At 40.4% G+C, this 256,403-nt stretch overlaps 3 protein-coding genes across 19 annotated transcripts in view; all 3 read left to right on the top strand.

The window, feature by feature from the left end:
- Positions 1–12,591, top strand: part of MAPK10 (mitogen-activated protein kinase 10) — a 170,832-nt gene extending 158,241 nt beyond the window's left edge. For 9 of the 10 annotated variants that reach the window (XM_050327399.1, XM_050327400.1, XM_050327401.1 and 6 more), the window contains one exon: positions 5,207–12,591. In XM_050327399.1, coding sequence (XP_050183356.1) covers positions 5,207–5,349 — 143 coding nt within the window. In that variant the 3' untranslated portion in view covers positions 5,350–12,591. Of the gene's footprint in view, positions 1–5,201 lie in introns of all 10 variants that reach the window. The other variant, XM_050327407.1, reaches the window with a different exon arrangement.
- Positions 12,592–33,250: 20,659 nt separating this feature from the next.
- PTPN13 (protein tyrosine phosphatase non-receptor type 13) lies at positions 33,251–158,379 on the top strand. 8 transcript variants are annotated; one of them, XM_050327365.1, is made up of 48 exons: positions 33,251–33,356; positions 59,114–59,233; positions 66,959–67,128; positions 71,562–71,627; positions 82,309–82,494; positions 86,484–86,577; positions 98,693–99,256; positions 108,990–109,085; positions 110,547–110,646; positions 116,554–116,773; positions 118,241–118,315; positions 118,425–118,599; positions 119,362–119,515; positions 119,671–119,809; positions 120,233–120,385; positions 121,538–121,720; positions 122,894–123,056; positions 127,097–127,520; positions 127,688–127,785; positions 129,471–129,527; positions 130,012–130,104; positions 131,349–131,456; positions 132,096–132,227; positions 132,473–132,939; positions 133,887–134,030; positions 135,702–135,795; positions 136,571–136,656; positions 137,513–137,666; positions 138,538–138,752; positions 138,843–138,941; positions 140,605–140,957; positions 141,155–141,329; positions 142,535–142,693; positions 142,905–143,076; positions 143,178–143,388; positions 145,033–145,103; positions 146,778–146,839; positions 147,509–147,665; positions 147,986–148,162; positions 149,437–149,516; positions 150,877–150,932; positions 152,031–152,134; positions 153,398–153,546; positions 154,136–154,226; positions 154,885–155,222; positions 155,746–155,961; positions 156,944–157,006; positions 157,995–158,379. In XM_050327365.1, exons 2-48 carry the CDS (start codon positions 59,119–59,121, stop codon positions 158,073–158,075), a joined length of 7,539 nt encoding a protein of 2,512 aa, XP_050183322.1. In that variant the 5' UTR covers positions 33,251–33,356; positions 59,114–59,118; the 3' UTR covers positions 158,076–158,379. The 8 variants fall into 8 exon arrangements, with proteins under 8 accessions (XP_050183322.1, XP_050183323.1, XP_050183328.1 ...); XM_050327366.1 differs by lacking the exon at positions 33,251–33,356 and adding an exon at positions 33,565–33,669 and having other exon boundaries at positions 133,887–134,015; XM_050327371.1 differs by lacking the exon at positions 33,251–33,356 and adding an exon at positions 33,565–33,669 and having other exon boundaries at positions 155,011–155,222.
- Positions 158,380–179,505: 21,126 nt separating this feature from the next.
- AFF1 (ALF transcription elongation factor 1) lies at positions 179,506–250,648 on the top strand. Its single transcript, XM_050327373.1, has 21 exons — positions 179,506–179,665; positions 202,679–202,799; positions 203,305–204,303; positions 224,298–224,342; positions 225,407–225,493; positions 226,094–226,130; positions 226,493–226,544; positions 231,069–231,123; positions 231,255–231,292; positions 232,790–232,946; positions 234,222–235,100; positions 237,442–237,539; positions 239,370–239,613; positions 240,189–240,280; positions 240,850–240,913; positions 241,726–241,862; positions 242,609–242,680; positions 243,272–243,365; positions 243,468–243,511; positions 244,318–244,550; positions 247,226–250,648. Exons 1-21 carry the CDS (start codon positions 179,649–179,651, stop codon positions 247,345–247,347), a joined length of 3,687 nt encoding a protein of 1,228 aa, XP_050183330.1. The 5' UTR covers positions 179,506–179,648; the 3' UTR covers positions 247,348–250,648.
- The last annotated feature ends 5,755 nt before the right edge of the window (positions 250,649–256,403 follow it).

Here is a 256,403-nt window from a genome sequence, read left to right as displayed (position 1 = left end):
TTTGACATCAATGAAGTAATATATTGGAAACAATCCATTGCATTCTTGCCAAGTAGCAAACAAAGTACAGGACTTGCAAATTTAATTTACTGAACTATGATACCACCACTGAAAAGTAATCTGGAGCCCTAACCATTCTTAAATCTTTCTGCCCTGCAGCACTGTGGTTGCATCAAGAAACATTGTAGTTGCTTGTTTCAGGCATTAACTATCCAGGGATTTCTTTATGTATTCCATATTCTGTTTTTTCTGTGTGGAAGGTTTTTATTGTTTATCTAAAACATTTAAATATACAAAGTTGTAATTTCTTACCTGTATTTCTTCTGCTGTTTGCCTTTGACTATTTCTGGATTTTTAGACACCAACAAATTTAGCCACTATTTAAAAACTGCTCTCAGATGAGACTGTTTTATGAAACTGTAGATTTCCTGTTTTTCTTCACTGACTCAAATATTCAATTGAATGAAATACTGAAAGAAAGAGGCAAAACACCTGTTCTGAGCATAAGGAAAATGAGAGAATCTACACACACATTACTCATTGGTTAGTGTTCTTGGCAAGAATTGTAATCATAGCAAGCAAGCTGGAGATTAGTTTCCGTGATTACTTGATCAGAGTTTTGGGGAAGACAGCTGAAACTGACAGCACAAGGGATAATAATTACCCATTGATGCAGCTGCTTGAAGTGCCTGTGTATCAGGGTGTCAATCTCTTGTTCTGTGAAGAATTGGTTAATATAACATACAAGCTTTAAATGTGGGGCTTGGGGGGGGGGGGAACCTCAAGTACCCCTCATGCTCATGTCCAATGAACAAAATCAACAGTGTCTAAAATTGTTCCCAACAGATACTACTTCTACCTGTCCAAAAGATCTTTCATTGTTTATTTTCAAAAAAGCATTTTGCATTGCCTTTTCTAAGTCTTTTTTGCTACACCTCTTCTTGTCCTCTCTCCAGGGAACTTGGAGAACAGATTCATCCATCATTTTTTCTGTCAGCTTTTAGCTCACGTAAAATCTGTCATTGTCACATCCCTAATCAGTCTTCCTTCCTTTGAACTTCATTACCTTCAGTCTTTCAAAATTACTGCTTTTCTCTACATTTTATCTAGACTTCTATCTCAGAGCTCATCATGTCCAAACCTATTTAAGGCATTAGCAGTGCTGAATTGAGTGGAAAAATTTTTGTGTAGGTGAGTATATATGTGTTACATAGATATGTAAGCAACATGTGCACACCCACATGCACAATTAAACAAGGAATTCAATCTTAGATGGTAGTTTCTGCATTTCTATTCTTTCTTTGTCACAGAATTGCTGAACGGTTTTTATTTTATTTATAAATTCGGATGCTGTACACTTTACTGACATGCTGACTACTCAAAGGGTCTGTGCCGTGTTATTACTAGGCTGGGAGAATAGAAGTGGTTAGAATAAAAGTTTTCTCAGTGGAACTTAGTTGCAACAATATATGTGAGAAATAGCCACAAATCAACTTCCAGGATTGTTGACCAATTCACACTCTTACAACATGAAGACATATGCCTTTTATGCACCTGTAACCTCTCCAAAATGCACACACTGTTTGGCTATCACACATGCTTATTGAATCTTCTGTTGAGGTCTCCTTCTGGTTATTTTAAGCTAAACCAGGAAGTGCAGTGGAACTTTTCACTAGCAGTCTTGGGACTCTTCTGTCATTTCTGAAGCACAGAAGCAAAGGATACAAGCTGTTTTATGCAAAAATAGGGGAGCAATTTACAACTACTGTTTTATATTTGGTTGATGCATTTTTAAAAAGTGTTTCTGGCTGGTATTATCAAACAGTAGGTATTTTCATTAAATAAAACGTTTAATACAAGGCTGTAGATTAGGTAGGATTAAACTTAAATTCTGTCCGTACTAACTAACCTCCTCTCACACTCTCCCCTAACCTTCACTACCCAGCTGTAGTTTCATACCTAACATTTTCAATTGTCTTCTCATTTCTGGATATGGAATATAGTAAATAGCACAGCTTATTCTTAGCGTTCCCTTTGTAGATGAAAACTGATCTTGTATTCTTCCTTTCCTGGCTTTCAGTTGCTGTCTGATTTGGTCAGTTTTGTTGCTATCACCCAGGAACTACTGGATACCCTTTCTAGCCCTCTTCTATCATGTGCAAAATCTAAATTAAGCAGTTGATGGACTTGCCAAGCATTGTAACATTCAATATCAATAGTTACTGTTTACACAATTTATAAGAAGCTGACCAAATGCCCAAGACAGACACAGGGTGTTACATTTTTTTTGGAAACAGCAAAATTTGCAGTTGTCTTTTCAGTTATTTCACCTCAAATCTGTACCTCTTCACAGCTGAAGTCTCAGCTTGTCATGGTTTTGCCCTGGGTCAATTTGCTTTTACACCCTTCACACAATTACCAATCAGTTGAGAGAAGGTTTATGCAGACAAAAGAGACTGGATTGGGGAAAAAAGTATGAGCATTTATTACTAGCACAGTAAAAACTACTAAAGAACTATATCTACAATAATCTTACTTAAGTAAAAGGTGTCATGCATTTACAGAAAATACTCCTCCTCCCCCCCTTTTATATTAGTCCAAGACGAGAAGCAGTTTCCGTCTCCATTCTTGGAGTTCCAACTCTCTCTCCAGTAACTCTGCAGCACCCTCGTTGCAGCTGGAATTCTTTCTCCTTCTCTGTATCGTCCTCCAGGGCTGGGCCTAACCCCTCCTGGGCTAAGACTGAAGGCTGGGGGTTACCCAGGTCCTGAAGGGTCTTGCAAGGGGACACTTGCCTGCCATGGATCTTCTTCCACAGGGTTACAGGCGATAATGGCTTAAGAGTCCACCCCTGTTCCCTATGGAGTCCCTACGCATAGGAGAACAGTCCTTGATAGACCTCTCCAGCATGAGTCTAGCATGGATCCCACTCATGGATCCCAACATCCTTACCCAAGCCGTTTTCTGCTCCAGCGTAAGGCTTTCTCTATTTTTCAAAGTCACAAATTTCCAGCAGCAGCAGCATGGATCTCTCACTGAGATCCCAATGTCCTTACCCGAGCCGTTCTGTGCTCCAGCGTAGGTTTGGTCACAAATCTTCAGCAGCAGTATGGATCCCACATACAGATCCCAGCATCTCATCCGAGCCATCTCGCTTCAGCGTGAGCCTCATCCCCTTCAGGGTCATATTTAGAGTCACAAATCTTCAACAGGTCTCTGCCTTATTTTCAGTCCTTTTCATGAAGTCTCAGCTTCCTCATGCATTAACTTATTCCAGTGTAGGCTTTTCCACAAACAGCATGGGGGTCTTCTCACCCCAACAAACTTCTACAAGGTAGCAGGGATTATTTTTTAGTCTTTAGTCTTTAGCAAGTCATCCAAGCAATTAGTCTTTTTCTAAAGTTTTTTTTCTTCACTCTCTTACAAAAGAAAAGGGGGGCTTCAGTGCTACACTTACCCCTTGGCCCGGGGAGGGAGGGGGCCTTGCCCCCACCTGGGGCTTGCCACCTCTCTCCTACATGGCTGCCTAATTTCAACTGCACAACCAAACCTTCTCTTCCGTTTTTCTTAAATATGTAATTAGCAAAGGCATCACTGAAAGTTTTGATTGGCTTTTTGTCCGGAAACCCACTTGGACAAAACCATCCACAGCCCCAGGGATGGGCTACTGGGCAAAACCACGACACAACTGAAGTCTCAGAGGCAGTTCTATTGCTGCATGTTAAACAGTGCTTCCTAGGAGCCCTCTGAGGAAGGAATTCCTGCTTTACAGCAGGGAAGCTGATGTGTGGCTTAAAAAAGTAGCTGTCAAGTCAATGACAGAACCAGCAACAGATCCCAGGAGCTGTTTCTCACCTGCTCTAACCTTCAGCTCTTTTCTTTAAACCTGTGACCAGTGAGAAGCTTCCTGTCAAACAGCAAATTCATCAATGGGGCTCATTTTCCCCTTTCGAATGGATCTCTGTCATTTCTGTGCTGTCTCATTTGGCACCCATCCCTTCAGGAACAAGCTGTTGTAGCACCAGGCAGGTGCTGAGCATTTCTTACTGTCTAGGACAGCTTTTGGTTGGGTTTCTGAGTGTTAGTGCATAAGTGCTACTTCGTGCTGCTGAATTCTCTAGTTCTGTCATGTATGTTTAGTGTGATTTTCATTAGATTTTGTGGGTATTTTTTGAGTCTGGGAGCTTTGGGCCTGCAACAGCAGCTATCATGTCTGTGTGTTGTGTCATGTGGAATTGTGCTGAAAGCTAGGAATAACCATAAAAAAGCAATTTCCGGAAACTTACGGGCTGAATTGATGCTTGCTGAAAACAATATATTGCATTCAGTGGTGCTGAATCAGACAGAGTTTAACAAAATCTTCACCTGTACAATTTCTGCAGTTATTTCTTCAGTTATTTTGCCTAGTTAAGTGGATTGTACATTCATCAAAGAAAGTTTCACAGCAACAGTTTGATCAAACGTCTATTGAACCTACCAGAATTCTTTCCATTTGATTCCTGGGACAGTATCCATGACTTAATGGTAGATTTCTGTCCAGCACAGTAAACATTTAGAAGGGTAATATACTGTTTAGTCATTAATATAGATAAATTCAGTCATATATTGACTACACATAAATGCAGTTGTCTTGATTGATTAGTATTTTCATGAAATGTCACATAACATGTAAACGTGAATAACAGTTGTACTGGATGCTGAGATATATGTAATGAGTACCTGAATGAGGTACATGTAATTAACTCTTAGAAAAACAAGTCTTCTACCAGAAAATATAGATGATTGCTATCTGTAGTCAGCAGCCAGACGTCATAAGGTCTTTTTGCAGCCCCTAGTAAATCAACTATTTTATTTTCCCAACATATCAGGAGATTAAACTAATTTAAGGGTAGTTCTGATGCCATAATATCTTTGTACTACTACAAGAATAGAAAGCAGTTCCCATCTGGAGCTTTGAATATTAGTGTTATGAGCTGTAACTCTTCAAAACAGACTGTTGAGGGAGAGATTTCCTGGTAAAATATTTAATATTTTCCAATGCCTAAATTTTGTATGGCCCATTTTCTGCTAATGTTTGCCACTGTTTAAAATGGTCTGTGTATTTACATGCCTGTTGCCACAGGGTAAGTATCCTTTGCTTTTTTAAAATCTGATACGTTCCGGGGTTTCAGGTTTAATCACACTGGTGTTCGTTTTCGTAGCACAGGTGCAGCAGTGAACAGCAGTGAAAGCCTCCCTCCATCCTCATCTGTCAATGACATCTCATCCATGTCCACGGATCAAACACTGGCGTCTGACACGGACAGCAGCCTGGAAGCTTCTGCAGGACCTCTCGGTTGTTGCAGGTGACTAGCCGCCTGCCTGCGAAACCCAACGTTCTTCAGAGGATGATATCATTTAGGAGGAAAAAATTAAATGGGAGTTAAGAGATGAAAAGAAAGAGAAATAATAAACACAAAGATTTAAACAAAACAAACAAGCAAAATCTTTTCAGCCTGCTTCTCCTACAGAGTTATGTAACACAGCTAAGCTCAAGTGTATATTTAACTTATAGTTGCTCTGCTTTGGTCTTCTTCCAGTGATGCTTATCAGGGGGGTAAAAAAAAAAAAAGGAATCGAAAAATCATTTTTTTAACCCCCTCCCCACAAGATGTAAAATGAATGGCTGCAAAACCAGCAACCTGCAACTGTCCTTTCCACACTGGCATGACAAGGTGTGCAGTAGCCACTCTTAAACATACGAGTGTGTATCTGCCTTCACTCTCTGTTCTGTTGTCTGCCCAGTGAGGCAGACAGGGATATACTTGCATTTTTCTTCATATAGGAATAGCACATACACACAGGTGCCAAGAGAATTCTGTCAGTGTATGCAGCTGTGTGCCCACAGGAACACACACATCTGCATAAGTACTTAGTGTGCATTCCACAACCATAAATGGCCCATTTCAGGTAAAGTGCATAACTACACATATGTGATATTACCAGTATATATTCTGTTTGTTTGTTCATTGATGAGGTTGCATATCTTGTATGAGGACTTGTGGAAGTGTAAATAACCACATAGAACTGTGTCTCCCTCAGACACTTGAAGATGTAGCACCAAAATTTCTGCTGAGAGTTGTATATATATTTTGAAATAATAAGCAGTTTTACTGAAAGAAGAAGCCACAGAGCTTCATAGAAAAATGTTAGTTTGTGAATGTTAAGACTTGTTGTTCTGATTTTTAGAGCAGATATGCCAAGTTGAGACCAGGTTAAAAGGAAGCACATGTATCTTTGCAAGCTACAGGGAACAAGAATGAAGGGGTTTTTTATGCATGTCTAAGCCCAGAAAGATTTATCTCAGTAAGGAACTTTTCCTGGCACTGTGAGTTATCATCTTAGGTCATAGACAGGCTCGCTATTATGAATTACAGGTATGTTTGTAAGTTAGAGGGCTGGGGAATGAGCAGATTATGATATATGATAATGAAAAGGACCTGCAACAACTTGTTTTTATTTTATGTCTAGGACTTTACTAGGTTAGATAGAGAAAGGATATTTGTGGCCCACTCCCCCTCAGTGTATGTTTGCAGCTTAGAGGTTGTTTAAATCATTCTGTAGCAGGGACCTCTGCTACTAAGAGAACAGGCCTTCTCTAGGTGTTTTTGGCTGTTCATTTGCTCGTGACAAATCATCAGACTCCCCAGGAAGTTTTAGCAGCTGTGTTACATGGAAAAGAACCACAGAGTGCAGGGGTCTAGTATTCCTATTTTCTAAGTAAATAACAAAGGTTATCAGTCAGCTGGTGCGCTGGGATGAAAGGGGTGCAGTCAGGGGTCTTAGGCGGTTTTGACAAGTTCCAAAGGTAATAATCCACGGGGTTTCCAATGGTAAGTAACAGCAAGTGTTTTTACCAGAGAATATCAAGAGTCCACACAGAATTTCATAACAGTTGAATATTTTTCCAGCCAAAACAGCAATTAGCATTCTCCACTGCAAGGTCATTGTTACCTGAGTTGGAAATTAACTAAAATCTGAAAAATCTGTCCTGTTACCAAAGTGTGCCATGTAAACTGAAATGAGCTAAATTGTACTCTAATGCTTTTCTAAATGTCGGAGAGAGAAACTGTTTAGAATATGTTAGGGGATATTTTAAATTCACTAATTCTTATGTATGTATTCAAAATTCTACCAAAACAGGACTGTTCTATTGGGTGGCTTACAAGCCTGACATTCTGTGGTAGGAGAAAAAAATTGAGTATCAAGTCAGATTTTATTCAAAGGGGAGAAAGGAAGAAAAGATTTGTCCCCAGGGTGGGGAGAAGGGGAGATAAAAATTAAGTGGATATAAAATAATTTCAGATTTGGTAAGTCTGAGCTGTATCAGAATTGCTATGGGAAGTGGGTTTTTTTCCCTGGTTATATTTTTGGTAGATTTTTATCAAAATTTTTTTGAGAATAAAATTACGTTGATCATTTTCTAAAAACTCAGAGCAGTAATTTTAAAAGCAATAATTTACTACTGCTAAATTTATTTAGCAATATTCTCTCTTAAGCCATGAAACATCAAGTCATTATTAGTGATGTAACTCTCACTTCAAAGCCAATGATCATGGAAATATTAAAAGGTTAACAGCAAAGCTCTGTAGGTATGTAGGCAATAACACCAAGGGTGACTTCTTAGCAATAATGAAATGTATCACCTCCAGATTTAATTCATCATAGATACATATTAATAATATTCAGGTAACTACTATCTGCTTTACATTCCTTAGTGTGCACCATTTGGGTATGTTATTTAAACAAGACTCAACCAAGTGTCTCAAAGAGGCAAAGCTGTATGTAAGGAACTGCAAACACACCCCCAGTGTAAACTGTAGAAATGTGGAGTAACCACAGTTCATTGCCAGTGGTATTATGCAGATGTGACATAGGCAATAGCAGAGAAGCCATTTGTAGTAGATGGATACTTGTAGATCTCCCATGTTTCATCTGTTGAAGCCAAAAAACATACTCTTGGTCCCATGGTATAATTCAGTCTTGTTTGGGTTCATGAAGGCTGGGTGGAGAACCACAGAAGATGTAATTTGTTAGGTGCTGAATGAACCCCCATCACAGGAGTTATATAGCTTTATTCCCAGCAGCCCTGATTCTGCTAAGCACCAGTGCTTGTTCAAACACTTGATGGAGACTATAGGGATGCATACATAATTTTCACTAGCATGTGCTTTTGTCCTTTGCTCAGCAATGATCGACATCAGTGTGTGCTTAAGTGCCTTGCTGAAATGGGGCCTAAAGGAATTACTGCATCTCTTTTTGTCTACAAATTAGTCTCCTTTATGGGAAGCTCTGTCTGGGGAAGGAAACTTGGAGATGTCCACATTGGTCACTAGAAAAAAAGCCATCAATGAAGAAAAGCATTAGTTCTTTACAATTCTGGTGCTTATATGTCCAAACTGAAGTAGCAACCACCAAGCAGGAATAGCATCCTTTGTTTTGCTTTGTGCCAGGGGTTTGGTGCTGTCAAGCTGATATGGTACAATAACGCATGTACTCTTGAATCAAAGATTATAGTGATGATGTTCTGAGGCTGTCTTAAGGGAAACAAATTTTATTTTCTGATTCTAGAAGTTATGATACCCTTCTCTTCAAGTGTATTCCCCTTTATTTGAACATTTTGTTCAACTTAAAAATGATAAATGCTTTTCTTATTTTGCCATTGATCTTTGAAATCTACTTCTGTTTAAAATGTTACTGAATGTAGTACTTGAGCAACAATTTTCACTAAATTCACTGAGGTTCGCAGTTGTAAGCATGATTGCCACCACTGCAGAGATGAAAGGAAATTGGGAAGGAAATGAAGGAAATTGGGAAGCAAGAGATCTATGACAGATGTTCCAAGGTATTTAAGCACTAAAGGGGCAATCAGAGACCCTACGCCAGAAATGGCATCATCCTGAAGGGCAGCTGGACACCTTGGTATTTTTGAAAATATGCCCGAGAGCCTATTTATATCTTAAGTGCCTGAATCCCCAAAGAAATTCTGTCCCAAATGGCTTACTTAAGTCATGTATGAACTGGGTGAGAAGAGCAGCAGAAGCATTTTAACTATCAGTGGCTGCTCAGAGCACTAGCTGCAAGAAATAGCATTGAGAAGGTGCAGAGGAAAGTTGCTGCAAAACATTCCTGCTTTATTTTCAGGTGGAGTACTTCTGGATAGAATGAGGAACAAAAAAAAAGAAAAAGGTCAGAATGGTTCTTAAAAGACCCTTTGTCAATTTTCTTTTGCATTGCTGAGTTTGAATGAGAATGAGGTATTGATTTATTACGAGCTGTTGCAAGCTTATATACATTTTCAGTCCAAAATTTTGGGGAATTTTTGAAAAGAGTATTCGGATACTGACTTGGTAACTGGAGTTTTGAGTTTTGACTATATTCCATTAAAATGTAATATAGCTTTAGAGAGTTCAGATATTTGAATTGGTCATACACTGATTTGTGGGAATTGCATTGTGGTTGATGATGCCCCCTTATTATCTAGAATTCCGTGGCATAGATTCAGGAATCTTAGCAAGCTTGCATTATATGAAACGGAGCTTAAATTGGAGTGCAAGTGCGGTAATGTTTTTGTTTTAAAAACAACAAAAGCTACAGAAAGCCTGATCAGGTTTTCCAAACCCTAATGCACTGATGATTTTCCTTTGGAAATCCCCAGTTCCTGCACAGCACTGGCCACCGAAGGTGACACGAGATAGATGATCATGTGACTATGTCCTTCTTCCAAACTTATAACCAATTTGGTTTTATCTTCATATATATTGCTTTACCATCAAAATTTGGGCTAATGATACTGAAGAAATGAGACCTGCTGCAGTGCCTTTAGGGAGTTTTCTAAAGTAGTGCTACTTAACTAATTCGGATTGTATTATAAATTTGTCAGTGAGCACCAGTGGTTTCTTTTCCAATTCTTTTCCATATTTTCTCATGAAAAGTGTACTAGTAGCAAATTTTAGAACTGCCTGATAAAGTCACTTTCAGTAAATCTCCCAAATTTTTTGTTAAAGAAAAAATTTGTTTTGAGTATCCTGAAATTATTGTGAAATGTAATTGAAATATTTTAATTCAAAATATCTTCAATAAGCAGTGTTAGCTTATTTATATTAAAAACTTTATAGTATTTCAAAGGATCAAAAATTTCTTTTGCTTCAGACCTGTTTATACTTCTTCATGCTTATTGAGATGTTAAAATTTTGTGTGAATTCAAACATGCAAAACCAACCAAGCAAATAAGGCATTTTGCAACAAACTTTGTGCTTCCAGGGAGAGCAATACAAAAGAACACCTGCAGGGAAGAATTAGAGTTTTCTTTTCATAGTCTGGCAAAAAAAAATCTGAGTTAATTGTTCATTCTATGTTTAGTCTTTTTTTTTCTTTGCTTCTGTATGTGTTTGTAGGACAGAGAGGGTGCATACAGGGATGTGATTTTCAGGACTTCTGTTCTACTCATACTCAGTGTGGATAAAGAGAGTAGTTGTAATTTAACCACACATCTTCAAGAATCTGATGGTTGTGCTTATTTGAACTTCCACCACTTTACAAAGGACAGAGTTAACAAATTGCAAGTTCAAGGTTATCTTTTTCACACACACAAAGAAAATCATTGTGCAGTGGGTTTGAATATTATACAAATATGTAATGTCCTAATTAGTAAGATGCTTGGGGGAGGCAGGGGAATGGTGAATGTGTCATCTTCACTGATGAGCTGGAAAACAGACCTGTCCAGTGGAATTTAGTGGAATCCTCTTGGTATATTAGGAACTTGCCAGTGTGGCCTGATTTTTTTTTTCTCTTTTTTGTTGTTGGTTTGGTTTTTTTTAATTAACTATTGATTGCAAGAGGTGAAATGTTTAACATAATGCATGTTCAGGCTCATTGACCCATGGCAAGTTTGAATTTTAAAGAGGGTTTGATTTGACAAAAGAATGTTGAAAAACTTCAGTTGAGGCTAATGGTGCCTTTTTATTTGAGTGAAAAGCTGAAAAGCAAATATTGAAGGAAGACACGGTCAATTTGGGAAATAAATGTATCCCTACTATGCTTGTCATTTCAGACAGGTCTTTTTTGCTAATTTTCACTGAACAGGGCCATTCTTGTCTTCTGGAAAGCAAGATATTCATAATGTAAATAGTTGTATTGATTTATTTTTTCCCTTCCTCTGTAACTAATATGTAATAATCCAATATGCTATTTCTGTTAAAATCTTTTACAATCAGGCCACCGTATGCCTAAATATGGTTGACCTCTGACTTTCTCCTAAGTCAGTCACCTGCTGATAAAGGAGGGTGCTGGAAGTTTCAGTGTACATATAGAATCATGTATGTTTAGTAAATTGGGTAAGTGGGACTTATGGCCAGTATACATTAAGCCACAACAGTAACAAAGCTCCAGATCTTAACTAGCAAAAACAACTGTTCACCTTGCCATGTCCATCCTATAATAAGATCTAAGTTGCACCTGCCTGTAGTTCTGCATGATCAGACTTCAAAGTATAACTAACAAGATCTGTAATGTATCAGTGTTGATAAATGTAGTTGTAAAAAAAAAAAAAAAAGAAAAAAAAAGAAAAGAAAAGAAAAAAAAGAAAAAAAAAGAAAAAAGCCCTTGACTAACAAAAGAAGATCAACAAAAGCTCAGTATCAAGACTGGAAGAGGAGACATGTCTGATTTTGCTGCACGGTTATAGCTGAAAAGAACAACCGATGTCAGCTTAAATGGACTACCGTAAGACATTTGTTAAGGAACCAACATTATTTACATATTGTTTTGTTCTTACCCTGTTTACTTTGACCATCTGTTGTTCCCTGTTCCACAGGGGACAACAGGGCCTCAGTGATCAGTGTTTTATGGGTCAGTGTCACATTAATGATTTCCAATTTCTGTTTGTTTAGCAATTACTAAACTAAGATGGGACTCCCATGTTCTCCCATGTGTCAAAAGGAATCCTGTCAGAGCTTCCTCACGAGGATACTCTTCTCACTGCTGTCATGACTCCTGTCAGTTGAATGACTTTGCAATGTTTCCAGTAAACAGCACAACGCAGCAAATATAATGACTGAGGGCTTAATTGTGGATGTGCTGTGGATCTGTACTTTCACTGGGGCTCAAAGTCATGCAGGGACAGGACTCAGTTGAAATATGGTATGTGCTCTATGCATGACGCCTATATTACACCTTTATGACCTTATAGTGGCTAAACTGCTGATCTTTACGGATGTGGATTTGGACCATCTCTTTTTTTTGGAGGAAAATCATAGTGAACCTCCGTCCTTATCCCACAAACCACTTGCTCCTAACCAGAGCAGCTAAATGGAAGATAAAATGGTGCAAGGGCCTTCCGGGGGCCATGCACAGGGGTGAATTTCATGCTGTTTGAATGTGATCTTGCCAAAAAGCCTGTGTATCTAGCAGGGGAGACTGTGACTGTCTTATAAGGAGTGTTTGTGTTGTTTACTTTAAAACAAGCTTTGCTAATTAAAGTAGTGTATTCTGGAGTCCTATTTGAATGGCATGAAGGGTATCAATGAAGAAGATACAAAGTATGCTCCTACAGCTCTCCTGGTTTCTTGTTTCTTTTCTTTCAACCCTCTCTAGGGGACACAGATAAAGCTGTAAACATGTGGACGTTGCCAGGATTACTAAATTCAGTAATTCAGCTCCTTCTGATGGGTTTCATTTAAGAAGCATTTATAGCACTACATAAATATAAAGGTATCTTAAGATACACAAGATTGAGACTTTTTGTCTTTAAGAAGCTTTAGAGTCTATTCATCTGCTTGACTGAGTAAAAAATATTGGGAATGGGGGGAGAATGACCACATGACTGGACAGAATGAAGGAAGTCTGTCAAGTAAAAGCTAGTCCTTCTACCACCTCTACCTCCACTAAAAATTATTAAACAAAATCAACAAACCCAATAAAAAACCAAACAAAAAATCATAACCCCCAAACCATCATGCAAACTGCAGAGTTACTATATGGAGACTCATTTTTTATGAAGTTGAACACACTTCACTCTAGGTGAAAAAAGAACAAATAGGAGAGAGATGCTGTCTTCGGGGAGACATTTCTGTTTTTTTCAATTCCTGCACAAGCTATCTAGGTCCATAATATTTCCCAGCAAGTCAAAGCGTAATACACAAAGGACATTTTTATATTTGGATTTATCATGTTTAGGGATGAAAATTAAAATCACAATCAGCCTTCTGTCGAAACAATTTGAAGGGAAGGACCCTGTAGAAAAGAATGAATTAAAGCACTTGTAAGCTTTGTAAAGAAAGAAATTCTTAGAGTTGTTGGTACTTAAATGTAATTTTAAGCATACTAAGCCCAGCTGACTTGCTAAAAAAAAGCGAGTTTTGCTTAGCTCTGACTTGATTAAAAAAAAGACAATTTTTGAGGTCTATTCTTCTCCCAGCTTGTATATCCAGAGATTGACCAAACTACAACATATAATAGAAATCTCTGATTTACAGTAGCTAGGGAATTTTGGCTTTGTGGTTCTTGGTTCAAAATGGGGGGACCCACTTCTTATAGGGACTGGTTTTTTAGTTTTATAGCACACCTTTTGAGACAGCTGAAGAGTCTGTAGCAGTTATTAATATAATAAATAATAAGTCCCATGGGGACCATAGCGACACCAACGTGGTGTGTAACGAGAGAGAGAGTTTATTCAAGGAGTCCCAGCTTATATAGCAGTTTCAAATGCTGCCACGTCACACAGCTAACTTCTTAAGCCAATCTCATATAAGCATTCAACAGAGCATGTGTAACAGAGTACTTAGAACTACAACTCCCAGGATGCTTTGCAGCACCTGGTGTAACCAGACCCCACAATTCCCCCATTTTTATTAATAACAAGATACAAAACAGTGTAAATTCAAAAAACAGTGCAATTCTTAACAAAACGTTTTTCACTTGACATAGTAAACTTATTTCTTGATTAAACCTTATTTACTTAAGGGTTTTTTGCAATTGGGTAGAACAAAAACCTTTATCAATCTGAGGGTTTATATATAATTGGGGAAAATTTACTTTATTAAAACACAAGGAAAAGTTTAAAGGAGGAACATCATGTTTTGAGTTGTCTTTTATTAAGGCGATGTATTAGAGGTAGTGTTTGTTGTGTGTGTTCGTTTCAGATATTTTGTATAAGGTGTAAATGGTTCACATAGATTCATACACTCACACAATTTCTCTTTCACTCATTTGGGTGGCCACCCCAATCATTTTTCATTCATGCAATCTTTGTTTTCATATTCTAGCTATACCACTTAAACTTTTATGTAGTGTTTGGTCAGAATGAAAGTTGTTTGGCTCAGGATTTACTTACTTATTTACATGCATATTCTCACTGTCCTATTCCCCTTCTTTTGTTGTGAATATGGAAAGCTAATGAATTTAAAGGTATAATACTGGTAAGTAGTGTGTATATTCTTGAGTGTGTACTTAAGAGAAATGAATACGTAGGTTATTATTATAATCTGATAATTAATAACAATAGAAATTCTTAAAGATGCTAATTATTACTTAAACGAGATAGTTATAAACTTAAACTTATTTAGATACATTTAAGAAATTAATAATTTTAAACAATACTTAGTAAATGTGACTATTAGTAATTTAAACAAAGGTACAGGGAAATTAGAAACTTAAAAATGTATTAATAAGGGAATGTTGAATTTTTCTCTTATTAGTGTAAATAGAAAACTAAAGACAGTTAACTAAACTATTTTAGACAAAAACATTTGTAATAATTTCTAAAGGCTTATATGTAAAACATGTAAAAACAGTCAGTATCATAGTGTCTGTATAGTTTTGGTCCCAGCCCGGGTCTTTGCCCGGGCCGCCGCCGCCTCTCTCACGGGAGTGGGGAGGCGGCATTGTCACTGTTGAGGCTCCCGGAGGAGCCGGAGTGGCTGCGGCCATGGCCCGGCTCTTTCACGGTGGGGGCCATGCCGCTGGTCATCGGCGCCGGGCCTTGGCTCGGCGCCGCGCTGTGCCGCATGTGCGGCTGTCCCGGGCCGCGCTGCTGCGGCTGCGTGGTCCGCGTCAGGGGAGCGGCGGCACGGGCGGGCTGGCTCGTGTAGTGGGACGCGGCCGTCAGCTCTAGGTATGGCCCGGCCCGGCCCGGCCGTCACTACGGGCTGCCTGCGCTCCAGGTGCAGGCGGGCGGCGAAGGCCTCGCAGCTCCGCGCCGCCGACACGTGCTTGCCGAAGCTGCCACGCCGCCCCAGCTGCATTTACAAACTTGTGTCACAGTCCCGGCTTAAGCCTGTTCGGCCGCTCGGGATGGCCACGGGGCCGCCCCGCAGCTTCTCCTCAGGCACGGCGGCCACCCCCCCGGCCCGGGGTTCCACGCGGAGCTCCGCCGAGAGCTCTACGCGGGTCGGGGGCACGGCGGGAGTCGCCGCCAGCTGCGGCGGGGCTTCCGTGCTCGGGTCACCGCTTCCCGTTCAGCCGCGCCTCGGCCCGCTTGCGGCCTCCGGGTAGAGGCGTCCCGCGGCGGTGCCGCTCCGGCAGTCCGGTCCCCTTCTCGCTGTGCGCCAGGCCCGCCGCTCCGGTGGTGTCGCCGCCGCTGCCATCTGGGTTTGCGCAGGAATCGCCGCCGCAGCCTGGTCGACACCAGCCGCTACCGTCCCGGAGCCGCCCGGCTTGGGGGGGCCGGAGTCGCCGCCCGCCGCCGCAGTCCTGCGGAGCCGTGCGCAGCTCCGTCCCCGGCCTGACTCGCTGCGGCTGCCGAGCGTCCTGACAGCCTCGTGCCCCGCGCTCTGTGCCCGCCGCCGGCCTCGCCGCTCGCAACGTCGAGCGGCTATCACGTATCTTTTTTAAACATCGCGCCGCTGTTGCTGATAGGCATAGCAGTTGTTGCTTAGCTACCGGTTCCCAGCATGGACCATGTTCCATGCATGCCTCCAGCAGAAGCAGTCTACAACATAGCCACGAGACAGGAAGAGAAGGCACTACCTCCTGCTCTCGGCATGGGCAAGATGGAGCCGCCCATGCTCCGGCGTGGTCTCCACGTGTCTGCAGGTTTTTAATGGCTTGGGGATTCAAAGTTTGTTCCCATTTTACCAGTCATACAATCCGCGACACGCGCCTTCTTCCCGGAATTCACGCATCCGCGAAAATTCAGCACAAAAAGGTATATTCTAAGGCTTTTCTTCCGTGCTCTCGGACCCCCTCCCCCTTTCCAGACTGCAGTAGCACGTGGAGTTCCATGCTTTACAATGTTTGGGGGAGGGGAAGATCCAAAGTTTCTCTCTGTGGACGAGTTCTCTTGCGAGGGTTTTAAAGTGTCCACCTTTTTTACTTCTGTTTTTTCTCTGTTTCTTCACTCCTCTTTCTAAGCAATTTTACTAAGAATTGTAAATAACAGCAGTCCCAAAACAGTTATTTTCATCAGTTTTAAAAGTCCAGCTATTTTATGTTTGTTAACTTGTCTCCAAAGTTTTTTCAATATTAAGCTTAAGGCTTTTGCAATATTCTGCGGTTCACGTGAATTAAGAATTTTCATTTTTTCTCTTTTTCTTTTTTCTCCTGCCCTCTCACCTGGGACGTAGATTTTTCTTCTCGAGAGCGTCCTCTCAAAACGTAGGCAATTTCCTACCGAATTCAGGTCTTTTTTCGAGCTCAATCGCGGTTTCTCCCGCCTACGCCCATCAGAGTTTCCTTTCCTCTGGTACCTGGCGTTTATTTCTTTTTCACGGCGGACGTCCCTCAGCGTTAAATATAGGCTGGTACCTGACGTCTGGTCCGTATTTCTTCCTGATTCAGGATAAGGCTTAGGTCCCTGTTCCGGGCGCCATATGTAGCAGTTATTAATATAATAAATAATAAGTCCCATGGGGACCATAGTGACACCAACGTGGTGTGTAACAAGAGGTCTTTTTTATTCAAGGAGTCCCAGCTTATATAGCAGTTTCAAATGTTGCCACATCACACAGGTAATTTCTTAAGCCAATCCCATACAAGCATTCAACAGAGCATGTGTGACAGAGTACTTAGAACTACAACTCCCAGGATGCTTTGCAGCACCTGGTGTAACCAGACCCCACAAGAGTCCTCTTTTTTGAGAGGTTAGTCCTTTTCAGGAGTCAAAATTTTTACTACCATGTTCCAGTGATCTATGTCACTGCACACGTGGTGCACATAATTTAAGCCAGATCTCAAGCTGTATCTATGATTTAGTTTCACATAACCCAGAGTCCTAAATTCCAGAAAATCTGAAGTTGTATATGAACAGGAATGTTTCCTGTAATGCTCCTTGGTATTCAAGGGAAGTGCCTTTCATAGCTTCAGAGCAGCCTTGGAATTTTTCATCAGTCAGCTTGTGTGTTGGCCTGAACATCTCCTGTGTGGTGAGAGGCTGTACGTGTCAGACGTTGATGAGCTGTAGGAGATCAATGGACTCGTCTGTGCGGAAGGAGATCTGAGTGCCTCTGTAAAACTCCCTCTCTGCTGGAGGCAAACAAAGGGGATGAAGGTCAGTGAACAACCTTGTGCTCAAGCTGATGAACATTTACTGTGGTGCTGTGAGGCCTATTTGGATGCATTGAGTCCAGTCCATGGTCCCCTCACAGTACTTATGTCTACTGTAATCCCTATGTGGCACTTGATTTCTAGTTTGATGGCAGAGTTCAAGTTTTACTTCTCCCGTGGAACCTGCTGCTGAAGGCTGTTCAGTGTTTACTGTTTCTGCTGGTTTGTGCTGGTGCTTAGAAAGCAACAATTCTGCAGGGTTCATTCACTGTCCTCTGGCTGGAATTGTGTTGCTTTTCAACACACTTTCCCAACCTCTCTGTTAATGGTACAGCTTGGAGCCTGAACTGTAAAACTACTCTGCCTCCAAGAAAGTATAGTTGTCAATATAGTGTGAGAAGCCAAGGAGGAAATTTAGCTGGTTAAATTAATACCAATTTCCTAATGTATTTGTCTTATTTTGAAATTGACTGCTGGGAAGCAGTAAGTGTTGTTTGTCTTTTGATGCTTCCATGTGATGTTCTGTCCACATTCCAGGAGTACTTACATACAAAATAGAAATTAGCTCTCTTTCTGAATATGTCTATTTAATGGGTAGACTGGGGTTTTTGTTAATTAAGTCCCATTATGGGGAATGGCTGGCTATTGCTGTCTGGAAGATTTTAGCCCTTCTTGCATCATAAGCCTGGCAGTAACAATGGGAGCATTTAACATTTCTCCAGGCTATATTTAAAATGTGTGAAATTATTCCTGTCTCTACTTCATATCTATCACTGGACAATAATGGAAATTATCTTTGATACTAAAGGATGAAGTTCCGTTTTAAAATCAATGAACATTATGAGAAATACTTCAGGAGTCCAAGGTAATGTCTGAATACCACTGTATTTCAGAGCTCCAAGCAACCAGAACATTATACAAATTCTTTTTCAAAAGCTTAATTCCATGTAACAGGTAAGAGTGCATACCCGTGTTCTCACAGTAGGAGTACCTTGAAGTTTTTAGTCTACATCTTTCTGAAATGTCAGTTAGTTGAAGGATGATTGTGATTCTTTGCAAAAAGGAAAACACTTCTTTTTGGCAATATGCATACCTCCCATCTTTTTTTCACCAGAAAGGAGAAAAGTAACATCTCGAACAACTCTATAACACAACACCATGCTACTGACTGCAGGTGGGTCAGTGGGAGAATGCTGGTCAGGTTTATGCACAATTGTACTCACCAATTTCAGATTTCTGGCATTGTGTCTCAAGCACAAGGCAGGTCTAGTGGACATGGCAACAAAATTTCTGTATGTATTGCTAACTTAATTCATTTGCCCACATTGTCATGTGATTTCTGACATATATGAAGGAAGTTTTAATTTCTCTTTTTTGGCCATAGTTGCTAGCATGAACAAATTGACAGCATGACCAAGCTGTCCGTCAGTTTTATCATAGGATTTCTAAGCATTTACCACAAAGGTAAACATTCACATGCTGCCAAGAATTCAGTAGCACTGTTAAGTAGCACAAAATCCAGCAGGACTGTGATTGTACATCACATCTGCACAGCGTTGTGGCTAATTCATGGAATCACCAGTAACTGGGGAGAAAAAAAAAAACTCAGCGTGTGCAGTGCAAAGAGTTTTTCCTTTTTTTTTAAACCAGGAAGACAATCCTGGTTATCCCAGCTGCTGCTCCGTGTTAGATCAGATCCCTTATCTCAGGTTAATATTGCGCTCATCTTGCTCCTCTAAATGTGGTGTTGCAGAGCTGTAGCAACACGGCAGCCTTGGAATTTTTCTTCACTCAGCTTGTGTGACACAGACACAGCTCCCTTCAGCAAAGAGGATGCACGGTACAGGTGAAGAGTGACACCTAAAGGCAGAAATGTGCTCAAGGCTCCAGCAAGGGCAACATTCAGCAGACACTTCAACCTGTAAATCATCTGCTTGCCGTATTTCTTCTCCAACCAGGCTGACTCGGGACAGTTCATCATGTGGTCTGGAGCGTTTCTTGGATGCTCCAGAATTATGGAAAAAGCATAATTCTACATTTTCTGTAAGTTTTTGTTATTTTTCTTTGTTTTCCAATAATTTTTTTGTGTATGAATGTGTGTGAATAGCTCCCTGTAGCACAGGGGATAACAAGAAATATGGTCAAATGAGCAGAATTGAGGGGTAGATGACAGTGGTGCTAAGCCAATTGGGTATGTGGGTAGTTTTGGCCACCATCAATCTCTTCAAAGCTACTTGGAGTTCTGGAAGTAAAAGGCCACAAAGAATTTGGATGATTTCCTCTTATGACTTTTCCCCTGTCTGATCTGTGACCAGCTTGAAATTATACAGTGACAAAGCCTTCCAACAGAGCATGCAAAGATACATCCAAATACATGTTAACATATTTCTCTTCCCTTTAGAGAGCTCAGCCTTTAGACAGTAGTATAATTGAACAACACTATCATATTGGGAAATTGCTTTCGAATCTCTGCTCTATTTGTTGTGTTGGTTTTTTTTCATTTTTATGTCCACTTTAACAGAAAGGCCTTCTCTGAACCATACCTTAGGTATGCCTTCCTTCAATTTCTGTTAATATTATAAACAAGATCATAGATTCAAGAAATGGTTTGGGTTGGAGGGGACCTTAAAGATCACCCAGTTCCAACCTCCCTGCCATGGGCAGGGATACCTTCCACTAGACCAGGTTGCTTAGAGCCCCATCCAGAACACTCACAGGGATAAGGCATCAATAACTTCTCTGAGCAACCTGTGCCAGTGCCTCACCACCCTCACAGTAAAGAATTTCTTTCTAATATTTAATCTAAACCTACCCTTTTTCAGTTTAAAGCCATCCCCCCTTGTCCTGTCACTATACTACCTTGGAAAAAGCTCATTCCCAGCTCTCTTGTAACCCCTTTGGGTACTGGAAGGTCCTATAAGGTCTCCCTGGAGTCTTCTCTTCTCCAGGCCGAACAGCCCCACCTCTCTCAGCCTGTCTTCACACAGGAGGTGTCCAGCCCTCTGATCATCTTCATGGCCCATGGCTTCCTCTGGACGAACAGGTCCACGTCTTTTCCGTGCTGAGGACTCCCATGTTGAATGCAGTACTCCAGGTGGGGTCTCACTAGTACCACCAAACTACAGAGATCAACCTTGTCACAATATTAATTAGTCCTTACCTCTATAACAAATTCTTTGGCAGTGGAGACGGTCAGAAGTAGCAGACTGAAAGAAATCATACATGACCACTGTGAGTAATACTGTTTTCGGCTAAACTTTCATTTAGCCCTATACAGCTGAAGCTGATGCTCCCACACGGAGTAAACATTATGACATTTAAAAAACCATGAATTTTGACAAGTGATACAGCTTTTAATCTTCTGTTTTATGCTCTAGTGCATTTATTTATTAGGGGATACTCCATCAGCTCAGGAAATGAATTCTCTTAAAGATAATAGCATTCAGTAATTATCACATCTCTCATTTCCCTATGTCAGAGAAGCCATTTAAAATGATGATCACATCCAAATTCCTGCTACATTGCCTCTAAGAGGTGTATGACAAGTAAAGAAAAAAATGTTACTGCATCAACATTGCAATCGTGCTATGAGGAGCTAATGAGTTTGCATTTCATAGTGAAGTGCATGCAAGGAACTAATATTTTCATTGATTTGATGTTATAGGTGGTACACATTATACAGGGAACAACTACATTATATAGTAAATGCACACAAGAGCACTTTGTTTTTTTCTTCACAGAAGAGCATTAGGAGGAAGAACAGTCAGAGCAACAACAACATAGCAACTAACTGGAAAATTGCAATTAATTCAACAAGCTAAATGGAAATTATTTCCTTACCAAATTTTTTGTAAAACAGATTCCAGTAAAGCCTGTCTCAGGTGGTGAGTTTCTGTCAGGTGTTTCTTTAAGTGCTATGTGTGTGTGAGTAAGTCATATCACAATGCTTAAAATGTTCAAAGGTAACTTAGAAAAGTTTCATACAGGCAGCAGTTCATTTCCATTGGTGTGGTGTTTGGAGAAAATATCCCTGGAAACATTCTGGCACAATAGCTTTTTTTTTTTTTTTCTTACAACATAACACTGAAATATGGGTGTAGACTTTCCCTGAGGTCATTGCAATGCAGAGGAAATTTTATGTTCTCTTCCTGCCATTCTTTTTAACTACTGAAGAGTACAATTGCCTCAGTAGTATTAACAAATTAATCTACCATATGAGAGTTTTTTTGCAATTACTCAAGTCTTTATGAGAGAATGCATTGGATGTTTTAAGGAGTTTTTATGTCAAAGGAAAATACACCAGGTTGTTAAGACTGAAGGAAAATAATTTCAGTAAAGTTGTGATAATAAACTGATAATAAACACTGATATACTACTGGACTGCTGAGCAGTTGGTTGAAACAGCTCTGAAACTATAAGTAATTTGGTTGTTGATGCTGTGTTCAGCATTTTTAACTGATGAATAAACATCTGACAACCATGCTGGTTACAGTCATCACTTTTAGGAAATACTAAGTTTAATGAGCACAGTAGAACAAAACAACACACGCTTATCGTAAACAGTCTCCCTGTAGGCAAATGGTTTTTCATAATACCGAATCAGAACTTCAGCTCAGGTCAAAAGGTGGTTAAATACCACTTGTGCTTTTGGAGCGTTAGGCTTTTGTAACCGTGTGTGAGATTACCCCTAAAACACCTACAGACATGGCTGCACATCATGGGTAGGGAAAAGTGGAGAGCTGGAGATGGCCAATATATTGTCCCACCTTCTGAATGCAGGTGTGCTAATTTTGGATTGCAGAGAAGCAGTGGTTTCCCTATCATTCCCCTCCATTCCAGGAGGACTTCTCTAATTCTGCATGGGGCTTTGAGAACAATTGCTGTTTTGGGAGTTGTGGCCTTTGATGTCAAATAATTCAAATTGTAGGTTGGTGCATGATGTTTTCCCTGAGGTTCAGTAATGCGAACTGGAATGTTTATTATCACACAGACTAAGAACTAGTCTACGGTTTGCCTGGGGGAGCCCTTCTCTAACTAATTCACATAGTTTTGACCTACCCACTGAGAGAGTTTCAGACTTTAAAGACCAAGGCAGGCAGCTCCTAGGGCTGAGAAAGAAAATTACTGTTCTTCAGCTTAGCAGGACTTAAAATAACAATTAAAAGAACTAATGTGATGGTGATAAAAGTATGGGAGGTGTACTTTTATCTTATGAAGTACTCTTTAAAGTTTAACACTTTCCCTCCACATTCTTGATACACTAAAAATTCATTCTCCCCTTTCAGCACAAAAATGTTGTAGGAGCAGAGTTCATTGGTGTGATGCATTACCCTCCTACTCATCTCAGTCATAGATGCCAGAGCAGCATAGAGTTAAAACCTCAATGAGAAAATGAAATTCAGGTACTTGCTGCAGTCATTCTGCACCTGAGACCTCATGTGTACATTCTCCTGTACTACCACCACTCACACAAGTCCAAGATTGTATCCCTTCTTTAAGCAAAAACTCCTCCTTCATTGTCTAAGAGGAGATTTGGCTGAACAGGGCCAGAATCAAGGTCAAGCCTTATATACAGCTGGAGGTGGAGAAAGAAACAGCTTAACTGCTGAGACTAAATGTAATTATTTTCTGTAAAATAAGTAAAATAGCAGCTCAAGTGGTTTTGGCTCATTTTTCTTTTTTACTGATAGTGACTGATATTTTCAGGTGTGAGTTAAATGCACAGTTTAATTGTGCATTTAAGGACAGTTCCTTTTCAGGAAGGATTAAATGCACCGCTTCTCTACAGCAGTGTGGGGTAAGAGTCTGGCAGCCCCATCACCTTCTCTGCTTCCCGAACCACCAACTGCCAACAGACTTTTCAGAAAAATATAATAATTTCAGTAAATTACTTACCTGTGTCTTCTATCCTGGACTAATAATATTTTTTCAGAAGAAAGAACCAAAAAGACACAAGATTTAAAAATTTCTTTGTATGAATAACTACTATATGTATGTGATTGAAAATAAAAGCAAGTCTTTAAAATCATAGAATCGTCATGTGGACCGCTTCATGCACTTTCAAGCACTGCTTTTCAAGAGTATTATTATTATCAAACACAGTGCAGTCATGTTTGGCAATCACACTCTGGACAATAGTAAAGCAAATAAAAAATACTTTGCCTTGCAATTTAGATATACTGTATATAATTAGTTTCCATATTGTGGTAATACTGTGGCTTTTGGTGGTGAACATTTGACAGGATACAATATTTTAAGCCACTTTCTTGACAAGATGATTGAAGATTGAATAATATACTGAAGTAGAAAACAATTTACTGCCAGGGTTAATTCTATTTTGTTTCTCTTATAGTACTTTGGTATTAAGGAATAGTATAAAAATGTTGACTGTGCTCACTTTATTGTTTTCATTACAATTTTTTTTAAAACTGATTAAATCCATTTACAACCAGAACTCACTTTGGTTTTCCTCCAAAATCTGTGCATAAATACTTTTTTATACAAAGTTGTAACATTTTTTAAATGAAAGATATAATTAGAATGGAAATAAGAAGGTACTCTCAGTCTAAAAAATATTAAATGCTTTTCATGTTTTATCTTGGTCATTTGTTATTTTGCGACTTTGGTTAGGATACTAGGTAGACATGAATGAAATGCCTAACGCTTGCAACAGCATTCTGAAGTTTCAACACCACCAGGACATTAAATCAAGTTTTATGGAGGAAAATATGAAACTCATTCTATATTAACATTAGATTTTTGCAAAATTATCTACATTGCTTTTTTAATCAAAGATAAATCAATTGGCACAAACAGGACAAACACAGTGTGTCCTGTTGCTTTAATAACTAACATTTTATATGTGAGGTAGATATATATATATATATAGGCTGTCAGGATGTTGATTTTGGGATCTATACTCCTACTATGCTCCTACTTCATGTGTTACTTTCTGTGATTCTTCACTGTCTTAGTAGAAGTGCTACAAATCAGGACTGGTCATCTGTGAGCATACCTTAAACAAGTTGCAAATTCAGTCTCCTACATTTGGAGCTAAACTTCCCAAGATGGCTACCTGTCAAAATCATGTCCAGAAAACCAATCACCTTCCTCTTCTCTCTTCTGATATTTTTATCAGAAATACAAAATTGTCAAAGGTGTTGCAAATAGCAACACTAAGATGTTCATTAAAATACTTGTTATGCTGATGATGCAAATTTTTATTATCCTGCACACAGTCTGAATTAAAATTTGCCTGGACCTCCCTGTAGTTAAGAATCTGTGAAGTCGGATATCAACTCGTTACAAATTATAAAGAGATAGCTTGCATGCCTACAAAATGAAGAAACAGAGGTAAGAGATTTATTATTAACTCATTTATGGATGCTAAAAGCACGCAAGAGCTAAAAAGAGACTGCAGGTAAGTTTAACTGCAAAGAAAATAAAAGATGGTACAGAGGAAATACATATGTAACAATATTTTGTGTGAATAATACCAGAATTTCAGCCACACCTCTCTGTTTATTTAAATAACATTACAGGACCATGGTGTTGTTCCAGGAAGCTGTCTGTTCTGGTGTGTGGGAGGAAATAGAGGTTTTGGTCACAGCGTTCATGTTAATGGTGTGCCAGCTGCCCCACAGAAGTGCAGCTTCACTGCAAGTACTTGAAGCCTATTATGTAAATAAAAAAGCAGGCTTAACACACAGGCATGCAGAAAGCAAGATATTAAACTGAAAGATTAAGTAGTATGCTAATTTCATGTACCTTTCTTAGATTATCTGATTTTGTTCATTATTTGCTTTAACAATGAAAAAGATGAATAGTGAAAAGGGAGCTGCTTTGTTTTCTTCAGAGCAGAACAGATGTGCATCAGATGCTGTAGTCCTTCGTGTAAAGAAATACATTTCATTCTGCAGTATTGCCAAGATAAAATTAACAAAATCAGCTGAGTTTCAGATTTCTTTTCTTGAAGATTTAAACACTTGATTTAAAGTGTTTGTGGAACAGTCAGTGGTTTGCAGTAAAGCATGTTTCTGAGACAGAATAGAGTATCTACAGTGTTAAGCCAGTTACAGGTGAGAAAGTACATTAAAATATCTGCTTTTGGATTATTGTTTTGCTAGCATTCTGTAATAGAAAGTTCTCCAGCAGTGTCATAAAAAATATCCTCTGAAACTCTTACACAACTCATGGTAACACAGATGTCAGTCTGAGCTTTAACAGGCATAGTTAATCAGTGCAGCTCCACTGCCTTTAGTGTATTTATGGCAGTATCAGTAAATTAGCTTGCTTGAAACATCTCCCTTCAGAGAAAATCCAGATTGCATCCTATCTTCTAAAACAGAATATGCTTCATACCATATTTGAACATCAGAAGAATTAGGTAGGAAGACAAACAAATGCCACTGGCATTGGAGTAGACTAATGCACTTAAAACAAACAGCCTTGTCAAAAAGAAGATAGTTTATTCATATTAAAATCAAGTAATGTCATGTCTGCTTCTCCTTAGAAGAAAGAAAAATGACAACATAATAATGGAACTTCTCAAACTTCTTTAGAGAAAATACATTGCTTATATTGGAATAAGGCAGCCATACCAGCAGGAAATAAAAATCTTTAAGACTATTTTTAAAAATATTAATATATTTTGCCAGGAACTGTGGAAATATAAGTTCTTCAAATTTTCGGCGATCTTCAGATAAAATAACTTTCAATAATTTATGGTTTTACTCCCATTATTACACAGCTTTAAAAATTTGGTTCTTTTACTCTGGTGATATTGCTACAGTTATCTAGCAATGAGGAGTTCACTGAGATTAAAATAAGAAATAAAAAATATACTCTTTCATATTTTGTTTCCTGCATGTGCAGAACATATGGTGAAATTTGCTTGTTTAAATCTCTCCCTGATAAGCCTTGGAGACAATGAGTCTATTTAGAAGTTGTAAAGGAAACAATTGATGCCAAATAGTTTCCTGTAATAGAAAAGAGAATTGTCCCCAGTCGCATCCAGCTAAGGGTTTGGATCAGCATCTGATCCCATCGTATATGTTAGTCCCCATATCTTAAGCTTCATTTTAAACTGTCACACAAACCAAGTAAGTTAGATTTGGTCAGACTGCATTTGGGTTTGATTTTTTTTTTCTTTTCCAAAACAAGAGATTAGTAACAGGTGTTACACACCCTCTATTTGTCTGCTGTTCTTGAAGTGTGTCAGGATACTTCTCTAAGGACTTTTGGTACTTGAGGGTCAGAAAATACATTTTGGAAAAACATATGCTAATATTTTTCCCTGTAAATAATAGCAGTTTCCCAATTCTGAGCTCAGGTAGACTATGATATGTATCAGAGGGGACTAAGTGTTATTTGTAGTTGTGCAATATTTTCAACATATTTTCATTTGTGATAAGTGTGCCTGCCCTAGGGCACTATTATTTTCTATTTCTATGCAGTGGGATAAATTAGATAAATTACACAGAAATATGGACAATGCAATCAAATACTAGCACAAGGAACAAAAAAAAATTATGTGTTTTCCACTGAAATAGAAATGAAACACTTGTAAAAGCATCTCTGAGGGCTATTGTTTTAGAGTGAGATTATTCTTTGCACCAACAGTAATAAAAGACAGACATTGTCTCACTGGTGGCTCTGTTTTGTTGCCATTCAAATGTCATGGCACGGATTTTCTTGTCCAGACACAGGGCAGACACTTGAATTAGTAGATTTTCCTATTCCCAACTCCGTGTGTATCACAGATGTGCCTGCCTCCAGAGGTGCTGCCAGTGTGGCAGACAAACCCCGTGCCTCGAGCCTGTCTGTCTGCCAGCTCCCTTACGTGGTCCTCAGACTGTGGCACCAACCCATGCTCTGACTCTAGTTGGTTCTGCTCTCCTGTCACAGGCTTTTCACCCAGCCCTCCCAGGCACATCTCCCTCCATGGGCCCTGGACACATAGCAGCTCAGCCCCAGAAACTTGGATTTCAGTGAAGTGCTCAGACCTGTGGATCCAGCCCCTTCAGCTCTTGCTTTCAATCTTTATGTCAAGACTGAACCAGGCAGAAGGAGTGGCTAAAGCTGGAATTTGCCTTACCTCTTTAGTGTGTATGTGCTGTCTCAGGTGCATGATACAAGAACACTTGGTGCTTTTGCTGGTGTGCACTTCTGTCTCTGTTCACTAGTGATATCGTGCCGTGGCTGACTGGGTCAAGAGGATGTATCAAAGAGCTTGGTGACTTTAATGATGCTATGAAAAGGAAGGTACCACCATGTTGCTGCAGTTGATTCTGTGTTGTTGTTTCTCCTCTTAATGGATTCAGCCACAGTTGTGTGGGTAATGATAATGACTGATTGTAATTGACATAATAAGACACATTCCATGAGTGCAAAGTAGTTAGACTGTAAATAGTCATGTGATAAGTAAGTGTACATGGTACATTTTATGCTTGGGTTCTTAAAAATACAAGTGGCCAATCAAAAGGAATGAGATACAGTTTCTTTGATTTTTAGGTGGCTCGTGTACATTAGTTAGTGTCAAGCCAAAGAGTGGCAACCTCAGAACAACGGAAGTTACTCAAAAGATCAGAACATTCTTATTCTCTGACTGCACACACATTCTCTGTACACACTAAATTTGCTTGCAAATGTAGCCTGAAATGCTCCTTGTGAGTAATGCCCTGTAATTTTTAAACATGCTGAGTAAAGATTTTACTTAATAGCATTAACTAGTGGTTCCACCATGAGGAAGTATTTTACAAAGAAGCCCTTTGAAATTTAAATAAGATAGTCTTTTACCTGACAGTCTCCACAGTTGCAGGGAGAAAAGGGCATGTTTTAAATTAAAAAAAAAAAAAAACAGGATATACTATGAAAGGTAGTGAAGTGAAAATAGATTAATAACTATTGCTATGTGTAGCCAGAGGAAAACCTTCCAGACACTAAGCAAGAGTCTGATTCCTTCTGGAATACCAGCTCTTCCTGTGGTAAGAGTGTGGGACTGAAAGACAAAACTTCCAGCACTTTGCAAGAAGTTTCCTGTGTCACCCTGAATATATCAAAGTCATGCCTCAACTTTTCCTTTTTTGGAATATGAATAACATTACCTTTCCATGTATTGTGAGATTTAGCAAATCCATATAGTGACCTGCTTTGAAAGCTCCAAGGGGAGGGAATTACAGATGCCAAAATATTACCAGCCATACATAAAAATATATAATTAGGATTATAAAGCCAAAATTTAAAATTAAGCAATTCATTTACACTTCACCCCAATTGTAAAGTGTTTCCTTCATGAGGATTAAACAATGACCCATCTGTAAGAAGTGAGAAACTTTTCCAAGGGCGTGTTTCTATTGCAAACTTTTTTCTGTCTCTGCTTGTTCTAAAAGTAATTTATGGACAGGGGATACTAAAGAAATTTCTCTTTGGGGCTAATGACTGTTAGAAATTCTGTTTATATTTCTAGTTGTGGAAATACATAGTACAAAAGCAACATGAAGACTGCCCATCATACTGTTCCATCTCCTTTACACTTCAAAACCAATTTCCAGTTAACGATGCAAAAGCATGTACAGCTAGATATTCCAATAAAATTAATGCACTTCAGTGGGCATAACTGTGTGAAAAGTTTGTTAACTTCTGGGGTGAAACTCAGTCCCTTTAGTTTGACAAAATAAGTTTGGTTTCACTAGGTAAAAAACTATCATAAGATATTCCAGGACATAGAATTTAAAAGCCAAGTTTTGTAGCACTTTAAAAAGTATATTAAAATAATCTTTATTCTTACATAAGAGTAATATGAGTAGAAATGTAAATTACAATGGTTTATAAGTAAGTAGGAGTCACAATATTTGTCACCTACAGAGCCAGATTATGGTCACTATAACATCAATGCAACAACCCACATATTGCCTGTGGAATGATGGCATTGGGAACACAAAAGGTATTTAAAAAAATACTGAGCAGAATTTTCAGGACCAGAGAGTTTGTTACACTATTGCTACAACCAGTGTGAGTGCTATCAATGACATGCTATCAATGTGAGTGAATGCTCTCGTGACAGAAACTGAAAAATAAATTTACAGATGCCTACAATCAGTGGCAAAAAAGTTCTGAAAAAAAAAAGTTAGGTTATGTTAACTTGGTTTGTTAACTTTTACTGGCTTTGCTACCTTTTAATGAAAAGTGCTGCAATTAATACATTCAGTTCCCATCCCCATTTGTTAGGTTTAAGATCATGCATCTGAATTGGCATGATTTGGTTTGCTAGTCAAAAATAGCAAACCTATGCAGTTCTTAAAGATGGATATGAAAAACTTAGTTTCCAGTAATTTCTATAACCTTAACAAAGTGAGATTTGATTAAGCAGGAAAAGTTACATGCGTATCCTTAGTAATTCGAACAGCTCAGGAAGTAATAAAATAGTGCACAAGCTGTAAACACTGGAACAACACATTAGATTGTTTGCCTGTAGACATCCACCTACTGAAACTGTAATTGTGCAACTTTCATTGCATGAAGTTAAAAACAAAAATAAAGGATGAGCCTCAAATTACAGAATTTACCAATAGATAAGCAGAATTTCTTGTTGACATGCGAGTACTGATGATCATGGCAAGATATATGAACTGTCATTTGTACAATCAGCACCTTCTCTGTTTAAAATGCTCTGTTTAAGAAGCTCTTCCTGTGTTCAGCAAAAGTTGTACTAGCACTTGCACACATGATGATGCAAAGTTGTGTTACAGCAAGAGTGAATTCATTGAAGATAACAACAATGCTTTTACATGTTGGAGAGCTAAAACAGAGGAATATTCAAAAGCCTCTCTGCTTGGCATTTAAACTTTGGTCAGCTGAGAGTCATCAATTATAGAAGTATAGAAATTTTGAAATTATAGAAAGGCTACAATTTTGGAAAAAAAAATAAATCTCTTCTCTGTGCCCCTCTGGCTCCCTGGCAACTTGTCTAGACTTTGGTTTGTCCCTCCACACAATCTAGCTTCTGTTGATCTGAAAGAGAGCCTTTTCTTCAAAACCAGCTGCAGTCTGGAACAGCCTTTGTGTGTTTCTCAGGCTCGGTGACCCTTCATCTCATTTCAAATCTCAAATAAAACCAAGTCCTTTTCTCCTACTCTCCCTATACATTTTAATGTCTCTCTTCTGCTGGTCTGATTTAACTCTTGACTGTAATATTCCCAAACAAAATCTTCATTAAGATAGACTCCAAAGTTAAATGTAGAAAGAACCAGTTTGAACAAGTAGATTCTGTCTGGGCAAGATTGTTCTCTACTGTATATTTACTACTGTTTCAACCAGTCTAGTTTTAAGTATCTAAAGCTAACTAGCTTCTGTAAATTAGATTTTCTTGAAGATTGTCCTCAAGACCTGTAAGACTTGATGAAAGAAATACTTCCCTAGCAAACTCCCTTTTTTTTTTCTTTTTTTTTTTTACTTGGTATTTATGTAACTATACTCTCAAATGTATTTCAGGTCTCTTTTTCTGCACCTGTACCAATACAGGGCCAACAAGCTCACTTCAAATTTCGCTGGCATTAGCCTACAGATGGATTTCACTGCAGATGGGGGCCAAAAGAACTTCCTCCCACTGGCATTGAGCCTTATCAAATGTTTGTAGGCAGTGTTCTCCCTATCCCTTGACTATCGTTTAGCCGAAGAACATAAAATGGCCAATAGTTTCTAAAGAGATTTGTGAATCAAGCTGCCAAACTTCAGATGTCACTTGTTCTATACTTTTTGAAAATAAGGTCCATGTTTGTGCACCAAAACTGGAAAATGCCCAAAATTAATTGTAACTTTTGAAAATCCCAGATAGTCGCTGTACCGTCTTGATCTTTCTCAGAAATATCATCTTTGTGGTAGCTATTTCTCTTTGCTCTTTCTTTCTGAGCAGCTCAGTCTTTGTGCACAATGTTCTATGTCTTCGTTTTAGTCAGTGATGTAAGAAGTTTCTAAAGTTATGACAATGTTTTCCATATATTTGCATCCACGTAAAATGCATAGTAGGTGAAGATGGAAATTATATTTTTCATTGATCTTAAGCTCCTTGTTTCATTGATCTTAAGTTTCCTTGTTGAAGATGTTTAATTAAAAAAAAGTAATCAAATAGTCTAATGAGATAATTGTTAAGGCATTCACATACATTTACAAGGCCAAGGAAAAGTCTGTCCCAAACATGCTCATTAGCAGAATGAAGAATGAGGAACTAAATCTTCTTTAGAGGAAAGTAAATTATAATCAAATGTACAGTCTTTTAAGAGAGGTGACTCTCTGAAGAGGAGACTTCTGTATTCAGAGGCATATTTTAGTGGAAGTATACAATATTGCCCTCTTATGTGTGTTGGGTTTTAACATATCTGTAAATCCCAGTCATTTTGTTTACTTAAATTAATAATGTATCTTTGAAAAAAATCATATTCCTACAAAGAGTTCCTTTTGTGCCCCATCTTCAAATAAAGTAAAGAAGACAAGAACATACAGTAATACAGGTAAATTTACAGCCACTGTAAATTGATCTGAAGCATGGAAGTAGAGTTTTAGGATAAAATCTATTACAGATCATTAACATCTATAAAAACCCCTCTTATTTCAGTAAGACACTAACATGCAGAATGAGGAGGTGGGCCCTTGCCATGGAATGCATAAACATAAAGAGAACAAAATGAGCTCTTGTTGGAAACATTGATACAATATACCCAGTTCACCTTAAAATAAAAGTAGATATTTATCAACTTAGGGAACTTGTAGTACAAGAAAATTATATTTAAATTACATAACTAACAACATCTCAGGTTACTGTAGCCTCTTACAATGTAAATTAGTTCTACACATCATCTTTATTTTTGTTATGACTTACACAAAATCACTGACACGATTAGTTATGGTAGAGTCACTTTCATGCCGAGTCCTTAATACTTTAGTTAGGTATTTAGTTATGAAACAGTTACAGCCAAACATTTCTTATTGTTTCTAAAGCAACTGTTTCCACAAAATTTTATTTATTTATTTAAAGTAGGAATTACTCTTCCAGAACATAATTCTGAAATCGTCCATTTTCACATAGCCTGAATTCGGGGGCACACATGTGGGGGCAGTATTCTTTGCAACTAAAAGTACTTCTCCTATCGTGTGACTATTTTCTTTCATAGTCTTGTCTCCACACAGGAGGGAGCTACTGCAGAAACCCTAGAGGAACCCACCGGAGAGGCTCCAGCCCCACTGCATAGGTGAGCAGCAGGTCCCCACAGTGGATTTCCCATCCATAAGAGAAAAAGGAGCCTTATTAAAAAAAAATTAAAAAATAAAAATCAACTTTTCACATCATCAAGTGGACCTTTTCTTCACCGCAGTTTGTCTCACAGGCTACAAACAATGGCCCTCATTTGAAAGCTTTGCCTTTACGGCTTTTGTTTAAGTTTGAGGACCAAGACTTGCAAGGATGGAGAGCAGCCAGAAGTAAGATCACCCCCGAGGAAACCAAACCAAACCAAACCAAACGCCTTTGGGGCCAAGAACAGGCTGCCGACACCAGGACTGACGTTCTACCCCACGAGTGACTTTCGAGGCAGGGCGGGAAGGGGCCGGGGCCGGCTTAGACCGGGCACTGCGGGAGCGGGCGGAGCCGGGCGTGTGTCAGCATCTACCCCTCCGCCTCAGGGGGAGGAGGGAGGAAAAAAGGAGGGCGCGTCGGCCGTGGGCGGTGTGTGCCCGCCTTCCCTCGCTGCTGGCGGCCCCGAGGGGCAGCGACCGGCGGAGAGACGTGGAGCGGAGCGGGCAGCGGCAGGGCAGGGCTGGGCCGGCGAGGCCGGGTGGCCTCGGTGGGTACCGGGGCGCTCGGAGGGGCGGCTGCTGGCGGAGGGCCGGCCGTGCACAGCAGGAAGGAGGGATGGAAGCACGGAGGAGGGAGGGAGCCGCGGGGCGGGGAGCACCACCCCTCCCGTCCCCTCCGCGGCGGGGCTGGCGGCCGGCGGGGCGGGAGATGCTGCTCCGCGCTCCCTGCCTGCCTGTCCGCGCTCCCTGGCAGGGGCCGAGCACAGCTTTGCTACGCGGGAGGTCGAAGCTTCGGGCTCCTCGGGCTCCTGGGTTCTCCACTGCCTCCCTCCGTGCGCGATCGGCGGCTCTGGAGCGGTGGTAGGTTCGTGGCTCCCGGAGAGCCCGGCGCAGCCGCTCCCAGGTCAGGGGAGAGCCTGGCGGCGGCCTCCAGAGAAAAGGTCTGTCCCCGAGGGAGGGATGGCCGCCGGTGGATGTTTGACCGCCTGGCCCCGCTTCTCGCAGGGTGGCGGGGGTGCCGGCGGCAAGGTGCGGGAGAGGGAGAGAAAGGCCGCAGGGAGCGGCGGGTGGTGTTAGTGCTCCCGCTGGATCGCCTGCCCGGGTCCCCGAGGGTCCACCTGGGCTCTCGGCAGCAGCGGGACACGCTTCTACCGGCGGAGAAGGGCTAGGCTTTTTGCTTGCGCCAGCCAAACAAAGCAGCTTCCCCCACCCCTGGACTTCTTAACAGAGGGGAAAACTTTTTTCCTTATTAACGTTTTTGGAGGAGCAGAAACGAAGTATAAATCTGTCGGCCGGCGATGAGAAATAGCGTAGGTTTCATTGGCTTTTTGTCTTCCAGCAATCGACACCTCCGCAGACCGCAGGATAATCTCTCTCATATTCTAGATTGTGTCATTCTCTTTAAATTGCATGTTTAAAACAACAAAGGCAGTGACTTCATAGGGAACTGCCAGGAGCTGTTCTGTACCCCTCCTGTTTACTAGGGAAACATTTGGGAACCGGTTTAGGATCAGAAGTAAATGTAGGACATAGAAACTGTAAGGTTGGTTGCAGGTAATCTGTGTCTAGCCATCTTATTAAGGTGTGAGTTTTGGAGAAAGGAATATGAAAGCCTTTGCATGTGGAACTAGCCGGGGCAGTAACCAAGATCAGTTCATGAAGCCTTTTCAGGGAAGAGAACGTGTTTTATGAAACTGTACAGCAAAACTGAGTCAGAATACACAGACATTTTCCTGGGGGCTTAACTTCATGTGAGAAGGCAGTCATTGAATATGTATTTTTGGAGGTGTCATGACTCCCAGGTCATTTGTTTGGGCTCAGGTTAGTGAATTGATGACCTTTAATACCCAAAGTAATGTTTCCAGAGCAGGACTGCTTCCTGTGTTCAAATTAAACACCAGACCTCTGACTTGCCTGTGCAAGTCTGTGTTTGGATGACCAGAAATATGTTTTAAAGGTATTTCTGCAAGAGTTAGAATCAATCAGGATAGAGATACAAATAGGAAAACAACTTAAATAATTTGGTTCTTGTGCAAGAAATACCGATGAGGAAAGAGTAAATCTAGTTATAGAATCTTATGGTAGTGCAGTTACAAGAGAATTTGCTACCACTCCTAATGCTATCAAATGTACCTATCTATTCAGCTTTCACATGGAGCATATGTGTTTCACTTGGAGTGTCTTTTTGGCAACAGGCATGTCTTTCCATAAACAGCTTTAAAATATAAGCAACAATTTAAAGAAAGAAGTCAATGACACTAAGAGAGAGAAAAATATGCAATCTAACTTTTAAAGATATTTTATTACTCCTTTTTAACCTAACAATCCTGTCAGGTGACTAGAAAAAACCATGAAATGTATTTTTTCCATAATGGGACTTTTCTTTTGCTCGTGCGTGATAAAAAAATTGAACCTTCTTTACATTAAGGTTTTTGTAATGATTTTTTTTCTCTTCAGAGTGTGGTTGGTTGTTTTTTCAAGTTAAAGATATAATAAAAGTAAATACTTTTGAATATACCAGATGTAAAAGGAGACAGGCTGCATGACGGGGTGTTGTTATAACAGCTTAATTAAAAAAAAAAAATCTCTTTATTCTGAGACTATTGTTGAGTGGAATTGGAGGCTTTGAGAACCACAGGCTCAAGGACACTTGAGTGGATGGAAGAGCACGCATGAAACAAGGAAGCATCTATGAGAAGGATGAGCTGAATATTAAGGAATGAGTGAGTGCACGGCATGTATTTTCATCAGGATAAGTAAGAGAGCCTATGGAGAGGATGCGATCCAGGAGTCTATTCACAGCTTCACAGGCCCTTGAAAGTAAAAACGGGCTGTGTGGATGAGCGGTAAATAATCCCTGCCACTGGTCATCACAAGCCTGTGATAACTTGTGTGTAGCATTGTCATTTTGGATGCCTTGAAGGGAAGTAGTGAAGAAGCCTAGGAAAGGGAGGAGATTGCATTCCTGTGAGTGGGAAGTTCCCAAGGCACAAATGTTGCGTTTGCTTATTCCAATGGGAAGAAACTTGTTGTGTTCCTTTGCTTTTTATCCTTTGTGGTAGGATCTTTTTCAGCTGTATAGTTCTTATAAAGTGAGTATCTCAAAGAAGGGCTATATTTTACTGAAATGCAGTCTATTATCTGTTTACTTTTTAAAGAGCACAGCAGAGCAAACATTTTTATTTTTACATGTGGAAGAGAAATTGTTTGGCACATAGCTATTTTTCTCCCAACCAAATGGAGGTATGAACAATAATAATTAGTGGTTGTATAGTACAGTAAATCTTCAAAGTACCTTCAAATCTTAATCAACAAACCTTAATGGCATGCTATTCCTGCAAGAGAGGTAAGCAATTAGACAGATTGGGCAGACTCTTAAATGGAGTTTATTGTTGAAGTGCCAGTCAGTTTCACAAAGCTCTTTATCACTGAAGTCTCTGAATACTGCTGGATGTTAAATGGCTTCAAATATTTATATGTTGAAACACATGACAGTATGGCCCAGAGGGCCTTGTTATTATAGGCATTCTCTTGTTTAAAGTTCTTCACAGTTAAGGAGACCTTACACTTGAGAGTCTCTCTGGTGGTTGTTCCAGAGCACCTGTCAAGACATTAACTTGAACAAGAGTAAGGTCAGCTCTTTAAGGGGAGTGGTTTTCTTTTGAAGAGCTTTCCAATTTACTTGTGTGACAAGCCTAGAACCTGTAGTCTACTGATGGTGAAACTCAAAGTGAGTTCACCAGAGTCTGTTAAACTGAAGAACATGTAAGTATTGATCTGGCTGCTGCATTTTGGACCCTTGAGAGGGAGTGTTGGTTATCAGCCCAACAGCCTGTCAGTCACCCTTTTTTTCCTTTTGCTTGCAGAAGAATTGACTGGAGTTTTGCTGTTTTGAAATGAGCTAGTTAGTGGGACAAAGAGATTGAAAAGCAAGTCTTGGGGTACTGTGTCATGGTGCAGAAAATATTTGTAAGCAGTTGCCCTGGGCTGTTGCTTACCATGGGACAAGCGTGGATGGAAGGCTACGAATACCAGAGTAAGTTAATCTTGTATGTCACCAGTTAACTATTAATGAAATCTGTGCATCTGTAAAGAAGGGTGGAACTTCAGAAAGAACTGTTTCCCAGCCCCACCTCCTCCTGAAGTACGGAGAATGAAGCTGGCATTTACAGATGGGAAGGGCAGAAGGTGACTCTTTGGTGCCGTTTTCATTTTGTCCGGGCTTCTCTTTCTCCTGGGCCAGTTAAATACCTATTGAGGAACTAGGCGTATTCTTTGTGCATCATTATCTATTAAAAATGTTTTCATAAAAGGCAATGAATTGAGTAGGCCGCCTTGGGACAACGATATGCCTTGTAAATTTGAAATCCAATTTCCAGGATAGAGATCTGCTCCAGTTATGACTCTCTGTAGGAAGAGTAACAGAGGTGAGAAGGCTTTGTTCTCAGGGTTTCATCTGTTGTTTTTTATCTTTTATGTGTAAATTTAATGAGCCACAGAAATGTCTGCATGTAATATGTCAAGAATTAAAGGAGACCCAGTATTAAGACTGATTTTTGATTGGTGGTATTTATTGGGAATACTGTAGTTTTGCCAGACATTAAGTGTTTAGGATTTGTAGATGATAGGGTAATGTCAGATTTAGGACTAGGTGTTGTGCCAGTTCATAGTTCGTGCTTCAGTCAGACATTAAATTAGGTGATATGGGGCCCTTGGAAAAGGAAGGGAAGGTTTATCTCCTGTTTTGTAGCTAAAAGTAAAGCGGGGGGGAAGAATTGACCGACTGCAGAATAATGAAAATTTAAGTGCACAAGTTTGGAATTGAACACAAACCTTTTTATAAATTAATCTGATGCTGTCTAAAACCCCCACTTTTTTTTAGGAGACTTTGAGACTTTTAATTTCTCTGTGCTTTTACTTGGTCGGAGGTAGGATATGGTTTGCTGGAGTTATGTACTTTCTTTATCCAACTCTGGCTAGATCTTTTTATTTGTTTGTTTCTTGAAAATTGTCTTACTAAGGAGAGCTTATATCTGTGGGAGAAATATGGGACAGAACATCCTGTAGAGCTTGCTGAAATTTTTGAAAGTGAATCTGAAAATGGTTTGCATGTGATATTGGCATCTTCTCTGACTATTTGTATGTTGTGTAGGTACTTGGTTTCAGGCACATGTGGAGAGGTACCTCGGAAGTGGTGTATATGAAGTCTGTTTTATTTAGAAAAAAAGCCCTTGAGCTGAAAGGCTACTTGGGTGACTTCTCTTAAACAACACTGTTGCAGCTTGTATTTGTGCTGTAAACTTGAAATTGATGCTAAATTTATTAGGAAACACTCCTGTTTATTTCTCAAGTAAAAGAACTTAAGCAGAGGCTCTTTCCTGGAAATCTGGTTTTGTTCCTTGCTATATAATTTCTCAAGGGTAGAATGCTGTTAGATCATACAAATACCTCATTTTTTGAAGGCAGAATGTGCTTTTCATCATAATGAATGCTGAACTCTAACTCGATAAATCAGTAGAAATACTGGGTTCTCCTGTGTTTCATATTCCAGTTTCACAACAGCTGTAAAAGCTGTTTTGGCTTCATCTGTATATGCATGTAGGTGCAGCTGATGTTCTCCAGCAGCCAGATGACCGTAGTCTTCCTTGCATGTTCCAGGATGTCCTCGTGTATTGGAATCCTAGCACCATACTGTGTGCTGTATAAAACTGACCACACTAGTTCGTTGTAATAGCATAGTTATGCCAGTGTATTGCAAATTGTTGCATTTTTGTCAACTTAAAATGCTATTTTAGAGTAGATGTTGAAAGTCATAAAGGTTTGTTAGTGAAAATAACTTTCATAGTAAAGTTACATGCTTGGAGATGTCAGCTTCTCTGAGTCTAGTGTGTATCCTATAGTCTGTTTTTATTCATGTAATAGCCAGTGTTGTGCTCATGTGGTGGGCAGGCCCTCAAAACCTGTTAGAGAAAAAACCTGAGGAACTGAGTGCAAAGGTTTTCTAAGTTATTACTGAGTATGGACAGAACATGGCTTATCTCATCATCTCAGGGGTTATAGACACTCTCATTTGCAGCTCCCTGTTTGCACAGGGGAATTGGTTCCCAGTGATTAACTTTATGTTTCTGATGAGGATTTTTTCCTTTTTAATGTTAATTTCTTTAGCATCCATCTCAATGGTGTGTTTATATTTTACTGTGTTTTCTAATTTTCATATAGACCTGAATGGCTAGATAGGGGAGATAAAAAACCACCCCAATGAACCCGTGACGCAGGTGGTTCCCGGGCATTCTTAAGGTCACCAGGGAAAGGTAATGGGACTTGACTCATAAAACTATATCTGTTGCAAAGCAGTTTTTCAGAGACCCTGTAGAACATTTCTGTGGAAATATTAACCACAAAATCTTGAACTTGTAAGCAACCTTATTTGGTGTTAAATGTGTGCCATCTTCCTTGATGGGACTGTTGACTTTTGCTGCTAACCACTTCTATATATTGTAATTTTAAAAGATTACATGGACTAAACAGAGAGCTAAATTAAAGTTTGAAACTTCAGCTGTTAGAAAAAGTGCTTCCTAGCAAAGTCATGCCTGGTTTAAATCATGAAAGATTTGGACTTGCATATTGCCTTGAGCAATAGAGAGGCAAAAAAGTGGAGCATTTGGAATTTTAACCATACATAGATAGTCAAACTTTATATAACTTTTCTACCTATTTTCCTCATCAGAGTATCAGTGCTGTAAAGCATCTTGCTCATTTTTCTTCTCTCACCATAATTCATCAAGTGCAATAGTATATTATTACTGATTTTGGCCATTTCTCTCTTCACCTGATTTAGTGTTTCAACAAAAACAAAACTTAGAGAAGGGAAATGGAGCAGGAGTTTTGCCTTTTAGTATCCTTGCTGTAAAATTAGTAAGTGGAAAATCCCCTCCTAGTGCTTAGGATTATGGTCAGTGAAATAATAGCTCTCTTTTTCCAAGTCAAGGCAAAGTTGTATTTGCCTTCAATGAATTAATGTGGGAGTTTGAATCCCAGGCAAGCAAATGGTTGATATGGCTGTACAAGTGCTGCTTTAATTCTTTGCTTTTTAATGTTAGTGAGTAACAGCACACGTGTTACTTTGAGAGACATCTCTGCAGTTTATGTCGCTGACTGGACAATTGTGTGGTTAGGTTTATGGAGAGTTATCCCTCCAGCAGCCTAATTAAAGACTATGTGTAACTTCCTTAAATGGGATATTTCAACAGGTGATAAATACTGCTTTCTCCTTCAGAGGTTTTCTTATGGTATTTCTTTCAAGTGCCTTAGTGTGTTTTAACTATTTTTCAATGATTGAGGTGTAATTTTTGTTTGTTCTTCTGAAGCTGGCTTGCTTTCATCTTCTGTTAGTCTCAATATTGGACTTTTTCACATTACTTTGACATTTAGGAAATAAGAGAGTACTACCTAAATGCATGCATTAATCAGAAATTTATTTGTCCATATGCTCCCTCTGCACTTTTCAGTAAAGGATTTATCTTAAAGGAGGATAGAGATGTCCAGCCTTCATAGATTCTGTCTTTCAGAGGTTTTGTGTATCTTCAGTCATCTCTTCTCTGTTCTTAGACCAGTGGTCCTGCATTTGAAGGAATTTCCTCTTAACCATTAGAGAGAGAGCTTCCGAAACACTTGAAGAAAAATTCAGCTTATTAATCAGTGCTAGAAAATTGTACAAAAAGTGGCAGCAACAAATAACAGCACATCTAATGAATCCACTGAAATATTAAAAAAAGTTGCAGTCTAGGGAAAACTATGATTTTGATGATATTTTTCCATAAAAATAATGTTGACATTTTTGCATGCTGGTGTTTGGCATCTGAATTGAGACACCCTGAAGAATGATGCGGATCTCCCTACTAACTTCACTGGAAATTTGAGTAGGATGCAAGTGGAATACGCATGCTGTTGACATCCTTATTGGTAGGTAACATTAAAATAGACAATGCGGCATATATCTGTATGTCCGTAAATGAAGAAACTGTTCTGCACAGGAATAGCAGTTGTGAGCTGTTAAATGGCTTGTATCTGAAAAAGGAAGGAATTCTTTTACAAGGTAGCTAGAATACCCACACAGCACCTGGAAAACTTGGACCTATAAGGTCTAGCTTGTGAAAATGGTGTTAGAAAATTATATTTTTTGGCAGAGCAAACAGTTTGGGCAAAAAGGAAGGTGGAGAAGAGAAGGGAGGGAGAAAAAAAGGTTGGGCTTATTCAAGGTGTGCTGGGATACCTTTAGTTCCCTCTAGTTCAGGTTTATGGGTTTTACTAGAATGTCCTTATCTCATGACCTGGTGGTTGAGGCCTCTGTGCGCAGAGGTTTCTTCCTCATAAAGGTATGAATTTTCAAACCTTCAAAGCTGCAAGTGCTTTTGGTGTTCCCAGCTTATTGGTCATATTTAAGGCCTTCAAGGGTTAATAATTATCTGATGTGTTTTTTTGTATTTTATTTGAGTTTTTTTCTTGCGTTTTTTGTAGTGTTTTTAGAACTGTTTGCCTTCTTGCCCCTTTTATTTGTAAGGCTATTCGACTCTGAAAATAAGAAATCTGCCTGGGAAGTCTGCTATAATGATCCATTTAATAAGAACTGTAAGAAATTTTTGAGGAAATGCCAAAACTTTAGACTTAGATTTCCTGAAAGAGGTTTCTTCTGATACTGTTTATCTGACAAATATACGTGCTTAGTAAAACAAGCTCATATTCAAGAACCTTACATTTTGTACAGCTTAATTTTTCATTTTGCCTGTTATTGAATCCCTTGAATGACCTTAATAAAGAATTTGAAGATTATCTGATTATAAAGATTTGCTAGCTGGCAGTGCTGAAAATTTGTTTCATCAGCTATATAGACTCATTTATTAAGTGGCTTTGGAGTGAGGTTATCGCATGTATGGAACAGCCCAATCAGCCTGGAGCTTTAAGCACGTGGGCTAACACATAGAACTGAATTACTGAAATACCTGTGTAAAGCTCCTTTATGTTAGATTTAAATGGTGTGCTCACTATGATGGGTACAAGACTTGGGTGTTTGAGAAGTGTGATGCATTCTAAAAATTATGTGGGTTTCTTTTTTTTTTAAATTCTTGTTTGTTTTCAGAGTATTTTTGATACCATTGTATCACATTAGCACTAACGTTTGTTTTAATCTATTGGCAAACTGTTTCAGTAAGAACAGTTTTTCCTAGAGTTCTGTCCTCTGTGTGTTTGAGAATACGCTAGGTAAAGGAAGAAAACCTTAAGCCTACTTTTTGTTGTTTTGTCTCAAAATACTAAGGAAAATCCTAAAGATGTTTTAGTAATATTTTATTTGCATGCAGTGTTTTCAACTGAGAAAATATTTAGTATGATGGAAAATTGTTTGGATTTGTTGGAAGAAAACATTTTCTGTTATTTTTGGTAGCTGCAGACATTTAGTGGTGGTTGATAAAAGTCAGGCGACTTTGAGACATGACTGCATCCTTCATTCAATGTGTTCTTCTCTAGGGAAATTTGAGAAATAAGTTACTGTTTTCACAGCAAACAAAAGAAAATACTCTTTGTGAACTACTTAATTACATCCACGTTACTGGAGCAAAATGTCATGTGCGGTGAAAGTGTAAATGTGTTCAGAAAGGGATTAGAGAGGTGACTATTAGATTTGACTGTGCAGCTCTAACTGTTAGCTCGGGAACTCAGTAAACTGCTTATTGCCAGGAAAGGGGATTGGAGAGGAAGCCTGATACAAGTACACTACTTCTTGTATCAAACATTGCTTAGGTTTCTAAATACCAAAAGAAGTGGGAAACTCTTCCAAACTAAGAACTTGTTTAATCCTTTAAAAAAAAAAAAACAACAAAAAAAACCAAACACAAACAAACAAAAAAAACAACCGCCTGATAAAAAAATCTTTTGTGTTCTACATCTGAAGTTTATGTGTGTCCACATGAACTGACTTCCTGTTCAGAGAAAAACCTAGAAGAAGGGAGAAGTTTCCACCTAGCTGAAGAAATGTAAATGTGTAGCTATCTGGTTCAAGCTGAAGTCCCTTGCTTGTTCTTTCATCCTTTCTGTCATGAAATCTTTATTCCCTTTTCTTCGGACTGCTATGGAGGGATTAAATGGTGGATAGTCAAGTAGTGAAGGGAATTAATTTTCATTTATGCAACTCTAGAGTAAAAACGGTTGCTCAGGGAGAGAGGAGAAAGACAAGAACATCTTGGTGATATCACGAAGTTTCAGTTGTAGTATTAGTTGTTATTGAGGAGGAAAGTGAAAATAAAGTACTTGATAAAATAGTAATATGGATTATATAAGTAATTGTCATTCTAAATGCTATCACATGAAAAAGCATGTCGAAAATCAACTTCTGGAGGCATAAGTAGTTTGATTACTTCTGCAGATGAGAAACATGTTGCTTAAGAAGTGAAGGACATTCTGCAATGATAAGAGACATTATTTTTGTTCTTGCTTGCCTCAATGTCAGACTTTGCTTTGTTGATACCAGCATGTTGCTGGTGTGCTGTGTGTGCTTCTTGGCCTTGCATACTGAAATAGCTTGAGAAGAGCCTTTTTCAATGCCAAGCCATAAGTTTTGTCATATTGTCAGATACCGGTAGAATTTTTGTCTTTAACTATTCAGTGTTAGAGAGCAGAAAAGAATCAGCAAATTGAATTTAATGTGGTATGTGAAATTTCCCTGGTGCTTGCACAGTGCAGAATATAGTTTGCAATGTTATAAAAAATATTTTTGTGCTTGACATAAACTGAACTCTTTGATAGACATGTTAATTGTCACTGATTCTTTCCCACCCGTTGTCTTTGCTTTGAGAATATTAAAGAACTGAAGATCACAGAATTTAACTTTTCACCATAATATGAACTGCTGGTTGGGAAGTCTGCTGCTGATGCAAAATCAGTTTGTTCTGCTTCCCTCTTCAGTGGTTTTAGAAAAATGGAAGAGAAACTACTACCTGTCTAGACTTTAATAATTTTTATATATATATATACATATATATATATATATATTTACTTTTTATGTACACAGCATTCATTTCAAGGCTTATGATGTATTTTCAATGACAGGCTATAAATGCCGGTTAAAAAACCCTACCAACAAACAACAAAACACAGTGGTTGTGCTAAGAAGTAATATGCATCTAATAAGAGCAATTGCTTTTTATAATAATTTTGGAACCCCAATGTATAATGTCTTTAAACTGTTTTCAAAGAATTTGTGGAACTCAAATTTTTCTGTGTGACAAAAGCTCTAATTAGTGACCAGCAGGCTCTTGGGTATATAGATCAATGGTAAATTGTATGAGACTTCTGGATGGGGAAAGTTTGGATTTCCTTCTCTTTCCTTCCCCCCTGTTGTAGACTGGTGGTGTAAAATAAGGGCAAAGTCTTACAGCTGCTTTTACAGAAGTAATTATTGTAGACAATCACTAAAAAAAAAAAAACCTGCCAGCTAACCTAACCTTCAGTTAATTTTTTTACCAAAGCTCAGAATTTTAATCTATACCTTTTAAAATGCAGCCTGTGAATGGTTCTATGCATTTATTTCCCCCTAAATGACTGGTATAATATTCAGCTTCTAGATATGAGGATGAAAAAGAGCCAGTAGCATAAAACGAAATCATAAAAGCACTCAAAACAATTATTTGAGGAAAAAGTGCTTTTATTCTCTAATGGATTAGTAATGATCCACAGGATACCTTAGTTTTGCCAGCTTAGCCTCTATAATAATTCTTTAATTTATTTTTCTTGTGTGAAAGTTACCAGTGCTCCTAACTGCTACTTTGTCTCTAAGTTTCGTGTTTCTTCTTTGGCTGGAACAGTATATATATGCTTTAGTGCAAGCATACTTTCTTTTTGTTCTCTCTTTCAACTGTCTGATGAGGTCCTGGTTCTAGCTTCTGTGCTTCTGCACAGTGAGGAATCTGTGGATAGCTCTTCCCACTGTGGACTAAGAACACGTTACATTCTCCCGTGTCTGAGATTTAAATGTCAAGACTGAAGAATTTTGTTCCTTCCCTCCTTTCTTTTTGTTTCTTCTTACCTCATTTCTCAATATCAAACTGGGTATTTCTGTAAGGGTGAACACTTGATGCTTCTCACTGATTGTTAGTACTGCTTTTTCTCAGGTAAGTGTGTATGCAGGATGAGGTAAACCAGTACAACAGGTCCAGTTTGATAAACTATCATTCAAATTCAGTATTTTGTAAGCAAAGTTTATAGGGAGTGCATGATAGTGAAACAACATGTATCAAATTTGAAAATGTTTTTAACTATTTATGAAACATTCAAAAGTTTTGAAATCTGTTTCAGATTACTGCCCTGTGTTGTTTGAAGCATTACATTTATGAATTTTCCATGTGCTGTGTCAGCAAATAATCTCTTTCACATCTTTTCCGAAGTGTTTATTTAGCAATGGAAGATGGGAATAAGAGTTGAAGAGGTTCTGCCCATCTCTTTTCTGACACAGATTTGTGATTTTTTTTTTTTTCATAAAAGCAGGACTTTCTCTTAGAAGTTTACGCCATTTATATACTGAAAATGAAAATAGTATATTTTTTAAACTATACCCATTTTTTTTTAAGTTTACAAGACTAAAATTGAAGTACTATGCTCAGGACTGGAAGAAAATCTAAATTCTTTTAAAAGTTCTAGGCAGGCATGTAAGGTATGAAAGTTGGTATGTTGTTTGCAGACTGTGTTGTATAAGACTTGAGCTCTCAGGTTTTGAAGGGAGGAAATTTTTTTTTTTTTTTTTGTGTTGGTTTGGTGTTTCAGTTTGTTTTAGGTGGTTGTAGTTAGTGTTTTCTTGGGTCTCCATGAAATAACTGTTACAGAGTCAAGCTGTTGTACATGAAATTATCAAATTAATAAGAAGGCAGCAAATTTTGATACCTTCTTTAACTGGCCTAACTCCCTGTGGTCCCCCTGCATCAGTAAAAGATTCAAGTGCTGTTATATTATCCTTCTATTCTTCTTTCACTTAATCCCTCACTAGGGCAGTGGGTTCATAGATTAATATGACCACCTGCTTGGTTCTGTTCCAGTACAGCAAAGATAATTTGTACCTGGGCATTATCTGTGTATGTCTTCAGTCTGTCTAGCTTTCCATTACTATTCATAGGAATGTTATTAAGAGGGATGATGCTGTGACTCGCTTTTCTCTCATAGTTTCTAGGCCTGTAAAGGAAAAGTTTCTGCTAGTTTGCCTTTATTGTGCAACCCAAATGTGTAATATGGTTCTTTGTTCTGTCCTCTACTAATATGAATGTTTATCATCCAGACAAAGCAAAACTTCCCTGAACTCTTATTTTTTTGGTGATAGCAGGCTTGGTGTTATGTCATGGGAGGAGTTGCTGCTAGCTTGTTTTTCCTGTTTTGTTGGCAATGCCATCTTCCTTAGCTTGTCCTGTCCTGTAATCTCTCCAAGTACCAAAACATTATGGAGTGCTATAAGGATAATAATTATCAGATGGAGTTCTTTCTCTATTCTGGTGTATGAAGTTAAATCAAGTCTGTTACATCGTGGGCTATCTGTCTGTCTTTACTATAGATCAGGAAGTCTGTTTTGTGTGGAAGGTCTACTGAGGAGTTGTATAAATCACTCTCGCAGATTTTTCGTGTTGGTATCAATTGATACTGAAGCTTATGTTCATTGTGGTGAGGGTCTTTCTTACACTCCAAATTCCATTCTTGGCTTGGAAGGCATAGGTTTAGTAAGCATTCAAGGCTGGGCAGCAGTAACAGGTAGATGAATCTTTTGTGGAAGAGAAATGGCATGCTTTCCCATCTAACAGGAAAAGGACTAATAATCATATCACCTTTGAGGGCAGTTAAGACATGGAAAATATCATGGCTGTAGGACTGAATAAATTATGTGTAACCGCTGAATTTAAGATGAATAATAAATTGGGTGTGTATTAGAAATTTGTTCAAGGGGTAGTATAGTCAATTTAACAATTGTTCACTTGTAAACACGTACTGAATCATGCAGTATATAATTATATATTTTTCTGAAGTGTGGTGAGCAGAGTGACAGGCTGAGGGACTCAGGTTAAATGGTCAGGTTCTGATTAACTTGTATGATTTTGGTACAAAGCCATATGTGCTGTGTCAACTCATGTTTTGGAGCAAGATCATGATTTCCTAACCATAGGCATTCCAAGTCTTCAAGTGGCTTTGTCTACTAATTAATCTGGAGCTAAACCCTCCTAATTGCAGGATTTAAAGAAGACTGTATAAGCTGCTTGGGAAGGTTTTGGCCTCCATAAAGAGCTTATTTAAAAAGCAAGCATCCAGGACCAAAAATCTTCATGTTTTGTGTGGAATCTTTGAACTGATAGCTATCTCTGTACATGCTGCTAAATTAGTTGGTGATAATTGTCATAGAGGCTGTACTGTTCTCAATACTTGGTCCACACCACATCTAAAGAGTTTAGTGGGCAAACAATAGGTAGATTTTGATGTGTGTTATCAGTTGAAGGAAGTGGATCAGCTATGGATAGTTGGATAAAGAAAATCTGCTTTAAAAAAAAACAGCAATATTTTTTTCAATTGCTGCAAGATGGTGGCAAGTAATGTGCTTAGAGACCTTGATAATGATACATTTAACAGAGACATTAAAGAACTTGAGAAACACTGCAGTATGAAAATACCAGCAGCAGATGACTGAGAATTTTGGGAAATCCTATCCTATAATGAACCAGTAAGGAATAATATCCTTCCTAAAAAGCTTGTCTTCCATTTTCTGGGCAATGGATCTGTTTCACAACATGGAAGTGTACATGGCATGTTTTCTGTGCTCTCTCAGATTTTTGTGTGTCCTGCAAACTGGTTACTGGTTGAGAGTGTGTATGCAGAGAACATGCACAGCTTTAGTCTTAAAGTAATATCTGTATGTGTGAGTATGGAGGGAAGTGCAGAAAAAAGGGATCTGAAATCTGAGAGGATAAATGATTACCTTAGTTGTCACAGCTTCTGTGCTTGGGACAAGCAGGTGTTAAGCAGAAGAAGAAATCACCGTGTTTGCACTGTGTGACTCAGAGCTCTGTTATCTTCTATATTATCCAGGTGGGTTTTTTTGTTAATGATTTCAACAAATATTTTTTTATATAGTTCATGTCTGGACCTTACTGCTAGATCACCTAAATGACATTCTTAGTTACTGGGTGAAAAAAATGAGATGTATCCTGTCGAGGTTGATGTTAATGAATTTCCAACAGCCTTATCTTCAGCTCAGCATCACTTCAGGAAAGGGAAACATCTTTTATATTACTTGAGCAGCAGTTAAGGGCTTTCAAGAAGCAGCAGTTAAATAGGTTACTTTTTCTCTGGAATGTTAGTCACTTATGGAGAGAAGAATTTGCTGTGAAGTCTCTTATGAGGACAGGGGTATAAACAGATGATGGATGCCATTGAAGTGCTTCTCAGGAAATACTTCTACCGTTTGAGACTTGTTATACTTGCAGTACCACACCTGTAGAGTGAAGAGCTGGTTTCTGGACAGATGGAGGTCTGTTACTAGAGTTGCAGCCCATCTGCTGGTACCCCATCTGTTTTTTACAAATGCTTACAGAATCTTATTTAAATCTCCCTTGGCCAAAACCTTTAATAGGTTTTAGGCACCCTCTAACAAGACTTTCAGGTAGTTCCTGCTGACTTTCCAAAATAGATAAGTGCTCTGGTCATTTGTCCTTCAGGGTTTTTTACAAGTCCATTTGTCCTTTGGGGTTTTTATCCTGTCCTTCAGCAGAAACTTAAAACAAAAGGGAATTGTTTGGTCTATATGAAATATATGCGTGCACACAAATGAACATACAATTTTTATATAGATGGGTGGTAACATAATACATGTATATATATACAATATATATATATACAATAAACATATGTATATGTATGGGGACACTACACACTCTTTATCAAAGAGTGAGCCCTGTAAAAAGTACATCCTTCCTGAAGGCCGATGGAAAGTTTAGAGAGTCAGGTATGTAAACTCACTTGCCAGTGGTTCTCATTTCCTTAGAATCAGGTTTCCCTCATTTGAGGCAGCAGCTTGTTGCTTGTTGTTCCATGGACAAGCCAAATCCATCCAGCTACCTGTTCACAGCTCTGCCATTTCCTCAAAGTGTCCGTGTGTCCTGACTGAGTGTCAGTATGAGAAATAGAGTGCAATCAGTTATCTCAATTATGGAGAGGTAGTTCTCTGGCCTGTACGTAAATCCGATGGAGAATGGAGACTGACAGTGGACTATTGTGGCTTGAATGAAGTCACACCACCATTGAGTGCTGCTGTACCAGACATGTTGGAGCTCCAGTATGAGCTGGAGTCCAAGACAGCGAAAAATGCATTAGCAATATCAATAGTGGCGTACCACTTCGCTGTCTCTGGAAGTTGGTTCTCCATTGGAAGTGTATGAAGTTGCTTTATAAAGTTAGTCATTAATTTCCCTCTGCTTAAGTTGTTTTAGTGTAAATCTTTGTGAAGATTTTCACACCTAGTAAGAGGATAATATACTGTAGACAATTTAGGTTATGTTTGGCGCATATAAAAAGTATAAATCTTACATCTTGTATTACCATGTCTGAGTAGAGGAAAGCTTTCTGAGAGCAAAATTACTTTTTTTTTCTTTTCCTGCTACAGAAGAGTGAAGAAAATGCAGTACTCTTGATAGTTTGCTACTGTGCTTGAATTAGCTTGTATTTCAAGTTACGGATAAGCAGAGCACCTTATGCCTTGTGTATACACTTATTGACAGCTGAAATGTAGGCATATGTTCCATCTTGTCTGTTTCTCAGGATAGAAATTCAGACTTTCACAATAAGAATTAGTCATCACTTGTGTGAATAATAGCTTTACACCTGCACAGGTGAGTTCACAGATAAGATATCCATGGTGTCATCTATCTGCAGACCTTGCAATGTTCTGTTCCTTATGCCATATCTCTTTTATTTTTTTCCCCAGAAATGAAAAAAAAAAAATCCTAACCTAGCAGGCAACACTTTTTTCTACTGCACTTTCTGTTTCTTTGTTGCCTGTGTTGTAGAGCGTATGTAGTTGCTTACATAAGTCTATATTTCTAAGGAGTTGGAAGTATTACTTTTTTGAGTATCGAAGACTGCAGAAATGGTGCACAGTAGACCCTCCTGATGGATAGTGCTTTCAGGCATCCTGAAGTTTGAGAATACTTCTTCCCCAGTTGTAGGGCTGACAATTACCAGAAACTAAACCATCATTTAGGATCATGTCTGAGATGTTGTTATTTGGGCAATGGTCTATCTCCACCAGTAATTATTTGAACTCTCATCAACTGTTTCCACCAAGTCACAAGCAGAAAAAATGTGCATGAAGATGTAGTTCAGTCTAGGGCATTGGGTAAGAAAGCCATTAGACTGTAGCAACTGATTAGCTGAAGACAATATTGGCTAGGTAGTAACTTTCATTATTTTATTTTTTATTTTAATTTTCATGGTGAAAACCAAACAAACATGCAAGTGTTTTATAGTAGGAATATTACTAAATGGGGTGATCAGTGTGGGAGTTTGTTAGCTTCTGTATTAAACTAAATGCGTACTTAAACAAAAATCCTTACGTTGTAGTAGTACAGCTTCTTTACCTGTATATGCCTAAGGTAAAGCAGTGCTGGAGGAACCAGATGCAGGTAAATGTCATTTTCAAACTTGGTGCTGTTACGCAGCCAGTTTTATTTCTGTTATTGAGTATTGTTTCCTTCCCAGGCAGGATGTACGAAGTAGCTGTTAGTATGAACTGTGCTCTGAATACCACACATGTATTTTGGTTGAGTACGGAAGTCATTCTCACTGCTAGCAGCTCGCTTTCTTGTGTTCAGTGTGTAAGGGTGCTGCTTTCAAACTAAGAACACAACAGAACTGTTTCTGAAACAAGTGCATTTTCTCAAGTGCCATACATGAGGTGGTTCTAACTGTGGAGAAACTGCTTTGGTGCCATGGAGAGGTATCTCTTCTGCTAATTTCCTTTTCCAAAATGTCTGCTAGTCAAACATAGGAGGCTGACAAAGATTGTTTTTCTCAAATCCACCTTTCTTCCCCATGAGGAAGAAATCTCAAAACCCAAGTTAGCCTCACCATAATGACAGCAAAAGCCATTTGTTGAAGGATTGGATGTGAATATATACATTTAAAATCTGGCTTTGAAGTAACATATGGTAGGGGCAGTCTTTATACTTGTTAAGAGTATTTTGACTTCTAAGTTACAAATATACTACAAACCTAATACTTTTCTTTATTAGTAAGGTTGGTGGGTATTAATGATTTCTACACCCCCCCCTCAGTATTAACACATTAACCTAGTATTTCTAGACATATCTGAAAGACTTTCTAGTGCCACACCGAAGAAAATTGAGAACTCTTACTGTCTTGGCTTAATTTCTTGCTTATCCAGTTGTGCTGCCTTCATTACACTGGATATTATTTTACTGCAAGGGGCTATCCTACCAAGAAGAGGCATTTATCAAGCAAAATACCTTTCTCTGTTACTGAGACTGAAAGGATTAACATGGCAGAATGTGAACCTTTCTGTACTAGAGAATTTATCTAATCTATTAAAAGTTGTATCACTTCATTACCACATTACCTTCATAACTAAGCTTTTCAAAATCTACTCTGGAGTAAGTTTATCCATTAGTGAAGTTATCTGTTGTTTAGTACTGACTTTATTAGTACCTGTTAAATCAGTGGAACGTACTTGTAGAGTCACTGAATTTCTGGTCTGTGGCAATTTATATCTTGGCGTTAAATATTTGAGCATTATTCTTCTCAAACGTTGTGGATTGATTATAAAGAAAGTAATATTGTAGTGAATGAAAAAGTGGTCACTGTACAATTGCCACTGCTTATTTGACTTGCTCACCAGTACCCAAGTGTCTTATTTGTAGATAGCTTTAGAATGCCACAGATGGTGGGAAGTAGTACTTACTGACTTAGAATAATGCTTCCTAGTGACTCCATGTTTTTAAATCACGTACCTGCTACTATTTCTGTTCCCCTGACAATAGATTTCATTCCCTCTTCAGCTGTGCTGAGAGCTGGAACTTAGTAAGGATGGACTTCAGTCATGACCTTTTTATAGCGTGTGAGGAATGTGTAGCTCTTGCATGCAACAATCGAATAACTGCTGGACTAAAGCTGGAGGTGCCATTCTTAGTGCCATTTATCTGATAGTACATCATCACTCTATAATGGAGTTACGTTATCAATAGTAAAATGTGTTTTGCTTCTGATTATTTCAGGTCAATAGAAGAGTTTCATCTGTGAATTCGTGTGAATAAGGATGTTATTGGTTCATCTGCTATTTGAAAAGTGTTACTATTGCCAAGCTAGTTTGTAGACCTGAAATTTTTGCTTCTAATTTTTAAAGCTTGCCTTAGTCACAGGTACTCTGTTCCTACTTAGCAATTAAAATGAAAGTTGCAAGTATGAGAAATGTATCAAGGAGACATGCCTCTCTGAGGTGGAGCAGATCAACAACAAAATAAGGGAGTTGCCCAGGAATCTTACACCGACAATTAAACGAAGAGAGGGATACTAGAGTCATGCTGCGATTTATGTGGATTAAGCTTACTTTGTAGTGATAATTATATACTCTTCTGAATAAAATTTTAATATCAAATGTGAAACATCAGCTACCCTCATGTATAAAAAAGCATTCTACAGCTGCCTAGAAAACATGACTTTCACGATCATTATATACATTTTGGACTGGATTTACTAGTTTGCCTTACATGAAGCTTCAGATAAACAAGTTTATCTGGTTCTGGTGATAGAGAGACAGAAGAGCAAGGGAGGGAGTCAGCACTAACCCTTGCTTGTCTTCCATTTTGAGTTCAGTCCAATGCCAAAAGCTGATTTCTTTCTACCTTCCAGGAAAGAAGGCAAGCACTTTTTGAGTAAAATAAACACTGCTTGTCCTCGAGGTGCGAGCCAGGATTCTCAGTGTGTCACATTCTTCTGTCTTACGAATATGGGAATATAAGACTGATTTAAGGCTTTGGAAGGAGAAAGGCTAACATCTCATCTGTTCATCTATGCATGCTCAAATAAAAGGCCAACATTCATATTTCTGGGAGCGTCCTCACATTCTTTGTGTTTTACCACAAATTTGAACTAGTTTCTGTTCCTTACTTAGGAAGTCTGAGCTCAACCAGCATGCTATCAGTTTGCAGAGGAAATGCAGTTTTAAAGAAATTTTCTTGATTATAGTTAGAGGATTTGCCCAGGAGCATGAGGCTGTTTTGCTGACATTTCATCCTGTCTGCCGGCAGGAGAGAAAAAGAGGAGAACATTGAAGGAAAAATGTGGGTGGAAGAAGCTAATCTCTTCCACAGTGGGGGGAGGGCAAAAGTACTTGGACTGTAATACTAAGCTCTGCTGACTTCTTCAAAATGAAGGAGAAAGGAATAGTGTTAAGATAATATTATTGTCAAGTAGCAGGTTGAATAAAAAGCACCATGAAAATGTGTTTTTTCACAAAAACTTTGGTTCACCTGATTTCTGGCATGTCTTTAGAGACTTAAAAAGAGGTGGGAGATGGGATTTGGATCTTGTGGGGGGTTTTGCCCCCTCTTTGCATCTATAGGACAAATGAAAAAAATAGTTATGACACAAGGGTTTGTTTCCTTCAAGAGAGTAATTGAGAATAATGTGCAATAATTAACTTGAGAAAAAAAAATTTCTTTAAACACAGTTGACTTCATTAGCTTGTATGTGTGCCTTGATTGCATGCTTGACTTGTCTGTTTGCAAATAATGCCTTATTTTCTGGACTATGCAAATTAGTCTATGCAAATTAGACCTGCAGGTATAGGAAACCACATTTTATATGTGTATTTGAAAACAAGGTTTCAAAGACTACTGAAGCGCAAGCTTTCTAACTTGTCTTCAGGGTTCCACACTTAAGTGCAGTTTCAGCAAGATTATTATTGGGGATGAAGTAATTGGTAGATGTAGTCCAGGTCTTGTTCGGGGGTGTAAGATGTGGGTCAATGTAAATAAATGGGATAGATGCCAGGATTCTGAAATTAGAGGACATGGTAATGACTTAAGATACTTAGGTTCTGAAATGGGAGAGACCAGACTTTCAAAACTGTTCAGATCTAGCTCCAGTTCAGTGTCACTGAGACTTGTGCATGTTGAGTACTTTTAGAAAGCACTTCATGCTCAGTGAGTGCTAAATGAAAGTGTCAGTGTTTTGTTTTCAAGCAGCTAATCATGGCCTAAGAAAGGTGAATTTTAAGAGGCTCTCTTGGACAGACTTGTCTTGTTAAATGTACTTCTGCTTTAGGCATTGATATCTACAGAGGAGATACCAAGAAGGGGCTCTTGGCTTATCTGCCAAGAGAAAAGTGTTCCTTGGATGCTGCCACTTTTTGCCTAAGTATACCTGTGGAACAAAAGGGCAATATTGCCTTTATTTGGAATAGATAAAGTCAGGTATCGGTATTTTATATGGAAGAAATAAGGTGGGGTTTTTTCACCACAGGAAGTATTTTGGATGTATATAGAGCCTTCTTGCTATCTCTTCTCTGTTTTAAATTTTGTTGAAGGATAAAAATGAATACCAGATCATTTTATGCGATTATCCAGAGATTCTAACAGTGTTTTTATATTCTAGATGTTTTTTTCCACTACCTCTAGCATATCTAAAACACTTGCAGAATGTGTGCCTAGAGCCACTGCTCTCCATGTTTCTTGGCAGCATATTCTGATGAGATATCAAATATGGAGTATTGCAGGCATTTCGATTAGCTGATGTTGTTAAAACATGGCTTTTGACTGAAAGTTTTCAGTCTGAAGTTACAATGTGGGGACAAATGTTGATGCACAAGGTAAGGAAAAAAGCAAGGGATATGTGTTACTGATACCAAAGCACAAAGTTGTCAAGCATCCGTTAAGTTGAAGCAGTGTAATCTTTTGCCTTTCAGTTTGGTTTTAGAAACTTTTTGACAAAAATAACCCCTATTACAGTCTTTATTAATCATAGTTTTAGCAATAGCTTCTTAATACTTTGTCGGGCAACTGTTCAATAAAATTTGGAAAGAATAGGCCATTAAAATTTTCCTTATTCTTGGTTGCTGTTAGAGGCCTTCAATTTCAATTTTAAAATGTGTAAGGAAAAATGGTGGTTATTGCAGGAAATGAGCATTTCAAGCATTTAACTTCTGTTTTGCCTACATAAATAATTAAAAAGTGTTTTGCGGACTTTGCAAGTTTTAGGGAAAAAGTATATGTCTTGGAAATGTGCTTTCCTTCGTACTTTGAACAGAGCAAGTGGGAGGCTGCCTCATGCCATGTTGGCACTGTCAGCATATTCCATGGGTGTTGTGCTCTTAACATGGGTTACTGGGACTTTAAAGTGCGGGATAAGGAGTTTACTGAGCTTGACTTACAGGCAAGAGACAGAAGTACCAATCCCACTCATCAGGGAGTGTGAGTTGTCTGTCTTATAGGGAGAAGCTGTCAGCTGCTCCTCATGAGGCAGACAGGCTTTTAAAAGGAAGTACCTGAGATATGGGAGAGGCCTCTGGCTTAAGTGGCACTTTTTTTTTCCTGTAACTGCTGCCTCCATGGCTTAGGGCTCAGTGGTATGAAGGGTGAGAAATCACACTCAGAACTGTTGATACAAATGATTTACACCTGAACTTACTCTCTTGTCCTGGAGTGTAAAAGCTGCCTCCACATGACACGATTTCTTTCCTGTAGAAACAGTGCTCCTGTGTGGTCTGGGAGTAAATTCTGTCCCAGAGAAAGCAACTCTCTGCATTCACATCTGTGCATCTCCATTGTTAACCATTTTCATTTGTCCACTGTCTTCTGACACTATGTTGTGCTCTACTATGTGAGTGTCCCTGTTTGAATGTTCAGTGTCTGTGATCAAGCATGATTTTTGGGTATATGGGTAATCCACACCCTAACAGTTCACATGGAGTTCCTATCACCACCTAACCCTTTGACGTGCCTCCTGACCATGACTGCATCTGGACTTCTCATCTTATGAAGCAAGGTGCAGAAACAGGATGGCCTTCACTTTGTAAGCCTCCCCATCTCCTTTCCAGCAAAGTGTCGGTGTGGCTTCATACTAAGATGCCATCACAACACTGTCCCAAGGAAAAGGGAAGTGAAACCATCCTTGGTGCACCTTTCAGTGTTCTTTAATCTGTCCATTCTTATTACAAGGAGTGAAAGAACAAGGCACTGGATTCCAGCAGGGAGAGGAACATTGCAAGAAAAATGGCCTGTTGGAACATGTCTAAGAGTCCATTAGAACTCTGACAGTGCATCTAGATTTCTTTGCCAGTCAACCTGAAACACTGAAAAACACAGGGACTGCCAGCAGCATCTTTAGATGTTTGAAACAGACTCGCTTTTACTGTTTGTATAAGAGAAGAGTCTTTTTTTTACTTGCAGTTTTGAATTCTGTATGCTTTCCTGAAATCTGCTCACCCTCTCTCCTTGGGTTGTCTCCTTTTTGCTCAATTGAAATCAGCTGAAACTTTATCCCTAACAGAGATAACTCATCTTTGTTCTGTCTTCTCTTTCCTGCATTTCAAGAGGTTGCTGTTCTTAGTCTGTTGATCCAGCTTTGTTTCTCAAAGTTCTTATACATAGGAGTTTAAAAACATGTTTTAAATGACAATATATATTTCAGATGGAAAAGAAATGTTCTACAACTTTATAGCTGCTGACATAACTGCAATTAGATGAGAAGACAGGCAGTCTGTATAGTTTTGATATGGTGCTCTGCAAAAACTTTGTATGTTTTTCTCTCAGGAAAATTACTTGAAACTGTCCTTATGTTGCAATTTATCCAAATGTTCAGATATTGCACAAACCCCAAAGCTTTTATATTTATTGAGTACTTAAGCTTCTGTGTTCACAAAGGACCAGATACTATTGAAGGTTCCCAGAAACTAAGAAGACAGAGAATTTGGAAAAATTGTGCATTGCGAACATTAGCATTCCTACAAATTTCTTGTGAAATTTCTTGTGAAAATTCCTTGTGAAAAAAATCTGTCACAAACAAATTGGTGGGGAAGAACACTTTCTGTGCCAGGTACTTCCACTGTCAGCTCCATCGTGTTAAATTGGTTCCTCGCTGCCAACAGGTGGGCTGTACAGGTGGAGAAATCTGGCCATGCGTTTGCCCACCAACACCTGTACCCCAGCATGCTTCGGTCAATTCCTTGGTGATAGAGAAGGTTTTCTTGTGAAAGGTTCTTTAATCCTTACAACCATTGGTGTTGGCCTGCTTAGTACTGTGACAGACCAGCACTGTAGCTTAAAGATACTTTCCAGGAAGAAAAGTTACAGAGTTTCAGAGAAAGTTACTAAAAAAGTTACTGAAACAGATCCGCTTCAGTAAGAGTCCCACTCAAATCCCAGTTTGTGCCATTTTTCATGTGGCTCTGTTTCTAATGGCTGGTTTTTGACGGATTCTGCTTGGGCTTTCAAAATCAGTTTGAAATGTTTTGGGTTTGGTGTGTTGTGTGTTTGATTATTTCTCAAACTACTGCTGTCTGTAATATGCAGGCAGATGTTGTTGCTTTTATTGCTACAGCTGAGGCCTAGGTGGCTGGGTGGATACTCAGAGGCTTCTTACTGTGATCAAGAAATTGTTTTGTGTAGGATTCTTTTGCTGTGGATGTAATATTTTTGGGAGCTTCAGCAGGCATGCTTATGGTCTCTCTTGTGTTGTTAAATGGGAAATTGGCTTATATCTGCTTCAGAACAATCCATGCTATTTAATCACAGCTGAAAGGATTTGGGATTTTGCAGGATGGGGAAAAGGGAGTGACAAAGAAGGATTTTGGGGGGCATTGTTGTTGATGGTATTATGCTCAGCATACTCCTTTAGAATATTTAGCACAAAAAGTTTTCATTTGCAATTCATGTATTTTTAGTCCCTAGGAGAAGATGAGATCTTTTAATCTGAATAATCCAGATAGTTTGATTCTAGATGTACATACTGAAATTTGAGACCATGCCATGAAATCACAGAATTCCCTGGGACAGATGATAGACTAGATACTCACTCTGTGCCAGGTGTATCTGAATCTCATGCTGACTAGAAACACATTTATCTCTGGTTTTCCATCCATTTATTAGAAGTCTGTATGGGTTTTCCATACAGACATTTCCATTTTGAATAGCTTATTTATTTTTCTCTTTGGGAATTCAGATTTCATCTTTCTTTTAAATGTAGTCTGGATCTGCTTTTTCTTCCGTATCTTTTGGTGATGACTTTTGAACATTGATTGTTGCAAATAGATCTGGCTTAGGAAATAGGCAGAATAATTGAATGCTGAAAACTGGCAAGTTGTGAAATAAGGGGAAAATAAGCTGTGCTGAAAAGCAGCCAGCAATATATAATTTTTCAATACTGTAGTTAGGAATTGTAGCTGAAAAGGCTCTGTGTAGTACTTCAGTAAGTTTCTTCAAAGCCCAAAGTTTTCAGATAGGAACTGCAGCATATTCAACCTTCTGTTTTGCCATCACGTGTATAAACCTGGTTATCTGTAAGTAAAAACACATGGAAGGCATGAAACTGCCTAAACAGTTGGGAGACTAAATATAGCTAGTCAGCCTGTCCTCCTTGCAAGTTATTAGGTGAATATCCATGAGTGTACATCTGAGCCAGGATTGTATGCTGATATGAAGGCTCCGGCTGGAGATTTAAAGGAAGAGGGAGGAGCCTCCAGCAGTACCATTGGGTCATGTAAAGCTGTTGATACCAGTTACTGATCTCCAGGCAATTAGCATTGCTTATGGGACTGTCTTTACGATTTCCAGCAGCATCTTTGGAGCCTTTGAGAAATAACAAACTCACCCTGTGAAAATATATTCCTAACAGCTTAAACCTGTGAAAATAATGTTAAAAGCTGATTTATTTTAATGAATCCATAACTACTAATCAGTCAGTCATTTTTACAAACAGAGCAAACTCTTGCCCATAGCATATGGACTAATGCCAGCGTGTTTAGTTTATTGATTTAGAGACTACAATATTAATATGGAGGGTTGTTGTCTTAACCCAGCTTTTATTTCTTCATAATTGCATGTGATCAAAGTTCTTTGTCATCATAGTGGATGTTTTGTATTATTTATATTTGATGGGTGCTATTAATGTTAGAGAATTTTTGTGACTGAGAATTAAAAATGAGCTATTACTACTTGGAATAGTGCATGCAAGGAGAAGATACTTCTTATTTAGTCTTAAATCAGTCTGTTTCATTTCCCAGGAAACATGCATGTGTCACTGGCAGAGGCTCTGGAGGTTCGGGGGGGACCACTGCAAGAAGAGGAAATATGGGCTATTTTGAATCAAAGTGCAGAGAGCCTTCAAGAACTATTCAGAAAAGGTAGGCATTTTTTAAGACTAAAATATATACAGAACTGGAAAAAGTTACTGGTAGGTGTCATATAAGTAAACTGCCTTGTCCTTCCTGGGCTCTAAACCCAGATAACAACTTGCTCCTAGGCTGTCTTTGGGTTAAGTACTTAGCTGCACCCCAACCCAAAAGATGTTTTCACCTCATGTTCTGTCGGAACCTGTGGCACATCTAGTTTCACGTGGCAGTAACTTTACTTTGGTAGGAAGCTACCACAGGGTTTTAGCATTATTTTAGACTCATTGAAATGAGATGGAAACATTAAAAAAAAAAGGTGATGAATAAGTCTTAGACCATTAGAGCAGTTTGGTACTGGAGAGGATGTAGAAATAGGTACAGTGCAGTCATGACCAGTCTGCTCTGAAGAAGTGTAGCCTCAAGTGACACAAAGGTGAGCAACAGAAAACTTGACCAGAGAAGGTAGCATTCCCCAGAATTCAAGTAGCAACACTTACATAGCTACTGAGAGGAATGTGGTGTCATATTGTACTTCAGAAGAGTAGCAGTAAGTATTTTTCGTTCACTCCCCCAATTTAGTAGGCTCTAAGCTGAGCGTCAACCATACTGCTGATAATGTACATTTTAGCACTAGGTCTGAGTATGGAGCTGTTCTTCTTCCTTATGCTTTCTTTTCTTTTCTTTAAAATTTATAAATCCTTAAGGCTCTTCCTTCCTTTTTTTTGCCTTTTATAGCAATAAAAGCTTAACTCAAATACTGCTTCAGTGACATCTTTAACCTGGTCTCAGATAACACATGTTCCCACCATATACATCTTAGTATTTCAACGTATTTATGGGAGTCATCTCTATAAACATGCATATGTAAGCTTATTCAGTTTTATTTTCAAGAAATTGAATGGCTCACACTTTGAAAATATTCACTGTTTTGCCACATTGGTATGCAGGGGTCACATCTTTGTTGTTGAGGGAAAAATATTTTGTATTTTTTTGCATGTATTTGATTTAGAATTTCCTCAAGATTTAACATTTAAGTTGTTTTGAGTTGATTGTTTTGGGTTTTTTTTTTTAAGATTTGGTTTAGATGATCTATCAAGTCAGACAGTAGATCTGTCTTACGCATTGCACAACCTGTGCAAGTGGTCTCTGTTGGATACTTCACAGACTCCAAAGAAGGCAGATGTAAGCAGAAACTGCTATATGGTGATTGACTTCTGATCAAGCTTGACTTAGGAATAAGTAGGAATTTTATCAACTTCTTAAAAATATTTCCTGGTAGGTGAATTATGGGTGATTGTGATATCCCCTACAAATGTACCTATTTCCCTTTAACAGCAAGCTCACAGCCCATATATGGTAAGAATTGTTCTCTATTAGGAATGCTGAGTTTATTGTCACAGTTTAACTAACTGTCCTGTCCTGCTGCTTCTCATATTGCAAGAAAGGGAAAGCTGGCATCTCCTTTCTCTCTCTTTCACTCTTTGTTGTCTCTCGGAGAGAATCAGAAGAATTGCTTCTTTTAAGAGGACAGGTTGTTAAAACCTTGATTAAAAAAGAGATCTTGAATGATTAGAGGTTTACTCTTGTAAACTTTACAGGAACTGACACACGGAGCTCCATCTTGTAATCCACCTGCAAGATCACAGTTGTATGAGCGTATAGTAGTGAAACCATTTAAGACTTTATCCTAGGTCTAAATTCTTTCCAAGGAAGTCTCCAATGAAAATAAGAGCTCATCTTTTCTTGTCCTGAGAGTAGCTCAGAGAAGAGTTGTCATAATAGCTCCGAAGACTTCATGCAAGCATTGACAACGAGAACACAGTCAACCCTCCTTCAGAAGGAGAAGTCCTGAAAGATGTGAGAACAAAGTGGAAATCTGCCCCAGTGTGCTTTTTAAGGCAGGGGAATGTTTGCCAGCCAAGACTGGCTAAGGTGGCAGAAGTGTCTGATCTCACTTCCTATCAGTGAAGACCAAAACATACATTCAGATAAAATCAGTGCCAGAAGAATCTGTCTCTTTTTGGAGATGAAGCTGTTTTACTGAGTTGTTTTTCTGCTAGTTCAGCAAACTGTTTTCAGTGGCATGCTGTTGATTAACCTGGGATATAGCCTGTGGTAAAAGGCACGTCAAGAGACACTCAAATGAAAGAGCTTTACTGTGTAGCTAAGGTTGATAAAGGCAATCTAATTTCTCCCAGCAAGATTTGAATAACCAGCCAGTCTTTAATGAAGATTTATCTTCACTAAGAAAGCGATCTAGAAACCCTTTTTGGTCATCTTGAATATTGCTTCAGTGATGGCTTGTAAAGGTGCACTGTGGACGTGCAGGAACAGAGAATGCAGAGGTTCCTGTAGGCTTGTCTGACTCAAATTTTTATTTTGTTTGTGGAAGACTTGTAGCAAAGAGATTTCCTAGAGATATCTTGGTTTCCTTGGTCGAATTTCAGACCCATTTCTTCCATGCATATGATGTGGAAGAACTATTGTGGAAGTGTAGGTGTATAACTCTGAAGTCCCCATGCATACAGTTCTGTAACAAATTTTAAACTTTGATGAGTGTTTTGTACACTACATTTCTTTAAAAAAAATAAAATAAGGCATATTGTTCAACAGTCTGTGTGCTCCAGCTGTTTTGTAATGAGGGGTATAAAAAGGCCATGGAAATCATCAACTCTTAAATTGTCATCTGTTGGCAGCCTTCCCACACCAGCCCAGCAACCACACACACTTAGAGGGATTACCAGCCCAAGTAACCATTTATTTATGTATGTAATTCTAGTAGAGTTTTGGTAGTTTGTTTGAAGTTGGGAATCTTACTATTGCTCTGTCAACTGAGAACCTGTTCTTCAATTAATTTCTTTTTTAAACTGGTTTCTGGAAATTAGGGAAAAATTCCCAAAACAAGCTTCTATTGCAGATTTGATGGCTTCTTGATATATGAAAGTTCTGCGTGTCTTTTAGTGAGTCTATCCTCTTATCCATCAAAGCACTTAGTAAAAGAAGCAGAGAATGAAAATCCATCGTTAATTCTAAATCACACTATGTCTGATTCAGTGACTGATACAGAAGTGTTCATATTTTCATCCCTTTTAATATATACAATTCTAACAGATGTTGAACTCCTTAAAAATACTTCACAAATTTATTTCAATCATTATAAGCAATGAAAGCTTAGATTGAAATGCCTGGTTGCTGATCAGTGATTTAGAAGATGAGCTCTGGTAACTTTTCTGTCAGCATATTATAAGCTGTTAAATGAAGGACAAAGACAATCTGGGACTCAGTTGCAGATCTGACATCAATTGCACTGGTTATGTTGAGATTAATCTAGAGATTTGAAAAGGCCGATACCAGACCTACCCTTCTCTTACATCTGTTTAATCATCTGCAATAACTATTTAGTTGTTGAAAGGGTGTATCAGCTGTTTCAGACATGCTGTATCTTGTACTCAGTACTCGGTGAGGTCAAAGGAAGAAGTCTTTGAAGTAATCTCAAATGTGAGTGTATAAGCATAAGGGGAGTGCTGTGCTCACTGCTGCTGAGAACTATAAAACAGGTGTCCCTTTAATTTGGTAGGTTTAACTAGAAAAGATTTATCAAAACTTGAAAGTTGAAAAAACTTCATAGTTCACTTGGGCAACTCCTATGTTAAAGTGTGTACTGAGGATTCTGAAAATAGTTGGACCTTATGTTTGGAGACACGTATCTAAAGGAAGGGAGAAGAGAAGGGGAAAAATGTGTCTGATATTAGAAAGACATGTTGAGCAAAGAAAGAGACTTTGCAAGTTGACTATCTTGCAAATTTGTATGTGGGAAATGATTTATGTAAAGAGAAGTTATAGCATCAAAAAGTGGATGTGAAGAAGGAAGACTGTGGTTTTTGAAGACCTGTAAATCTTGTTGACATACAATCATACCTGCTTAGCTTGAGTAAGTGTGATGACCAAAAAGAAGGTAAAGTGCAAAATGTGTTGATGGGAACTAAGGGTAGGTCCCAAGTAGTCACAGACCTAGTTGGGATGGAGGAGGAATTAGATTGTTTTGATTGACAAGGGGGGAAATGCACTAGGAAGGCAAAAAAACCAAATTGTCGTTTTCCAGCCAATCCTTGCTGGCAGGTGTTAAATGATGATTTTTTTCCCTTTACCAATATCTGTTAAGGAATGATTTTACTTTTTTCTCACCTCCTGGTAGTAGTTGATCTTTTGGTTGCTTAGAAGGAAAGAGACTGGGCCTTTGTAATTTTGTTGGGTATTTAAAAATTTTTTAGTATATATTCCTTATCCCTTCCTCCATCCCCCACCCCTCACTCTGCACCAAATGAGGCTCAGTTACTACTTGTGCTCTTTCCAGAACTCTCTGCTGAATGTAGTCAGCAGAACAATGAAGTGTAATGTGGTGTTATGCTGACTGGGAAGCAACTCGGGAACAACGTGTGTGATCTCAGGATCTAATTGTTCACCCTGTTTCTTGCTCCAGTGTTCTCAGGATAGTGTAAATTTCAGTTACGCAGTTAATGTTTCACCCTGTGCTGCTGCTTTCCAAGTGGTTCAGTATCACATCAGAGCTCTCTGTGCAGTCCCATCCCTTTGTGCCCAAGGGAGAGGGAGCAGAAGTGCTCAGTGCTGCTTCCCCTGCACACCAGGCATGCAGGGACATGCAGCACCAGCCCAAAGGAATGTAGGATTTACAGCATAAGTGGTCCCTTGTGCTTGCATAATCCTGGCATGGCTAGGGATGCGTCAGTGATCTGCCTGCCTCCAGCCTGGCCTAAGCATACAAAATTTCAGCTTCCTTTGCTCTAGGACAAATCTTACTTGTCTCAGTGACGGCTGTAAAGTGAAACAAGATGTGTGTTGAAAACCTTGTGTATATTTTTGGGTTGTTCTGTGCTTTTTAAAGATATTTGTTTTGTGTTCTGAAAGAGCTGAAGTGTGCATCCCTTCTGACCATTTCTGCCAATGGCTGTGGCCTAAGAGAGAAGCGAGGGAAAAGATAAAACTGAAGGAGCTCAAATTGTGAATATAGTTTGGGAATTCAGAATAGTCTGCTGTCAATATAGTAAAATAGATCCGTATATTGTAAAATAGATCAATTTCAAATATCCCATATTAATTTAATGTCTCTTATAATGTGGTAGGTCTTTTTATCTTTGGCTACTTGCATCCTGCTGAAGCAAGTAAAGGATTTTTTTTCCTTTCATTTGTTTGGCAGATCCTCTGTAGCTGAAGACTATTTCTGTTTTTATTGCATTTAAGGCCAGTTCACTGTCTCACTTCTAGTAAGACCACACTGTTTATCTCTGTCTTGGCACTGCTTGTTAAACTGTGCTCTCACAAGTGTTTTGTTACCAAGCTGCATAGTTCTGGAGTTAACTCAGAGGGCTGGCAGCTCTAGCACAGTTGAAAGCCTGTTGGATAGAGAATTGATGAGAAGCCATATCCTGAATTCCAGTGCTTTTAGAAAAAGGGGTTTAAATTTTTTTTCCTTTTTTTTTTCTTTTTTTTTTTTTTTTTTTTTTTTTTTGGTGTGTTTTTTCCCCTGTATTTTTGGGGATATGTTTCTCTTACTGCTCTGGTAAATTATCCTGAAAACATGTTAAAGGGTAGGAGTAGTGTTACTGAAAAATATTTTCTTAAGTTAAATCTGTCTAATTGAAGCTTTGAGACAGTTATTTTGATTTACAATGCATGCCTTAAGGAAGGAAGTAGAGAATGAGTTATTATACTCTCATCCTTTGGAACAGTAGAATAAATTCCCAAAGTTTGATAGTATGCTATATTAATTATAAGCCAATAATAAAGAATTTAAGAAAAAGTCAATGAAACAAGTTTGGTAAAGTCAGCTCTTTTTCTAAACTTGTAATTAATCACATTCATTTTACATTACTTCAGGTCATGAAGATTGTTGAGTGTGGGTGGATCAATACATTTAGGCTCTGTATCTGTGGGGAACAGATGCATGCTCCACAGTTTGTTGAAATTAGTATGGGGAAGACTTCAGACTAAATGTGGGGATTTTTAAAATTGTTCTTAAAACTAAATCAAGTTTTTATCTCATTAACTCTTTTTTTCAGAATATGAAGAGGTTTTATGTATTTAAAGTATTTGTCTTACAAAATGTTCAGTTAAATTTAAAGCCTAAAGACTACTTAAGGTTCCTGAGTTGGGACTTATAAGAAGAAAACTTACCATATTTTAAGACGTTGCTTGTTTGGATTTTTTTTTTTTTTTGTATCAGTGGTGTATACATACAGGATTAATTTTGAAAGTTGATGGCTAGCTAAGGTTGTCTTCCTAAAAATGTTTTGTAGCTTTGCTTTTCTTATGTACGTATAATAGGATAGGTCTGTTCACCTTTGCATTTCTTTTGTTTAGCATCAGAATTTGCTGCCACAACAGCAAACAGCAGTTGTTCTATTTTGTTTCAGAGGAAGTGGGGTTAGAAAATTGAAGGACTTACCTGGTAGATCCTTTTACATCTGATACCTACAAGGTGTAATTTAATACATTTCCTAGGAGATTAGAAATATTCTAGATTACAAGATAATTGAGCAGTCTAGGAACCAGCACTGTAGGAACATCCTGAGCTGATTGGAGAGTGGAAAATATTGTTAACGGTGGAGATGAAGGAGGATATTGTTCTGCTGTTGTTGCTTACTATGTAGAAAGAAAAGAAGGACTTAGCATTCCAATGTATGTTTTCTCATATCTTTGATATATCATGTAGCAGAAGACAGAGCAATTGCCTCTTTGCCTATGGAAAAATAAAAGTTAATTTTATTTTTACTTAAAATATTAATAAACTTATTTTTACTTAAAAGCTTGTGCCTCCTTCAGTGAAACTGAGCTGATTCATGTTTGAGGTATAGAAAAAAATATTTTGACTCAAGGAAATGTTCTCTCCTTTTTCTGCCTTAAGTCAAGGTACATTTATGGGTTTAATACCTTCTCCTGTGTGTGCAGCGTGGCCCCTAGCCCCTTCCTATTTTTTTTTAGGATAAGTCTGTGGCCAGAAGCTTCACAGCAGTATTATCTGACATCAAAAACCTAGCTGGCAAATTGCATATTCAGTGTAGGAAGTTTTCTTGGTCACTTTTGGTTCTGCTATTTCAGTGCTTGTTTTGCTGTTTTCAAGTATGTATTCACAGGTTTTGAATGGGCAATCTTACTAAGGTTTCAGGTTTTCTTTACCCACTTCTACTGCTCCTAGAATTATTCTTTCCTTTTTCACATTTGTATAATTTTTTTCACTTCAGATTAAAAAGGACTTCTGTACCCAAAAACATTTCTGTTTTGTCCAGTTCCACCTGCCACTGTAATGAGGAGCATTTCGTCTCTCTACTTATTTTGTCTTCTCTCTTCAAACCATTGCTGCTGCAGTAGTGCTATGTTAGTATAAGAATAAAACCCATTGCTATGGTAGGAATTAGCTTTAATGACATCTGCTCTACAAAGAATGAGCAATTTATATGTCAACTGTAACATAAATAAAATAACTTGAGGACAGGAGAGCTTGTGAGTATTTTAGCGGGCTCTTTGTGAGCTTACTAGTATGAGCAATAGCAAAGTAAAGTCAAAAAAGATAGGTGTTACTCCTCAGTGTGATTAAAATTGAGCTGGTTGTTGTGGTGGAAAAGAAAATGTGAATCTATTCCACTAATAACATGTAGGCTGATAGTAAAATAAAATCAAACAAGAGCATCAAACAACTTTTTTTTTTCTTTTCAATTACAGCTGATCCTACTACTCTGGGATTCATCATTTCTCCATGGTCTCTCCTGCTGCTTCCATCTGGCAGTGTATCATTTACTGATGAAAATGTCTCCCAACAAGATCTGCGAGCGTTCACAGCACCGGAGGTTCTGCAGAACCATTCGCTGTCATCTCTGTCAGATGTTGAGAAGGTACAGTACCTCTTCCTTGGTAGACAGCTGTTTTCTTTTGCTGTTGATCCCTTCACACAGTAGTTTTAAGTTGTCCTTTTCGTGTCCCTGTTGTTAGTGATTTGTACATGTCTTTTCTTTAGTGAGGGGGGAGGGATCCTCCTGCTTCGTTTTTGTTCATAAAACTGGAATAGTGATTATGGTTGTGCGCAGTTATGAAGAAGAGTCTCTACAGGTCCTGGTAACATACTGAGAGCCATACTTGGGCAATGGCTGCACAGAATAACTGACTTTAAAAGTAGTCTTAAACAATGCTTTGCCTTCTTTTTGTAAAACATTTCAGGGATATCACCAATTGTAATTTTCAGAGTTTTTTTGCAAAAATGCATCTGAGAGGTAAGCAAAAGAGTTACTCAAGCAGTCCAGGAAACATTTGTTTTAATTAGCGTAAGTATTCCTCAGTTACATGTGAAATTGCTCCTTTCCACCTTTCTTTTGTAACTCTTTCGCAAGGGAGACGTTCAGAGGGGTAAGGTTTGTATATGTGATCTCCTCCAGGTCATTGTTAGGCACAGTCAAAATGAACTGGCTTCTCAGATGTTTATTAGCAAGAATTTGTTGCAAATGGTAACACTTTCTCTGGAAAACCATTCCCTTGGCTTGGTCAAAGATATTTAGAGGTGGAAGTAAAAAGGAAGTGGAGCTTTATTTGTATCTCCTTGACTTCTCTGGATCAATAATCCTTAGAGAGGGAAGCTAAGCACAGCCAGTTTTGTAATCTGGGAACAATTATGACATTTGGCAGTCTTCCTTCAGGAAGAACAGCAACATGTTCTTACTCCAGAGGAAAGTGGTATTGGCACTGATAGCTGTTGTGTGCATAAGGACTGTTAAAACATGTTTTTCTGTGTTGAATATTTTGTGTTTGCAGCTTTTTTCTTCTAACCTGGTATATAGTCATTTTTCTTTAGGACTGTTTTACCAAATGCCTACTGAAAGTCAGTTTCCTCAGTTACTCTCAAGCCCTTTAGACATCCCTCTTGCTCTGCATATTGTCAAAATTAATGGTATCATAAAATATGCTTATAATTTTATCTATGAGAAAATTATAAACAATTGACAACCTGGGTTAAAAGGTTTAATAGAGAAGTAAAAATTACACTGACATCAATGCAAATTTGAGTTCTGTTGTGTAGGATGCAGCTGCCAAGTTCTTTGGTCATACAGTTGGAATTGTTTGCCTTTTTTCAAGAGGGATAATGCTTTTGAAGATAGTAATGTTACCTCTAGTTCCAACTCTGAAGTTAATGTACAAAACAGACCTTTAAAAGTGCAGAAAAGTTTTTGAAGTGACAAATTTGTGACCTTCTTCAGAGCTGATTGCATTCTTTGTTCTGTGCCAGTGTTTAGTATGCTACTTTTTTCTTTCTGAAATAAATAGAGGGCTGTTACTATAAAAGCCACGCTGTGATGTTTCTTTCCTTTCTTTAGGAAGGAAATTACACAGAGGGACCTCTGTGGCCTGTAAGTTCCAACACAGAGCATATCAATTGGTAATGACCTAATACTGGCATTCTGTGCATATGCAATGCTAATTAATCCTCTCTGATTATGGTACTGTGAATTTCTTTCCTGATATTAGTATAACCGGGAGCCCCTGGTGGTCTAGTGGTAAGGGCGCGGCGCTGTCACCGCTGAGGCCCAGGTTCGATTCCTGGTCAGGGCCACTCCCCGGGCCAGATGGAGCTCGTTAACCCTTAAAAAGGCAATCCATCTACGTCCTAAGGACCTCGCTGCCACCGTCCAAGCTCGCTTGGCCCCGGCAGATGAACCTTAGGATTAAAGGGTGGGCTCAGTTCCGCGCACACTGTGTCTCACCTAAAAAATCCAATGCGCAGGCTGGAAGGTGTAAAGACCTTCCCCGGATCTTCGCTCGCGAAGACTGGCCATTAACCCTCCTTGCTGGATGCAAGGTGATTTGCTTGCTTGCTTATTTGGAAGAAGAAACCTCCCTAAAACATAACTTTTTATGAAAACTTTTGTCCTTTTATGGCTTTATTAGTTGAAGTTAGTAGGGCTGATAAATAACTTATATGTGCATCCCTCCTTTTTTGACTGCTTCCTTTTGCATTCATATTAAACTGGGTATTGGGTGGTACACACTGGTTACTGCAAGAAATGTGTTGACTTCATGTTTCTTAGATCTTGTTTTGCTGATTGTGGTAACTTTTAACATATTTAAACCTTTTTTTCTTTGTTCTGTAACAACTGGCTGTAGTTCACTGAATTAATTTACTAGAAATCTTTGGTGTTTTCCTTTTTGATTGTTCTTCTAAAAGCTACTGAAGGCAGAAAAATATCTTGTTTTCACGGCCTTTTAACAGAGAGTGACAGAGTTGCATTTGTGTTTGGAGTTATGACTGTGCTTGCTAAGAAATATTAACAGTGTATTCAACGATAAATATTAGAAAAAAAAGATAGGAAATTAACACCCTTTTGATTCCAAAACATACAGTCAATTTGAATCCAAAATAAATCTGAGGTAACTGCAAGCTTATTGGAAACAGAGTAAGCAAGCTACTCTAAATTATAATGGAAGATTAATTTGGGAAATGAAATTGATTTTGATTTATTTTGGAAAATATTAAAAGTATCATAGTAAAAAAGTAAACTAAATGCTTTTATTTTGAAAGCTATTTTTAGGTAGATTAGTAGTTTAGGTTTAGTTTGTTTTCTTTTAGGGGTCTGACTTCACTTCTTGGTTTTGGAAATATCTTTTATTATGCTGAAGCTCAGAATCATGGAGTGATAGAATACCCTGACTTGAAAGGCACCCGTGAGGATTGTCAAGTCCAGCTCTAGATTCTAAAGAGGGCAACCTAAAAGTAAAATAGTGTATCTGACTGTTGTTCAAATGCTTCTTGAACACTGACAGACTTAGGACCATGTCGATGTCTCTAATTAGAATTAAAAATTTTTATTATAGACATTTGAATTGCTGCTTTTGCACTGTTGGAGGACAGGAGTTGGGGAGTTTATATCCAGTTTATCTGGACATGTAAGGAAGACTTTCTAGTATTTCTGTTGAAAGGGTAATGGCTAATAAACCAGATACAGAACAATTTTCTCAGTATTTTGAAGATAATATTTCTGGTTGAATGGGCAGTGATATTAACTGAGAACCCTTTGATGCATGTCTCTGAATATTGACCTAATCTGTTCTTTGCGTATAGCAGAGTGACCTTACACTGTTGGCCTCTGGGAGAGGAGGCTGGTGGGTGAGCCTGTGTTAGGTACACAGTGCTGGTTATATATTTGTGTCTAGGATAAAGCAGTGTGTCACCTGCACCTGTGTACTTTGCTGTGTCCATTGCATCTACAGCTGTGTGTATTGCTGCAATCCTGCAAACAAAATTTGCCTCCTTATTTTCCCTTCTTGAGGGGAAATTGAGCACAGTCTCGGAGAAATTCTCCACGGGTTTGCTCCGGCTTTATCACAGAGAAAAGCATTGTTTCTCTACCTGAATATCCTTCTTGCAAATCTGTGTGGCCTCATTGCTTCATCTTCAGTGTCAACCAGTGGGACTGAATCACAGCAGTAAAGGAACGATGTGTCAGCAGTATCTGGTGTATCACTGCCTTAGACTGATAGAAACCTTTCTGTCCTGTGCTGACTCATACGCTGTGCTAGACAGACATCATCTCACAAGATTTTAGTGGCAGAAATGCAGTATGGGAGTGCTTCTCTGAGCGTGTTGAATTTCTGTTTTATATGAATAAAGCGCATCGAATTTACAAGAATAATTTTAATAACGTTTGGTTTCTAAGTATATATAGTAATTGCTTCTTTACCCTGCCACAGAGCTATGTGTTGCTCTTTTGAATACATAAAAAGGAAACTTTTTTCTTGTTCATGATGGAAATCTAAAAATACATATCTGTGTTTGGGATTAGTTCCCCACAGGCTGTAGTAACAGTATGATGACTTTCAAGCAATCCGGTCTAAAAAGAAAAATATTTGTGTTATTCTTTTTCTGAGTTTTAAGAATATATTTTGTTGTCTTGAATAGGCTAAGAGCCTCCTCAGTACAGAGAATTCACTTGTATGACCCTAAGCTACATGTGTGATTTTTAACAACTCTACAAATTTAGTATGGGAAGAAGAAAATTTTTATAATTTCTAAGTTCTCTTGTGGCTTCAGTGTGAGATGAAAACTTGAAATTAAAAAGAGAAGACAGAGGCACTGTTTTGATGCAGTATGTTCTGTAGCAGTAGAGTTTTCTTCTCTGATCCTCATAGAAAAGGAGAAGGACTTGAAAGACAACTGAGCTTACAATACCAGAATTATATTTTCAGGCAAAATGATGTTAAGTTAGTTGCTCTCCTTTAAAGTTGCGCTTTGCGTTTCCAGTCATGTTCAATGAGTTGACAAATGTCTTGTGTCTTGTAACAGGTGCATATTTATTCTCTTGGTATGGCACTCTTTTGGGGAGCTGATCACAAAGTTCCTCAAAGTCAGGTAAGTTTAGATTTGGTTTTATTTAATATTGCAACTTCAGACTTGATAGTTTGACTGACTTTGCATTGGAGTTAACATGGCATTGGAGTTAACACAGCATCTCATAAAGAGAAAGTGAAGAGAATTTCACAGGGTTTTACAGAATGGTTAGGGTTGCAAGGGACCACAGTGAGTCATCTGGTCCAACCTCCTTGCTCGAGCAGGGTCATCCCAGAGCACACGACACAGGATTGTGTCCAGACATTTCTTGAATATCTCCAGTCAGGGAGACTCCACAGCCTCTCTGGGCAGTCTGTTCCAGTGTGTGGTCACCTGCACAGCAAAGAGGTTTTCTTTTCTGTACTTGGAGCTTTTTCCTGTGAAGTGTGTGAGGGTGATGATGGTGTTGTCTTGCAGGAAGAAGGTGCTGTTAGTACATTTTTCTTAGTTTCCATGAAGATATATCTGAGCTAGTCTATCCTGTAGTGCCACAGGCTGAAAGAACAGTTGAGGCTGCTGACAAAGGACAAAATAATTTGCTTTGGTTTAGGCTTATATAAAAACAAATATTGAAATAACATTGTTGTTTTACACATAATAAAGCACTTGTTCTCTATGCTGCCATAAGTTAGGTGAGTCTGGACTTAGCACATAACAGATACTAGTTTTCACAATGGCCAAGAAAGGATATGAATTGTTTGGAACAGGGAGTAGACTCTTGCTATTGACCTGTCAGTCAATGCAGACAGTTGCAGACTGCTTAGAGCTGGGTGTTATTGCTCAGTGGGGTTATTTTACACACCCAGCAAAACTCCTAGGCTGTCTTTCCACAACTGACTGTAGATAATGTGATTCATCATCTTCCTGGGTGCTACTTCCCTGCCCCCAATTAAACTTTTAGAAGTAAATGTCTAAAAGAATGAAAAGAAGATGAAATACATCGGAAAAAGCACTTAATGATGAACTTTAAACTGTAGAATGGTGTAGCTCAATGAGAGAAGCAATTTGTCATTCATATTTGGGTTTGATCCTACAGGTTGGTATGATGTGTAAAGATAAGGAAGGAAGTTTGGAAAGACTATTCTGCAATTTACGGATCCAGTTCCTAATATTTTCTTTAACAGAGTGATAATTGGGTTCTCAGTTGTACTTATTTGGAAGTAGCTGCCTGAATGTGAAAATAAAACAATCTGAAGCTCTAACTGTTTAGGGGTACCTATTCATAATGCTTACTGTGCCTGTCCCAAAAACCCCAGTAATTTCTTGAACAGCAATACCCCTGTCTTGTAGAAGATGAAAGAACAGTATTCAGCAGTAATGGGAGAGGGACTTAAAGTAGGTAGAGATGTTGAGCAGAAAGTAGGCATTAATTTTAGTCCCTATTTTGTTTCTTCTTTTGGTATTAGAGTGTAGCAACAGTTTCTCAGTAACGCAGTGGGAAGGCACACTCTACCTGTTAATAAAACAGTATTTTCCCAAGGATGGTGTGGTGAGGTATGCCTGGAAAGAGTATACCTTTGGGATATTGTCATGTGCTGTCTCTGCACTGTGGAGTTAGTGGAGGCAAAAGGACAGTCTTGTGTATGTCATTACTTTTAAATGTGGATTTGCATGTGCAGGTTTTCACATTTTATGTATGTTTTCTATATTTGTCTACCTGTGTTAGTTAATGAGCTGCTTCTCTGCTGGGAGTGTGGTTGAATACAGGAGTGATTTTTTATGATTAGTTAGAAGTGATAGATGGGAAAAACCTATGTTAATTAAATCAGGGTGGTCCAGAGCATTTTTTTTTTTTAATGGTACACCTTGAGTACTCATGCAGGGAAGATTGGAAGACTGTAATTATTTGAAGCACTCTGTGATGCAAAAAGCATGACAATGCTTGTACTTTGTGGGTAACCACCCACTTTGGGAGAGCTGCAGATCAGAAACCTCAAGTCCCAAGTGCCTGCGGCAACTGAGAACAAATGTTATCACTGACTGCTGCATACCCTGAGGAGGGATATTCCATATCGTGGGTGGGGTTTCGTCCCGCGACAGACCTAGTGGCACATCTTGTATGGGAGACAGGACACACACAAGTGTGACCCACAAAATGGCGTTTATTAAAACAAGATGACAGTTTATATACAGGGGGATACAGAAGGTTCAGGAATAGAGGTGGGTTTCTTGCTAGGGAACGTTGAATCCTGAGAGTCAGTGATAAGTGAACTTGGAGGGATAGGCTGCATGGGATATGTCTGGTCACGCAGGGGGAAGGGAGAGCTTAGGGAAGAATGGAAGGAGTGACCTGGGGGCAGAGACAGGGGAATTTGTAGAAGCTGCAAGGCTGCGGCCTTGTAGCTGGGTCCCAAGCAGTTCTGCGCAGCTGCAGTTGCTAGGAGACTTTGATAGAGATCTCTTCTTCTGAGCCTTCCTTGTAGCTCTTTTGCATCTCTCTCCACTCTCTGTAGGTCTCTTCTGGTCCACACCCGACATTTCCCCCTTCTCTGTTTGTCAGGACTGGGAAAGCTTTGGAAAAACTTTTAGTCATGGATTTTTTAACACAAAAATTTAGACAGGGAAGGAAGATAAGGATGGAGAAAGTGATAATTAGAAACAAAATGATTCCTTTAACAACCTTGTTGACCCAGTCAGAAAGGGAAGGAAAGTGGAGCCAACTAAAGAGACCTGAAAAACCTTTGTCTTGGTTTATGGTGATGTCATTACCAAGTTGTTTTAGAGTGTTGATGCTTTTGATCACACTCTCAGAGTGGTCTGAGAAGTTCAGACAACACAGCCCTTCAAATTCTTGGCAACCATGGCCGTGGGCAAGAAGTAAAAAGTCAATGGCTGCTCTATTCTGGAGAGTAGCTTCTTTGATTTTCAGGGTGTCTGCTAGCAGGCCCCCAGTGGCGAGGGAAGTGGCATCAGCTTCGTTGACCATCCAGCAGGCCATGTGGGCTAGAGTGGAGAGGGCTTTGGCTGCACCAATGCTGGCGAATGGAAAACTACCCCAGAATCTCTGAGTGTGGGACCAAATTTGAAATTTGGGGTCACAGTCTGGTGGGACATGGATGTTTAGTTCATCCTCCTTGGCTGGATTGTTTTGAGGGACCTTGCATGCCGGTGGTTTAGAGTCAGGAATGACTGGGAGTTATCTAGATTTGGTGCGCATTAAAATGAAGGATCTTTTGTTTCGAATGAGTTTGGGTCTGTCAGAAATTTGGTTCCTGATTATTTGCAGTTTAGCCAGGTTGTACAGAGTAAGTTTTCCAATGGTACATGGCCCTCCCACTGGATTTTTTGGGATGCCTTGCCACGTTCTATCGCCACAGATAAGAAAGTAGGTGGAAGGCAGTTTTGTGGGTCTAGAGAAACGTTCAGTAGAAAGAGGGTAAGGTTGGGAGTAATTGCACCATGCGGTGGTGTTAGTATAGATGGAAGAGTTGGGGGATATGTTAGGTTCTAGGGTAAGGCGATTAGTAGTGGGTGTGAATCTAAAGCAAGTGGTAGCAACAGATAAACCTAAAAGATCTAATTCTTGGGGATCTGTATCTAGGGTACCTAGACGTAGGAGAGTTTGGGAAATACTGTTTGAGGAAGGAAGGAAATTATCTACAAGGGAAGAGTTTTGGATAAACCTGTTCCAGTCAGGTATACCCACGAGACAGCTTTTAAAAGGATGACTCACGCTGTCAAGGGAAAGACACATTGTATCGGTGTTGGTGGCTTTGGCTAGGGTGAACCAGACGTTTTCTGCTGGTCGTTGCATCCAGTGCGGAACTGAGAAGGCTGAGGTAGTTCACGGTGGAACAAAGAGGTGGAGAATCAGGAGGGTTTGGAGTCCTCTAGGAAGGGCTTGATCCTTCTTGAGGGGACCCATCATGGACCTGTATCAGTGAGTATGCATGCATGACCTCTTCCCCAGGTTATAATGGGGAAAGGCCCTAACCATTTGTCAGATACTAAGTCTTTGAAAAGTACTTTGGCTTTTTCAATGGGTATGGCGTTTGTTTTGGTAAAGTGTTTAAAAACTGGTGCCTGCCTGTCCTCAATCCTGTTGAGGAAGTTGAGGACGTACATGGCTTTTTGCAGACACTCGTGTGGGGAGAGGCTACTGCTCTTTCGTTTCTACCTCTTTAACATGGATTTAAGTGTCTGATGAGCTCTCTCAACAATTGCCTGTCCTGTGGGAGAGTGGGGAATGCCAGTGCGGTTTTCCACACCCCACAAGGCCAAAAATTCCTGAGTTTTCTTTGCTACATAGGCGGGCCCGTTGTTGGTCTTGATCTGTTTGGGTATGCCCACGTGAGCAAAGGCTGTGGTGAAATGTTTCTGTACATCACGGCTCTTCTCGCCAGAGTGTGCGGTGGCCACAACGTAATTTGAACAGGTGTCAATAGACACATGAACGAATTTTAATTTCCCAAAAGAGTCAATGTGTGTGACATCTGTCTGCCAGATTTGTAGTGGGAGTAAGCCTCGAGGGTTTACTCCTTCTGCAGGCAGTGGAGTGATGAGTTGGCAGTCGGGGCAGGCTGAAATGATGTCACGAGATTGTTTTTGAGTGAGGCTACAAATTCTTTTTGTAGCGCTCGGGCACTCTGATGGAAGAAGTCGTGGGAGAGTTTGGCTTGTTCTAACCGCTGTGGGACGACAGCTGACCCTGCTAAGAGGTCAGCTTGGCAATTCCCTTCTACTATTGGACCAGGAAGTGTGGTATGGGAGCGAACATGCGTGATAAAAAATAGTGAAGAGCGGTGATTTACAGTAGAAAACAATTTTTGGAATAGTCGAAATAACTGTTCATTTTTAATTTCTTTGAGGTATGAGTTCTCACACCGATGAACAATGCCTACTACGTAATTCGAGTCTGAAATTATATTAGGGTTGTCTGGGAACAAGGACAAGACATGAATAACTGCTGACAGTTCAACTAACTGAGGAGAGCCTTGGACCTTGTGAATGTCGTGTTGCCAATGATCCCCCTCTCTCCAAACAATGACAGCATTTCCTGTAGTGCCTGAGCCGTCAGTGAAGACTGTTAAGGCATTTGGAAGGGGATTAGGAGACCAATTGGAAGTGTATTTAAGGGGAATTTTGTCAATGTTTTGGATAAATTTGCAAGGGGGGTAATGGATTTTAATTTCACCTGCAAAGTCAGATAGAGCAATTTGGAAGTCCAGGCTCATGATTAGGAGTTGTTCTAGATGTTGGGAAGTGAGTGGGAGGTAGATGTAGGCGGGATCTACACCTGCGAGTTCCCAGCACCTGGTTCTGCCCTTGTAACACAATTTGGCCAATAGTTCCGGAAGGGAAACTGTGGTTTTTGTGAATTGGTGGGGGAGAAAGATCCACTCCCATAGGCACAGCTTACTGTTCCTGTCGTAGAGTTGACCCAGTAGTGCGAAAGGCTGAGTGGACCCTCTTAGCACCACAAGAACAGCTTCTTCTTTCTCTAGGTGTCGGTGTACCTGAAAGAGATTTATTTTGCTAGCAATTCAGTTTTAAGGCATCCCTAGCAGCAGGGGTTAGTGTCTGTGGGGATGTCAGGTCTGGGTCTCCCTTTAGGAGTTCAAATAATGGATGTAGGTCATCTGTGGAAAGACCCACCACAGGGCATGACCAATTTAAGGTACCCAGAGTCTTTTGAAGGTCATTCAGGGTGGTGATCTGCAAGGGAATGGAGATTTTCTGTGGGACAATTGCTGAATTGGTAATTTGCCAACCCAGGTACTTCCAGGGAGAGGAAGTCTGGATTTTGGTTGGAGAAATAATAAAGTTATTGCGTTGCAATGCATCCAGCACTGCGCTTGTCAGTCTTTGGACTTTGGCATCGGTGCTTGCGGCGAGCAGAATGTCATCCATGTAGTGGTAGCAGATAGTATCTGGAAAGGTAGACCTGATGGGAGAAAGGATGTTGGAGATGAAATTCTGGTAGATGGTGGGGCTATTTTTCATCCCTTGGGGTAGAACAGCCCATTGATAATGTCAGAGAGGCTCTGCCACATTCAGTGTTGGAAGGGAAAAGGCAAATTTCTCCTGGTCTGCAGGATGCAAGGGAATAGAGAAAAAACAATCTTGGATGTCAATAATAACAATAGGCCAGTCTTTTGGGATCATGGCTGCTGAAGGCATCCCTGGTTGTAAGGCTCCCATCGGCTTGATGACGGCATTAATGGCTCGAAGGTCATGGAGTAGTCTCCATTTACCTGAGGATTTTCTGATACAAAAGATGGGAGAATTCCAGGGGCTGGTAGATGGAGTGATGTGGCCCAGTTTTAATTGTTTGTGGACTAAGTCTTGTAAGATGGAGAGTCTTTCTCCTCTAACTGGCCACTGGTCTACCCAGATTGGGGAGGAGGGAACTCTATCCAGGAGATTGGCTGGCTGTGTCCAGCGGCCGCTAGGATAAATTTGAGGTGAGGAAAACACCCCATTGGTCCAGAATGTCTCTCCCCCAAAGGTTAAAGGGGAGGTTTAAAATGTATGGCCTGGTGGTAGACACTTGGTTTTCAGGGTTGGTTACCTGAATGATGTCTTGACTTTGCATGGGAGTCTGTGGACCACCTATACCTGTGATTTCTGTGTCGCTTTTTGTTGTGGTCCAGTGTGTAGGCCAGTCTTTTGATCTTATAATTGTCATATCTGCTCCAGTATCCAGCATTCCACTAACTGTGATTTCCTGGTTCGCTGTTAGAGAGTAAAGGCGACATGTTAGTGTGGGCCGGTTGTGGGAAATTTGTTTGGCCCAGTTTACCATTGGGTGGTCTCCTCGGGTGCTGTCTTCCAGGCGTTGCAACGGCTGCAGTTGGGCTAGTGGAACATCAGTGTATAGTCGAGCTGGAAGAAAAGAAGCTTGGACATTTATGGTTAGGGTATGTGGATTCAGGTCAGACAGTATTTCTGGGACAACAATTATCCCTTTGTCACGGCATTCTAAGTGTGGAGTCAGCAGGAATTTGTCATTTTTGTTTAGAATTTGGTTTGGATGAACAGAGATTGTTATGGTGTCAAGAGACTCTAGGATTACGTTGTCTGTGGGAAATAAAAGGATTTTTGGCAAGTCATTAGTGGATGGAGGTTCAGGACACTTGGGGTCATCGCGTGGTCCTTCACGCTCTATCTGTTTCCCTGGATGATATGGTGAGGCTGCTGGTTATGGGTTCGGCCAGTGGTTCCTCCTCCCTTGGCTTGGATGGGCTCCCCATCTTTGGTGAAAATGGAGCGGCAGAAGCGTGCCCAGTGATACCCCTTCTTGTATATGGGACACAGGTAACTTGGGGATAGGATCTGGGTTAGGGCAGTCTCGTGCAAAGTGTCCTGGCTGCTGGCATTTGTGGCACACACTATTAGCTTTTTGTGCTTCCATGATTGCTTCTGTGATGGCTTGTACTCTGACTGGTTCTACCTCAAACAATGCATCTGCTATTATTTTGCTTTCATATTTACTTGAGCCAATGTCCTTACAGGCTTGTATCATGAACATGGGTGTGGGGTTAACCAAGGACCGGAGAACAGGTTGACAATCTGGGTTAGCCTGCTAATCGGATAAACAGAGCATCTTGGACCTCTAAAGGTTTCACTTGCCTAGCTATTGCTTCCCTCAGCCTGGTGGCAAAGTCATAAAAGGGTTCTTTAAGGCCTTGCTGTATGTGTGCAAACGAAGGAGAAGTGGTTGTGGCCTCTGCCACAGCCTTGATGGCTTCTAAAACTAGGCTTTTTGTTTTATCTAGCCTGCCGAAGGGTATCCTTGCCTGCATTCTGCTGGAGGAGTATGGACCCTCCCCATACAATTCATTAATTAAATCTTGCACAGGTACTCGCAGTGCATGGTGTGAGTTCTCAGCATATTACCTTATGAGGTTTTTCCACTCTTGTTCAGAGGGAATACTGCATTAGGTTTAAAAGCCCCCTTGTGATTACTCGTATGTCAGTTGGGGTCAGGGTGTATGCTGCGAATAAGGAGTCTAGCATCCCAGAGACAAAAGGAGAATTCAATCCATAATCAGTAACTGCTTTATTAGCATCCCGGAGGATGGGATATGGGACCGGCTCCCATTCGGGGTCGCGATTGTTTTCTCGGAAAACCGGGAAAACTTTCAGCAATTCCAAGTCCCCTGCGTCTTCTGCCTGCTTTCTCAAACCCTGCCACTTATTGCCTGCGGTAGGGGAGTCACAGCCTGTGTTGCTACAGGCTGTGGTGTCTGTTGTTGCAGGGTTTTTACTCGCGGCGCGGGATTCATGGGTGCAGCCATTTTTGCGGATGTTTACATCTGGGGGAGTCAGTGCAGTCAGAGAAACGTAGGCTCCAGCTCCTCCCCCCGGGGCGGGCACTGCGTGGTCTCGGAGTAGGAGGGGGGGTGGAGTCTGGACTAGAGTCACGTTGCGCACTGACCTCATCACGGGGTGGGGGCGTGTTTAACTGTGTTACGTGCTTTAGAGTGGGGGGGTAGTTGTCAGCGCCATCTTGTGAGGACGGTGGGCGGGGTTTGGTAGTTTTTTCGGGCTTTTTGGACAGAAGAGAAGGGCTTTCATCACCATGTTTGGCATGTCTCTTTTTTTTCAAATGTGGGAGAATGGCATGCCACGACATGAGAGAGAGACATGCATTTTTATCGCCTTGTTCAAAGGCGTGTGCCAGTGTCTCTCCCAGCTTGTACCACCGCCGGTAGGTTAGTAAATCTGGGGATATAAAAGGTTGTTCTTGGAAAGCCATTTCGTTAAAGCTTTGAGGGATTTTTTTATCTATGGGATGACCCTCAAAGAGGAGTATAGCTTTAATGCATTTATAAAACTGCTTTTCTGAGCTGGAAAGTGTGTTGCCCATATTTAAAGTAAAAGAAAAGGATTTTGGGTCACTCACATGCTGTCTTCAGCGGGGCGGTCCTCCAAACACAATCTGATGGCTGGAGCGGGCTGTGACTACGTTTCCCAGCAGCGTGTGCGGCGGCGCAGGGACCGAGCGAGCCTGGGCAGTTGCGCTGAGGCGCTGCTCGGGTCCCGGCGTGGGGCAGGGGGGTGGGCGCTGGCTCCCGGTGTGGTAGCAGCATGCGGCGCAAGCCAGGGGGGCTCGCGCTGCGGGGGCCGCTCAGGTCCCGGGGCGGGCGGCGCTCGGGGCTGCTGGCGGGGCGGGGGCGGGCCGGCACGGCGGCTCACTGCTCCATTGGTCCTCAGGCAGCAGCGAGCAGCAAGCGGTTTCGCGGCGGCTCCCGGCGCGTGGCACGGCTCTGCGCGCTCGGGTCGACTTGGCACAGTGGTGCCGCCCGAAGCGGCAGCTGCCCGGGCGGCGGGAAGGGGGGTGGGGGGGCAGCTGCGCTGCTCGGGTGGCGGCGCCGGGCCGGGGCCGGCAGCGCGGTCTCTCCACAGCGGCGGTTTCTCCGACGCTGCGGCGGCTCTTTCTGTCGGCGCCAGCTGTCCTGGCACCGGAGTTTCATGCAGCTGGTTTCTCACAGCGGCAGCAGCTGAAGACTGGGTGGACTGGGTCCACTAGTGGCTTCTGTGAGTGGGGTCTTTGGGATAGACTGGACTCCGGAAATCCAGATCTATCAGTAGCTTACGGGAGCCGAGATCTCTCTTCATATAAGAAAGATGAGTTCGAGCCCCACGTTGGGCGCCATTTATCGTGGGTGGGGTTTCGTCCCGCGACAGACCTAGTGGCACATCTTGTATGGGAGACAGGACACACACAAGTGTGACCCACAAAATGGCGTTTATTAAAACAAGATGACGGTTTATATACAGGGGGATACAGAAGGTTCAGGAATAGAGGTGGGTTTCTTGCTAGGGAACGTTGAATCCTGAGAGTCAGTGATAAGTGAACTTGGAGGGATAGGCTGCATGGGATATGTCTGGTCACGCAGGGGGAAGGGAGAGCTTAGGGAAGAATGGAAGGAGTGACCTGGGGGCAGAGACAGGGGAATTTGTAGAAGCTGCAAGGCTGCGGCCTTGTAGCTGGGTCCCAAGCAGTTCTGCGCAGCTGCAGTTGCTAGGAGACTTTGATAGAGATCTCTTCTTCTGAGCCTTCCTTGTAGCTCTTTTGCATCTCTCTCCATTCTCTGTAGGCCTCTTCTGGTCCACCCCTGACAATTCCACCTTTAGTGTGCTGCATTAACTGAATGGGTAGAATAGAAATAAATCTAGATTTACTTTTTTTTTTAACTGTATGGGTTTTGTCCTACAGTTTTGAAGCTCTGCTTCCTTAACCAGTGGCTTTGTTACTTTATTCCTTACTTTTCTGTTGGAATTTGGAAGTGCTAGCACATCTACTGCAAAATGTAGGAGAGGAACTACACAAAATGAGCAGAGAGGGTTGTACAAAATGATTGTAATGAGAATTGAATTTTATACTTGTGACTGGCAGAATGTTCAAAATCAAGGGAGAAAACTTGCTCTGAATCTTTTCACTTTTATTTTGTTTTCAATTATTCATTAAGCATTTGAGAAAGGAAAGCATTGGTGTCCTGACCTTACAGATCAGGCAGCTTGTTTGGGCCAGAATTTTGCAGAGCACAAATTGAATCTAGATGGTGAATGCCTGTCTCCTGTTCTACAGTCACTATTTTTTCACCACCTAGATGGGGACTTTCAAATTGGCACTCACATAACGTAGGCAATAAGTCTCATGAATAGTTATTTTACATTGTTGAATGTCTTTGGTTTCTGAGTATTCCACAAAACACTGGTAACACTGATTTCTCCTGTTCTTGTTTGTCACTAGCCTATCAAACTTGGAGACCATCTCAATAGCATCCTCCTCGGCATGTGTGAAGATGTCATTTATGCCCGTGTATCTGTACGTACTGTTCTGGATGCTTGCAGTGCCCACATAAGGAACAGTAACTGTGCCCCTTCTTTTTCATATGTGAAACAGTTGGTCAGACTGGTTCTGGGAAGCCTCTCTGGGGTAAGTCTGTGTCAGTGTTTGAGAAATAATAGAGATGAGCAGGAAGAGAGCAAAAGTGCTAATTCGCAGTCACTCTGCAGTCACTCTTTGTCTTGTTTTGATATGTTGCAATTTTGAGAAGGGTCAAAAGAACTGCTTCTCTCCTCATATTACAAGTTTGTGCACTTGACAGTTCCCCCTGGAACATGCATTCACGAGTTTCTGAGAAAAGTAATTTTGTGAACTGTGTCTTCATAAAAAAAAAAGAGACACAGAGCAAGATGATGAGCTCTAGAGCAAGCCTAAGACTTGTTACTACTTGAAATGCTTCAAAAATAATTGGTATGATTTTTCTTTATCTTAGGTTATGTTTGCCTTTTGGAGAGTTGCTTATTAACAGAAAGAAGGCACTCTTTAGGCAGTGTGCCAGTTCTCTTGCAGTTCTACTCTTGGCTATGAGAATTGTGGAGGATTTTATTGTCTAATGATGACCAATCTGTCAAACTGTTTCTAGAAGCTACATGAACTCATCTTGTAAAGTTACTATTTCTGAAAGGCATCTTCTGTCTTCGCCTAAATCATTACAGTGTAACTTCAGAATAGTTTAATTATTTCAGGTTATAAAGGAAGACCACAAGTTATCATAGAATCAAAGAATATTTTGGGTTGGAAGGAGCCTTAAAGATTATCCAGTTCCAGCCTCCCTGCCATGGTCAGGGACACCTTGCACTATACCAGGTGCTTAGAGCTCCATCCAGCCTGGCTTTGAACACTTTCAGGGGTAGAGCATCCACAGTTTTCCTGGGCAACCTGTTCCAGTGCCTTATCATCCTCTCAGTAAAGAATTTCTTCCTCATATCTGATCTAAACCTACTTGCTTTCAGTTTGAAGCGATTCCCCCTTGTCCTGTCACTACCCCTTGTAAAAAGCTTCTCTCTATCTTTCTTGTAGGCTCCCTTCAGGAAGGCCACAATTAGGTCAGCTCTAAGCTTTCTCTTCTTCAGGCTGAACAAACCCAATTCTCTCTGCCTTTCCTCATAGGAGAGGCGCCCCATCCCTCCTCTGGACTTGCTCAAACAGATCCCTGTCCTTCCTGTGCTGGGGACCCCAGAGCTGGATGCAGCATTCCATGTGGAGACTCACCAGAGTGGAGTAGAGGGGCAGAATCCTCTCCCTCGCCCTGCTGGCCACACTGCTTTGGATGCAGTCCAGGGCACAATTGGCTTTCTGGGCTGTGAGCACACATTGCTGGATCATGTCCAGTCTCTCACTCACCAGCACCCCCAAGTTCCCTCAGGAGTGCTGCTCTTAATCTGTTCATCTCCCAGACTGGATTGATACTGGGGTTGCCCCGACCAAGGTGCAGCACCTTGCAATTGGCCTTGTTAAACCTCCTGAGATTCCCATGGACCCACTTCTCGAGCTTGTCCAGATCCCTCTGGATGACATCCTGTCCTTCAGGTGTGGCAACTGCTCCACTCATCTTGGTGTCATCTGCAAATTTGCTGAGGGTGCACTTGATTCCTTCATCTTTGTCATTAATTATACTATTTAATAACACTGGTCCCAATACAGAGCCAATACAGGTGAGGGACACCACTTGTCACTGATGCCCATTGTGACTCTGAGCCAGTGACCCTCTGGATGTGACCGTCCAACCACTTTCTAACAGCCCATCCATTGAATCTACCTCCCTCCAATTTGGACAAAAGGATGTTGTGGGGGACCAACTCAAAGGCTTTATAGAATTCCAGGTAAATGGCATCTGTAGCCCTTCCCCTGTCCACTGATATAGTCACCTCATCATAGAAGGCCATTGAGTTGGTCAGGCAGGACTTGCCCTTGGTGAAGCCATGATGGCTGTCACAAATCACCTCCATGTGTCTTAGCATAGCTCCTAGGAGGATCTGCTCCATGATCTTCCCAAGCACAGAGGTGAGGCTAACAGGTCAGTAGTTCTCAGGATCCTCCTTTCTACCCTTTTTAAAGATGGGCACAATAAATTGTCAATATTGTCAGATTATTCTCTGACCATTACTTGCTTTTCTTGCGTTCTGTTTATAATTAAAACAAATGCTGAGCAGTTTATTATTGCTGAAGTGATATCCTATGATGGTCCTGAGTGTTATCTGGCTTTATATCATCCAATTTTTTATCTTGCTGGGATTATGCCGATGTAAAAATTGGTGTCTAGAGAGACAGCACTGAAATCACATGAAAAACTTTGATTTGCTGATGCTTCTCTTTTTAAAAAAAATATGATCTGATTGTTCAATAGTTTCTTCATAAATGTGGTTTGGAAATGCTTGCAGAACATGAGAGGTCCCTGCATTTGTCTAATATTTGGCAGCAGCTGATTAAGCCAGGCCTCCAGAAATATTGCTGAGCCTGAGCTCCACAAAGCATTGTCTAGTCCCAGAGGTTATGTTGTCAGTCCAGTGCTCCTCACTGTGATGTCTGAAGTCTTGTATAGTTGCCAAGTGGAGCTGGTCTGTGATTGAGTAAAATAAAGGGCTAAAGGGCCTTAATCAGTGACACTGTTAAAATAAAGATCCTTAAATCAGGCCAGAAGCTATAGAAACAGCCACTTTGGAAAGTGAGTCATTATTCTCCAGGTTCTTCATGGCCCTTTCTGCTTTGCAAATTTTCTACTTTTCCTCCCCTTGTTCTTGTCAGCAGGCTTTCACTGGGAACCTGGGGTTAGTGTGACAGACTAATCTAGACTGGCCTGCCAGAGACAGCTGTAGTGGTCCCAAATGCTTGTACTGAAATCTAGTGGAGAGCTGAATCCAGCAATTGTGTTCCTGTCTCCCTATACCATGTGGATAATGAAGGAGCGGGGCTACTGGCGGTTACCCTGTGCTGAAACTTTGCTAATTTCCTCTGCCAGTAACCTTTTTAATTCATAACATGTCACTGTGTTGGCTTTGCAAGAAGGCAAAAAAAAAGAGCTGAATAGAACAGAGTTGACAGAACAATGACAACATGGCTGTGCTGCTGTGTTTTTGTGCACCTTAGCTGGTGGTTTTAATGTTTGGTGCTCTGTATATGTGCTGGAACTTTTTAAGTTAACAAGGAAAACATGTATATTTGTTTTTTCAGAAGCAGAGTAACACTTCCTATTCGAAGATTAGTATGGCTCTAATCTTGATTGGCCTTATCAAAGGCTTGAGAGGTCTTGGCTCTGTGACTGGTCATTTGGTGAAGTACAGCTGAGAGTTCCCATTTGAATGTTTTCATTTTCCATGTTAATATGCTTTGTAAAGGGCAATACGGCACAAGGCTGATTCAGTCTGTTTATTGTTGATTGAGTTGCATTGTAACTGTAATGGATAGAAGTCTGCTTGATTCCTTCTTCCCTCCTCCCAGCTAAGCTGCTGTCCCAAGTTGTGCTCCTGCCATATCGAAAGATCTCACTAAGCACTTTTTGTTGTTGCAAATAAGCCCTTTTTTCAATGACTGTATATGTGAAATACCTTTTCTTAGAGTAGTAGTGATTTGAAAAAAAAAAAAAAAGTAAGGAGTAGTTAAACCTGAAAAGGAAAGGAACAGGCCTGAGGGGTTAAAGAGACTTCTCACAAATGTGTGTGTGGGATTTTACATGTACAGTAAGTTGTGTGAGGGTACAAGACTACTTCCTGTTAGAAAGCTCCTCAGGCCAATCATAAGTTCTAGTCATGTTGCAGTCATGGAAGATGGTTTTTGTGTGTTGCTGTCCCTTCAGTTTGCTGTAGATGTGGAATGTATTTAAGTGAACTTAATTTATTCTTAGTGGAAAAAAGATAGACCAAACATGTAGTAAAATAATGCATGAACTATTCAAATATAGATAATTCTAGGGGATATTCTGACTATGAACCTTTTTTTATGAAAAAGCTTGAACTGCCATTCTGCACTTGAACTCAACTATTTGACACTGACTAGTGTTGTTCATTTACATAAACAATGCTTTTTTCATGTTAATGTGAGCTCTTTCAGTATTTAATTTTGGTTACTGCCTTCTTCTGCAGATGGAGCAACTGTCTTGCAATGGAGATAGAAAATTGCAGCCAGACAGGAGCCAGGCTATTCGGGAGAGACTGAGGGGAAAAGGGCTTCCCACTGGTAAGTGCTTTGTTGCAGTAAGGGTTATGGCTAAAAAAAAGTACAGCCTTGTGGAAGACCAAGTCTGGGTAGATTTTATGACCGAAGAAATGGAATAGAGGAAGACTTGCTTACATTCACAGAACTCTGTCTGGCAAAGTGTTGGTGATGATGACAGGGGAGTGATTGTTTCAAGAAAAGACTGGCCTTTCTTCAGTTCAGTTGTGGTAGTGAGAACAGATTTTAAAGGTTCTTGGTCAAAAGTTTTGTTTCTGGAGAAAGGAAGTCTTCAGCTGAAGGTCAGTCAGCTGGAGGGACAGGAAGCAGCTTTTGTTCCCTCTTCCCTATGGACTGCTTTCTCTTCATAGCTCTAATTGTACAAAGCCGCTTTTCTGGATTCCCAGGCCACCCTGGTCTCTTTTCCTTGCATACAAAGCTTTTTTTTCTGCCTCCTCCTTTTTTCCTGAAGAGAGGTATTATATGTTCCCTCACAGTTCTGCTGTGCTTCGACAGTGTGAGGTGGATATGGAGGCCAGATGGGTTTGTACTGTTATTTCAGGGAAGTAAGGAAAGATGACACTGGCAGAGCAGTGAGGAGACAAACAGTTGCTGTTGCCACTGTGGAGGAAAAAGGATAAAGTGATGTAGGATGACAGCTGATGCTGGCCATGACTTGTCACTGTGTGAGGTCATAGATATTGTTGTTTAAGGTCAGTGGCAGCATCAGCTCTGTTCTAGGCTTTTCAAGAGGATGTATTCTTCCAAAAGACTGGTCTCAAATTTTTCTGGAAGAACTGTGGAGCTGGGCAGGAGCATTTTATAGGGCATCATCTTGGACCACTCTTAAGTCATTGTGATGCAGACGGTGACGTGTTATATTCAGGTGAGACCATGTTTGCTCTAAAAGGTTCATTTTTTCTAAATGGGAGTATTTTGGTGCCAGCGTGTGACATCACCCACAAATACTCACCACTGTAAGTTGTCAGTGACAGAGGGTTTTCATCTGCCTCACATCATCTTGCTACCTTTTTACCACCAATAAACTTGGAACAGAGTTATGTTGGTGGTGAGCTTGAGTTGCTCCTCTGTTTAGTTTTGAAAATGTCAAGCAACAATGCAGTGAATTGCAGGAACTGAAATAATCCATAGAGTTGTGACAGTATGAACTGCCAAGGTGAGGCACAAGTCTGGCAAGGCATTGGTGGTCTTCCTTTGTTGATTCTTTTTTGAAATGGGTCCTGGATTAGGCTACTGTCTGATTTAAAAACCTTACGTCAGTAATTGCCAGCCCTTCCAGGACATCACTGTGTGTTTAGGAACAGTTTCTGGTACAAGCTGTTGCTTCGTTTTCTGGCACAAATTCGTTGTTCTGGCTGCTTTCTTAGGGCCTTTGTTTTCTTACTGGCTTTTTTTTCTCCTTTTCCAGAATATTTCTGTAACAATAGGGAGATCTGTAGGAACACAGGATTTGGGATCTACCTAGTTAATTTTATTTGTAAACTATGTAATGTCTGGCTTTTCTGAATTTCTTAAACTCTTTCTTAAAATTAATTCTTGCCCTAGTTTCCACCAATTTTAAAGGTTAAACTAGAACCTTATTATTCTGGTTGTTAAATTGTTAGTTTATTCTTTAATCCTATTCTTCTCAGTCTCCAGTGTTACCATATTCATAGTTTCTTTACACGCCTCTGTTCTTTTGTCAGTCCTATGCTATTCCATATGTTTTACAAGAACTTTATTGGAGCACAATACCTTACTACTTCAAGCTTTATCATTTTCATACTCCCTTTCCATCATCTATTCTGCTTTTTATTCCATGATAATAATAAACCATGTTTTGGTGATGATCAAAATATTTGTCAAGTTTTGGAGATGTGCAGGGTTGTCTTTAAAATCTGTTCTCACTGCATTAGCAAACCCTGATTATTCTTTCCTTTGTTGTTTCCAGTTTCATTTTCTCTGCGCAGTCTTTTGCTGGTTTGCTTTTCGTTTTCTTAGAAAACCTTTAAATTCTTTTTTTAAATGTTTGTCTGGTTTGAGGGGTTTTGTTTCTTTGTTCATTTGTTTTCCTATCCACAATTTTACTTAAACATTTTAGAAGATTTTTCTTTCTCCATAAGTAATGTTTGTCCCCAATGTCTTCAGTATGTCTTAACAAAAGAGCTCTTATTTTAGATTGTACTGAACTTTAGAGATTGTTATAGTATCTCCAGCCAGTATCTCCATGGCTGTCTGGTTCAGCACTAGGGTTTTACTGCTATCAACCAGTAAATTCAACACAGGATTTTAAGCAACCTTGGTCAAAATCACTCAGTTTTTGAAAGGCCTCTCTTTTTTAAGGAACATCACATTACTCAAATATTTTTTTTTAAATGAGTGAACTTGATATAACCCCCAGACTACAGAGTTGGCTGAACAGTCCCTGTCCTCTGACACCTGCTCCTCTTAAGCTGATTGAAAGTGCATGCATGTGTAGAGTTACAGATAATGTGTGGCACCCTAGGGAATAAATATTTCTGCATCACTGTTCCACTGCAAACATTATATTGTCTGCATTGCTCCAAGCCTGGTCTGTTACAAGTCTTTATTTTCAGAAGAGAAGATAAATGGAAGTCACTCATTCCTTTATGTTTTAAGCTCTGCCTGTCCTGCTTCTACTCAACCTCTTCCAATTTCTCTGTATCACAATCATCACCTGTGTAACTAATTCTTTTTCTCTCTTTCCTTAGAAGGTTTACAACCTCTTAACTTCCACAAAACCTTTCCCAGTTTTACTTCTGTTATCAGTCACATTTTCTGGTTTATCGTACCATCTTAGTTCTTTTTATTTTGATCTTAGAAACATTCCTTGATCTCCACTTTGCTGAAACCTCAGGGAATTGTAAAATACAAACCAGAACCCCTCACATAACCAAACCAATTTCAGCTGTTTTCAGTTCCATTTTTATGCTGATGTTATGTATACTGAGACATGTATTTGAAAGTTGGTGAGGACCCAGTGGAATGGGTGTCTGATATTTATGAGACAGCTCACATTTGATTTCGGGCAGTTTAATGCTTGTTATTTCTTTTTCTGTAATGGTATGCTGGTTTACTGGTGCAAATTCTGTCAGTGGTAGCACAGATCAGCTGCCCTGAGGGCACTGCTTTAAATTTCTGGGAAAGTGAGCTGTAGAATGTAATGCTAATTATTACACTGCTTGATAATCTCATAGATTGAGGAGCCATAAGTAGAAGGTCATATGAGGGTTTAAGAAAAATATAATGGTAAAAGAAAAGAAACCAAAAGAACTTCAACTCAGAAAAGCACTGAGTCCTTTTTTCCTCCAGTTATCACTGTGCTATTCTACTGTGTGCCGCTGAAATAAAAACCTCTTACTGCATTTGCAAAATGGCAAGCATTTAGAAAGGTAGGGAGCTATCAGATAGGATTATGGTTTTGAGTGAACTGTCTTTCTAATAAGTTAAAATTAAGTCAGTTATCAGTAATCTAAGTATTTGGGTTTAACTACCTCTGGGGAGACATTTTGGTCAAGTTTAGCCCTGAGACAATTGGAGAGGGCCAGGGGGGTTCACATAAGGATGTGTCTAACTTTGCTAGTTATTTTACTGATGTATTTAAGAAAGTAAAAGTGGTGAGCAGAAGTCTTTCCTGGAGAGGACAGAAGACTGGTCTAATACTGCAGTGAAGTTCTGTTGAGTCATTGTGAAAATATTAAAGAGAATTCACAATGAATCAAAAACAGTTGTCTTTCGGGGGCAAAAAAGCAACATGGGGTGTGGTGTTTATTGTGAACTTTGGAGGATCAGTATGATACACTGAGAAGGTAACTTAAGATAAGCTGATAAATCAAGCTAAGTTCATGAATATAGAGATGGTTCAATAAGAGAGATGTGCTTCTAATTGGAGAGTAGCCAGCTAACACCTTAGATATTTGTAGTCTTTGGAATATTGCTATGATTTTTGCCTTAATTGAATTTCATTATTTTTAGGATCAGTTTTCCGCACCGCATTAATCCACAGTTGCCATCACCGGGGCATTGTTGTTGACTTAGGCTAAACATTTTGAAATATTTTTTCCACCCCATCTGTTTAAATCAAATTTTTTGCTTTTATTAGGTGACAAGGTTGGATATTTACAGCTATTCATTTCCATCTTTATGTCTTGAAGATAATTATGAAATTAATAAATAGCTTTTTGTTAATGTTCTCCCCAGTTAAATTTATGTTTTGTCTCTTTCGTGACTCATTTTCTGTGACCATCTTGGTGAATGAGTTTTATTGCAGGGCTGACTGCAGAAATAATTTATTCTAAATTAATATTGCAGAATCTTTGCTTTTAGTCAGGTCATACTTGGAACACAGTGTTTAGGAACTGACTTAGCCAGCAGAAGTAGAAACAGTAAGACCTGTTGTGAGTCATCTGATCCAATGAGTGTTATTTCATTTTTGTACTCAAAACACTTTAGACCTTAAGAGTCTTTACATCAAAAATTATTTGTGGAAGTTACTTGATTTGCTTGATAAAATTCTTCTGGTGTGATGGAAGAGTAAAGAAGTGCCAAACTCTTTCAAATATAAAGTGAGAGTTAATTCACTGGGTTAGTCTTTACCACAAACTATCCTTCAAAAGGTTGTGTAGGCTATTTAAAGCCCAGTTGAGATTTCCATAACTTGTACTTGCCTGGCAGCCCTCTTCCCAGTCATCTAATAATTGAAATCATGCACCTTGCAGAGTTCACCTTAACTGTACACAACAGGAAATATTTGGAAATAGTGATCAAAATTGTCGATGTTGATCAACTCCCTGTTTCATGAGACTATATACTCTATCAGATACAGCAAAAATAGTAGGTACTGTGATGTGAATAAAAGATGTTAAGGCTCAGTGAAGTTGATTTTAATTTTAACAATAAATTCTAGTGTTTACGTACCGTTCTCCATAATGTCAATTACCAATGTAGCTGCCCAGAAAAGCTCTGACCAAAAAAAATGTACCCTTTTGCTTTCAATCCAGGGAAATTGATTGTGGATTGTGTTTTAGTTCCTATTCTGGGTGAAAATGCAGCTTTTAGTCTATAAAGAAACAGTTTATAGTGATGATCTCCATGTGAGAACTGAAGTAGCTTACACATTATATTGCTAAATCCAAGTACACAGATTTAAACTATCAAAATTTACACCACAAACTTAATTCCATTGACTTGAAAATTACCTCATGTGAAAATAGAGTCTTTTTTTTTAATTATTATTTCCCCTATCTCCTCAGTTCTAGAAAAAATGAACTGAGTAGGTGGAGAATAGCTTCCAGAGTTCAGCAAAACCAAATGAAAGCCAGATGAAGGTTTCTGCTTGAAGACCACAAAAATATAAATTACTCTTTTGCACTCCAAAAACCATGCCTGTTTTCTTCCAGTAAGTGTTTCTGTTTGCATCTAGCAGTTCTGGTGGTTTGCCTTGGTTGAAGTCTTTTAAATTTAAGTATAGTTGCTATTGCCATTCAGAGCTTCCAGCCTGGCAGTGTTGGAAACGCTGTTACAGTGGTGCTGAAGATAAACTTAGAACTCTGAGGACAAAACTAGAGTGGACACAAAGATCAGTGAGGAAACCAAACCAGAGATGTCAAAGGCTGTCTCTGAGCAGAAAAACAGCTGTATCACTGAGCTTCTCCTGGGGTGTGCAGAAATCCAGGGAGGGAATAGCTCTTACCTACTTGGTTGAGAAACATACCCCAAAGAATTGACCCATAAACCTGAGTGGGAAAGAGAGTGGTTGCCTGAGGAAGGAAAGAGGTAAAATGTTGCATTTATGAATTATGAAGTACTACTTGGCAGGGATCACTACCACTGTTCTGAACAAAATGCCTGGTTTCTGGAGCTATTTGGTGTTTTTTGATAGAAGAGCTGTGTCAGTCCAAAGCAGAATGCGAATTATTATACGGGATTTATAACTTGGCCATTACTTCCAGTGCTTTCAACAGTCCTTGTGTCCAGTTCATTTCTTTCTTGTGATGGTTTTGGTCTAGGCCTTCCTGGTAACCAGTTTGTAACCAAGGAAGTAGCCAAGTACCCAGTATTCCATACGATTTTTACGTAAACCAGAGTATAAATAAATTGGAGATTAGAGACCTCGCTCTCTTCTCTTCCAGCGAGGGTCAGGAACTGTAGGTCCTTGCGTTAGTCTCGCTTATCTAAAACTGAGGCCTGCAGCGACCGCTGGCCTGCCACGTGGGGGATTCGGAGAGTGCTGGCTGTGTCTGCCAATCCTGCTTTTCTAAGGAAAGTGGTGAGATCTGTTTTGTTAGTTACTAGTATAATTCTTGAGTTTAATACCTGTTCAGTGTCCCTTTTGTTCCCTTTCGTCCCCTTTTTCCCCTTTCCCTATCCCTTCGGGGAGTGGATCCCCTTTTACTGTGTATATAGCATCTTAACTGTATATAACTGTAATTTACATAAATATATATATATTTTTATATAAGTAGCTTTACTTTAGATTCTTTAATTTTTTATAGTTTTTTTTTTAATTTGCCCGAAGAGAAGAAGAGAGGAGGAAAGGGAGCTGCTTCATGACTTTCAAGCATTTAGCAAAGAGCCAAGTCCAAACCATCACATTTCTTCACAAAGAATGCATTGTTTAGGAGTACTTCCATCTGAAACTTGGATTTTTCTCAACTATTTAGAAAGTAAAAGAAAAGAGGAGGTGCCATTCCTAGCAGTTAACCCACAGCCCACATCTGGGTCTGTTGTCTTCTGTTTGGCTCTCAACCTGCCCTAAAGGGATTGTAAACCCAACTCCTCCACCAGCTACCCACTCATGTTTGAGAAACTAACCACATTGTCTTGGGAGAAAGATTTTTCTTTTTTTTCCGTTGCTTTGTTTTCTGCACAGAGATGGTGTGGGAGATGTTTTTTAAACTCCTGTATAATAATTTCCTCTCTTCAGAGTTTCCAGTCTTGTACTTGTGTGCTTTCATGTGCATGTGGGCAATCTCTCTCTACCCTCCCAGCCTGTCTCTTCCTAATCACGCCCCGCTCTCGTGTGTGTGTACGTATATATATCCACAAGTTGAAATCCATAATAGAGATGAAAAAGTTATTCCTTTTGTGCAAACAGAAGAAAGAGTAGTCAGAAAGACTTTAAAGAAAGTTGAGCTGAGTTTATTCAGTAAAAAACAGATACAGCATGTGATTGTACTGATTGTGTTTGCTCTTATGTAGTATTTGATTAATTGCCTCTGTGATCAAGCTGGTACACAAATAATTGCAGACAGACTGGATTTAGTCTTTAATTTCCTCTTGCTTAGAGGAAAATCAACCAGATTACTGTCAGTGAAAGACAGTCTGTGAATGACAGTGGTGTTAAAGAGGGTATAGCTGCACTCATAGCTGAAGACACGAAAGGAAGAAGGGAGCAGATCTATGGTTCTTTAGCAGATGGAACATCTAGCAGTTGAAGGCATGTGTGGAAAATTAGATTTTCATTTTATCACCACAAGGGAATTTAATTGTGAACTCCTGGTGATTAATTGCTATTTTTATTATATATATGCCCTTACTGTATATAATATACTTTGGAATCATGCAGTTACTATAATTGCATTTGAATTATTTACAGTAATTATGAATAATTACACTAATGTAACATCAAGTAGAGGATAAACACCCAAGGGTGATATGTGAAATCAAGAACCCATACATTCAAATGAACCAGAAGAGTTTAGTTCAACAGAGAAGTAATTGGGGAGGGGGAAAGTATGCCTTTTGAAGTTACTTATGTGCTGTAGCATTTTAATTGCTGATGGCTCATTCTGTCACCATCACTGACAAGTAGGGAAGCACTTCTCTGTCCTGTTATACAGGTGGGTGACTGAAGCACAGAGCAGCTCTGTGTGGTGTCAGGCAAGATACTAAATATCTTTAGTGGAGCCAAGATACTTGGGGTAGGTCTCCAGAGTTTCCATTACAAATACAAGCCTCCTTATTTTTTTTAAAGGAAGATCATAACAAGAGTCTACTCATGCATTATAATTCAAAAACATACAGGTTCCATTTTGCAGTCAGGTTTGTTTGATCATTAGTTGGATCTTTATTTTCTATATGTAGTTTTTTTACTGGTAGTTCTTCCCTTTATTTTTCTACTCATTTCATAATAAAAGCCAGAGGAAGAAAAGTTGAAGGATAAACTAAGTATTGGCTTAATGCCATTCAGGTGAAAATCCATGTGTTAAAGAAGGGCATATTATTCTAGTCTGCTCTGTTTTGGAGGTACACCGTTAGCTGAAAGGTCAACATATGAGCCTTGTGCTGAAAGAGACTTACTGCAGTCATTTAAGACCCTTGATCAAATTAATTCTGAGATAGTGTGTTGAGGAAGTCCAGTACAAAAAAAGGGAAAATAGCTTAACAGTTGATTTGTGACTTTCAAAGTCTATAATAGTACTTCAAAAAAGTAAGAAGGGATGAGGACAGATTTAACTTACTAAAAATAGAAAAATTGGCCTGGAATGGTTACTGGTTGCCTAATCCAGTTTTTCTACTGGTATCTGCGATTGAGTTGCTTCTGTACTGAGAAGTCTTGTCCTTTATCCTTGGCCTCTGCTTTCTGTTGCCAAGAGCAGCATGCATTTTTGGTTGAAAGTGCTGCTTTGTTTCAGTTTGCCCTCTCAAGACGCCCAGCTTGAGCAAGCTGTGCATCCCTTGCCCCAGAGTCACTTCTTTAGCCTTCTCTGAGGATGATTCTTTAACAACTTATGTTGGCACTGTGAGTCAGTTTAAGCAGAGCTTGTTGAAATGCTGTTATGCAGAGAGGGATGAGTTTTTGCAAAGGTGGGAAGAATTGCCAAGACTGATGAGATGCAGGAGTGGGGAGAATAACAAAGGAATGATGAAAGATGTCCTAGAGAATTTTGCAGTCTAAAGACTGAATAGTAAGGCCAGCTGCAGATTCCTTTTGGTACTATGTTAAAATCTCATACTGGCTACATAAGTCAATGTGGGTATGAGTTAGACCTGTAGAGTGGAAGAGCAGTGTGGCAGTGTAATGCCTCTTGCTCTGTTTCCTGATGGGACAGCTCACCTCCTGTCTCATCATGCAATTAGCTGTTTGAGCGGCAAAGCTGTAGCAGTGAACACTTTCCTAGTCACTGCTGATGAGATAGTGTTCATGGTGTTCACTTTTCCTCATGAGGAAGCCCCAGGTGGGTGGATGGCTTGGACTTGGGGAATAGAGAGCATCTCTTGCGTGCCAAGGCAAAAGAGCTTGTGTCTTTTGCACCTCTGCATGAACTGGAAATAACTTCTGTTACATCTGGTCTGGATGCTCCAAGTCCATAAAAACTACAGCTTTGGTGAGGAGGATGCTATAGCACTCTCACTGAGAGCTGGGTTCTTCCAGTGTGGTTCTCATCAGCATACAACAGATAGTTTTATGTCTCTGGGGGTGCTATGGTGAGGATACCCACTGGTACTAAAAATACAGTTGTGACTCTTTTCATTGGATGTGATTGGATTAATTGCAGCAAGATAGTGCTTCAATGTGAGGAGACCTAAATGATCTTTTGAATCAGGAATGTTCTGAGTCATGACCAATGATATACTGAGTAATCCTGAATGTATATCCTTGGTAGTATATTAGAGTTATAACTGTCTGCTTATTTTGGGCTTTTTTTTCTGCTTTGTTTGTCCTTGTGTTGTTCCATAAGGTTTCAGCATGTAAATACAGTGTTGCAGAAGTGGTTGTTGGGGGAGGTTGTTTGTTTGTTTGTTGTTTTATTTCATTTGGGGTTTTTTTGCATTTAAAACTAATGTGAAAAATCTGTAGAGGTGGTTATTTTGTTTTTTTTCTGCCTAAAATTCTCTTAGAACTCTCATTTCTGGGGTTGATTCTTGGAACTCCATTGGATTTGTGTTTTTGGTGATGATCTTGAAAGATAAACTGCAGTATTTAGTTTTTTATCTCTCAAATTACTGAGTTAGAATCCTGTATAGGAATGTTTGTCCTTGGTGCATGCACATGAATGTGAAGTATGTGTTTGCGGAAGGGATAATGTGCTGCTGCTTTAGATGGATTGTGGGAACTTCACAATGAACAGCTATTTTTAAAAGGCTTTTTTGTGTGTGTGAATATTATAGGTATACCTCAGCCTTAGGAGGATGTATAGTCTGAGAATAAGATAATAATATAATGTTTACCTGACCACAAAGATAATTATGTTTAGTTTAGAATTAAAGCTATATTTGTAAAATATGAAGTGATGTGTCAGATCCTTTTAGAAGATGAGTTCATTCTCATTGGCAAAGTGTTTTTTTTTTAAATTGTCTTGACTAGAGCAGGTGGGAACTGTGTAGTTTCTTATAAGACAATCCAAACCTTAACATTTTGCAGTCATGTGTTTTTGTTTTAAGAAACAAGGAGTTGCTTGGTTGCAATTGGCTTTAGTCTTGCTTATTTTGATTGCTAATTAAGTATCACAGAAATAGAAACTGAAAACTAACAGCTCAGCCCAGCCCCTCTTCAAGTAGAGTATCAGAGCTGAAAGTTGTTTACATCTTTTAGAAGCAGAAAGCTTTTAAAGCATTACTGACTACATTTACAAATATCCCTAAAGCATTCTTTGAAATTCTGTTTGAAAGGATAACACTCTTAGATAAAGATCATTGGGAACCTGTTGTGCAAGGGGGAACACTTAATTTCAATCGACTTGGAAGAGCAGCAGGCAGCATTATATAGCCATCTTTAAGAGCAGTAGGTACAGCACAGTAATTTACTTAGAATGACTGCCTGCTTTTACAGTATCTTCAGGGCTGTTACATCTTAGAAGATGTACATGGGAATATCACTGTAAAGAGGGAGCTAACTTTAAGGAAAATATCATATACCCTACTGACTCTACCTGGGTGAGCAGACATTGCTTAGGCAACCCAGCACAGAATATTTTTAGTTGTTTTTTCTGTTCAGGAGTATCACTGATAAAGTCAAGATTACCACACTGGTGCAGTGTGTATCCCACAAATTGGAAAGGTTAGACTTCATAGGAATTTTTTAAGTGCACTCGATCAGTTGGAGATACGAGTAGATTATTGCTGATATCTACAATACATGTGGGATTTTTGCCACTCTAATAATGAAGAACCATTAAAAAATTTTAGTTTGCTAGCAGTTGGGTAATCTGTAGGTTTTCTATGAAATGTTAATCTTATGGTTTTAATTATAATCATGTAACTTTGATCTCAGGAAGTTTTAAGAACATGAAAGGTAAACTTGTAGATTATCTGTTAATATTGATTATATTTGGTTATATTTACTGATGTTTGTAATTAGTTTTGTAAAATCAGGCTAAAATTTTATGCCTGAGACATACACGATCATCAAAACTTCTTGGTGACTATGAAATTATGTTCTTTAGAGACCACATATTTCATTGGTATTATTCCACCTCTGACAGTTTCTTTTATTCTGGAAGTAATTTCCATGTAAGGGAGAAGGAGAAGAGAGACTGTTCCTAAGTATTGGTGAATCTATTTATTAATGAAAATGGAAAGTGCAGGCTTGTAGAATCACTTCAATCTCGGAAGCTTGGTTGGTTTTAAGAGTATTCTTTATCTGGAGAGACTGTCATCACCAAAAATAGTCATTAGACGAAGATCCAGGATTCTTATCATTCCTAAGTACACAGTCATTCTTTTCTTACTACTGACGCTATTTCAAGGAATCTATAAATCTGTAGAACAAACCTGGACTTGTTATGAAAAATTGTAGGCGATGTATTTGGGTGTGAGAGGAATGGCTGATTTCAGTTTGATTATTAAGTAGTATTTTTGATGATAATCCAGACTATTTTAAAAATAAAACTAATGAAAAAACAACTTGCAGCATGTATGTGATAGCTTGGAGTTTTTCTGTGTTAATACTGAATTATAGTAGGCCTAACATTTTCCTTGAGAACTTCAAAAATAAAATAAATAAAATGCTTGTCATATGAGGTAGTTGGAGTTCTGTCTTTGTTGACTGAGGCAGCCCTTTAAGTATATTTTGGATGACAAACTCAACACTAAAGTGTGTATTCAGTATACACTTGTGTTGAATTACTGTGTATTAAGTAGAAAATTACATGTATGAAATGTCTCCTTATTCCAGGGAAAACATTGGCGACTGATGCACCTGATGAACACAGAGGTCTGTTCTCTCAACAGACCACACTTAACAAAGGACTTAGCAAATCTATGGGATTTCTGTCCATTAGAAGAACACAAGATGAAGAAGACCTTTTCCAGGGCATTTCTGCAGATTACAGCTCAGGACAGGAAGATGTTTTCTGTCCTCACAGATGTAAAACCAGTGAGTTTGAGAAAAAAGGTCACCTTCATACAGATGTCCCTCCCAAAAGGAAAATATGGGCTTCTTCCACAGATTTGCTTTGCACTACTGACGAGACAGCTGGGAGGAACCATGCTGGAGGCTCTCACAGGCACAGCCATCAGTGTGAAACATTTACAGTACGGACTTCTACTGCTGCTAGAAACAAGGAAACAAGGTACTCTGATGGGAGCATAGCACTGGATGTCTTTGGACCACAAAAACTGGACCAAACGCACCATGTGCCTGAGACATCAACTTCTGCAGCTATATCAAGTGCCTTTGACAGGATAAGAGAGAGACAGAAGAAGTTGCAGCTTCTGAGGGAAGCTATGAATGTAGAAGGTTAGTGAAGCTTTTTGATTTTTTAAGTATTCCAGTCATCAAAAAAAAGTTTTCTCTGTGATAAAATTTAGTTCTCTTGTAGCAACTCTTGAAACTGCAGAGATCTTTGCTTTGTCTTTTTCACATAGTGAAATCATTGGAGTGTCTGTTGCCGATTAAGATAAATGTGCTTGCCCAGGTTGTTTACTCAGTGTGAATAGTTGATCTCTGTAAGTCAACCAGCATCACGTTGATCCATTAAAATTAGACAGAAAAAAAGAAGTTGATAACAGCCAATTGTCAAATAATTTTATGTGAAGGAAGATCCTCAACTCCAGTTGTTAGTGATGAACTTTTGCTCCAGAGGAAAGGCAGAGTTTCACCTCCAGATCTCTCAGGTTTTGTGCTGTATATCTCTGGACTTAAGCCCTTAAATTTGAATTTTTTGGGGGGCTTCATGGGTCTTTACTTAAATGGGAATACTTGACAACAAGTTCCATCAGTTCATGACAAGAATGCAGGGAAAAAACCAAGTATTTGTAGTTGTTCCGTGTAACAACTTTCTTTTTTACAAATTTTGTTTTATAAGTTCTGTGGAACTTATAAAATTACCTTTATGCAGAACCCTGTAAGTGGAACTGCGTGTTTTGTTTGCTCTGGAAATGTGATTTTCAGGGGTTATAAGTTTGAGACAGTTGGATAGAAGCTGAGAGGAGAGCTGGATCCTGCTGCCAAAAAACATAACTTGATCATCTAAGATGTATGGTATAAGAACTGTATGTACACAGCTAGGTCAGTCATTTATTCAAAAATCCATACGTTTGAAAACCCATGACTACCTGCCCGTTGTGTGTCAGAAATAACTGTGTGAAAACACACCCTACCTTGGCCTCCTTTTTCTGCCTGAGGTGTAAACACCTCCTTATTGAGGAGAGATGATAAAGCCTTTTGTCAAGGCTGAATTTCTAAAAATGCCTGCTTATGCCCTTTGTGACCACCTTGGAAGATGCTTGTACTGCAATTAGCATGAAAGGCTAGTTCTTTCCTATGCATGTGAGCCTTTTGCTCCAGAAAGGAGAATTGTTACTGATATGGCATAGGCAGTTGAAAAAGCTGCTGTGATTTCTGTACAGTTGGAGTTCTTTCGTGCTATCAAATTATCATCTGCCAGTGAGAGTTATCATGTGAAGGAATGAACACAGGTGAAAGCAGCACTGTGGAGATACTGTTGTTTATCTCTATAGATTGCCATCTGTTGTTATCTACCGAGATGTCTGATGAGGTACAGGGAAGGTTGGTTGGGTTTTGGTATAAGAGTCTGGAATCAAAGGGTGTTGCCTCCCACAAAAGGAGACCATCTCAAGTACATGAGTCAACTCCGATAGCTGGAAATAGGCAGCTGACAAAGTTTAGGAGGAGACCACTCCCAGCATTGGGAAAGCTCAATAGCCTTGTTGTTCAGGAGTGCAGCTTTGTGCAGGTTTGTGTTGCACAAGAGCAAAACCAAAAGTGTGGCCAAACCCAGTGATGAGCAATGGGTTTATCATTCTCATTCAAGCAGATTGGGAGATGGCAGAAAACATAACATGCCCGTGCCTTGCAAACTGAGATAGGTCGGGTGTATGAAACTTCTCGATTCATAAAGGGAATGGGTGAAAGTGCACTCAAAGTAAACTGAGAACTGGGATTTAATAGTCACAGAACCTGAGTGACAAATGAGTACACAGAAGATTGAGGCAATAGCTAATGACTCACTGCCCATCCCTCTGAATTCACTGAAAAAAACAAAGACATTTTTGCTGCAGATAGCTGGGTTTCAGAGTTTTCTACTTTCAGAAAAGGTACGTATGTTTCACTCTTGAATTGAAGTTGGGAGTGCATGCTTTACTATTTTATTTTAGGCTCTCCATTGTCAGGGTGTTTTTGGTCAAGTAACTACTTAAAGAAAAGTCTGGGACCAGAACTTAGTTGTGAATGTGAACTTTTAATGAGAGGCAGTTTAAAGGAGTATTTTAGTAGGATGGATGATGAATACTTTTTTCACATAGGAATTAGTTGCTATTATATTTTATAGGGCTTGAGAAGCCTGACTGGAAGTATCTGTTCTGCCTTAGTGAGCAGATTCATAAAATCTTAATACATAAAGTCTGTTAGTCTAGTAAGACTTCTTTCCCTTTCATTTTCCTTTTTTTACTCCGTGTTTTACCATTCCTTATCTCACATTTTCTTTACAACAGACAAGTCCCTTGAGATCTTTTGTAAAGAGTCTCTTGCTAGTTTCATCTGTCAAAGAAATAAAAAAATATAGTCTTGAGTTTTTTTGTACATTGCTGTTGTATGTGGTTTTGAAGCACTTAGTAGGTACAAAGATATTTCCACATATCAGACAGTGTCAAGTGTGTGTGAAATTGCTCTTCTGACGTAAACCCAACCTAGCTGAGAGATATGAGCAATGATGTGGAAAGCTGTGGTGTAAACTATGTCACCTGTATTGATAAAGGTAGTGGTGGTAGTTTCTTGGACAGTACTTGATGCAAGGTATGCTACTACCTACATAGGTAGTCACATAACAGATGTGGTCACAAAGCAGATAGGGGGGCACGAACAGAAAGAGAGTGGAAAGAAGTCCACAGAAAATGACAGCAAATGCTATTCTTTCTCTACGTCTACAGCATGACCTCAAACAAGGGATAGAGAAAGGAAAACAGAGAAGGAGAGTAAGTTATTTTGTAAGTGTAGTAGTGAGTGTAGTTTGGAGTGAGGGTTCAGTTTAGTTTGGAGGGGGAGGAATGAGCAAGGAGTCACGGAAAACAGGGTTATTTATGGTTGGGTGTAGTAGAGAGGACACAGTCAACCTTCTTTTTGGTAGGTCTGGGGATATTTTCAGTTCACTTCAACCCAGGTCTAGGTCACAATTAAGCCTGTGTAAATTGTATTAAGCCTCTGCTTTTGGCTGTACATTGTTTTTCTGTTTTGGATTGTTAAGTGACATTGGACTCTCTGTGGATTGAACTTGGTAAGATAAAATTTCCCTCAAACTACAAAGGAATATAAGTGACATGTGGCTTATTTTTCTTTAACTTATTTTGGGTTAAGATGGCAAACTTTTTTGTTATTCGTAAAACCTTAAGGAGCTGACTGCCTTGGAAAAAGAAAATGTTCTTATGCACAGGCTCTGGTTTGCCAAACTTTCACTCAGAACAGATTTTTACAATGCAGATTATAAACGCATGAAAAAGCAGAGTTTATAGTGGAAAGAATGACAGCTTTAATTACACCTGTGCTGTAGTACTTTGTAGTGAGCTACAGACTATCTAAAGTGCACTATAATCTGCTGGCCGAACATCTCAGATTTAGCCTCGCAAGCATTCCAAAGACAGTGTCATTGCAACTGCCTTGCTCTTGTACTTGCTGTTTTATGTCAATCTGCTGTACAGCTTCAGGCTTGAGATTGTTTATCTCTTGTCTGTTGAAGATGATTGTTTATGATTAGGTGCTCCTTAGCCAGATAGAGGCAAAGGAAAGAGCCTGCTATTTGATTTCAGGTATAGCCAATTCTGATCACTAAGAACAGACTCCAAAAGTGTTTGTTAATCTTGCCAAGAGATGGGGAAGTAAGTTCTGCATCTTTGTGGTTTTTTTCACTCTTGTTTTGTTATGGAGGTTTTGTGAGATTGGACAGAATTGTTTAGAGTTGTGAAGTTGTTAGGTGTTAAACCCGAGCAGTTGACCTTACCAGGAGAGCAGGTTTTGGTTTTGTTGTTCTTTTGAAACTTGGAAATTGTTACTTGGCACCAACTGATAGTGTCCTGTTTCAGAGAGAAAATAATATGCTACCTTTCACATCTTGCAAGCCTGCCTTGTCCCTCAAGAGCGTGAAAGTGTCATCTGTTCTCCCTTGCTCCAGCTTTCTTTGCCTTCTCACCCACAAAAGTGATTCCTTGTTTATCTCAGACCTACCTTCAAATGGCACAATAGTAAGGCTGTGAGATGAGAGCCTTGTATGAATCTCTCCTTTTGCTTAGGCAGCTCCCTCTACCCTTGTTTTGAGTGTATGCATAATTAAAAGTGAATATGTTTATATGTTGAGTGAATGAGTTTCTTTTTTTTTTTTTTTTTTTTTAATTCTGGTGGGACACAGGAGCACAGAACCAGTTAGGAGACTAGTAATGTAGTTGGCTCTAGGTTGAAATAGCAGTCAGGGTGGAAAAAGATTGCAAGATACCGAAAAAGCTTATCTTGCTGAAGCTCTGGAATGCTGAATCCAGGAGTGGGGGAATGGGGTAGTTTGGTAATATTCTCAAGCCTTTGTTAAATGTTTTTGCAGTTGGGAACCAGGTGAATTCTAGAGCCTCAAGTTGTGTTTATTCCTCTCTTTTTACCTTTATTTTTTTCCCCACTGAAATTATTAAGTCCTCAGGTTTTGGGGTTTTTTGTCCACTTATTGCTCTTGTTCATACAGTCAGCAAGAAGAGGCAGTAGTATTCCATGTTTCTAGAGATCGGTCTCTGCCTCCTAAGTCTTCTGTCTTTATCTCACAAAACTGTTTTCATTAGTTACCTTGAAGCCTCATCTGGACCCCATTCATAAAACTCCCATATTACGACAGCCTGTGTTTAGCTGGGAAAGTTGCAGCTAAGGATACTCTAAATGCCTGGGTTTTAAAAGCTCTCTTAGTTTGAAGTTGCAAATTGGAACAACAAAAAATTTCTGCAGGTAAGCAGGCAGCTGTTGGTAGCAAATTTATCCCAGCAGATTAAGCCCCAGAGATTTGAATTTGGGAGTGTCTGAAGAAGTGGGTTAAGTGGGAGAGTGGATTTAGAACAAAAAAGGAATAGCAACTCTACAAACTTACTGCTGTAAATTCAATGAAGTATGCATAACCTTCTTTTTTCTCTTGAATTGAATGTACTCAGTTCACGTGTGGGCCATGCGAGTCATCCACAGTGGTACATCTGTTTGCATGTGAAAGCAAGTGAAGGTGCAGTTTGCACGTGTTTCAGGATCATTGTGCTGCAGTGTGATTTCAATTCAATGGTGGCACAATGGATTCTCATGTGGTTGGCATAAGGATAAGGTTCAGGTATTCAGAAATCATATTAATGAATATGAGAGGTAGGATAATGGGCTGGTACTGTTTCAGATGGAAAACTTCAGCTGTAATTTTACTGGGACTACAGTAATTGGCTTTTCAAGGAAAAACAAATATGTTTGTGGGATTTCTCTAAAATGTTAGTACTCTGGCATCAGCCACTGTTATTTTGTTCTGAATTACATAGCTTAACATTAGGTAGTAAAACAGCTCTGACAATTCCATAATTGCTCAGCAGAGTGGCATCTGTTTTATCTCATCTGTCAAGCTTTCAGCAGCTCACACAGTCTGGGATTATCAATTCTTAGTCAAAACATCACATTCTCAGTTGGATAAAACATTTAAATTAAAACAGGCAAACAACTTAGTGGGACAAACTCTCAGTTTGTACCTCTGTTCATTTACATACCTTATCCTAGGTGGCATGATCCAGATCCAGAAAAGAAGGGTATCTTTCTGAGTACAGGACCCTGAGTTCTTACCAAACCCTGGCGTTGTTGTTAATCTTGCTGTTTTCCTTTTCAGCCTACCACTAGAGACGTGTGTTTTCCGCAGTTTTACAAGGCTACATTTCTCTCTGTAGATTAGCTCCTGCTCGGCCCTCTGCATCAGATGTCCATTAGGCTCCGTGGAGATTTACCTGGGTAGCTGGTGACTTGGGCTGCGTGGGGAATACAGCTTTTTAATTTAGAATATGGGCGGTGGAAACCTTGCAGGTTAAAATGCTCCCCTGGGAGGCTTATTGGATCTGTCATCTTTGACAGTTGTTGGATGTGAATCCTTACCAGGGATTTGATCTGGATCTCCTATGTTCTTCCTGTTAAACCTATGCTGCCTTGCATAATTCAAGTTTTCTTATATGAAAAGTGGAAAAGAAAAGGAAAATTGATTAAACTCCTGGGAAAGAAGCAAGTCCCAGCCTCTCCTAGAGGATATTTAATGTGTTTTAAATGGTATTGTAATAGAGACACCCACCAGTGCCCCAAAGGGCACACAAGAGCTCCCTCCCTGTCATGAGACTGTCGGTTTAATTCTTCCACCTTCTCTGTGCAGCCAGTAATAATTCTGTAATGATGTGTATTTGAAAAACTGAGTATCTAATGTGACTCATGTTCAGGATAATGAAATTCCAAGCTAAATGTGGTTCTCTGATTTCTATTGAAGTTGGCTGAGATGAGGCTTTCTGCAAATTATTTGTCTGGGCATGCATGTCTTGCCCTGTGTAAATAGTGTGTTTTGTTATTTTGTGCTGCGTGAGGTGCCTGTAGGGTTGTACTCTGCTGCTTTTGATAGGGAGTTTGAATAAAAACACCACTGCAGCACCAAGCAGCACAAAAACAGATTCTTCAAGCTGTAATGCTTCATTTACCTTTGCATCGTGGTGCTGCCACATGTTAACTTAGATTATTAGTACAAGTTTTATATATTTATTTAGTTACAGACTCTTAAAATATGCTTAAACTCAGGTTTCATTTTGCACTGAAGTATGAAATGGTTCGAAGTAACACTAAGAGACTGTAATCTAAACACTGAAGTGTTAAGAAGGATAACTGATAGAGTTGTTTTTGCTACAATGTGCCTGATGTTTATGGACGTTAAATCAATTCTGCAGTCTCACTTCAGTCACCAGAAATTGAAGAAAACCCAAACAGACAAGAAACCAAGACAACAAATCAAGGCCATTCAAAATTCTCAGGGAAAATTTTAAATATGGGAGATAAGTTGTTTTATTGTTGTCTTTAGCTTTTGTTGATATTGTCTTGCAGCTTCTTCCCAGCAAGACAGGCTAAAAGTTTGTCCTCATTTTTGAAACTTCTGTATCAAAAGCTTAACTTTAATTTGATCCCAGAATTGTAACTTTTTGACCCTTGGAAAAGCCAATTCTTACTTAGAAGTTTAGCTTGGACATGATTCAAGTGCCTTCTTTGAAGTTAAATCCTAATATAAGATGTTAGAATTGAGGAGAACTTGCTGGAGGAGACGAGAGAGCATAAATTATTTGGGTAACTTTGTGAGCATTATAGATAAAATAGTCTCAATATTTACATTTTAATTGAGTATTTGCAGGTCTGCAAGTGCATATTCTGTCCATGCCCTAGAAAAGATTGTTTGGTTAAGAGGAAGTACAGTGCTGGGGGGATGTTTAAGGGGTGTACAAAGATCAGCAAAAAACTGGAAGGCAGTTACCAAAGAGAAGATGTCCCAGTAGCGAACAGTTCACATCTGTATATATTTTGTCTACACTGAGCAAAGTGAAGAAAAATACAGAGAATTTACATGGAATTTCAGAATATATCTTCTAAATTGCCGATAAACTTTACTTGATAGTCATCAGTGCAGCCCTTCATGGAAAGGTTGTACAATGCCTCCCTGCAGCAGATGAGAAGAATACCTTTACTTGTGTTACTGGGTTAAGTTGTATGGTCTTGATTAGGGAGAAGGATGCGACAAGACGGAGGGGGGTGGTCCTCTCCTTGTGAATGCTGGGATGACAGGTTTGAGCCTAGCTGGGACTTCGGTGGAGGTCTTTGAAAATAGTGGAATAAACAGCAATTGGAAATCTTGCCTTTTGTTTCTTGGCTCATGGACTTGCTTCTTCGCCTGCAGCAGGGCGCTAGCTCCTACTAACAGTGTGAGTCAAGGGAAGTCAAATACCCTGCAGAGTCACGTATCGCACCACCACATACAAACACTTGTCTCATGTTTTAACTGCATATTTCTCTTTTACCACATTACTTTTTTTTCCCCAAAATTTAATGTCTTGAAGAACCAGAATGTCGCCATAATTTCTGTGCAATTTGAGAAGCCTAGGCTGCTGACTAAGTGGAAAAAAATAAATCTGTTTAAAGTCTCATGTCATATTTTATTGTTCCCTTTCCATCATCTTGCTTCAAATTTAGTTCAGCAGACTTGAAAAACCTACAGCTAATAAAACCACTGGGAAACAAGAGATCTGGTTCTAGTTAAATGTTTTGGTATTGTAGCCCCAGTATCATGTTTGGATTGATGCCTCACTTAAAGGGCTGGGAGCAGTTTAAAAATAAATCTCCAAAAGCTACCCACTGAATTTGGTTTTTATTTCCCCTGTTAGGCAAGTAATTGCTAGACTGCAAGTAATTGCTAAACTGGGGGTAGATTTCTTTGTTGTAATATCCAGAATGCTGAAAGTAGCCATTGATTGAAGCAACTTCACACACCCCTCCAATAGTGAATTCTCTTCATCTTGCTGTGGAGTAGTTTGCTTATGTGCAAACCATATTGCTTATTTCTGAGAATAATGAGAAATGTTAATTGGGTTTTATGCTGCTAAACTGTGCAACTGGGGTGGGCTGGTGGGAGCTGTTGGTTTCATGGGTTCATTGGCAACTTTGCTTACTTAGCCCAAGTGAGCTGATCTTGGCTGTTGAGGAGAAAGGTTTTGAAAACAGATAGTCCAAAATGAACATGAACTAGTCTCCAGTCTTGTTCTACTGCATTATCTTATAGTCTTTTAATGCTTTTTTCCTATTCGGAATTTTTCCTGCTTCTGTAGGAAGTCTAAATGAGTAATGTTGTTGACTAACTTGATCTCTGATCTAACAGAAGTTATGCTGTAGGTTTATTGTTCTCTCAGAATTTTTCACCAGGCTTTTGTTTTCTGGATGTGGGAAATTGGAGCTTCAGTTTCCTTTTTTGCAGCCTCCAGACATACCTGCTCACGTATTCCCCATTTTGTATTCTCGCATTGTATGTCCTTGTTATAGTGACTCATACTTGTTTTCACAGCAGTTACGTGGGTTTTTCTCTTTCTCATCATTTTTGTTTTCAAAAACTTTAACAAGAAATAAACTAGAAATAGCCTTCCACAAAGAAAGACACCAGAAGTTTTCTCTCACTTTGACAGGGAAGCATTGGTATTCTGAAGACGTAGACATTGTTTTGTCTTCTGCTTTTATGCACGTTTTTTGGTTGTTTGTTGGCTTGTGCATAGGAAAGTTCTGGGAGACTGTTGCAGATGTCAAGTACATACTCCCCTTCTGTGGAATCCTGTGCTCCAGTATGTTATTTAAATAATTCCCTGAGAGTAGGAACTGAGACTGCTGTATTGATTTCTCATCACATGAGTTTAGCTGTTCTGGTTAATTAAACATACTTACTAAACATAATTAAACAAACTTACTAAACATAATTACTATATGATTGTTAATCATATTTTGTCGATGTCGAAGATGAGCTGAATATTAATTTTCCAGTGCCTGCTTTGTCTGTGTGGATATTTTTCTTTTTTACATCGTGAAGGAACCAGACACCAAGTCATGGTAGCTGCTTTACACATGGGAGGTGCACGTCAAGTGTTTACATTAGTTTTGTTTGCAGGAGGGATCAGTTTTTTTGTTGGGTTTTGTAGGTTTTTTTTTTAATATTAGTTTAAACTTTGAGGTGATGATGAGAGAGAAATTCAGAGGAGGTGGCTTTGTTGGGATAGACAAGAGGGGCCAGGCAGACCACAGAACCCTCAGGCTATGGGGACAGAATGAGGCTGTACAGCATCCACTGAGTGTTTGCTTTTAAGCTCCATGGCCACAGATGGGCATTTTAACATTTTGAAAATATTTTTAAAGAACTCAAATGTTCATTTGTGTTTGATTTTTGCATTTCTGATACCCTGATTTAAACTTTCAGAGCCTTTGAGAAGGTACAAATCTTATCACAGCGACGTTTATAGTACTTCGAGTGAAAGTCCATCAGTTATTTCTTCAGAACCAGATTTCAGGCAAGGTAAGATCTATGTTTAAAAAAAAGGAAAAAAACCCCGCCAAACCAAACAAACAGACAAACAAAAAACCTAAAGAAAAAAGTTTGAGATGAAAACCAGACTCCAACAGTATGAAATTCAGTCTTTAGTAGGAGGCTTGATAATTACCACTGATACAAAGTTGTAAGATGATGTAATTACAACATTATGGACAGATCAGCATAATCATCAGTCTGTTCAGAAATGACTTTGACATTTAGCACTCTGGGAGGGAACTTGGTAGGAAAAGCTAAAAATGGTTAACTTATTTACATGCTGTAAGTATGACAAATGTAAGTAATTTCTATTAAATCAGTGGCTTGGAAAAGCAGTAAACGGTGCAAAGGGTTGTTCACTGATATATGGCAGGAAAAACCATCTTTGTGAATCATTATAAATAATGGAGGCAAATCATTTTGTGAAAAATTAGGAAAGAAAACAATAGATAGGCAGCTAGAGTATAGTTGCACTGTATGTATTCTGTATGCATGGAATTCTAGCCCAGCCTCCCTGTACTCACTGCGCTCTCAACCCTCTTTGTGATTGTCTATCCTTCTGCTTACTGAGCCAAAAGCATGAGGAGCAGTAACAAGTATTGAGGCTCCTGTAATGGATTTCCCTTCACTTACTTGTCATTTAGAACAGATTGTTTTTGTGTTCCAGTCCAAAGTCAATGATTCTTAAGTTTTACCAGCAAGATAAAGCTCCTTTCTGGCTACCAGTAGTAGTATTTCTGAACTCAGTTAAATGATTGTCAAAACAACCTACTTCTAAGTCAATGTGCCTGTAGTGTGTTCTGCAAGAGCTCTCCTGCCAGTTCTGTTTATTGGGGGTACAGTAAGAGATGAAGAGTAGTAGTTTGCAAAATCAAGCTCTAAGTGTAGCATCTCAGGTGCTACTACAGGAAGATGTGCCAGCAAAGAAGATAACTCTTACAAAGAGAATCACAGATTAGTATTTTGCCAAAAGAAAATTACCTAAAGTTTCCAGGGATAAAAATCAGGACTTCAGTGACTGGTTTCTTACCTCCCATCTTGTGAACTGGATGCATAATGAATTAGCTGCTCTGTTTCTGTGCTGGAGTGGTTTTGTATGATGTCTCTGCCATGTATATGTCTCAACTCATGGCTGATGAAGAAATGTGTTACTTTGGGAAGGTCCATGCAATTGTGGGGGTGGTGTTTTAATTGTGATTTCTTTTAGGTCTTCCTTAGTATTCTTCTTCAAAGGACCATCAGCTACTTTTGTTGGGGGAAAACTGTAAGATAGCCTTGAAAACTGAAATCAACTTGTTTTTGTTGATACTGTAATGCCATTGTGTAGAACAAGTAAATTTGATTTCTTCTAAGCAATCTCATATGACTGAAAAGCCCTTGATTTTTAGATGGAATTACTCTGTGTACTTTGTTGTCAGTCAGGCATTAATTTGTCTTTTGGTTTTTTAGTGAGAAGAAATGAAGGCTTCAAGAGAGATGATGCCAGTGGTGTGTTATCAGGTACTGATGAAATCTCCACATCAAGTCAAACTAATTCTCAGAGAGCAAGGTAAACCCTGTGAAAACAATATGTCTTGAAGTGCTCTGTCTTTATGAAAGAACGTATTCTAAATCTGCAAGTGAAGTTTTTCACTCCAGTCTCAGCTTCTGTTTAAGGTTAAAAAAATGGCACATTGTACTGGATTAAAAATAGCATTTTAGAATTATATACTGCATTCTGAAGTAAAAGTCTCATGATGCACTGTGATGTAGAGGTAAGTTAGGAGTCCATATTTAATGTCCATGTTTATGGGAGACTGGGTTGAACTCTTATCAAATCATTATATCTGTCAGAAGAGCAGGGACTATGGTCTGCTTGGAAATATTTAATTATTTTTTTCATTGTAAATAATTTTTAATAATATTTTTTATTAAATAAAAAATAACTATTTTTCATTGCTTAGTTTTCCAAAATAAATTTCTAGAAAGTATTGATATTAATACAGATTAACTTGCATTTCTTTCATTTAATAAGGAAATTATAACATGTTTATTTCTTGGAAATAAGTCAACATTTGGTTGGTTATTCTGGTGAACTCTTAGTTTATGTTTTTGTGTTTGAATTAATTTTTTTTAATACCTCAGCACTGATTAGGCAGGCCATTTCTGTAATAGTTCATTCTTTTTGAAAATTACTTGGCTGTACTGTGTATTCAAATATTACATCTTTTGAGGTTTTATTTTTTCAAGTGCTGTTCATCCATACAGCTTTAAAAAGTAGGTTCTGCTTTGAACATCACCTTAATGCAACACCTTTTTACAGCAGAAGGATATCTTGCCATACCTGTTATGTTTTGAGAGTGGTTTCATTCTAAAGGTTTGAGAATTTTTATTGACATTGACCTTTTGGATGCAAAATTTTCTTCTGGTCTCTGCAAGATACCTAATCACCTTGGAATATCATATCAAAATGATGCAAGTTATTTTTGCAGTAAGGGGAAAAAAATAAAGACACATTTCTTTCTTCCCCTCTTCCCTCATCACATTACAACAACAGGCAGCTTTTTGCTTTGTATGCTGTAGATCAAGAGAAAGATTGCTGCTGTGCTTGATATTTTAGGATATTTTTGGCATAAGTTGGAGGGGAATGCTGCTCGATGCTATTAAAGAAGCCTGGAGATGTTTGAAGATTGGAGCTATATCGGGTGATATGGCAAGGCTGGTGAATGTGTTCTCCATGTTCATTTAACACATAGGATGATGTGCAGTGAATAGGGCTTAGAACCATGCTTTGAACATGGAGATGGGAGTAAATGAATATCTGCTTCTTACATTACGTTGTGTGCTGTAAATGGATCTGAGTAAGGCAGGGTCTCAAATGAACTATATCTCACTGCAGGTGAAAAATAAACAGTTACTTGGCAATCTTACAGCTTTCAGTTATCTGATGCATTGGTTTATGCTTATTGGTTTTCTTATTGCTTGCACTTTGCCTGAGAAATGCAAAGTAGTCTAGAAATGTACATATTGGCATTTCTTACAAGGAAGAACTATTGCTTAACTAAGTCCATATTGGTTTGTTGTCAGGAATATGGTATCTATCCGTGTAACGCCATATGTGTTAATCTGCAGTGTCCAAGCAGTCTTAGAAATCCATCCTGCCTTCACATAAGAGGATTTTGGTTAATATATGTGCTTTTAGGGCAGACTTTCAAGGGGGTGCGATACTGGTGTATCGCATGTAAACTATGTAACTCTGTTCAAGAACTGTGCATTTCTACTTGGTGTTTTATGCTGTATTAGCATCACTCTAAAATGACAAGGCAGACTATTACTACTGTATGTACAGAATGGGCATGTAGCTTTCTTAAATTACTTGTCATTGTTGGTTTTTTTTTCCTTTTGATGAAAACTCCCAAGTCAACCTTCATTCTGCTTTGCCTTGAACCCAGGAAATTGCCCCCTCAGCACTGTAGCTGTGCTTTAAAATAAAACAGCAGTAATTTGTGGATGCTGATAGAGAACTTTTTTTTCTATTTACAAAATATTTCAGAAACAGAAAGTAGTATGTGGTATGTAAATGAGTCACATTGTAAATGAGTAATTGCTGTAAATGAATTGGACCTATTGTGGGAGTGAAAATACTGAGGTAAAACAGTGCATAGTTTCTCATGGTTTGTTTCACATTATTTATTATTACTCTGTTGAGACTGGTATCTTTAATGGACATAATTTGTATACATGTGAAATCTAGAAGGAAAATATTTGTTTGCAACTGTAGCATAGACTGACCTGTAGTGCTTAGTAACAGAATGAATTTTACATTTATGTAACTATACAGTCTTATTTTAAAGCTTGGTATTTTTTTTGAATCTCCTGTTTCTGTGTGTCCTCCTCTCTGTGCACATCTCAGTGTTTTACTCTGTATTAGAGAGATATCATCTGTATTTCAGTACATACTAGTTTTTCTGATTCTGTGATATGTTCTTAGTCAGTCTGCATAATTATCCACAGAATTATCCTTATAAAATTGAGCTGTAAATCAAATAGGGGGATTTTTATTTGAGGGAATCTTAACTGAACATCTTCACTGCTATTTTTTATCAGCCAGTGCACCTTGTGCTGTTTGGGAGCGGTGACCTGCTCTTAAAGTGGCAGAAGTCATAAATGTTCAGTAGTACAGTCAGATTATATTCAGACCCTTCTCATGACTGTTGTTATCCTTTAAACTTATTGGAATGCACTCCTTGTGGCAGTGGCTTGTCTCTTGTTTCCTCTTTGCCTCTTGTATTCCTTTTTTTTTCCTTTTTTTTTTCCCTTTTTTTTCTTCCTTTACTGTTTCTTTCTTTTTCTCCCTAGGAGCAGCAGCTGACATGGATCTCTTCCTTCTGTTACCTTTTCCTTCCAGTAGACTTCATTTTTATATCCTTCCTACCTTACCAAAAGACATCCGTCTTTCTCAGTCCATTCCTGACCTTTCCACTGCACTAATCATTAGAGAGTGCCTACCTGCTTCCCTTCTTCTAACTTCCTTCTCTGATCCAATGCCTGCTGATTTCTTGGTAAGTACACTAGGGAAAGAGATAATTCTCTTCCCTTCTTTAAAGGCATCAGCCTTCCAGGTGACTGCTCCCCTACCATCTTCAGGTTAATAAGTAACTGTGAGGATCTGGTTTGTAGTCAGAAACTGCTGAAAATACAGAGTAGCAGCCAAGTACTTGTCTGATGAAACACCGCGCAAAACACACTCTTATGATGTCATCTGCTAGGAATATAATTTAGACTTTGTTGTTGTTGGAGTAATAATACTTGCATATTCCGAACTTCTCAGAAGAGCTCTACCTGTATATGTCAACAGTATTTCCTCTTCTGTATGAAAGATGCATTCCTTGTCATGGAACCTAAAGAGTGAATCATGCTGTAACCCCCCATAGAAAACTGGCAGTCTGACCAAGGCAGAGTAAATTTTACTTACCCAGGATGCTGAAGGGTGCAGATTTATGGTTGGTGATAGTGCTAAGTTAGGTAGAATTTTAAACTATTAGGTTTTTGATCTCCCTCCATGGACACCCCACACACATTCCAATTTTCAAAGAAATTAATACATGTCAACAAAGACAGTAAAACCAACCTAATGACAAAAACTTTTCATTCCCTCTGTTGCACAGAGCTGTATGTTATTAAAAAGGCAAGATCTTTTTTCTGCAGTAGGTGTTTTCACAGTAGCGTTTTCAGATAGAGCCAGTTGCAACATGTCTGTCTTTTTCTTATAGTCTTTGTTAATTCATACATATTTATGTTCAGAAAGTGTTTGGTGGCTCTAAGGAGCCCATCCTTAGACCTTGATCTGAAGGGCTCTTGTGGGTGTATTTAACTTGGTTCATTGTCAATATTCCCATATATGTCAATCCTAATAAGTTTCCTCATGGTGAAAAGCTAAGCATGTGTGTAACACGTGCGAGAACCCCAAAGGAAACTTCGTCTCCACCAATATGATGTCGGAAGCTTCATCTTTATTGGAAATTACACTTACTTTTATACAATTCAATAATTATCACATATTTGACTATTTAACCTATTATTGGTTACACACACAAAACACACACTGTTCACATGATTATTATTGGCTAGTTAACATATCTTATTTTCTAAATTCTTTTCCTTCTAAATCTAACTACAATGCTTCTATTCCCATGCCTCCTGGCAGGTTCAGCTTAAACTCCCTTCTGCAGGTGCTGTTTTTCTCATCCCTGTAGATGTCCAGTCTTTGTCATGTTCTCAAAACACTTAGTCCTTGAGACTCCTCAGATTCCCATCAGCTGGTTTACTCCTGCCTTAACCCAAAAGGTTTCTAATTCTCCTACACATGTGCACATGTCTTAGCAGGTCTGAGACCTTTTCTCATTACTTTGTCCTTTTAGGTGCATGTGATTAAGTCTGTTCTAGAAAGAAACAGAGGAGGGAGAAGGGAAACAATGCTGTGAAAGCTCTGCACAATGGAAAGAATAGTGGGCTTACATTAATACATTTTTCTTTAATTACTCTGTATCTTCCCTGAAACTTCATTTGAGAAATTTAAGCATCATTCTCTTCTTGTATATTTCTTATTTTATTGCAGGTTTTACATGCTAACTAATGACACTTGAGTATTAAAAAAAAAAAAAAGATAGAAAGAAGGTGGTACACTGTTCATAATACAGGTATTCATTAGTAACTTTGTAAAAAAAAAGAAAATAAAATTTGAAATCATATCCACCAAGCATAGAAAACTCTTCTGTCTGGACAGGTTTATTAACTGATTTCTAATTCATCAATCATATCTTTAGGTTCTTCTAAAAACTAGGTATATAAATTGAAAAGTGGGTTATATAAGTCTGTAGATTGCCTTACTATAAAGGACTGTATGTCAGTATCACTGCAGGACTTACTCTAAATTTATCTGTATTTCTCAACTAAAATGCAATGATATGCAGGCTTCTAAACATTTTCTTTGCTTTTTCATGTTTTTCATTACTCAGTTTAGATGTACACTAAACACTGATCTTAGAATTGCTTGGATTTCTCTGTTCTTCTCATTTCCTAACCACCTTCTTAATTTTTCAAATAAAAACGGCTTTTGTTCACTGAAAATGGGACATGAAATTCTTCCCTTCCATAGAGAAGAAAACTGATAGGATCTTTGGTATTCATACCTGTTAAAAAAAGAACTTGAGGATAAGTTGCTGTGTTTTTCCAGAATACTGATTCAGTTTTTGTTAGCTTTTTTCTTGTCTTTTCCTTCAGATTATTAATTTAGACTTAAATTAGTCTTTGTGGTGACTGTTTATCAACCAGGCCGTTCTTGGGAATCTAAAAGAAAAGGAACTATTTTAAACAAAATAAGATGATGAAAACATTAGAGGATGATATTTAGAATAACTTAGTATGTAGAATGTTAATACATATGAAATATTTATGTAAATATTTCAAGCTATACTACTGCTCAGGAGAAATTGAGGAATAAATAGCAGGCCCATATAGCAAACACAGAAAGTGTTTGGAGCAATATAAAGGACACTATCACTTCAGTTTATTTCTTTAACAATATTTTTTCAGCATGCCTTTTTCACAGTCCTTCCTTGAACACAGAAATTAAGATTTTTTAAAGCATTGATATTTTTGTTCCTCCTGTGTGCTAACTGGTGGTGTCCTGATTCACTGGGTTTGTAGTGTCAAGTGTTCTTTACACTCCAGCTGAGCATTTATTTTCATGTGAATAAATGACAGGCAGCTCTAGGAACTTGGCATGTTTGCTCAATTTCTATATTGATGGATTGCTGCACAAGGTTAACCTCCTGGCTGCTGAATAAATGTGTTCCATGTTCTGTTTGATAACTAGTTTTTGCATTCCATGTTTCCACTTGGGAATGTGCTTAAAACAGCTGAATGTCTTAGACATACCTATTAATGTCTGTCATCCCCTCTTACTATCCTATAGGCAACATGAAGCACCATTTGAAGGCAAACTAATAAGTCAAGAAGTGATGTTGAAGCGTCAGGAAGAAGAAATGATGCAATTGCAGGCTAGAATGGCTCTCAGGCAGTCCCGACCTAACCTCTACCCAGGAGATACAATTAGATCCTCAGTGCTCGACATCACCAGAGATCCACTGAGGGAAATAGCCCTGGAAACAGCCATGACACAAAGAAAACTGAGGGTAATGCCCTGATCTCAGGTGAACTCTTCATATTTTAATTGAAACAGAGCAGTAGCTTGACTGAAACTCCAGTATGTGGGATTCATGAGCTGGGTCCTGTAATAAATAGTCATCAGATTAAATACTAGGTGTTTGTTGTTGCCCTGATGGGAAAGGACTGCTCTCACAGGGTAAACTTCTGATATTTTGTGGCATTAGTGGCTGCAGAGCCTAAAGTGGTATCAAGCAAGGCTTGAGAGTTGCATCAATTAAAAAATATAGCATCCTAACAAAGGTAAGGTGTAGGTTCTACTGTATTCTGTGGTGTTTTCAGCCACTTCATTTACATTTCTCTCAGTGAAATGTGGATGTGTCACACCAGCATCAAAGGTTATTAAATGAACAAGTTGGGAAGGTAAAGACAGAGAGAGTTCTATGTCCCTTAGGTTCACCCTGAATCCCTATGCAAACTCCCCTTTGCTTTCCCAGCTGTCTTGGCACGTGAATGAAATATAAGATTACAGAGAAAGAGGGAGACACAAGTATATAGGTAAGTGGAGTGTCTGATGTATAGAAGAGATGATGGCTTGATACCCTCTGCTGCTACTTTCTGTGAATTGGATTTTTTTTTTTTTTAATAAGGATGGGAAAACTTGAAATAAGACTCAGGGATTTGCTACCTTAATACAGTGTAATAGCTCCTATATCTGTCTCCAGTCCATAGCATTCTGATTAGTTAGTTCATGTGGGCTTCAATTAACTAAGTTGGTTCCCCTCCCTTCCCCCCAACCCCTAAGAGGTTTATGTGCAGATGTTTTGCATTTGGTACACAGTAGGCAGTTGCCAATGAAGGTTTTTCCTCAAAAGGTGAATCTTGGGCCACTTGTAGTATTGAAGTGGGTATTGTGTAGAGGACTTCCTATAGCAGTTTGGACAGATAACCTCCTGTAGTTTATAGGGTGAATTAGTAGAACGTTTGTTTGTCTGCAGGCAGACAGAAATTGGCCAGGATGTCTACTTGATAGATAGAACTAGGCTGAAACTTTTCAGTCTTCAAGAGATGAGACTTGTGTGTCACAGGCAGAAATTTGTCAAGCTGGAATTGCCACCAGTGCAGAAAACCTTTGTGCTGTCAGGCAGTTCCTTACTGAGATAAGCCCAGATGGTCCCAATATACAACCCATGCCTGTACTTTAAGGGAAGGCAAATACTGCAGGATTTGGTTTTTGTCCAGCTAAGGAAGGAAAATATACAGTGTAATAATACAGTGTAATAATGTCACTGACACTGGAACTTGCCAGTAGTGTCTGGCACTCATGCTGGCAGAACCATGTTCTTTAGGCTTAGCACTTCAATGAAGGAATTCAGCACAATTTTCTAATTTCAGACTTTGGTTCCTCTTCTGCACTTGCAGGGCAGGAGTTAAGTGTGCCTCAGCCTCTTGTTCCAGCAACACAGTGTTCATTCATACACTTTTGTGATTTGCAGAATTTCTTCGGCCCAGAATTTGTGAAAATGACAATTGAGCCATTCGTCTCCTTGGATCTACCAAAGTCTATCTTGGTAAGAAAGGGGCTGTTCAGCCATCTGTGGCAGGGGGACTGTGTGAAACCAACAAATGCAGCTTTATCACAGGTGTGAATGTTGAGAGATTTTATTTCACAAAATGCAGACTAAGAAAGGAAAGAGTGATGACACCAGGCGAAAAGTGAATGTGATGCTTCTAAGTGGGCAGAAGCTGGAGCTGACCTGTGATACCAAAACGATATGTAAAGATGTCTTTGATATGGTTGTTGCCCATATTGGCTTGGTGGAGCATCATTTCTTTGGATTGGCTACTTTAAGAGGTAAGAATAATGGTTTGATGTATTTGGCAGGTACAGAAAAGGAGGAATTAGCTACATGGTGTTGAGAAAAGATGAGCAGAGACTGCCTACCTCAGAGGACACAAAAAGGCTTTGAGTTCTATTAATATAGTCTAGGAATGCTGCAGCCTCTGGTGGAGGCAAACAATTTGTGATGCGGAGGAGGGCTCCTGCTATAGAGGGAGATGCCTCTGTTGCTCCTGAGCTGTTACTTTTTGCTGTTAGTTGAATGGTCTTTTTGCCCACTGGGTAGAAGGTCATTCTGGGAAAATTAATCCAAGTTTCTTGTTGGCCTGTCTCACAGGCTGTTGAACTGTAACCTTTACAATATTGGCATGACCCAGAAGCCATTAGCAACTCACAAGCTTACTCTGTGGCAGGCTTCTGGTACTCTTAAACATTTTGCAGAAATGTAAATGGAACAGAAGGGAGGAAAGGAATGACAGATTTTGGATTTCCTCTGGGATAAGAACATGTACATTAAAAAAAAACCCCTAGCTCCTATTATCATAGAAGGTAGCTTAATATTTTTTTTTCCATAGTGGTGTTTTTGGGATAACTATAAAATTATGTCTTCTGCCTCTATAATATATATTGTGCTTATAAGTCATTGCTAGTCAAGAGAAAACCTTTCTGTTCAAACCCCACTTTTAGAATTATAAATATGTTCTTTATCCTCCAGCTGGAAAATATACTTGGTTTTAATGTTTTTAACAATGTGTTTCCCTTTAATGTTCATGGCAGACAATGAATTTTTCTTCGTTGATCCTGACATAAAGCTAAGTAAAGTAGCTCCAGAAGGATGGAAAGAAGAACCAAAGAAAAAGAACAAGCCTCCTGTCAACTTCACTCTGTTTTTTCGCATAAAGTTTTTTGTGGATGATGTCAGTCTGATACAGTGAGTGTATGAATTATTTTTTTAGCCCCTTGAGCTCTAAATTTATGGGCAGAAACTGGTTATTAATCAGTACTGGAAATTTACTATAACAGAAAGAGTGTCAAAGATAGTGTGGGGGTTTTTTTCATGGTTTTTGTTTTATTTTCCTGTCCTAGGCATACGCTGACCTGTCACCAGTATTACCTACAGCTGCGGAAGGATATCCTAGAAGGCAAGATGCATTGTGATGATGAGACAGCCTTGTTATTAGCATCCTTAGCTCTCCAAGCTGAGTATGGAGATTACCAGGCAGAGGTACATCATCCATTTCATCTTTGAAGCTATGATCTTGCTACTTAATTAAAGGATTGTGATCTGCCACACTTGTGTCACAGCTCTGTGCTGGACTGGAAGCTCAGCTGATATGCTGTTGGCACGTTTTACTTTGAGGAAGTGTTCTTTCAGTCTAACACAGGTTGTTTCAAACTTTCGTTCAAGATCTGGATGTTGAACCCCTTCTTTTCAGTGGAAGCAGAGTCATGCTTGAGTATGAAGAAACTGATGTGAAGTTAAGCTCTGGGTCAGGGTGGAGATTCTGGTTCCCTCCCATTACTCAGAATCATTTGATCCTATGATTTGTATCGTACAATTCTTTGTCAAAATGAATGTTTATGCTTCAGTTGTGCTCACAGGGTAGTATATGGAGGTGTCATAAAAAAAAATTGTTTCATGTTGTAGGTGCACGGCATGTCGTATTTCAGACTAGAACACTACGTCCCTGCAAGAGTGATGGAGAAACTAGATCTGTCGTACATCAAGGAAGAGCTGCCAAAATTGCATAGCACTTATGTGGGTGCATCTGAAAAAGAGACTGAGTTAGAATTTCTTAAGGTAAGCGGGCAGCAATTTGCTTCCTTAATCTGTAACTTAAGAATTTCCTGTTTGGAATACGGATGCGTGGATAGCCAAAGCCCAGGAAAACAGCTCAAGGTCTGAGTAACACTGAAAGGAAGAAAGCTGAAAAGATTTTTTTTGCAAAAGACGCATCATAACAAGCAAAAAAATGGTAATAAGTGGGAAATTCTCTCACTTTTTTTTCAATCAGTAGTCTCAATGCTTTGGCTCATGCTAGCTATAAGCAACTATTGATCCTCGTCTTTAAAGGAAGCTGTGTTTATGAGGCAGCACAACCTGCATTCCTCATATCTTTTGTGCTTTCTCTAGAGGAGAAAAAAAAATAAATTATGAAAAGTTTTGTTACCAATAATACTGTTCATGGAAGTATTGCCAAGGAGAATTTCTTGTGTAGGGCCTGTGTAAAACAATAGGAAAACTATTATCAAGATGTATTTGAGTTATTCTAAAAGGACCCATTGAGAAATCAAATTGTAGAGTTTGCTGCTGTTGCTTTTGAGATAATAATGAGGTTCTGCCTTGATACAATGACTGCAAATGAGTTCAGGGGTGAAGCTTTGCTGCTGAAACACTGAATAACCACTACACTGAAATTCCACAGTCACACTGTACTTCCACAGTCTCTTTGAGTATGGGAGGCACTTGGCTGACTTGGCCCCTTCCAAGCCTGTCGCTCATTTTACAGAAGTGTTATTGTAACTTAACCATAGGGAACAAGAATAGGGGACTTGATCCTAGCTAAAACGCAGTGTTACTGGGAGTGGGATGGGGGGAGCAGTTAGATTCGCTCCTTTCATTGCATCAGTCCCTTACACCAGTACTGAAGAGACAACAGGAATGAATAACTGGACATGCAAAGTGAGTGAAACTGCATCTTTTAGTAGTTATGATACCTTAATGTGATCACAAAATTGCAATGTTAATTTAGTTTTGTGTTTTAAAAATGTGGCAATAACAAGTGTATCTGGCTAGTTACAGTTTCTTGATAACAATTAGTTTACTAAAATCCAGGCATATATATGTATACATGAAAATATTTATAGAGAAGTATATTTATACGAAGGTATGAAAACTTGTAATGGCCTTAACTTCTTACTCATGGAAGTTTCATTGCATTGATCCGTACAGTTGTGTCAGAGGCTCACAGAATATGGGGTTCACCTTCATCATGTGTTGCCTGAGAAGAGATCCCAAACAGGTATCCTTCTGGGAGTGTGCTGCAAAGGAGTTGTTATTTTTGAAGTTCACAATGGTGCCCGTACACCTGTACTGCGCTTCCCATGGAGAGAGACAAAGAAAATATCCTTTAGTGTAAGTTGGTCTCTTTTCCTCTCTCTGTGTCTACATGTCTGTATTTGTGTCTCCCTTTACTGTGAGCTTCGTTTGTTGTTTTTGCAAATTAAGCTGCCGTTCTAACAGCATAATCAGACTACATCTTGTGTGACTGTGGTATTATGGGATTGAAATGGAAGTTTTGATGTTTTAAAGACGTTTTGCTTTCTATTGCATTCCATGCTGCTGAGATTCCAGCCTCAGAAGAGAGTTTAACACCCGTGTTTCGGGAAATCTGTATTGATGTGAAATGTGGCTTCCCTGCCTTCTAAGGAAAGAGCTGTTACAAGGATAGATCAACGGCTACTCTAAGCTTAGGGAGAAGCTTTGCCCCTTTACTGCATTTCTGGGCAATCTGCCCATGCTGCTGAGTGAGGCATGGATAGTGAAGGAGCACCAAACTGAGAATCCTGCATGAGAGGACTGGATACTGGAAAAAGCCACTGCTCAGGATAAGCAGGAGATGTACCTGTGATGCTTTTAAGTTGTTATATTTCCAGGAGTACTTAAGCTAAATGATAACAGATAGCAGGGGCTGACACTTGATCTGGACAATACCAGCCAACTTCAGTGGATGCATCATAATCTGATGATCATGTGTCGGTTTTTAATGAGGCATTGAGCTTCAAATGCTTACCTTTTTATAGGTATTGAAAACAGTACTTCTAATTCAGTCTTACATCTTGTTGAAAAGCCTGTTTCATATGATTTTAACTAGAATTGAAAAAGTTTAAAAATTACTAAAAAAATAAATTCAAGACGTGGAACATTAACTGATAGATTTCATAATTAGATGAGTGTCTAGTTCTTTTTCTCTTGAGGCAGCAACCCATGTGACTTCTTCAGGGGCTTTTGAAAATCCCATCCTGCAAGATGTAATGGTGCTGGTTGTCACTACTCAGCACCAACAGTAACAGAGACAGATTAAATAATTATAAAGCACCATCTCAGCTAGCCCAGAAGTAGCTTTAAAGAGATACTTTGTAAATCTCAAATTACTTTCGACTCCTGTTTTAACAGAAATATCTCCCATCAGTGCATCATTTGCTTCAGGAAAGTTTGAATGCTGTAAATGTGCACAAGCAAACACAAAATTCTGTGTAGGCTAAAAGAAATAATTGTCTTCAACTTTTTTCTTTCTCCATTGTGTAGAAGAAGAAAATAACTTTGCAGAACATATCAGATGGTATCAAGCATGCCTTTCAGACTGACAATAGTAAGACTTGCCAGTACCTTTTGCATCTCTGCTCTTCCCAGCATAAGTTCCAGCTACAGATGAGAACAAGGCAGAGCAACCAAGACACTCAGGACATTGGTAAGGACTGTAATACTGTGTTGGTCTTTAATAGCAATCTATATGTATTTTTGTAAGGAGGAAAGCTGAACTTAGCTTCAGTAATTCTGAGTGCTACATATGTGTAGCTCTACATTTGGAGAATTTATACTATGGAGAGACTCTACTAGCTAAGTTTGAGATTTTGTTTAGGGGGAGTTGGGAAAGGAGTTGGGAGAACATGGAAAAGTTGGCACAACAGCTCCTCTAAACTAAAAGGAATCTAAAAATAGCTCACTAGTAGTACTTTCCCCTTTGATTAATGGCCTTTTTTTCCGAAATAACTTCAAGATATTTCAATAACAGGACTTTTACCTTTAGCTTAATGTGAAATGAATTGGTTTGATAGTGTGGAGTTATGGATAAAATGGTGTGATCCTGGTAGGGCAGATAAAATTGGAAGCATTTCATGATGTTGCATCTCTAAGCTGTGGGTATAGCTGTCTTTATTCCACTTAATGTTTTGTGGACCTACTAAGGAACAGCATTGATACTCGTCAGTTTCCTTCATAATTTTCACTTTCCCCATAATTTGTGAGTATAATAGAAAATGTAAAGACATTCTTTTTAGATAGAAAATATTAATTAGAGAATGTAGTGATTGAAAAAAACAACAACGCTGTACTAATTTCTTCACTGTTTGGAGCAGAGCTCACTTGGCTGGCTGGCCTTCAGCGTGGTCTGGAAGTGCTGTTTTGGTCAGTCTGCCTGCTCATTCTTTCTTTGTTCCCTGTTTTTATCTATCTGCATTCCAGTTGCTGTTAATCCAGACTTGCACCAGTGTAGCTGGGATGGAGTTTGACCCCATTGATGCAGATATTGCCATCTCTAATTTAAAAAAAAAAAAAAAAAGAAAAGAAAAACAGAGAAGGGATGGGTGGGGGAAAAGGCATGTGGCAGCTATGCAGCCCTTTTCTTGTTCTGTTTGGCTCAGCCAACTTCAGGCTGGGAAATAGACCAAGTGACTTAAAGTCGTTGTACTGTTCTCTGATTTAGTGTTTGCTTATCCTAAATTGCAGGGAAAGGCTTTCTTAGCTAGGCAGACTTGGTTGCTCTTAACAGATGTTATGCTGTGGGAGTCTGGAAAACAGTAGTTTGCCTCTGTGCAGGTGCATATCAGCTAGAATTCAAAGGTCTCAAATTCCACCAATCATTCATAATCAGAAGCAAAAAAATCAGCATTATGGTTAATTCCATTACACTGGTTATTAAAAGTAAAAACAACTAAACCAAAAAATTTGCTTTTGTCATAACTTTATTGATCTAAGTTGATTAGCCATGTTTCTCTTTCCTGCATATGAATGTGCATATAGCAATAGAGATACTAGAATAGTATCTTAAAAAACAGATAGTATGAGAAAACAGTGATGAAGCAGCTGGTCAAAATAGTGTATTAATTGTAAATACTGCTTTTCTTTTGTTAGAGAAGTGAAATCCCAGGCAGGATTTGGGAAGCATTATTCCTAGCCTGTAGAAGCATCAATTGTTTTGTTTTTTTATTTACAGAGCCCTTAATATGTCAGTAAAAGCTGGTGATAGGAAGCACTAAGCAAAACAGTAGAGAAAAGGGCAGATGACAATTATATTAACCCAAGGCTGATCACCACAGGAAGTATATGTTTTGAAGGTTCCTTACTTAAGGACTAATTCTGGGTTAACAGCACAGTGAACACAGGCATGTGCCTTGCAGAGGTGGAGGAGCAAACTACAGAAGATAATTGTTCTTTGAAAGATCATTTAGAAATACAGTATTGCAATGTATTGCAAGACTCACTCTGATTTCAGTCAATGAATGGGAAAAATATTTTGAGACAAGGAGGAAGGCCTGGCATGCCTAGTGACAGTGAACAAATTTTCATGGAACATAACTAAGGATGGAGGCATAAGGCCTTTATAGCCCCTGCGGGGAACATGACATATTTTTCACTTGTTGCACAATGTCTTCGGTGACCTGGGGGGAAACCATTTTAGTACATATAAATATAATAGCAAGACTTAGACCTGGAAAATAGAAGGAAAATGCCTCTTGAATAATCCTTTTACATGAATAGAAGGAGATGAGACACAGGATTAAAAAAAAAAAAAAAAAATGCTAGCAGTTTTATGGTACGTAAGAAATAAGATGAACTACTGCATGAGGAATGGGTTTGCACAACTTCTGTGGCCATACAGTGAACAGAATCAAGCACTGAGTTTTAAGATGAGTGTTTTGGTTCCAGAAAGGATATATGGAAAACCACAAAAATAAAGTGAGGGTTAAGTCAACCTTATGGAAGGTAGTTTTGAGCACATAAAAATTTTCGGTTATGAGGTTGGCAGAAGCTGTGAAAGGCCTAATGTCTGTATAGATAATGATGTGAAAGTATTCATCTGAAATCCACAGAAATTCTGTTTGATGTTCACAGAGGGTAAATACAATGTTAAGAGATCTTAGGATATTTTATTAAGGTACTCTTCCCCAGGATGGGAACACAGCAAGAGCAGGTGTTATTAATACTTTCTACCTGAGTCAGAAAACTGGAATTCGTGGATTTCTGGTTTGATTGGCGAAAATCATTCTTCTGTAGCTGGTGTAGTCTGGTGGCTGTGGCTAGAGGAGGTGTCTGGTGTGGATAAAAAAGTGGCAGTTGTGTACTAATTCACCTTTAAAATGGAGAAAAGCATACCTTCCACAACTATATCTGCTCAATCTGTATGCCTGGTACTAGTTACTGTTAATTCTTGCCCTAGCTATAGGAGGAAGGAATGTCTTTTGGAATAGCAGGGCTAAGGTTGCATTGGCCAAATGCACTCTTTCCTGAATGACAGAGTATTTACCATTAAAGCTGATGGAGGATGTGTACCAAAAGTAATATTTTCTTTTTAAGTTTCAGTGCAGCTACCTAGAGCAGCTTATTTCAGAAATGTATGTACAGTTTAAGGAAAATACTGGTTAATCCTAAATCAGAAACAGGTATGCAGCTGGGAATTGCTTTTCCTCAGACTTCCTTGTGAACTGGTTCCAAGACATCAGTGAAGTTTATGAAGGGTTCAGGTGGCCTGATTTCCTTTAAAGTGTCTAACCAGCCAACAAGTTGCCACAGGTTATCAAGTTTCTGTGTGAGAGCCAAGCCACAGGAACTTAACTGCTAGCCTTAGGAGGCAGTTAGGATAATAGAAATGAGCCTGCTCAGCTTTGCTCTGAATTAAGATGGGGGTTAGGCAGTTGTATTATCTTTCATTCACTTTCAGCTAAGACCATCCACTCAGACAGTTCCCATGGCTCAGCTGATGGTAATTTAATTACAGTCCCAAACCTGTCTCTCTCTACTGCTTAAGGGAATCCTTGTTAATGAGTCGAAAAGTCTGGCAAAGCCCTGTCAGAACTTTGTTCTGTTACTAGAAGGCTTAGGATGTTTCTGGCAGGGAGGTCCTCAAGTGCACCTGAGTGAAGTGATGCTCTTTAACCAGGCATGGTTAAGGACCCCATGACCTTGCAGCTGTGCTGTAAATATGTAGGGACTCATGAAGAAAGCTAAGCAATGAATAGATGGAAGTTTGGTGGGATGTGATACTGTGGAGATGGGGGAGCCCTATTTGTTCAAATTCTGGAGAAGACTTATATGAACAGGTTAAAGGAAGTATAGTCTTCTTGGCCTGAGGGTATTATTTGTTTTGCAGAAAGAGATCATGTGCCTGTGTACAGGCCACAGCAGTTGAACAGGGAATGTGAGTCTAATAAAGAAATAAATGCTAATAAAGGGATAAATATCCTACTATTCTGTGTTTTTGGACTTCAGTACAGTAGACAATCAGGTTAGTGTAGTGTCATGAACTCCAAACTTTGCTTCCTGAGCAAACTACGTGGCAGGTGTTTATATATATCTGATCATGATCTGTACTTCTAAGCATCTAGGGAAAGATGTGTTTTGTGTGAGTTGGTTGTTTAAAAAGCATGCTTTACACAAGGAGGTCACACTAGCTCTACTGAATAAAAAATTGATTGGGTTTTGGTTTTGATTTTTTGTTTTCAATTTCCACAGAAAGGGCTTCATTTAGGAGCCTAAACCTTCACGCGGACTCTGTCAAAGGTTTCAACATGGGACGAGCCATCAGTACTGGCAGCCTGGCCAGCAGCACTTTGAACCGCCTCGCTGTTCGACCCCTGTCTGTTCAAGCAGAGGTTCTGAAGAGACTGTCCTGCTCTGAGCTCTCACTCTTCCAGCCACTTCCTGGCTCTTCAAGGGACAAAAATGAGAAGAGTCCATGGGAGGAAAGACCCAGAGTTATGAGCAAGTCATTTCACGATCTGAGTCAGAGTCACATATCTGTTTACCCCCCAAAGAAAAATATTATTACTGCTTTGGACTCTTCCCCTAAAAAAATAGAAGATATAATGGGAAGAGTCTTTCAGCAAATGCCAAAATTTGATACTGGATCAGCAGCAGGAGCACTAAAACCGAGCAAGTAAGCGTCTCTCTGACCGCCCTGCAGTATCTTTGTGTACAGTCAATGTACATTTTGCATCAGTTTTGATTTATTATTCATACCATTATTTTATTACATTGATCCTTCCCTCTCCCAACTTCCTCTTCCCTCTGTCTGGTTCCCCTTCTCTCCTTCTCCCCTTTAAGTTCAAAATCTCATGCAGGTTTAAGTAGAAGCCCTGAAAGAAAGAAAAATGAATCAGACTCATCATCCATTGAAGATACCGGTCAAGCCTATGTTGTAGGTCAGCATGCAAAAAATAATACTACTGTATTTACTAACTAACCTCTAAAATTGCTTTGGGTGTAATGCTTTGGTATATTTATTAACCAATGGTAATACTTTGATTTGAAAATGGGAACAGAGTATCACATGTTAAAGCAATCCAGGCCAATTGCCTGTTTTTCCTGTGTAATTGTTCCTGTGAATCAAAAAAATCCTCCTTTGGTCAACACCAGTCTGTACACAGGTGTGCAAAGTATTGGTACTTAACAGTAAATGCCATTACAGAAAACATCTTCCATTCTGGCACTTCAAGGTACCATTTGGTTGTATGGATCTTTTAATAATTTGCTCGTCTTCACAGTCTGCTTGTCAAGCTTGAACATTGTTAGTGTTCTCTGTGGAAAGGATGTAGGGAGTGAATTTTTTTGAAGTGACTCAGTTCAGCTGCAAGCTGGATGTTGGCTAGTACCTCTGAGCAGTAAATGCACAGGGGTTTTGTTTGTGTTTTTTTTTGTTCAGATCTAATGAATTAGGTGCAATTTTTTTGCAGTGCATTGGGTGTTGTACAAAAACACTTTTGTAGTGATGTAAGCCAGATGTACTTATCTTGTTTTCTTGGTGATGGTTGGAGTGCACACAGGTAGTCTTATTAGGCAGTAAAGATACAGAGTTCACATTAAAAAAAGAAAAAGAAAAAGATTCAGAGCAGCTAAGTGGATTTAAAACTAATATGTTGGCTTATTGAACATTATTTTTAATATCTGTGTGTCATCGTTTGCATGATTCTAGAAAGATCCCTGTTAGAACAATAGAAACTGCAATGACTGAAATATTTGCAGGCTTATCTTGCTATTCTACTTTGCTGTAGTTAAAGAACAGGAAAAGAGGTTTATGGGAATGGTGGTCATTATAAACAAACTCAAAAAAAAAAAGCAAACAAAGCAGAACCACATCTGCCCCCACTGCCCTTTAAACCAGAACTGACTTGGGAACCATGTTTTTTCAGTACTGAGAGCATAAACTGCTGAAGAGTGAGATGAGGCATGCAGTTTCTGTAGTGACTGGTTGCTTTTAGTTTTACAATTAATGTTAGCATGTGCTTACCCATAATCTTCTGGGCAGCAGTTCTAATAAGGATATTAGCTACATCTCAGAAAGTCCTGCTGAATCACACTGTCTGTGCTGGGGGACATGTATTCGTTGCGTGATGAAACTCATCAGATGAAACTTTAGGGTTCATAGGTTTGGAAAAGGCCAAGACTACTTTCCTAAATTGCTTGAATCACCTTATCTCATTTGCTTTCATAACTTGGTATATTTATTATTACAAAATCTTACAAGACACCTGTTGTGTTGGTTTATTAGGTTCAGCAACACTGTTAGAAAATTCAGTTTTTGACTTCATTGCTTAAAGTTCCATTAATTTTTATCTGAAGTTAATCACGGTTGTAAAGGCCAAACCTCTGTCCTTCCTGTAATTCATTGCCTTTGCATGAGCTACCACCTATCTGAACCTTGAACTACAACTGAAGTACATGAGTAATTTGGATTTGCTAATGCAAAACTACTTTTATGTTTATTTATTTTTCAATTAAGTAATCTGGTACTGTGAGCAAACCCATCTGTACTGTACAAGTCTGTAATACTTCTTAGTAGCTTTTGTATTTAAAAAAAAATTGGTAACAGTGTCCATTCATGTCACAGGTGTTAGCATGAATACTTCAGAAAGTCTTCTGTCATCAGCAACGTTAAAAGAGAGTGGTAAGTGGATGAGTAATATGCCTGTAGAATTAATTCATTCAGTTTGTTTGTCACTTGTAAAATGCTTCACTGTTCCACGTGTCCTGTTTCTTCTTTTACCCATGTGTCTGCCTCCTCCCAACCTGAGCAGAACACATAAACACAGATCTAAGCACTTTGCTGAACTGAGAATAATAAATTTGAAGATTCTAGGACTCAGTTGTATTGTCACTTCATAAGACTATGCCAGGTGCTTTTCTTAGAAGAAATAAAAAATTTTAACTGCTGAAGGTGGGAGTGAGTTATAAGGGTGGTTGAAGTTTTTTTTCTGTATTTGGACATGGAAGATGAAAATTGGACCCATTAGATGAAAGTTGGACCCACTAGATCAAAACAGCTTTTCAGGTTATCGGAGAAGTAATCTTTTTTAATGGAAAAGAACTTCAAGGCAAACCTGAAGGGAAGCATTTAGCTAGTGTCTGATCACAAAATGTTGGCTTTACAGTTGACTCTCTGCAAACAACACAAAACAGAGTTGCCACACCAGAGAGAGAGATCACTTTGGTGAACTTGAAAAAGGATGAAAAATTTGGCTTAGGTAAGTGGCTTTAAAATTGTTGTTGATGTGTATTTCTTGAAGCCAAAAACAAAATAAAATTTTTCTGGTCTGTATTTAAATATTTATTGTGGGATTGAGGAAAGCATGCAGACAGTAGCTGGATTTTGAAGCAATTTAACATGCTGAAGCCTGGACTTTTTTTAATGGTTCTTGCTACTGATTTGTTTAGTGATGTTAAGCAATTTTGTTTCTCAGTTTTTCCATATTGTAAATGTAGGATAATACTTATATTGTGAAATAGTTATCCTAAAAGTTAACCTTTAAAGTTTATCTCTGTGTTCAAAATCAAATTTTGTCTATGTGGACACCTCACAGCTGTGACAGCTGAACAAAAAAAATGACATAATAAAACCGTTATGAGCTAATTGTGGAGTGTTTCTTACTCCTATAGTATCAGATAGAACACGAATTTGAGTTTTCCCTGTATGAGTAATGAAAAATTTGGTGTCAGTATTGTGCTTTAGGAAGGCTCTCTAAAGTATCCTTAAGGGCATTGTTCTGTCTGTCATTCAAAATAGGTCTGCAGTATAAATTTGAAGAGGGGAAAAAGGCCTACAAGACGGTAATACTTTAGTGTTTCCACTGCTCAGTAACTTAAGAGTTGACTGAAAAGTGAAGAAATTTAGAAGAAATGCACTGTTTCTCTTCTTTCTTCCCCATGCAAAATTTGTGGTACTTTGCTGTTTTAGCTGAACTAGAGAAGACTTGATTTTTATTTTTTTTTTCATCTTGAACTTCCTGGTAGAATAAGCAGAAATAAATGAGAAGCCTCAAAAGAAAACAGGGCGTTGAAAAACTCAGATCTTAAGACCAGGGTCAAACATTTATGTGAAACATCTAACAGTGGAGAAAACCAGAAATTTTTAAGTGATAGAAAATAAATTAATAAATTTCATCTGGTCAGTGAATGTGCATTTCATATCATCTGATTGTAGATGTATCTCTTGCCAGAGTTGTTTTCTGTAGCCTTTGCTGGAGTGTCCTGGGCAACGAGGTAGACAAAGTCTGAATCAATTGCTCAAAACAGAGTATGCAATAAAGCTTAATTAAAAGGCTTTGTTGTTTACTTTTGTGTAGATTGAAATTTGAGATATATTGTTTTGTTTTACTTTACATGTAGTAGAACGACTGAGTTTTTGTCTGCTCTGAAATATGGACTTGTATTGTTTTGAGCTACATTGTGATCACTGACATTTTTGCCTGCTTTGGGCCTTTTTTCCTAGGCTTTCAGATAGTCGGTGGAGAGAAGACAGGGAAACTTGATCTGGGAATTTTTATTCATTCAGTTATTCCTGGAGGGCCAGCTGATTTGGAAGGATCTCTAAAACCAGGTGAATACTGTAAATAGCAAACGGTGTACACATGTAGCAAAAGGCCAAACACCTATGTATCAATTCCACCTATGGCTGTGGGTGCCACAGTCCCTTACAATGTTGATCTTCAGTTATCTTCCAGATAATTTCTGAAAAACTAATCATACCTCTTTGTTAAGCTATAAAAAAACCCAAAAAACATTCAAATGTAAGTAAAAATGATAAAGCTTGAAGTAACAGAAAATTAAACTTATATATAAATGTAAGGGCTTTATTTTCTATTGTCTCTGTTGCAGATGCTTTGTAAATTAAAATTTTTAAAACTCAGTATTCATACTTTGATTTTGGAAATCGTGAATGTAACAATATACTATACCCATAAGTACAATGGGGGAGGAGAAGGAAAAGGTAGAAATCGTAATAGGGAAAGGTTTAACTGGTTTAAAAACAGGAAATATTCATGGCCAGTTCTTGTTGTTTGGTTTGGGGTTTGGTGCCTTTTTCTAATTATCAGAGTTCCCTATTCCAGCATCACTTGAATTTTAGTAATTTTTAATCTGTGCACTGTGTACAGGTTTTCAGACCTGTACTGCACATTCTCACTGATGGATAAAAATGTAGATGTTAGATTGTATCTGAACAAACCCTTTTGTGCAGGACACCGACTAATATCCATAAACAGCACGAGTTTAGAAGGTGTCAGCCACCATACAGCACTGGAAATTCTGGAGAACGCACCTGAAGATGTGACGCTTGTTATCTCTCAGCCCAAGGACAAGCTATCCAAAGGTACAGAACTGCAGTCACTTTTGTAAGCAAGCTAGTCTGTGCTTGAAATTGTGTTCTGAGGCAGAACGAGGAAGTGTGTTGTGGTAACCTTTGGTGAGGACACACCAGTTGCAGCATAAACAGAAAGTGTTCTGCATAATATGAACAGGTAAAACCTTATGTGATTGTAAGCTGAGAAATTCGTGTCATGCAGCAGATAAGATGGTACCAGCTCCTGATGACTGTCTTGTCTCCTGGTTTTTCAGCATCATCTAACAGTGCTCATATCAGTAATGGAACCAGGGGTTATTTGAGGAGGCCATCATCAGTGCAGGACAATGAGGCAGAGTCCTCTTCCGAAGAACACAGCCGGTCCCGTGGTCACCAGAGGCCTGTTTCAGGGAGTTTGTCTGGCTTGTCAGGAGGCAAGCGAGATGGAAGCATGAGCTCCCAGGATTCCAGAACAGAGAGTGCCAGCCTGTCTCAGAGCCAGCCAACCAGCTTTTTTGGCAAACATGCAAGTGGCAGAGCCCAGCAGGATTCTCAGTTTTACAGTGACTTCCAGTCTGGAGTTTCTAAAATGAATGAGAAGAGAAGATCCTCATTGGACAATACTCGAATGAAAAATAAAAGGCCTGGGGTAGTGGAGCCTGTGGAATATTCTGACCGAGGGGATTCTGACATGGATGAAGCAACTTACTCTGGCAGTCAGGAGCAACAGCCAGCTAAAAAGGCATAGTGGATTTCATATGCATATTTCCCATCCGGATGGTAGGAGTAGTGAAATAGCTGTCTCTGGGTGTCAGTAAGGTGAAAGGATGTGGGGGAAGAACAGCCTAACCTAACGTGCAGCAAATGCTAATAGCTAATTTCTGATAGCTTGGTGATTTTGTTCTAAATAAATGGAGAAAATCACTTCAGTAACTTGAAACAGCTTTCCAGCTCTCCCCTGCCACAAGATGGGCATGTCTTAATAGAGGCAGACTGTACTTTCAGATTAACATACAGGGCACTTGTTGAGGCTGTAGGAAACTTCCTTTCAATTTTATGCGTTTGTCCAATATGATCATAATCTAGTGACGGTCCCTAGAGGTAAGTTTATTCACCTGGCAGATAAATTAAATTTTTCCTTATTAAAGTAGGAGTGATGCATCTGGAGTGGGTAGCAGTAGAACTCATTATCTTTTGGGATTGATCTAATCTGTGGAAAACTACTTGTGTAGTAAAGTTCAGCAGGCAGCCATGCTCTGAGCAGAGACAGCCTGCTGCTTCACCTTTCCAAAAATGCACAGTGGAAAGTACTGCTAATTAATTTTCAACTTATAGTGATTCCTCTTTTCAGCTGATGGAGGTTATGCAAGTAAGTTGAAGCAGCTCCTGCAAATTAATCCAACAGACTCTAGGCTTCTGTAATACTGAAATACTGTAGCTTTGGTGTTCTGTGACCAAGTCACTTTGACAATAAAGACTTGGTTGCTAAATGCCAAGAATATTTCTGTGCTAGTGACCCTTAAGAGCCTTACTAATTGGTACTTTGCCAGTGGACTCCTTCTGGCTATGTCTGACTCAAAACCCCACCCCTTAGGGTCTTAGCTGTAAACATCTGTTCTAATGGCAAATCATTGTCTCTTTTTGTTTTGTTTGTTTCTTTTTCTTTTTCCTTTTTTTTTCTCTATAAAGGAATCTTTCTCTGCGAATACAGCAAACAAAGTGAATTCTAAAACGGTTACTGCAGCACTTCTTAAACCTGGAGATATCTTTGAGGTTGAACTAGCCAAAAAAGATAACGGCTTGGGAATAAGTGTCACGGTACTGTTTGACAAGGTTTTTAGATGTTTTCTCTTTTTCTCTACTCCCAGCAACCCATTAAATTGCTAAATTACAAGGAAGCAAAATACTTTCTAGAATCACTGTTCAGTATATAGTTTTACTGATGTGTGATTAATCTTACCAAAGCTGAAAAGTAATACTTTTTTTATATCTCTTTTCTTGTCATCTGCCCTTTAAGTAATTCTTGTTTTTTGTTCTATGGTGGAGCCCCAAAGTCATTATAGACTCTTATCACAGATGCTGCTTTGTGAGTACAAAAAGAAAGATGATCTTTGCCCCTTGCTACCTAATATTGTGGCAAATTTACAAGGAAAGAAATGAACCCCTCCCTGACTGGCATCGCAGGCAGTGGAAGCGGTAGTGTCATTTAAGAGCATCCGTGCACACTCACATGCATATCCCATGTTTAGTGTTCTCCCTCTGCTGGATAAAAGGCAGAAAGCAAAAAGCTACTCAAATCCAAATGAGACCTGACTGACACTGCTTTCTTGCAACACGACACAAAAATATGTCTTTAATGACTAATTTCTCTTCAGGCTATAAGATTTTGAATGTGGTTTCATGTTTAGAGCCTGTCATACTGCAGAGTGGCACTTCGGGGAAGAAGAGAATAATTTATATATCTGAAATGCACACATTTTCTGCTACTTTTGGTCTTGTATTGAAAAATACATCTTGGTGTTTTAATATTCAACTATTTTCACTGGTTGATTGGTCACTAGACTGTTCAAGGTCATGTGTTGTCAAGCTTATAACTTGAGACAGTTAGAGGAACAAAGGTTTGTCAGGAATTCATTATTGAGCAGCATCAGGCTGCTGTGTGCATTGGATTTGTAGTAGATGTTAGAAGATACCAGCTGATGCAAAGATTTCCCTTTAAAGAGTGACCAAGTGGTATCTTTATGGACCTTTGATTTTTCAGCCTCCATTCTGCCTCTACACTGCTATCCGGTACAGTGGTGATGAGGAGAGGTGTGCAATCAACTGTTTTAAGTTTTCACATGTTTCACTGTGTGCTTTGGGAGTGAACATTAATACACTGTTGGTCTCCCTCTTCCTTCCAAGTTTGTGGAACAGCAGTGAACCAGAATCACACAGCGTTTTGGGATGGAAGGGACATTAAAAGATATCTAGTCCAACCCCCTGCAATCAGCAGAAAGGCTAAGGCCCTCCAGAAACACTGTCAGTTCAGTCTGAGCATATTTTTTCAGCTTAGACCTTCAAACTTGTCTGAGCTAGGAGAAAGCAGCACTCCTTAGTTTCCTGTTACATCAGAGAAGTTGTGTTAGAGTAGGACACTGCATGGGTGTGCATCTTCTGCTTTGGCATGCTGCGCTCCTGCACATCTCTGAGCTTTGGTATGCATGCAAGCATGTAAAGTCTGATATAATGCAGACATATTTCTGCTGAAGGACATTTGTTTGTGTTGGATGCATTTGCACTGTCATGCACTGTTTTTACAATCTTCCCACCCCAGCTTCATTTATAGTACATTGCATGACTGCAAAGAACAGGCTTGGTGTAACATTTTTGTTTTGATAGTTCACCTGGCTTTTCTACATGCCAGTAGTCCAAATGCTTCCAAAGTACAGTTTTCCTTGTGTTTAATTACTAAGTATTCTAACTACCAAAAGACTAACAATCGTATTTTTACTTTCTGTTTAGGGTGGTGTAAATACTAGCATAAGGCATGGTGGTATTTATGTGAAAGCGATTATTCCCAAGGGAGCCGCTGAAGCAGATGGCAGAATAGAAAAAGGTAATATTTCCATTCTTTCACTTGGGACTCTTAATGTGAAAAAAGGGCAGAGAACTGTCGGTGGTGGATTTGACAGTAACCTGTGGCCTAGAAACAAGCCCTCTTGTTTGCCTCCTATCGTTATACCTTTTTCACTGGGAAGAAGAACTGTTCTTCCAAGCTACTGCACTTGTCATTTTAAATATTAACAATTCTGCAGGTGAAGATTAAAAAAATAGCATAGAAGAAGTGCAGAACCAACAGTGCTGAGACTGTTGTGGGGAAAAATAGGAGACAGGCTGTGGGATTTTTATTTTCTAAAGCAGCTTATGTTAACAGAGAATGCTTCTCTGTTCTAGCCATAGAGAGAGAAGGCTTTGTATTATTGGTGACCTTCTTGCTTAGCTTGCCTGGCAACTGAATACAGAAAATGCTGTAATTGTTATGAGTCGTCTTGTTTGTAAGCCAGGTCACATTCTTTACTGAAGTGAGGATTCTCACTGTAGACTTAAAATTTGTTTCTAATAAAGAATCTGAGCTTTGTTGGTTAACACTAGTTTTGACATGGGATTATTCCATAGAATCATAGAATCATTTAGATTGCAAAAGACCTTGGAGTTCAACCATATAGTTTGTTTGCAGAGTTCTCTTCTTGACTCAGAGTATGGAGAGGAGGGAGAATTTACGTAAATAACCATCCTTGTTAGCTAAGATTTGAAGCTTTCTGTGCATCATAGATGTTTTATAGGTGATGTTCTGCCTACTTTTTCTTAAATTATTAATCAATCATTTGTAGGTGACCGCGTGCTCTCTGTCAATGGGATTAGTTTGGAAGGTGCTACCCATAAGCAAGCTGTTGAAACTCTGAGAAACACTGGACAGGTAAGTGGCTACTGGTCCTACTCCTATCTGTAGTAAACCAGTTCTTAATGAATGAAAAGAGACTGGAAATTCTCTCAAAAAGAGACTGGAATTCTTCCCAGTGTGGTGGTTACTTTAGCTGTGCTTTCTTAGACTCCCTGGCTTCCTGGCCCTCAGGTCTTGCTTCCCACCCTAGTGAAGTTCTGCCTCTGTGTACAGGTGAAGTCTGTATAGAATTGGTTTCTCCTAGTTCATGGGTTCCATAGGAAGGAAGCCCAGGTGCACAAGTTGGAAAGCAGGTGTAGCAGCATACTACAGGTCTGCATCACTGAGAAGATAAGGGCCTCCATATATGCAGCTGTGTTTGCATGCTATGTTGCTAGATTTACTTGAGTCTTGGTCTTCTTGGGTAGCACTTGATTCTGTCAGTGGTGTGTCCTCATTTAATAGTGCTATTTATGGTGGCTGCTTCATATGTGGAGGTGTGTGCACACCTGAAAATAGCCAATGAATGTACACATTGAGAACTGCTAAGGACTACTATTTGTGTTCACTTTGTAAAATGCTTTTAACTTTATTCCCTGTGCAAATGTGAAAATGACTCTATCTTTGGCACTTCTTAACACTCTCACAGCTTTGTTGGAAGAAAACTCTTTCTTGCTCTGTGTTGGCAAGTATCTTGCAAATCCATTAGTGTATTTTAGAGGTTGTCACTTAACAGCCCTTAAAATAAGGAACAAATGGAGAATATATTGGGAGAGGACTGTTTATAAAATTTGCTGCTTTAAAACTTAAGAGTGGCAAATTAGAATAAAACACGTACTGTGCTATCTCCCTGACTGTTTCCATTTAACTGGAAAATGTTTTATCTCTTTAGGTGGTGCATCTGCTGTTGGAAAAAGGTCAGCTTTCAGGGGCCAAGGCTCGTGCTCCAGTAACAACACAGTGCACACCTCCAAATCAGTATGAGCCACAGGAGAAGCCAGCAACGGAATCTACAAATGCCAAAGATTACAGCTTTGTCACTGCAGGTCAGGTCTCATGGAACAATTGTGTTAGCTGTCAAAGCATCCTTTAGTTTTCATAATATTTTTCTTCAATTCTTAGAACACCAGGAGATGGAGCTGGTAGGAATGTATACTAGACTCCTGCACATAATGCAGTCTCTTCCTTTGTGCTGTTGCATTTCTTTTATAGATTGCCTTTCACATCTTGGTTACTTTGTTTAGTTGCTATTGGATGTTCGCTCTCTCATTGTTTCTTGTTGTTTTCCAATTTCATAATCTTACATGCCAAGTCTGTAGCAAGGTTGGAGTAAGGGGGGTGCTGCTGTATTTGATGCTGCTAAGGAGTGCCACGAGGTGGTTAAGGTACTTGTACATAATTGAAAGCTTCTATAGGTCCTGCAGTTCCTGAGAGAAGACATCAAGAGCTACATGAAGAGACAAGGGATTTGTGTAGCTGACTAGAGGTTGACACATTTCAGCCTCTTCTGCTGGTGACTTGTGAAAGTGAAGGGAAGCCTACCCAGATGGTGGAACCACTGCAGATACCTTTGTGTCTTCTTGCATGGAATTTATCGTGTCTACCAGACCAGAAAGGTTGTGTCACTCTGGGCTTTAAAAGGCTCCTTAGTAGACTTCCTGTGGAATATCACTCTGGAGACACTCTGCCTTTCTGTATATTGATGTTGTCAGGGCATGCAAGCAGATTGAGAAGTCATGATCAGCTTTTTTGTCCTCTTTACCTTGGAGGGATCTTTTAGACAACACTTTTGTTCAATAAAGTGAGCGACTCCCATGAGGGAAGATTGCATATTGTCATGTCTGGAATAAGAGCACCAGACACTTTCTTCATGGCCAGTGTGCTGTAGGAAATAATAAGTTAATGTTTCTTTTGCAGAGAACACATTTGAGGTGAAGCTGTTGAAGAATAGCTCAGGTCTTGGGTTCAGTTTCTGCCGTGAAGATAACCTTACTTCAGAGCAACTGGGGTCAACTATTGTGAGGGTGAAAAAACTCTTCCCTGGGCAACCTGCTGCAGAAAGTGGGCAAATAGAGATTGGGGATGTCATTCTGAAAGTGAATGGAGCATCGTTAAAGGGTTTATCCCAGCAGGTTTGTATCTTTAGTAGTGACACTCATATTGTGGTAGTCCTGCAAGTCTTGGTGGGGCTGTGTCTAACAGTGAATCCGCTGTGGCCATAGGAAGTCATCTCTGCTCTGAGGGGAACGTCTCCAGAAGTCTCTCTTCTCCTTTGTCGGCCACCATCTGGAATACTACCAGACATTGATCCTTCATTGTTGGTAAGGTGTATGGCATATGTTTGGGGTTTTTTTTTAATTAATTGCTATTTAAGGTCCATTTATTAGATCTGGTGGCTGGGTTAGTTAAATGCAAGAGATGCAGATGGAAAAGTGGGGAGGGTGCTCACAGAGATGTGGTTCTTAGAGTGAATCCCTTAGGAGTGCACTAAGCATTTTGTGAAAATGTGAAAGGAATACATGGCTTTAATAATTTTTTTCCTCCATTTTTGTGTCTTAAGGGAAATTGGCTTAATACACTGTTTCTGTGGCAGAGATTTCTTTGCAGCCTAGTGGTTTGAACTTGGTATCAAACAGAAATTGGATATTTCTGTGATTCTGTGAAGGATATTGTGCAAAGCACTGGTTTGTCTGGTGTTGATGCATGTAAAAACAGGAAAAAGGTTGCCATATTTACTTGAAACTAGTGGTGTCCCCAAAGAATATTTTCAATATGTTCCAATAAGTAAATTGAAAGAACAGAAGACCATTTTAGGATACTTTGAAGGAGTGGAACTTAAATGTGTTTCAACAAAAAAGAATGTAGGAGACAATTTATCTGAAAATCAGGCTTTCCATAATACAGGAAAGTCTAAAACTAATGGAGACAAGTCTTCAGTTTCAGTTCCCCAGGGAAGTGGCCACAGTACCGAGCCTACCAGAGTTCAAGAAGTGTTTGGAGAATACTCTCAGACACATGATGTGATTCTTGGGGTTGTCCTGTGCAGGGCCAGAAGCTGAACTTTGATGATTCTTGTGGGTCCCTTACGTCTCAGGATATTCTATGATTCTTTGATTCTAAGTTATTTTAATATTATTTTCAAAAAATAGAAATAACTCAAATCTGATGAGAGAAACTTAAATGTACAAATACAAATTTAAGTGAAGTTAAAATTTAAGTGAGAGGTAAGCAACTGAAAAAACAAATAATACAAATAACTACTCCTGTGATAAACCTATTTGTAGCATGGAATAACTTTTATAAAACAGTGCATATATTAAAAGAAGAGGAAAGCCAGTGAACAAATGAAAATTTTTGTTTATAACTTTATCATAGATTGGTGTGTTAATGAACACAAGTATTTGGCCATAAAAGCCTAAATGAAGCTTTTAAATTTTGTCTGTCTGCTAGCTGACATCATTCTTGGGAATACATGGTTATTGGTAAAATTGTTCTTCATTTGCATGGGAGTTAATAACTGGGTTAACAGTTGCCATTTGGCATAAATTATCTTAGGTTTTGTAGTGTGTTGTGTAGTTTTTTGGTTGAAAGCCCCCTTGTTTCTCTCCTGTGTGAGATTGGTTTGAATTCAGTTGCTCTGTGTTAGCATTGTGATCTGGTTGGAAGGGATTTCATGGTAGTTGCCTAGAGGACTGTTGGGCATAGCATCTGTCAGTAGGCTTTCTGAAGGTAAAGCCAGGAGTGTATTTGTTTTCTTAGATGAATTTTCTAATTCTGAGCAGTATATATTTCAAAATTTTGCACCTTGTGTCTTGGTCGAGTTGCACTGAACTTGGTGAAACTGTTATGTTTACACAACTGAGTAAACATCTAAATGAAAGTAGCCATTGACTACTTGTTTTTGGTAATTTTATGCAGTCTTTGAAACTTTCTTTTGTCATCAAAACTGGATTATGATGAATTCAATGTTTCTGCTCTCTGTAGACACCCATCCATTCACCCCAACAAGTATTTCCAGAGGTCAGCAGAGAAGGTCCATCAAATGGAGAACAAGGTGACAGCTCAGATGAAAATGAAAGTACTGATCTGAGCAAGAAAAGGCTAAAATCTCCATCTAAAAGAGACAGCTACAGTGACAGCAGCAGAAGTGGTGATGAGGAGGTGATAGACTCAGCAGCACAGGTGGACCTTTGCTGGAGTTCTGCACTGTACCAGAGCTCAGGTGAAGCTGAGACACAGACACAAAGCCAGTATGAGGCACACGGTGGGCAGGAGGCTGTTCGTACCATCCTGTATCCTGATCAAGAGGTCTCTAGCAAGGCGGAGCTTGAGGACAGGTATGCTGTTGGTAATGATCCTCATAATATTCCAGAAATGTTTACAAAAACATTTTATTGGACCTATTCATGGAAACACTTTTCTTTTGTTTTGCTTTTTAAATCTGCGTAAAGTCCATATTGGTCCATATATTAATTTATGAGTCACAGCCATGTTGTACTTATTTTTGTTTGGTTTTTTCCTGGTTTATTTGTAGTAATATGCCATTGGATTTGCCAGTGATCCCAACCTGTAGAACTGTACCTGATGTTACCTCGTCCATTTTAATAAATGACTCTTATGCTACTCCTGTCTCTGAGCTGACTCCACACCTGGGAGCAATGGATTCATTACTCACCCAGCTGGAAAAAAATGCTGAAGAATACGAACCAGTAATTTCCTATTTCTGTCTTTCAGTAGCATAGATTATACTTCTGTGGTCAGGTAGAAGCTGTCTAGATAGAAGCTGAGCTCATTAATTTACAAATGGGATAGTTGCAGGTTATACTGTGCTAGGCATGTGCCATTTGTAACTAGTGAACTGCAGCTGCTCATGCAGTGTCTGCAGGCATTTTCTCTCTGGGCACTGAGTTGGTACATTTCCCTCTGTGAATGTGGAGGCATCCATGTGTACATTGGTAGATATGTATGTGGCTATTTCATGCATCATTTCATCCTGGAAACCTTGGCATTAAATATTTACCTACATCTAAACCACATACTCAGGAAGCTGAAGGGGCAGGTATCTTGCTTCTGCACTTCTAGTTTTCTGGGTGGTTGTTTAGCGATCAGAGAATAAATTTGGGCAGCAAGGACATCAGTAGACCCTGTTCTTTACTGCATTTATAACTATGAATCTCAAAGACTTTCTGCTCTGTTGCAGAATGCAGCATGTTTTTGAGGCTCTTTAGGGATAGCTTCTTGCCACCCCAGAAGTGTCTTATGTATCAGAAGGGACTTTTGCTTCCATATCCTCACATAACCTATTTAAAGATTGAAAAAAAAATAAAATTAAGCCTTGATATACCTCAATTGTGAAGGTCTTCCAGGTTATGGAGCTATTCTAGCTTATACTCCATTTTGACAAGAAACAAATTGTATTTTTCTTAGTCCCTTCTTCAGAACTTTTTCTCAAACCTTCCTGATGCTCTGTGATTTTTTTTTTAATGGAAATAAGGCAGATCCTTATCTTTCAAATCAAAATTAATGCCAATTAAAATAGGCCAAAAATGCCCATATGTTTAGTTCCAAGATAAGCTATAGTATTGTATCTCACTATAGGAGATAGTTCACTGTAGGAATGTTCACTTACTTTGTTCTGAATACTTCCTGCTGTGTTATTTAAAAACACAGAGCCTTTTTTATATATGGAACTAGCTGAAGGTAAAATAAGGTGGCAGTTTTGACATGAGCCTTCACAGTTTTTTTTAAATCGTAGGCCTTTGGCCCAAGGTTAGCTCCACACAAAACATTGTTTGGTTCTGTCATTTAAATCAATAGGTAAATCAGTTGTCTGTTTCTAACCGTTTTAAATTCAGTAAAACGTTCATGTTGCTTCTGACTGTCTGCATAGTAAAGTGCTGTTTTCTTCCCCTAGGAGGTAGAGCTCCGAGTCACTATGACAAAGTCAGAAAAGGGTAGTCTGGGTTTTACAGTGACCAAAGGTAATGATAATGTTGGCTGCTACATTCATGACATTGTTCAGGATCCTGCCAAAAGTGATGGGAGACTACGCCCTGGAGACCGACTGATAAAAGTGAGAGAATAATGTTTTCAGATAGAGGGATTGCATGAAAAGGACAACTTTTGAGTAAAAAAAAAAAAAAATTAAATGTGGTTAGGGAGCTAAGGCATGCACCTTCTGAGAGGCATAATTTATAGCAATTGATGAACAGCAGTAAATGCTTCCTCAGTAGTCCTGTCTTACTTGGAACCTAACAAGATCTCTGTTGCTTTTATTTTTGCAGGTTAATGACATCGATGTCACTAACATGAGCCATACTGATGCAGTAAACTTCCTCCGTGCTGCCCCAAGGACTGTGAGATTAGTACTAGGCCGTGTTTTGGAGTTACCAAAGATGCCAGTGTTGCCTCATTTACTGCCTGATATTACACTGCTTTGCCATAAGGAGGAGCTAGGTAACACACAATTACAGTTTTTTGACCTAAAGCAAAACTATCCCATTCAGATACAAAGAAAGCTTGATTTGTTCCCCCCCACCCCTTCTTTTCCTGCAAAGGTTTGTTGTTATCAGGAGGTCATGACAGCCTTTATCAACTTGTGTATATTAGTGACATTATTCCCAAATCGGTTGCTGCCAGAGATGAGAGTCTCCATGTACTAGATATTATCCATTACATTAATGGAGTAAGCACACAGGGAATGACTCTGAAAGAAGCCAGAAGAATGCTGGAAACATACCTTCCAAAAGTGGTGCTCAAAGCAACCAGGTATGTTTTGGAAGCAAATGCTTCCCTGTAGGTTTTACTTTTCTTGCATGATTGTATGAGTATATGGGTAAAACATGTTCCTGGTATGACAGGAAATTCACCACAGTGATACTAGGTGGCATGTTACTGAGGACTGATGCCACAGAAAGGATCTGTATGTTCACTGTTTTTTGTTTTAGTGGAGCAGAAGGGTACTTGGTACTTGCTGTGCTGTGTGTTTCTTGGGAACACAAGGCTGTATCCAGCTGTGAACTACAAGTGTTCAAACAGACCCTCTGCCCTTGGGTCACAACAACCCTCTGCAGCGCTACAGGCTGGGGGAAGACTGGCTGGAAAGTGGCCCAGTGGAAAAGGGCCTGGGGGTGCTGGTTGACAGCAGCTGAATGTGAGCCATCAGTGCCCAGATGGCCAAGGCCAATGGCATCCTGGTGTGTATGAAAAAGTGTGGCCAGCGGGACCAGGGAAGTCATTGTACCTCTGTACGCAGCACTAGTGAGGCCACACCTCAAGGGCTGTGTCCAGTTCTGGGACTTCACTTCAAAAAAGACATCGAGGTGCTGGAGCAAGTCCAGAGAAGGGCAATGGAGCTGGTGAAGGGTTTAGAGAGTAAGTCCTGTGGCAGGCATCTGATGGAACTGGGGTTGTTTAGTGTGGAGAAAAGGAGGCTCAGGCCTTGTCACTATCTACCTGAAAGAAGGTTACAGCAAGGTGGGAGTTGGCCTCTTCTCCCAGGAAGCTAGTGACAGGACACAAGGAAATGGCCTCAAGCTGTGCCAGAGGAGATTCAGGTTGGACATTGGGAAGAATTTTTTCACTGAAAAGGTGGTTAAACATTGAAATGGACTGCCCAGGGAGGTGGTGGAGTCACCATTCATAAGCATTCAAAAAACAACTGGACATGGTACTTAGTGCTGTGGTTTAGTGGCCAAGGTGGTGTTCTGTTGAAGGTTGGACTTGATGATCTTGGAGTACTCTTCCAACCTTAATGATTCTATGAAAATGCCATTTTAAAAATATGAAAATGATTATACAAATACTCCCTTTTCTTAAAACTGCTACTGAGACTTCTGTAATCATAAAAATGTGATGAAATGTTGGTTTGTGCTTAAATAGTTCTACTATCACATGATTGTCCCAGCACACTGATGAATGTCAAAACCCTGTGGCACAGCTCCTAGTATGCCACTGTGTTTTCACTGACCCCTGCTATTCTTTTATGGCAACAGTGTAAAAAACCTCTCTACGTTACTCTGCTTTAATATTTACCTGAAACTGAAACATCTACTTCATCTTTTTAAAGTCTTCCAGCCATGCCTGCTGTTCTTTGCTTCTACTCTCCCTTTCTCTTTCCCACTGTGTTTTATCCCAGAAAGGGAAGGAGTTGCAAAGTCCTGAGTCTTTCTGTCAGTATCTAGAAGGAAAGTCAAATTCTTATGAACTCTTTATTGCTCCTTGAAGTAGGAAATTACCTAGCTACCACTGCTTAATCTCTGTCACTGAATATCCTAAGTATTCCAAAACTGTTATAATAAAAAACATGATTAACAGTTTTACCAGTAGTACTATTTACATCCATATGTGATGATTACCATGACTTATTTATTTTTTTTTAATAAAGATTTCTGTAAATATTTCTTTTCTTAGAGATGGTCATGCAGTGGTCCCAAAATCCAAAAGCCCCAGTAACTCAAATCCATGGCCAGTGAAAGCTAATGGTAAGATCTGTGTTCTTACTCATTGCAAGTGAAATGCATGTGTTTATAAAAATGAAGGAACTGCTACGGGCCTTATGATAATATCATAGTCCAACTTACTGTGATCAGCTCCAACAGCTGCTTACTTGATCTTTCTTTTAAAACCTACGTGAAAAGAGATTCAACAATATGATTCCATTTCTCATGTAGTTTAGAAGTTCTCTCTAGTATCAAGCCTAAGTTTTTCAAGGAGTTAAAATAACACAATCAGTTGATTATCATAATTGTTATTAATTGTTGATGTTGTTTCCTCTGTTCAGACATAAAAATACCAATTTGTTACCTTGGAAAAGGCTTCAAGTTTCTTGTTCACTTTCTTAGATTCAGGGTCCTTTACCTCCTACATTTCTGTGCAGAACAACTGCTTATGCAGTTATCTACCATCTCAAGCATTTGCTTTTTCTTTGAAATGTGGCCCTTAGCATTTGTCTTGATTCACTGTAGTCTTGCTTTTCGTGCTCCCTTTAGTGTATCTTGATAACTTGGAGTACTGATCTCACTTGATGAAATTATTGCAACTCTTACAGTAGTGTTGTTCCCATATTTACCAAGTATGCTACTCATTTTATTTCAATAAACGTAGTCAAGATATTCATTAGGAGCAAATCCTCTAACCAAATCTTGAAAGATCCCACGTAAAACCCCCTTCCTGTAGATGACTTGTCATCTATAGGTCATGATGAGATGTAAGGTTACTCTCAGTCTTCATTTATTTCATCTACAGGTTCCTTCATTTATAAAAACATAAAGTATATGAAGATCCAGAACTTCACTAGTAGCTGGGTATATATCATCTACTGCTTCACCTTGGTCTTATTTGTAATACTAGTAATGGTACCTCTAGGGTAGGCAGCAGTCTCTGACATCAGTGTCACTCTTCTTTACCTAGAAGGGAAAGGTACCTTTGAACAAAGACCCAGGTGTCAGATGATGTTTTTTTTAAAAAGTGTAGTCACTGACAGGTGGGGTTGTATTTTGTACATTTCAAGGGAAAGGGAATTAACCCTGTTCCCAAAGGTGCGTGTTTCCACGTACTTCGTTAAAATATTTATCAACATTTCTCTTTGCTTAGAGTTACTCGTGTTAGCATTCATGCTTTCTGATCCCATTAAATATAACATTCAAAAAGCATTCTGAAGTATAGTCAATCAGATGTATGTTTGGCAGCGCCCAGAAACCAGGCAGGCAGAAATGCTGCTCACATCATAATAATAATAATAATGGCCAGTCTTCGCGAGCGAAGATCCGGGGAAGGTCTTTCCACCTTCCAGCCTGCGCATTGGATTTTTTAGGTGAGACACAGTGTGCGTGGAACTGAGCCCACCCTTTAATCCTAAGGTTCATCTGCCGGGGCCAAGCGAGCTTGGACAGTGGCAGTGAGGTCCTTAGGACGGAGGTGGGTTGCCTTTAAGGGCTAACGAGCCCCACCTGCCCGGGAGTGGCCCTGACCGGGAATCGAACCCGGGTCTCCGCGGTGATAGCGCGGCGCCTTTACCACTAGACCACCAGGGGCTCACTCACATCATAACATAATATTAAATACCTTGTTTCTTTCATAAAATAATTGATGGGAAATGATTTAGTGTCTGTGAAAAGTTGCTGTGAGGTTGCTGTTTTTTACCCATTTTTGTTTAGGCTGTTCCTGTGGTGATCCCTGTGATAAAACAGTAAAGACAATTGATGCTTACGGGTCCAAGGTAACTATTCCTCTGTTGTACCTATTGTCGTTAACCAGAGAAAAGAATCTACTTTACACACTTTAAAAAAAAATAATTAATTAATTAAACAGTCCATTAATCAAAGTATGCAAACCCACTATTGTCAATTGATACAAATAAGCAGGGATTGTAATAAATATGCAAGTTTTTTAGATTGATCTGCTCTTTCTTTGGGATGGCTTTATTGAAAGACAAGTGGTCATATGAGAATGATGCTAGGCTATGATCTAGAAAACTCCATTCAGCCCACAGTTTCTGCAGATGCTTGCATGTTACATTTGCTGGGTGGTTTTCTTTTCTCCCCTTATTTTTTTCTGAGAAATGCTGTGTTTTGGGACCAAAAGTATGTTTTATAGAGGTTATAATATTGTTAAACACTATTATGTGTCCTCTTGTAGAAGCTGCTTCTTCATCGAGACATATTTTTTTCTCATTGTGCTTTAAAATCTTTTTATTTCCTCTTTTCATATCAAACATTAACACACCTAAAAGCTTCCCACCCATCACCCAGCTATCTCAGATAACAATATAATATGAATAGGGGGTTTTATTTTTTGCTGAGAAGATAACTTTTTAATGGTTGGTTTCTACTTCATCAAACTGTCAGACTCTTTAAAAGCTAATTTGAACTGTTCTTTGCTTTCTTAGATAAATGGCAATGGCATCCTAGGACCTTCTCAGGGAAATACAGAAAACAATATCCATCACATGAAGGGACTAATGAACCTCTCAGGATCAGGAGATGCACCTTCCCTAGGGCTTACCAATCAGATGTCAGATTTTTCTAAACACATGGACAAATCAGGTAAGAGGAGGTGAAATGGGAACAGTATTATTCTGTCTTTAGTGTACAAGAGAATCACGACATTGTTGAATACACTGAAATAAGTCAATGTTAGGCTGGCAGTCAATTTTGGAAGATCATCACCAAGTTGTGTACTTTGCTTTAGAGGATTAGTCGATACTGCAAGTAGATTTATGGGAATTGGATTCTATCTTAGGGAGAAATGAAGGCAAGCCATGATAACATCTAGAGATAATGCTGTGGTGCCTGCCCTTTTATTTTTTTCCCCCCAAGCCATCCTATATTGGGAAAACTTGTAATTTTATACTGTTTTTCTTCAGGAACAGAGATTCCAGATGATGAATATTATGATGAGGATGATCACAATGAAGTTGTCCAATATCTGCTGGATGTTGTAGATGAGGAAGCCCAGAACCTCTTAAATTGTAATAATGCAACTTCAGAGGCTCAGAGTCTTCTGCATCTCAAGAAGGCTGCATCAGAAGATCATCTACTAGGTAACATGAACCATTAAAAAAAGCATATAATTAACAGCAAAACACTTTGTGAAAGAAGGTGCCAAGTAAGTAGTTGATTTGTCAACAGGGAGAGTTGACATTGAATTGATGTGTGACCTCAAAAGTTTCAGAAGTTGAAAACAAATAATTGCTTGATTCACATGCAACTCAATGAATCAGGGTCTGTTTTGATAAATCTGGATTTTGCTTTAAGTAGTCTGGGAAAATGAGTCCAATTCTGGCATTCTTGTCTCTTGAGTGAAATTCATATTGTTTAGGTACCTGGTCCTGCCACTACAGTTGTGTTGGAATGCTGAAGCATTTCAACATTTCATTAATAGCAGATGGCACAACTTGGAAACTTGTTGAGATCTCTCAAAACCAAACAATTTTCCAACCTGATTTGTTTCTTTTAGAAAGACTGGGGTTTATTTCAGTACCTACTTCTGTCTGTAAACCTTTCTCTTCCTTCATTCCATGTCCTCAACTCCACTTGTTATTAGCTGAAATTTAGTGAGGAGTAGGATTTGTAGTTCTTTTGTGGTATCACACTATGTATGCATCCTCCAAAAATTCAAGTGAGATGCTTGCTACTTATGTAAAGATTGCTTCCAAAATTCAAGATACACCTTCTAAAATTATAATTTTTTCAGCACTTTCAATGCACCTCAAGATCGTTGGGTTATTGCCATTGGTTATTACAGTGGAAATTGGGGATTACTGAGGTTCTGGCCTTGATAGAATATCACTGGAGTTCCAGCACTTCCAATTTTTTGTAGCTGGCATCTGTCCTTTGCAACTGAAGATGAACTGAATCCATAAGATACAGCAGAGGAGTGCTACAGCAGCAGACAGATACAAGTCAGATTTTATCTGGCACATAGAATCCTGGTTTAGATCTACTCCTGGTCCAAAAGAATTGAAGAAAAATCTGTTGACATGAGAATATGATAACTTACTAGTACCAGCCTGTGCATCCATTTATGCTGTGACACAGATATTCTCTTAGCTGTGCAAACAGCCTCACATACCTTGACAGCTGTTCCAGTTATAAAATAAAGGAGCCTAAAATCTGATTATCCTGTACAGTAAGAGCTCTTTTCCAGCATGCTGGTAGCAAAGGGACTTAAAAAATGTTTCTTGGTTATTCTGGTACCTGTACTCCCTGTGTAGTGCCAGACAGGTGTTAACAGGATTCACATCTGTGAGGGGGTGGCTCCTGGGCATCTTTTGGTGGTATGTTTGTGCTGGATCTTGATTTTCTTGTTCAGTAGAGATGAATGGAAAGGTGACAGAAGATAAGTCTGAAGACACAGACTGTGATGGGTCATCTTTACCTGAAGATTTTTCAGAGGTAGGATGGCAAGAAGCTGTCAGACATTTGCTGATTTTGGTTTCTCAGACACTCTTTGAATTTATTTCCCTTATCAGGAATAGAATTTGTGGAAATAACTTTATATGTCTTTTAAGTTAGAACATCATTGTCAGTAGTAGCCTTAACTGGTGTACAAACATTTATTTTTTAGGTAGCATATGATTGTCATAAATTAACTATATAAAAGAACAAAGCATATAGTTATTTTACACTGTCATATAAAGTCCGTTGTGCCTTTTGCAACCGGACTTGTCTATCTCACATTGGCCTTTTTAACCATCAGCACCCTTGTAGCAAGCATGGGTAGAGCCCTTCTCAAATCTTCCTTCACGAAGCCTAGCCATGATAATGATTTTGATGATAAAGTCCAGCAGCTTTTTTTTTTTTTTTCTACAAGAGTGGTAATAAACTACCTTGTTAATATTGCTTCAGGCATTTAATCTAAGATTTCATTGATTCCTGCTCAAAGAAGGGAAGCAGTCACAATGAATGCTGTGTAAACTTCAGTGTCCAAAATGTATATTTGAAATTTCTTCTACTGTTTTTTGCTAGGATAAGTTCATTAGCTTGAATAGCTTCTATGTGTGATTTACCCTAGAGTATTGTCTGTCCTGTTTTATGTCAATCACTAGATGCATAGGTTTTGTCTCATGTTTCAAATCAGCAGAACTCTGTCTTTCCAGCATATCCTTACTGTTGCTTGCAGCTTTCTGTCCAGTTAGTAGAGCTGAAAATCAAATCAGGAATCTGACTCAATGTCAGTGTGCTCTAGGAGAGCCATGAGTAAAATTCTCTGAGTATGGCAGTGGAAACTTGCGAGTTGGCCTAAGAAGTATAAATTGTTTTGTGGTATTTTTCTTGAAAGAGGAAAAGACTCTTCTGAGTGCTCATGTCTATTGAGGAATGTATAATGGGAGTATGTGTCATGTAGAGGTCAAGCCCTGTTCTATTCTGTATGGGAATTGTGGCTTGACTGGAGGCAGTTTTCACTATCAAAATCATCTCATAAAGGATTTTTAAGTGTTGAAACCAAAAAAAGTCAAGTTAGATGACTCTAATGTAGATGACTCTAATGCTGCTGTGAGTCAGGATTGATTTTAACATAGTTTTTTTGCCTTGTTACAGCACAGTATTTTTCCAAGTGCTTAGTGTTCTCATCCTCTGTTATTTTGGGTTAATGAAATGTCTAAAAGAGGGATGTCTTTCATTATGTGCTGCTTTGAACTTAGTACCATTCCGAAATAGTTAATTGTTAATTGTTGTTAATTGTTTAAAATTTTCAGTGGGTGAATGTTGTAATTATGCCCTTTAATGTGTTTTGAAATATTTCTTCTACTAGCCCACTCATGTAAATGGTTGTGAAGACGATTGTGAAGTAAAAGCTGTGCCAGAGAGGTAAGATTTCTGTTCCAGTGTTACTTGAAAGCAAACCTATGGAGTCTGAAAACCTGAAGTGGAATATGTTATAATAACAGAAAAACAGCAACAACAAAAAAACGACAAACCACCCCCAAAACGAAACAAACCCAATAAAATATCTGTGCAATGTCTTGTTGAATTGTTCTCTGTCTATTCCTTATTTGAAAGGTAATAATTTGCCTGAATACTAGTCAGCTTTGTGGTTTTCTATGCCTTAGTTTTACTTGTTACTTTGATACATGGTTATAGCTAATAACTGGACTGTGTTCAGATGTCTTCAAATAACATAACTTGCATTGTACTAAGTACTTGATACTTGTATATGAAGAAAACATTCAAACAATGTTGTCTTTAGTTCAAATCTGTATAAGCTTCATTAGTGTTACTTCTTCTGGTTTTAGAGCACTGTAACTCAACTGTATAGTTCCACTGGTCCATCAGTTCCTATTGGGTGCCTGGGGCTTCTTTGTTTTACATGGAATACTAAGAATATAGCTGGCCAAGTTACTATTTGTCCCTTTGAGCCACTTTGAACTGTAGAAATTCCCAAAATTGTTTTTCTTTGTGAAATAATTTTAGTCCTTAGTGTGAGCAAAATTTTAGTCAAAGTTTTAATGCTTTATGTTTTTAACTTTGTGGGAAGTTTTGGATTGAAACTTGGCACAAGGAGTGACATTATGAGCTCAAATACTTATCAAATACATTTATCACTATCTGCAGCAAAGCTAGAAAACTTGCAATTGAAAATAGATGTTCTAGTGTGTAGGTACTGAATTATATGAAATATGCAAATCTGTTATTGGATGTTATTTAATTGCTTAGCCTTTGAAAAGTTATTACTAGAGTCGTGTATTCCCGGTTCTTTTTCCACTGTTACTTTTTTTAGGTCCCCTCTGAGGATGTAAAAAAAAAAAAGAAAAAAAAAGAGTTAGGTTTTTGAGATCACTTGTATGGGTCTAGTCCAGAAATACTTGTAGCTATAAATTACCTTCTGGTGACCTTTTTTACTAGATTGCAAATGTGTTGGTTATTTCTAAGTGTTCTTTCTTACATCCGTACTTTGTTTTCTTACAGATCTCCTCCACAACCCTCCTTGAGCGAAGCAGATGATGATGAAATCACATGGGGAAGTGATGAACTGCCGATTGAATCAGTCAGCCAAGAACGTGTAAATAAAGGCAAGAACATTTAGCAAATAATCAATAGAAAGCTGGGGATTACATTAAAGAGATGGAAGTAAATATTAAGGTGTTCTGCATATTGTTTTGATGGTGTAAAGGCAGGTATAATGGGAATTCGAACAGCTCCTGGAAAGGATCTCTACAGCTTTGAGTAATAAATGTATGAGAGTTAATGAGAACAAAAAGTGTTGGCAACTTTACATCTGTAGTTGTAGAAGAGTTGGAACCAGCTGAGATGCTTTCTTCCTTAGTATCTATTTGACAAAAGCTGTAACAATATAGATGTTTGACTGTGATCAGATTGATGCTTCACATACCAACTACTCCATGATCAAATTAGGCAATATTTTTTCTTTGTCTTGACTGTCATTCCTCCACTGCTGCTCAGTGTGGCAGAGTGTAACTTTGCTATTTGATATTTTTGGAAGAATCTAGTCTTCACCTTTTTGAGATGGCAATAGAAATGTCAGTTCCTGAAATTCATATACAGCAGCCCTTTGCATTCATTAAAAAAAAAAAAGGATAATCCATGTAACACTTCAGACAAAGTCACAGAATCACAGAATATGCTGACTTAAAGGGATCCACAAGGATCATTGAGTCCAACTCCTGGCCGTGCACAGGACCATCTCCAAGATTCATACTATGTGCCTGAGAGTATTGTCCAAACACTTCTTGAACTCTGTCAGACTTGGGGCTGTGACCACTTCCCTGGGGAGCCTGTCAGTAGATTTAGGACACTTTTAATTACAATGCCGGAGAGATTTTTGGTTTATTAATTTTGTTGTGCTTCAAAGAAGGACTGAAGGCCTGATGGAAGGCAAACTGTTTTGGGAAAAGTTGTCTTTCAAGTGATGTAAGATGTGTTATATACGTGTTGAGTATAAGTGCTGAAATCCAAGTCACAGGCTGTATTGTCTTAAGTGGACAGTTCTGAATTCATCCCTCTGTGCATTCATCAGTTTTTTAAGAACTTAGACTTAAAATGTATTTGAAGTTTGTTTTAATGTATGTACTGGAATTTCAGGAAAAAACTCCCTTTGGTTCCTGGATTCATCAGAGCTAATTTTGTCATGCTGGTCTTGTTAGTTAATTTGGTTTTGCCTCTGAAACTGAGAGGTATATTCTCTCAGGTGTATGGAGGCATTTGTAGTGCGGTGGTGAACAGCAACATACAAATCCAGCATTGTACTACAGCTTGTTTCCCTAGTTTTAGATATTTATTTATATGTATATCAATCAGTCTTGTTCTTCTGCTAGATTTCCCTCTAGTGACAAACGAAGAGATCTCTGCACTCCGAATTGTGAATGTGCTACCTGGAGGCAAGTACTCAGGAGCCAAATTGAAGTCAGTGATCAGGATGTTGCGTGGATTGCTGGAGCAGGGAGTCCCTTCTAAAGAGATTGAAGTGAGTAACTGCTTGTCCTTTAAAGTCCTTTTTTTCAGTATGAAACAAGGATAGAATGGCTGGATCGTCACTGCCTTGAATACCACAGCTCTTTAATTGGCAGCTCAAACGGGATGAAAAGAATTAATACCAAAGACTTCTATCCCTTCCCCCCTCTAGCTGCTGAGAGATAAGATTAGTTTGAATTCAATTCAATCCAAAAGTATGTTTATATCATTCTTGGTTCCAGTAAATTGCCAAGTGAATATGATGTTAGCAGGTATAGACAAAGTAAATAAAAGCTGTGAAATCTAACTGAATGTGAAACCAGTCTTTCCAAAGTCTTAAGTCAACCATGTTATATGATCTCTCTTTTGGGAAAATGAGATAAAATATTTACTGTACAGTAGGTGGGGGGTTTGTTTTGTTTTGTTTCATTTTCCTAGCTATGTAAAATTAGATTCCTTCCTACAACTGCATTATTTTAGATATCCACATTAGGATTTGATTTTTAATAATCCTCTTTGTTAATGACTTGATAATGTAACTGCTCCTAACACTTGTTACTGTTCAGTGTTTTCCTAATGCACATGTAATTTCTTCTTTACAGAACCTTCAGGAGTTAAAACCTCTGGATCAGTGTTTGATAGGACAAGCAAAGGAGAACAGGAAAAAGAACAGATATAAAAACATACTTCCTTGTAAGTCCTAACTGTTCTGAAGTTCACTGTTGATATCCTGTTACCACCTGTCTGGTCAGATGGATTGGATGTGGGATGATTTGATTCTCAATCCTAGTAGGAAAAAAATCAAAGCAAGCATTTATAAAGCAGTTTAAGATCAGTGAATAGTATATTATTGCATTGCGGTGTTAGGGATAGATGTTCACAGACTTTTCAGTTGTTTCAGCAGATCCTAAATGATGTATACATAGGGAACCAGACAAGATTTTTTCAGCTTTACCCGTATAAAATTGGAAAACGAGACATACTACTGTCAATAAATTTCCTGCCATAAAATGCTGTTTGTTAGGTGCAAGATCTGTTGAGAAGTAAGAACTGACAAAGGCTAGTTCTGAATGAGAAACATTAACCTCAGTTTTTCAGAGGTGTTGCAGTTCAAATCATGTATTCTACCTGTCTGCTGATTTGTATTCCTCCTCTAGACATCTTCTTTCTTCAAGGTACTGATTAGTATCCTAAATCAAGTATTAAAGTGATTTATTTTTTTAAGTAACATCTGAAAGCATCTGTGGAGATAAGTACTATGTGAGTGTGTAAAATTCTACATCTCTATTGTGTGAAGGTCTAATTATGTGCACACATAACATGAGGTCTTTTTATTGTGTGGGAATTGCAGATGACACCACTAGAGTACCTCTAGGGATTGAAGGTGGATACATCAATGCTAGCTTCATTCGCATGCCAGTGGGGAATGAGGAGTTTGTTTACATTGCATGCCAAGGACCTCTTCCTACTACTGTAGCAGATTTCTGGCAAATGGTTTGGGAACAAAACTGTACTGTGATTGCCATGATGACTCAGGAGGTTGAAGGAGAAAAGATAAAATGTCAGCGTTACTGGCCAGATGTCCTCAATAAAACCACCATGATAAATGACAAACTTCGCCTTGCTCTTGTGAGACATCAGCAGCTGAAGGGCTTTATCATTAGAGTGCTGGAGCTTGAAGAGATTCAGGTAAGTGAATCTAATTCTGCATGCTTAGAGTTTTTTTCTGGGTGTTGGCGTATTTATCCTTATACCTCTGGCTTGCCTGCTTTCAATTGCATTGCCTACATCAAGAGGTCAAACAGGGCTTCTCTTTGCCCAGTGAGCATGACTGGGCAATGCTTCCTCATTGCAGCTTGTGCTACTGTGTGACCTTTTAGTTGGGCAAAGAGATTATTTCATTATGTTAATGAGTCTCCAAATTTTGGCTTTCTTTGGCCACAGAAACATATGTAGGGATATGAAATTCACTAATAATTCAGTCTGGCTGGTTGATTTCTCTGTGTGATTGGCTCAGTCTGCACAGTGAACGTTATACTATTAAATTACTAACTATTTTGAGTTTAGCTTGTTCTTTCTCTTTTCTTATTGAATTACAGAACATCTTCTTTGGGCCGATCCCTTTCTTCTGAGACTTTTCTTTGGGAACTTTCTCTTTTCTTTTTATTCTTGCCACGTGCTGTATGTTGTTGTTGTTGTTTTTGTACCTCAGACAGGTGAAGTACGGCACATTTCCCACCTGAACTTCATCGCCTGGCCTGACCATGACACCCCTTCTCAGCCAGATGACCTGCTTACTTTCATCTCTTACATGCGGCACATCCACAAGTTGGGGCCCATTGTAACTCACTGCAGTGCAGGCATCGGGCGATCGGGGACCCTTATTTGTATAGACGTTGTTCTGGGGTTAATCAGCAGAGACCTCGATGTGAGTATTCAAAAGGATGGGCTCAGTTGTGCTTTAGACCTGCAGGAAGTATGTTTCATTGAAGCTATTCAGCTGTTTAAAGAATATGCCATACTTTTGGCAGTAGCACGCTAGCCATGTGTTAATGTATTATAAAGCAGGGTGTAAAACAGCAGTACCTATGAAATGTTTCTTCACTGATGACACCGGGGGAAAGAGCTCTAATATCCACTGGTTCTTGGGTTAGCTCAGGGGATCTTAAGTGGCTTGGGCAATTGATGGAAAAGTTAAAGTGCCTGCCTTACCTGACTGTGTGTACTCAGTGGAACTTTGATGTTAAATAGCACTGGGGCTGAACACTGCGGCACTCAGTCGTTCAGAGATCCATGGACTGTTTTAGGATAGCTAGAAGTCAACCAGAGTATCTTTTAGGCAACTGAACCAAAAATTCAGTGTACTACAAACATCTCAGATGAGAGTATGTAAATTAACTTCTCCAGCACAACCAGGGATATGCTTTCTAGGATGATCCACAGGAGGGTGCCAGCATCCTTATGTTTCTGTCCTTCAGCAGCCTGGTGTAGCAAATATTCTGGGGAACTTGTAGAAAAGATGAGCTATGGTCATGCTTAGCTCAGTGGTATTCCTAAGCACCCTCTAAATGTCTAGTACTTTATACATCTGGGAAAATAAAAAGAGTTTTGTTAGGTTGGACCAAGGGTCTCTATTTTCTGCACACTTATCTCCCAGTAAGAATAAGCAAGAGGACCTATGTACAGAGAAAGAAAACAAGAGAGGGATGGTGTCTGATGTAGGAGGGCCACATCCAGATTGCCCAGAGACAGCACATGCTGGTTTTCTACCAGACTGGCATAGACTGCAGTGAATTATTTGTTTCACTACTACTGCACCTGGTTCTATTCCTTGGCTTGATGCTGGGGATGTTTCTTTTCTATGCATCTATGTCTTTTTTGAGTTCTTAATTTGCTGCTTGTTTTGGTAGTTTGACATCTCAGACCTGGTGCGCACAATGCGTCTGCAGAGACACGGAATGGTTCAGACAGAGGTGAGTCTGGCTTCCAGGTGCACATTAAACCTGACGAGCCAGAGAAATTCCTGTGGTGCACACAGTGATTGTCTTTGTGCACTCTAATGCAATGTTTGTGCCACAAGAATTAAATTCGATGAGTACCAGTATGTATTTAACAGTTATAAACACATACCATTTTTAACATGCTATAATGTTTTGATCTGTGTTTTAAAAAAAATAATAGTTTTCATCTTCAAAAGCATGTGTTTATAGAGAAAGTCAGCTGACCTTTTATGGCTAAAAATTGCATTGCAAACTGAAGAGAAGGCCTAACTGTAGCTTTGAAAGTCATTGATACTACCCAAAATGTCTTGAAATCTGCTTAGTGGAGATATTCAACCTGAAGTTAAATGAATCTTTTAAGAAAAATCTAGATCTAGAACTAATTAACTTTACATTAGAGATGGTCATTAGAAGGTGTTGTTAAAATCCGCAGTTTTTGTTTGAATATGAAGGAATTATGAAGTCATAGTTTAAAAAAAACCCTGAAATAAAGCAACTATATTATCAGCCCCATCCCTACCTCACAGCCCAAAACATGTATTAGCCTCTACATCTGTATCACTGAGATTAAGATAAGAAGTTGCACTGTCTGAGTGCTGTTTTAGTTCGCATTGATGCAAGACCTTGAAATTCACTTGCTGTCTTCATTTCTACTTACGTACTTACTCTCCTTTAGGTGTTTTTGCTATGAAAGGAGGATAAACGTCCCATTTAAAAGTATATCTTTAGTGGCAGAGGAGTATCTGTATTTGTTTTAAGTTGAGGTTGCATATTTCTCACTGTGACCTTTTTGTTTGTTTGGGACCTTTTGTTTTCTTGGGGGGGGTATTATTATTATTGTTATTATTATTATTTGTTAGTAGAATAAGTATTGAAATCAAGTACTGTACAACTGTGAAGTGCATGTGAGAGCACTTAGGTGGTGCAAGCATTTTTTACATTTCTGTAATTTCCCTTGCAGGATCAGTACATTTTCTGCTATCAAGTTATCCTTTATGTCCTGAATCATCTCCAACATGAAGAACAACAGAGAGACAAATAAAATACTCAAACAGAAGCGCTCATAAAATAAGGAAGCAAGGAGGTCGAGAAGCTCTCCAGTGTTTTATTTGTTCTGCCAATAGTTTTCTAGTCCCTTTCTTCAGTTACTGTAAAATGTCTTTCTAGTCCCTTTCTTCAGTTACTGTCAAATGTTTTTTCTATAAAGTCTCTCCATTATTCCAATTACGGTATATAGTTACAAGGGAAAGAGATAGCTCATACAATACCACTAATGTTTTCAGCTCCATGGACACATATGTGAGATTTTTGTATAAGAATATTTAATAAAGCTGCATTTTTTTTTACAGCTTCCTTAATATGTCATAAAATACTGAAATAAAAATGTTTTAATTTAAAAAAAGAATTCAAGAAGAAGAAAAAAGTAATCTTATAGTACTTCCTGCAGTTCTGCAACTGTTTTGGGGTATTTTTTTCTTACGGCATGGGGGAGTGGGAGGGATGAAGGAGTATTTTTATCCTGGCAAACTTTATTACAAAGACATTTTACTAGTCTCTTTTGAAAGCTTGTATATGGCACAGATTTTTTGCCCTTTTAGTACTATTAGAGGGTATCTTGAAATCAACATTTAAGCTTTAAGGGATGCCTGTTAGCATAAGGATAATAGTGAATGTTAACTGTATCACAGTTAATAATGTTTACTTCATATAATTTCATGTATATATTTATATACTTTTACAAAAAAAATGCTGAATTATTGGGTTTCTAACCTTATAACTGATTACGCATCTCCACTCTGTAAATAAATAAAATACCTAATGTACACTTATCAGTGGGTCTGGGTAGATTTGTGTCCTTGTGACTGATTTTTTTTGGCCTTATGCAGCATCATTCATTGTGGATGCTGACCTTCTTAAGAGGTACAACAAAAGGCCTGGGCATATTGTAAATTTTCAGTATCCTTCTGTATCCATTTGAAAAAGTCACAGAACTGTGGGTTCCTTTCTGGAGAGTTTCCCCCCTATGTTGAAAAGAAGAGGATATTTTCCTTACCTCTTTGTTTTTCAGCATACCTGGGCACTGAGACCATATCACTTTTTTGGAGGGCTGTGTTTGTACTTGTTTGTACTACAGCAATGATCTGACATGATTACATGATTACATTGATCTGACAACAATGTAATCTACTCTGCAACAAGGTTTGAGGTGGGAGGCAGGATGTCTTGGTTCTAAGTAGCTCAGTGGCTTAGTGATACTGTAAACAGTCAAAACTGTTTTGAAAGGAAAATGGCATTTTAGGTTCTGTGGGAACTTTGAATGGTGAATAACTGCCATCAGCCAACACATCAGCCTCGTGTTTGAGCAGTATTCCTGTCCCAGTAACCCTTACCAGAACAGAAGCTTTTGACTTGTACTGTCAGGAAGGGTATAAGAGTGCTAATTTAACAGCATTCTGCACTGAAGTAGTGGAAATAAGGTTCAGAGGCTTGTGGTTATCCAAGGTTTTGACTCTTCAAGATAGTAGCTCACAGTGTTCCAGTGTCCCAAAACTGAAAATAATCACTGTCTTCCTTGGTTAATGATATTTTAGCTAGCAATAATATGACTTGAAAAAGGTTCTTTTCCTTTTTTACATGTCAAAATAATACTATGTTTTTTATTCCCCTTCAGCATAACAGCAAAACCGGGTGTTTTTCAGAGCAGCATAGTTTGAGGAAGGAAAATTATTTCTGTGTAGGTAAAAGCAGAGGCAAATTGACCAGCTGTGTTGACAGTGCGCTTATATGAAGGAGCTTTAAGTTGAAGGAAGATTTTTCAGGACTGCGGTTGTCAACAGGCGAAGTGAGTAAATGCGGTTAGTCGATACGCTGCTGCTGTTTTAACATAAATAGTGACTTCAGAGGATTTGGGCACGTCTGGTTTTTAGAAACAAAAAAAAAATGTTATGGTAACTAAAAAATATGGTTAAGGCAGTTGAATTCTTCTTTTAAATGTTTTGAGATAAGTGGCAAATAATGTAGAAACATGAACAGATTTTTGTATAGCGTGCTACATGAAACCAAGTACTGTAAAAACAATTTGCATCAGATTACAGCGTATGGAAAACACAAATCATAAAAAGTTCCATGATTTGCTGCTTGTCCTCGCAAATAGGATGATTTTTGGTATGGGATACCCAATTTCCTTTTAATGATAGGTGCACAGAAAAGCAGAGGATAATTAACTTCACCTAACTTCCTCATCCTCAGAAAAGGGACACACACATACACAAAGAGGGGAAAAAAAAAAAAAAAGAAAAAAAGGAAAGGAGACATGCAAAAACAAGAGACCCACACCAAACACCCCCCCTTTCAGTTTCTCAGATGATTACCCTTGGAACATGAATAAATAAACATAATTAGGGAATAAATAGACCTGTCTGTTCACCCTACTGATATTTAGGTATTGTACTGAACCACAATCCCCATCCTCGGATGTCCATCTGGGAAACCCAGCGACCCCTACTCACTTACTATTTTAATCATTTTAAAGGAACTGGGGATCTTGTGAAGCATAGCGTCTTTGAACAAAAAATGATTAATGCAGTTCTTCTATATCTACCTTCAATCTCTTTAGTCCATTTCTTTCCATCTGAAATCATCCTTCCCCATACCATCAGTATGCAGCTGAGAACGAGGTCAAACAGGAATAATATAGAGTTCCTACCCTGAAGTTTTCTTGGCCAAATTCCTGATTACCCTCGTCTATATGATAAAATAGATGGGTGGATCACAGTGGGAAGTATTCAGGTGTTCCAAGGAAGTCTGGCACGTGTGGTGAAAGGTGGCATTGGCCTCTCTTGAGAAGTGGTCTGAATTTCTTTGGGCTTTTGCCTCAACACTTAGGAGCTGGATATCTAATAAACACTGAATGTTCTGTAGTCTAACACTTGAGACACTGGGCACTGGAAGATTGTCTGTTTTCTGCTAAGCAGGTGGAACTTCTCGTCTGTTATACTTGATGTGGTCAGGTTGGTTTAAATAGACCCCACAGCTCAAAACTCATTACAAGAAAATGGATGTGCTTATGCAGTGCAATTGCTTAAATTTGGGTTCTGTGGGAAATCTTTTTGGAAATATGCACCAATGTTCATCTTTTTCTCTTTTTTCTCTCCGAAGGATTAGATTACCTAAAATCTTTGAAGAAATGAAAAGTAAAATGACTGAGAAGCCTAGTTTTTTGAATGGAAAAAATGCCGTGTGCTTTCTTGGTATGCTGACTATAAGGTTTGCAGCAGGAATAAAATCTCGAGTGACTTTTTTTCAGAACTGTGATGCTTTGTTGAGTAAGCATCCAGGACACGCTCCAGCTGAGAGGGGTTTTCCTTTTTATAGGTATCTGATTTTTAGCAGGAAGTTTACCAGACTAGGGAAAAAAAATGATATATAATTCATTATAGGCAGCCCCTGGTGGTCTACTGGTAAAGGCGCCGCGCTATCACCGCGGAGACCCGGGTTCGATTCCCGGTCAGGGCCACTCCCGGGCAGGTGGGGCTCGTTAGCCCTTAAAGGCAACCCACCTACGTCCTAAGGACCTCGCTGCCACCGTCCAAGCTCGCTTGGCCCCGGCAGATGAACCTTAGGATTAAAGGGTGGGCTCAGTTCCGCGCACACTGTGTCTCACCTAAAAAATCCAATGCACAGGCTGGAAGGTGGAAAGACCTTCCCCGGATCTTCGCTCGCGAAGACTGGCCATTATAATTCATTATGGTTCTAATTAAAGAACTGACCCCATGGGTTAACCCAAGAGAGAAAGGATCCTTTTGTTTTTCCAGCCAGAATTAGCTGACAGAAGCATATAAGCAGTCCCATGCCATTAGTAGTAGTTTATCGTACTTTTTTTTTTTTTTCCCTTACTGGTCTTTGGCTATGCAAGAGAAGGGCAACAATCTACAAAGGAGGAATTCCAGTTGCTCCTTGGAAATTGTTTTGAGAGTTCATTACTGTTCCTTGAATACTTTTAAGAAGCCTCTTTCCTTCCAGCTTAAGTCCTTCTTAAACTAGCTATCTGGGGAAAACAAGAATCCCAGAATGATTGAAAGAATGATTGTGTGGAGAATGCTTTCCTCTATCACATATCCAGTGTTTTGCAGGAGGATCCTGAAAGGTGCTAGGAAAAGATTTCAGTATCTCCCCTAAATGAAACGGAAGCAGTGGAGTCTCATAACTGGGCCTGTATTCCTAGTAAAGCACTTGTACCTCTTCCTGTGATGGGACAAGCCCAAATAGAAGCCCATTCTCTTGGGTCTTCAAAAGATTTCTGCAGCTGCAAAAAAATTTCTGTGTGTGATGAAGTGGGACGTAGGAGGACAATGAAAGTTGACGTGGGAGAATTCCTGGGATCTGGACAGCTCTTTTGTGTGGTGACCTAAATGGTAGGCAAAGGTGTTCTGTAGTGACTCCGCATGTGTGGCAGAGGCCAGCATAATACCCACTCCTGCCAACCCTTGGATGAAGGCACAAGATAATAGCTGGGCCAGGGTAAGTAGTGCGTACTGTTAACAGTGCAGAATAAAATTTTAATCTAAGCTTTGTGGGTTAAAAAATGGCAGACTTGCAGGTGGTAAAATGCTTGTAAAGTTCTTCTGACTTCATGTTAAAAAAAAAAAACAATCAAAACACCAAAAACAAACAAGAAAACAACTTCTCTTCCACTGAGAAACCAAAGCAGCTTGGCTAATTGTGTAGGCTAGCAACTTTCTGGTATATGTCTTCTCAGTATTTCTCACATAAGTGAATCCACTTTTAATACTCCTGATGGCTGTGATGTCTTTTCTGCAAGGGTACAGAAACCTATGAGCCAAATTCTGTTAATGGAAAGGAAGGCTATTGCTAACATTCATGACCCATCATCTGGATGCAAGTTTGAATTTATGACATCTACTCATAGTCAAGTGAGGACAATACTAGGGGCAAACATCAAGTGGTTAGCACAGCTCAAGTGGAGAATCTGTTCTGTGATGCCTTCTTAGTGCACTTGATCTCTGCCAGCTGAAGGGTAAACTCAGGGAAATGTTGCTCACCATTTAAGCAGTTTTGAGGGGACATTGTAGCAAAGGCTCTGAATAATTTAGTCTTCACCAAATACTCATTCAGCAAATGACATTCACCTGTCTGGGCAAAGTGCAGCATATGAACAAGCCATTGGAGAAGAAAAGGCCAACTCAACACTCGGAAAGAAGATGCTGACAAAAGGTGACTGGTACAATATATATTGGATATACTGAAAAGACAAAGTAGCATTGCAAATGTTTGGTAAGATAACAAGTTCCAGTGGCACATGGTTCTGAGTAGTGTTTGCTGCAAACTGGAGTGCAGCCACTGAACTGGAAATGGGGGTAAACTAAATTTCTGGATTCTATCTTTTGGAAAATTCCTTCTGTAGTTACCATTCAATTTCAGCAGTGACTCTCCAGTGAAGTATTGACTGATTAAGGTGGTGTGCTTGGCAGTGGTGAATCTTACCACTTTTTCTGGGCACTGGTGTGTTTTTCAGGTGAATTTTTGGAGGGGGATGTTTGAGACCAAATTCTTGCATGAGAGCTGGGATAAAAATGTCCAGCTGTGTCTGGAATTTTGGCTGATATGGGTTCTCTGCAGATACACATCTCGATCCATCCAGTTCATGCCAGGTTCTGATAAAACTGGTGGTAGCCATCATGGCCGGTCTTGTATTGCTGTAGATGTTGGTGACTGAATTTCCAAATGCTCTGTAGCCCATTGCATTTGTTTCTTCAATTTCATTCTCACTGGCCATCATGACTTGGAGCATGTTGTCTCTACATGTTTCATCCTTGCCAGAGATCATGATATTTTGAAGCAGTATTGGATTATTTGTCTCCTCTGGGTTTGGGTGTAGCCACAGCAATGTCAAGAGATGCCAGGGACATTTCTTTTGCTGTCCGAATGTTGGAAGTCAAATGGGTATTTGCACCTCTGGTAAGAGAGAACTTGATTATGCCAGTAAAACTTGGCTATTAAAATTTGAGTACTGTGGGTCTGAAGGGTCAGTGGTTGTTGATGAGCTGTTGCCAGTGTCTGGTGCTAAAATGACAGTGGAATCAGTTAAAAAGTCAAAATATCCCCACAGTGTGCTGAATCCAGAACAGGAGTTGCTATTGTCTGGTCCTCATCCAACGATGGATTTGTAGAGAGGATTGTTGTAGTTGGGCAAGACCCAAGTTCAAGTGGTTTTCGTGATAACTCTTTTCCAGCTACCCAGAACTGCAATGCCAACTTTCCAAGGAATTACTCCCTCTGTCAGCACCTTGTGTATTGTCACCCATTGGTTATCCAACATCAGTAATGGTTTTGGTATTGTTAGTCAGAATTACAGGATTGTTCAATCCCTAGGAAGGTTAGGACAGAAATTGTAACTAACTTGTGTCGGCGACCACTGATAGCCCATTGAAGGCTAAGCACAAAAACCATCTCAAAAAATGTTTTCTCCTTTTAGGTCATTGATAGAGGTTTTTTTGTTGTTGTTGTTGTTGTTGTTTTTTTTGTATTTCCCTTAAATAAACTCAAATGCCTTTCAGAGCCAATTTTGCACCTTGGAGTGCAATGGAGTCCAGCTGTATTAGGGTTGCTTTTGAGCAGCTGTCAATCTGAGTTTCACTGTTCTTTCCATTTTCCTCAAGCAGCAGTGCTGTTTGTTGGCCTTGAAATCTGTTGTTCCTTTGAAGCACTTGACAAAGACCTATAGTTTCACTTCAGTTTTTGTATCACATGTATGTTGATTGCTTGTACACATGACAAACCTTGTATAAAAGAACCATATGGGACTCGCATGATTGAATTGTCTGTGCAGTAGTACTGGTGACAGCAAATATGCTTTGGATATCATATGTGGCAAACTGAGAACTGGTTAAAGAAAATCTGAGAGAGTGCTGGCACTGGAAAGTGAAGTCCTTTGCCCCTCATGGTAACAGGTACAGTGTCTACGCAAACCCCACATGGATTACTCAGTCTAGTGGAAGTGTGGCTTGCTGGAATCCCTGCTCACAGCAGCAGAATATCCCTGTGTGTTGTGCAGGTGTGTTGTGATGTGACCATCTGTGATCTTGGGATCACACAGAGAACTGTCAGTTCTTCCAATGTATTCCATGTCTCTGACTAATACTGCAAGGCCAAATGCAGATGTTAGTCATGTGGCCAGAAGACATTCCCATTCCTCTTTGTCCTATTCTATTTCTTTCCTTATCTCCTTTTACTACAACTCTCCATTCCAACTCCTAGAACATTGTTTGTGCCTTTGATAACAGGTAAATCTCACAGAGTGCTGAGATAAGCCTTTGCTCCAGCCACTGCTTTCTTCAAAACTGGAAGGTTATTTTGCAGACAGCATAATTAAGTCTGAATGTATAGTTAATAACCTGCCTTAGTGTACAGATTTAGTTAAAAGAAGGTATGCAAAGGAGTTCTGGGGTTTAGATTTCTCATTTCCCCAGTATTGCAGATGTCTGTGATTGTAGCTGTGGCTCTGCCTTCAGCTGTGCGTGCTGTAGTTGTCATAGCAAGGAGCAGATCACTCATGAAGAACAGTCAACACCTGAAGTTATTGTTCTTGCCTTGAAGTCTAGTCACAGGTGGAAGTCAAAGTTTCAGTAAAGGAGCTTGGTTTTCAGTTCCACCTCTAATAGTGTTGAGCTTTCAGGCCAAGCCCACTGAAATTGGAGCCAAGTGTTTTGAGCATTTTGTGAGTAACAATTCTCTGTCTCCTTGAGATGGGTAAGCCAAATTTGATGTGCTGAGGAAGCTTGCAGTAGTCTTTTGGAAGCTGGACGGGGTTAGAGGATAAAGCAAGAGAGTTCTTGACTATGCACTGTAGCATGGGGGTCACTTTCTCCACAGCTACTTTGGATTTGTCAAGTAGATAAATATTCTCTTGTCAAACATTTGTGGGTTTAAAAATATCATGGCCTTGAGTGGTCAAGTAGAGCAGCAGAACTTTTCTTGCATTTCCTTGTATCTCCTATGTGTGGTCTTTCATAGGATAGAGAAGGAAGACTGCCTATAGTATATGGTCACTCCAGGACCATCTGAAGCTAGACCCTTCTAGCCTGTTACCTTGTCTGTATCTCTATAGTTTTACCCTTGTTCTGATGCCACACAGGCATCAGTATGTTCAAAATAGGGACTGTCAGCCTGGCATGTGTAGTCTGGTTGCTTTCCTGTGCTGGCTGTCTATCTGCTGTCATTCTGTTGATTCCTAATATATAAGTTGCAAGTTTCTTGTGTTCAAATCTGTCTTTAGATTCTGGCATTGTTCACTACAGATTTAGTATGTGACAAGGCTTGTTGTTAGTTCCTTAACAACAAATAATAATGTCTCAAAGACCAATGACCTCTGATTTGGTAATTAAAATAATTGGTCTGGGTCTCTTTGATGCATCCATGAGAAAAATCTTCATTTACACTAAAAGAAATGATAAAGGTCAAGTCCATTAATCCCCTCAATGTCTTTAACAAGTGCTGAATGCTCTGAAGCAGCAGTAACACTGCCTGGTAGATCCTATAGCTGGCTGTTGGGATAGTGACACAAAGGCACCATTTCCAGTTCTACTGTGGAAAAGATTATGATGCTGACAGTGCAGATAACAGGGGAGTGAGTTGTTATCAGGAGACATTTCCTCAACAGTAGTGTTCCTAGAGCACTGCCAGTCTTCTCATCAGCACATTTTGATCATGTTATCCAATAGCCCAATGGAAACAATTCCTGAAGCACAGCTACCTGCTTCACTTTTCTCAGTGAATCATAAAACACTAGCAAGCAAGGTTAGATTTAGGCAGGAGTTATGTGGGCCAAGCAAGGATGTCCATTCATATTATTTGCATTCCTTCCCTTTCTGTAAACCGTTTTTTCATGTACAGCTGCTTTTTCTATCCATCAGAGCCTAAATTTTGGGGGGGTTGTTTCAAATCCTTGTATCACCGTAGGCATTTAACAATTCTGTCTGCTGTTATAAGTCCTTACCATGACTGTTTTGTGCTCCCAGCAGCTCAGGCTACTTGCCCTGGGCCTTCTGGTCCCAGGACTTAGGATATAAACTCCTTGTCTAGTGATGTGTAGCGCTGACATGGTGGTGGTTGCTTTAGAAATGACCATTATGTTAGGGCAGGATTCAACAGAAACATTTGGCTGAGTGGGATTTGTGTGACTAGTACAGCCACATGGATGTACTAGTAGGAAGACTTGCTTTTTTTACCTCAAGAACACTTACCTTCTTAGCCCCCAAATCAGTTTGTCTTTTTTCTTTCTCTTTTTATTATTCTCTTGTGAGACAGACATTATTACATGTTTCTTGTGTGACCAGGGATTTGATGCCATGTAGCATATAGGGATACTGATATTTTTAGAACTTGGGGTTTTTTTCTGGATTTGAACAGGGTATCAGAGGTTCCTAGGCATATGTTAACCTTCTTTTGCACTCCAAGGTTATGGAACTGAGCAGAAATCATGTATAAAAGGAAGCACGTAGGTGCCTTATCATTCAAAATCTCCTGGCTCCCCTAGCAAAATTTATTGTGCAGTCTGGCTGCATCATGTTGTCCACTTGTCTCATTCACTTAATTTGTTAAGATTTGCCAGTGTTCCTGTGGCTTGGTTAGAAAACAAATCAGCACCTGACATGAGAAATTTTTCATGTTATGTATGTGGAGATGTTTGTGGATTATATTACATTCCAGTCAGTTTCTTTTTGTAAAAATTCACCTTTAAGCCCAAAGGAGCTGTGGTTTGAAAAGCAGAATGACACCCATCCTCTGGAACATAGAGTTGCCTCTCTGTATATGAATCAGCTCATCCAGGAAAAGAATCCAAGAGGGAATTGTACCAAGCAATCGTAATTCTAACAAAGTACTTATGAAGAGTCTAGTCAAAGTGTAATGTTTATTTAAAGTTTCCTCCTCTGTCTAGCTCTTGCCTTACTTTCAAGCAGCTTCTGTGACCTTATATTTGTCCTAGTTGAACTTCATAAGGTTCTTGTTAGCCCACTCTTCCAGCCTGTCCAGGTCTTCCTGCAGAGTGGGTCTCTGTTGGGGAGCCCAGCTGGTTCTGGGCTCTCAGTAAACTGAGATACTGAAGATGGAACTTCTTACACCTGGCAGAGGGTTAACCACGGACAGTGGGGACTGTGACACAGTGGGTTTCCTGTGAGGAATGTCAGCCTATTGTGTTAGGACATGTGGCTGTATGTCCAATCATGAGTTGTTATGAAGTGGTAAACCAATGCTGTGTGTACATGTGTCACCCCAGAACTGTATAAAGGTAGCTGCACTGTTGCAATAAAAAAGCTGCTGGTATCCTGAAACCCATGTCGCCTTCCCGCCTCGACCGCGACAGGTCTCCCTTCCAAAGTGTCCAGTTCCCCGCTCAGTTTGGTATCATTGGCAAACTTCAGGGTGCAATTGATCGCATCATCCAGATCACTTGTGAAGATAATAAACAGCACTGGGCCCAGTATCCATCCCCAGGGGATCCCACACGTGACAGGTTGCCAGTCTGAAAAGGAGCTACTTCCCAGCACCCTCTGGGTGCTGCCTGCCAGACAGCTCCTACCTATCACATCAATCACTTGTCTAGACCGTAACACCTCCCTCTGTCCAGGAGGAGGCTGTGGGAAACACTGTCCAAAGCCCTCACCCCATTTGGACCAAACAAGTTACTTTGCCATAGAAGGTGATCAGGTTTGCAAAGCAAAAAGTTTACCCTTGTTGAATCCATGCTAGCATTTCCCAGTCACATGCTTCATTTTTCTTGTGACAGTCCCCAGGAGGATTCTTTCATTAACTTTCCCAGGAACTGAAGTGTTACTGATGGGCCTGTTATTTCCTTGATCCTCCTTTAGGCTCTTCTTGTAGATAGAGGTGACATTAACCTTCTTGCAGACTTAGCCTTCTTCTGGGATCTCCACAACTTCTCAAAGTTCATGAAGAACAGCCTCACAACAACCTCATCCAGCTATCTTGACACCCTTGGATGGATATTGCCAGGGCCCATCAATGTGTAGGGGTGAAGCTCCTGTGACAGTTTACGCACCAACTCTTCCTCCATTGACACTGGTGAGTGTGTGTTTGCATCAACAGTGCTGGTAAAGACAGAGGAAGTCAATTTTAGCCACTGTTGAATTCAGAAGTCCTTTCAGCCTCCATGGCTATACTCAAAGAGGAAAAAAGAGAAAAAGTAAATATACTGAAACCTTTTCAGCATTTATATACAATATTCTGAATATAAACTGTAATGTTAGGGTCTTCCCAGGAAAAGGAGAGGAAAAATATTTCCAATAATACTTTATTTTTGATTTGGAAGAATTGGAAACTAGTTCGTTATATGATTAAGTAAAGCACTATCTATTGAAAATTTGATTTTGGTGAGTATTTATCTATTTCACCAGGACAGGAGGTCTCAAAATGACAAAAAGAGGAAACAAGAATTTTTCCTCCTAACCTTTCTTTCACTACCATCTTCACAAACTATTGTACATATTAAGAGAAACTCTTCTATTGGCGTATTTTTCAGTCTGAGTTTAATGATGAGCTTTTGCCAAACATTCAAGTACACTCAGATTCCATTTTACAACTTAAGGTTGCAAAGGGACTATATATTCACAAAGACACATAAATAGGCTCTATCTGTATAAGAAAACAGTGGTCAGTAAGGGCTGGAAGGACTTAGTCAAGTAACTGTTTTAGGTCAATTCTAACAGCAATAAACCCATTTCATCTGACATGTCTGAATAATTAAACTCTACAGGAAGCAGTACAGCTTCAGTAGCATTTGTATTCTGGAGTCTGCCTCAATGCTGGCATTAATCCTAGTAGGATTGTTGGGGTGTAAGAAATTCCTCCAAGACACTGCTGCCATCAGAAGTTAAAAATAAACTTTTTTTTTTTTAATATATATTTTGAAAGTTAAGCAACAGAATTAAATGCTTCAGTGCATGATTTGGAGAAGTGAGTTTGCTTTTTCCTCTTGATTTAAATGATTGCAGTAGGAGTTCTGAGCTAGAATCTTGCCCAGGTTCATTTCAGTTTTCATGCTCTTTAGCACTGCCCTTGAGAGGCTACAATTTACAGAGGAGATTTCCTCTGGGAGGTAAAATTGCCAAGTTGAATTCCACTCTTCTCTGTTCTGCTAAAAGAGCATTCAAAAAACTATCTCCCTAGTTGCCAGGGGCTAGCTTATGCTTCAGGACACCCAGAACTATTACTATGCAGAAGCTGAGATGTGCCTGCATGTTTTTTTATCTATAGAGTAAGCATGAGTTAGTAACTAGGAATGAAGCATTTAAAAAAAATAGACCAAGTGCAAATACTTCTTCCCTTTATGAAGTCATCTCTATATCCATTTTTATTTCTATATTGATGTCTGCATTCTGCATGGAGCTTCTGATAGGATGTGAGCAGACCTGCATCAGATTCCAAGTTACAAGTCGTAGAGCCATGCAGTGCTGTGGTTTCCCTTTTGAAAAATAGTGATGCCGTAATTAATTCTGTTGATAGCACCCTTAGATTTTTTTTGATGGAAATCCCTGTGTCATCTCCATTTTGATACATTTCAATTTACATACTTCAACGTAAATTAATTAGTTCTGTTTCTGAAGGTGCAACTGGATCTGTTAGTGTCTACATATGCCAAGTGACTCACGTTTGCAGTCACTGTCATTGTCTGAAGCACCAACATAGTAGTCACTTCAAATCAAGCAGATTTGAAGACATATCTTTGAGAGCATAAGCATCTTTCCTAATCAGAAAGGTCCTGTGCTGCTTCAGAAAACAGTACCATCTTTTGGTGATATTGGGCCTTTCTCAATGGTTACAGCTCTCTGCAATGTGACAGCATGTCTCTTGAGGATGTCTTGATGAGCCTTCCCAGTTACTGCAAAGCTCATTCCATGGGGTCATGCTTGTGACATTTCCGGCAGAAGAGAAAGAACAGGTCTTACACAGCTTTGCTGTGTAGTGCTAATCTTTCCTCTTTCTCATTTAAGAGTTATGATGTGTGTTAAATAGCGTTAGAATTGCTAAGGCTTCAGTAAAGCAAATAGTCAAAATGTGACCTTTTCTCATACAGCAAAGTCTGTCCCCCTTTGCGTTGCCTCATTTCTCATGAGTGCTAGTGGCAATATTTTTGGAAGACAAGTTAGCAGCTTGTATAAATGCACACAGGCATTAATTTCTATTTTCAATTGGAAATTCTTGAATAATTAAACAAAAAACCCCCACACTAAAGAACAAATTTTGCAAAAATGGTTATTAGCATTTTTCATATCTAAAAAGCAGTTTCCACCAGTCTTTTGCAAAGGTGCTTCCTGACTGACTTGGAAGGAAAACATTGGCATCCCAGAGTTCCTGAAACATCTGGGAGGGGCGTGTGGGGCTACAGGGCAGTAAGCAACATGCATCACTGAAAATGAGTGAAGCAACAAACCATTTTAAGCTTTTTGAGCAAAAAACACTGTTATTAGCAAAGGAGTTGCTTTAAGAACAAGAAAAGGCATTGCAACTAAATTAGGTTGCTGGGCTAACTGATATCAGGGAGGAAAGCTTGCATTTATAAACATAGCTTTTGTTGTAAAAGCATTTGTTACTTGGGGAAATATGTCAGGTTAATAATGTCCAGGCAACTGCAAATCCATGGGGCATCAGTTTGGTTGAAAACCTGGCCTGGTCAAAGGCATTTGCCAAACTTGTAAATTGTTTAACGAAATCTAGATTTTACTGCTGATGAGATGGTGGAAATTGGTGTCGTGGGAGTGTGCTCTGAGTTCATCTCCTTTGCATGGACTAAAGCAAGGGGAAAATTTTTTTATATATATTTTTTTTGTCTGTGATGAGCCAAAATGGTTTATTTATGTAGTGGCTGAAACTTAGCTGTCAGAGGACCCTGCTATGGGGAACTGCTGTTGCAGTGAAATGAGGAGCTTGGTCTCTTGCAGTAATTGCTGCAACATCCTTCCCCTTCTGTTTTCTCCTTGCTTCCTGGCCACTGCTTCTTTGAATTTTTATCCAGTGTTACCTTTTAATCTATAGCTGTCTTTTTTAATGCTTGTTTTTTCTCTTTTCTCCTTCCCATTTCTATGAATGCTGCCATTTGCCAGAGACCTATTTGGTTGTCTAAAGGGAGGGCCCTAATGACACATTTATTCTTAAAAGTGAACCAAATATCCTGGTAGTAGTAGCCTGGTCTGTCATGCTCTTGGCCAAGCCTGAAATTCTCTGTAAGAGCTGACCTGAAATGCAGTGTCACCACTGGGGGAAGGGGAAAATGGATCTTTTGGCTCTCCCGTTCTTAGCTACACATAACACATATGTTCAGTTTGTATATGTTTAGGAGCACTGTGGTGACTGTCAGTTGGACATTCCAGACTGTGTATCATGTCCCTGGAGATCCTGAACCAGTCTCCCTATTTTAGGCAAATATTCATCCAGCTGCAGTTTAATTCCCTGTTTGGAATGCTGAAGAGCTCAGCAGAGATGCTGGCTTAGGCAGCTGCTACTCCTTTGAAAAACCTTCTGAGAGAGTCAACGTCACATGGTGGCTCCTGCTGCCTTGCAGTTCTAGACACACAATTACTAAATGTATTTTGTTGTTCCTAGAAAGTTAAGGCCAATTTCTGCAAACATTCATTATGATCTAGTAATGAGAGTGTGTGGCTCTAACAGTTGTCTCTTTGAAACCAGCAGAACTGTTTATAGGAGCATTCTCAGCATTTGCAATCTTTTATCAAACTCGTTTTCTTGAACTGTGTTTTTGATGTGTGATTCTGCCACAGCCTATTGGGAATTGTGTGTGGAGAAAACTGTCAATCTAGTGAATAGCAAAAATTCAAATGATTATTGCTGCCTCAGGTAAGCTATCTGTTCCTTAGATTCCATTTAACCTTCCTGTTGTGTTCCTCTGAACAAAATCATAATTGAAAGATGATTTAGACTGCTGGGGAGAATTGAGGGATACACAACTCTGAAAATCTCTACAGAGTGTTGAATATCTGGATTTTCTCTTCTAGAGAAGCTCAAATTGAGCCTTCATAATGGAATCTATAGACAACCATAACAGTGACAATAGGAATTCATTGATGTAATCTTGGTTTTCCCAGGTGCTGTGACAAATGTCAGGATGGTTTAAAAAAATAATCCCTCCCTCAATGCAAGAATCATAATCACTGAGTGAGAGGAGTTTCAAATCTAAATGCTGTCTTTTACCAAACAATCGATGACTTTTGTAACTTGAATCTTGTGAAATTTTCAGTATTGGGCACTGGGTGGAACTCTCATGTAGACATATTAGGGTCAAGGTTTAGTGGTGGACTTGTTAGTGTTAGGTCAGTGGTTGGACTTGATCTTCAGGGGCTTTTCCAACCTAATGTAAATGATTCTATGATTCTCACTGGTGAGAGTACCTCTTGTTCCATGTAAACTCATCACATGGAGTTGAGGTGTTTACCTACAGCACATCATGCCTTGATCTCTTGTGCACACCAACCCTGTTGCTTCAAATCCTGTCCTGCCTCAGTGTAGCAGGAGCACCATTTTTATCCCAGTGACCTTGTGAGCAGCCCAGCCCCTAAAAAAAGCATTTCTTCATTTTAATGCATTTGAATTGAGATAGGCAATCCTGACCTGACTTGCAGGTACAGTCCTTTGGAAGTTTGGACAAATGAGGGTTTTACATTTAGACATACAGCTTGCAAAGTTTATTATTCTGTCCCTATGCCCCTCTCTGCCCCCCTCCCCAGGTAGTGTTTATGCCATTCCCATTTCTTTCTCATTTAGGTCTTTACAACTGCCAGTATGCTTTATCCATACCACCCATTATAACGTGCCATCCTGAGGCATAAAAGGGCAGGGTTCACTGCCCTATCACATTAAGGGGGGTGGCGTGGGTGAACAGAGATACTGTGAAGAGTATTTTCGGCACATCCCTTACTATCACTCTCCAAAGTGCTTTTTTTTTTTTTCTTCTTTTGGCAATACATCTGCAAGGAATGAACCTTAACTTGTGAAAGTTCATACTTGTTATGGAACATTTTAAAGCGTTCAGAGTGATAAGTGAGTAATGCCAAGTAAGACGATGGAAATTCCTCCCTGGTGGCTGCCAAAAACTAGTAGGGTGCAGCCCTTAGTGCAACCTCTGGTGCCTGGAAGAAGGCAGTTTGTTTTTAAAATTTGTTTTCATCAGTTTAGGTATTGAAAGACAAACGGTTGATTTCCTCTCTCTTCTTGTTTGATTCCTAACATCTGTAAAGCAATTTCTTTCATAACAGGCTGCACCCAAGTTAATCTTCTGTTGTTAAAGTCGACATATCCTTTTGGTTGTGTTCTTCCCTGCCCGTTCTTTCAGTGTTGTACTTAGCACAGTTTCTCTCCTTTGCCCTGCAGCTCCTCTAGCCTTGCTGTAGCTACACTGTGTGGATTAGACTCAGTAAAATCTAAGTGCTTTTCAGGATTTGCCCAGCAAGCATGTGCTTCTCTAGCAGTCAGCTTTGGTTCTGGAAACTGCTAAGGTTGAGGTGGTGCAATAAAATAAGCCAATAGAGAAGTGCTTTGCTGAATCAGGGTTAACAGAGTTTTGCTGACTCAGCCTTCTTCAGACTAGTCAGTGCTCACGGCTTCATTTACCTTGTAGAACTGGTTTTTGTATGTGCTGAATTTTGCTCCCATTCCAACTGTACTTGGGAGACAGGAGTGAGGATAAGATTAACCAACTCCTTTTCTCTGAATACATGGAGCCCTTGGAATCCTGTGCTTTATGGTTTGAGCCCCTGCTTCACGGGAGCAACAAATGTATTTGTTGTGTGGCTAGTTCCTTGCCTACTGGCAGGGAAAGACACAAGAATCAAGCCCTTGACAGGTTTGTGTGGGGTTTGGGATTGCCAGAACACAAGCAAGTCTGCAGTCATGTAGCCTTTTCTGTAGAGTGCTGACAGCCAGACAGGGAGGTTGGTGAGGCTGAGAGGTTTGGGATTGTTCTACTGGTCTGGGACAGCAGAGCCTTTATGGAGCTTCTGATCTGGTGCAGAAGTCCACTTTGCAAATGAAAAGGCTACCCATGGCTGCCTGAGGGCAGGAAACACAATATCCATTTGACCCTTTTCACCTCCCAGTTCGAAGGACTCATCAATGGCAATAAATGGCAGTGGTAAGATAGATTTTTTTGTCAACAGAGCTGGGAGAACACACTGTAATTAAAGGACAGCAGTGACTCTTCAATAGTGAAGGTAAGGTGGTGTGTCTGTTTAAAAACCTGATGCAGTACAGTGCAATGAGATGTTTTGAAAAGCTTGGTAAGAGCATGAATTTGACCTATTTCTGTGTATAAAGAAATATATCTTTTACTTTAGAGCAAATACATTTCAGGAAAGCTTACTGACCATGTATTTCATGTAATGATTTTAGTATTGCTTGGTGTGTATTCCTTCTTCATTGGTACTCTAGCTTGATTAATTGTTTCACAATACCATAATCTTCTATGTTTTGTCCCACAAGCTTATTGGATTATCGTACATTTATTAGTATGCCATGTTTCATTTTTTTTCCCTAAGGGATGTTGCGTTCCCCTTCCTGAACCAACACTCGGGTATTGCCGGCATTGTTAGTGGTAAGCAAAGAGATACAAATCTTGCTTCTGTAGGAGTGCCAGGCCCTGCTGCAGATACTGTAGCCACAGGGTTTGGCAATGTATCAGCATCTGCACCTTATCTGGAAATAATGTTGCTTTATGCTTGAAACTTCTGAGTCTTCCTCCTCCTTCCCCCCTCCTTGTAATACTTAGCTTTCTTTTGGTCAACATGCCCAGATGCAGGTAGGTGTACAAGCAGGTGAGAGGCTGCTGTGTACTTAAAATGCACATAATGTGCCCACAGCCTGTGCTTTAGCAGTGATGCCTGAGGTCAGTAGTCTGGCATTTTCAGGAATTCAGAATTAAGAAACAATGGCATCCAGGTTGCCTGCCCACCTTTGTTTGGTTGCATTTGCATATCTATGAAGTGTTTAGATCACAAGCTCCATGTCTGGAGAAATTCCTTCTCCTCCAGTGCATAGGCAGATAAGAATGGATCTTCTAATATTAAAATGCTTATAGACAGCTTAAATACAGTTTGGAATTATGATCACTTGTAGGAAGCTTCTCCTGATAGGTTTTTAAGGAGGGGACAGCTCAGGAGTGCATTTTGAGCTTATGATGAGCTAAAGAGTAAAAAGAGCTTATTTTATTGATTTGTTTTGTTTGTATTTTACTTAGTGGAAACATTTTCCTTGATTTGCAATACATCTTAAAAAGACACCAATTCAAACGGGGAAACTTGTATCCCTGATCAGTAAATCAGGAGAGAAAAGCTGCAGTCTGCTAATTTTGGCAACAAACATGAGGAAGGAGTCAATAGGTTACAGGACATATTCTGACAGAAAACCTTCTTCGAGGGAACACTGATTTTTCAGACTTGAAATGTTCCTCAGGAACTTACCAAATTTTCATCAACTTTTCCAACAAAAATGGCAAAATTTTGTTCTTAGAGCAGCTAGTGAGCAGAAACCAGAGGCAGGAAAAGTGAGGCATCTCAGCTGTTCCCTTGCATGTGTGCCTGAAACTTTAAAAAATGCACCAGAATGCAATTTCCTTCACATTAAATGTTTGTGGCACAGGATTTCTGAGGCTTTATTCTGGGTGGGATGTTTGATGATCTGCCCCTGATTTCCTTCCTTAAAAGTGGAAAGTAGTTGCCAGCACAGCTCAGGAACTGTTACTTATCTCTGTCAGGAGAAAGCAGACTCCAAAGACTCGGCTCTTTGGAAAACCCTGGTAAGTGAGTGGAATTGTTGGTATGCTTTAGAAAATCTGAACAATATTGTTCAGTTCATTATCTTCCTTGTTTAAGCTTTGACAGAGAGAATGTTCAGTTTTCATTTATTTTAAAGTCCTTTTTTTATCTTCAGCAACCTGAGATGCCTTTCCTTTTTCTCTGAAGATATCATCCCGGGAAAGCAGAGCAAAAAAGCCATGCAACTCAGCAGGAAAATGTTGTATCACTCTGAGTAGCACTGGGGAAGTCTAGTCCTAGTGTCCTAGTGTCCCAGCCCTTTCCTGCTTTGATTCCTGATATTGTTTTGCCTGTCTTTCGGTAGTTGGCAGGATCTCAATATTTCCTACCTTTGCTGTGTGATTTTTTGCACAAAGGTTTCAAATGTTTTGCTTATTGATTTTACTTAGAAGCTCCTTTCAGGGGATATGTGTAGTATGAGGTTATGATGACTTTATTAATCTTTTTTAACAGTTGATACTAATCCACTTTTTAATTCACTGTTAAACCAAACTCAGCATGACACCAATTGGTGGAAGGGAAAAAGACCATTAGGTAAAAAATACCATATATAAAGATTTAGGTGGTTTAAGTAAAGTTCAGGTATCAAATGAATGACAAAGGCAGGATTTCCCAGGGTGATTGTCTTTACCCTCCCCTTGGTTCCTATGCCAAAGTTTTATTTGGCCAGACTTTTGATTTACCTACAGGTTTGCAATCTCTTCAGAGTCTCAACAGCGGCCTCTGCTGTATCTTTGAAGAAACTGATGGTTTGTGCCTGGCAGTGTTAAACGGGGTTAGATTTCCTTTTACTGTCAAAAGGGTTTTACAGGTTTGCAAGATGGGCACTGAAATATGGAAGTCAAATAATGACATGGAGGTTTGTCTCCTTCTGTCCTTGGTTCTCTTGGAAAGCCTCTGTGCTTCCAGCACAGGTGCCTCATCTTGGAGCAGCCTGGTGGTAATACCTTGGATCAATCAAGAAGCACTTGAGCAAGTGTTTTTCAAGGGGGGCAGGGGGAAAACTGCTAGAAACTTCATATGAAAGCAAAACCATTTTTTTCCTGGAGAAAGCTCAGGTGTCGTGGTAAGTCTGTAGAATATATTTTTTTCATTATCATTTGTTCTGCCTAAAAAGGCTGATATTAATTTTATTTAATCTTCATAAAGAAGATAGCTCAGAATGGAGATTTCTATACAGGTTATCTAGAATAAGAAAATAATCACAAGGAAACTCTTCTTCTCTGCTGAATACTTTAACACAAGTTGTGCTTTAAACCAGAAAATTAGGAGTAACATAATGTTGTTGCAGGGTTGGTAGAAAACTTAGCCACGTATAGTTTGTGAGAAAAGTTGAAGTGATCTCGGATAAATGTATTTTAGCTGCTGAATGCTTTGTAAATTCCTGGTTGAAAGGAGTTGCAGGAGTAGTTTGTTTTGACAATGATGCCAAGAAACACCCAGAGCAAAGGACAGGGATTGCTCCTTTCCAAGTGAGTCTACAAACTGCAGTCAGGACCAGAGCCCAATTTCTATTCCATAACAAACTCTACATACGCATATAAATGCACAACAGACTTTTTCTTAAAGGTTTCTTAGCCCACAACTCCAAGTTATGGGGCAAGTTAAGTATCATGCTTGAGCTTTCTTTTGCTACATCTCTGCAGACACGTGGGATTCGCGTTTTGCAGCCGGGTTGTGTATTTGTTTTGAAAAATGTTTTGAAAATTTTTTAAATGTTGAAACAGCATTTACTTCTGCTTATCTAAAAGAACAAATACTTCCAAATCGAATAATAATAAAAAAATCTACCCACAACAATAAAAACAAACGAACAAAAAACCAACACAAAAAACCCTCAAGAAAAACAACCCCCCCAAACAAAGAACAAATAAAAAACCCCACAACCCTCTCCCCCCAAAAAAACCCCCCAAAACCCCCAAAGAAACAAAACAAACAAAAACAAAAACACCACCCCTCAAAAAACCCCAACGAAACAATAAACAGCACCGCCCCCAAAAAATCAAACAAAACACACAAAAAATCCACCCCAAAACAAAAAACACCAACACATAACAACAACAACAAAAATTCCCCAAAACAAACAAAAAAACAAACAGAAAGGCAAAAAACCCACCACCAAATCCCACACACAAACAAAATTAAAAAAAAAAATTCCCACCATCACCCTCCAGAGCCCCCGCGCTAGGGCAGAGGGCGGGGAGCCGCTACCCGGAACAGCCTCCGCACCTACCGCTCTCCCCGTCCCTTTTCCCCCCGTTCCCACCAGCCAGCGCGCCTGGCGGTCCCGGGCAGGGCCAGGCCCGGCCGTCTCGGCCCCTCTCTCCCGGCCCTGCCGGGCCGTACCACGAGCGCTCTCCCGGGCGGGGGGAGGCGGCCGCGGGCCGGCCGCGGGGACGACGCCGCCGCCGGACCTGCCGCCCCGGGCAGTGCGGGAACACCGAGCGGAGCCGCGGCCCCGCTGCCTCCCGGCTCCTGCCCCCGCCGGCTGCGGGCCGGCCCCGGGAGGGCCGGGTGGGCCCCCTCTGCCCTCCCTGTCGGCCGGGGGGAGGGCCGTGCTCCCGGATGTCGATCAAAATGAGCGAGCGCCAGCCCTACGCCGGCCGCCCGGGCAGGGGGAGCCGCGGCGCGGGGGCACCGCGCAGCGCCGGGCAGGCGGCCGGCACATGGAACGGTGGGTTCGGGCAGCGGGGTAGAGCCCGGGCGGCTAAGGGGAGAGCTCATGGAAAGAGGACGCTTGGCAGGATAACCCCGCGATGGCTGCTCAGTCGAGGTACGGCATTAAATAACTTCGGCCGCTCTCGGTGCATCTCGTTGAGGGCTGCTTGTAGCCCGGCGGTGTTAGTGATGTCCTGGCTTGGGCACAGCTTGCTGTAGTTTTTTTACCCCGCGTCTCTGCAGTAGATTTTGCCTGTGTATTTTGTTCATCGAAGTGCTCGCTCCCTCCTCTCAGTGTAAACTTTATTTCAGCAGGGAAAACAAAAGTCTTAATCCCTCCCCATCTAATCTCTCCTAGTCCAACAAGTTAAAAGCTCTTTGAAACTCATTTTCTTCTGAAACTGATTTTCTTCTGCCCTGTGGGCTGGTCTGCTGTTTGTTTAATTTCCCCTGTAACCAGCCTAGTGTGAACAGGTTTCTGTCATTGCTCACAGCAGTGTTTCAGGAGGTGGTAGTTGGTTTCTGTCGACTTGTACTGGATAGCTGGCTGGGTGCAATGGAAGCAGGTTGTGTCTGCTAGTGTGCAAACCTGCCGGGTAGGTGGGAGGGCAGAAAATGGTGACGGAGGAGTGTAAAAAAGAGTTACGTAGTTGCCGTCAAGGAGAAATACTCAAGCAAAAATACCAGTCTTGGTTAAATACTTGTCAGGTGTGGTTATAAAGAAGCAACATCTTGCCTACTCTGGGGGGTGGGGGAACGTTGGGGAAGTGTCCTGTCTAAAGTAAATTTCACACGCAGCATGGGGGAAGCAGGTTTTCTTAAGCTGTAGTACTTGATGGAGCAGTGCTATTTAAGGTACCTGTTAAATGCCTTTTAGCGTTGACGATGTTTTAATGGGCATTTCAGAAACGCCACAGAGAGAAATTCCTTTTTGCTCTTTAGTCCCATACTACCTTGCTCCCCTTTCCTGCAGGCAGGATTAAATAATAAAAAAGAAAAAAGTTAAAAATGGTGGTATATCCTACACAGAAGTTTGGCACTCACTATGTATTTTCACAGTGGTGCTTTTCCGCAGGTTTGAAGCCAAGAGCTGGCTTTAAATTAAGTACTGGAGAAGGGCAGAGCCCTGAGGTTTGGGGAGGAAGGAGGGGAAGATTGATTGCTTGTTTAACAGCTGAGCTCTTGTCCAGCTTCCACTGCCTGCTCTCCCTGCATGGGGGAAGGCTGGCAATACTTGACATAAAAAGTACTTGACGAAAAGGTAAAGGCTCAGTTTTTAGCATCTTTTTTTCTTTTGTATGATCACTTATCTGCATGATTTACTGGCCTGCATTATCAGCATTGCTGTAATAGGTTCACATGCTAAGAGAGGCCGTAGCATATCGTAGGGATGCTGCCTGGCCCTGGAGCTTGGCTTTGCTCCAGGCCAGGGACACTCTTGATGTCTTAGAGGTTGCATAGCCATTTTTCTGGGTGGCAGGAGGGCACGAGGGAGCCAGGTCTCAGCAGTAGCACCCAGCTTCAGTCAACTGGTGGAGAAAGGGCAGAGCTGGCAGTGGGACCAGTGAGCCACATCCACCTGTAAGGTGAATGGTGCAGAGAATAAAGTTATATATGTTGAGTGGTTCAAACTGAAGCAAGAAAAACAGGGCAAGGGCTGAGTCCATGGGGCTGAGTGCTGCAGAGCAGGTGAAAGGACAGTGCCCCACACTTACCATTTGAGATAGGCGTGGGGTCAAGTCGTGCACCAGCCCTTCTGTACCTTCCCATCTTATCCATTGTGTACATTGGCTTGTGTGTTTGTCAGGGTACTGTGAGGTTCTCAAATTGTAAAACTGCATCAGAGCATTTCAGCATAGTAAGGAGATTACTCTATATCCTTGAAAATCAGTGTTAGAGTAAAAAAGATTATTGCTCATTTTAAGACATTTAAAGAGAGTAGGAGTGAATATGAGTAGCAGAAATGAGTCTGCAGGAAAGAGGTAGTATTTGCCAGAAAAATTCGATGCTTGTGGTATTTCTGTTTCAGTGGCACAGGTCCACAGGGGTATCCATCTAATTTCAAAAAATTTGTGCTTTGTGAGTGCATAGAAGCTTTTATTCAACAGTGAAGGATGAATTCATATTCATAATAAATAATTAGAACTATACTGCATGGGACTGAGAGGCAACATCTCCAGAATTCATTTGCCAGAACATGTCAGGGGGTTTACTCTGCAAGGTAGCTAACAAACAATATGAGTGAGCTTTTTTGTGTTCATTTCCTCTCTGTAAAAAAACCAACCAACCAAACAAAAACAACAAGAAAAAACACAACAATTTTTGCAAGCTCAGTAAATTACTGATGAGGTGGTGTGATACCAAACACGGTAGGGTTTTGTGTGTTGTTCTGTAGGAGGCCTTTGGGCACTCCTCCATCTGCTCATGTGTGCTGTTTCTCACATGCTGTATGCTTGAGCTGGTGAAAGTGATGGGACATGTGGGAGGATACATGTTTGGGAACAAGAAAATCCAGCATCCTTTCTTCAGCTTCAGTGCTGTGATGTTGGGCAGCTCACTTAGCATATGGGTTTCACTGTTTTGAAGGGTGGAAGGTAAGGAAAACAAGGTGATTAAATATGCCTGTTACTGCTCTTTAGCTGCTCTTACAGTTTTAAAAACTTAATAGTGATGACTGAGAAGCTGATGTGCTAATGGGTGCTATAACATTTTTTAAAAAAGTATTCTTAAGACATGATTATGGGGTGGGTTGGGTATGGTTTGGTTTCTGCTTTTTGAGAATGATCAGCTTCTACCAATAGCTGCTTTAAATAGCTTACATCTGGAACTAGTAGGTGGAGAAACTATCCCCCAGGTAGTGTTGTTTTGTGTATGATGTCGGTGGTTGGGGTTTTCTTAAGTTGCTCACAGAGCCATAAGTTTGCAGCTGTAGCTTTCTGTGCTCTCTTATGGAATGCACAGATGATCTGGTGCCTGTAGTGTCCCCAGGCAACAGGGCTTGTGTCAGGTTTTTATGGTGTATTCAGGAATATATGAGCAGAAGCAGAATTGATCTGAATGGGAACAAGTTTACTTTCTTGTTGAATGTGGTGTGATACTCATCACATGCCGTTGGGCTGCTCTGAGGTATGGCAGGATCCCTAGAAGGGGTGTGGGACAGGCTGGCACCTGTGCTTACTATCAGGAATTAGGGAGGAGTGAGGACACGGCTCCTTAATGGAATGCTGGAACCCATCTCTTTTCTGCTCCTTTCTTCATTGAAATATCTCCTCTACTGCAGCACTTGCGAGCTGAGGATCTTCAGATGAATAGCTGGGGGTTTTTAAGGTATAGGCTGCTTTTCTCAGGCTGGTTGGGATAATTTAAAATTATCTGTAGACCCAGTAGGTTACACTTATTTACAGTTGGTGGAAAACCCAAATAGTTTATCATTCTGGATGCTAAGAATTTCCAATTGTCATATAACCTGTCTTTCAGCCTAATCGTGATTAGTATCATTGCTGGTGTGCAGAACCAATGCAATTTCCTAGTCTTTGTACATAGGTGAATGTACAACACAGTACAACACAGCAACACAGTTAGAGCAACATGAAATCTGAGTGTTGTGCTGTCATCTCTACTGGGCTCACCTTCCTCTTTCTCTTGAGTCAGCCCTGCAGGGAAGGGTAATGATGGACAGCAGCCAGGGAGGCCCTCTGTTTCCATCCCCTAAACCCAAGTCACACCAGCTAAACCCAGCAGAGCCTTGAAACAAGGCATTACAACTCATTTTTGTAGAAAAAGCTGGTGCTGTGCAGAAATAAAACATGACACTATCTACATTTAAGACATTGTTAATTCTGAAGGAAATAACACTGAGGCTTTTCCCTTAGGAGAAGCTATGTTGAATAATGCAGCTCAAGTTCATTCCATGTCATTTCACAGCTTTCCTGGCCAGATCTAAAGACACATTTAATTAGTGGTTCGTTTTGTGGGTTGGGTTGATACAGTCAAATGCCAGTATTGGTGATGCTGCATTCTGGTCAGCTGATGTAGGTCAAAAAGGGCTGCAACAATGTCTTGTTGGAGTTTACCTGTCTACTGAAAGCTAAAACCCTGAAACCCTGTTGGCTTTGCTTGTATGCTGCTACTAGCCATACTGTAGAAATATGACTGTTTTCTTCAGAATCAGATGCCCAGCTGATCCGTGGCATGTTTTGTGGGCATCTAGGGAATTTTCAGTTCACAGTTCCTTATCGCCTGGACTTTCTGAGCCTGGACTCTGTTGCTTTGGGGCAGGCCTGCAGCTGAAACTCTCCTATACAAGAGAAGGAGATGCTCACAAAGAAGTGGATTTTTCAGGCAGGTTTGCTGGTGGGTTTTTTGTTTGTTTTTGTTTTTTTTTGCAGTGAGTTCCAATTTGTAATAGACCATTTTGTAACTGGGTTCCAATTTGTAACAGGCCATTGAAAACTTTGAAATACAGCTCAAACATGCCAGGACAAGGGAATATTTCCTTACGTCGTGTAATTTTCCTGTGTCTGAATTTGTGTTATAGAGAGAGGCATTTTCTCACTACTTTTTATGAGAAAATCATTTGCTAGTACAGCTGCAAGATGCAGCATCAATAGCAGGAAACAAGCATTTAATGAACTGCATAAATTCTCCTCAGCACTTTTCTGCTGAGTGTAGTCATAGTGAGTGACAGCATGAAGCTTTTAAATGCCTTTGAAATATAATAGAAAAGGTATCTTCCTAAAGTTATGTAAGCATACTGCAAAGACGTTGTTCTGCACGAGGCAGAGGGCAGTGAAGTGAGGAAGACTTTCCCACCGAGTACAGGATGTCTTCCTGAGGCCCGCCTCTGGCACAGGGTGGTCGGGAGCTTAGAGGCTAATTTGCTTATCTGGCTCGTGAGCACCATGACAAGAGTTACTTTACAGTTACTTTACTTTAGAGATGCCTGGGCCTCAAAAAAAAAAAAAAAAAAAAAAAAGGGCAAGTACTTATCCTGTTCAGTCTTGAACACAGCATAGAGATTTTATTTTTTTTTCCCCCTGTGGTACGTTTTGCAAATTTGGCTACTGCGGTTCATCTGTGCGATAAAAATGAGAAGACGCATGTAGCACTGGCTGGGGCAGGTATCACTCCAATGGTACCATAGGTGGATTAAGATAGAGCTGTATCTCTCCAACAGAATGCTTTTATGGGGAACAGACAAGAGCTACTACAAGTGTTATAAGCAGATTTTTCACAGTTGCTTGTTCACAGGCAATTCAGGGAAGAGAAGTTGAATTCTACATCAGTATAGAATCAAGCAGCTCTGGAAAGTGGTGAGAGGTAGAATCTTTCCTGCTCATCTTTCCTCTCAACTGGGATGGCTGCTGTGTGCAGAGCCAGCCCCTGGCTCCCTTGTATGCTGCTGAAGTGCAGAAATTGCCGATCCCCTTATTTAACTGCATAGCTTATTAAAAGCACATTTCTTTTGCTGCCTTATTCCTGTATGAGGAGGGAGAGGCGGCAGACGGGGAGAAAAAGCAGGTGTGTGGGTACAAAACTGCATTTGAGAAGGTGCTCTGCTCCTGTTAATGCTTTGGCATTGTCATGCTGGGGTGTCTGGGGAGGTTTGATTAGGCACCTTCATCAAAAAGACCATATGCTTCATGAAGATGTTTGTCTTCTGGATTAGTTTAGGCTTAGATATTGTTTAGTGCATAAAATTGTAATTTCCAGTTGTACTGAGTGTTTATTGCACTAGTGACCTAAAGTTGCCTTTACAGTTGTTTTTACAATGTTACTGTCAGGTTAAGATAAAATAATGTCCCTACTTTAATTTTTAGAGGAAGTTCAACAAGCAAATTGTTAATGTTTAACCTCAGAGACAACAGTAAAACTCATTTCCAGGACTGCAAGAACTGTGGGTTTCATTTTTATACTTGTAAAAAACCAAACCAAAACAAAAAAACACCAAAAAAACCCAAACAACAACAAAAAACCCCACAAAACAAAAAACCAAACCAACCAAACAAGCAAAAAAACCCCACAAAAAACGCGGGGCGGGGGCAACAAAAACCAACCACAAAAACTCACCAAAAATAACAAAACTACAAGAAACGTCCTTATCCCCAATTCACCAAAACCTAAGCAGTAGCCCTTCTTAAAAAAAAAAAAAAATAGAAGAGGAAATGCTGGAGCATATGGTAGTATTTTTATTCTATATATCTTTGCTTAGAATGCCGTGTACTGTGTAATCTATAAGAACCAAATGATGTATTCAGCAAGGTATGATCAGCTCCTTCGTGGCACAGTAGTGTTTAACAGCTGTTGTGTATATGTGAGGTATGTGAGAGAGCATTAGCGCATGTGCCTCTTCTCTAGTCTGAGTTATTGGCATTGCAGTTTTGAAATGCGGGTGTCTGCTAGCATCTGAAATTGAAAGGAATTATTGCAATGTAGAGTAGTAAGGGGATATTTACATCTTGAAAGCATGTGGTAAGAAATTGTGTTTTGTATTTTCGCTCTTCTGCAGTTTGTAAGGTTTTGCTTAAAAAGATATTACTGAGATAATTAATCTTTGCAAGCAGAGCTCAGAAACTCTCCCTCACAACTGGTATGCAGCTATTTCTCAATAATCCTCTCCCCCATAGGCTATTTTGGAAAAATCATCCTAATCTGAAGACAGGCAACATGCTGGCATTTTAGGAGTGCTTTGGTGACATGCTTTTCTTTTCCCTGTCCCCACAACCCTCAGCAGAACAAGCTGTTCTAGGAAAAGTTATTTTCATGGTGTCAGTAAGCTGTGGTTCAGCTGAGAACAGGCTGTCAGTCTAGGGACCTATTTCTTCATAGGTTTGCTAAAGTAATGTGTGCTAACAGAAGGATTGCATGGGCTATCCCTCTGTGTTGCAGAGCAATCCATTGCTTGGATTTTTCAAAGACTCCCTTAGAGTTACCATTACCTTGAAACTGCCATGTCTGTCTGTCACTGCAGGCCTTTTTTACTGTGGAAAGTTCTGCTGGCATAGCTAAAAGGCAGCAAATGTACTGCAGAGGTGAGAGAACTGTGTTGGCTAAAGCTTAGCATGAACTCCGTGATACCAGTGAATAAGGCTTCTGGGATGATGGATATGGGATGATGACTATAAGCTGTGTTTGGCCAAAGAGCTCTTCTGGACCACTGTGACTCCCTTCTTTGAGACCCTGCAGCTCCCTGGGAGCAGCTTAGTCTACTTTGTCTAGTAGTTAACTTTTAATTGGTGAAAGAAAAAACCCATCTCCATCCAGGGGGACCATGATGTTTCCTTTAGTCCAGCTTGAAAGGCTCTCTTCAGTTTTACCTGATTGTGGTTGGTCTGTTTGCCATTTTCTGACTTGTGCCTCTCTTTAGTATTTGCTGCTGAAAAACCAAGCCCATTTGTAAACTCTTCAGTCACAACTCGGCTTGCAGTTAATGCTCAGTCTGTGCTTAAGGACAGTCTTGTCCGATGCACACACAGATTTGAGGTACATTCCAGTCTGGAGAGGGAACTTTGCTGTAGGACCTTTTCCTTTGGTCCTGTCTTGTTCAGGCTGATAGGAAACTTATGGCAACACTTGAAGCAGTGCTTCTCCCTTCAAAAGTACTTATTTTCAAAGCTTTAAGAACGTCAGTTCCCCCTGTGTCTGTGAGCATTTTTTGTGTACATTCATTTTTGAAAGCTCATGGTTTTCAACCTGTTTAGATACTCGATGTCTCAGAAGTGTTTAAATATTTTTAAAGTTTTGGGTTTGCTTTGGGTTTCTTATTTAACACGTGATACTCTGTAACTTCCATTCTGGTAACCAGATGAATGACTGCCTTAATATTTAAAGGGAATATGATCACGTTTCTGAACATCACTGACAATCCTTACCTGTTTGCAAACCCCTATCCATTTTACATCGACTGGCTTCAGCAAACTAATAATATAGTCTTTCTTTGCCTAGCTAGGTTAGTGACTCTCCTAAGAGGAAATACATGGTTCTGCGTAATACGCTACAGGGGTAAAAATCTACTAGTCTAGAGCATAAGAAAATCCTGTGTAATCACCAAGATTTGGAAGAGACCGAAAAATAGGTAAAATTGTGTTCTATTCTTTGAGAAAGTCTAATCTGCTTTAAGAATAATGAGATGTATTATTTGGAAACATGGGGTACTTTTACTATTGCATCCTACAGGAAAAGCAATTGACTTGTACAATGAGGCATTAAAACCAATAGACCAAAATAACTTCCTAAATTGGCTAACTTGGAAAAAAATTCAATAACTCTGTGTTTCACCTTTGAAAAAAGACTTGGTCATTTAGTGAATTAAGTACCATAAAGCTTTCCCCTGCACTTCTCTATTTATTTGTAACAAAAATGAAGGGTCTACCCTGGAAAAGGAGAAGGAAAAAAACTATCAACAGCTTTACGTCAGCAAAGTCTGGAATTTCCCTCTGAAGATGGCCTTAACTTTTTGTTGTTGTTCCCTCCTCCTTCCAAACAGCTCCAAACTCATGGTGGTTAAATGGCACGACTTCAGCCTTGGTTCCAAGACAGACCCAAACCGGAGTACCTACCTTAGCATGTTACTGAGCATAATGAGCAGTGCTGTGCTTGGTGCTGTGGTGCATGGACAGGGTAGCTCTGCATGAGCAGGACCACAGCAGATTAAAGCAGATGGATGAGACTGTCAGTCTGCAGAAACTGATGACATTAAAAATTGGCTCCCAAGCTGGTTCTTCCATTACTTAAACATGTGAATCAGTCTGGTTCCTAATGATTTGGAAAGGGTGTTTTCTTTCTAAGTCAGTTAAGTAAACTGAATGAACTGACCTACAGTAAATAATAAATAATGGCCAGTGTTCACGAGCGAAGATCCGGGGAAGGTCTTTCCACCTTCCAGCCTGCACATTGGATTTTTTAGGTGAGACACAGTGTGCGCGGAACTGAGCCCACCCTTTAATCCTAAGGTTCATCTGCCGGGGCCAAGCGAGCTTGGACGGTGGCAGCGAGGTCCTCAGGACGTAGATGGGTTGCCTTTTAAGGGCTAACGAGCTCCATCTGCCCGGGAGTGGCCCTGACCAGGAATCGAACCCGGGTCTCCGCGGTGACAGCGCCGCGCCCTTACCACTAGACCACCAGGGTTTCCCTCATTGCACATCCCTTTTTCCTGCATCTTTGGTGCACTGCATTTCACAGCCAGAACGTTCTTTCTGTAATTCTCAATGAAAGCTGTTTGTAATTATAACATAATCTGGTAATTGCGACCAAAACCTTTTTGGGCTGTGTTTTGGCAACTGTATTGATGTGTGTTGATGTTGTTTTGCTGTTTGGACAACTTGTGAGAGAATTTATGATGGAAACTGAGAAACTGTGCTTACTAAAAAAATCCAACCAAACCACCCCAAATCAAAGAAAAAGAAAACCACATACACAAAAAAACCCCTATCCTGTAATGCCTATAAAACCAGATGTGATCTGGGTTAGTTTTTAAATCTAATGAACATTTAGTTGACACTCTGTCCTTTGGGCTGAACCTTGTGTCGTTTTGTGGCCAAATATAGTTGTTTCAGTTCTTACTTAAAACTGACTTTGGTATCTGTGATGTTCTTAGTTATAAAGAAATGTGTGAAGTTCACGGTGTCTCAGTCAAGGGTCCTGCATTCAGTACTGTTTCCACTAGCTCCCTTAAGACTGCTCATTCCTGTAGCTTTCTGATTTAGCAGTAATCATTTGTGCTAGTAAAAACAGTAGGGAGTAGGAGAAAAGGCCCTATTTTCAGCTATAGCAGAAGAAAACATCAAAATCATGTTTAAAAATATTCTCCCCCCACCCTCTCCCCCCTCCCCTCAAAAATAGTCTGATAGAAATGCAGTATAAAAGAAGGTATTTTGAAGAAAACTCTTCTTTCTATGTCCCAACCCTGTCTTCTGGGGAATTTCTTCTTTATTTCGCTGTTCTTTTGTGCAGTAATTAAATATCAAGTTAATGGTTTCCTTTTGTAAAAATTGCTTCCTTGAAAATGGACCATCCTCCTCCCTCGCAGTCTAATGACAGAAAGGCACAGATGATATTGATATAAGCTACGTTTACTTGAGTGTAACAACTTTAAAGACTGTTTGTGTACAGTAGTCTGCCAAGTGAATAATGATCTGGTTTTGCTTGTTCAATATTTTTTTTTTTTCTCCTAGAGAGGGGGAGAAAAAACCAGTAGCAGTTACTAGGGTTAATAAGATGCATTTAAAAGGTCTTTATTTAAGCCTTGCAGTTGTCTTAGAAGGGCGCTGAACTATTTTTTTCACCCCTTTCCTCCTCTCTTTCACTTGGGTAAGTGCAAGTAAGATGCAGTGCAAGTGAGGTGCAGGCACTGACTGGGTAGAGATTTTGGATCCTTCTTACACACAGAGAAGTCTCGATGGAAAGTGGAAACCAGAGGAGGGTTAAAATGGTTTGTGCAAGTTCAGCTGGCCAAGGGTGTGCTGAAAGCTGAGGCAGTGGTGAGAATTGATGTGCCAGGGCTCAGCAGGGTGTACATGAAAGGTGTTGTTACAGCTGCCACTCCCAATTTCACGGGTTACTCTGGGTTTTTCTACAATGTCCTCATTTGGGGCCAAATTGTAGCCTTCAGCATGTACACTGGATTCCAGCTGCTCTATCCCTTCCACATCTTTTGAGAGACTTCAACTGTATATATTAAGTCGATGTGCTACTTTGGTGAAAGGAGGAATTCAGACCAGTATCTGGTTTTCTAGTTTCCTTTGGCTTTAAGCTTTCAAGTCCAACTCAAGAAGGTGTTCCTGGTGAAGAGCTGTGCTTGAGCTTGTGCTCAAAATTAATTCTTGACCTGGAGATTTTACACAGAGAATGATTTTTGCATGTGTATAAGCAAGTGCTCAAAATGGTTTCCTGGTTCACAATTTGAAACTGAGGAATGACTGCTATGTGTGTGTGTGACAGAAAAAGAGATGTCAAGGAGGTAGGGATATTGACTTTACCATTTCCTTTGTTCTTTCTCTGTTGTGTGTATTGCTACAAGTATCTCAGCAGAGTTGTCTCAAGTGAAAAAATGTGGAGTTAAGGCACAATTTGTTGGTCGGGAAGCATTCTAAGAATTGTTCTGAGGATGAATAAAGAGGAAGTTTCAGGTGGAATAGAAAAAATGCAGAAATAGTGAAGCTCTGTTCTTTCCTTACTGCCATTTTTCAAGCGGCTTCCAGAAATACTTATGCATAACAAGTTTGCTATGCAGACTTCTACTCCTCTGTGATTGCATGTTTAGTAACTGTGCCAACTAAGCAATTGAGTAAGATGGAAAAGATAGAGTGTATTACAAAGGGTGTGCTGCAATTTAGTTATCCTGTGGTTTAAAAAAGAAGAGTTGTTCTAAGTCCCAGTATAAGCTTGCAATTTCTTGAGATATCTAGCTTTCTACAGATGACTTAGCTAGATGTTACTTGGGTTATGTGAGGTGTTGAAGGTGTTATTCATCATGTTTGTGGACGCTTCATTAACGAATCTTTGGGCCAGCAAGAGACTACAGAGAGGTGAACCAATCCAGAGTCAGTGCATCCCCGTTAGAATGCAAGAAGTTGTCTGGTTGGAAGCAGGTTGTTCAAGAGGCTCGCCTTGGCACTGGGTGTAGGTCTAGGCACACAGTCAGGGGGTGAGGGAAAGTCCAGCAGCCTACACTTAAAAAAATGTAAAACATTCTTCAGAAGCTTGATGCAATGGTTACTTGTGGGTATCTGGTCAGTCCCTTGGTGAGCAAAGTGCAAACCTCCTGCCTTATCCTGAGGGCAGTGAATGAGTACCGTTGGGAACATGTGTGGGAGAGCAAGGGAGGAAGAACCCCAGGGAGAGGCAGTGCTGATTCATTCTCCTCCAAAACTGTCTGTTGCCATTGAGGATAGGAGCTCGGAGGCTATTGGTTGTTAATGTGTTACGTGTAATGTATCAGAGAACCCTGGAAGGTGTCCTGAGTCACCACTGAGTGGACAAAATACTTCATATGCCTGGTGAAACTCTTCACATGTATTCCTGCAGCACTTTGCTGTGATTTTCCAGCCTTGTCCACAAGCTTGGCATAAAATCACCACTGTTGTTTGGGCAGACGTGACTTCCTTTGAGAGGGGTAGTTTCCCCAGAGAAAAGGAGAACAAACAGTTTTGGAAAGATCCAATCCCCTAGATGGTTTAAACTGGAAATAAAACTATACAGAGTCTGGAAGACAATGAAATAAGAGCTACAACATAATTAACTTTGATTGCTCCTTGAAGAAGTGGCCACTTTTTGTAGATGAAAAATTTCCTTGGTATTTCTTACTCTGCTGTTAGAGGCATGAGAAATGATGCTGTGTTTACAGAGGGACTCATCCCCACATAGGAGTCTGGCCAATGACTTTTCTCCAGTTTCACCTAGTCTTTTGGCATGCAGTCAACTCCTCCACTGCTTATCCACATTGGCCCATCTGCAGTCATGCTGCCTGTCCTCTTCCATGTTTTAGGACCCTGCTTAAGAGGATGATCTCTTCTTTATCGACCCGTGAGCACCGCCTACTCTTCCTGGGTTGCTTCACCGGGGCTCTGCCTGACAGGCATCTGCTCCTGCTGTTGCATTACATTGTTTGCTCAGTTGTTTAACAAAGTGCTTTTAATGGAAATATAAAACCGGATAGAAATACAGCACCTAATGGAATAATCTCTTAATTGCAGTGCTGCAAATGACTATTTAGCACATGATTACTGTACTTCCAGGGGGAACAGTGGGCAGGGAAGAATATTGAATGAAAGACACTAAACACTTCAACTGCTAAGAATGATGATTTATTGCCAGTCTGAGCATCAGGCTAAGCAGGGCAAATAAACTGACAATAGTAAGTGCTTTTGGAGGTAGAAATTGCCTCATTCGGGATATTCACTTTGTGCAACATGTAAATTCTACCAGGATAAATGCACAAAGAGCGATTAATTAGTAGTGGTGAGATACTCATGCATGCAGTGTCCTTAGGCAACCCAGAAAAAGTATTTATCAGCACATTGCCCAGTTATTGGCAGATAACTCCTGATATGTAGTAGTTTGCTACTTCAGCTAGAAAATGCATTGTCCCTCTGCCTCCCTGTAAAAATCATAGGGTTTGCTGTGTTATGTGGTTTGAAAAAAATACCTCATGTTTTTCAGTAGCAAAGATGTTCTCAGAGGCACGTTGACATTATCATTTTTTGGTATTGCTGCAAGTCTTTCAAGACGCACTAGCCCTTAAAGAAGCTGTGTCCATCCTTTGGATATCTCACCCGGGTTAGGCAACGCCAGGTGAAAAAAATATTAATTTAGTATTGAGCTGGCAGTTGATTTGGTGTACAGCTGAGTTCTCTCCAGACACAGAGCATGGCTATCAGGGAACATGTTTTGAGGAGCACATGCTGCTCAGGGAGGTAAGGTGAGTGTTTTGGAAGTGACCTCGCTGGTTCCCACCAGCACTCCTCTTTCCCATGATTTTGTGTGTGGTTTCCCTGTGCTGCCTAAGGATGAGGATGCCTGACTTCACCTGCCTGCAGAAGCCCCTCTGTCACTCAGGCCTTTCTTTCCACGTTTGGGACACATCACATGCCTGTTGGACTCACACTCTGGTGCACATAGATGCAGACCAAACAGGTCAGAGAGATTTCCAGTGTTTGCAATGGGTCTTGGCACTGCCAAGCCCATGGTGCTGTCCTGTGAGAACTGGAGCTGGCTGTTGCTTTTGTTCTGAGCTGGTGTGATGCTCCCGCTGCCTGCACACTAGCATGGCTAACAATGGTGAAGCTGAGCATTGTGTTGTTTTTCATGGCAACTTCCAATACCAAGGGAAAGATTAGGGGTTTTTCAAACAGAGGTTCAGATGATGCAGGAAAATTTGTTGTTGTTGTTGTTTCAATTTGAAAATCAGAAGTGTTGGATGTGTACAGAATTAAAGGGGGAAAGTATATGTGGCTGTTTTATTATTATTTTCTTAAAGGAGAAACTTTTCATAGTTGTTGAAAGTAACAGCTTGTATAAATATTTTTAAAAAGCAGGAAAAATGAGAGATAAGATATTTCGGGGTGTATTTTGGTGGGACATATGCTTTGCAATGTGCATTAGGCATGCATCAGTACCTGCCTAATGCACTCTGTCATGGATTATTGCTCTTGCTTAGATTGAACACTTGCCAAGTTCTTTCAAATGACAATGAGATGCTTTGTTCAGGCTGATGATTCGAATGCAGTTTGAAACTCCAGCATAGAGAGGTACTAGGCTACAGAGCATGTGCACCTCTTAATAAAATTTGACAACAGATACAAACAATAGGAAAATTAGCAGGTGCTTCTGTGTATGGATGAAAAAGAAAAAAAGGAAACACTTCTAGAATAATTATAATCTGGCAGAGGCTGCAGGAAAGACTTTTAAATAGGCTTTTAACCATATAAACAGATCTTTTCAACAAACATTGCTAATCTCATTATTTTTCTATGAAGTCCTTGCTATGCAGATAAGACTTGTCCAACTTGTTACTCAGTACATGCTGTTGTGTAAGTGGAAAACTCAAATTGGAAACCTTTTAATTCACGTGTGATGGGCTTACTGCTGATTCGTAGTAGCAGGAAAGAATTTAGCTCTTTAATGTTCTTTAATTTTTCTTAATCTGAGGTTAGTTATGGTACTGGCCTTTTTGTAGCACACTGACAGATCTGGTCAATTGTTTGGGGAGGATTTACACAGTGAATATGTTTCACAAGAAAAATCATAGATTTGCTCACATGCTTAAAAGGTTGCAGGGGATTAAAGACTCAGAAGGCAGAATTGCATTTATCTGTATTTCTGACATAGTTTCAAATGCTCATATTTGTAAGTTTTGCTTCTGTTATGCATCACAGCAAATTAAATCACTGATAGCATTTGATGTGTATTTTATTATTTTAACAGCTTCAGGTTTGGAGTCATGAAAGGTGCAAATTTGAAGGCTAATATTACAGTCTCCTTTACACCAGGCTGTATTTGTATTGAGCTGTAGGGTTTCAGCAGTATATGCTGGCCCACAGCTGAGATGGTCAGAGGGCAGAAAGGAAGACCCTTCCAACCATGCAGGAAATCTTAGGTGAAAGGCTCCTGGGCTCTGCAGCAGTGTCACTGCCAGTCTTGCAAGCTGTATTACAGCATTTAGAACAAGCTGGGTGAAATCAGACCCATAAAAAACAAAGGGGTTCTGGACGGGTTGAAGGGAACTGGCTTACATGCTTTACAATGGTATGGATGTTCCTGTTGCCTCAAGAACAGGATTGGCAAAAGCCAAGTTGTGATGTATGTGCATGTGCTAGGGTGTATCAGGCAAAGCAAGAGGAGGTAATGCTGAAACTGGTGCTCCACCTGTGTGACAGTGAAGGGGCTCTTGGTGGAGGAATGGTGCTAAGTTGAGCTGCATGTGAAAGGAGAATGTGGCAATAGATGTATGTTGTGGCACCTGGGGATGACATGGCAACGTGACTGATTTAGGAGCTGCTTGCCAGAGCATGGACAAGGTCAGCTGATAGCAGGCTCCTGTGGAAAACCAGTGACATGTTCACCTGGCTGGATGTACAGGGATTTCAGCTATGAGAGGAGAAGTATTGTGTGAGAAGATGTTTAAAATGCAGACTCACAAAGCATCTACTCATTAAACATTTCAGTTTTTCTTTTACTAACTATATATCTTGTTAAAATTCTTCTTTGATGTAGTGGAGAACAATAATATTGGAGGCTTTTAAAAAGCATTTAAGAAGTTCTATAAAATCAATGAACAAAAGGCACATCCACTTGAATAATTTTAATGTAGTCCTAAATTAGAAAATTTGTGGAATTTGACTTCTTGCACCTGCAATAAGCATTTCAGTGTACTCCCAAAAACTGAGGTAGTAAAATGCATTATAAGATTTGAATCCTTGATTTAACTTGCAAAATGATTTCACATGGAAAATTAAACAGTGGTGTTTTTCTGAAATTTAACAGCTGATATCACCTGGATTTTTTTTTTTATTATTTCTGTGAGCTACTTTTTATCTTAACCCTTTTTACTGAGAGAGTTCTTTGAAAGGCTTATCTTTTTTATAAGAATCCTGTAGAAACGGTAACTGAGTTGAAGGGGACCATTGGACTTTGCTTTACTGGGTACTTCTCTGCTAGATCAGAAATAAATTGTTTGGATGCTTGGTGTGGAGGAACACATAAATGTGTGGAAAAAAATGAATTAAAATAGGTTTGGGAAATTAATGTTAAAAGAAAGAATTTTTTTTTCTTGATCCCTTAATTATTTGGCTCTTTTTCAAGCAGTACTAGTTTGCAATAGCATTTTTACCTAAACTCTCAGATCTCCAAAGTTTGCCAGTAAAGGATGATTTTTATCTTTTTTTATCTTTTGAAGGATATGTTAAAGAAATAGAAACCCATCTTCATCTTTAACAATGCTCTTTTTGTAGCTTACTACTGCGAATGCAGTTTTCTTGCTGTCTTTAAGCCTACTACCAGTAAATTGATTGTACTCAACAATAACAACAAAAAGAGGTATTTCAAGGAAAAAGCAACTGAGTAGATAGGATAGGTTTTATGTAAGGTAGAATGTAGGTTGTACCCTATCCATTTTCCCAGGCAAGCCTACTACAGTTCATCCCAGGTACTGGATTTCTGCCATTGAGATGAAGAATTCAGAGGCAGATGGGTACAGTGGGAGATTTCATGCACCACTTCACTGAAGAAAGCTTTCAGACTGATTGGGCAGCAGCTGCTAACCACTCCTGACTATTCAAATATGCCTCGTCAGCAATAGAAACAGTAATATTTTGCTAGTGGTGGGTGAGTTGATAAAACATGTAGATGCAGTGAAAGGGTAGTTAGCCTGTTTCTGTGCTCATATAACTGATTTTAAGAGCCATAACAGAAAAATTTTGCATAGAGATAATAGCTGAAGCAGTGCACTGAAGTGCAGAGGCTGGAGGATCCAACCGGGCTTAACAAAACTTGAGTTTTGGCACTCTTCCACTGATTTTACTTCAGTCACATAATCTTCCTGAGCTGGGGTTTGTAAACCAATAGTTGAATAATATTTATTTATATGTCTCAGACTGACTTAAGCAACCAGGAGAAATGCATGATGGTTTCATTGTGAGTGACATGTAGATAATTAAGAAGAAGAAACATTGTGGAAGGGGATAGTGCTGCAGGGCAGTCCATTCCCAAGTAGTGAGACTTGTTCCAGGTGCTTTTATCTTGGTGGAGAGCAGAACGTGTCAAACTGAGTCTCTAATGGGTCTACTCACCTTTATTTTTCTTGCTGCCTGCCTACTGTCTGAACACTGACTTATCCAAACAAATTGCCATTGTGCTGCTCCCCTGCATGCTTAGTTCATGGCAATCACCAAATGCTTTACCTATGTTTTCATCAAGGGGAAAAAAATCCACCTTGTAGCAAACTCTCGGTGCTGCAGAGCTTACTGCAGCAGCAGCTGGCACAGGGCTTGTTACCCTGCTGCCAGCATGCCTGTGCCTGCCCAGTGGAGAGTCAGGAATAATGCAAGGTTGCATTTTGCGGCTGAGGCACTGCGTGACTGCATCTGACTTTTGAAACTTTTGAGGGAATTGTGGGTGACTCAGAGTCCCCACTCTGCCAGAGCAGGATCTGCTCAGCAGGGAATGCCTGTTTTCCATACAAATGGGTTCTCAGACAAAGCCAGGATGTAGCACGCTGTCAGAGGGATCTGTGTGTATCAGCTGAGCTTCACCAGATTGGTCCTGCGTCTGAGAGGTCTCTGTGGGAGCACCTCTGGAGGCACTTGGGGCTGTGTGAAAATGTTTGCTCAGCTGTGCAACAAAGGAGTGTATCTGTGTTAGTGGCAGACTGAAGCTCCCATTTTGACACAGAGAGTGAAGTCTAGAATAACTCATTTTTCACTGTCACCACTGCAAAGTAAACCCAGTCATTCAAGCAGGTGTCTATCTGTGTCCTGTCAAAGCTAACTTTTTGATCCTTGCTGATGAAGTGAGAAGAGATGTGGATGGGCTCTTCTTGCCTGCAAAAACTGCTCATATATAAGCTCAGACTTGTCACGGTTGAGTCAATGCAATCAAGCCTGCTTGGTGTGCAGCTGAGAGGGGACTCAGATTCCATCCTACACTGCACTTCCAGAGCTGCACCATCAGTGCTGCAGACAAGGACCAGCAGCTTTGGATCTTTCTATGCATATCCAGTTACTGAAATAGCACTAGAGTTGTAGGTCTTTACTCACGTACCCCAAAAGACACACACGCATGCCTTCAGGGCTGAAAAGCAGTCAGACTACTCACTTGGCTCAGGGAGATGTGTGCCTGATAAATTAGACAGCTGTATACAGAACACTTTGCCTCTAAAAGGCAAAGTGGTCAGGATTTTTCATTGCACATACCTGGTGGTTTAAATTTTTCACATTTCCTCCTTTGCCTGCCCATCTAGAACAAACAAAGCCTTAAATTCAACTCCTTGTCAGCTTTCCCTGTAATTACACTTCACACGGTCACACCTTCTTAAAAGCCCTCCTAGTATATTTGCATTTAGATGGAGAAAGACAGCTTTCCGGTTCTCGTCTAACTTATACCTTTTCTGACAACTTTCTATTAACGTCAAGGTACATGGGGAGGGGCTGAAAGCCCGAATTCCTTTATACTTCATTTCTCCAGCATCAAAAGTGAAAAGACTACCATTTGGTTTGCTCAGGTGCTTCAGCTAGGACAATGTAGTTAAGTGCTGCGTAATTGTCATGTTTTCCCACATTTTCCAAGTTGCTGTTAAGTGAGGCTGGACATTAGCATGAGCTCCTGCTTTTTTGCTGGGAGCATCTTTCTGCTAACAGACTGTTTGTTTGTTGTATTCTGACCTCTCGGGGGTTTACCACTCGGGGAGGGGGTCATTTGTGTTTCCTAGTCATCATGAAGCTTTCCTGTCTATAGCAATCAAAAGCCTGTTTAGTATGATATTGCTATATTGGCTTTTATTTACAACTAAGTAAAAGTTAGATTTTTAACATTTCAGTAAAGTCCAAGTTGTAAACTTTTCACTTGTTTGCCTTTTTTTGAGTGGGCATAAAAGTGACTCCTTTAAAGGCATAATGTAGACATGCTACTGTTAGTTAATTGCATCTTTAGACAATTCTTTTTCCTTGTTTGAGACCTCAGTGGTTTGTAGCTGAGAAATCTTGGGGTGTGTTTTCAAGTGCATAGCTGTTTAGGGTTTTTAGGCAGAAGTCTGTGAAGGATTTGTCATGTTTGAAGAACATCTGAGAGTTCCCAATTCCTGCCAAAGTCGCTGGGCGCTGCAGAGGCTCAGTTCTTCTCAGGAAACGTTTGGGCTTACTTCTGGGAATTGCTTGAAGATGAAAGGCCTATTGATGCTGAAAGGAAGCAAAAACCTTTTAATGGCTGAGTAACGAATACAATTTTTAACTTGACAGCAGTGATAGAAAATAAATAAGTAAGAATTTGAACCCAAAGATTACCATAGGAGAGGCTGAGTGAGAAGATGATTAATGTTACAAAAGTAGAGCTGCCTTTATTTTTTTTTTTCTGGCAAAAGCTAACTTAGCTTTTACTTAAGCAAACTGGCAATTCCCTTCTGGCTGTTGTAACATCTTAGCCTTCTCCATACCTAGAGGTCTGTATATTTAAAACATAGGAAGAGGTGTATTCAGAATCATTTTTCCATATGCTTTGAAGGAAAGGTTGCAGCAGTGCTGCATTTTCTTGGAACATTATTTGTGATGAAAAATATTTGACAGGAGGTTTTTGGCAACCATTGTGGATAAACAGGCAGGCTGTGAGGCCTTGATCTCTTGTTCAGTGGGTCTAATGCTGCTCTCATACCATCAATAATCAGAGAGACTCAATGAGTTAAAGGAGTTAGAAGAAGCAAAATCTTGGCAAGCAAATTCCAATTCTTATTGCTTCAGTGTAAAGATGTTTATTTTTGGGAAGCATCTACCAAGGCTGAGTGATGATGATCCAGAAAATAACTGACTAACTGTACCATCTGTTGCACTTCTGCCCTATGTTTTTCTCTTATCATTTATGTATGTTCAATCTGTGTATCTTCTGCAAAATAGTGTTTGATGTGAAACAAATTAAAAAATTTAACAAGTCACAACTTGACAATGTTTCCATAACGGAAGGGAAGCAAAGGCTGGGGCAACGCATTTTTGATGCTGTTTAGTATTAACTGGAATTTTGTCCTTTCATCTACTTGTCCTATTAGTCATTGTCAGGCTCACTGTTAGAGCTGAGCGCAGTTGCGATGCTCAGTAACCTTCTATGCCATGCCATTATCCGTGCATTTTCAAGCTGATAGGCTGAAAATTTAATCTTTGTAGATGTGTAGACTGTATAAATTGGTGGCAGAACTGGGGTGCTGCAGAGAGGCTGTTATGGGTGCATCCGTGTGATTTCTTTTTAACTGGTTTTGGGGACAATGTGTCTTGCCTTAAACAAGAACACGTCTCTGTCATGAGAAATGTTGATCAGCAGTTTCTCATGATACAAAATGAATCAATTTTAATGACAAAACAGCTTCAATAAATTTGTGATTTCCTGCAGTTGCACTCAAATGTTCTGTGTTTCAGAGGAAAAGGTTCTGTGCATTGAGAAGGGAGTGAGTGTGTTTGTGTATTTGCTTTTTAGCCTTTCCCCATCCCCCTTCCCTCCTCCTGGATAATTCCTTTTGGCAGCACTAGATCTTTGCAATTAAAACATATTTTTATTTTCATTTTTGTTTTCATTTGGATAACACACAGGACAGGAGAGGCAAAATTTCTTCCTGCACCAGTCTATTTTTTGAAAACATTGTCATGGGCTGGATTGTCACATAGTAGCGTTTGGAACTCCGTAGTAAGGATTGGTATGTCACTGAGTGGCTTCAGAGCACACTGGTATTTTCATGACTTCTGTTACAGACCCAAGTGTGGGTGATGATGTGGGTCAGGGTGCATGCTTTACTGAACTTCCTGAACCAAATTTCTTTTTTACAGCCTAGGAGTATTTTACTGTTTCAGTCTGTAGCAAGGCACAATTTGGGGTTTGTTTTGTTGTGTTTTTTTTTTTTTTTTTGGTGTGGTGGTGATTTATGCATGTGTCCCGCAGCTCCCAGGCTCCCATGTGCTTGATGTGTTGGTGCTAAACCTTGAGGTCCAGTTTCCCAAGGCATTTTTGCATATCAGTAAGGAAGAGTTTGGGGATGGGTTTAGTTTTGAGGTTTTTGGAGATCCTATTCTAGGAAAGCCTAAATATCAAAGCTGCTAGTCTGGAGAGGTTCCTGAAGAACAGGAGCTGGGGTTTGCCCTGCAGCATTGGCAACAGGGGAATTGGGGCTCTGTCTGTCCCTGCACAAGGGACAACTCACTGGAGCCGGGCAGGCGGTGTCTCTGCATGGGTTTCCTCTGCTGGCACCTGGCTGGTCATGGAGACCTCATCTCCTCTTGGCACAGGTCCCTTCAGGGACCGATGCTGACCATGGTTCTCCAAGGCTTTCTGCCTGGCTTCCTAACTCTGACCTTAAGGTAGCTGTTCAGTGTTACGAGTTACACGGTAGCCCAGGATTTCAAAATCTTTGAAGAGCATGTTGACAAATGCCCTCAATGGCCGGGTTAATGGTGGGCAAGCATGGTGTTTCCACAGGTGTTGAGAGTAGGGTATTGACAGGCTTATATAAAGAAGTGGACATTTCAGTAGACAGCAGATTCTTCTGCTCTGAATTCAGAATGCCATCTAGTGCAATACAACCAATCTTTTAAAAAGATTGAGTCTCAAGCATGAGATGAGACAGTATGCATGGGAGCATGGCACCTACATGATAAAATGGAATTGAAATGAGTTTTAGCTCTTGATTTCAAGTAGTTTAAGGTCTTGTCTGTAAATTAAAGGAGGGAGGGCTGCTGATCTCAACTCCATGATCAAGTAAGTAGCTACGCAGTGTTTCTTCCCTCATTGTTCTGCTTTTAGAACTGCAGCTCCTTCTGTTCAATGAAGCTGGAGGAAACTATGGAACAAAAAATAAAAAAAGTATCCAATTCACACAGGGAGGCAGAGGGTGGATGATGAACCTGAACAGGAAAGGGGAGGGGAATGACCCCTCTCCTGGCTGCAGGGGCAGCCAACTTTGCATGGTCAGCAGCCTGGGCCACTAGTCACCGTGAGGGCATGAGGTAGTCTGCAGTGGTACCAAGGCATGACTAACCTTGCCAAGCAGTGCCCTGTAGTCCTGTACTTGTGTGAGCACCTGTGTCCACCAGGCTACTCTGGAACAGGCACCTTCATCTTCACTTAAACCTGCAGGAACTGGCATTATGGCAAAAAAGTGATGTCCCTTCCCCTCCACTCCGTCCCTCCCTTCTCTCTCTCTTCACACACTCTTTAGAAAGGATTTATTTCTAGGAAGACAGCTTGGGGTCAAGGAAGGTTCAGGGAAAGAAAAGGCCTTTAGAGATATTACAGCTACTGTTTTTGCAGCAAGAGGCATGCAAGTTGTTTTACATTCAGTGTTGAGGTATGTATAGGAAACATGGCTACTTCTCATTGTTAATATTATTGTTACAAGAGACTCAAGTGGTTTAGCATTTTCCTTTTATTTGAATGTGATCAGAACAGAAACCCTGAGCAAAACAGCTTGATCACTCTGAATTTGGATGCTTGCCAGCCTAGAAACACAAGGACATCCATAATCCACATGGATGTAGGACGGTGTTGAAGTAGAAGGCAATTTTCAGGGTCATAGCATGTGGTCTGACTTAAAAAAATGCATTCACTTTAAAAGTCTTTTGCAAGCATACAGTATTAGATACATCCAAGTTTGCTTCTAGTTTGCCTTATAATTCCTCCTAAGTTTTTGTCTTCTGTGTTTGGCATCTCCCAAAACTGACTGCACAAAGTTTTCCTGGCACACACAAGGCAACTGACCAACTAACTGCTTATAGATAGGAAATTGCTCACATGCAAAATGACATCAGATGCAGAGAGGAAATGTTTCTATTACATAGTTTGTAACAGAAGGATTATGTATATTGACTGAAGCAATGGTCTGTGATTCCTGTTTGGGATAACACTAGTGCACAGTGTTAGTCATCCTTTCTTTCTCTTCTTCCTAAAGCTTGTGCAATGAGGACAGAAACTTACTGCGTATTCGAGAGAGAGAGAGACGGAGTCAGGAGGTTCTAGAGAAGAAAGACCAGTTCTCAAAGAAGACTCCCCTCTTTGCAGAACCCTACAAGGTAATAGTAGGGGGATACGGGTAGAAGGAGAGGAGGAAGAGGGGTTGAGGGGAAGAGGAACACTGACTTCTGCGTGGGGTGTAGCAGACTCGAGCATTGTACATGCATCTTCCCATCTGCTTAGCTTTGGTTCATCAGAGTACGTACTTAAATCTCTGTTGGCTGTGCAACAGCACTATGGACTTTGGGTTGGCCTCCTTTGAGGGAGAGTGCTCAGGAGCAGCTTGGCTGCCTATCTGTCTTCAGATGTGCTTATAAAATATAGATCTGATGTTGGTGTTCCTGAAGGCTGTAGGTGCACCTGCAAGCTTGGCTTGAAATAACTGATAGAGGCTACAGGAGTCCCATTTGTTTTGGAGCGATTTACAGGATCAAGATGAGCTTGCCTAACTTCACTCATGGTGATGTGTGGTGATTAAGTTAAGATCCTGAAGAATTGTCTCTTTTTGAGCTGGATCTCGTGGGCTATTTTTGAAATTTCCACCTCTTTGTTCTTCTGTTGCAGACTAATAAAGAAGATGAGTTGTCAAGCCGAATTCAGAGCATGCTGGGCAATTATGAGGAGGTCAAGGAGTTCATGAGCAACAAATCCTGTCAGAATCTCATAGGAATTCCAAAAAGTGTTGCTCCTCTGATCCCACCAGGACAACCTGACTGCCCATACTTTCCTGGAAAGACCAACCATACGTTACCATCTTCATTCCAGCACCTGCCCAGCCATCCACCCGTGGGACCTGTGGTTGTAGCACCTCGTCCTCCAAACCACTCCATTCACTACCAAAAGGCACAATCAGGAACACAGCTGGCTTCAGGTTTTCACACCAAGAGTCACAGCTTATCAAACAGTGGGAGCCAAGGTCAAGGATGCAATTGTGGTGGCCAGGAAAGTCAGGCAGGTTTTCAGCACAGTCAGAACGACAAGCCTGGAGATGGTGAAGGTCATGCTCATGAACTGCAGGCCTCCCCTTTACCACTTTCCCCATTACTGCCATGTTTGTTGTCTTCTCCAGTGGCACCCCTATCACCTCTACATTCCAGCCAGCATATCAATTCCAGGTCACAGAACAGCAACAAAAGTCGTGGACCAACCTACAGTCAAACCAAATCATTTCAGGACCTAGTGACAGGATCACAGGAGAAGGAAAGTCAGGACAACTCAGCCGTTAGCTTGACCAGCACCACTCAGCCTTCCTCTCAGACTTTTCCCCCATCTTTGACATCAAAAGCCAGTGCAATGCAGCAGAAACCAACTGCCTATGTCAGACCCATGGATGGCCAAGATCAGGCACCATTTGAATCCCTGGAGCTCAAACCTCTCATGGAGGAATACCATGAAGGACCTAATGAAGATCTCTTGGATTTGAAGGCAAAAGTCAAAGCTGAATTATCCAAATTGGAAACCCCTTCTGAGCCCAAGAAAGAACCCAATGAAGATATCTCAGATTTGAAGGCAAAAGCCAAAGCTGAACTATCCAAATTGGAGACCCCTTCAGAGCCCATAGAGGTAAGTACAGTGGTTGGAGGTTTCTGCTGCTGACAGGATAAGTTTATCTCTGAGAGAACAGGTCGTAAAATAGCAGCAACTGCCAGAAGCAATGACATCTGTACATTCACAACCCTGTTTAGAAGGTGCATTTTGAGGTCGGCTTTTGATGACCTGGGTGAGATATCATCCTGTTTGGATGGTGGAAATGCAATGCTTTCCATCATTCTTCGGTGGTTTTCTCAGTGAGGCTGCAGCAGGTTTTATGGTTTGAGAGATGCTTCTGTGGTTATGATTTTTGTTTTCATATGAGGCTTGTTGAAAAAGAAGGGGGAAATGATGCAGTGGGAAGGTCAAGTGGTGATGCAGTTAGTACATGAAGAGTGTGTCAGTACTCAGTCTGAGTGCTGGTGGGTGGAGGCCCCAAATCCTCACTGAATATTGGGACAGCAGACTGTGCAATGAGTTCTGCAGTCACCTGGGACTGTGAACACCACATGATTCTCCTCAGTAAGTTTGTAAGATTTCACTAGTAGATCCACAGGAAAGTATGAATTGCTCTTTTCCAGGTTGAGCCATTTCAGTTGGTACAGCAAGGCTGAGGACAGGGTTTGCAGATCAATACGTGCAGTTCAGAACAAACACAACACTCTTGGTGCTGTACTATTTAAATGTCCTTCACAGAGGGAAGAAAACTTTGGAGAAGATGCTTTCTTTTTTTTTTTTTTATCTTGAGCTGATTAGAGTTCATGTGCAGTGAGTGGCAGAGACTGGCACAGTTGAGCTGGGTTCCATTAGTCTGCTGTAGCTTTCACTTGAGAGAAAAAGGAAAGGGCAGTGGATAGAGTGGTTGGGAAGGCTTTTCTGAAGATTTCTGAAAGCATCTGTCACCTACATTCCTATGTTTGGACCCTGCTGGGAATACCAGTAGTTTCACTAGGAGCAGGTATTTTGTTTAGGAGACTATTAGGAAACATGAGGGGAAAGGAAATGTCTTCTTAACCAGAAAGTTAAGATGCGCTTCTTTTCTCTATACTGAGTTTGATACAGCAAGATTCCTTATTGTACTTGTAACAGGGTGAGTTCAAAAGGATGCCAAGACTGAAAACCAAGACACTGCTGAGAGCTTAACAATAAACCCAATATTTATTACTAAAGTGGCCAAGTAAATGGGAACCCGAGAGACAGGAAAGGAGAGGAGTGAACTAAGCCCTCAGTGAAACCCCCACTCACCCAGGTGTGTTTTACAAGGTTGTCTTACTGACCCCAGAATAACCAGAATTCCCCATAGCAGAGGTTTCATCCTTGGAGGGTCAGCAGGCTCACAAAGATAGCGGCATCCCCGCAGAAAGCAACGTTGTCCTTCATGTGAAGCTTGAGAGCCCTGAGCATGAGCCACCTGCATTTTTTGTCCAATTAGCGGGTGACGTCTCCCTGGGCTGGTGTGGCAGCACCGCCCAGCCAGAGCCTTTGGTCTCTCCCCTGTTATGTGAGTGCACCCCTTCAGCGCACACATGAGAACTTTGAAACTCTCTTTTCACATGCGCTGTTTCACTCAAGGGGTCTTATCTGTTTGGTTCTGGGGGCTTTACTTCATCTTCTCCTCTTCAGTTTCTCCTTCAAATGTCCTCTACAGGCAATGAGCCAATCACAGAACATCAAATAAAACAGTTTATACAAGAAACTGTCTCTCCAAGGATGAAGCTCCCGTTTATCAGTGAACTTGGCAGGCAAAGAACAAAATTTTTGCAGGTGGCTGGGCCAAACACAGATCAAAAAATATCAACAATCCCTGACACAGTACTCCATCTGCTTTTGCTGACCCCAAGACCACCTCTCTGATTTGTCCTGCGTGATGAAGGCAGAAGCCTTGACTGCTAAAGTAGTGGGAGGGGAGGAGCAGTGTTGATGTTCATATGCTGTCCAGCAAACACAGCTCTTTTTCCTCTGCCCTTTGAAACCCAGTTTGAGTTGTGCCAATGGACCAGCACACTGATCCTGCCTGCCTTGTGGCTTGGCCTCCCGTGAGCTCAAGGGCACTTGGTTCCCTGATTATGTTTTGGCGTTTTACTGTGCTCATCCTTCAGCACTGAGATTATTGCTATGCCCTCTGGGATATGGAATCCCACAGTGCTGACCTAAAGCAACTGGGCGAGGAGAGCTATGGAGATAGTTTTCAAGTTGTATTTTGCTACCTTTGTAACGAAAAAGAAGAGTGTGGGTGAAGTCTGCTTTTTATGGACAAGGGTATGGATCAGCTACAAATGCCTGTAGGCAATATCCTGTGGAAAATGAGAGGAAACTATCAAAACTACATAGTTGAGTTGTTATTTTTTTTTTCACACTGAGAGATTTTATTTGCTTCCAAATAGGTTTGGCATTGCACACCACACCTCAAAACAGGAAGTTTACTGAGGTCTGCATTTCCTTATTTGCCTGACTAGATATTTTACTCCTGGGGGAGAAGTGAACCAGTGCAGGACATCATCTTCTGCATTATCTTATTGTCTCATCTGCATTATTGTACATGTCTCTTTTTGCATCCCCATACTTCTCCTGTCATCTCATGTATCTCTGATTTAACATGAATTTCATTAGGGTGATGTTAGCTATGATGCTGTGTGCTGAATGAAACTTCTTTCTCACTTTCCATTGAGCACGAGTCTGAGGCCAAATGCCCATGAAAATCCTACAGCTGCCAGTGGATGAGTAGCAATTACTGATGTTCCTTCTGTTAGATCTGTGGCAAAGAACACAATAAGAAGGGAATTGAAGATAATACAAAAAAAAGTTTTTGCACAAACCAGGACCCTGTTTTTAAATTATATGCCTAGTCCATTTTGAAGCAGATAGATGAACCTTTTTGTGGATATGCTGAATGATACTCCTTTGATCTAGGGATCTTTAGGCTGTGGCCCCTGACAGTTTTCTGTGCATAGGCATTTTGGATAATGGCTCTGTAAGCCCATGTGAAAAATTCATTACTTCATTTTCTGCTTATTTCAGTCTTTTCATTGTTACATTTGCTTACTTCTCTTTGATCTCAATGATTAACATCTGTTTGATTATACAGTCCTCCGGTGCTGAAGCTTAGAGACAGAGGAGGAAGAAACAGTGAGGTTGCAGCCCTGGCTGTATGTCCTGTGTGCTGGATGTACAGTTCAGGGGTGGTGACTGGGGAGCAGGACTGGGCTGGTTTGCTTTTAGGAAGCACCCAATGAGGGCTGCTGCACACACGTGAAGGCTTCACCCAAAGAAAGAATCTTGGGAAAGCTGATTAGGGGTCCTTTGGCTGAAAGGTTGTCCTGTTTAGTTTTTGGTGGAACAGAAGCTACAGGGAGGCTCCTGCTCTGCAATGACCCTGACGGTGAATAGGTCTAGACTAGCAGAAATTCTGCTGTTCTTCCCTCTTCCTCCCAGCAACTGGGAGCATGGCTTTGCACATTTTATTTAGACTGCTTGGCCCCAGTTTACTTGAACAGCCACATGCCAAATATGGTTCTTCTCATGATCTCCCTTGACATGACTTAAGAAAGCCATTTCCTCAACCACGTATATGTTGGCTAATTGAATTTCTGAGGCTTGCAACTGTGAATACATTATGGACAACTTCTGCTCATGGGAACACTGAAATGTTAAGCCTTCCAGCCCAAATAGACATGCAGTTCCACACTAGAGTGAATTAATCCACAGCGGATAACCATGCAGTGACTCACGTCACATTTGCATAAAGAAATGTACAGTTCTTTTCTCTCTTTCCCAAATCAAAACCTTCACTTTCAAATGTCATCCCCATCTCTTTAAGGCATCTTTCCAAATGTATTGTGAATCTTAACAATATAGCACACATGAAGAAGCTTGCATGTATCCTTTCTCTTCATGTGCCGGGTTTTACCTCTTCCCCCAGCACCTAAACAAAGATGCTTTTAAAGCCATTCTCTCTTTCCATGTCTTTAGGAAACCTGCAGCACCAACAGGGACCCTTGTATTTCCTCCATTGACATGGTCTGTGATTTATGGAAGGGAATTGGCTTGACAGCAGGGCCAAGAAGCAGTGAGGCTCCTTTGAGAGAGATGTTTGTAAATCCTCAAGTATTATTAAGGGCAGAGTGTCTGGAGGAATGTATAACCCTTGATGCTCACTGAAGGTTTGGTTTTGTTTTCCTGGCAATTTTGTAAATGTTAGGGCATAGCTCTTTTTACCTCATGTAATGAGGCCTCTCTGGACTCTCCTGCATGTGAACTGGGAAGCAAATAGGGAAGCAGCCAATTTAAAATACAAAAACAACCAAAAGAAGCAACAATGAAGAGGCCCAGATGGGTTAAGTCTTTTTGGTAACACTGTATTACTCTTGATGCACAGGGCACACACAAAGATCTTTGTGTTCAAACTGGGATTGATGTCATTTGAGCTCTGTTCCCCACAGTAAACATTTATGAATGGTCACCAGTTAAAACATGGTTGTTATATAGTATATGTAATGACTAAATACCTACAGAGAAGTTTGGATGACAAATATAAAAAGTCCATTCTAGTAAGTAATTTTTCACTGACTTCTTTCCAATGCAACTGAGCTTTTCTACTGGCAGGAGTTGTCAGACAGGTGAACCCTGTAGGGTAAAAATAAATATATTGTTTCATTCAATCCAGCATCCTTTTAAAATGAAAACCTTTAAAGACATATATATATATATATAGCGCTCTTGGCCTTACATAATAAATACACAGTATTTAGTATTAATGTGTTGTCATCTTTCTACCAACCTTATGTCTATTTCTCATTTACTGAGTAGAAGGGAGATTGTGCTTTTTCCCCCTCTCCCCTTTGTATTCCTTTTTTTTTTTTTTTTTTTTTTTTTTTTTTGCTTTGCACCAAGACAGGTAACAAGGTGTTACTTCTGTATCTCCTCTTCTACCCTTTTTATAATCAGAAGTGCCTTATGTGATTGGAGCTTTCCATGTTTCACCACAAGCATTAGTTTGTCTCTTTGTTGGTATGTGACTATTAAAGCAGATCAAACATGAATGAGAATTGTTACTTTTTCTGTTTTGGTTAAGAAAAGTTAAAAAAAAAAAGTAAAACTCAACTTCACTAAAAGGGCTGACACTGAGCTATCTCATTTTCAGTAAACACCCCTAACAACTTGTATGTAAATATCCAAAGCTGTGTAGTCCTAGGCCTTTCTCAGAACCCTTGGGCATTTTGGTAAGTATGAGCTGAGATAAACTGCAACCAGAGAAAGGTTGACTGTGGGATTCTCTGCTGCTTGTTGTAATACCAAGTACCCAAAGACACATCCTTTTACTTGAGTCTTCTCCATGGTCATTTTTGGCTCTCAGAAGTTGAAAGCAGGTTTTCCCCTCAGTCTCTGTAGCAGCTGGGTTGCAGGTACATCCAGAGGCAATGACCCTGGTCACTGCTCCTTGGCGTGGTTGCATAGACTACAGAAAGTTTGGGGGTTGACAGAGGTTATGAGGTCAGGATTGCACATAGCTTTTGCATTGTTAGATACGTTTTCTTTATGTGCATGCAGTATCTTAGGAGAAATCACAGTCAATCCTAGCTGACAGGAGAGAAAGAATTGTGTGGCAGTGCTGTGTTTTGTTCGTGTTTTTTTGGTTTGTTGTGTGTGGGTTCTTTTTGGTTTTTTGGTTTTTTTCTAAAGCAAGCCAGAGCATGCAGGTGTAGTTATGTAAATAGAAAAAACTACTTCTTGTATTTGATTTAATGGGGGAATCCCACTGGATGCAAAAGAGGTTTTTCCCTTGCGTGTCTCTCCTTTGGAAGAACCCACGCATTTTATCCAGGCTGGAAATAAACCAGCAATAAAATACCAAAGCAGCTCTAAAAGCTCACATGAAACATCCTCCACCAACCTGTTTGTAGGTTATTGAAACTCTCCGCACCGCTTCTTGCATAAGTGGAAAGTGCCAAAGGGACAGATGTTGCCAATTTGAACTGTACAGGGGGAAGGCAAATATTGCTAAGCAACGGAGTGCTTGAGAGCATTTTTCGGAGAGGAGCCAAGGGAGTTATGCCTGGGAGCACTTGCAGCTTCTCATGGCTCGGTGCAAGGGAAGAGATTAAAAGTTCTTTCCTGTCAGGGCTGATGCCGCCAGCACAAAAGACACCATAACCAATTGACACTGATTAGGGCTGACAAGGGAATGTATGAAAACAGGAAATCTCCCCTGCCATGTAGGAGGGCAGTAAGACATGTTCACGGAGGTAAGTGCACCAGGCAGAAGTGGCACTGAGCCGCCTGTGCCAGGGCGATGTCAGGAGTTGGCTTCAGCAGGAGGAGGTGAAACCAAGGCAGGCACCAAGCCCCGTGAGGGCCTTGCCAGGGTCTGGCTTTCACGTCTAACTGGAAGTGGGTCGCTGAAGGATGGGCGGGTAGGGAGAGGGGGCTGTTTCCAGTGAGTCTTGTAATTGCAGACTGCCTCATGTAAATGGAGTTAACTTCTCTAGTTACTGAAAGATGAAAGCGCTTGCAAACAAGGTGTCTCAAAACACCTGTCTATGGTTGTGCTCCTCTTTGGCCCAACAGCACTTCATAGCTAAGTGGCAGCCCAGAGGTCTTTCCTTTGGTCATCCTGAATGCCACTGGAGACGTTTCCTCAGAGAGTAAATCTGCCCATTTCGAGTCTTTGAATTATTCTGGTAGTAGACCCATGGTGTCTTGTCAAGAGATGTACTTTCAGGATTGAAATACAGATTTGTCTTCTTATGTTGGTCTTTGCGTTAATAATCTCCTAATGCTATTTCAAGCGCCTCTGGTCTTCGATCTGATTCTTTGCAATGTTTGAGTGAAGGGAAATGGTTAGCACATGCTTTGTGTTGTATTTCTTACTTCATGGGAGTTTTTACTGGCTACCAGTGAACCTCGGTAGAAGGGGCATTTTGCAGCTTAGGGATGCTCCATAGGAATAGTCTGCATCAGCATGGTGATGTCAGTGATGACAAGTCTGGTGGTACTGCTCCTGTTTCTTGGGCACTGATCGCAGCGCTCGTGCCCCATACTGTTCTGCAGCAAGAAGATGCTACACTCAAGTATTGGTCATCTCTCTGGTTTTCAATGGGCCTTTAGGGGAGAAAAGTTTCACTGCTGTTTGTATGAGCTGGTACAGTCCTGTATCACAGAAGGGCTTCCTGATCTTCCCTGGTAGGGCGTAAGATTGCCAGAGTTCGCCAAAGCTTGACATACCAGTATGTTAGTTTTTGAAATTAATTCAGCAAGTAGTGGTATTCTTGCCCTGGCATAGCATAGTCTGTTTTCTCTGTTATGCTTCTCTTTCTTGTTTCCTTGTATGGTTATTCTTTACTTTGCAATTTCAGGTCTCATTTTTATTTTCTTTGACGGCTTACAAAGTTGCTGACTGAGTTATCTTTAACATCCTTTTCCCTCACAAGATTTAGATGCCAGTTTTCATCTTCATAATGATGAACATATATTAATTAAGCAATAAAATAGTGCTTTATTGGTTTAAGCAGCAGAATGTTTTAATTCCCAGTTTGAAAAGGTGATACTCCTAACTTTTTGATCACCTGCTTTTCAACACACTGTTTTCTAAACAGCATTAGCAGTGCTGCGCTTTCTTGCCAATTTGTTCCATTGGTCAAATGGTTCATAAATGTCATTTGATATTGAGGCCCTCTTTTCACATGCAGTCAGGTGTAGCAAATAGTGCGAGACATGATCTTGGCAGTCCTTCGTGCTCCGAGCAAAAGGTTTGAGTGCATTTCCCAGAGAGGCTCTGCCGTTTGCTCAGCTACCTTTGCATATACCCAACCTCATGGGAAACAAACTGCAGCCGACATGACTTTGTGTTTATTTCAGACACAACAAGGCCTTTATGCTGGAAAGTGTCCTCTGCCCCCTCCCTTCCCCACAGCTACCTTCATCTAATAAAAGGCATTACTGCCTTCTGTGATGCCTGCTTCTCCAGGATATTGAATTCAATCACTTTGGACTTTCTGCCCATTCTTCAGATGGAGCTTTTCTGGAATCAAAGGAGGAAGGAACAAGTGTGACGTTTGCTTTGGCTACTGAGGAAATAGAGCTCAATAGTACTTAGCTTGTGGACTAATTTTTAATCAGTTATGAAACTTGACCTACACTCTCATTACTTACAGAAACTCCAGTTTGGGTGACTTGTACAAATGTGCACTTTCCATTGAAGATAAATAGTAACTATTGCCATTCAATATATTACCATATAGCTTAGATTATGCCAAAGTCAAAAATATTATCTTGCCTGGCTTGTTAAGCTCCACTAAGTCAAAAGGAAAATGTGTCCATTAAAAAAATAAACAAACAAAAAACACCCAACAAACCAACTTGAAGTTTTCAGATCTCGATTTTGCTGCTTAAATTTAGAAAGAATAGTGACAAAATAGCAATACTTACTTTTTCCTTTTTTGGGAAATGACAAAAAATTTAAGTTTCTGTATTAGCATAATTTTGAGAGAAGTTACGCCTCTTGAATCAGAGCCTAAATTCAAATGTTTGATTTAATGCACTGTTGAATTGAATAAACAACCCCCCCCAAAGTGAAAAGTCAGTGAGCACTTCCCCATGATTTTTCAGGCTAACTGCTGCTGTATGTGTTTACAAGTATTTTTCTGTGTCTCTAGAGTGAGCCCACTGGCACAGTGACAGAAAATGTTTTACAAGTCTTCTGTAAAATAAACAATGTGTGGAATGATTCCATGTGGTATATGTTTCTTCTAAAGGTTGTATTTTAACATGGTAGAAAAAAACTTTTTAAAAATATGCCTTGTGCATATTGCATTTTGAATAGCAGTGGCTTATGAAGAATGGTTTGGGAAGATGTAGGGAAAATAGATGTAACAGCAGACAAAGTCATGTCAGATTCAGATCCTGTCAACCTACTTCTTCTTCTTATACAAAGAATACTTTTGTTTCTTTCATCAGCCTGTCAGCTCATTGTCGTGCAGACTAAGTTGTAATTCAGACCTGGTTGAACATCTGTTCACTAAAGCTGAAAGGTGTGGTATATTCAACCTCGATGTTTTCACTTGAAGGAAGAGTTTTACTGAAGGTGCTCTTGGCCATCACACTGCTTGTCTATTTGCAGTTTTGCTTTGTTAATCCTTGGCTGGATGTGCTGAAGGAATACCATCTGTGCTTCGCCAGCGCAGGGGACAGGCTGACCTCCCTTGCCTCCTTGGTGTGCTTGCACTGCAGAGCAGTCAGCTCTGTTCCTGTGCCTCTGTACTAATAAAAGCGTTTGTGTTACCACAGTAAGACTGTGCCTGTTTCCATAGTGAAGGCAAGAGGAGAAGCAGTGTGGTATTTATGTTTCTGTTTGCTATGGTAGCAGTAACCCCTCGGGTATGTCCTACCCTTTCCTTAGACATTTCCTTAGACATTTCCTTGGAGCCTTCTGTGGTGCACATGTAGGGAAATGCTTGTCCAGCTTTCAGGAGTTTGGGGATTGCATGCGAAACTATTGTGATGTAGAGACTCTGCCTGAGATCATAAATTTCAGTGTGCGAATGTGTTGAGCCCAATCCGTCATGTGGCTACAAATTATAAAGCTGCCTGCTCACTTTCCTGAGTATTTTAAATGGTTTGAGTATTTTGCCATTGGTTGGTGAGAACTTTTTGCACGAATATCGGCATCATTTGGGCAATTATGTATGAAGAAAAGTATAGGCAGTGAAACAGTAATACAGAAAATCTGGAAGTGAGCATAGTCTTCTCCAGTTTGCTGCCCAAAAGCTTCTTCAGGAAAAGATGCAGAAAGCTTTTCCTTAGGTAGATGCTGGTTGGTGTCTTGGTGCTTCTTGTAGCCATCTCCCCTTGTTTGGATTTTAATTATAAGCCATTCAGACAGTATGTTAAATAAGCAAAAAAGTTGCTTCTTCCCTCCAGATTGTACAGAAGAGGAAAGAAACAGTGAACTGACCCTCTCTCATCCTCTCAGCATTGCTTTGTTTTCTGACAACCTTTTGAGCCTGGGAGGCTCATGGCCCATAGCCTTCATATTACACCTGGCTGAAAAGAATCAATTCTCTAATGCCAGCCAGGTATGTTAGCTCAGCACCTCCTGCTTCACTTAGCTGCAGATGAAAATTGAATGTGACACCTCTGGAGTGCCTAAGCCTGACCATAAAGAATTTCTGGGACTTGGGAAACGCTGCAGTCTTTAATGCAGAGTTTTGTGGATGATAAAATGCTTTTAAGGAAGGTTACATTTTGAATCATAACAGAGGCAGATGTCTCTATATAGGTTTTAAATACTAATTGTAGACAGGTTGATCTAGACAGAACATGAGCAAAGCAGGTCCTAGAAGGCTATGTCCAGCCCTGGCCTCTGTATCCACGTGACAAACAAGCTGTGGGTGCTGTGGGTTTTTTGCTGAGTGTGCAAAGCTGTGAGGAGAGGATGAAAGGGTCTGTGTGTTCAGATGAGTAGTAACAAACATCTCCTTGTCAATCTTGGACACTGCTTTTACAGCCAGAAGTTTAAGCTGAAAAAGAAGTTTTAAGTTAAGTTTCAACAGTTAGTTTTGTGTATTGAAAAGAGTGACCAGGTAACTAACTGGTGGATAGGACTTCCTTTGTCTTCCCATTGTCTTTGGCAAGATAGGGGAGATTTCCAAGAGACTTGTCCAATATTTTGCCTCCAGAAGGATAACTTTCATCTGTATATACATGATGATAATAATAAGGCACTTTGCTGTCCCAAGCACGAAACATAAAAACCAGAAATAGTCTTTTTGCTTTTAGGTCAGTTATAAAACAATGGCAAAAGTTGCCTTTGCAAGCAAAAGGATATCCTGCTATTTTTTTCCCCACAGGTTAAGTTCCTTGGTTTTGAAACATTTAAAAATATTTTTTTCAATTTGCATTAAACATTACTGTTTAAAATTTAAACCTAGGCTCTTTCTGAGTTAAGAACTTTTTGGGTTTTTTTGTTTGTTGGTTTGGTTTTTGTGTTGTTTTGTTTTGGTTTTGTGGGGTTTTTTGGTGTTTTCTTCTTTTTTCCTTTGAGAATACTATCCTTAGATCCACTAAAAAGCATTCCTTTATTCACAATCTTCCCACTTTCCTTCTGCTTTGATGCACTGCTCCTAGTGGCTGATGCCTTCTGGCTCCCCTGCAACTTGTATGGTCTGTCCCAGGCAGCAGCACAGAGTTGTGCCGGGTGCTGGCCTGGTACTGGTGATACTGCTCCAGGCTCCAGCCTGCCTCTTCAATTCCTTTATTTCCCAAATTTTATTTGCAGTGGTGGTAATACAGGGAAGTGCTATGAGGCACTGCACAGAGGATCCAGCTGGCTGAACAACAGATTGACAAATAAAAGGTCTTGGTTCAGAAAAGCAGTCCTGTTAAGTATTAAAGCAGTGTGAGAGCCTGCATCTCCAAGTCTTCTTTACTGAGTTATTAAGAGGAGGTGCACCAATTGCCACCACCATCATAAATCTAACCTGACTTGTTTTCCAAGAGGAAAGTGGTGTTTGGGAAGGGAAAACATACCTGAGAGATGGCAGCACTTGATTATTATCTGAGGTGATCCCCAGAACCACAGGATTCCTCTCATCACCAAAACCCCCAACTTCCTTGATGGTCTTGACAAATGTAGTTATTGTTTTCTTATCTTTTCATTTTATCAGCTGCAGGGACCAGCTTTTTTCTGGAGTAGGCTAGGAGGCAGGCTACTCAAGTTGCAATGAAGTGGTATTGGAAATGAGAAAATACCTGAAATCATGGCTTGCTGCTCTTACTCAAATGCTTTTCATACTTAAATTCAGCCGTTAAATTGAAAGACACCTTGTATTTGAGGACAATCCTCAGCCTTTTATTGGCACAATATTTAGAGATTCACAGTAAGCAGTATTAAAAATTATTTACTGGAGACACTTTAGGGGGAGAGGAGAGGAGGTAAGAAAGTTTTGTGGAATCAAGAGGTCTAAATTAGATTTTTGAGAGCCACTATACAGATGGTAATTGCAATGAGGAGGTGCTTTTGTGTGGAGGTTCTTCATGTAGAACAATTTGCTAATGAAATAATCAGCCTTGGCTGGAGTCCTAGTCTGCATGGCTGTATGCAGGTGATGCTGCACTTAATTTTCATGTTTAGTTTGTTTTGATTTCAATTATATTATTATTAGATGAAGGCCAACAAGAGATGCACAACTTTTTTTCAGAAGTTCAAGATTGTAAAGAATCCTTCATTAAAACATATCAACAATCTATTCCCCCAGGGCACAAACCCCTTTGCTACTTCAGTCAAAGAAAGACAAAAGAGTGATTTGTTTTTTCTTAGGCTGTTTGAACACAACGAGGGCCCTGCATTTATTTTTAGATTGAGCAAAATAATCCATCTCAGGGTCAGAAAAGCATGTAAAATCTTTAAAGAATGTTTTATTTCCTCCAGGCATCCACGCAGGAACAGGACAGTACAACCGTTGTTTGCTGAGTATTTTGATGTAAAATGCTTAAATTGCCAGGATCATTCAGTGTCAGCTGAAAAAAATTCTTGGGAATGGTTTGATTTGTTTTTAAACCTGTGACAAGGGTGGTGACAGGCTGGAGCCGTTGTCTTCTCTCATGAGCTGGGGTACTGGGTTGATGTTGGGGAAGAAGCAGGAGAGTGCCTGGTGGTGTGGCATTTTTTTGGTGGAATAACTTTGGCATTGCCTTGGAAAAGAGAGGAGCGGACTCAAATGGGTTAAGTGTGCTTGTGAAACTGTCCACAGGGAACTTGGCTACATGCAAGCTACTGGTTAAACCCTGGTGCCCACAGAGGACCTGAAATAGCGCCCAGAGAAATAATTTTAGAGGGCTCTCATGGACTTTGAGACTGGTGGATTGGATTTGTAGTCTACAGTGAAGTCTTGTGACTTCAAGCAAGCAGCATAAACACAAAACCACACTTGTTTACAAATGCAGGTGACATATCTGAATAATTTTGACTTTCAAGTATGTGTGTTTTGGGTTAACCACGTGCCCTTTGAACCGGATTCTCCGGGTCCTCTCAGGGATCCTCACAGCATTGCAGATGGTGCAGGAACGAGGTAGACAGACTCCTTGTGCTGTCCCAAGCTCTGGCTGTTCCTTCCCCACAGCCTGCTTGCTGTACAGCCGGTGTGCTGCCGCTCGGAGCCGCGGTGGGCGGAGCACCCTGCGGAGCATCTGGTGCTTGTTCTGTTCCGTTCCCAGCACCGTGAGCTGTGTAGCCCTGCAGCGCTGCACAGAGGAGCCAGCTGGCTTAAAAATCTCTGCTCCTTGTGTGTGGGCTCTGCCTCATCTCGATCCTCCACCAGTGATGTTGGTGTGGTATTTGCTTTTGAGTTCGTGTTGCTCCCACAAACCGGGGAACCCACCTTCAGACAGGGAGAGTTGTCATGGTGGCAGGCAGCTGCCGTTTGGCTTTTTCCTCAGGAGGTGAAACCAGGTTCACCTAAGTGGTGGTTGGTGCCAGAGCTAAGAAAAGTTGTGTTGTGTTAAAGGGGGTGGATGCTGATAGAACCTGTGGGTTGAAAATGAAAATGTGGTTTTATGCCCCAGAGAGCTGTTGAGATTACTGAGTTTCACCAGCATGCGCTTCAAAACCAAGTCATTGCTTTCAGTTATTTCCAATCTGTTTAGCTATAAGCAATTAAAATACCCCTGATCCATAGTTTAGGGAACCCAACACCTTGCACTAGGTTAGTGCATGTGGGACAATACAGCATCATGACACAATCACACTTCCATGTGCTTTTTAGGGAAAAGATAATTTGCTGGTAGCAAAGCATACGTGGATTGCATGGGAGGTTTTCTTTGTGTTGTTTTCATAATCTAAAGTGCCAATTTCATAAAGTTTTAAAATTATTCTTTTGAAGTATAGGATACACTATAAGAGGCATTTCAGATTTATAAAATGCAAAGAATTGTAACATTTCTGTTTTGTGATGTGGAACATTAAAACCCCCTTAGCAGAGAATCTGCTTGGTGTCTGGTGTTCTTCAAGAAAGCGTGTGAAGACCTTTATGAATTTATGTGTTTGTTGATTGACAAGATGGTTTGAACTTGAAATTTTGGAAGCTTTTTTCAATACGTGGCAGAACATTATTGCATCCATCATCAAGATTAGTTTAGAGGCTTGTTTAAAATAGGTCTTGTCTCTTTTATTGGCTGGTTCATTTTGGAAATGTGCTCTCTGTGTGTGTGCATCTCACATCTCTCTATAATATGGAGAAGATGAATTTTTAACTACACAGAAATGCAGGTGCAAGGTTGCAGAATAAGTTGGCATGCTATCACTAGCATGACTTGTGTGCAAGGACAAGAATGCATCTAATATGCAAGATCTCCTCTTCTGAACTGGTTAAGCACACATGGGTGAAGTGAGGACAGGGATGGTAGCTTTCAGTCTGATTTTTGTACTGCCTGTTGTTTCTAAACTGTCCCTTTGTACATATGCCGTTTTGTGATCTTCGTTGCATTCAAGTAACAATGACTGTGAGGTTGACATGAAAAAATAAATTTAAAACTGATATTTCTATTCAGATGTATTAAACTGTAGTATTAAATGGAAAGCAGCTGTAAATGTAATTTATTTATTTATTTATTAACATGAGAGCAAGTGACCTTCTCTACTGATTATTGCAGTGGCAAAGCTCTCATTAGGAAACAAAACTGACAACAGAATAAAGGGCATGAAACTCATAACTGGCTTTTCTCATCCTTGCTGCACTGCCTGCTTGGGTTCTCTTGGTGCTAAAAACTCAGTCTGAGATGAGGCAAAGAGCAGTAACTGGCATACTTGAGCTACACACACACATTTCATGTTTTGATTAGGAGATCCCAGGAGGCATAGGAAACGCATGCATACTGTAGCTGTTGCCCTCCTACACCTCCTGCTTATCTGCAGGCACCAGCTTTACCCAAGATGGAGACGGAGAAGCAAGGGGCTTGTCTGTGCACAGGATGTCAGAGGGGCAGCTCCAAACGGGCTGTGACAGCAGAGGCATGCAGATAACAGAAATAAGCAGTTGGGTGGAAATTACTGAGATAAGAAGGAACAGAAAGGTCTGCAACACCTTAATGCTTGCCTGGGAGGCAGTCCGTATCTATTCCAGTTGGTATCTCCTTCCAGACCTCCTATCCTTATCTTTATACACTCTACATGCTGTTACTGCCACTGGCCTTGTTTGAGCCCATATGTCTCAGCAATGTCATGCGGTGACTTCTGGAATAATGCACGGCCAACTCTCTCTGGGAGGCGATTTCTTTGACATCCTTCTTGAAACTACTCTGCCACAGCCTCCTGATGAGGCAAGCTATTTAAAGACTAGAGAGAAAGCTTCAGCCCCCCACGCATGAGAGCCGTACGGTACTTCAGCTCCACTTGGCACGTATTGGCAGAGTGGGATAAGGATGTGTAACTTTTAATGGAATGTCTTTTTAAAAAGAAGCAACCTTAGAAGTTCTTCAAACCCATCTTCATTACAAAAAGAAAAAAAATAAGGCACTGCTTATTCATTGTAGTATCTAAGGCCCATTCACAGCCGGGGCATCTCATTTGTGTGCCTGGTGGTTCCTTAAGCAGTTTAGTCTGGTTTTGGGTGATTCTTAATATCCTAATTTCCTCTGTAATATCCTAAGTTCTTCTCTGTAACAGAACCGAGCAAGTCTTGGGGCATGGGCAGAGAGCTATGTACTTATGAAAGTGTGTCATTTTTTTTGAATTGCTGGTGAAGAGAGGACTTAGAAGTATTTCTGGGAGCTTTGTCACGTAGCTGCTATGAAGCTGGAATTGAGTGCCTGCTCAGATTTTACATTGTTTTCTAAATTAAGAGCTCCCTCTCTTCTTTTCTGGGTTTGTGCACCTGTGCATTTTTGCAAGCCTGTTGTACTAAACAGACTAATTCCTCCTGGAACTTCTAGGGCTTCTTACATTTGTGTAAATGCTTGAAATTGTATTGGCCACAGTCCTGAAGTCCTTTTCAGTTCATGATCAAAGTGAGTGGCTGTTTTCCTTTTTTACTTTTAAATAAGGATTATTATTAATATTATTAGTAATTAAACTAGTACTATTGCTGCAAGGGGAGTAGCCATTATGGGAGCACAGCATTAGTTTTGATGGGAATACTCGCTTTAAAAAACTGGACTTTAAAATTCAGCCACCCAACAGTTTTGGATGTCCTGTGATTGTGTTCGTTTGACCTCAACCATCACAACCTTTTGTGAGTGACATTTAGAGGTACCTGTGTCATTCCCAAACTGAAAATGAGTCTGAATGTGGCATGAGGAAATCCTAGCTAGAGATTGTACAGATGTCAGTGTCAGACAGCAAATAATGCACCAGGCTTAAATGGAGTTATCTGTGGGGAGCATATTACAGTGTTCCCAGTAAAGGTTGTAAAACTGGTAGTGGGGTTATATGTAGTGTGTGTAAATATATATATATATATATACACACACACACACTCGTAGCCCTGTGTAATATTTGGTCTCTTACACCCACAGTCCTCAGTGGAGCTGATCTCATTTCAGTGATTTCTTTGGCTTTTTGGCTTTTTAACTCTTCTTGGAGCAGCAATGTATTTCTTGTTTTCCCTAAACTCTTCACTTAAAACTGACGAGGACGTCCTTTGCTACTGGGTGGTAATTGTGGCTTAATAGTGGTTTAGTGGTTTAACAAGCAGAAACAGAGCTGAGATATGACTTGAAGGGGAAAAAAACCACCAAACAAAACAAAAAAAAAAGGGCAAAAAATTACTCATCATGCAGAAATGCCCAGCTCCTTCAGTCCACTGGATGACAGGGAGTCCTCATTCGCTGCAGCTGGAGTGCCCCACAGGTTTGGGGCATTGGGACAGCTTCGAACTGCAGGCTTGAGGTGGTGTTCCCCGGTGGAGTGTTCCTCCATGCAGTCAGAAGACTCTTACCAGCTCTGGTGTGGTTTTGGCACTGTGCATGTTCCAGATGGTCTGTGACTGTAGAGCAATAGTTTCACGACGTATTTGATAATGGTGCCTTAAAAAACCCCAACAAAAATAGAGGCCATTATGCCAATGCAGACTTGTGTGGTACTTGTTCAATATCATGTGTTTACTTTCCTTTACAGTTCATGCCACAGAAAAGCAGTTTCTTCTAAGATCCTGGACCTGTGAAGAACTGCAGCCACTGAACAGTGCCCTTCGGGGTGTTGCGATAAATCCTCCTGACAATTGAACTATAAATACTCACTGTATTTAAACCTGTATCAACATCAAAGCCTCTTCAGGCTCATCAGAAAGAACTTCGGGAAGGGGGTCTGTGTTGTTTGGCAAGGATAAGAGAGGTCCAAATTGGCTGGTGCAGACATTCTCTGATTCTTGGGTTAATTGAATTCCATTTTTGTCATCACTTATCACCTCATAAAACTTAAGTTTCTGAAATATGTGAAGTCAACTGATTTTTACTTTTTGCAATCAATCCATTCTAATAGAGAGAGTTTTCAAATACCTTGTCTGGGTAAGATCTCGACTTCTTATCTGTTTTGTGGGAAGGGTTTTTACTGTGTTGCTCTCATGGGATATCTCAGGAGCTCTGAAGCAAACTGCTAGTTGAGTGCTGCTTTTCTATGCAGGAAGAGGCAAGTTTCTGTGTCTGCTGTTCGCCACTTCCTGAATTAAGAAGTAAATTAGGTTTAGCCACCCAAACTTGCTAAAAAGAAAAAAGAAAAAAAAGAAAAACAGGTGCCTTTTTGGTACCATGAGATATAAAGTGTCTTGATCTCTTGCCATGTGATAGTTTCCTGTTGTTTGCTCTCCCCCTCCCCTCCTCCTGCCTGCTCAGGGACACATCTGCAAGCCTTGCTTTCATTTGTGTGACTCATCTGTCTGTGCGTCAGCTTCTGCTTGTTTGGGTGAGTAAGGTCAGAAGCAGCTCTCCGTGCATGATTTTCTGAAGAAAAGTCAAATCTTTGTCAAATGAGCACTGCCTTGATGAGAGATTTATGTAGACTCAGACAAATGAGATTGCAGGGAAAAGACATTCCTTATCTCCTCCCTCCAATGTAAATAGTGCAGCATGTGGGAAACAGATGAGAGGCCTTTCTGTGAGAAGGCCAAGAATGACACCTTTTGTCTATATTGAAGTGTTTGTTTTGCTCTTTACCTTGTTCTAGGGAAGATCCTTCTCATTGGGCCCGGTAGCTCACTGCCCTCCTTCTTTAAGCTGAATAAAATCTTGCCGGCCTTTGCCTTTTAGCAAGCTCCTTCCCAAAGAGGAGCCTGGATGCAGCTGGAATCCAATCCTAGCCCCAGCCTTTGTCAGTGGTTTATGCCTGAAGGATTATATAGGTGTAGTTGAACCTTTATACAACTTTGTCCTGCAGGATTAAGGGTGGTAAACCAGATATATTTATATAAATGTAAATAATTTATTATGATAATGGTTAGACAAAAAGAGCTTAACCAGAATTATTTGCTACACAGTATAGAAGCTGTAACAACTAGTATAGTACAGTGCACCATCAAGCAATATTAAAGCAATTATATTAAAGTGATTATATTAAAACTAGCAAAACCAATTATTATGTAGAGATTGATGTTACTCACCTATACTGATGGACATGGGCAAATCTCTCACTCAGCCTCAGGGAGTAACCTTGAGGGGGATCCCCACTCAAGGGAGGAATCTCCACACATATGCTCTAAGAAGGGATATGTTAGAAGACCCTGCTATTAACTTTTGGGATTGAACTTTTTTAGTATAATGTGTTTCACTGTCAGTCAGATGTCTTCAGGCCAGCTCAGCAGCTTTAGATAAGTTATTAGTAGTATCACTTGTTTGTTCCTTTATCAGATACTTTATCAGATCTACATCTCATTATCAGAATGTTTAACTTTGAGATTGATGAGTCAGACTGGTTTCAGCATTATTCAACACCAAAAGCAACTTGACACCCCCTTCTTATTTTACCACTGGTAGCTTTGCAAATGCCATTGCCCTCCTGCCCACGTGCCTGGGGAGCAGGAGGTGTTTGTTGTGCCTATCCCAGCCCCTGACTTGCCCAGCAGTAGCAACGCTGCTGCTGATGAGAGGTGTCGCGTGTGTGCCGGGTGGGTGTCCTGCCAGGAGCCAGTAAGTGGGTTTGCTGATATGTTAAAAGCAGATTTGTGTTTGCACAAGCTGCAGTGTCTTCTGTTTGTTTAATAACTGACATTGCTGTTGCTTTGTACTCTGCCTCAGAGCTTCGCTGGTGAGCCTGATTGAAGGCAACTGCCAACGCTGCTGTTTCCTGGTCCTATTCTGGTGGCGTTGGTGGAGTGCCAGGGCACCACAGGGAGCAGGCCTCCCTTCAGAGCGTATCACCACGCTTGTGATGGGGAACAGGGGCCTCTGCCAGGCAGGTGTGTGTGGTTGCTGCCTGGGCTCCAGGGAAATGGTTGGGGGAGGTACAGGGGCAGTCTTTGATCCAGATCTGTGCCATCTGCAGGCTTCTCCGGAAGTTGCCATGTTGCCTCTACCCAGCGGTGTGTTGAAGGTTTTGTTCTAAACTACACAAGTTGAAATGGTATTGTTTTTCTATTTTTTTAATGGCAGTTTATGTTCCCATGAGTCAAAGAGTTGGAATTCAAGGGCCTGGTGCGTGATTCCTCCACTTAAAACCACCTCTACTTTTACTTCTTCAAGCTTAGGACTTTATACTGGCTTCTTTTTCTGTTGAGTACACATGGATGCATAGAATAATGCACATCATGAAACAAGGGGAATCCTGTCAGCTGAATGAGCGCTATTGCTTAATGAGCTCTGTTTCACTTCTTTTTCATCTTTATTAGACCATATTTTCTATTCAAGACTAGAAAATGAGAGTCTTCTTAGAAGTGCATTATTAACTGCCCTTCTGATGGGGCTTTTAATCTTTACTGGCATTTTATTATTAATGGACTTCCATGAAATTTATAGACTGCTGTTAAGCAATTGTTTGCCAAGTACATGCTTGTCACATGTCAGTTGGTAAAAAACACAAACTCATGCTGCTTCCCTCTTTCTTATTTCAGCAAAGCAACTCCATTGATGTGCAGTCCATTGAAGAAATTTTGAGGGTAGGTGCTCTTAAATAATTGGTCTCTACTGATGTTTTGTATGCATTAAGGTAACAGGTGAGGAAAAAAAATACCATACCACCCTGCTTGTATTCACTTGATGCATGTTGCCATCACTAAAAGCGTGTTTTGGTGTGCTAAGGAGAAGTAAACGTAAAAGTCAACCTCAGATACAGCTGGAGTTGTAAGATCAACCTTTCTCTTAGTGTGTGAGTGTTAACACAGGCTAGTGCAGTTCCAGAGCCACACTAACAAGGCACGTGAGACTGACAGAGCTGCTCGTTCCTCAAGTCAGGGCTTGCCTTTCCTGAACACCCTTCCTCCCAAGGCACTGGACACGCTACTTCGTGTCCCTGCTGCCAGCACCAGCAGTGTGGTCCTGAGCGGGACCACACATTCAAATCCTTTCACCTGTCTGTGCATGGCACTGCTACTGGGATGCTGCTCCTTCCCTGGAATTCCAGTCCACTCGTGCAAAGCCAAGACAGGTCTGATGCAAAACTGTAACCTGGTGTCAGAGCTGGCTCTGTGAGCAGCACACAGGCTCCCAGTGCCTGGCTCTGAGTCCGTGGCACCCCTTCCCTGTGCATGGTGTGAAAATGATTCCCAAGTCAGTGGTGCTGATCCTGAGGAGACAGTTGCTTGATGTCAGATGCTATTCTGAGACCCTGAAGTCCTAGTGGAGGTGTTTGGTGTCTGCGATTCACTTCCCTTGCTGTTGCTTCAGGTTGCAAAATTTTGATGCCTTGATTGCTCTCAAGAAGCTGTTGTTGGGGCAGTGTTTTAGCTGAAGGGGAGCTATGCACAAATGCTTGCTGTCTGCTGTGTGCTGGTTGGAATTGCAGCATGAGGACTCCAGCTGGAAGTCCAGCATCCTTTTGTGTTTCACCAGACAGCCTTGTGTTCTTGCCTGTTAGGAATGCATATCACTAGTTTTGTAGCAACCATGGAGAAGCATGTATAAATACATCAAGAGGTAGATCCATATGAATTCTGAAGTGTGAAGCTTCCTCTGTGTCTACCTGCAAAAGTCCTGATAGCTGCTCTTCTCAATCTCTTTCCAGGAAATGACCCGCTCATGGCCACCTCCCCTGACAGCTCTTAATACACCTACTAAAGCAGAGCCTTCCAAATTTCCATTCCCAGCAAAGGTAAAACATCCTCTTTTTGCCAGGACTTTTGATAAAGTAGAAGAGAGCTTTCTGGCTCTTGCATGTGTTTTCATCTTATTTTGGCCCCCTTTCATGGATAAAGGCTGTTAGGAGGTATTGCCTTCAGAAGTCAGATAAATTAAAAGGACAATAAAGATGAATAAAAAATGCTTCAGCAACTTACACGTTTGTTGCAATTGTGGTCTTCAAATGTAACTACTTTTCAGAAACATTTCAAGTATCTCTGCTGAAGCCCAAGATACATTTTATCTATACTGTCAACAGAAATATTTGCTGACTGTGTTAAACAAAAGTGTTTGGCAGCTCTTATAAAATTTTTTAAATATTTCTTAAAAAATGCACATGCCTGTAATGTGCTAGCAACAAATTTTTGGTGGCAGTGGCATGTTTCATTTCTGTCCATGCTAAGCTACAGCAGACCAGCTTGGACTATTGGACACTTCAAAGTCAAGCTTTGACAAGCTAGTCAAAGTATTTATTACAGTAAGTAACACATGGAAAACAGATCATCGGTACACTGCTATTAAAAGACAGCTGATTTATTTTATTCTCAATTTGCACTTCATCCTTTCTTTCTAGGAATTGCAACCCGAGGGATTTGTAGCACAGGATCAGAGTAAGTAGAAATCCAAAGAAAACACACAGTTATATGTGTATTGACAGATAGTTTTGTGTGTTGTGTCATATGTTGCAGAGAACATCAAATGTTTACACTGATTAACAGGCGTGATTTAGTCTGCTTTGTTGAACAGTGGTGAATTTAGAAATGACTTAAGAGATAGTATGCATTTATTACCTAAAAACTAAGGCTACAGTTCAGCAGAGGACAAACCCTATTTGGAGTGGGGAATAGTCTCAATGGCAAATAATTATGTCCTAGAAGAAAGTGACTAGTCTAATCTGGTGCTCAGAGACCATAGGGTAAAATAGGCTACAAGGGTGGCAAATAAAACCAACCTGTTCACTTTTTATTTACAGAGCAGTATGGCACAGCTTCAGGAACATTGCCGAGTTCTCAGCCAAGAATGTCGTAAGTAATCAAATTCTGTTCCTATCTCTACTGTGCAGTTAGTTAAAAGAACATGGAATGACCTAAAATTTGGGTTACTTGATGATTCTGAAGATTAAGGGTTTAATCAGTCATTTTTCTTAGAAAACTTCAATACCAGGAATTTTCAGCAACAGAAGCATTCTTGTTTTGTGATGGAATCATTGAGTGGTTTAGATTGGGAAAGACACCTTTAAGATCATCAAGTCCAACCCTTAACCTAACAATGCCAAGTCTACTAAACAATGTCCTGATTATGATGACCAAAACAGAAATGAAAAAAAAAAAAAAACCCAAACAAAAAAACCACCACCACCAAAAAAAAACCCAACCAAACAAACAAAAAAACCAACCAACCAAACAAAAAAAAAACCACAAAAAAATTACTAATGTACCAGGTTAAAGTTTTCTAGTTATTTTAATCTGTGGCTGATTAACATCACACTTTTTGTGCTCTTCAGCCTACTAATAATGCATCCAACTATAAATTATAAGGGATACAAACTGAATCTGACCGATTTTGGTTATTGTTTTGAAGCCTGGGAGGGCTAGTAAAACTACAACTACAAAAAATGTAAAAACTAGGGTGAAATTTTAAAGTAATTGTGTGATGTAATTTCCTGCAGTTGCCCAAGGAAAAGTTTTCTAAAAAGTGTTGTCTTAATTTTATTTTTATTTTAAAAACCACACAAAAAATTTCACATGGATTATCTAAGCCCCTCCATTTATAATCTAATAACATAGCTGCAGTGGGGTGAAGATGAAATTTCTATAGTGTATTTTAATTATGTGTGTGTGTGTGCATGTATGTGTGTGTGTATATATATATATATAAAATTAATCATAATCACTATGAAAGTTTTATAAGGCAGCAGGGCGCCAACTAATAAATTATTGCTCCAATAGAAAATTTTAAGTTGTTGGATAAAATAACTTGGTACTGTCCTTGCAGGTGAAAGTGGTTATCCATTAGTTAGGTTAATTACAGAAGTTGCTTGAAAGCAGTTTTGTGTGAACTGACATTAGTCTTTCAGGATTAACCTGACCAGATGGCAGCATTGATGTGTTCTGAACACTGAGTGACAAACGGAAATCTTTCCATGTCTGGAAGGCTCAGGGGTCTATTGCTGAACCATTAAATGCCTGTCAATTCAAGCATATCGTCTTTATGTGAGACATAAAGATCTCATGTTACTACATAGTACATTGTTCCATAGAAGGCTGCAAACTACAGACTACAAAGCTTATTCCACTTGTTTTCCTTTTCCTTATTGTGAATCATTTAATTAAAACCAAAACAAATCTGGACTAGTCACAAGTAAGAGGGACGAGCATGTCTCTGTCTTGGTTGAGATTGTAGAATTTTGCATTCAAGCTCCATAAGATTTGTTAAATATCCTTTTTCCTACTGTTCCAGCATGATGCAGAGGAGCCCCTGATCACTGGAAGTATGAAATAGTGTCTTGTTAAGCAGTCAACTACTACCTTAATCCATTCTTTATTTTACTTCTCTTTCTTTCAGTCTAACTTTCTCCTCCTGAATGACTTCTGGAAATTTTCTTTGCACAACTGAAACTACTGGTTTCAAGTGCTCCAGGCTCTGTCCTTGTCCTCAGCTGCTTGTAAAAATCTCTTTAGTGTTTTAGTCAGTTTTCCAGGCAGGAGAGAGAGAATAAACTTTTCCTATAGACAAGAATTGGAAAAGACTCCTTTTTTAGCCCAAGGGGCCAGAGTTGTAAATTTGGCATGGTATGTGGCTCTCTCCTTAGCCAAGATCTCCTCTCTGCTCAGGGTCCTTGCCAGGCACTTCAGAGCCAGCGCTCATCTGCCAGGGACACACATACCCACAGCTGACAAAGGCAGTGGAAGCAAGAGGAACAGGGTGGCTTGGGTTTATGTCTAAAATGAAGTCAAGTGAGATTTGCCCAAGGACTTCTGCATCTTTCCCTTGAACTGATGCATCCCTTTTTTTTTGTGTTTGTTTTCTTTGGCACGCCAGGGCTGGGCTTTCTTTGCTGTTCGAAGTGCATGTGACTGTCTGGAAATTCAGCTGCCTGGAGTAGCTTGTGTTGCAAAGTGTAGATGGCTGAAAACAAACAGCATTTATACTGGTTAATTAAAAGTTGAAATCCCAAGGCATCTGTCCGCCCAAATTAAGCATTCAGCTTTTCAGAGTGTGCAAGGGTTTCCCAGATGGCTTTCGTTCTTGAATGCAGCCCCGAAGTTTGCACCTGGCTGCACTGGAATGAAAACAACCCTTCTTTTAAAAGGGGAGATGCCAACTCATTCTTGGTGATGCATGTTTAACCCAGCTAGCAGAGGGGGGATCAGCCTGTGCTTTTAGTGGGGTTGTTTGGCAAGTGATAATAATTTTAGTGCTGCTTCTCTCTCTAAAAGAGCTCTTTTTAAATAGCTTTACAGGGAGATTAATGATATGTATATAAGCTGCAAATGAATGGGTCCTGCAAATGAAAACTTGGCATCTATTGATTTGTGAGCTAATTAAAGCATTATTAAGGCAGATTTTATTTTTTTTTTTAACTAGACTATTAACAATTTGTTGAAACCTTGCTTTGGGGAAAGCAGCTTTGTCCATCCTTGAAAAAGTATGACTCTTCTGAAGTTTTATTGTTCTTCCTTGATCCTAAATTAAGCTGAAGTAGTTGCAATGTTTTTTTATGCTGATGCATGTTATTTACCAGCAGCTCCGGTGGAAAGGGTTTTTTATTATAAACAGTTAAATCAGATTTAAAAGAAGACCTTGGTGGCTTTTTTTGCACATCCCTGTTCATGGCAGGGGGTTGGAACTAGCTGATCTTTAAGGTCCCTTCCAACCCAAACCATTCTGTGACTTTATGGTTATCCTCTTACCTCAAGTCCATGATTCTTAAAGCAGAACAAAACAAATGCAACCAAAACCCCTTTCAAAACATTTTAGCGACGCTTAAGAAGTTGTAAAAGAAAATACAAAGAATTCATTGAGATGCCAGTAGACATTTGGCCAAACTGCCCAGAAGTGTGAAGAGTGTCTGTATTGTTGCTATTCTTCTTTTTTTCCTTTTTATGCTTCATCTGACAGTGAGCTTCACCTGTAGCCCACTCTAGTGCAGGATTTCTGTAGGCTGCAAGCTCTTTGCCTTCTGTAGGAAACTCAGGGATCTTGTTTTCCAAGGTGGTGCCTCACAGTGCTTCCCTTCAGTGTTTACTCTAAAAGAAGAGACAAGAGGTGATTTCCACTGAGAAGGTGTGTGAGGAAATGAAGCAATAGAGCATAGTCACAGGGGAATGACAGTCAAAATGCCTGAACAAAGCAAGCATCAACTTTTTTCACCTTTTTCCAGGGTGACATGGTTCACTGGGCGTCATTTTAATTTGTTTTCTTGCTGTAAAATGTGTTGTCATGAGGAGTTGGAGGCTTATTTTTGTTATTTAGCCATAAGGGCTCTCTGTGAGAAATTTCTTAGCTTGAAATGAGGTTGAAATAAACGGAGTTTTGACCTGATTGATTCAAATCCCTGCCTCAGTTTTTTAGCTTTTTGTCCAGTTTTTGGAAGGACACTTGAGTAATTCTCTGGGTTGAGAAGTTGGAGGCTAACTAGTTTCAAGACTTTAATAGCCATACTTTTGAATAGCAAGAGTTTTGCCCAAGTATTTTCCAACATCCCTTTGGGATGCCTGCATGATTGCCAAAGAGGGGAATAACAATACGGGAGAAGTAGGGTCCCTTCCTGAAAATCCTTCCCCTCCAACCTAATAAGGACCTTGGTAATATATTGAAATTGCAACAGTAGTTACCACCTGCAGGCAGAGAACTAAGTGATATTTTTGGAAGCATTTGCAGGCAACCTGCTCTCTTTTCCAGCAGTAGTAAAACAGAACTCATACCTCTTCACTTGTAAACTACTTTGGGAATCCAAACTGCTCAACAGTACAGTTCCTGCTAGGATATGCAGGAGCATAAAGTTCATTGTGCAGAGAAGAAATAGGAGGTAGGCTTGACCTTGGCATTTACTCATGTATGTGTGATAGGAGACTTGAGCAGCAAAACAAGAACCCCTGCAACAGGGGTGCGGAGAGCGTGAACATGCACAACTTCTGGTGCGAAGACGATGCTTTCTGTCCCTTGGGGAGCCAGTGCAGGCTGAGAGCATCTGGGTCTCTTCCTGTACAAGGATCAGACTTCTTCCACCCTGTGCTAGTCAACTAGGTAGCCTTTTCTGAGGAGCATTCCCCTTACAGAACTTGGTCTTTGTTGTCTGTAGATGGCAGCCATTGCTATGGGCCTCCATTGCAAAATATCCTAACGTCAGTTGAAAAATAGAGTAAAAAAGGAAAAAAAAGGTAATTTTAAGCATTCAATGACAGGTTTTAGTAGTTCAGGCATGCCAAATGTTCAGAAATTATGTGGGAGGTTGATTTGTTTTGGCAAACACAAACCTTTTTCAGTATCTTCTGCTTGGATATGTGTCTGCCTTGGCTGATATTTATCTTCTGGTTGTCTTTCAGAATGCTCCAGGACGACCTGCAACTCAGTGATAGTGAAGAGAGTGGTGACGACCAAGTCAGTTTTAGATGTTTTATACACTAGGCACACAGACTTCCCTTTAAATCATCACCACTTGTTGTATTGTTCTGAGTTCTGTAAGCTAACCTTTCCTCCCCCTCTCCTCTTTGTCTTTGTGAACAAAACAGGTTGTTGAAAAGTCACCATCTTCACTTGCTCCTCCAAGGTACAGGTTTGTTCCCAAACTACTAGCTAGACCACATAAGAAGAAAAACAAAAATGCTTTCTATGTATGGGGTAGATGGGTAAGGGTTCCTGGTTTCTCTTGTAGCTACAGGCTTTGGTTTCTGACTGCTATTGAAAGTCGACTTAAGTGTGTGGGGTTTTCTGGAAAGCTCCAATTAGAAGTGAATAATTTTGTTTCATGCTGGAATTTGCCTATGAACCAGAACTGTATTTCCTCAACTGCTCCCTTCTTTTTTCCTCTTCCCCTCCACCAGTGTGTATGTAGGTCATGCTGGAGTTAACAGGATTTTCAGTAGTAGTAGTAGCAATGGGGGAGGTGCAAGTCCAGTTTTAGTTCACAAAGAAGCTCAAAACAGCCAAGTGGGTAAAGAACAGGAAAGGGTTAGTAAAACTCACTGAGAGTGTTTCAACTCCTCCTGATAAGGCAGCTGATTGTAAGCAGTTCCTGCCATATATTGTTGGTCAGAAGCAATAATCAAGGTAGACTGAAAACTGCATGCCAGCATTATAGGAAGAAAGGTGGAGAAGCCCAGAATTTTTCCTGTAGGAGAGCTCTGACATAGATTTTTGGCTTGATATCTGTATTCTTCAAGCACAGGATAATCACCTACAAAGTCAGACTTGCAGAAGAGCACACTGATTTTTGTCACAATCTGTGTGTCTGCAAGCTCTTAAAAGATGAGTGTTCTCACGATACCAGTCTTGGATCAGCAAGAAGCTTGCCTCCAAATCATACAAGTGTGTTGATGATGATGTGGAAAACCGTTTACAAAGTAAAAAAAAAAAAAACAACACAACAACAAAAAAACAACACCTTAAAAAATCAACATTTTAATTTTGTAAACCAATTGCAAAAAACAAACAAACAAGCAACAAAACCCAAACACAAACTAATGCATAAAAGTGACAGCTTTCCTTCAATTCCATCCACTCCCATTGTCAATGTGGAGGAAAACACTTGATTAAGAAAGGGTGTTGCAAGAAATGCTGTGCTTGGTGTGACTGTTAATGAAGTGGATACAGCAGCTTGACCAAGTAAAACAGATGTAGAAGTGAAAACTTCGAAGGGAGAATAGAAAAAACAGAAATGATCCTGAAATATATGTTTTTGTCTTGTTCACCTTCCTTGGAAATTTTTAATTTTGAGGGTTGGAACTGTCAGAAAAAGCACTGGTCACTTTTGGTGGGTTTTTAAAATTTGCTTGGCTAAATGAAACTTTACATTGTAGCAGTGGCATCCTGCTTACATATTTGACTGGGCTGGAGTTGAAGGTTTTATTATTTCCAGTGATTTTTTTTTATTCCAGCTCTTTATTTTTTGAATATGGCAGTACATTCCTCTGACCTTCTCCCCACTTGTCTCAGTGCCAAAACACAGGGTTTTAGTTTTGTTTTTTGAATACTGACATGGCAGTATACTAAGTAAGTAACCTTCACCCATGCTGCTTTCTAATTTTATCTCATGGTGACCTTGCAGTTCCTTACAGTCTCAGCCCAAGAGTGTGGCATCAGCACATTCCAGCAGCTCGGAGTCAGGGAGCACAAGTGACTCAGAGAGCTCCTCAGACTCGGAGACGGAGAGCCACTCCAGTGACAGTGAAGTGAACAAGCCTCCAAGAGCACCAGCATCTGAGGTGAATGCCAATAGAACCTAGAGGCTGCTTAACACAGCCTCCTGCATCTGCCTCTCTGCTGTCTCAGTGCAGTCAGGACAGAAACACTGTCCTTGTTCAGGTGCCCCCTTGACATTTTTGCTGCATCACCATACTTTTCTTGCCCTTTACTTTCCTTCTAGGGTTTTTCTATTAAATAACCCTTAGTAACAATGTAATTAGACTTTCAGATGCCTAAACTTGAAGTATTCCCCCTTGTCCTTTGGTGTCATTGTCTAGCACTTACTGGCGAGACAAAAGCAAGTTGCAGATGAGAAGCACAGCTGGCCTAGGGCGTCTGCAGCATTTCTAGGTGCCAAGGTATTGGGTTGTTGCTGCAGCTCCTGTGCCTGAGTGACAGATTCATCTTCTCCCAGGTTGCATCCGAAGGGATCAGACCTGCAGAAAGGGCTGGAATGTACTTAGTCTTGCTTCTGTTGAATTTGGCTTGGATAGTGCTGCACTGGTGTTTTTGAGGCTTTTATTGGGGAAAGCAGGCAAACAGAAATTGGTATCTTAAAGTTTCATAATTGAGACCATGCATTTTTTTAGAAATGTGCTGCAGAAGTGCTTATGTCCCATGCTTTCAGATAGTTCCTCCAGCTTGCAAAACATTCTTAGACCACTGGGAAGTGCATGGTTATATATGCAGACCACAGTTGATATAAACCAGTATATTGGCAATTCTAAAGTACTGTTAACAAGGCCCAGAAAACTTGTAATTTATTTCTCCTTCCCTGCCCCAGCTCTGGCTTTCTTATCTTTTACCTTAGAAGTGCATGAACAAGGAGAATTTTCTGTGCTGAAAACAAACTTTGAGAAGGCCAATCTTCCCATCTCGCCCCAATACTCCTTACCCTCCAATTCAGTTACAGACTTTGCCCACTGCAATATAAGTGTCTTTGGAAGGAAACAGATATTATACTTCTCCTCTTTTACCAAATTCTGCCTGATTTTCCTAAAAATACAAAGTTGTAAGACCTTTCTCCCTCTAGTGAAGTCCTAGCTATTTACCACTGACCGTTTTATCCTTTTCTTTTATTCAGCAAGCTGTCCATCCATGATGCTCTAGATCAACTTAGTGTATGTGGCCAGTTTGTTTATAGTCAGTTTCATGTGAAACATGTACTTCCATGTGAAAGTACACACCTTAATGCCTACAGGCAGTAGTCTCTGGGCTCTGGTAAACTGTGCTAGGATGGAAGAATCTCCTAACAGCATCAGTCTTGAATCCTTCCTTTTTCTTTTTATCTGCAGCCTGAGCCACTAACTTCTAATAAGTGGCAACTCGACAACTGGCTGACCAAGGTGAACCCACCAGCAGTGCCAACAGAGAGTCTCAGTGAAATTGCCTGTGAGGATGGACATGTGGAGGGCAAGAAGCAGGAGCAGGGCTTCAGCAGCAATTCCTCCCATAGGCATGCTGAGCCAAGGGAGCCTCATCACCAGAGCCAAGTGGCCAGGGCTCCTCGGGACACTCATCTTCTTACAAAACACAACTGCCAGAAACCTCCTGTGCATGCTGAGGAGCCCTTGCCCAGACAGACTGTAGGTATCAAAAGGCCCAGCAAGCCTGTGGTGCATGAGGGGTCCAAGAGAGGCCTGAAGGTGGAGAGTGACCCTGGTCCTTTGGAGGTCAGAGACCAGTGTTCCAAGGACAAGCCAAAAGTCAAAAAAATAGTCAAGCCAAAATCCACTGACAGAAAATACCTGAAGGCAGCACCTCATGAGCCCTTTGAGAAGAGAAAGCACAAGGGCTCCCACCAGGCCAGTGCCAAATCTTTCTTGGACCCCAAGCTCATGGAAGATGCCCAGACATGCGATGCTCTCATTCCCCTTCCTCAAGGCCATGGCACAGCCCCCATCAGGACCAGCAGCCACAGGCCTCAGGATTTGCACAAGGAGAAACTACCTTTGCCTCTTGGGGAGAAGTTGCTCTCGCCAGTGAGGGACCTTCCAACCCGTGACGGCCTTGTGGTGAAAATAGATCTCTGTCACCTGGTGAAAATCCCTCAGCCCCCCAGCAAAGACCGACACCAAAAGAGAACAGAGACCAAGGACCTCCTTGGTTCAAGGAAGCAGGACATGAAGAGGAAAACCACAGATGTTCCTGAGGAGTCCCTTCAAAAGAGGAAGGTGAGAGGTGGAGGTGGGGGTGGGTTTGTACCAGGACCAAGGTATGTTTCAAAAACCCCTGTGAAGTTTCCACTTCATACCTATGATGATGGCTATAATGAATGATTATGCTCCTCCTATAAAGCTGTTTAGACACTTCTAAGGAGAATGTGGATCAAAACTATCTGCAGATGTTTCTCATTGGTCTCAAATCCCCTCCTGGGCAACTGAAAACCCTATCAATTGTCTAACATATGTGTTTTAAAGTATTTTTTTGCAGTGTTTTTTTTTAAATTCTAGTTTTCTCAGGCAACAAAACTTCAGCCCTCCTTTGCTGGAGAAACTTTCAGCAGCAGGTTATATCAGAATGTGGCTGACCAGCCCCCTGGCAGTTGTTTCTCTGGCTTTCAACCCAGGGCAGCGGCACCCCCTCCCCGTGCCACCCCATTAAAAGCAGCACAGTTCCTGAAGCACATCTCTGTGCAGTCACCTGCACTGTGCATTCAGTCTGTTTTGGGAGAGCACCTACCCTGCAGTTCGCGGATTGCCAAGAGAGAGAACTGACGCAGGACACCCCAGTCTGTGGTATTCAGTTTTGCCCATGGATGTACCTTCTGCTGTCTTGAGTCAGCAGTACAATACTCAGTCTGAGTATTACTTCTCACATAGGAAAAGACTACAATACTCAGTCTGAGTATTTCCTACGTGAAGTAATTTTTTTCCATGAAACAGTTATGACTGCTTCCAGGAGGGATGAATTCTGCAGGCGGGAACTGTGTTATTGCCAGAGGTAATGGCAACGGCCCTGTGCCTTTTGCTTTTCTGGAAATGAAGACTTTTAACTGGACCGGGCTCACTCATGGTAACAACCGTCACAAAACCCTACTTGGGATCTCGGCACTTGGATAAATAGATGGAAAACTTGTTTGGTTTTCCCTGGAGCTGATGTGGAGCTGGCAGTGATGCTGATGCTTTAGAGATGTAAGGAGCTTTCCAGAAACCCCTTTGCAGAGTTCCTCAGTAGTAACAGTCACTTTCCCTTGAATTACAGCCCTGTATTTAACTGAGGTGATTGTTGCTCACAAATGGTTTTGGAAAGCTGACTCCTGAAGGGAACTGTGAATATACCTCCAGCCAGCTGCTTTAGCTGCACAAAGAGTTGGCTGCAGGCCCTGCGGTGAATGGGTATTCCCTGTGGATATTTCAGTGCTTGTCTACCTTTTTACTCCTCAGAGAGCAGGTGGCTCAGCGTGGGTGGGTGAATAACCATGGTTCCTGTGTGGGTTTCATTTAGTTTTGTTATTTTCTGAATCTCCTATGATTGTGGGGGAGAATTAAGAAGAACAGGGAAATGGTGAAGAAATTTGAGAGACCCCAGCAGCTCCCTCTCTTACAGAGCAGAGGGAGAAAGGGAAATGGGCTTGTCACTTCTTCTGTTGTCTAAAAAACCCAGGAGAGGAGTTATTTGGTGTTAGGCATGTCTTCCCTTGCAATCTCAGTGCCCAGCTTCAGGAGAATCCACTTCAGAGTCTCACTGTCGATCCTATCAGTGGGCATCAGTGTCCTTGGAGACTCAGGCTTCACAGCAGCCAGCTGAGCCAGGTACATCTGTCTTTCATGCCTGTGTGGAGATGATCTCGGTGCTGGAGCCTTGTCCTGAGCACACTGCCAGAGGTAGGCTCCGTGTCACAGCACAACCCACTGAGTGATAGGAGCCTGGATGTGTCCAGACTTGAGTACAGGGCAGGGAGAACTCACTGAGAGTAGTCCAGCAAAGAAGGACTTCGGGGGTTCCGGTGGGTGAGAAACTGGACGTGACCCAGCAGTGTGTGCTTGCAGCCCAAAAAGCCAGCCCCGTCCTTGGCTACATTGAAAGATGTGTGGTCAGCAAGGTTGAGGGAGGTGATTCTGCTCCTCTACTCTGCTCTGGTGAGACTTCCCCCTCCTTGAGTACTGCATCCAGTTCTGGGGTCTCCAGATTTTAACTGACTGTTAAAATTTCACCTATGTGAGATTCTTATTAATAAAAAACAACCTCCCCTGCATATTTGGGGGATCTAACTCACATGCAAGTACCTTACCTTTGATTACCTTTGACTTTTATGATTAACAGCAACAGGTTTACAAGTTCCATTCCTGCCATCCCACATCCATCCATTCCTACTTTGGTGGTCTGAATATCTTGTTTGAGTGCGTGGTTTTTTCTTTGGTTTTGTTTGTGGTTTTGTTGTTGTTGTTTGTTTGTTTGTGGGGGGTTTTTTTACCAGAATCAATCAAACTTGGCTGTCTTGGTCTGTACTTTATGTGAACTTTGAAAACCTGAGTGATCTTTTTTTTCCTTTTTTTTCCCCCTTCTTGTTAGAGGGAAGAAAAGGAGGTGACTGATAGGAAGAAAACGAAATCAGAAAAAGAAACAAAATCATTGCAGTCTTCAGCTAACAAAGACTCCAGTAAAGTGAAGTGAGTATACTGTGGTGGGATGGCAGAAAGATGCATAAATCTAAGTCTTTCTTTACAAGGTTAAAGCAAGGAACGGTGTCTCCTGTCCTTATGCTCGTGACCTTGCTCCTAACATAATGTGCCTTCTGAAACTTAATCTGCTGTAGATTTGCCTTTACATCCCGGAAGCAACCACTAAAGAGAACAGGGAGCATTTCACTTCTCCGCTAAAATCATCTTGTTGTCTTTGTTTTTTTATTCTGTGTGACCCGACAGAAACATAACCAGGGTGCCTTTTGAGTCCTGACTGTCCCAAATTTCAGGTGGCCTTTGTGGCCAGGAATTTCTCATTTATCCCAGCACAGCATTTGCAGTGTTCTGGTAGACCTGCCAAAGCTTGCCCTGTAATTTGCATACCAGGGCACTGCCAGTATTTTGGCCAGGTCTTAGCTAGAGTGAATGCTTCCGAGAACCTGTCTCCATCTGGGCAGTGTTCCCGAGAGGGGAGACTCATGCATCAGTCATGGGCTACTACATTCTATTCCTGCTTGGCTGTGGCTTGAATTTGAGGTGTTGGCTTGGATTGGTATGTAGTGCTGAGGTTTGTTTCCTGACAACAGGAGTAAACTGCTTTTCTGCAGACAAAGCATACTCTGAAAGCACTGAAGCATTGGGATTAACATTTAGTTGGGTGAAGGGATATTTGAACTGTGGTAATAATGGAAGAGCTTTAACTCTGGGATTTATTGCTCCCTTTTTTTCAGTGAAAATGAGCACCTGTTATGGTTGTGTTCTGGCTTTTGGAGTGGGAAGAATAGGATGCATTTTTGGGGAGAGAGTGCACTGGATCAGGTCAGGGGATGGTTCTGTGCTCTGTGGAGAATCAGGTGTGCCAAGGTAGAGAAGCTGGGGAGCATGTGTGCGGTGAGTAGGCACTATCCTGTGAGAAAAAATGAGTAGTGAAAGAGGGGAGAGGACTGTCCCATACACAGCAGAATTAGGCAAGATGTGCAACATCACACCAGAGCCCTCTCACTGGGTTTAACTTAATTTCTTCCTCTTCTGATGCTGCAGTCAATGAACCGGGATTCACTGCTCAGTGTTTTCTAGAAAACTTTGAGAAGCTCAGTAACAATGATGTAAAGGAGCAGTGGTGAAGCAAGGTTCAGAGCTATTTGGTGCTGCTTAGAGCTGCCAGAGTTCCCTGGTTATCCTAACTTCAGATGATGAGAAATCTAATATGCCTCTGTATTATGAAATGTGATCATCTCTACCATTTAAAAGCAGAGCTTTTTAAGTCTCTGCTAGTTGAATCCTTTCAACTTTGTGTTGTCTAGTTGAGCTGACAAGTCTTAGAGGAAGAATTCAGTTTAATTCTGTCAAAGCACATAGAGGATCAAGTGTCAGGGTGAGTATCTCTGACCACAGAAGATGCTGTCTACCAAAAGGGAGAGAGAGAAGCAGTGCTGTAGCTCCTTTGCCTTGTTGGGTGATTTGTCCCAGGGGTTTGAGTCGCTGTAATTACCCCCTCATTCAGTGAAAAGGGGCTGTGTTGGAGGGATGCCTTTTTTGCAATATCCTGGTATTCTGGTTGCAAGCGTTTGCTCCGAGGACAAGTTCTGAGACTTATTTTGAAAAGCAACTTATTTGTATATTGATGGTAGTTGAAGCTGTGATATGTAATGCACATAAAGTCCCTGAAATTTCATTTTACGTTTGTTGGATTCTTTTTATTAACAAGTCACCTCACGCGTCCAGAGGAATTTAAAAAGTATTAGTACATGATTTAAATAAATTTTTAAAAAATCTCTACATATATGTGCACCATATGAATTTGCTTCCCATCTTCAGAGCACCAAAAACTTCATTTGAAACCCAGAAGAAAGATGTGTTGCCCCCACCACTGCCACCCACATCTACTGCACATCCTGCACCAAAGTCAACCAAGATGGCACAAAAGAGACCCAGAACTGAGACTGATGATCTGCCTGCCGTGGATAACCCTGCTAGGAACAAGAGCAACGACAAGGATCCTCTGTCTGCCAAGCACAGGAAAGTTGAGGGAAATCATATGAAACTGTTGAAGGGCATCAAAGTAGGTATCCATTGTTCATGATCCTTGCAGCTGGATCTTTGCATTTCTGGGTTATAAAATTCAATTACATGGCTATTAACTAGCGGCTTGGGGTGTGTGGTCTAAGATGATGTTCTGTGTCTGTTTTAAGCTAGACTGTGAATGCTGTACTAGCAGGCTTCTAACTGCTTGTTTTTTCCTGGCAATCTAGTCATTAATGGAGAATCAACAATTGTTGTGTGGTTAAGTTGGAAATAAGTGTGAACAGATCTTACCCATTCCTGCCTTGGCTAGCAGCCCTGAAAAAAGCAGTCTTCTTGCTCTCTTAGCCCCTGTGCAAGGAAAACTGCTACTGAATTTTTCCATGCTTGGGAAAAGTTTGAATGCTGTTAAGTATCATGAGCAGTCAGGTGAGAAGCCAAGCTTCCATTTCCATTATTTGAAGGATTGCTGGGGAAGAAGGTGAAGAAGGTGAGCCTGGAGAATAGACTATGCCTGTGACAAATAAACATTTTCTCTTGAAATTTAGGAAAACCAGGCTTAGGAATTGGTTTATGCGTAACTTTCTCACCAGCATTATCTCTGTGCTTTTTCAGGGATCTGCAAGGGACGACACAAAACCTTTCCCAGTGCCTTTTTTGCCAAATGGTACCTCCAAGCCGAGAAGACCTCAAGTCAAGTTTGAAAAGTAAGCTTTTATTTTACACCCCTCATCGGTATTTCTGGAGGCGTGAGGCAAGGCAGGCCCTGCAGCCACCATTCTACTTTTTCATGAGCTCTTCTTTTGGGAGTAAAGAGAGAGAGAGAGATGTGGGAGACCTACCCTGTGCTGGCTTCTGGTGACTGGGATTTACCCCACCCACCACAAAGTGAAGGTTTACAGCAAAGCAAAGGTTTACAACAGTACTTGGTTTGAGGGAAGCTACTCTGGAAATTAGGTACCATCTCTCTTGTAAGCAGATAACTTGAATGCAAGGTCTTTTGGTCTCAGATGAGTGTGTGTGGTGCTGACAAGTTTATGTTTCAATCAAAATGTATTTATGGGACTGTACTAGAGGAATGATAGATGACATAACTACTATCTTTCCATGGGAATGAGAAAATAAATTTGTTCCCATAGCCTATCTTCTGGTGGTTTTTCAATTCTAAATATAGATTATAATTTTTATTCCAACATATATTTTTTAAGAAATCAATTAATTTTCTGTGTGAAGACAACATTCATTTAGTAACTATTCCCCTCTGTCCCCAATTCAGACAGCATTCAAAGGAATACTACTTCGAACAGGCCCAGAAGCTGAAGCACCAAGCTGATGCAATGGTAAGTCTCGGCCCTGTGCTAGAAATGTTAACCAGCTCTTGCATCCAGACCTGTGTGCATGGGAATAACATTCGCTGGCTAACATGACTTCCATACTCCATATTGGAGTATGTTCAAGTCATGTGTTGGGAGGCTGTCTTTATTTGCCATGTGTTCAGATGTTTCTCCTTGGTGTAAACTCCTCTAAAGAACAGGATTCAGAACTGACACTGTCTGAGGTTAGCAGGCCTGTTTGCTTTGCAGAGCGATAAAAGAGTCCCTGGAAGACAGTTAGTTCTCAAAGAGTTTAAGAAGTTGGGAAAAGTCAGGATCCTGAGAGTTATTGTGTTCCTGGTGCCCAAGACTTCGAAACTGCCTTGGCAAATCTAACTGGTTTTCTCTGTTCTCTGCAGTGTAACGGTGGGCACGGGTGAACATACTGTTTTGCTAATTATGGCTCCATGAGATAATGTCCATTTGCTACTTGCCATTTACCTGGGAAAATGAAGTGAGGGAATACTGCAGGGGGAAGGCCCCCTCTACCTCTCAGAAGGCAAACCTCCAAGACCAGACAATAATATCTGAATAAAGTGAAGATAATAAATTACTTGAGGAAACCACTGAGAGATATAAACAGCCAGAGCATGCAAAGTTGATGACTGGGGCCACATAGGGGTTCTATTGAGAACCCTCTAATTGTCACCCAGACACCAGACTGAGATCTTTTTCTTTCTTCAAAAGCTGCCTGACTAGGGAGGAAAAAAAGAATTCAAGTACACTTGAGAGAAGTGGGTTTGTTCTTGGACTGAAAATGAGAATTGTCTTCCAAACAGACTGACAAGACTGGAAAGGCCTTTCAGTACCTAGAGGCTGCCCTGTTGTTCATCGAATATGGGATTGCCTTGGAATCAGATGCACTAGAGCCAAAATCAGCCTACAGCATACTCAGCGACACCATAGTTCTTGTCAAGTAAGTGCCTTTCAAAGCATGATGGTTTGGCAGCATGTTTGGAGGGGAAGGATTAGTCACATTGCTTGTTTGCAACTGTGACACCTCTGGATTCCCACCATGGAGCAGAGTTGGGGTTGCTTGTACAAACCTGAGACACAGACCATCCAGAGACCCCAGGGGCAAATCCATTGAAATGTTTCAGCATTACTTTTCAGAAGCTAGCACCACATCCCCCTCAGCATTTAAGCCTGGCAGCTGAGGTACACCAGAGGACACTGGTCATGACAATTGAGGAGGTGAAGGAGTTTTTACTTTACCCAGATCTGCATTTGCATGTGCGTGTGAGCTCAGTAGTATTTCAGTTTAAAAAAACAAACCAACAGTTTGGCATGCAGAAGAACGGTTTGTGCCCCAAAGGTCTTGCAGCTTGATTGAAGGCAACTTTTCCTGGTTTCTCTGGGCCCCAGACCTGTAGGTGGCTCACATGGGGCATCTACTTGTTGACCCCTTAATTCATGTAAGAGGAGAGTAAGTCACATAAGGGGCCACATCTGTTCCTGCTGTGTGGAAAAAAGGCATTTTGAGACACAGTCCTCTGCTCAAGATCATGCAAAAGTTCTTGCTGTCAGGATTAAGGACTTAGAGCAGGCTTCCAGGTTTTTGGACCTGTTTTTGGGGTAGTGGCATGCACTGTTTTTTCATAAACGGTGGGACTTCAGAGCACACTGATGGCTGACAAGGTTCTCTTTATTTTGTTTCCTTAGATTCATTATGACATTGAAACCGTTTGCAGACTCCTCAGTCTCTCCACATGGAAAAATCTTTGCTGTATTACGGTGCGTAGCTGGTTTTTTTTCTATTCCTTCATGTTCTGAGACTTGATAGAGTAAAAGACCCATTATGATCAGTGATGAAGGAATGGGAGTTAGAATTATGCAAGGTTTAAAGCCACAATATAAAAACTAGAATTAACTGAAACATCTCCAAAGTAAGCTGGAAGATCACAAGGGACCACATGTAGAAGACAGAGGCTTTAAAATTTGATCTACTTGTAACTTGAGAGCACATAAGGGCTTTCACCTAAGGTGAAAGAATGCAGTTTGGCTGCCCATGTTTGAACCATGTAACTGAAGCTGTAGCTAAACATGGCTGAGGCACTTCTGGGTGGGGGCTTACTCAGCCTTTGGCACCTCTAAAAGGCTGGGCACCTGTCTATATAAAAGAACAGACAGGGCCCTTCCTCGTTTCTTTCTTTCCCTTGTGATTTTTTTTTCACAAGTGGGTTTTTTTTTTTAAGATGAAAAGAAGGAGGAGATATATTAAGCTTTCTTGGCTTTTCAGTACAGCTGAGGTGTGCCAACCTCTGTCCCACAAGGCTGATGACTGCTGAGCACAAACACTGACGCTTGGGTGTGTTTCGTTCACAGCATGCGCTGCCAGTCCATTCTACACATGTCAATGTTTGGTTACAAAAAAGACACTGCAATGAGGTATTCCAGACTCCTGAATGACCACTTCAAGGTAGGGAACAGGTATTACTAAGCTGCCAGCTGGATTGCTGCAGTAGTTACCGATGTCAGCTGAACAGCCCAAAACTAACAAGTTTTTTATTCTTTGCTGCAGAGTAATTTCAGAGTAATACAAGCGCCTTCTCCAGGTGTTGCAAGGTAAGATTTAAAAATTTGTGTGTTGTCTTATGTGTGTTTTAATGATAATGAGTAAGAAAGAGCTTTTCTGTGTGCTGTGATAGTTGCATTTGGCAGAAAGATACCAAACTCCACATCTGTCCCGTCTAAGCTCTGTGGCTGAGAGAGGGATGTTTGGACTTAAACAGTGGTGCTGATTCTAGTTACATTTTTTTGACCACCTTGCATAGTACAGTTCATTGGGAAGTAAATGGCCTTTTGAGAGCAGTGGTGGAAACCCTGTCATACCAGTGACTAAAATTAAGTTGGTTGAAGTGGTGGGGGTGAAGTGATGTAATGAAGCCAGTCTGTGTCTGTAAGGCGGGTGGCTGACCACGTTTAGCTTCTCTAGGTCTATAAATAAGTGTGTGTGTAGGCTGGCCTGGCTGCTTTGAGTAGGTGTCAAAAAACTCCAACCTCCATGGGAGGGGAGCTTCAGCATGCCTGAAATGGAAAACATTAGGAAAAAACACTTGGATAATCTGTTGAAGACTTTCAAAAGTAGGTGTAGATTTTGGAAGGTGCATGGGTGACCCTTTCTGATGCCTGGTCTCACATTTTGTTTTGTTGAGAGGAGTCTTTAGACTCTCAAATCACTTCCAAAAACTTGGCCTTGCACTCAAAGGACAATTGCTTGTGGTGTAGCTGAACACATCTCACTTTTCAACAGTCCACTCCATACTGCAGGCCTGTATGACACCGGATAGCTCCTGGCATAAGACAACCTTGTGGAAAGACTTTTAGCTCTGAAGCAGAACATTCATGATGCTGTCTCTTTTCTGCTACAGAAGCACAGGCTTGCCTTCTCCTCTTTCTCCAATACCCTCTCCTGCTGGTTCTGTGAGCTCTCAGCCAGGATCAAATGATAGCAACAGCAGTGGCCACAACAACGTTGGCTCTACAGTCACTGTCTCCTCGCATATCTCAAGCGTCACTTCTTCCTATGTCAACATCACTTCCTATATCCTCCATGCCTATGAAATTTGGGAAAAGGCTGATACACTGGCCAGAAAAAATAAGGGTAAGTTCTTTGCCCTCTGTCTTTCCTGTCTCACATGTTATGGTTATGTGTACTTGCTTAAATCCTATCACTCAGTGCAGCGAGCACCTAAAGATCAAAGCATTAAATATGTTGAAATAGACAACCACAACGTACTGGCAGAGATACTTGGTGGTGTTATATTGATGAGTGTTCCAATTAAAAGGTTGGTTTGGGATCTTCAAATGTCCAAGAACTGAGGGATGAGGGTATCAAGTGCAGGAAACTAGCCAACTCGCTTCATGGTAACAGAAGCAGCATAACAAGAAGTTGCCCTTTGGGCACTGAGCTTTTTTGAGTTGGTTCACTTTGTTTAAAAACATCTTTTTGCCCTATAGCATTGTGTTTTAGTTTTTGTCAATCTTCCAAGTTGTTTTGTCTTGAAAATGGTTAAGCTGGCTTCTCTGCCTAACAGAGAAGCTGAGCAGCACTTGAATTTGGGTCCTTGCTGGGCACATGCCCAGTATTTGCCTGTAGCAGTTCCTAGAATTGCTGCTACTTTTTTTATCTTACAGGGTTTTTTGTTGAAAATGTTGTACTGTCCTGTGGTGCAAGCAGTGGTGAATATGTGAAAGCCACAGGGTGCAATTCAGCCTGTAACCTGCCATCCCCTGTGGCCTTTACAGTGTCATTTTTCATAAAATGCAACATTTTGTGAGCCACTGTGGGCGAAGAGATGCATTGCCATGACCCACTGGGAGACTTGCAAAAGAAAAATAAGCAGTTCCTAGCTGAGTTGTTGTAAGGCTGTAAAAATCCTCACACTAATGAGGTGATTGCTGAAATTCAAAAGGCTTTGCAAGTCACCTTTAAATAAAGTAACCGGTTGTTGGCTGTCCTCTGAGCAAATCTGTGCTCACAGCAGCAGTTCACGTGTGGTGTTTTGGATTCTGTCATCAAAAGGCTGATAAAAGACTGTCACATAGAAGCAACGGAGGTTGCTGCTAGTAAGGTAGAGGAGTGAGTCACAGAGGAAAATGTGTGGGAGGGCAGCCTGAGCACAGTGTTGCATTTGTCAAGACTAAATTCAAAACCCGCTTTGTGTGGCCAGTTCTGATGTAAGGAAATGATGACTGGAGTAGTAAATATTCTCAAGGGAGTGGATCTGTGCAGGAGATCAGTAAATATTCCTGTAGGCTTGATGGTTGTTGTCACTGTTCAGGAGACATTTGAGAACTGGAACTTGTTGATATTCAGTGTAGTATACAGGCACAGAGGTACAGAGAGTGAGAACATAAAACGGAAAAAAAGACCACATCCTTGCTTCTTTTATGCAATTCATAGGGCATAAGAGGAGGAAGAAAGAGCATTGACCTTCTGCTTTCAAGATACTTAAAACAGGGAAGTCCTAAGTTAGTGGAAAGCAGTTAGTTGTAACCGATGTCCGAATCACTTGTGCAGAGCTGAAGTGCTTTCTGGTGGGTCTACAAGCAGGACCCACCCAACTCCTCGCCGTAATTCAGGGCAGTGCCACGAATCATGAGGCTGTAACAGGTTGTCTTCCAACCTCTAATCTCTGCCAGCAAGCACAAACTGAAGCTGCAGGCATGGATGGGAAGTCCCTCTCCTTTCACATGATACAGACAGGGGCTTTGGACTCCTTGTCTCTGCTTACAACTCTTTTGTAAGATTTGGATTTATAAACAAAATTTTTTAGACATGGATTTAGTAAACAAAAGCAGGAAAATCAGGGGAGATGTATTCTCTGCTTCTGAATTGGCAAGTATTAAAATGAAAGTGTTGTGCACTCTGCTTCTGAAGAGTTCCTTGCACAGCCAAGCAACCTCAATCTTTGTGTGTCAAAAGGGAGACCTGAGAATGGCTGGTTTCTGAAAAGGTACTTGGCAACATGATTGAGGCTGGAGAGACTGAGGGACTGGGACAAGCCATGTGACTGGAAGGCTGGTCATACAGGAATATCTTGGAAGGGTGACTGTAAAAAAGTAGGTGTGAGAATTTTCCATAACTTTTGGTCACCTGCACAGATGATTGCCAGCACAGAGCAGGGCTTGCAGCGGGCCGGCACCTCACAGTGGGCTCAGATGTGCTGCAAGAACCACCTCCTGCCTATGCCAGAGGAGGAGCATGGTGCCTGAAGTCGGTGATGGGATAGGAGGACTGTGGGATCTGCCTGGTATGCTCAGCTATAAGCAGTCCAAATCAGATGTATAACCCGACAACCCACAGGAATTGTTAAATCTGTTCAGTGGAGAAATCATGGTGTCTCCAAGGTTTGAGTATGAAAGCAGAAAAGGGACCCCAGCCTGATGGCAGGTCTGTGTGCTTCTGAGTGTTGCTCAGGAAGACACTCAAATTTGGCCTGTTTAAAATCTGGGGAAAACTCGAAGCAGGGACTGTGGTGTGAACACCCAAACTTTTATCCAGCTACCATGGAGCCTCAATATCCTTTTAAGAGAACACATGAGGAGGCAGGTCAGTGTGTGTATGTGTGTGCAAGTGTTTTCCTCTTGTGTGCCCTTGTTATACTTTACAGCCCTCTAACCCTGCTGAGCTGTCGGCATTAACACTGTTTAACTGGACTGAACAACTCACCATGGGCTGCTGCTGTTGCTCCTCACTGCCCTTCTCACCTTGGGAGATGTGCCTGTTGTATGAAACCAACCAAATGTTTTCTTTCTCTCTTCCTTTTTTTCCAGAGTTTTTTTCTGAACTCAGCAAAGCAACCTGTGCTCTGGCACTGACCAGTAGCCTGACTGACCTGGTACACTACATCAGACAGGGATTACAGTGGCTGAGACTGGAAGCAAATATGCCTTAACTGGTTCTCCAGGTGGTTAAATACCTTGAAGTTTGTTGCACTTTTGAAGCCTCAGAAACAGTTTAATTTTTTCTTCTTTATTGTTCAATACAAGCACCTGCAAAGGAAAATATTTTAAATAAAGTTGGAAGTTATCTGGTTACACTGGAAAATCTTTGAACTGTGTTATTTTAGGGTAGCACTTTGCTGCCTTGAAAAAGAAGAGATGGAGAATGGCACCTTCCTTTAAAATGATGAAGTGCAATGAATTGTCTGAATGGCCCAATGTATTGATGGTCTTGAAACATTTCTGTTACAAATAACCAGCAGGACAAGAGTTGCACATGATGCTGACAAGAAGGAAATCTGCCTCCAGAGGTGGTTATGCAACATCCCACAGCCTGCAGCAGTTGTGTGCCCAGAAAACATGCCGGAGAAGTCGTTTTAGCAAGCACGGATGCAATCTTTGGTGTCTTTGTTCCCCAGAGAGTGAGCAGCAACCTCATCAGCACCAGACAGCAATAAGTTACAGTAAAAACAGCAAAAGGATCTGCTTTGCCTGCTTTCCATCCTCACCCTCTTGCTTTCGTCAGCCAGTTGATGGAATTGGGGAACCCACTGCCTTCAGTGCTGCCAGTTTACTTTTTAAATCATCACTGCTTTGGTCCTCTTTGCTGTGCTCTCGTGGACATACATGCCCATTGCACTCAAATTATGTTACTACAGGTCTTGCTCGGTTTCAGCCTTGTAAGCCAAACAGCTGGGATGGCAAAATGACATGATGTGGTTGGAACAGCTCTGCCTCTCTTCTGAGGGGTGTCACAATGAGGATTGCTTTTTGTCATTTTGGTGGGTGGGGATGCAAAACTGCACTGGATCTTGCTTGGACATTGTTCTGGGTCTAAGAGCTTCCACATGGAGGAATCGCTTCTCATTAAGGAGGGACTAGGGGGCTGAATGTGGAACATAAGACAAATTTTGCATGTGGATATTTAGGTGCAACCCTTGGGGATCTTGATGAATATCTAAGAGCAGGATTTGATACCAAAGTGGGTCTCCTTTGTGTGGGACAGAACTCACATGCTCTTCCTCAGCCACACTGTACAATGGGCCCAGTGACTTAGAAACCTGTCAAGGGAACATGAAAGGGAATAATTAGTGTTTGCAAGCATTTTTCCTTGTCACGATATCAGTGAAGGCAGCATCCATGGCGTTTGCTTGTTTAGTCAGGTGACACCCTTCTCTATCCAAAGATTTCTTGTGTGACAGCAGTGTCCTACCATCCTCATATAAGAGTGTGCCTTAGCCCTCTGGTGCCCTCTCACCTCCCTCACCGTATCTCTGACAGACCTGTTGGAGTGGTGAAGAGATAGTATCCTAAAATAATTGTATTTACAAAAAAAAATTCTCCCTTTTCCACATAATTTCACAATGGAAGAACATTTCTGCACAAATGCAGCAGTACACCCTTTGTAAAATACCCGCTCGTGATTTTGAACAGGCTCATGAAAGTGGGCAGTAAGTAAATATCAGCAAAAGGTCTGCATTTCCAAAAGTAGTTTCTGTAGAAATGGCCCCTGCCACAGGGAAACCTGGAGTCATTCCATCTCTGTGAGGGGTGACTGGAGTGTGCTGAGGCTCTGCCCTGGTCCTGAGCACAAGGGAGCTCTCCTCCCACCTCCCCTGGCAGTGCAGGACTGCTGGGATCATGGTTGACTCTTCCTACACCCTGAAGACATGGTCCTTTCATGTTCTCTTTGTTAAAAGCCTTAGTACATTTCAGGGGTGAGCTGTCCTAACAAATGGAAGGAAGGTCCGTGTTCCTCCCTCCCCATTTTACCTATCAAATTTCATTTGCACTCCTTCTCCCTGGAGCAGCAACTGCTTGGATTGAGCCAGGGACAGAGAGAGGCTCAGCATTAACCATTTTGTTCTCAGAAAACATGGGGATGGGCAACCAGCCTGAAGGCTAATGTGTACTTTGGAACTCAATCCCAGATTAGTAGATCGATGCCGCCTTCTGACTTTGTCTTTAGACAAAGCTATTTCTAGGATCACCCGATGAGGAGGAGGAGGAGGAAAGAAGAAAGAAAGCTTTACTGAACCTGAAAACCACTGTGGGAACCTGCAAGAACTGTAGCAGCGTGTTAAGGGTAAGCATAAGGTGTAGCAGAGGCACGGGTCTTCTGGTACTTTCATTTTGTGTGGCACCCATGTCCCTCCCTGCTGTCAGGCCAGGTTCCCATCGGAGAGCCACTGGCTCACAACTTTCCCCCTGGAGAACCACTTGCCAAAACCTACTAGGCAGGCATGTGGCTGCCCCTGTCCTACATCCAGCTCATTGCCGCCTGTGGTGCTCCAGGTCCTGTCCTCGCCTGTCCTGAGCTGCCCAGATAGGGATTATCTGTTGCCCTGCTCCTTGCAAACCTCAATAAAGAGTGTTGGGCGAACAAAACCAGTAAGAAGATGCCCAGAGAAGGTAGATGAATCCCTGACTGTCTCTGCTGCTGTGCAGAAGCGGTCATGCAAGGGCTGCTCCCTTTCCTAGGGCAAACTCCCCTGGGCTTTGAGGGAAAGGAGGTCATGAGCAGGTTGTGGGGGAGCTACTTGGGGGCTTTCACTTCAAAAGCAATCTGTGGAAGCATCAGTACCAAACTCCACAGCAGGGAGCTGTGTTTTGTTTCAGGACATAGAGAAGACTGTTTAAATAATAGGAAATTTTTTAAAAAAGCCATCATATTTCAACCTTGAGCTGGGTCAGAGGCCTGCAAAGGGTTAGGAAGGATAATCATCATTTTCATCTGGGCCTATTCAGGCCTTTACAAAAAAACAAACAAGAATAAATAAAAACACAAACCAAAACATAAGAGTGGAGGAAATACCATTTGCCATTAAGAAACAAACCATTAATCCTAGGAAAACCAGAGATGATGGTTGAGTTGCAGAAGGAAAAGAGGCAGCTATAGTGGCAAAGAAGCGTCATTTCCATGCAATATTTATTTAAAAGAAATAATAATACATGTGTTGATATTGTCAAATGTTCTATTTTTAAGATGCCATTTATTTAATAGTTGAAAACTCAACTTACATGGAGATAGAGATCTCTTGAAAGTCAAAGTCTGACTGCAATGTCCGTGTTTTTGGTTTTGTCCTCTCCCGTCCCTCTTGGTTTCCGTGATAAATCTGTACATCTTATTTTGGGGATGTATATCCCTCTTGTATATAACCTTTTTCTGCCCTGTGTGTGATGGAGTTTCCAAGATGGTTGATGGTTGATTCATTCATGTGGGGAAATAAACAATAAATTAATGTTTGTTATGAAGTGTTGCAAGACTTCTTGTGTTCGCAGCTTCTTGTAGAGAAATTGTAGTTTGTGTTTTCTCTCTGAATGGCCTTAGTGTTTCCTTTCTGAATGTGGTTTAGGTATAAATCTCTGTTTCCAGTGCTGCCCCATTTATTGCCCCTTGCCCTTTGCTTAATGACCAGGAATGGGTGTTCAGAGCAGCAGGAGAGTCACGACTCAGAACATCTGCCTCCTCTCCTCCCAAAACTGATTCAGGGATGACTTTGCTGGGACCAGCTGCTGACAACCAGCAAAGCCTGGATCTGAGCACTACCTGGCAGGAAGATCCCATAAGTTAGTTTCAGACAATCAAACAAGTAAAACAAGAAAACCAGGAGACAAGGCATGAAAGTGGTGGCTGAAGCATCCTGCTCTGTGTTTGCCACAGAGGTGTTGCAGGGCTCAGTGCTGGGAGAAGGGTCTGCTCAGGTTTTATTCATGGGTTAGTTTCTGAAGTGATGGGAGGAGGATTTCCCTCAAGGAATCCCACAAGATTTCATGCCCTGTGGGGCTTGCGTCCCTTTGAGTATACAATGGGATCTCTTTGTCATCCTCTTACACTTCTTCTTTGAGGCTTTTTCCACTTTTTTTTTGTGTTGGGCAATATAACTGTTCCTTAGAAGAATAATTTTTTCATCTCTGCACTATTGGGATATAATTTGCCTGTATAATTCAGGCCCATTCTGCAACAGGCATTGCACCCAAGATTGTTAATGGATGTGGGTTTCTAATGTACTGTGTAAATTCTAGAGGGTACTGAAACCAGTTCTAATACTGTCTCAGTTTAAATGGTACACAGGTGGTTTACTGAGCATGAGTTATGAGGAAGAAGACCCAAACCCCTCCCTCTAAGCAACTGTAAATTTGACATTAAGAGGCTCCAATTGAGGGGGAAAAAAAGTGTGGAAAAAGGAAGGATAACAGCCCTTTATTAAAAGATATCTCACAGGAGAGATGGAGGACTGGGCCTTCTTTCCTGGGTTGAAATGCATTTGTTTGGTGTGAGAACCTCTGTGCTGGAATTTTCAGTCTGAACTCTAAAATGGACTAAGAATGAAGATTCCTCCCAGACAAAAGGTGCCAGCACAGGAAGCTCTGTGTGGGCATGGAGTGCCAAGAGTGGCTCACCAATTGCACAGGAGACATGGAGGGTAAGGGCTTTTTTTCCTGGGTGGAACTGCAATTGTTTGGTGTCAGAACCCCTTCCCTGCAATTGTCACTCTTGAGTCCCCAAAAGGAATAAAATACAGATTCTTCCCAGACAAAAGGTGCCAGCACAGGGAGCTCTATGTGTGTATGGAGTGCCAAGAGTGGCTCACCAATTGCACAGGAGACATGGAGGGTGAGGGCTTTCTTTCCTGGGTGGAACTGCAGTTGTTTGGTGTCAGAACCCCTGCAATGGATTGGTCAGTGTGAGTCCCAAAATGGAACAAGAATAAAGATTCCTCCCAGGCAAAAGGTGCCAGAACAGGAAGCTCCATGTTTGCATGGAGTGCCAAGAGTGGCTCCCCAATTGCACAGGAGAGATGGAAGGTAAGGGCTTTCTTTCCTGAGTGGAAATGCATTTGTTTGATGTCAGAACTCCTTCTCTTGAATTCTCAGTCTGAGCCCCAAAATGGAATAAGAATGAAGATTCTTACCAGACAAAAGGTACCAGCACAGGAAGCTCTGTGTGTGCATGGAGTGTCAAGAGTGGCTCCCAAATTGCACAGGAGACATGGAGGGTAAGGGTTTTTTTTCCTGACTGCTACTTCATTTGTTTGGTTTCAGAACCCCTGCACTGAAATGCTCAGTCTGAGTCCCCAAATGGACTAAGAATGAAGATTCCTCTCAGACAAAAGGTGCCAGCACAGGAAGCTCTATGTGTGCATGGTGTTCCAAGAGTGGCTCACCAATTGCACAGAAGAGGAAACATGAAGAATCACAGAGATTAGTTGGGATGCTATTGTGTTTCGCTGCATATAGAATTCCAGTGCCATTTTGTTTTTCTTATCCCGGTAGCTAGCCATTTACATGAGAAATCTGTGTTGTAGTGACCCTGGTCCAGGAGTTTGCCTGTCTAGGGTGGTAAAATGCTTCCATGCACGTCCGTCAGTACTCAGGCCCCACAAAATATGACACAAATCACATCATTTGATCTTTTGCCACTTTTTCTTTTGAATGCCTCTGATCCCTCTGCCTTTTGGACAAAGGAGCTACATGTCTGGCACTGGTAGCTGAGGGTTTCCTCAGTGGCTGCTCCCTTTCAACCGTTGGGCAGGGGCTGGGGGGTTGGGTGGCACAGGACTGTGCTATGTCCCCGCCTTGAGGATGTGCTGTGTCCTGAGGTTGGGAAGTGCCAGTTCCCCCTCTCCAGCAGGGTCTTTGAGCAGGTCCCTAGCTGGGACAGCCCCTGCCCTATGCATTTGACCTGTTATCCCCCCGGGACACCTGGACACCTGCTAAAAGCAGGAGCCCGTGTGTCGGCCACACTGTGAGGAGCAGGGCAGCACAGATCACATTGGGCTTGTGTGAAGCATTCCTTGTCTGGAAGGCCTGTTTATGCAAGGTATGAAAGCAGGGGGAATGGGCAAGCACTGATATCTGCTGTCCATTCCATCACTGTAGATCGACAAGAACAGCTTTAAATACCGATTCTTATCAATGCCTCTGCAAGCTGAGAACAGTTTTTTCTGTAAGGAGTCATCTCACATGGGAAATTATAAGTAAGGCAGGAGCTGCTGCTACAGGCCAGGATTGAGAGAGCTGTGTCTATGCAGTGGAGCAAAGCAAGAACTGCTGGGACAAGGAGCTCAACCTGGGTGGTGTTATTCAAGTGAAGGACACCGCCATTCTTGCCAGGGCATGGATATTAGTCAGAATTACATCTGAGCTGTTGCAACCAGTGACACCAAAGGAAGACGGTAAAGCCTGTGTGAAAAAAACTCAAATTGACAACTGAAGCCAAAGCTATTTTTTTCCTTTTTTTTTCTAATTTTAATAATCCAAATCTACCTGTGACTGTCCATGCTCTATCCTTTCAAATAATTTGTTGTATCAAGTTTTTCCCTTCATAATGTCATTTTTGTAACTGCAGCACTGAAAGGAAGGGAAGCTCTTGAGGTGTGTCCAGAAGGTTTAAATTTCCAAGCAGCTTCCATGTGCCATTAGAGCAGTTGTTTGCCTTTGGCTTAATGTAGAAAGGCAAAGAAAAGAGGAATCAATGTGTTCAGCTAAGGCATACAGAAATCAGTTTGGCTAAATATACAGAACTGTAAAAAAAACTTTTAAAAATGCTGATCAGGACTATTTGGGTGCCTACTTTCATCTCCATTGTGTTAAAAAAACAAGAAACAGTTATTATGAAGAGGTCAGCTTCATTACCAGCATCTACGCATGCCCTTCCTTTTAGGAGAAATGAATGACTGCCAGCAATAGAAAACTGTGAGCTTCTAATTGCTATCCACAGGGAAAAACAGTGAAACAACTGACTCCTCCTGCAATTCTTTATGATATTTGTTGCATTTTCTGGGGTGCAAAGTCAGAGATTTCCAGACTAAGGCTCTAACTCTTTTTTGTGTTTATGAATACCAATTGCAGTACCGATTTTGAGTGATAAGCTTCTATTTGCTGATCAGACCACAGGATCATGGGTTGTGACTCGAGACAGTGGGCTTGGAAAGACAAACAAGATGTCAGAATACTTGGAAGTGAAAAGATCAAGAGAACATATTAAACTCACCACATTAAAAGCAGCACAGTCTATGCAGTCACCTGCACTGTGCACTCAGTCTGTTTTGGGAGAACACCTGCCCTGCAGTTTGTGGACTGCCAAGAAAGACAACTGGTGCAGGACATCTTGGTCTCTGGTTTTCAGTTTTGCCCATGGATGCATATTCTACTGTCTTGAGCCAGACAGCTTCAGTATGAGTATTGTAGTCTTTTCCTATGTATGTGAAGTAATTTTTTTCCATGAAACAGTTATGACTACTTCCAGGAGGGATGAATTCTGCAGGCGGGAACTGTGTTATTGCCAGAGGTAATGGCAACGGCCCTGTGCCTTTTGCTTTTCTGGAAATGAAGACTTTTAACTGGACCGGGCTCACTCATGGTAACAACCGTCACAAAACCCTACTTGGGATCTCAGCACTTGGATAAATAGATGGAAAACTTGTTTGGTTTTCCCTGGAGCTGATGTGGAACTGGCAGTGATGCTGATGCTTTAGAGATGTAAGGAGCTTTCCAGAAACCCCTTTGCAGAGTTCCTCAGTAGTAACAGTCACTTTCCCTTGAATTACAGCCCTGTATTTAACTGAGGTGATTGTTGCTCACAAATGATTTTGGAAAGCTGACTCCTGAAGGGAACTGTGAATATACCTCCAGCCAGCTGCTTTAGCTGCACAAAGAGTTGGCTGCAGGCCCTGCAGTGAATGGGTATTCCCTGTGGATATTTCAGTGCTTGTCTACCTTTTTACTCCTCAGAGAGCAGGTGGCTCAGCGTGGGTGGGTGAATAACCATGGTTCCTGTGTGGGTTTCATTTAGTTTTGTTATTTTCTGAATCTCCTATGATTGTGGGGGAGAATTAAGAAGAACAGGGAAATGGTGAAAAAATTTGAGAGACCCCAGCAGGCAGGGGTTTCCCTCTCTTACAGAGCAGAGGGAAAAATGGAAAAGGGCTTGTCACTTCTTCTGTTGTCTAAAAAACCCAGGAGAGGAGTTATTTGGTGTTAGGCATGTCCTCCCTTGCAATCTCAGTGCCCAGCTTCAGGAGAATCCACTTCAGAGTCTCACTGTCGATCCTATCAGTGGGCATCAGTGTCCTTGGAGACTCAGGCTTCACAGCAGCCAGCTGAGCAAGGTACTTGAGATGATGAGAAATCTAATATGCCTCTGTATTATGAAATGTGATCATCTCTACCATTTAAAAGCAGAGCTTTTTAAGTCTCTGCTAGTTGAATCCTTTCAACTTTGTGTTGTCTAGTTGAGCTGGCAAGTCTTAATTCGTTTAATTCTGTCAAAGCACATAGAGGATCAAGTGTCAGGGTGAGTATCTCTGACCACAGAAGATGCTGTCTACCAAAAGGGAGAGAGAGAAGCAGTGCTGTAGCTCCTTTGCCTTGTTGGGTGATTTGTCCCAGGGGTTTGAGTCGCTGTAATTACCCCCTCATTCAGTGAAAAGGGGCTGTGTTGGAGGGATGCCTTTTTTGCAATATCCTGGTATTCTGGTTGCAAGCGTTTGCTCCGAGGACAAGTTCTGAGACTTATTTTGAAAAGCAACTTATTTGTATATTGATGGTAGTTGAAGCTGTGATATGTAATGCACATAAAGTCCCTGAAGTTTCATTTTCATGTTGGACCTTTTCCTGGAAATCTCTCTCTCTGATTTTTGGTAGAGACGTGCAAGAGAGTTTCTGACAGACATCTAAGTACGATATATTTCAGAGGAGACAATCACCTGACTCTAATTTGAAGACTAAGAAGTACAAATTATGTGTGGTATGTCTAGTTAGGAGGAAGTCAACAACTAATTATCAGTTGATTAAGCCACAGAACAAGATGTTTACTCCAATTTTGGGTTTTTTTGTTCCTGGTTTATTTTTTTAGTAGGAGAGTTACAAAAGTAGTTACAACAAAGTTAAACCAGGCATCATGCTGCTTAGCTGCACAGTTTTCTCTAATGAAGAAATTTATTCTCTTGAATTTTTATTTTCTTTTCTCCTAAACTCTGGCATTCACATTTAATCATAAGCTTAT

Source organism: Myiozetetes cayanensis, unplaced genomic scaffold (assembly GCF_022539395.1).
Source record: "Myiozetetes cayanensis isolate MyiCay16 unplaced genomic scaffold, myiCay2020 scf33, whole genome shotgun sequence".
Taxonomy (NCBI): Eukaryota; Metazoa; Chordata; class Aves; order Passeriformes; family Tyrannidae; genus Myiozetetes; species Myiozetetes cayanensis.
Note: the sequence above shows the minus strand (reverse complement) of the source record. Positions and strands in the feature narration are given on the sequence as shown.

Coding starts and splice junctions, on each gene's coding strand:
- AFF1 (XM_050327373.1), top strand. Junction 202,800..203,304: donor TCTTTGCAGAACCCTACAAG/GTAATAGTAGGG, acceptor CTTCTGTTGCAG/ACTAATAAAGAAGATGAGTT. Junction 237,540..239,369: donor AAAGACTCCAGTAAAGTGAA/GTGAGTATACTG, acceptor TCCCATCTTCAG/AGCACCAAAAACTTCATTTG.
- PTPN13 (XM_050327365.1), top strand. CDS start 59,119: ATGCATGTGTCACTGGCAGAGGCTCTGGAGGTTCGGGGGGGACCACTG. Junction 132,228..132,472: donor CAAGGACAAGCTATCCAAAG/GTACAGAACTGC, acceptor CTGGTTTTTCAG/CATCATCTAACAGTGCTCAT. Junction 138,942..140,604: donor ACATTGATCCTTCATTGTTG/GTAAGGTGTATG, acceptor TGCTCTCTGTAG/ACACCCATCCATTCACCCCA.